The 260,672-nt window shown below is 41.0% G+C and overlaps 2 protein-coding genes across 5 annotated transcripts; both read left to right on the forward strand.

The window, feature by feature from the left end:
• Positions 1-711: 711 nt before the first annotated feature.
• Positions 712-86,408, forward strand: ZNF830 (zinc finger protein 830). 4 transcript variants are annotated; one of them, XR_014494187.1, is made up of 12 exons: positions 712-857; positions 2,044-2,143; positions 18,497-18,614; positions 30,998-31,031; positions 33,669-33,901; positions 35,464-35,554; positions 41,114-41,177; positions 52,389-52,469; positions 53,298-53,374; positions 60,758-60,937; positions 80,774-80,900; positions 86,095-86,408. XR_014494187.1 is itself a non-coding variant. In XM_083377141.1 (12 exons), exons 1-12 carry the CDS (start codon positions 721-723, stop codon positions 86,122-86,124), a joined length of 1,197 nt encoding a protein of 398 aa, XP_083233267.1. In that variant the 5' UTR covers positions 712-720; the 3' UTR covers positions 86,125-86,408. The 4 variants fall into 4 exon arrangements, 3 of the variants coding, with proteins under 3 accessions (XP_083233267.1, XP_083233268.1, XP_083233269.1); XM_083377141.1 differs by lacking the exon at positions 80,774-80,900 and adding an exon at positions 72,601-72,652; XM_083377142.1 differs by lacking the exon at positions 80,774-80,900.
• Positions 86,409-114,532: 28,124 nt separating this feature from the next.
• Positions 114,533-231,921, forward strand: MOCOS (molybdenum cofactor sulfurase; the record flags this gene model as incomplete). The annotated part of the gene is made up of 15 exons (XM_083377081.1): positions 114,533-114,665; positions 141,649-141,738; positions 142,770-142,836; positions 149,584-150,222; positions 151,352-151,428; positions 166,402-166,601; positions 181,824-181,940; positions 185,434-185,889; positions 187,080-187,242; positions 195,542-195,623; positions 211,699-211,823; positions 212,279-212,384; positions 225,732-225,858; positions 230,302-230,406; positions 231,692-231,921. 15 exons carry the CDS (start codon positions 114,533-114,535, stop codon positions 231,842-231,844), a joined length of 2,640 nt encoding a protein of 879 aa, XP_083233207.1. The 3' UTR covers positions 231,845-231,921.
• Positions 231,922-260,672: the final 28,751 nt, after the last annotated feature.

Raw genomic sequence — 260,672 nt, forward strand, 5'->3', positions numbered from 1 at the left:
TTTTTAAGAAGAGATTAGATAGCCATTTGTCTGGAATGGTATGGAGTGTTTTATTTGGGCATGGTGTTGGACTAGAAGACTTCTAAGGTACCTTCCAATTGTTATTCTGTTATATATAAAATATTTTGCACTTTTTATTTTTTACAGTAAAAACATGGAATCAGCTTTATTTTTTTCCAAAATTTCTCCCATTGTTTTGTTGTAATTGTTTCTTTAAAAATTTGCCTCTGTTTATCATACAATTGTTTACTTGTGTCAGGAGATTGAATTAGAGGACTTCTACTGATAGAAGCTAGCAGTGATTTAATTGGATAATGCAACAGTAATATAGTTCTATATTATTTATAGAACTATTTATCTATAAAACTTTTTAAAATAGTAATTTTCCATCTCTATAGAACCTGAATTACAGCCGAATCTCATAGCTATATCAAATCTCATTCCTTCAGTCAGTTAAAATCACCTAAATATTTCAGCTTCATATCCCTTCATATTAAGAAAAATCTTTATAGCTATCTCCAGTCTCAGATATTTGCATTTTCCTTGGTGGATTAGTTTAGAAAGTTTGTTTGAAATTGAAGCAGCAATTACAGAGAATTCTTTTTAAGACTCCACGTGACGTACAATCTCTGCGACCATGGCGCAATTGTGAGCGCGTATATTTTACCTTAAGCCTGTAGCAGAGAAATCGACAAAGGGGAGGGGTTTTGTTTTGCAGTGATGGCTGCTTCGAGTTCGGGCCGAGGGCAGCGGCGATCTGTTGGTACGGCGGGACAAGAGGAGCTGCGGAGATTAATGCGGGCCAAACAGCGCGAGTCGGCTGCGGGGAAAAGAAAAATTGACTCTCCCTACGTTAGATATCCTATCTTTTCGGGCGAGGTGCACCTTTTTGCGATAGGGAGTTTTTTGAGTTTTGTCTCGGTTGCTCGCTTCTTTTTCTGTAGGGTAGGCATTTTGGGATATCGTTATCCTGCATATTGAGTTTTTTGAAGTATAGTATTATGCACATTTGAAAGAAAAACACAACGAAGACTCTGTACATCAGAGTTTGCAATCTAATCAAAATGTCTTTTCCTAAAGGAGTGGGTTAACTGGATGGAAGAATTTGCATTTCCTTTAAACTCCTTCCTGTTAATTCCTAGGCTTATGTATGTTTTCCTTTCTGCTACAACAAATCTGGCCGGATGTGTAGTATGCCATACTGAGAGTAAAAGGATTTGGTAAAATACCTAATTGTAACCTAGTGGCCAGTTTACATTCAAGTGAAGAGCAGATTCCTCCTGCAGTCAGTTTCCTCTATTCTCTGCAGGTTAATCCTTGACTTATGACTACAATTGAGCCCAAATTTATATTGCTAAGGGAAACATTTGTTAAGTGAGTTTTCCCCATTTTACGACCTTTCCTGTCACAGTTGTTAAGTGAATCACTGCAGTTAAGTTAGCAACCATTGACTTTGCTTATTAGAAGGTCACAAAAAGTGATCATGTGAGTGTGGGACACTGCAACTGTTGTAACTATGAGCCCATTGCCAAGCATCTGTATTTTGATCATTTGACCATGGGTATACTGCAACAGTCATAAGTGAAAAATGGTCATAAGTAACTTCAGTTACTAAATGAACCGTCGTAAGTCAAGGACTACCAGTATTATTTAAATGGCAAGCCTATTTTTATTGATTTGCTGCATTTCTACTTGTAAAGAGAAGAAGCAGTATTAATATGCTTTGTTTCAGTAAAACATAAAGTAATAACATTCAGGCTCGTGAGGGAATTTAAAGCCTGCACTTAACAGTGCTTATACACCCTAACCAAACAGATTTTTTTAAAAAATATAAATGGTGACCAGATTGCTTTAGGTATCTGCATTTGGTTCTTCCAGATGTTCAGTGAAAAAAAGTAGCAATTCAGGTACCATACTTCCAACTTTAGTCACTGAAAGAAGTGTAGCTGCATTGCAGTGGTAATTTCTCAGAATAATGCTTAAAAGAGTGGTGTAATTTTGAGAGATTATTTTTGAATTTATTTTCTTAATTGCAAGAGCTACATATAACAATTTGGGGAATTTAAGTTGCTCTCTGTGCAATATGACTGTGAAGAATGAACTGCTGTGGCAAACACATGTTCTTGGAAAGCAGCACAAGGAGGTAAGAATGTGTATCATGTGTATCATACTGTAAGAATTACATTTTTCACTTTTAATATATCTGATTTGGTTCCTCTAGCTATACTGTCATTTAGTCAATATATTGTTAAAATAGTGGAAACGTATAGTGCATCCACATGGACCAAGCTTCCTTGGTTATTTCAATAGTCCTTTTAATCCAGCACATGCAGGAAACCTGTAGGAGAGCAATACCATTTCCCCCCCGAAAGTAAGACCCGATCTTATATTATTTTTGTCTCCAAAAGAGGCATTAGGTCTTATTTTCAGAGGGTGTCTTATATTTTTTGTGACACCTGCCTCGCCTTGCAGTGGCAGCACTAACAGCCCCATCCAGCAGGAGCCTGTGTGGCTGCTGCTCCACTTCGGTGGCTGCTCGCGGCAGGAGCCCATGCAGCACATCGGCTGCTGCTACCACAACAAGGTGAGGCAGGTGGGGGAGGGGGTGGACCTTCCCCATGCACCCTGCATCTGCTTCTTTCAGGTCCCCCTCAGCCAGGCTATTCCTTGCTCGGCGACCTTCCCTTTCACTCTCCTCTTGAGCTGGACATCCACGCTATGGAGGATGGGTGGGGTAGACCTGGTCCCCCTCTGCCATTTCTGAGCCAGGGGGGAGTGACAGCAAAAGGCTCCACCGCAGCTGTGCGCTGCTGGAGGGGCTTTCTTCAACGCTTTGCTCCACAGATCACCTGCCCTGTGGCAGCCACTGCCCCCTCCTCTGCCAACTGTCCTGTGGCTTGTGCCGTGACCAGGCAGCATAAGCCTCCCCTGCCACCTCTGTCCACCAGCCCTCCGTCATTGCCACTGGAGAGAACGGAGAACTGGGAGCGGAGCGGCTTTGTGCAGCGATGCAGAGCACTTGCTTGCCAGCCTGCATTGCCCCACATCTCCATTCTGGAAATGGCAGCCCCATTTCCTGCCACTTCTCCCGAAAGCAAAAAATTTCAACTCTAACCTGCTTTCCAGCTGTAGCGCATTTCTCTCCTGCTGCAGGGAAATGGAGTTTGTGGGACTAGAAAAAGTTCAGTCAGACTTTCCAACTTCTTGCGAGATCTTTTCTTTTTTCTTTTGGCTCCGAAACAGCAGAGGGGGATTGGGCCTACCCCACCCATCCTCCGTAGCATGGTAATCTGGCTCGGGAGGGAGTGAAAGGGAAGGTTGCCAAGCGAAGAATGGCCTAGTGGGGGGGGCCCTGAAGGAAGTGGGTGTGGGCGCATGGGGCAGCTCCACCCCCTCCCCCACCTGGCTTGCCTCATTGTGGCGGTAGTGGCGTGATGTGCTGCATGGCCTCCTGCCCCATTGCAGCAGAGAGGTGGGACGGAGTGGACAGGGTCCTAATTAGGGCTTATTTTGGAGGTATAGCTTATATTAGGCCCACCCCGCAAAATCAGGGTATGTTTTTTTTCGGGGTGGGGCTTATTTTGGGGAAAATATGGTAAATGGTAAGTTGTAGCCTCTTTTGAAAAATTATCATAGAAAATTTATCCTACTAAAATAAATTGGATGAGATCCATAGACTTCAATAAGTTACTTTCAGTTGTAACTGATTCTGATACCTTGTACAAACCTTTTGATGGGATAGGTTTTTATAATATTTGTATTTTTTAAAATTTGGGCAAGGCAGAACCATAGCATAGCATAGCATAGCATAGCACAGCATAGCACAGGCACACTTCATATTGCCAAATGTGATTAGACTCACAAGAAATTTGTTTCCAATGCAGAAGCTCTCAGTGTACATGCAAAGCAACTGAGTAATAATACTCATATTAGTGATACCAATAAGAGGGGTAGTAGAGAAGATGAGAAAGATAATAATGGGATTGGGGGTTGGGGGCTAGTGCTTCCCATTAATATTCCGGATTGGACCTGGGACTGGACCATGGTGGGAGGACGGTCTTGGATTGTTCATCAACTGCCCCACTGGTGTGAGAGACCAGTTGGGGTAGGTTTACCCCAGGATTCCTCACTTTGTCCATGACAGGCTAGATGCCTCAGCCGTAGTGAGAGGACGGTTGGGGTTTCTTTTTCTGAGTTCCACCCAGGTGAGAGCTGAGTTGGACTAATTGGACTGTGATACATCTACCGGACTTTATGCTATCAATACCATCGATCCACCCATTATTAACATTAGCCCTATGCCTACATTTTTTCATTATTGTATGGTTCCCTTGCACTATTCTGGAGCCGATTTGTATGCCCTCAGGGGGGTTTCTCCCTCCTGGGTTCGACCTGCCGCTCTTTCCTGCACTCGCCTTAATGACGGGCCCAATTGTTGGGACCCCGAGAGGTGGTTGGGCTTAGATAGGGGCCTCAAGCGGAGACGTATTAAGAGGCCTCTAATTCACTTTTTAGCCGGTTATTTTAATAGGTTAGGGAGGGTGAGGGAGGGGAGGGAATTATTAACCAGCACTCAGTCTGGGCCAGTTTGGGGTCCCGGCGGGACGAGGTTTGGGTCAAAGGCGGCTGGTTCTGGATCTGTGGGGGTGGGACTTCAAATCCCCACGAGGATAGGGAATGGCAGCAGGTGTGTGCACGGAGGGCCGTATCGACATCTGGGATCGCGCCCCCGCTGCTTGCGAGTGGTGATGCGCTCCGACCCTCTGGTTAGCACCCTTTTGCCCGGGGGTGAGGGTGATCAGGCCCCTGAGCTCAGGCTGGTTTATCTTAATGCCAGATCCGTTGTTAATAAGGCTCCCCTCGTTCGTGACTTGATTGAGGAGGAACGCGCGGATCTGGCATGCATTATGGAAACCTTGTTGGGCTCGGAGGGAGGGGTCCCTCTGATCGAGTTATGCCCTCCAGGTTTCCATGTGCTGCACCAGCCACGGGCTCAGGGTAGGGGCGGCGGGGTGGTGGTGGTTATCAGAGAGACTTTATGTCTGCGGGAGACCACCATTGTCCAGATTGTCAGGAGTGAGTCCCTCCTCCTGAGATGTGGTTCTCGGGTTCAGATGAGCTTGTTGCTTACATACCTGGTGCCCAGCTGTGTGGCAACAGCTCTGCCCGAGCTGCTCGACACCCTCTCAGGGTTGGCGGTGGAATTCCCCAGGCTCATAGTGCTGGGTGACTTCAACCTGCCTTCCCTGGGAGGGTCATCGGAGCTAGCCCGGGAGTTCATGGCTTCCATGACAGCCATGGACCTGACCCAGGTAATTCAAGGCCCGACTCATGTGGTGGGACACACTCTCAACCTGGTGTTCCTGTCTGGACAGTGGTTGGATGATTTGGGAGGGGGTTTACCAGTTGTTACCCCCCTGTCATGGTCCGACCATCATCTCCTGCGGCTGGTCTTCCGTTATGCCACCTCCCGCTGCTGGGCGGCGGAACCAACTAGATGGTTCTGCCCCAGGTGCCTAATGGACCCTGAACGGTTCCAGATGGTGCTTGGGTCTATACCCATCGCCCTCACTCACAGCCCAGTTGATGCCTTGGTCGATGCCTGGGAAAAGGCGGCCGCTGAGGCACTCAACTGTGTTGTACCCTTGCAACCTCTGACCTGGCGCAGATCCCATTGGGCTCCATGGTTTTCTGCGGAGCTCCGGGAGATGAAAGCGTCGGAGACAGGGTCTAGAGAGCGGTTGGAGGTCCAGCCGTTCTGAATCTGACCGATTGCAGTTAAGAACCTTTATAAGGTCTTATCTTGCTGCGATGAGGACGGCGAGGGCTAATTACTTCGCCGCCCTCATCGCATCCGCAGATAATTGTGGGCGCGCCTGACCTATGGAACCGTTTACTGGTTGAGCTCCGGATGGCTCCCGACCTTCGCTCCTTCCGACGCGACCTAAAAACCTATCTGTTTGAGCAATCCGGTCTGGTCTGACAGGTTTTGTTTTAATTATTGTTTTAATGTAACTTATCTTCTGCATTTGGGCATTAGGGTTTAATTTGTTTTCAATTTCTGTATTTGTGCATTTTGATATTTATGTCACTGTTCACCGCCCTGAGTCCTTGGGGAGAAGGGCAGTTTACAAATCAAATAAACAAATAAATAAATTGCCCGGCCGCCCTGTTTAGGGTGACTCGCTCCCTTCTTAAGCAGGAGGTGAGGGAGGATCCCTTACAGGGACGGGCCGAGGAGTTTAGTCATCATCTGACGGACAAAATCGCTCAGATCCAGGCCGGCTTGGACTCTGACTGGGCGGAGTCTGACGTGGAGGAATCGGACGGTCTTGAGCATGACATCTGGACTGAGTTTGATCCTGTTTCCCCTGATGATGTGGACAGGATCATGGGGCGGCTGAGCTCCACCACCTGTTTGTTGGATCCGTGCCCCTCCTGGCTGGTTTATGCGGCCCGGGAGGGGACACGACGCTGGTTCCAGGCAGTAATAACTGCTTCTTTGAAGGAAGGTGTCTTCCCCTCCGCCTTGGAGGCGGTGGTGAGACCCCCTCCTCAAAAAGCCTGCCCTGGACCCGGCTGTTTTAAATAACTATCGTCCAGTCTCCAACCTTCGCTTTCTGGCGAAGGTTGTTGAGAGTGTGGTGGCGCATCAGCTTCCTCTGTTCCTGGAGGAAACGGATTATCTGGACCCGTACCAATCAGGTTTCAGGCCCGGGCACAGCACGGAGACGGCATTGGTCGCGCTGGTGAATGATCTCTGGCGGGCTCGGGACAGGGGTTGCTCCTCTGTCCTAGTCCTATTAGATCTCTCAGCGGCTTTCGATACCATCGACCATGGTATCCTACTGCGGCGTCTCAGGGGATTGGGAGTGGGAGGCACTGTTTTGCGGTGGTTCTCCTATCTCCTGGGCCGCTCACAGTTGGTGTTGACGGGAGGGCAGAGATCCACCCCGAGGCCTCTAGTTTGCGGAGTCCCTCAGGGGTCGGTTCTCTCGCCCCTCCTGTTCAACATCTACATGAAGCCGCTGGGCGAGGTCATTCGTGGTTTCGGGGTGGGGTATCATCAGTATGCTGATGATAGCCAACTTTTTTTTTCTCCACCCCGAACCAACCCAGCGATGCCCTCGCCATGATGTCCCGTTGCCTGGAGGCGGTCCGGGTCTGGATGGGGAGAAACAGGCTTCGTCTCAATCCTGCCAAGACTGAGTGGCTGTGCATATCGGCATCTCGGGTTAACCAAATTATTCCACCTTTAACGATGGGGGGTGAGGTGTTACCCCCCGTTGATAGGGCTCGCAACCTGGGCGTCCTCCTGGATTCACGGCTCAATTTTGAAGACCATATAGGAGCTGTGACCAGGGGGGCTTTTGCCCAGGTTCGCCTGGTTCGCCAGTTGCGACCCTACCTGGACCGAGATGCCCTACGCACAATCACTCATGCGCTCGTGACCTCCCATTTAGACTACTGCAACACTCTCTACATGGGGCTGCCCTTCAGGACCACTCGGAGGCTTCAACTGGTGCAGAATGCTGCTGCGCACGTCGTGATGGGGGCTTCCCGATACTCCCATGTAACACCTCTACTCCGTGAGCTGCATTGGCTCCCAGTTGTCTTCCGGGTGAGATTCAAGGTGCTGGTAATGACCTATAAAGCCCTGAATGGCTTGGGTCCGGGTTATTTGAGGGAACACCTGATGCCAGCATCAAGTTCCCTTCGTTCAGTGCGCTCTCACAGGGAGGGCCTTCTCAGGGTGCCGCCGGTAAAAGATTGCCGGCGGATAACACCCAGGGAGAGGGCCTTCTCTGTGGGTGCACCTGCCCTCTGGAACCAGCTGCCTGTGGAGCTTAGGACTGCCCCTGACCTTCGTTCATTCAGCCGGGACCTGAAGACCTGGCTCTTTGAGCTCTCCGGTCCAGGCTGAGAATTTTTAACTGGGGTTTTTATTTTTAGGGATAATTTAATCTTTTTTTAATTGTTTTTTAACTTTTGTATTTGGATTGGTTTGATTTTAAAATACCCTGTAAACCGCCCTGAGTCCTTCAGGAAAGGGCGGTATATAAATCTAATAAAATAAATAAATAATACTGCAGCCATACAGCATGGATGAACATACTTAGACATAAGACAGTACTGTAAGAATTAGATGCTCAGCAGAATGATGGCACAAGGGGGAAAACTGTCCCTGTATCTCATCGTTTTTGCAAGTAATGCCCTACAGCGGGATCCTGAGAGAAGGTGATTAAACAGTTTATGTCCAGGATATGAGGGGGTCTATAGTGATCAGACCTCAGAAGCTCTCCTGATCCACACAATATACAGGTCTATGGAAGGCAGGTTTGCCTACAGTTATTTTTTCTGCAGTCCTAACTACTGGAGTCTGTACCCTTCCTTTTTAGTTGCTGTACCAAACCAGACAGAAGTACAAATGACAGACTCAATGTAGAATTGTATCAATAGCTCTTGGGGCAGTCTGAACTTCCTAAGTTGATGAAAGAAGAACATTTTTGTTGTGCCTTTCTAATGGTGGTTCTAATGTTAGGAGTCAATTTCAAATCCTGGGAAATTATAGAATCCAAAAACTTGAAGAATCCTACTGCTGATATTGTACTATCAAATGTAGTAAGAGATGGTAGAATAGAAGGCCCCTTCTAAAATCCATCTTATCTCTACAATTTTAAGCATGTTCACCTCCAAATTGTTCCAGCTGCATCACAGGGCCAGTTGTTCAACCTCCTTTCTGTACACAGTTTCATCACTGGGTTGAATGAGACCAATGACTATTGTATCATCTGCAAATTTCAATATTTTGACAGAAGAATCCTTAGAGATGCAGTCATTGGTATATAGAGAGAAAAGCAATAGAGGGAGCAAACAGGCCTGAGCGACACCTGTACTAATTGTCTAGGTGCTTGATGTGATTTTCCCTAGCTTTACCTGTTGCTTCCTATTTGTCAAAAAGCTAGTAATCCACCTACAGGTATGGACAGGTACAACTAGCTGAATCGGTTTAGATGAAGAATTTCTGGAATGATGATATTGAATCTCAACTGAAAGTCTACAAAGTCTACAAAAAGATCTGTGCATAGGTCCCTGAGTATTCAAGATGTTACAAGATTGCAGTGCCATATTGACAGCATCATCTGCCAGTCTCTTTGCTTGGTAGGCAAACTGCAAGTCTATCAGCAGATCTGTGATGATTTCAGGTGGGCCAGCACTAACCTCTGAAAGGTCTTCATAATTGCAGATGTCAGAGCAACCGGTCTGAAGTCATTCAGCTCCCTGTAAATGAAGAATAAAATGGAGCAAAACTTGCTTAATAACTGTCTCGTTTAGTAACAGAAATTTTGGACTCAATTGTGATTGTAATTCGAGGACTACCTGTGTTTTAAAAATAAGATATAATGCTGCTATATATTGGGTAATAAATTTGTTCTTGTAAACAAGTGTGAAATGGAAAAATGATAACCCATTTTCCTAACTCTTTTATATAAATACAGTCATGTGAAAAAGTAAGCACACCTTTGTGTTCGATGGTTTTACATATCAGGACATAGTAAAACTAGGTCTTAGCACTGACTTAAAAGAATCAATCACAATAGAGATGGAAGGAACCATGGAGGTCTTCTAATCCAACCTCCTGCTCAAGCAGGAGACCCCATACCTTTTCAGACAAGTGACTGTCCAGTCTCTTAAAAACCTTCCGTGACAAAGCACCCACAACTTCCGATAGCAAGCTATTCCACTGGTTAATTTTCTTTACTGTTAGGAAGTTTCGCTTTAATTCCAGGTTGCTTCTGTCCTTGATTAGTTTCCATCCATTGTTTTTTGTCTTGCCCTCTGCAGCTTTGGAAAATGTTGACTCCTCTTGTGGCAATCTGTCAAGTATTGGAATACTGTTATCATGTCCCCCCCTGCCCCCCACCCCCAGTCTTTTTTTCTAGACTGGCCATTCCCAAATCCTGCAACCATTCTTCATATGTTTCAGGCCTTTAATCATCTTCGTTGCTGTTCTTTTCACTTTTTCCAAAGTCTCAACATTTTTGTTGTAATGTGGTGACCAAAACTGGGTGCAGTATTCCAGGTGTGATCTTATTAAGAATTTATAAAGTGGTACTAATATTTCACGTGATTTTGATTCTATGCTTCTGTTTATACAACAGTATTAGCTTTTTTGGTTGCTACTACACACTGCTGGCTCATATTTAAGTGATCCTCCACTAGGACACCAAGATCCCTCTCACAGTTACTGTTTTTTTTTAATTAAAGAGTTTTACAAAAACAAAATTTTACAATATATCCCCAAATCCCTCCCACCCCAAACCCACCCACTTCCCCCCCCACTTCCCAGAGCTAAATACAGGATTATAGTTACAATAATCATATTCTAAATAAAAATTATGCATAATATACAATTAACCAAATTCATAATGCACTTTAACTCTCTTTTAACATAACTACAAACAACGTACCAATAACAATATCCCACTAAAATCTACTCATAAGCTAAATGGTACTTTTTGGTCCCATATTTGTTTTGAATATAATTTATCCATCTCCTCCAAACTGAAATATATCTTTCCTGTGAATGATCCTTCAGATAAGCAGAAATCTTAGACATTTCTGCAAGATTCGAAACTTTAAACACCCATTCTTCTACAGTGGGCAAACTATCCTTCTTCCAATATTGTCCCACCAGTAACCGTGCTGCCGTTATCATGTTCAACATCAAGTTAGTTTCTTTAACATCACAATCTACAACAATGCCCAATAAAAACAATTGCGGGGAGAACTTTATCTTTCTCTTAAAAATCTTTTGAATGTTCCACCAAATTTTAATCCAAAAAGCTTTTATATTTCTACAAGTCCACCACATGTGAAAATAGGTAGCTTCTAAACTACCACACCTCCAGCATTTAGACTGTACATTAGGATACATATTGGACAGCTTCTTGGGATCCAGATGCCATCTATAAAACATTTTATAAAAATTTTCTCTTAAATTTTGAGCCTGGGTAAATTTAACATTTCTGACCCAAATTATGTCCCAGGTGTCCAGCGAAATTGGTTCCTGAATATTTTGTGCCCACTTTATCATGCAGTCTTTAACCAGTTCCGTTTCCGAATCCAATTCAATTAAAGCATTATATATCCTCTTTATATGTGCACAATTTGAATCTCTAATTTGCTTTACTAAATTTTGATCTGTAGTTGTGATGCCAACCTTTTGATCTGACTTCCACCTAGCTTTCAATTGGATATATTGAAACCAAGAGTAACTTATGTTTTCTTGTCTTAACTCCTCTACTGGTTTAAGTTGCCAATCATTCCCTTGCAATCTAAGTAGTTCCTTATAAGAAACCATATCCATACTCACTCCCATAGACACGCCCTCTATCGTGTGTCCAGGAATTCCCCAAATCGGTATTTTATAATTTAACTTATAATAATACTTTTTCCCGACACGCAATAAAGCACTTCTAAGAATATGGGATTTAAAAGCCCTGTCTACCTTCTTATCATAAAGCAAGTATGCATGCCATCCATATACCAAATCCCATCCCTCAAGATGAAGTATTCTCTTGTTAGTTAGATTAAGCCAATCACTAACCCAGGTCAAGGCAACTGCATCATAATACAATTTCAAATTCGGCGCCTTGAGTCCCCCTCTTTCCCTGGCATCTTGTAAAATCTTGAATTTAATCACAGTTACTGTTTTTGAGCCAGGTTTCGCTTAATCTTTACTTGTAACTTTGGGTTTTCCTGCCTAATTGTAAAACCTTGCTTTTCTCCACATTAAATTTCATTTTGTTGGATAAGGCCCATTGTTTAAGTCTGTCAAGATCTTTTTGGATCCTGAGCTTGTCTTCTGGGGTCTTGGCTATTCCTGCCAGCTTGGTGTCACTTGCAAATTTGATGAGTTTTTATTTCCTCCCCTCTGCTGGATGGTTGCAACAGGTTTTGGTCACTTCACATGACCCTGGGACACTGTGACAGTCATAAATATGAATCAGTTGCCAAGCGGCTGAATGTAAATCACAAGACCCTGGAGATGCTGCAACATTCCAGTTGATTGGCACTTCTGGGCTCAGCAGAAGCACTGGGATCAGTGCTGAGCTCCAGCTGGAGCCTGACGCTGATCCTGGCACTTCTGCTGAGCCCTGACAGCCCCGAAGAAGTGCTGATCCTGGTACTTCCGCTGAACCCTGACAGCCCTGCAGCTCCATCCATCTCTTGTTCAGGCTTGTGCAGTGCTGCCACCGGTTCAGCTCATTCCCCTTCCCCGTTACCACTTTTCTAGGATGGTTACGTACCACTTGCTAGGTGCCAATGTACCACAGGTGGTACCCGTACCACTGGTTGAAAAGCCCTGGTTTAAGACACAGACTGGAAAATGTTCTGTGGCTTGTGTTTGCATTGAATTGAATTCCAATATGATGTGGTCATTCTCACCCAAAGTTCTGGCAACTTCAGTTCCCTCTATCACAGGGGTGTCAAACTCAATTTCATTGAGGGCCGCATCAGCATTGCGGTTGCCCTCAGGGGGCCAGGTGGGTATGGCCAGGGTGGGCGTGGCCTACTGGGTGGGCATGGCCAAAGTGCATATGGCCTACTGGGTGGGCGTGGCCAGCTCTACATCGTTCGCATCAAGGGTGCCTATGGGGGCCTGGGCAGGAGTGGGACAGATCTGGGGGTCTCTGGCAGAAGGAGGGTCTCTGGGCCAGGGCCAAGGCAGAGGGGGCCGTTCCCTCACTGTTTCCAGGATGGCTTCGCGGGCTGCATAAAACCACTTCGCGGGCCGGATCTGGCCCCCAGGCCTTGTGTTTGACATGTCTGCTCTATCACTTCTCTGTTAGTAAGAATTAGGTCCATTATAGCTTTTCCTCTAGTTCCCTCATCTACATTTTGGATAGCAAAGTTGTCAACTAGATTGATTAGTTATCTGTTTGATCTGCCACATGCTGCAGAGTTTGTCTCCCAGTTGATATCAAGGTAGTTAAAGTCTCTTATTACTACTGTGGTATATTTCCAACATGCATTTGTTAGTTGTTCAGCAAAAAATTCATCGATTTTTTCTGCTTGGTTGGATGGTCTATAATGTACGCCTACAGCAACATCATTCTTTTTTCCATTTATATTGACCCATATGCATTCTAGGAGGCATTCATTCTTGGCTTTATGCATTTCTGTAGAGATGTAGTGATCTTTTATATATAATGCAACTCTATCTCCTCTTTTATTAGATCTGTTTGTTTTGAATAGTTTGTATTCTTCCATCAGTTCATTCCAGTTATGAGTTTCGTCCCACCATGTTTCAGTAATGGCAATTATATCTTATTTACCTTCATGTACTAGTACTTCAAGTTCATCCTGTTTGTTCCCTAACTTTTGAACGTTCGTTTATAGATATTTGAATCCTTTATGGGTCTTGGATATGTTTCTTATATCTCCTACTTTGTAACTTGGTTTTCCATCCTTTCCATTACTCTACTTCATTGTGTTTTCCCTTTTTTTCTTCTTCTTTCTCTTTATTCCCTATCTCCTTATATGATTATCTAGTGATTTTTCCTTGGAATTAGATTCTAAGTGTCTTGAAGATTGGTCCCCTCCTCCCTCAATTTTTGTTTAAAGCCCTTCTGATAAGATGAGCCAGTTGTTTTCTGAATATATTCTTTCCAGTTCTTGTGTAATTCACTCCATCCCTTGCCAGTAACCCTTCACATAGGTAATACAAACCATGGTCTAGGAAACTAAAGTTCTCTTGACAACATCAATTTTTAAGCCAGTGGTTCATTTCTAAAATCCTTTGCTCCCTCATTGGATGTTGGCCTTTTGTTGGAAGTATAGGTGAAAGTACCACTTGTGCTCATAATTCTTTAACTTTCTTCCCTAGCTGTTTGTAATCTCCTGTTATTATTTTTAGATTCATTGTTGTGTCATTGCTCTCCATGTGTAGAAGAAAGGGGTAGTAAAATAATTAATCCATAGGATTGATTATTTTAGCAAGGTTCTCAGTTATATCTTTGATTTTCACTCCAGGGAGACAACATACCTCCCTAGATTGATTGTTCAGTCTGCAGACTATAGTTTCTGTTCCCCAAAGAATTGAATCTTCTATCACTACTGTTTGTCTTTTTCCCCTTAGGCAAGTCTGGGATATTATTCTTCTTGTCACAAGAATGCTGAGTTGTGTCTCCTTTTTAGAAACTTTTGATGACTGCTCTTTTATAGGTGTCTGCATATTTTCTTCCGGGGGGAGGATATGAAAGCAATTATTCAGTTCCAGAGGGGCTTCCCTGGAGTGGGATAGGATACATAGTAGGGGCTTTGTTCTTGGTTGCTGTTTTCTTCTAAAAGTGCTGTGTTTCCACTGTTCTGCCTCTTTAAGTTCATTTATAGGTCATTTTTGGGGAAACTGTTTGCTGCCTATTGTGTTTAATTTTGATGTAGACCCTGGGCAAACCGGATTGCTTACAGGGAGAGGCTGGTGGGTGGGATCTACCTTCCTTGTTACAGCCAGACACCAAAGCGCCACCAAAAACAGCGCATCTGCCTCGCTGTCTATCCCCATTTGTAGTGTGGCTGCCGTCCAATCGCTGTGCTGCATCATCTGCCAATGCAGCAGTGGGGAAGGCAGAAGGCAATCCCACCCATCAGATCAGCCTACCAGGGGTGGAGTGGGGTGGGAAACTGAGCAGTGCCAAAAACAGCACTCGGAGTCTCCAGGAGCTGCAGGGATCTGCACGCACCCTTTGCAGTTATCCACCTGCAATACGCAGCCTTTCCCTGTAAGCAATCCGGATCACCCAGGGTCAGGGTTGCCATCGCGGGAGGCTCATCTCACATGTGCAGTGGAGGATGGGGATGGGCCACGCCTCCCATGATGGCCAACCTGAGCCTGTGTGAGCTGGATGCAAGGAGCCTGGCCTAAGGTTTCCATCGCCCAGGCTTCCTGAAGGTCATGGGAACTGCGGCCTGCCACAGCTGAAGAGTTTAGCTGAGCTGCAAAGTTGAATGCACACATAAAGTAGTGGTGCACCCTGAGTGAGGAAGTGGCGTGAGCTTTGAGGTGCAAGTAAGTGTCTGTATTTCCACAGTTCATGTGCAGAATTCACTCCACTCCTTCTCATTGGTGTTCAAGGAGGCTAATCGTGGTAAATACAAATCATTTTTTTGAAAAACAAAGGGATGGATTATAATATTGATGATGAATGTAAATGAAAAGGCAATTTCCAAAGCCTTCCTCCCCCACTGAGGGACACCTGAGTTGCCTGGAGAAGCTGGGCCTTGTGATGAAAAAATAAGACATCACCCCAAAATAAACCCTAATGGATTTTTTGGATCCAAAAATAAATATAAGACCCAGGCTTATTTTTTGGGAAATAGTTTATAAAAGTTCTTGATCCTTTGTTCTTTGTTTTGAAAAATTCATCACTATCTTCTCTGTTTTAAGTTTTTGTCTCTTTTTCCATGATTTTTTGTTTTTTTCATCTTAGTTTGTTAATAATTTAACAATTTCTAAAAAAAATAGTTTTTCTCAATTGTTTAGTTGAAAATCAAAATTTTAAAATTTAAACGAATTTTATAAAAAAGTTAAAGGATTTTATTAAAAAAATTAAAAAAAAATAAAATTGAAAGATTTAAGAATTGAAAGTGGAATTTAAAATTAAAAAGTAATTTAAAAGTTGGAAAAAGATTAAAAAATTGAAAAAAAATGAAAAATTTAAAAAAATAATAAAAAACATTGAAAAAACATTTTTTTAAAAGAATTTCAGTAATTTTAAAAAATTAAGAATTTACAATTGTTCTTGGCCCTTTATGAAGCATTATGCACTTCTTTATGTTGGAATTCTCAGACTTTTTTCTAGGAGATGGTTAGCTCTTAACCCTCTACACCCTGTTTTGAAAGTTTATCACTTTCTTCCCTGTCCACAAGTGTTAGTAATTATTTTTTCCTCCCTACTTTCTTGCCCTTTAGTTGCTTGGCCAGTGCCGGGCTTTTCAGGTATGCAGTTCTGATCTGAGCACTTAGCCACTGCTCAACTCTTCTGCCATGCTACTCTCAGCCGCTGCTAGTCTGCTGATGCTCAATTGGTCTGCTGTGCTGCTCTCAATCGCTGTTCAGTTTGTCTGCCACTCTGCTGTCAGCCACTGTTGGTCCACCGCGCTGCTCTCAGTCACTGCTCTGGGTACTCCGCTCCTCTGTCACTTCGCTCTGCACAGCTGCTGCTCAGGGTCTTCCATGCTGCTCTCAGCCACTGGTCTGCTGCCACCTAGGTCCGTTTCACCTCTGCTCAATGGCCTCTGTTTGCACCTCAGTTTGCACTGCTTCCATCAGCTGCTGGGGTGGGTTGCTGAATCTCAGATGAAAAACAACACATGATATACCATGTTATCATTTATTTAACAAAAAGAAAGGCAAAATGGAGACACCATGTGTGAAAATCTAAGATTATCTTATGATTCAATAGCTTATAGGACCACCTTTAGCAGCAATAACATGAAGTATTTTTTTCTGTATGACTTATCAGTCTCACATTATTGTGGAGGAATATTAGCTTACTCTTCTTTACTACATTTTTCAGTTCATTGAGGTTTGTGAACATTTGTTTATGGACAGCTCTCTTGAGGTCCTGCCAGCATTTCAATTGGATTGAAATCTGGGCTTTGACTGGGCCATTGCAACACTATGATTCTTTTCATTTTCAGCCATTCTCTTTTAACAACAACCTTATTGATTAGCCCTTGGGCCATATCAAAGTGCAAAGTTCCAGCAACAAACCGTCACCAAAACTTGATAAAAGCAGTCCAAAATGGAATTTGATAAAATACAATTTAAAATGGAATTTGATAAAATACATTCTCTTATAGATTTGCTGGTGTGCTTGGGATCATTGTCCTGTTGCATGACCCAGTGTCGACCAAGCTTTAGCGTGCAGACAGATAACCTCTCATTTGATTCTAAAATACTTTGGTATACAGCGGAGTTCATGGTTGACTCATTGACTGCAAGGTGCCCAGGCCTGTGGCTGCAAAACAAGCCTAAATCATCACCCCTCCACCACCATGCTTGATGGATGGTAGGATATGTTTGTGCTGATATTCTGTGTTTGGTTTTTGTCAAATGTGGCACTGTACATTATGGCCAAATATCTCCACTTTGGCCTCATCTGTCCAAAGGTCAGTATTCCAGAGATCCTATGATTTGTTCAGATGCAATTTTGCAAACCTAAGCCATTCTTTTTAGAAAGGCTTTCTCTTGGCAACCCTTCTAAAAATATTCATACTTGTTCAGTCCTTTTCTAACTGAACTGTCATGAAGCTTAGCATTTAACATGCTAACTGAGGCCTATAGTATTTAACATGCTTGAGATGTAACTCTTGGATTTTTTGCAATTTCTCTGAGCATTTCACGGTCTGACTTTGGGGTGTATTTGCTGGGATGTTCACTCCTGGGAACATTGGCTACTGTCCTGGATGTCTTCCACTTGTAATAAATCTTCCTAACTGTAGAATGGTGGACTGCAGAATAAACTGTTTGGAAATGGCCTTATAGTTCTTCCCACATTGACGGGTAGCAACAGTTGCTTCTCTAAAATCATTGCTATTGTCTTTGTCATGGTTTTAACACTCATTTCAATGCACTTTAACACTTTAGGAAATAGTAAAAGTTATTGGTACTTAAAACTTCTTAAAAATAGGAAAATACAACTTCAGATGAACAACACTTGATATATTACACCATGACATCATTTATTTTACAAAAAGCCAAAATGGAGAAGCCAAATGTGAATAACTAAGTACACCGTTATTGCTTCCATTGGTATGAAGAACAGCTAGATGCTGCTAATCAAATGCCCTTGATCAATTGATCATCAGCAAGTGTGACTGCCTCTTTCAAAACTGAAGTTTAAGGAGTTAGGAGACCAGCAAACTCCTAAAGCAGAGGTGTCAAACTCGCAACATCACATTATGTGTCACGACTTTTTTGCCATTGCCGGCAATGGGGTGGGCACAGTTTCGCTATGATGCATCCGACCCGTGGGCCAGGAGTTTGATACCCCTGACCTAAAGCTTCAGTTTTTAAAGAAGTAGTCATACTTGCTGATGATCAGTTGATCAAGGGCATTTGATTAGCAGCATCTGCCTGTTATTTAGCCTCCTCATACCAGTGGAAACAGTAACAGTGTACTTGGTTTTTTTCCATTTTGGCTTTCTTTTTTAAATAAATTGATGTCCTGGTGTAATATGGCAAGTGTTGTTCATCTGAAGTTGTATTTTCCTATTTATAAGACCTGCTAAGGACCAGATGAGTTTTACTGTGTTTAGGATATAAACATAGAAGTCAAAGAGGGTACATTTACTTTTTCACATGACTGTATAATTCTTTCGATTGCAATTTTTCCATAATCTTTCCACTGACATTTCTGTTATGATTTTGAGCCCTGGAAATAATCCTCCGGTATTTTATCTGCTGGTTTAATCTTTTTTCTAGAGACTTGAATCATTAAAAGATATTAACTATTCTACATCCAAATCATTTTCTGACACTTCATCTTCTCTCAAAAGAAAAATGTCAGAAACAAGAATTCTAGATCAAAAGAAACAAGAAGGTATGGAAAACTTTTGTGCTTGTTTTATTTGTAATAGGTAATAGTAAATGTTCAGTTTGTGACTGTGTGGTATTATGCCAACTGATGTTACAAGTTGGACTCTGACTGCTTGTAGTTTTGCTTATTAAGTTTTGCCTGTAAATAAATTGATCAAACTTTTGTTAGAAAACAAATAGTTTGACTGACAGGAATAATTGTCATCTGAATTTGATAAAATTAGTGTTTTTAAACCTCCCAAGTTATTGAATTGAGTTTGTTGCACAGAATACTTTTAAATCATTTGAAATTTTATTTTTCATGTTGTTTTTGATGGGACCTAACTAAGCTAATAAAAATAGTTCTTGCATATAATGTTTATACTAGAGGAGAGGAAATAGGGATGATTGCACTAATTCTTGTTCTTATTATTCTCTTTGTGGAATTTCTCCTCTTGTTGTTGTTAGTTGCGAAGTCGTGTCCGACCCATCGCAACCCCATGGACAACGTTCCTCCAGGCCTTCCTGTCCTCTACAATCTTCTGGAGTCCATTTAAGCTCACGCCTACTGCTTCAGTGACTCCACCCAGCCACCTCATTCTCTGTCGTCCATTCTTCTCTTGCCCTCAATCTTTCCCAGCATTAGGCTCTTCTCCAGTGAGTCCTTCCTTCTCATTAGGTGGCCAAAGTATTTCAGTTTCGACTTCAGGATCTGGCCTTCTAAAGATCAGTCAGGGTTGATCTCCACTAGGACTGATCGGTTTGATTGCCTTGCAGTCCAAGGGACTTGCAGGAGTCTTCTCCAGCAGCATAGTTCAAAGGCCTCAGTTCTTTGGTGTTTAGCCTTTCTTATGATCCAACTTTTACAGCCATACATTGCAACTGCGAAGACCATACAGTAGCCTTGACTATACGCACTTTTGTTGACCGGGTGATGTCTTTGCTTTTTAGTGTGCTGTCTAGATTTGCCATGGCTTTCCTCCCCAGGAGCAAGCATCTTTTAATTTTTTGGCTGCAGTCCCTATCTGTGGTGATCTTGGAGCCCAGGAAAATAAAATCTGTCACTATCTCATGTCACGCAATAATATTGAAAATAACTTGAAAAGCCCATATGTTGGAAACTTGACACTCCATTTCTTCCCCATCTATTTGCCAGGAATTGATAGGCTGGATGCCATGATCTTGATTTTCTTAATGTTAAGTTTCAAGCCAACTTTTGCACTCTCCTTCTTCACCTGCAACAAGAGGCTCTTTAGTTCCTCTTCACTTTCGGCCATTAGAGTGGTATCATCTGCATATCTTAGGTTGTTGATATTTCTTCCGGCAATCTTAATTCCAACTTTTGATTTATCTAGCCCTGCCTTTCTCATGATGTGCTCTGCATATAAATTAAATAGGCAGGGCAACAGTATACAGCCTTGCGGGACTCCTTTCCCAATTTTGAACCAATCAGTGGTTCCGTGTCCAGTTCTCACTGTTGCTTCTAGACCCGCATATAGGTTTCTCCTCTACTGTTCTCCAAATTATAATGATGAGAGAGAGTATGTTCATTCTCATTTTCCTTATTATGTATGAAGCTACTTAGAAGGAAAAAATGTCATTTGTTTGTATTTAAGACTGACTGTCTGAAGATCAAATTTTCAGATTTTATTGATTTATTCAAAAATGTATTTTAAAATGTATATGGCTTCCTATCTTATACCAAACTCTGGCCAGCTCCCAATTAAGAATTAAAATAACATAATAATCATATTAAAAGCTATTAAAACCATAAACATTAAAAACTAGAAACTTGGCACCAGATCAAGCTTTTGACATGTAGTCATCTCATTCTGCTCTACCACTTTGGGGAAAAGCCAGTGCTTTTCAGAAGGCTAGGTGGGTAGAGGCTTGTTGAACTTAAGGGAGAAGAGGAAGGACAGGAGCAAACTTGATGGACTAAAACTATGGAGAAGCAGTTTCAGATTGAATATTAGGAGAAATTTCCTGACAGTAAAAAACTGTGAGCCAGAGGATTTGGTATGTACTCTTTCATTGAAGATCTTCAAAGAAAAGCTGGTTAATGATCAGTCTGAAATCCTTGAGCATGGTGACAAAGAGGATGGGCTAGATGGGCTCTGATGAACCTTCCTATGATAATACTCTATAATTTGATGGTTTGGTTGTTATTGCAGCAAATAATCCTAAATTGGATAATTAATTTGCTTCTCTGTGTTAATCTGTTCTTTAATAATGATAAATGCTCAGTGTTTGATTATCCAGATCCAGGGGGCATTGTATAGGCACTGATGTTAGTCATCATAGCACCTTAGATGAATTTATCTTGCTTTGTATATGAGATTCACTCATATACTTTTATGTTATACTGTCCAATGGCATGTATAGTGTTCCTGAAGATGAGCTGACAGGAAAGAGTTAATTCTATCAATTCCAGTTGGAAAGCAAAGCTAACCTTGTGAAAAAAGGGTACCGGTATATTTCTATTGACTATATTGAAGTTGAGAAAAGACATTGATTGCTGTTGGTCTTCTAAGTACTTAAAAAAAGAGTGAACAGTTGTAAAAGAATATCATGTGCTACATTGAATGTGTTTGTCAGCTGCTTATGCCTGGCAAAATTTATTGCTCTTTTATTTAAGAGAAGTTAGCAATCCAACAAAGGCCTTGTAGAGTTCCTGACTAGGGAGGGAAACAAAAACCCTGTCTCTGGACTGTCACAATGCTCAAAGTAGTGAGGACACAATAAGCATCTGACAGGTTTTGTGAGTTTCTTTGCAGAATAACAGAGTTGAAGGGACCTTGGAAGTCTTCTAATCCAACCCCCTGCACAAACAGGAGACCATACCATTCTGAGCAAATGGCTGTCCAATCTGTTCTTAAAACCCTCCAGTCATGGAGCACTACAAATTCTGAAGGCAAGCTATTCCACTGGTTAATTATTTTCACTGTCAGGAAAAGAGCCTTGGTGGAGCAGTGGGCTAATGCCTCCTTAAGTAACACCAGCTGCCTGCAATTAGTGCAGGTTCGCATCCCACCAGGCTCAAGGTTGACTCAGCCTTCCATCCTTCCGAGGTAGGTAAAATGAGGACCCAGATTGTTGGGGGCAATAAGCTGACTTTGTAATAATGCCGCTTGGGGTGTGTGTGAAAGCCCTAATAAGCAGGCATATACATAGAATGAAGGCTACTACTAAGTTTGTAAAGCCGCCCTGAGTCTTCGGAGAAGGGCGGGATATAAATGGAATTAAAATTAAAAAAAAATAAAATTAAATTAAAATTCTCCTTCTCCTCTGGTGCTTTGATAAATAGTTTGATCCCCTCTTCTTTGTGGCAGCCCCTCCAATATTGGAACACTGTTTTTATGTCATGCCTAGTCTTTCTTTTCCACTGGACTAAATATATTAAATTTCTGCAACTGTTCTTCATATGTTTTAGCTTCCAGCCCTCTAATCATCTTTGTTGTTCTTTTCTGCACTCTTTCCAGAGTCTCAACATCTTTTTATATTGTGGTGGCCCAAACAGAATGCAATATTCCAACTGTTTTCTCCTGTAAACCATCCTGAGTCCTTCGGGAAAAGGGCGGTATATAAATTGAAACAAACAAACAAACAAACAAATAAATAAATAATAATGGGATACTAACACTTTACGTGATCTTGATTCTATCCCTTGATTCTATCCAATGCAGCCTAAGATTGCATTGGCTTTTTTCGTGGCTGCATCACACTGCTGGCTCATATTTAAGAGATTGTCACTAGTATCCCTCTTTCAGGGATTACTGCTATTGAGTAAGATTCAACCTATTGTGTACCTGTGCATTTGATTTTTCTTGCCTGAGTTTAAAACCTTACTTTTCTCACCATTGAATTTCATTTTGTTAGATAGGACCCAGTATTCAAGCTGTCAACATCTATCTGGATCTTGAGCCTATCTTCTGGGGCATTGGCCATTTCTGTCAGTTTGGTGTTGTCTGCAAATATGATGAGCAAATCATTTATGAAGAAATTGAAGAGTATTGGGCCTAAGACGGAACCTTATAGTACCCCACTGCTTACTTCCCTCCATGTAGATGTAGTACCATAAAGACTACTTGTTGAGTACGGTTTGTCAGCCAGTTACAAATCCATCTGGTGGTGATACTGTCTTATCTATCCCACATTTTTCTAGATTATCAGGAAGTAGGTCGTGGTCTACTTTGTTGAATGTTTTGCTGAAGTCTAAGTATACTATGTTCACAGCATTTCACTGGTCTACTAATTTAGTCACTTTGTCAAAGAATGAAATAAAATGTGTTTGGCATGATCTGTTTTTGACAAACCCTGTGTACTTTCTCATAGATAATATGGCAGGCTTGCATATCTCTTAGGACACCTTCCCCCTCCTTCCTCAGGAAGTCAGGGTTTTTTTTTTTTTAAAAAAAAATCTGGGTGATCTAAGCAGTGTATATAATTTCACCCTTTTCTTTGCTTCTCTCAGCATGGAAACGGGAGAAGCTGTGACACTAATAATAACATTGGTGTTTTGCTAGATGAAAAGGATTATGGTGCTTATCTCTTCCATCAATGGTTTTTAAAATCAATGAATCATAGAATAAAGACAGTTCAAAGGGGTCATTTAAAGCCAAAGTCACCCATATTCTCCTTATGCAGGAATCCAGATTAAAATATTTAGAACACATGGATGTCCAACTTATGCTTTATTAATATATCTAATAAAAAAGAACTGTTATACCTGGTTCCATTGTTGAATTGTTCTTACTGTTAGGTTTTTTTCTAGCTTTCAACCACAACCTGGGTTTTGCAATTCAAAATGCAAATTTCTTCTGTTAAAAGTGGTACCACAAGATGACAGTGCTGGAATTTGATGTCAAAATATAATTTCAGCAAAACAATATTTTTGTTTTCAGAAAGAAGAGTATAAATGTAAGCACTTAAAAAGATCCATTTTTCAGATTTCTCTGTGTTTCTAAGAATAAGATATGGAGACAGTTTGCAGAATGAAAGAATTCAGATATGACCCATTAGAATTAAATGGAGAGGTGATTAAGTCTCAATATTAGAACTGTTAAAAGTGTTTCAGATTAATAATTTTTATTTTAGATCATTTAGTGCAATAACAATATATTATGAACTGTTAAACTATATGTGAATGCAGCAGGCTTTTAGCACCTCTTCATCCCCCTTCATTTTTCTCTGTTTCTATCTTCCATCCAGCTTAAGCCCTAGTCCAGTCCCTTAGGAAAGAAAGATCCTCAACTCCATTTAGTTGAAGTGATAGATTTTTTTTACTTAAGGATGGTGGTTGCAATAGAGTCAGGCTAGAACTAAGATCCAGCATGAAATAGATACAAAATGTTTCCACTCATCCCAGCCCTCCCCTGATGACCAGTCTGTCTTCAGCCAATGAAGATTTGCCTAGGTGTTTTGACAATGCTGGGATGTTTGAGGTAGTCCACATTCTTTTTCAGGGTGCATGAACTTGAGTGCTGATGCAAGCGGGTTCCATGCTTCCCTGTTCTTCGTCAAGTTATCATTCCCCCTCCCTATTCCCCGTCACCGAACCATAGATACTTAATGCCCATTTGTTGTCCCCATGCCTTTTCCCCTCCACTTTTGATGGCAGGATGCTGGCAAGGCACCAAGCTGAAGGTGGCAGACCTGACAGTTAACCCCTTACAATCCTTGTACGGTACCCTTAAAACCACAAAATGACTGCTGGAATTTGACGTCAAAAAAAGCATTTTAGCAAACCAGTATTTTTGTTTTTAGAAATACCGTTAAGAGTATAAACAAAAGCACTTTAAAAAGATCCATTTTTCAGATGTTCTTTGTATTTCTAAGAATAAGTAGGGAAGCAGTTTACAGAATGAAAGAAACCAGATACAGTGAGTGATCCCCTGCTGATTTTGTACGCTTGCCCACTGACAAAGAAATGATCAGTCTATAATTTTAATTGTAGGTTTATTTTAACAGTGAGAGAGAGAACAACAACTAAAAATCCAGAAAAATGAATTTCATTTTTTAAATAAAAGTTTTTATTAATTTTTTCAGACAATTCAATAATACTTATTCAAATGTGTTGTGTGAGTTTATCATTCATTAATACAAATTTAATTCCTAATCCTTTATTCTTTTCTCCAGCCATTGATAAAATAAATTGAAAGTATTGTTTTTTCTTTTCAACCTCACATTAAGTCTGTCCATTTCTGCACATTCTAGTATTTTTTCAACTATTTTTTACTCTGGTGGTATTTCTTCATTTTGCCAGTGTTGTGTGAATAGGATTGTTGCTGCTGTTATCACATGTGGAATCAAGTATATACTTTGTTTATCAATCGTTTCTGGCATTATACCTAATAAAAAAGTCCAGGTTTAAAATCTACATGTTTTCTCTACGTCTTTTCTAACCAAGTATGTATTTTTGTCCAATACCTTTTTGCTTTAACACATGTCCACTATACATGATAATAAGTACCTGACTTGTGTTTACATTCCCAACATCTATCTGACATATTTTTGAACATTTTTGGTAATCTTGCTGGTGACAAGTACCCTCTATAAAACATTTTATATAGATTTTCTTTGTACTTAGTTGACATTGTCAATTTATAATTTCTTTCCCACAAGTTTTGCCATTTTTCTAAATCTATATTATCTCCAAAATTCTTTGCCCATATTATCATTGTTTTTTTAACTTGTTCATGTTCCATTTTCAAATTCAATAAAAAGTTATAGATTTTTTAAATTAATTTCTCATCAGAGGTTAATAATGTCTGATCAAACAAGGTCTGCTCTTTATAAAATCCGTACAGTTTAACATCTTTATTGTATCTAAGTTGCATTTGTAAATATGCCCACCATAATAGATCAATACCCTGGTTTTCCTTCTCTTGTTTAGATTTTAAATTCCCTTCAGAATTTATAATATCTTTACATGTCCATATTTTTTCAAAACTGACTAAGTTTGGATGTACAAATGCTTCCATTGTTGAAAGCCATCCTAGAATTTTCAAGTATTTTACATTTTATTTTTTCCTATATTAGTAATAATGCGTTTCTTATATAGGGGTTTTGAAAATATTTATGAATTTTATTTTTCCCATACCATAAGAAAGCGTGCCAAGTTGTAAATCATGACCCTCCAAATGTAACAATTTCTAAGAGTTATCCATTCTTTTACCCATGTTAGTACAGATGCTTTGATAATATAAAACCCACTCCGGCAAGCCAAAACCTCCATTTTCCTTAGCTTCTGGTAACATTTTCAGTTTGATTCTAGCTTTCTTTCCTTAACAAATAAATTTCAAAATTAGTGAATTTAAGTCTTCCAAAAAAAATTCTCTAGTTTTATAGTTATCATTTGGAATAAAAACAATATTTTTGATAATATATTCACTTTCACCATAGCAATTCTTCCTAACATCGACAATTGCAAGTTTTTCCATTTTTCCAGGTCCAGTTTTATTTGATTCAGTAATTTTATATAGTTATCTTCATTTATCATTGAACATATTGCTGTTAGATATATTCCCAAGTATTTAACCTTGACTATTCGTAGTTCTATTTTTCTGACATTTGGTTTTTTTTTTTTTGTTTTATCTGTGAAATTTTTAACTATCACTTTAGTTTTTTCTCTGATTATTTTCAGTCCTGCTATCTCTCCATACTGTTGTATCTTTTCCAATAATTTAGGAATCATCTCTAAAGGTTCCTCTAGTCTAGGATGAATACCAAGACATCTGCAAATGCTTGCAGTTTTATTTCTAGTCCTTTAATTTCTGTATCTTGCCTAATATTTCTATTTAGAACTTCTGAAGTTACGCTAAATAAAATGGAGATAGTGGACATCCTTGTCTTGTACTTTTTCTTATGTCAAAGTTCTCTATGTAGTCTCCATTTACAATCACTTTTGCTGTTTGTTTGTGGTATATTGTTTCAATCATATTTATAAAGTTTTGTCTTATTGTTTTTAGTTGTTAGTCATAAATTGCCAGGAAACATTATCAAATGCCTTTTGAGCATCTAAAAATACTAGTGCCAGTTGTTTCCCTGGATGCAATTCATAATATCCCAATATGTCCATTATTGGATAGCTGTTTGGTCTTGGCCATGGTGGAGAGTTTGGAATCTGATTGATTGATCGCTTCTGTGGACAGGTGTCTTTTATACAGCTAACAATCTGTGATTAGGAGTACTCCCTCTAATCTCAGCTCATTATCTGTATAACAAGGTATAAAAGACATCTGGGAGCCAGAAAACTTGCTGATTGATAAGGGGATCAAATACTTATTTTGCTCAATAAACTGCAAATCAATGTATAACTTTTTTGAAATGCATTTTTCTGGATTTTTTTGTTGTTATTCTGTCTCTCACTGTTAAAATAAACCTACCATGAAAATTATAGACTGATCATGTCTTTGTTAGTGGGCAAATATACAACATCAACAAGGGTTCACATATCTTTCCCCTCACTGTATGACCCATTAAAATTAAATGGAAAGTTGATTAACTTTGTGTGTGTGTGTGTGTGTGTGTGTGTGTGTGTGTGTGTGAAGAACTATTAAAAGTGTTTTGAATTAATTTTTATTTCAGATAATCATTTAATGGAATAAGAATACATTTGTTGTTGTTAGTTGTGAAGTTGTGTCTGACCCATCGTGACCTAATGAACAACATTCCTCCAGGCCTTCCTGTCCTCTACCCTCTTCTGGAGTCCATTTAAGCTCATGTCTACTGTTTCAGTGACTCCATCCAGCCACCTCATTCTCTGTCGTCCCCTTCTTCTCTTGCCCTCAATCTTTCCCAGCATTAGGCTCTTTTCCAGTGAGTCCTTCCTTCTCATTAGGTGGCCAAAATATTTGAGTTTCAACTTCAGGATCTGGCCTTCTAAAGAGCAGTTAGGGTTGATCTCCTCGAGGGCTGATTGGTTTGATTGCCTTGCAGTCCAGGGGACTCACAGGAGTCTTCTCCAGCACTGTAGTTCAAAGGCCTAAATTCTTTGGTGCTCAGCCTTTCTTATGGTCCAGCTTTCACAGCCATACGTTGCAACTGGGATACATTATGAATACATTATGAACTGTTAAACTATATGTGAATGCAGCAGAACTGGCTTTTAGCACCTCTTCATCACCCTTCATTTTTCTCTGTTTCTATCTTCCATCGAGCTTAGAACTCATCTGTTCTAAAATTTGCTTCTATCTATTTAATTATTTTAAGGCAGTCCAAGTGCAATATTTTTTAAAAAGTAAATAGCAATTAAATAGGGGAGAGAAATAACAGAAACAGGCATTGGCACATTCCTATCTCAGAGTTTTAGGAAAAACTCAGATTTCAAAGAGTGTTCAAAGCCTGTAGGACCATGTCAATCTGAACCTACATATGCTATAGGATGTTGTTCTAAAGGGTAGGTTCCTCAACGGAGAAAGCATACTTCCTAGATCCCATCAGATGACATTGGATAATGGGTGATACCCAAAGCTTACCTGTTCTATTGGATTTTACATGGTGGACAGAAATTATGGCAGAGAAGTACTCCCTCATATAACCAGCAATATGCTAGGGAGGACTTTATAGGTGATTACTATCACCATGAACTAGAAGCTTGGGGTATTGTTTACTTTTTGGTTCTTGGTCTAGGTTAATCTTACTGTTAATCTCTGTTCATCTGGGTGATGGTTGCTTGTGAGGAGGTATTTTGATCTTTTTGTTCACTTTTTGGCTTTTTGATTGTCTCTTTGAATGGCATGTAGATGGTCTCAGATGCTCACAGTTTCCCAATTGAAACTATGCCTTCTGACTGATAACTGGTGTTCATGGATGTGCTCTGCTACTCTTCTGTCTTTTTGTTCTACAGGCATACAGTATAAACTAACCAGAGTCCTCCAAGATATCCTAAGCATACCAAAAGACCAAGCAGCCCCAAAAGAAAAACAGTCATCTACAATGTGTGTAGGACAAACAGGCAGAAGAGTAGCAGAGAACATCTATGAACACCAATTAGTTGTCAGAAGACATGTTGAAAAGTCCTTAATTTCACAACACATGCACAGACTTAAAACATAATTTCAACTGGGAAACTGAGCATCCTAGACAAAGCCCAGTCCAAAAACAATAGAGAATTCCTGGAAGCCTGGCATTGAATCAGCCATCAACAGGCACATAAAGATAAATAACATCTATATACCTTTTGAGAGAGACAATCAAAAAGCCAAAAAGAAAACGAAAGTACCAAAACACCTTACCAGCAATCAACACCCAGATGAGCAGAGATTAACTCTAGATCAACAATCAATCAACCAACCAGGGCAGGGTTGACCAGGTATCTGATGCACCCCAAGTCCTGGAGGTTCCCTTGCACCCCTAGCATTGAACCACCAGTTCTAAGGGGATAGTTACTGGGTTGACCGGTCGACTTACCAAGGGATCATCATCATAGTCCACTTCGCTTTTCACCGGGCTATCCACTGGGCTGGTTGGAGTTCTCCTGCCATTCTTGGGGAATGGGGTGAATTCTACAACTTCTATTCCCTTCAGTGTGGTCTCATGGGTTATCTGAGTCACCTTCTGGGTTGGGGATGTGGCTTGACAGTTGGCAACTCGATGCCCCTCCTTCCCACACCTAAAGCAGCCAGCAGATGATTGGGGGCTCTACTCATGTGGTGGCTGTTTTGGAGCCTCTTTCTTTTGGGGGGGGGGATCTTTACCACCCATGGCTTGATCAGTCAATTTCCACTTCTGGTAGGACATACCTGCCATAGAGGGTGGGGAGGGCACCCCTGGAGATATATATGTTGTAGACCTCCTTGTTAGCCCATCTCGGAAACATCTGATCAAGATGTCTTCTGGCAAGTGGGTCAGTCTGCAGGCCAGGTCATGAAACTCCTGGATGTATTCGGCCATTCCCCTGTGCCCTTGACTGATGGTCTTTATGCAGTCTCTGGCTTTGTGATTGATTAAGGGGTTTTTGAAGTGCAGCCATGAAGCGGTTGAAGTTTCTCAGCTCCGAGGCATCATTTTGGAGGGTGATCATTCAGCTGCAGTCCCCTCCACTGCCATGATCAGGCACTGCACCTTAGCCATTTCAGTGGCTATTTCTGGTCCATACTCGTGCATGTATGTCTGAATTTGCACCAGGAAGAATTCCAATTGCTTGGAGTCTCTGTTGAACTTTACTCCCAGGGCTGGTGTCTCTGCCGTGCTAGCACTGCCCCTGCAACTGGTGCATGGAAGCTGTGGAGCCATGTGCTGGGGCAATTGCTGCTGTTGGACAGCTCTCTGTTGTTGCCATCGCAGTAGCCAAGGTGATTGCCCCATCACTCACTATGGCTGGAGTTGGCTGGTCAGTGGGATGTGCTGCCCGGCTAGGGCTTCTTGTATTTTGAGGTTACCAAAAGCTACCCTCAGGAACTTAATTGCAAGCTATAGCATCCAGTCCTCTTTTTCCAGCTCGCATGCACTCAATTCTTCCTCCAGTTCCTCCAGCTTTACACGCTCTTGCCAGTGGCTGCCAGAGATGAGTGTCATTCACATGGGTTTCTCTTCCCACTCTTCCTTTTTTCCAACCCCGAGGGACCATCAGGGTCTTGGTGGATTGTCCTCTTCCAGCCACTCAGATAGATCCAGACCTCCAGGAGTTGTTTTGAAGATGCCTTCTCCCAGGCTTCAATTTCTTCCTGGTTCCTCCCTTCAGCTGACATCGTTTGCACAGTCCCCATGGTAGAGATGATTTTCTCTTCTGGTTGACCACAACTGCAGAGCTAGCCTAATGACAGACCTGCCCCAGTCTGATCCCTTAGAAAAGAAACACCCTCGATTCCATTTAGTTAAAGCAAAAGGTTCTTTTACTAAAGGTCTTGGCTTCAGTAAATTGAAGCTGGGTCTGAATTTTTCTTTGCTCAAAAGATAGAGAAAGGTTCATCTGCACCCCATCCTTCCCCGCCCCCACCTCGACCAGTCCGTTTCCAGCCATTCCAAACTTGCCAAAATGTTTTGAGAACCTGAGATGTTTGGGGGTAATCCACATATTTTCTCAAGTTGCCTAGCCTTGGGACCGCTGGCACACATTGGATTTGGGCTGCTCTGGTCCTTATCACCTGTCATTCCCCTCCGAATTTCCTATCACGTACACACAGGTTTATTGCCCTTACATTCTCCTCCCCTTTCTAGCCTTTGATGGCAGGATTCCTGTGAGGAGCCAAGGGAGAGCTGACAGCCTGGTAGTTGACTTTAGATCAGTCACTCTGTCTCATCCCAACCCATTCATAGGCTTGTTGTTTTGGGGGAAAATAGGAGTTGGGAGCATTAACTGTACCATCTCTGAGTTGATAAAAAATAATAATGAGATAAAATCTTATACAGTATATACAAAGCTACTATTGATATAAATCTGATTAAATATCTTTTTTTCCCCAGATTTTAGTGACCATTCACAAGCAGTTTCTTCTAGGTAAGTTGTTACCTCTTTTTGCATTTCTCTCTTCTCTTCATAGGTAAAGATATAAAATAGAATTTGTTTTCTATATTTTTTGTACAAAATTACTATGTGGAGGAAATGGCTCTAACTTTTGGTGTGACAAACTAACAGGTTTGTTTTATTGCTATTTTCAGTTTTCTGAAGATGTCTAAAATATAGTGCCATTATATTAAAGAGTTTAGTTCTAACAGTTTGCTGCTTTGTGCTATAAAATCAATGAAAAATGGCAAAGCTTCAGGAAATGAGTGTTACAGTTGAAATGCTGAAAGCTGGTTGTCACATTTTTCACAAGATTAGCAAATGCTTCCAGATACCTGAAGTGATGCTGAAGTGATTCTTATATATAAGAAAGGGCTCAAGATGATTTAAAGAACTATTGCCCAATAAGCCTTCTTTCAGTCATCTACAAGGTTTTCACCAAGATAATAGCAAAAGGAATATTGAGAACATTAAATAATATACAACCAAATGAGCAGACATGGTTCAGTACTGGTTACAGCACAATGGATACATCCAAATTGTTCAGCAAGTCATTGAAAGGCACAATGAGTACACCATGCCTCTGTGCACGGCTTTCATTGACTACGAAAAGGCATTTGGCTTAGTATTCCAGCAAGCAATAATTAATGCATTGCTCAACCAAGGCATAGACACTGCTTACATAAACTTTACTACACGGGTGTCAAACTCGCCATGTCACGTGCGGTGTCACAACATTTTTTACATTGCCAGAACTGGGGTGGGTGCGGCCTCTGTATGATGCAACCTGGCCTGTGGCCGGCAGTTTAACACCCCTGCTTTACTACAATCAATATTTGAAAAAACAGTGATGACAATTTGCCTCAGTGATCTTAAAGTGGAATTCAACAGAACAAGGTGTACAATAAGGCAATACAATATCACCTATCCTTTTCTCAGCCTGCCTTAAAGAAGTATTTCGCAAACTAGACTGGGCAAAAGATGGAATAAAAATCAGTGGCGCCTATTTAAATCACTTAAGATTTGCAGATAATGTTGTTCTCTTCTCACAAGACCCAGAAGAGTTACAAAGATAGATACAAGAGCTGCACAAAGCAGGAGAATCACTTGCCTTAAAAATAAACCTGAAAAAAAGCCAGGTTATGTTTAATAAATTAACCAAAGGGGAAAAAATGTTGCATCTGGAAAAGAACTAGATGTAGTAGATCATTATATATAGGCCAACAGATCTCAAGGAAAGGTAATATAATAAAGGAAATGGAATGGTGTGTTAAATGTAGTTGGCAGGCATTTGGCAAGCTAAGCATAATTTTCAAGAACAACCTCCCCCTATGCCTGAAGAGAAATGTTTTTGATCAGTGTGTGTTACCTATTTTATATGCCAGTGAACATCACAATTGATACAAAAACTACGAGTGGCACAAAGAGCTATGGAAAGATATATGCTCAGCATCACAACACAAGATAGAAAGACATGGATTAGAGAACAAACAAAAGTATATGATATCTTCAAGAGAATAAAAGAATTGAAATGGAAATGGGCTGGTCACATAGCAAGAACTGATGATAGCTGGACTAAGGCAGTCATCGAATGGATTCCACTTGATAAAAAGCATCCACAAAAAGAGACCTAAAACAAGATAAATCAATGACATCAAAAAGTAACCAACTGGCAAAAAAAAGCTCAAGACCGTATTGGTTAGAAACATGTGGAAGAGGCCTTCATCCTGAAGTGGAAAGACAATGGCTAAAATGATGATGATGAGTTTGCTGCTTGGATGTAAAGACTCTAGAATAGTAATCTATAATCTCTATTACAATAAGATTTTGCACAGTATTCTATAACAGGTATCGAATTGCTGGCCCGCAGGCCGGATGCATCACAACAAAACCACACCCACCCAATTGGCCGCAATGGCAAAAAAGTCGCAATACATTGCGACACGTCATGTAACAACGCGAGTTTGACACCTCTGTTCTATGAGAATGAGTATATTTTAAAAAAATGTTCAGGTTGTTTCTCCTGTGCTCTGAGTAATATTATTCCTATATGGTAGATTGGCATGAGAACTGAGACACTATAGCTCAGTTGGCTTTTTCAACCTTATGAATTGCATGCAAAAACTGAATGACTGATTCAACATGTGTTGCTATAGAACAGGGGTGTCAAACTCAATTTCATTGAGGGCCGCATCAGCATTGCGGTTGCCCTCAGGGGGCCGGGTGGGTGTGGCCTACTGGGTGGGCGTGGCTAAAGTGCATATGGCCTACTGGGTGGGCATGGCCAGCTCTACATAGTTCACATCAAGGGTGCCTATGGGGGCCTGGGCAGGAGTGGGACAGATCTGAGGGTCTCCGGCAGAAGGAGGGTCTCTGGGCCAGGGCCAAGGCAGTGGGGGCCGTTCCCTCACTATTTCCAGGATGGCTTCGCGGGCCGCATGAAACCACTTCACGGGCCGGATCTGGCCCCCGGGCCTTGTGTTTGACATGTCTGCTATAGAACAAACCTCTTTTGCAGCAGCTTTGTGATCACAATAATGCATTTTAAAATAGAAGTGGAAAAAACAGTTGAGTTGATTGAATTTTGATTTATATTCTGACTGCATTTTAACATTTTTGCCTCTTTTTTAGGCTGCCAAAAGATTTTTTTGACAAAATTGAGCAAACAGAAGTAGAAACAATATCTTCAAAAGGTTCAAGTGGTGTCTTATTAGGAAACTATAACACAGAGGAAGGAAAGACAGACGAGATGACAAAAGAAATTAGAGAGAAGAACAGCAAAGCTCCATTGCCAACAACAGCTCAATATGAATCATCTTCAGATCTTGTTCCAAAAGCAGAGCTTGTACCCTGTTCATCAGCAGGTAAGATTAGCATTTGTAGATACCATCAGATAACTATCCCCCCCAAATCCCAAACCCTATGATCCAAGACCACTAGAACAAAGATGGCATGAATAATAATAATTTAAGTTTAATTTATTTTGAAGAAATGGTTTAGTTTCTAGATTTATGCAAAGCACTTTAACACAAAATCCTTGACTCTTGCAATTGCTTTGAGGAGGGCTGTTCTGTCTGGGCCAATATGGGACTGGGCAGTTATGTCCCTAATACGAGGTTTCTGGAGGGAATTTTGAAGTAAAGAAGCAGGTGTTTAAGTATGCATGGCACAGTAAAGAAGTCTTTCTGTATATAACCAATCAAGAACTGGCTAGAGTGTAAGATATGAAACAAATAATTGCTGCTTTGGAACTTTTCAGTTTAGTGCTGATCTAGTATTTTTCTGGTATGGTAGTGACTGGTGATAAATATGAAGTTGCCTGCCTATTTATTTCTAAGGCAATCTCCATATCCCACTCACATTTTATTTTATTTATTTTTATTTTTATTCAGTATTGTAGAACAGGCTATGGTTTAGCTAAATAATAATGAGAAGGATTTCCTCATCCTTCCTTTTCACTGTTTTTCAGATCAACCCTTATTTGAGTTTAAAAGCCTGCCCTGTCCCCTGAATCAATGCTTGAAGCAGTAACAGCATAGTCCAATGTCATCAGTTAATGGTATTCCATGAGCATTACTCATTGAGATGGAAAGTGATAGATTTTGCTGCCTTCCCTCTTTGATTGGCCTTGACTCCAGATTCTTACACAAAGTACTGTATTTTCAGCAGTATTATGGTTGCAGGAAGCAGAGAGAAAGAGATAGTTGTTATGCATGGTGGTTAAACAGGCTGGACATCTTATTTCTCCTGCATCATGCCCTGGTGTTTGTGCCTTGGTAGGCTCAGCACTTTCCTTGCCAAAAACCTGAACATGACTGACATGACAGATGAGGTGTTCATGAGTATGAACATAGTAGACCCAGCATATGAAGGTCAGTCTGGAGCTATTTATTAGCATCCCAGCTAATGTTAACATTGGCACCAGTGCATTCACAGACACATGCTATAGTTAACTGATTGTTAATGCTGAATATAAAGTAGAACAGGAGGAGGTTAAGCCTGCAGATTAAGCTTAACCTGCTTCAACACTGGATCTCTTGAAATGTCTCCACAAATACCTGGGACAAAAGAAGTAAATAATGAAAATGCTGTATTGCAAGAATAGAATGGTTCTGTATAGAAATAAAGTCATTTGTGCAAATATGACATTGTATTTATTGTCATTTTGGTATCATCACAGTTTGCAATGGATGCTGTTCTTTCCACCTATATCTGTTCAAGCTAAATTAATTTAATCTCAATTTCAAACCAGAATTTCCTGCTCAATTCATTCTAAATTTGATCCTTTGGTGTTGATTTACATGGAAATAATTGCTAGCCAACGCTTTTCAGTTTATTCCCTGTGCTATTCACAGTTAATATATTTATTTTAGTAGCAAATTATGTATTTTCAGGCTGTGCTTAAGTATAACCTTGTGTTTTGTAGACTACTTGGAGAACAGTGCTTTAGCTACTTCTCAGTTATCCCATTCAGAATCTGTACAGAAGGCAGAACCACAAGAAACATTTCATCAAAGGTCAAGTATCTAGAACAAAAATTAAGTAATATTTTAATTTTAATTATTTTGCCCCCTTAATTAGAATTAAGTATGGACCAGTACATTTCATTAAAATTATCAGAAAATTAAATTACTTATTATAGCATTATATGTAGTTTTTGTTTAATGACTACAGTTGTGACTGGCAACTGTCACTAAGCAATGTGATTGCTAAGTGAAACATTATGTGACTGTGACAGACTTACAATGTCACTTCCCATTCAGTTGTTAAGTGAAATGGCAAGTTGTTAAGTAAGACATAATACCACTGCAACTTATGATTTTACTGCTGGCTTCTCCATTGACTTTGCTTTTCAGAAGTTGATTTTGAAGTGCATACATGTTGATTATATGACCAATGTAAATCCCCACCAGTTGCAAAATGCCCACAAACTGATCATATGACTATGAGGATGCTGAAATGGTTGTAAATGAGAGAACTGGTTGTAAAGTCATAACCGTGACTAGTTGTTAAACAGGGTCTACCTGTAGTTATTACAAACACTGCAATTGTATCTCCTTAGATTTATGACAAAGTTTTATATTAATTTCTGTCCTTAATATTGTGTTCTTATCTATAAATAGGCTCTACATATTTCCTGAGATTTGGGGCAGGGATTTCTCACTGAATATGTTAAAAACGGATGCCAAAATCTAGAATAGTTTTATATTGTTTTATGCCACAAAGCAACATTTCTTACCTCTGCACATCCAAACATGTAGTTTTGACAGAAAATGTTTGTCATTGTTTTCCTTACGTTCGCACAATCTTCAAATACAGAAAGCTTTGCATGTAGCCCTTTTACTTTAAACTGAATTATTTCTGGATATGTAGCATCTGTTTATTTGATGAAAAGGTATGCCTACAAATTAAAAGTCTGGAGGAAAAATCAAAAGGTCTAGAGAGAAGGATAGTTACTCTGAGACTCAAACAGCAAAATGAGAAACTGCAATTAAAAGAAGAAAACTATAACCAAACTCAGCAGTATGGAACTATTAACTAAGGCAGAAAATGTACCTTTAACCAACACAGAAAATGAACCTTTAGAGATTGACTGATGGTGGCATGTCATTCATAGAAGGAGAAAGAAAACAAATCCAGTCAAGTAAAATTCAGGCCCCCTGGAGCTAAACAATCAATTTCATAATCTCCCATTGGAAGACAATGTGCAAGCATCTGGAGAAGAGATAAACCTAGCCTATCAAGTCTAGAAAAAAAATCAGAACAGACTTCCTTAAGAAAGGAAGTTGATAGGTGATTCACTGTTCAAGGGAATTGAAATATCAAGTTGCAGAACGGACAGTCAAAGTAGGGTGGTTAGCTATGTCTCAGGAGCAACTATCAACGACATGGTTGAAGAATTTATTTAAATAATTAATCCCACAGATTATTATCCGTCCTCTTTCTAATAAGCGGAGAAATGATACGACAAAATCCATAGCAACAATATCAAGAGATTATAGCTAGGCATGAAAGCCAAACAAATGGTGGCACAGGTACTTTTCTATACTCCCCACGAAAAGTAGGTATTCAATGAGAGAATGAAGAACCATTGAAGTAAACCATTGACTTAAGGGATGGTGCTGTTGAAAGAATTTAGGCTTCTTAGACCATGATCTTCAACGAGATGGGTTGCACCTCACACAAACTGGGAAGAAACCAATGACTCACCTTATTTGAAGGGCTTTAAACTAAAGCTGGAGGGAGAAGGAGGTGATGTATTAGTAGATAATTTCATTCACAAACCTCAGTTCAGTCCTTGGGTGCAATCCCAAAATAACTGGAGCACCATTTGAACATGATTGCAATTGACAAATTTTCCATCAGTCAGTTGCAAAAGGTGGCTTTGCTGGGGACAGTTTCCATCCTGCAATGATATCTGTGACACCATCAAACATCCATATCTGTTTATCCCAGGTCCTTACCAAAGTGCCAAATACAGTCTGAACATCTGGCTGACTGTGTGATGATTAATGACAACAGCAATTATAATAAAGCCAAATAATGCAGTTTCAGCCCATAGCCCAGTTGTAAATAGGCCATGGCCCAGTAGTGGGCCACAGACTGGGGATTCGGGATTCCTGATGTAGACCTATCAAATTTGTGGCTGAAGATATGACAATGTTTGTTTCATATATTGCTTGTTTTTGTTAGCCTTTGTGCTGGTCTAAGTCCACATAAATTACATTCATTTCATATATGCAATGATTTGAGTTATAAGTTGTTTCAAATTCTTATACCCGGTTGCTTTACCCACCATTCAAGAGATAATAAAAAGGCTAAGGAAAGGAAACAAAAAAGACTAGAACATATCATCTTCTGAAATACCCAAATAAGCAGGAATTAACATACGACAGACAGACAAGCAAGCAGAAAATTCCATAATCAAGGAACTACCAACAGAAAATTGCACTTCTGTCAACATGCCAGGGCAAGCTACTGTATATAAACAGGAGTAAACCCCAAACTCACTTACACTCATGATGTTATCTAGTGGGGTAATGAAATGTCTGCAAGCAAACAACCCAGTACAGAAAGCCCCACAGATTTCAAAGTTGAATCCTGAGCTACATATATTCTCTTCTGTTTTAACAGTATGAATTTCAATTCTTTCAGCCACATGTTTTCCCACTGTTTCAACAATGTTATAACCGAAATTCTTAGCTTATTAGCCATACATTCTTTCTTGTTCTTTCTCCATTTCATATTTCAACAAAAATTTACACATTTTAGCAATTATATTTATCATTTGTACATGATTCAACTTCAACTTTCTGCTGCTTAATTCCAAATGTCTTATTGCCTACTTTGTATATTTATCTTAATTGTGCATATTTTAACAGTATTGTTAACTTTACATTATTAACAATTGTTAATAATAGCTAATGTTAATTTATTATTTATTAATACATAATTATTTTATTTATTGTTAATTTATTATTAAAATAGGTTTTTATTATTAACAATAAGTTAATAATAAAGTTAATTTATTAACTTATTGTTAATAAGTTAACAATAACAGTAACGTTACATTTCAATAACATTGAAAACTAAATCCCTCTGCAACCATTTGCTCTTTGTTTCATTTTATATTCTCCATGCTCTTGTTCTAAGTTACCCATTTCTGTTTACCTGCTGTTCTTTTTCCTATAAAATCCTGCTTGCACTGAAACCAATGAAAATATTTTCGAGCAAGATGGCACTCTTTTTTAAAAGTGATTTTTAAAATCCATATTAACCTTTATCATACAATAAAAAACCATGCCATCAAAATCTCAGATCATGTTTTTCCAGTTTTAAAATTCTTTTTTCCCCTCAGCAGTACCCATTTTCATCCAAACTAAATAGTAGGTTGCAAAATACAACTTCATATCAAGCAATGTCAATGCTCCTTGTTGTTTTGCATCTTGAAGGACTTTGTATTTAACCCTTGAATTTTTTCCTTGCCATATAAACCTAAATATATCTTTCTGCAATTGCTTAAATGGTGCATTAGTTGCCAAAACAGAATTGTTTGAAATAAAAAGATCAATTCTGTGACAGAGATTCTCCCCCAACTATGACAATTGCAATTTCTCCCATTTGAACATATTTAATTAATTTAATTTCATATCCTAACATAATTTATCTGAATGTATAATGCATAATGTTAATTATACAATTCATATTAGCTATAGTAATACCCAAATATTTTACTTTTTCTCAATCTTAAGACCAGATCTTTACATCAGATTCCTTTAATTTTCTGTTTTTGTATTCTTTGTTTTACATAACCAAAACAATTCTTTCTGGCATTCATATAAATAATAATAGATATCAATATCAATACATTTGCTATTACTATTATCATTGTTAGAAAACTTAGGATCCTCAGTCCTTCATAACTGAATATTATTTTTAAAATTGTTTCCAGTCTGTAGATGAAATATTTCAGTGAGTTGGATTTGGAAGTGTAGAGTAATGTCTATACGTGGAAATCAACATACAGAATATGAGTTATTTTTGTTGGAGAGAGATTTCTTATTGCTTTGTATTTTTATTTCTCCCATTGGGTTCTATACTTTTCATTTAAGGAATCTAATGGCATTTTGAAAAGTATGTATTACCTTGCCAAGTTGTATAGCAGTAGACTTCTTGCTAGTTAGCCCTAGAAACCAAACCAGATTTCTATCATACCAGCTTGTATTCAGAATTGTGGTTTTGATCTTACAACCATGGTACAACTATTTTTCCAAGCATTTATTTCTCTTGGGTAACTTTTGTTATCAACTTCTAAAGTTTTAGAAGTTTGGTTAGTTCACATGGGAGGTTACAATTCTTCAGAAAGACAAGTATAAAACAATCCTGGATAATGATAAGATTTCCATGATTGTATTTTGGGAATTGGAATAGAAACATGAATAAAAATATCATTATGCAGTATTATGCAACAAATGTATATAATTTAGGCTTTGAAGCACAAAATAATATAAAATGTTAGTAATTTTCATTTCATAAGAAAACATGTACAAAACGTTTTGATCCTGATTAATATTTTTACTTTTTGTGATAAAATATTCCTTAATCTTAAAAAAAGAACTTCAAAAAATGGAAAGCTAAAAATACAAACTAGAGAAAAGAAAAAAAATACTTATGAATAGTCACTTGCTTACCAATGAATTTATTAATATAATATGAACAATGCAAGATATTGTAAGATATCACAGATTTTGTGCCATAATTAATACATATTGCTGTCTCCTTGGGTGGTAGAAAAAATTGCCTTTTCCAAAATGGATCACATATTTCCATTCCTTGACATCTGGAAAAATTTCAAGTTTCTCAGGATTTAAGGCATAGAACTTAAATACTTTAAAATATTTAAAGGTATTAAAATGTTTTAAAAGGATTAAAGTATTAAAATACTTTAGATACTTAAGATTTGGGAACATGCAGACTTCAGGATTCTGATTAAGACAATTTTCTTAAAATGATATTAAGGCTTTGTTTAACTAAACCTTTATAATATATCAATAATTATAAAATGAATTTTAATATTTCAGGTACTTGTCACTTAAGAATCACAACTGAGCTAGGAATTTTGGTTGTAAGTTGTTGCAATTATTAAGGATTTTAATACAATTTTATGACAATCATAAAGCGAGTCACCATGGTTGTTAAGCAAATCCTTTTTTCAATGGGCATTTTTTTTGGGAAACCAGCAAAAAACATCGCATATTGCAGTCATGTTACTGTGGGACATTGCAGCCAGCTGGTTGCTAGACAACTGAATGGGATCATATGATTGCAGCCAAAACTTCAAGGACAGATCATAAGTAACTTATAGGGGTCTGTTCTAACTTCAAATGGTCATTAAATGACTGGTCATTAAGCAAAGACTACTTGTATTGTATTTTAAGATGGCTTTTCTGGTTCTTATTCAACTGTCATTAAATATCTTAAGTATTATTAGGTTTACTTACTCTTATTTTCAGTTTAAATAGTTCATTTGTTACAGTACTTTGAGGTAAATATTAATTATTGCTTTAACATTTCAGGAGAGAAAACACTGCAGAGGCCTTACCAGAGGGATTTTTTGATGATCCAGAAGTGGATGCAAAGGCAAGCATTCAGTTATTTCAGCTTCTATGAATTTTTTGGCATGTGACATTTTTTGTATTTTACTTACTTCATAGCTTGTATTATTACTCTGGCAATAAATAAGATCGCCATCTTATTTATTGGAATAAGAATACCATGGAAACCCCTTGAGATCTTAGAGCAAAGGCAGGATATATATCAAGCAAACAAATAAATGAACAGTCCAACAGCTCCAAGTAGTTGCTGTAATGAAATATTAAGTCCTTACAATTATGGACATAGTTCATTTAGATTTCAGTAAGATATTTGACAAACTACAGCCAACGTCTTGGTAAATTAGAACAATGTGGGATAGAGTATACCACCACCAGGTGGGTTTGTAATTGGTTGACCAACTGCACTCAGTACGCAGTCTTCAGTGGAACTACATCTACATGGAGAGAAGTAAACAGTGGAGTTCCTCTAAAGTTCTAACTCAGTACTTACCACCATTTTCATAAATGATCTAAATAAGAGGATAGAACTCAGGAACTCATCAAATTTGCAGACCAAACTGGGGAGAATAGCCAATATTTTAGATGATAGACTCAAGATTCAGAAGAACCTTGACAGACTTGAACACTGGCCCTAGTCAACAAAATGCTGTACAGTGTTGAGAAAGTTCCTACAGATAGGCAAGAAAAACTAATACACAAATGTAGAATAGATGGTACCTGACTTAACAGTGGCAACTCTGAAAGGGATCTATTGTTCTAGTAGATTACCACTAAGTATGAGCCAGCAGTTAGTTGCAGCTGCCAAAAAAGTTAATACAGTCTTAGGTTGCATCAATAGACAGAGAGTTGCAAGATTGTATGAAGTGATAGTATCGCTTTATTCTGCACTGGTGAGGGACCATATTTGGAATATTATGTCCACATAGAGGAAACTTGACTGAGATCCTAAGAAACAGTGCAGAGAAGAACAACAAAGGGGTCTGGAAGCTAAACCCTATGATGAATGGCTGCAGGAGCTACATGTCTAGTTCAGACATGTCAAACATAGGGAGAGTGAGGTAGGAAGTTTATTCTCTGGAGAGAGAATAAAAAGCCTTTTCTCTAACTTCCTACCTCGCTGTCTCTTCTTCTCGTTTGTCTCTCTGGAAAATAGAAAATAAAATCATCTTCCCCCAGTCAATCTTCTCTTCCCCTTTAAAAATACTTCCCCAAGATCCCTGCCCCGCCGCCAGCCACTGTGGAGGTCGCCGGAGCTCCCAACCTTACAGCTGAATTCACAGAGCTCTGGCAAAGCCTCCCAGCCAGCACCGATCCCACCCAGTGCCGATCTCTTCCCAATTCCTCTCTCCGCTACACTTTCTTCCTTCTCTCCTCATCTCTTTCCTTCCTCCATGCTCAGGAAGGGGTGATGGGAGGGGGAGAGATTGCCAGCATTGCCATGTTGCTGCCAGTCTTGCTATCTCATGTGGGGGGGGATCTGTCCTGGTGAAAGAAAAGCCTAGTGGCTGCAAGGCTGGAGGTGCTGGGGGGGAGAGGGGGTTGGCGCTGATGTACAACATGGTTGTGTCCATCAAAGCCACAACACGCTCAGCCTTAAATCCATGGGGCAGCCCCACCCTGTCCCCTGGGTGCACGCAGAAGTGGAGAATGGTGTCCCTGCTGGTTGTCTTGTCCTGCAGACTTATTTCACCCAGGATGCCGGCGCTGGCCGTCTCCTGTGTGCATACCCAGGGGGTGGGGCAGAGGCGGCGGGGCAGCTCCTTGCTGGTTCCAGTGGATCTTAGGCTGAGCACGTTCTGGCTTTGATGGATGCAACCAGGTTGTAGATCAGAGCCTTAAGCTCCTCCAGCTTCACAGCCACAAGGCATCCCTTTCAGCGGGACTGCCCCCACCCATCCACACGGTATAAGAATGGCTGGCAGCAGCATGTTAGTGCTGGCAATCTCTCCCCCTCCCATCACCCCATCCTGAGTGCAGGGGAAGGAAAGAGATGAGAAGGCAAAGGAAGGAGGGAGGGAGGAAGGAAGGAACGGAGGGAGGGAGAAAGGATGTAATGGAGCAACAGGGTGGGAGGAAGGAAGGAAGGAACAGAGTGGGAGGGAGGGAAAAAAGGAGAGGGGAAGGAAGGAACAGGGAGGAAGGAATGGTAGGTTGGGAGGGAGGAAGGAAGGAGAGAAGGAACGGAGGGAGGAAGGAAAAGAGGGTGGGAGGGAGGGAAAAGGAAGGAACAAAGGAAGGAAGGAACAGGGAAGAAGGGTGAGGAAGGAAGGAATGGAGGGAGGAGGGAGGGAGGGAGGGAAAAAGGGAGGAAGGAAGGAACAGGGAGGAAAGAACGGGGAGTGGGAGGGAAGAAGGAAGGAAAGGAGGAAGGAATGTTGAACTGGCCATGCCCACCTAGTAGGCCACACCCATCCCAGCCACACCCACCCGGCCCCCCAAGGGCAACCACAGTGCTGATGTGGTCCTCAATGAAATTGAGTTTTACACCCCTGGTTTAGTTTAATGAGCAGAACTAGGGGTAATATGATAGCAGTCTTCTAGTACTTGAGGTGCTGTCATAGAGAAGGGGTTTAGCCTGTTCGCCAAAGCACCTGAGGGCAGGATACAAAATAATGTGTGTAAGTTCATTAAAAAGAGATCCAACCTAGAACAAAGTGAGAAATTTCCTAACAATGAGAACAGTCAGTGGAACGAAGTTGTGAGCTCCATCACTGGAGGTTTTCAAGAGACAAATATTGAGGGATATTTGTCCAGAATAATATAAGATCTCCTTCCATGGGCTTGGACTAGAAGACTTCCAATATCCCTTCCAACCCTATTATTCTATGTTCTGTGAAGACTAAGCCAGGCAAAGAGCAATAAAGTTTGATTTCTGATCTTTTGAACAGCTGGTAAGGAATCCATCAGCTTCAGGATTTAGAGGGATATTTGTGTTTGTATTGGTTGGAAACACGCGGAAGACTTCATCCTGCAGTGGACAGAGAATGGCTAGAGTGATGATGATGGTTTGTGCTATGTAGAGTGTGGTTATAGGGGCCCAATGTAGCACTGAGGTCCCCTCCCATTTTATCTTTGGAAGTTATGGAGGTTTTCAAGAAGATATTGGGCAGACATTAGTTCAGAATGGTATAATATTTCCTGCTTGAGCAGTGGGTTGAATTAGAAGATCTCATCAATTGCTTCCAAGCCTATTATTCTATGTTCTGCATAGTTCAGAATTAGAAAATAGTGCCAAGGTTAATGTTTTCTCCTTACTTAAATTCGATGAAGAATAGTCAAGACTGTAATGAAGCTTGCCCAGTCATAAATCAGGGCATCCACGTAACCTACCACATTTAAGACTATTTTTTGCTGCAGTTGTTAATGAATACCCTGGTTGCTAAGCAAATGAAAGATTTCTTAGGGACAGTGTTTTGCCCAAAACTGCTGGGTTTTGGCAAAACCATCTCAAAACACAGTGATGTGACCATGGGACCCTGCAAACAGTTGTAGATGCAGCCCAGTTGCTGAACATCTGGAGTGTGGTCACCTGGCTGGTGGGGGCAACTGTCAAATCTTCGAATCCAGGTCATATGTAGCCACAGTGAGATCCGTCGTGAGTTCAAACACTCAGTAAGTGACCAGTCGTAAGTTGACAACAGCCGGTAATGAGAAGTGTTGGAAAAGAAATAGAACAGAACAGAAATTGAAAATTGCTGGAAGTAACCTCAGATATACTGATGGTATCATGCTTGCCAGAAGTAAGAGAGACTTCCAATGTTGAATTTAGAAGAAAGCACAAAAGTCAGTCTGCTGTTCAAAATTATCCAAAACCAACAATATCTGAATAGGCAAAGCTAATCAAGTACCAATCGCATACTAATACTCAACTCAATGATTAATATTTATGTGTTACTTATATGTAAGGGTGTAGGTCTATACATATGTTGTATATAGTATATTTAAGTGTTTGCCACGTATAGCTCTGAAAGTCAGTAAAAGTTTACATTCATAGTTCAAACAGGCCAGATATGCCACCCAAAAGTTCCTTCTTTGCAGCTGAGTTTTTCCACAGGTGGTAGTTGTTAAGGTCAAACACACTTTTTTCTGGAGTCTGGGCTTCAAGCCAAGCCTTTTTAAGCAATAACAAGTTGAAATACTATATTTCACCACAAGATGTCACCGATGCCATTTAAAACATTTTAAGTCCAAAGTTTTTTGATAGTTTTTCAAGTCTTATTTCTTTTTTTTTTAAGATAAAAACAAATGTCTCCAGTAAGAATAGGAACACTTTTAGTCCCCAAATTTCAAAAGTATATATATCCAATTAGATTAAAATTGTTCTTATAGTTGCCCTGTTTCCCCTAGGTAGTTAGTCGCTGCTGTTCTTGAGGGTGGTGTAGAAATTTCCTTCCCTCTCTCACAGGGGAAAAATACTTTGGGCAACTTTTACAGGAAAAAATACTTAAAATCTTAAAAGAGAAGATCAGATCTCACCCAGTTTTATCCGCGTTGCTTTAAAGGTGCTTGGTGGTGATTTTGACTTCGGCTATCAGCAGCTTAGTGACAAGCCATATTGCTATGGCTGGACTTTCCCCCATCCAGGGCTTTTTTGGATCCAACAGAAGGGCCGCCGCTCTCCCATGATCAGGCGGAGGTCTCCTCTTTACTCATCACCCCTACAGGGTGACTTTCGACCCTTTCCAGGGTGCCCCAGCAGAATGGACGCGAAAGATGGAGCTCATCTTCCAGCATCCACGGCACAGCGATGGCAAACTGAAGTTCCTCAAATTTTAATTTTTTTAATTCTTCTCTTAACAATTGACATTGTTGTCTCTTTTCTTTATTTTTTCCGCCATGTATGTTATCGCTATGCCTCAAAAATATGCTTTGGCTGTATCTCATAAATTTTGTAATGTATCTTTTTTATTTTCTTTGAAGAAAAATTCCATTTCTTTTGTTGCTAAGTCTATAAATTCTTTCTCTTTTAATATAGATTGATTCAAAGTCCATCTTATTTTTTTCTACATTCCTTTCCACACCATTTTTAAAGGATTGTGATCTGCCCAAGTACCTAATTCTATTTCAATTTCCTGCATATTAACCCTTAATTCAGGTGTCATCCAAATCATATCAATTCTGGACCAAGATTTATGACTATTAGAATAAAATGTATGTTTTGACTTTCTTGGGTTCGTTTCTCTCCAAATATCTTGTACACCAATTTCCTCTATCATGTTAAAAAAAGTCTTAGTACCTTTTTCTTCCTTGTTTCCCTGATTTACTGCTTTTATAATCTAATGTCCCATCTACTATTGCATTGAAATCCCCAACTAAGCATATATTTGATATTTCATTTCTACTGCTTTTCTGTGAAGGTTTTGATAAAATTCTTCTTGTTTGTTATTTGGTGCATATATTGTTATCAAAAGTACCTTTTTTATTTAAAAATATTTCTACCATTAGTATTCTTCCTTTTCATCTGCATAAATCATTTTGGAATCTATTGTCTCTAACATATATACCGTATTTTTTGGACCATAAGACGCACCTGACCATAAGACGCACCCAGTTTTTAGAGCAGGAAAACAAGAAAAAAATATTCTGAACCAAATACTACCGGTATACTAAAAAGGGCTTTTCAACCTTTTCATCGATTGTACCATGTTTAGGACAAGGCAATGTCTGAATACCACCAGTCACCCAGCAAGGTGTCAAAAACCTGACCCCCCCAAAAAAGGAAAAAAAATGATAAAGTACAGGTAGTCCTCAACTTACAATGATTCACTTAGTGACTGTTCAAAGTTACGATGGCACTGAAAAAAGTGACTTATGACCATTTTTCACACTTATGACCGTTGCAGCATCCCCAAGGTCATGTGATTTACATTTGGATGCTTGGCAATCGATTCATATTTATGATAGTCACATTGTTCCAGGGTCATGTGATCGCCTTTTGCAACCTTCTGACAAGCAAAGTTAGTGGGGAAACCAGATTCACTTAACAATCATGTTACTAATTTAATTTCTCTCTCTCCTTCTCTTTCTCTTCCTCTCTCCCCCTCCCTCTTTCTTTCTCTCTCCTCTCTCCCTCTTTCTCCCTTTCTCTCCCTATTTTTCTCTTTCCCTCTATTTCTCCCTTTCTCTCTCTCCCTCTATTTCCCTCCCTTTCTTTCTCCTTCTCTCTCTCCCTTTCTCCCCCTCTCTATTTTTCTCTTTCCCTCTATTTCTCCCTCTTTCTCTTCTCCCTCTATTTCCCTCCCTCTTTCTTTCTCCTTGTCTCTCCCTTTCTCTCTCTCTCCCTCTTTCTCTCCCTCTCTCTTTCCCTCTTTCTCTCCCTCCCTATTTCTTTCTCCTTCTCTCTCTCCCTCACTCTCTCTATTTCTCTCTCTCCCTCCCTCCCCCATTGTCCCTTCCTTCTTTCCTTCCTTCCTTTCTTCCTTCCGTCCCTCTTTGTCCTTCCCTCTCCGTGTTAGAGCAGTACCCGGGGAGGGGGCCCTGCGGCCCAGCTTTGTCTTGCAGAAAGCAAGCTGAAACAGAGCGAGGGAGATTGCCAGGAACGCGAATCGGCCGATCTTGTGCTCCTGCAATCTCCCTCGCTCGGTTTCAGCTTCCCTTGCTACAAGAGAAAGCAGGCTGAAACGGAGTGAGGGAGATTGCAGCAGCGCGAGATCGGCCGATTCACGTTTCTGGCAATCTCCCTCGCTCCGTTTCAGCCTGCTTTCTCTTGTAGCAAGGGAAGCTGAAACCGAGCGAGGGAGATTGCAGGAGCGCCAGATTGGCGTTTCTCAGCACATGCCAATTCGTGCTCCTGGCAATCTCCCTTGCTTTCCACTTGTGGAGGTTGGGGCTGGCCATACGGATCACCTTCGGACCATAAGATGCACCCTCGTTTTCCTCCCCACTTTTTTGGGGGGAAAAGTGCGTCTTATGGTCCAAAAAATACGGTAACTACTCCTCTTTTTTTGTTGTTGAGCTGATGTATAATAAAGTTTTCCAAGTTTTGGATTTGCCCAAAATTTATAATGATGTTTTTTTATTTGTGTCTCTTCCAAACAAATTATATCAATGTTTAATTTCTGTATTTGTTTGAAAATTCTTTTTCTTTTTGATGGGGAATTCAATCCATTTATATTCACTGAAATAAATCCATTTTCCTTCTCCATTTTGATTTACTTATATTTAGGTCTTGTTCATCTCGTAATCCTCTGCTTCCTTACTGTTCCCTCATCTTCTTGATTCATCTTCTCTTTTTTTCCCACCAGTGTAATTGTTTCCTCTATTGTTTGTTCTGTCTGTTTCTGGCTTTTGCCATCTTCTTGTTGATATTGTGTTCTTTCTCCCAGAAATGCTCTATATCTTTCATCAAAGTCCTCTGTCTTGCACACTGAATCCAATCAATATCTTGTATTAATCCAATTGATTAGAATCTCTTCTGGTATCAGCCATATAAAATTTACTCCTTTTGCAATCAGCTTTGTAGTCAAGAAATGATTGTCTTCAGGTATCCTTTATTCTCTTGGGAATCTGTTTCAGCACTACTATTTCTTTATCTTTATATTGTAATGGATTATCTTTAACTCTTCTTAATATCTCATCCCTTGTTGTTTCTTCATAAATCTTACATGGACTTCTCTGCGCAATTTGTGTTTCCTCGCGTAACTTGAATTCATTCTAAATATTTCATCCACCTCTTGGTGCATCTCTGATCTTTCAGTTTTTAGGGCCTCTGCTAATAGATTAATAATCATTTTTGCTATATCTTCCTCTTTACCTTTGGGTATGTTCTGGAATCTCAAATAGTGTATAGCTTTCTCCATTTCCAAAGCAGCGACCACTGCTAAGTTTTGATTTGCTTGTTTTAATCTTTCATTTTCTGTCATTAGTGCTTCAATTTTCCCCTGAGTATGTTCTGATTGATCTCCCACCTTCTGAATTCTTTGTTCATTTTTAAGAATCATTTGTTGGTGAACCTCAAATTGTGTCTTTATGTCAAGCATTCGTTTAGCTTATCAACATTGCTTTTTGTTTCTTGGTGATTCTTCTGCTTCATTTCTTGCATTAGTTGTTAAGTTATGTGGATCACTTTTTGGAGATTGTTTGCCTTCTCTTGTTGTAACATTACTTCAGTAGATCCCTGACTTGCTGGACTAGATGTTCCAGAAGAGGGCGTAGAAGCAGGTTTTTTTTGTAATTTTAAAGAGATTTGGTGCACTCATTGTTCAATCAGGCAAATTTTGTAAATCCATACGGAGAAGAGAAAAAAAAAAGAAGCAAAAAGAAAAAAAGATAAGAAACAAGCCAACTGCTTTAGGCTATAATCCAACTTTTAAAATACCCAACTGTTTTAGGCTATAATCCAACTTTAAAAGGGAGCCAACTGCTTTAGACTGTAATCCAAGTTTTAAAAAGAGCCAACTGCTTTAAAGTGTAATCCAGCAAAAAACAACACCCAACTGTATAAGTCTAATCCAGATATTTCTGTCAGTTCAAAGATATTAAAAAACTGTCTCTAAATAGTTTCTGTAATAGTTATGTCTAGAGTTAAAAAATGTAGTTTAAAATAATCTTAGTTTTTTCTTTTGTAGAGTGACAGAATGTCGCACAGGTGTTGTTTCAAGGTCACCACTCTTCTGATTCTTTCTATATTATTGTAATATCTTCCTTCACCACTAGATGTCCTCATTAATTGTAGTGTCTCTATCCAGTAATAAAACTATTTAAAATGCTCTTTCATAACAAAGTAAAAAAATCTTCCCAAATCAAAAAAGTTAGCCAACAAAAAATTATCACATTTCTTCAATCAGTCTCAAATCTTTTCTGCGTATTTTTTATATTCCTTAATTTTGTTCCCCCATTTCAGATTTCTCGCCGCTTTTAACTCTCTTCTTCCCAAGTCTTCCTGGGGTTTTACTTTTAAAAATTATCCAATTCAGGGATTTATATTTTAAAAGTCTATAGGGAAGAGAAATAAAGAACAATCTCACCCAGATCAAACATGTTGTTGACAGTCAGCTGTTCGGCGGTGCTGCCATAGCTCTTTGCTTCTTCCCCTCTTCCTTGGCTGTCTATGGCTTAGGTTCACTGCATATTTGCTGGCAGCCTTTCTCCCACCTGTTTTAAAGAGTTTCCTGGGTCCGTTTGGGCCAACCGCCATTGGTTCTGAACTCCCAAGGTTTCCCTTCCTCCTCGTTGCCTCTCCAGGGCAATTTTCTGACCTCTGGATCTCCAGACGAAGCAAAATCAGACTAGGAAACCAGAGTTACGGTTTCTTTCATCTGTGTCGCCATTTTAAAAATTTAGGGTCAAATGAAAATTTATGCCTGCAGTATTACGTATACTTTTTCATAGTACTGACATGCTAAAAGCTTTTCATGTGCTCTTTAATACCTGGTTTTTCACTCCAGTTGAACGGAGGTTGGATGCAAAGTAGGGACATTGCAGTTAGTACTTTTCAGTGCTTTCTAAGCAATACACTATGATGCATTTTTCACTGCCAAATGAACGCCTTCAATTAAAATTCACCACTTTATGCAGATTTATTATGATGATACACTGTGTGGATGTGAGTACTCTGCATCACTGAGCCAAAATGTAAAAAGGTGAACCAAAAAGTACTGATGGACCACTTGTCACAGCAACTGACAAGTTCATATGATAAACTTGGATGAACCAGTTAAAGACACTTCGGTGGATCACTCAAAGAGAAATTGCTGCCAAGGTGGCAGTTTTACAGGAATATGTGGTCATATTATTGATATTCTTCTGTATAGGAAGGTTGTGAAAGGGTTCTCCACATGCTAATGAGAGGTGAAGACTACAAGAGTTGAAATGTGCTAGTAATTGTTGTCATACTACAAGAATGAATGTGAGGAATTTATTCAAACCAATGTCATAGCTGATGTATATGGGCTCATAATGAGAAAAAGAAAGCATCAGTTTTTGAAATATTATCAGAAAGCTTCCTCTAGTGCTCAGCAATGTATAAGGATCAAGAAATGATGAAGCCTTTTCTCATTCTTGAACTATGCATGAGTGTAAATATATTAGAGAGGACTGGTGGAGAGGACTAATAAAAACATGGGAGATTCATGTAACAATCCCTCTATATCACGGGTGTCAAACTCGCCACGTCACGTGACATGTCACAATGTATTGCAACTCTTTTTGCATTGCCGGCAAAGGGGTGGGTGTGGCTGTGGTATGATGAAACCGGCCCACGGGCCAGCAGTTTGACACCCCTGCTCTAGATAAAAAGGGATAAAGAGTAAGAGTTGAGTTTGCAACTTCATTCTCCTGAAAATGTTAAGGCAGCTAAAGATGATACCTTAAGCTATGTTGCAGAAATGATAGATAAATGCAATAAATTATCCACATATTTTATTGTACTATATTTACAAAATTTACAATGTAAATAAAAATATAATTTCTTCTTCTGCCTAGCATACAAAATCTAATTCCATTACTTTCTTCTTATTTATTATTCTTAATGTGCTATTTACATGCTATTCTTTGAAAGGAATCTATCATTGTACACAAGATTTAATCAGATCTTGCAAATATACAATTTACTAATACTTTAAATGGATGCATAATAAGGGCAAAAATAACACACACGGTAAAGGCAAGTATTTGCCAGAATTGACACATCACATTTTTGTGATGCCAGAATGCTGATGGATCATGTGATCTATACTGCTTAATATTTAAAGTAAGCAAGCAAGAAACCTTCTGGAGATTAGCTTCTTGTTAATATTTTGAACATCTTCTAGCTATTTCTTCTAATATTTCCCTTATTAAGCATACTTTCCTTTGCCATCAAGCAGATTTGCTATACATGATCTTGAGTGAGATTATCCTAGTAGCTGTGAATTATTGAGTTGAGCTCGATAATTTGATAGATTTGAAACAATCTAAATTTTTAAATTGTTGATAAGAATTAGGAAAATAAGGACAAATAAGGGGTGTGTTGGTGAGGGAGTCTTTTCTGAAAATAAATCTTTCTCTGATGCTCATTCCTACTTCTCCCATCATTTGCTGGACTTCCTGCATGCAAAAAAATTAAATCTGCTGCTGAAGTGGAAAACAAATTCTCAGTGAAACGTAATTCATGGAGGAAAACAGTTATGATAATTATTGGGCAAAATTGAGGCAAGGAGACTCCACATTTAAGGGCAGTTTACCACTGAAAAAAGTATGTGGCAAAGATAATAATGCTTGTCCAGTTTTAATTTTGGTTTGTATGTGTATGTTCTAGGTGCGCAAGGTTGACACTCCAAAGGATCAGATGGACAAAGAATGGGAGGAATTCCAGAAAGCTATGAGACAAATCAATACAGTAAGTTACTGTTCCCTGTTTTGAAATTAATGCATGTACAGAAATGAAACTTGGCAGAAGTGATCTTATCTGCCAGTGTCAATGCGATTTACATGGTAGATGAGTGGACAAGAGCAATAGCACTTAGATATTGCTTACAGTATCTGGGTACTTATTTTACTGACCTCAGAAGGATGAAAGGCTGAGTCAACCTTGAGCCAGTGAGAATTGAACTTCCAAACTGCAGGCAGCCAGCAGTCAGCAAAAGTAGCCTGCAGTACTGCATTCTAACCACTGTGCCGCCACAGCCACATCATGACAAGTCAGGAATTGGATGGGTTGTCCCATATACAATATCCAGCATACATGATTTTCTTTTCTGATGGCTCTAAGTCCAGATCAAACATTCCTTTATGAAGATGCTAAATTAGACCAATCCTTTATGCTTAATAATAATATACATGTTACACAAATGGTTTTCAATTGATAAATTGTTTTATCTCTTTCTTTTATATGCCTGTGTCAAAGGAAATTCTGAAACATACTGACTTTTTAAAGTATTTTTCCAGTGGAACTTGGGACATTGCTCTTGTCTTTTGGGGGGAGAAAGAGGATCCCTGATCCCTTTTTTTCTTTTTGCCATATCTCTTTAAAGAGTTAAGGCTTAGGAGGGAAGGTTTTGCTGCCAGGGGAAATGTATATGGACTGGCAATTCCAGAGTTTTAATTACAGTAAAAAGAAAGGAAACTTTACATTGTTGTATTTCTCCATGTTCCATGAAAGTCAAAGAAATACCCCCAAAAAATTGAGCCTAAAACTGCTATATTTTATTTTTAATTTCTGAGTTAGATTTCAGAAGCTATAGTGGCTGAAGAAGATGAAGAAGGGCGACTTGACCGTCAAATTGGAGAAATTGACGAACAGATGTACGTAGCTCTAATTTTGTCTTCAAATTCTGTTTATGGTTGGGCATAGATAGGGGCCTCTGGTGGAGATATATTAAGAGGCCCCTAATATGTTTTCTAGACAGCTGTTTCAAAGGGTTAGGGAAGGGGGGAATGGTAGGGTTGGGAGGGAATTGGGGTGTACCCCACCAACCGGTCGTCAGTCCAGGCCTGAAATGGTTCCCGGTGAGATGGGGTTAGGGTTGGGGTCTCCTGCTTTCCCTGGCATTGGGGTGGGGTTTCAAATCCCCACGACGATTGGGAACGGCTGCAGGCGGTTACACAGAGGGCCATATCAACACCTGGGATCGCGCCCCCGCTGTCTTCAAGCGGTAGCGTGCTCCGACCCTCCAGTTGGTACCCATTTATCCGGGGGTGAGAGGGATCAGGCCCCTGAGCTCAGGCTGGTGTACTTTAATGCCAGATCCGTTGTGAACAAGGCTCCTCTCGTCCGTGATTTGATCGAGGAGGAACACAGGGATCTGGCATGCATTACAGAAACCTGGTTGGGCTCAGAGGGAGGTGTCCCTCTGACTGAGCTTTGCCCTCCAGGTTTCTGTGTGTTACATCGGCCACGGGCTCAGGGCAGGGGCGGTGGGGTGGCAGTAGTTATACGGGAGACCTTATGTCCGCGGGAGACCACTATTATACAGATAGGTGGGAGTGAATCCCTCCTCCTGAGGTGTGGCCCTGGGGCTCAGTTGGGCTTGTTGCTAACATACCTGGCGCCCAGCTGTGTAGCAACGGCCCTGCCCGAACTTCTTGACGTCCTCTCAGGGTTGATGGTTGAGTTTCCCAGACTTATAGTTCTGGGCGACTTTAACCTGCCTTCTCTGGGAGGGTCGTCTGAGTTGGCCCGGGAGTTCATGGCCTCCATGACAGCCATGGACCTGACCCAAGTAATTCAGGGTCCGACTCATGGGGGAGGACACACTCTCGACCTAGTTTTCTTATCTGGGCAGTGGTTTGATGATCTGGGAGGGGGCTCACCATCTATTGTCCCCCTGTCATGGTCCGATCATCACCTCCTGCGGTTGGTCTTCCACTATGCCACCCCCCGCTGCTGGGCTGTGGAACCGACCAGGTGGTTCCGCCCCAGGCGCCTAATGGATCCGGAACGGTTCCAGACGGCACTTGGGTCTATACCTATCCCCCTTGCTCACAGCCCGGCCAACACCTTGGTGGATGCCTGGGAAAGGGCTGCCACCAGGGCGCTCGACCGTGTTGTACCCTTGCGACCCCTGACCCGGCGCAGATCCCGGTGGGCTCCATGGTTCTTTGTGGAGCTCCGGGAGATGAAGCGTCGGAGACGAGGTCTAGAGAGATGTTGGAGATCCAGCCGGTCTGAGTCTGACCGGTTGCGGTTAAGAACCTTTACAAGGTCTTATCTCGCGGTGATGAGGACAGCGAAGTCTAATTACTTCGCTGCCCTCATCGCATCCGCAGATAATTGCCCGGCCGCCCTGTTTAGGGTGACTCGCTCCCTCCTTAATCAGGAGGTGAAGGAGGAGCCCTTACAGGGGCGAGCCAAGGAGTTTAGCTATCATCTGACGGATAAAATCGCTCAGATTCGAGCCGGTTTGGATTCTGACTGGGCAGAGACTGATGGGGAGGAATCGAGCAGTCTAGAGAATGTTACCTGGAGTGAATTTGATCCTGTGACCCCAGATGAGGTGGACAGGATCATGAGGAGACTGAGTTCCGCCACGTGTTTATTAGACCCGTGCCCCTCCTGGCTGGTATATGCAGCCCGGGAGGAAACACAAAGCTGGTTCCAGGCAGTAATAACTGCTTCTTTGAAGGAGGGTACCTTCCCTGCCGCCTTGAAGGAGGCGGTGGTGAGGCCCCTCCTCAAGAAGCCTACCCTGGACCCAGCTATTTTGAACAACTACCGTCCAGTCTCCAACCTTCACTTTCTTGCGAAGGTGGTTGAGAGTGTGGTGGCACTTCAACTCCCTCTGTTCCTGGAGGAAACTGATTATCTGGACCCATACCAATCGGGCTTCAGGACCGGGTACAGCACGGAGACGGCATTGGTTGCGCTGGTGAATGATCTCTGCCGGGCTCGGGATAGGGGTTGTTCCTCTGTCCTAGTCCTATTAGACCTCTCAGTGGCTTTTGATACCATCGACCATGGTATCCTACTGCGACGTCTCAGGGGGTTGGGAGTGGGAGGCACTGTTTTGCGGTGGTTCTCCTCCTACATCCTAGGCCGCTCGCAGTCGGTGTTGACGGGAGGGCAGAGGTCTGCCTTGAGGCCTCTCGTTTGTGGAGTTCCTCAGGGGTCGGTCCTTTCTCCCCTCTTGTTCAACATCTATATGAAGCCGCTGGGTGAGCTTATTCGTGGTTTCGGGGTGGGGTATCATCAGTATGCTGATACCCAGCTTTTTCTTTCCACCCCGAACCAACCCAGTGATGCCCTCGATGTGATGTCCCGTTGCCTGGAAGCGGTCCGGGTTTGGATGGGGAGAAACAGGCTTCGTCTCAATCCTGCCAAGACTGAGTGGCTGTGCATACCGGCATCTCAGACTAACCAATCTTTTCCATCGTTAACTATGGGGGGTGAGGTGTTACCCCCTGTTGATAGGGCCCGCAACTTGGGTGTCCTCCTGGATTCACAGCTCAGTTTGGAAGATCATATAGGAGCCGTGGCCAGGGGGGGCTTTTGCCCAGGTTCGCCTGGTGCGCCAGTTACGGCCCTATCTGGACCGAGATGCGCTACGCACAGTCACCCATGCGCTCGTGACCTCCCGGCTAGACTACTGCAATGCTCTCTACATGGGGCTGCCCCTGAGGACCACTCGGAGGCTTCAGCTGGTGCAGAATGCAGCCGCGCGAGTTGTGATGGGAGTCTCCTGATACTGCCATGTAACACCTCTTCTCCGCGAGCTGCATTGGCTTCCGGTTGCCCTCCGGGTGAGATTCAAGGTGCTGGTGATGACCTATAAAGCCCTAAATGGCATGGGCCCGGATTATCTAAGGGAACACCTGCTGCCAGCGTCAATTTCCCATCGTCCTGTGCACTCCCACAGGGAGGGCCTCCTCAGGGTACTGCCGGTCAAGGATTGCCGACGGGCGATCCACAGGGGGAGGGCGTTCTCTGTGGGCGCGCCTGCCCTATGGAATCAACTGCCAACGGAACTCCGGACTGTCCCCGACCTTCGTTCTTTTCGCCGGGACCTAAAAACCTGGCTCTTTGAGCTATCTGGTCTGGACTGAGGGGTTTAATGTTTTTAAATTGTGATTTAATTTTTGCGGCTAGACTTAATTTAATTTAATTTTAATTTAATTTTATATTGGATTGTTTTTAAATTTTGCCTTGTAAACCGCCCTGAGTCCTTTGGGAATAGGGCAGTATATAAACCGAATAAATAAATAAATAAATAAATAAATAACAGTGTTCCTCAAAAACTACTTAAGTAATTTTTATATTGCTTTAATAAGACTATATTTGAAATACTGCAGCCAGTTTTGGTCAACGCAATAAAAAGTTGAGATTCTAGAGTGCAGAGAAGAGCAACAAAGATTGATGATGAATGGTTTCAGGAACTAGGTATGTCTGGTCTAAGAAAAGAAGGACTAGGGGAGACAAAGTAGTGGTCTTTGAATATTTGAGGAGCTATCACAGAGAAAGGAAGGATCATCTGTGGGCGCTCCGGAGCTGTGGAATCAGCTACCGGTAGAGCTCCGGATGGCGCCCGATCTTCGCTCCTTTCGTCGCGATCTCAAGACATTTTTGTTTGTACAAGCTGGCCTAGCCTGATGGGGATCGGTGGGGTTGTTTTATTTTTGGTCTTTTAATTTTATCTCGGGGTTTTTTAGAACTGTACTTCTATTGTTTTTAATTAGGGCAATTGTTTAATCACCTTTTAATGTTTGTATTGGCTATTTTATTCTGCCCTGTGAACCGCCCTGAGTCCTCAGGGAGAAGGGCGGTATATAAATGTTATTAAATTAAATTAAAATTAAATTAAATCAACCTATTCTCCAAAGAACCTGAGAGCAAGACAAGAAGAAACAGATGGAAATTTATCAAGGAGAGATCCAACCTAGAACTAAGGAGAAATTTCCTAAAAGGAAAAAAAAATCAATGGTACAGTTTGCATTCAGAAACTGTACGTGCTCCATCACTGGAGGTTTTTATTTATTTATTAAATGGTTGTTCGGCCCAATCTAGTACTGAGGTCCCCTCCCATTTATCTCTGGAATTGTGGGTGCTCCATGACTGGAGGTTTTCAAGAAGATTGGGCAGCCATTTGTTTGGAATGGTATAGGGTAGGGGTAGGCAACCTCGGCTCTTTTATGACTCATGAACTTCAACTCCCAGAATTCCTGAGCCAGCATAGCATAGCTGGCTCAGGAATTCTAGGAGTTGAAGTCCATGAGTCATAAAAGAGCCGAGGTTGCCTACCCCTGGTATAGGGTCTCCTGCTTGAGCAGAGGGTTAGACTAGAAGACCTCCATGGTCCCTTCCAACTTTGTTATCCTGTTATTGTTAAAAGTGATGTAGTGTGATGTGATATCTTTCCTTTATCCAATTCCATTTGTATTTACAGATTTGGAATAATAGTTCAGGGTAATGTTACTGAATGATGTATGAAAAATGTACAGAAGATAGGGGACGGATTGGGGAGGAGGCTGTGCAACCCTATGGGAGAAGAAAGCAGGCCCAAGTCTTGCAAGGAACTCAAGTGGTGAGAAACAGAGTATGGGATGCCTCAGGGTAGCAGAGGCCTGGGGCAGACAGGCCTGGGTTTGTGTAAGGCCTCCCTCACCACTGACACATCTGGAGTGGGAGTCATTAAACCTTGTGATTATATGGGTGCCTTGCTTACTGTCATGATTTTTTACTAATAGGCAGGCTCCATTCCTGTCATAAGTCATAGACTACCTATATGCAGTTTCACATATGCATATTTTGAATCTTACTGAAGAAGAGGGGGTCATATTATTCACCAAAGGTCAGGGCAAGAAACAATGGTTGGGAACTGATCAGAGAGAGAAGCAACCTGGAACTAAGGAGAAACTTCCTGACAGTGAGGACAATTAACCAGTAGAATAGCTTGCTCTCAGAAATCGTGGGCACTCCATCACTGGAGATTTTTAAAAAGAGGCTAGACAGTCACTTGTCTGAAATGGTATAAGTTCTCCTGGTTGAGTAGGGGGCTGGACTAGAAGACCTCCAAGGTCCCTTCCAGATTCTATTCTATTCTATTCTATTCTATTCTATTCTATTCTATTCTATTCTATTCTATTCTATTCTACTCTACTCTACTCTACTCTACTCTACTCTACTCTACTCTACTCTACTCTACTCTACTCTATTCTACTCTACTCTTGTAACATATATCTTATATTTTGAGGAGAAATATTCTGGTAGCTTTTTGTTTCTTTTATATACTACCATATTCCATGCTAGACTCATGAGAATGTGGAATATAAACTAAATTAATTATAATAGTAGTATATAAATAATTTTAGCGCTCTCAAAATCTTTCATAAATTATTGGGATTACATTAATAATAAGATAAAATACCTTATTTATTATTTTTTGAACAATATTTAAAGATTTTTCTAAACGTCAAGAATGATTGAAGTATCTGGGCTTTGGGTAGAAAGTTGTTCAATAGTTGCTAGCTGTGAGAAATAAAATAGAAATAGAATAGAAACTTTATTGATTTATCATTTGATCATATATAAAACTAATACAAATATACAAATAGCTACTAAGAACTTGCCTTATTGTTTTCTTTCTAAGTGATTATCCCTACAGTTAAACTTCATCTGAGGTTCCAAGTTCTTTGAAAATGGCCTTTGATATAGAGTCCAGTCTAATTAATAATATGCAAGCTTGTTGCCTGAAGAAAAAAAAACAACTCCAGAAGATGGTAGAGGACAGGAAGGCCTGGAGGAACGTTGTCCATTGGGTCACAATAGGTTGGACATGACTTCGCAACTAACAACAACATACATACATACATACATACATACATACATACATACATAGGACTATTTTGCTTTTATATACTTTTATTATTGGAACCTAGGTTGCTGTGGTTGATGAGCCTCTTTATAGTATTGACACTGGCTAAAGTCTTAAAGTACTCTTCTTAAAATGTGGGAACCAGGAATCTGTTTCTGTAAAAACAAGTTTTAAGTATAGATAAAACTTGTTTCTGTAAAAACAAGTTTTAAGTATAGATAGGACTTAACTAATTTATATGTTCCCTATCCAGTCTTCAGTTATACATAGTCTCCCTCTTCTCAACTTCTTTGATTTTGGACTTATTGATGTTCAGTAATTGGGTGCACAATGTGAACTAAAGACTGTACAGCAGTCTTTTAATTCTATCTCGGTATTTGACATTGGTACCATGTCATATGCATAAAGCAGAATGTTTACATCTTTGCTTTTAACTTTAGGCATATGCATATTAGTTGTGAATTTACTATCAAGGTTTGTTCTAAATTGTCCCATATATAAGGGAAATAATACATAGACATTTGTGGAGGTATATAAACATTTAACATCAAAGTTACAGAGGCCTTAAACTGGAATATAACAGCTAAGAAAAATGGTGAAGAGGTACCTACAATTATTTTTATGCCCTATTCACTTTGAGTTCTTCCTTGATCAATATGGCCAAATCCCCTATTGCCTGGCCCTTTTCTTTTACATTCCATATTGGGTTGACCTAAGACTTAAAGCCAGATATTGAAATCTATTTATCACCAGCTATTAATCAGGTGTCTTCTAGTGTAATTGGAAAGAAATTCAGGTAGATCACATAGAAATAGAGAGCAACATTGTAATAGTGTATTTGTGTATTGTAATAGTGTATTTGGGTTTTTTGGCTACAGTTCCAGAGAAAATTCTGAACTAATTTTAATTGTTTTTAAAATAATTAAAGGAATTATAGGATTTCCTGTCTTTTATTCAAATTAGAAGACAGAGAAAGCAGTCACAGACTGTATGGATGCTTCTTACCCCGTGACTCATGCAGCTGCTGGACAACTAATTTTCTGAAAAATTATATTTTGGAAACAGAACATGTAGAGTAAAAGTGGTTGTTTGTTAGGTTTTTTTTACATTTTCAGCACACTTGTGCCAAACTGATGCTTTTTATCTGCTGTGAAAAAAGCAAATGTTCCTTAGCCAATCTGTAGTTCTGTAATGAAAATGCAGTTGCAGGTTTCCAAATCTAAGCCAGAAGATAATAGTAATTAATGGGTCCATTGTAACTATATCAGGGTTTTAACAAAATGCTCTTTACATGAAGTTGCATTGCATGAATGTATAAGGTTTATGTTTTTAGATTTTCACTTAATCAGAAAAAGAGGGTAAACTGTTTATTTTATCTTAGAGAATGTTTCCGTCGTGTTGAACAACTGCGTGACCGCCAGGAAATAAGGAAAGATAAATTAAAGGAAGCCATGACTCGAAGAGTCACACAGACTAAAGAAGAGGATGATATTGGTAGTAATGATGAAGGTGAATTGCAGGACTTGCTGTCTCAAGACTGGAGAGCAAAAGGAACAGTATTGTAAGTGCCTGAGAAGAGGAATTAATTTCCTAATTATTGTTCTTTTATCGCATACTAACATTTATGTACATGTATGAAGTCTTCTAGGTGTTAAGACCATCTGTTGTGAAAATATTTTTATAAAATCTATTATAGCTGTTATGAAAACAAAAAAAACCTTTTTATTGGAGCCAGTATTGTAACAGCAGTAACTTTTTAATATGCATTGAAGTATGTTCTTTTTTTTCTGAAGGCAGATCAACATTAAAAACAATGTTTACCAGTTAGAACTAGTTTGTAGTCTTAAATAGAAACCTATTTACTTTTATTTCCTGCACCTAACATATGCCACAGGTGTGACCTGCATACTATATTGGAAACTTATATTAACTTGTGTTTCCTTAGATTTATAAATTAGCTATAGCTCAGACATCAGTTGTAATTCTAAATCTATTGCCTCACAGAAATCAGAGTTTTCAAACACACTGAAGGTCACTGAAGTTGTGCATTTGTAGCCTTGCATTTAATAACTGTTTATTTGATGCAGGCATTCATTAGCAAATATCAGTGAATACCTACCAATGTATAATCCTGGAAAAAAATGCCCCATTAAATTCAACATCATGAGTTTTCCAAGTAAATGTGTTCTTTTCACACAATGAATAATCTTTAGCACACTCCTAAAGATTATTGGGTGATGCTCAGTAAGAAAGGATGAGACTGAATGCTTTTTATAAATATCTCTAAATTATATTGAAGGTTTGGGGCTTAGCTGGATTAAACTGGCAGTAAATGAATATTAAATGAATAAATTAGTTTCAGAGACAATTTGATAATGGGGCCCATTAACCTAAAATGTCTAAATCTCACTTGTTTCATTTTCATCACATTCATTCATTTTGTCACATAGTACATGGGATTCTTTCTACAACCCTATTTAAGAAACAGCAAATGTATACACATAAAACTTCATTTTAAAATGGAATGTAAAAAACTAATAATTTATAATACTTGCTACCTGTATAGAAAAAATTAAGCTTAAAGGTTTTAATTTAATTTCCATATTAATATATGAAATAGGGATGAGAGCACAGAACCTTACTAAGTTTTGGTATAACTGTAACATATACTTCATTAAATTAAGATGATAAAATACCATTTTCAGAAATGTCAGCTATGTAGTTGATAAAACTTACGAAGTATATCTGTTACGCCATTCTACAGGAAATCCATCCAGACTTGATGCTTTTTCATTACTCATACTCCATACCACTTTTTTATCTCTACCATAGTGAATTGTCATTGGAAAGATACTTTTAGCTTAAAATGGCTATATCTCCATCAAATAAATGTTAGATTTACTAAAAGTTTGAGTTTCTTTTTTAAAAATAGAACTTTTAGAAGTCTATAGCTTGTTTCCATCTTTGATGGTTAGAACAATCTATTTTTCTGCAAGCAATTTGACAAGCTGTAGCTCAGATTTTCATCATTTGATCGGTATTTTAATACAGAATTTGCTGTGATATTATTCAACTCATAGTTTGTTGTCTCTATATACTGTATATAAATTGGTGATAAAAATCTGGCCATCTACCCAACATTTTTAATTTATTTATCAGATTAACCTTATAAGTACTTTTTATATGATGCATATGCAATAATCGGACACACATATAACCTGCATAAGGTTCCCACTCAAGATTAAGGAACAAGTGATTTCTACATTAAATTCAATATACTGTATTGAACTACTTTGTTCACTATCTATCAACAGAGACAAATATCTACTTCCAGAAAGTTCAGTAAGGAATTGAATTTCTAAATTTGAATTTAATTGAACTGTGATTTCACAGGTATCAATTATGCACATTTGATATGTTGAAATAATATTGCGGAATCCCCAAAAGTAATCAATTTAAAAAATTGGGATGGAATGACTCATCATGGCCAGGTGGACATGGCTACTAGGCTTGGCCAAGTCAGCATGGTTAACTTGGCAAGGATGGCTCAATGCAGCTAGATTGGCACAAATGGGTAGGCACAAATGGGTGGGCATGGCTGCTTTGGCGTGGAACAAGTGACCCCAGCCTACAGAACATGGGGACAACTCAGCACCCCACCAGAAGAAATATCAGCTCCTAATGTGCCAGCCAAATGGATACAGGGATGGGGACAATTCAGGGTGAGAGGAATTACCATCATGAGACAATTTGGATCAAATGGGGACAGAAGAGGCACTTTCCCCCACCAGAAGAAACGCTGTCCCATTCTGGGCCCAAGGCACAGTGGAGCAGTGGAGCTCATAATTCGGTCTGGCCTTCCCTGGCAGATGCCTTCCTGCCTCCCAAGATGGGAAGCGCAGCCTGGCTAGCCCAGACTGCATGTTATAACAAGCCTCCATCCATGTCCAGATTGTGGCCCTGCTGCTACCATTCTAGGGATGACTGTTTGGGATATCAGCCAGAGAACTGCATGAAACAGCTGGTCCTTTGTCTGCAGCTTCTCCCTACAAAGAAGGGAGGAAGTAAGCCTGAGAAGCATACTTCTGCGGGGGCGGGGGGGGGAGGTGGGAGGGAGAAGTCAGCAGGAATCTGAGAAAGGCTGGGTGACAGTGAGGATCATAAGGAAAAAAAATTCCTGCCCTTGCTCCTGTTGGGCTTAAAGATTTATAGCACCAATCTATCATGCCTAATAGGCAACAGCAGAGAAATTGTCTCATCCCCAGAGGAAGAGATGGTAGAGGACATATTCAGTGTGGGATTCAAATATGTGAGCAACCTGTTCTCTGTGTGGATGCTGCTTCCAGAAGTCCATTCTGGACCTGGGCAACAAAAATTAGCTACCAGTTCTGCCGAAGTGGTGCGAACTGGCTGAATCTCACTACTGGACATCTTCCACTTTCTCCCAGCCCAGCTAAGCCCAGTGTACTGTGTCTTTGCTCCTGCTCCAGCAGCCTGCCTCTTGTTTTTCAGCATTGCTGGAGGGCGAACATTTGCCCAGGAGGATAACGCAGGCTTAATCTGGGCCTTATTCACCGAGTAGGCAGCTCTTAATAAGATGCCAGAAGCTTCTTCCTCCCTGCCATGCTGTCAAGTACCCTGAAGTGAAGTGAAACTCCTGAGAATTTAGATTTGAATGTGGCAGGCATGATCCAGCCATAGCCTGCCTTTTCTGAATGGACCTTCCTCATTCAAGAGCACTAAACACTATAAGAGTTTGATGGAACAACTTGGTACCATTTACAGCTTGCGGGTTTTGCCAGCCATGTGTGGGGAATGTTGATGGAGGAAATTGTTCTAGAGCCAGCCTATTCCACTTTTACTCTAAAGAAAGTCAGCCCTATGGAGTTCAGCAAGGCTTCTTCACCAAAGCTCAGGAAGGTAATCCAAAAAGACAAATGCATGCCTTACATTTATGTGGGAATAATTCCAGGCATACAAAAAATAACTTGGCTAGGCATATTCAGGGAAAGGGAATAGGGTAGGGTGGAGCTCATAATTAAGACTGGCCTCCCCTGCCTGGTGCATATTGCACTGTGTCTTGGATACATTTTGACTTTTTATTTCCATTCTGATGAGAAACATGCAATTGCCAAGAATGGTTTTCGTCTAACAGGCAGCAGAGGTGCCAGGTAGCTAGTACCTAACCCAGCTCATTTACCATAATGTATGATTTTACCATCCTCACTCCTTCCCCTGATTCAGTGATAATATTGCTGAAGGATTTATAATTTCTAAGGATTTAAAATAATAAATACATATATAATTTACTTTTCAGACCCTTAAATTTAGACCCTTCTATAAGTTGCTGATGATCTCTTCCACCCCCCCCCCCCAGTTGTAGACGAAGGTTCAAGAGAAGATGTGCAACTGTGGGGCGGGGATCATCCCCAGTTGTACAGATCAAATGGTATTCCAGGATTTGAGGGGCTGCCACAAAAAAGAGGGGGTCAACCTATTCTCCAAAGGACCTGAAGGCAAGACAAGAAACAATGGATGGAAACTATTCAAGGAGCAAAGCAACCTGGAATTAAGGAGAAACTTCCTAACAATGAGAACAGTTAATCAGTGGAACAACTTGCCTCCAGAAGTTGTGGGTGTTCCAACACTGGAGGCTTTTAAGAAGAGATTGGACAGTCACTTGTCTGAAATGGTATGTCAGGGGTCCCCAGACCCCAGTCCGTGGACCAGTACCAGGCTGTGGCATTCCAGCAACCGGTCCGCACAAACAAGCAAAGCCCCATCTGTGGGATGCAGGCAGCACACAAAACCATGCACCTTCCGGTCCGTGGAAAAACCTCTCTCCATGGAACCGGTCCCTGGTGCCCAAAAGGTGGGGACCTCTGGTATAAGTGCTTGAGCAGGTGTTTGAACTACAAGACCTCCAAAATCCCTTCCAACTCTGTTATTCTATGTAATGTTGCTTATGTGCAGCAAGTGAATTTTAAGCCACCCAAAGACACTTTGCAGATTGAGCTGGGCCGAATATAAATGTCATAAAAATAAATGTTTTATTAAGCAGAGCAGGCAAACAAGTGTGTGCTGGTTTACCTTTAAGCGTTCTTCATTAATATCTCATGTTCAACAATCAGTGCTATGCAAATCTAGAAGAAAATGTTCTGTCATTTAAGCCATCAATTTTAATCAGTTGATGCAATCAGTATTCAATTAATCACACAACTCCATCCTCTCATTTCCTTTGAAAGAGAGGACGAGTTGCTGATGTACTTTTAAATGGAATATTAGAGAAAGCCTTGTACCACAGGTAATCTTTGACTTATAACCATTTATTCAGTGATCATTTGAAGTTACAAGGGCAGTGGGGGGGAAAATGACAAGATCATTTTTCACACTGCAGCCTCCCCAAAATCCAGATGCTTGGCAACTGTCTCACATTTATGACAGTTGCAGGGTCCTTTTGTAACCTTTTGACAAGCAAAGTCAACGAGGAAGCCAGATTCACTTAATGACCGGGCGACTAATTTAACAACCCGTTTGATTTGCTTAGCAACGGTGGCAAGGTAGGTTGTAAAATGGGGCAAAGCTCACAACAGCTGTCTTGCTTAGCAACGTAAATTTTGGGCTCAATTGTGGTCGTAAGTCGAGGGTTATATTAGTAAATTATGCTTGTGAAATATTAATTAGATGGCTACCTTTTACGTATATTATTTGGGCTGCAGCGAAACAATTCACTAATATTCCTGAATTACTGTAGCGAAGTAATATTATTTAAGACTATCACTCTGTCCTTATTATCTGGATTACAGAGACCATTCAGTAATATTCCTGAATATATTAGCGAATTATTGTGGTGAAGTAACTCACCAATATTAATCAATTGCTGATAATGAAATAATATTGCAGATATTTTGGTTTGTTTGAACTGGATCCCCTTCTTTTGCAGTGTACTGTATAAATGGTCTTTATGGGGGTGGGAGGAATGCTGGCTCGGTTTTTCTCTCAGGCCACGCAGGCCCACCTCGCAGGGTTGTTGTGGGGAAAATAGGATCAGGCAAATTTGCTACCTTGAGTTATCCCAAATACATAAAAAGCAGGATAAAAATTCCATCAAGGCGAAATAAAAATTAATAAATTAAATAAAAACGCACCTCACGGCAAAGCGCCGAGCCGTGGATTCCCCTCAGAACTGCTGAGGGACCAACCCGGGCTGACCCAGAAACATGTGAACGCGGCCCCGGACTTTTTTCGCCTCACCACTGGTCTCCCTAGGCTTCGGGCACTCACTCCCATCATCCCCAGCCCACACCTTCCTCCGCTCACCAATTGCCGCCGCCACCGGCGCCGCCGGGCCGCAACCAAAATGGCGCCCACCCGGCTTCCTCAGCGCGAATGATGGACCACGCATGCGCTACAACGCAGAGCGCGGGGAAAGACTCGCACCTGCACAAAGGGAGGGCCGCCCTTTTCTTCCTATTGGCCAGAGCTGCTGTGGGCAGAACTCTCTCTTCCGGAACGCCCCCGTCGCGTGGCTTTAGAAGCTTGTAAAAACTATGCGAGGTTTGGTTCTTCCTTGACCAAGAAACGTGGTTTATCATCACTCAGGTTTTTCCCATCATTCAGCTTTTGTATAAATCTGCTTGGGGATTGCTTATGGTGCGGTGATCGCTTTCATCAATATTTTTAGTTTTCTTTTGCAGTCAAGGCTCTTGCAATTGTTATTTGTGTATATTGAGAGCTATATGCAATGAAAATCTCATTTTAATGTATGCCGATTTATTTATAGTACAATAAAGTTCTTATTCTATTTTCTGTAAACATAAAAGGGTGCAACTTGGACTTTAGTAAGACATTTGATAAAGTAGACCACAACCTACCACTTGATAAGATAGGAAAATGTGGGCTAGCCGCACCAGATGGATTTGTAGCTGGCTGACCGGCAGGCAAAGTCCGCGTGTGGTCCTCAATAGAACCGCATCTACATGGAGGGAAGTGTGTAGTGGGGTGCCCCAGGGCTCTGTTCTGGGCCCAGTGCTCTTCAACATCTTCATCAGTGATCTGGACGAGGGGATAGATGGGGAACTCATCAAATTTGCAGGCGACACGAAGCTGGCAGAAACAGCCAACACTCCAGAAGATAGGCTTAAGATACAGCAGGATCTTAACAGACTTGAACATTGGGTGCTATCTAACAAAATGAAATTCAATGATGGAAAAAAGTAAGGTTCTACATTTAGGCAAGAAAAACCAAATGCACAGGTATAGTATAGGTGGTACCTTGCTCGATAGTAGTAACTGTGAGAGAGATCTCGGAGTCCTAGTGGACAATCACTTCAATATGAGCCAGAAGTGTGCTGCAGCTGCCAAAAAGCCAACACAATGCTAGGCTGCATTAACAGAGGGATAGAATCAAGATCGTGTGAAGTGTTAATACCACTTTACAATGTCTTGGTAAGGCCACACTTGCAATACTGCATCTAGTTTTGGTCACCACGTTGTAAAAAAGATGTCGAGACTTTAGAAAGAGAAGAGCAACAAGGATGATTAGGGGACTGGAGACTAAAGGAATTGGGTATGTGTAGTTTAATGAATCTAATGGCAGAAAGTGAAGAGGAACTAAAGAGCCTCTTGTTGCAATTGAAGAAGGAGAGTGCAAAACCTGGGTTGAAACTAAACATTCAGAAAACCAAGATCATGGCCTCTGGCCCTCTCAACTCCTGGCAAATAGATGGGGAAGAAATGGAGGTAGTGACAGATTTTATTTTCCTGGGCTCCAAAATCACTGCAGATGGGGACTGTAGCCAAGAAATTAAAAGACACTTGCTCCTTGGGAGGAAAGCCATGGCAAATCTAGACAGCACACTAAAAAGCAGAGACATCACCCTGTCCACAAAAGTGCGTATAGTCAAGGCTATGGTCTTCCCAGTTGCAATGTATGACAGTGAAAGCTGGACCATAAGAAAGGCTGAGCGCCAAAGAATTGAAGCCTTTGAACTATGGTGCTGGAGAAGACTCCTGCGAGTTCCTTGGACTGCAAGGCGATCAAACCGGTCAGTCCTAGAGGAGATCAACCCTGACTGCTCTTTAGAAGGCCAGATCCTGAAGCTAAAACTCAAATACTGTGGCCACCTAATGAGAAGGAAGGACTCACTGGAGAAGAGCCTAATGCCGGGAAAGATTGAGGGCAATAGAAGAAGGGGACGACAGAGAATGAGGTGGCTGGATGGAGTCACTGAAGCAGTAGGCATGAGCTTAAATGGACTCCAGAAGATGGTAGAGGACAGGAAAGCCTGGAGGAACGTTGTCCATAGGGTCGCGATGGGTCGGACACGACTTCGCAACTAACAACAACAAAGTTTAATGAAAAGGACTGTGTGTGTGTAACATGATAACTAGTGTTCCAATATCAGGGGTTGCCACAAAGAAGAGGCAGTCAAGCTATTCTCCAAAGCACCTTGAGGATAAGAAAGATCTAACAAAATGGATTATAGAGCTGCCAGGAGAATTACTGTTTGGGAGATAAAAAATGCACATCCTACCTAATTTGTCTTTCCTATTCCCAACAACACTGACAAAAATAGGGAACGGTTGCTGGAATTGAGTATGTGTAGTTTAATGAAGAGAAGGGTGAGGGGTGACGTGATAGCAGTGTTCCAATATCTCAGGGGCTACCACAAAGAAGAGGGAGTCAAGCTATTCTCCAAAGCACCTGAAAGCAGGACAAGAAGCAACGGATGGAAACTAGTCAAGGAGAGAAGCAACCTGGAACTAAGGAGAAACTTCCTGACAGTTAGAACAACTAACCAGTGGAACAACCTGCCTCCAGAGGCGGTGAATGCTCCAACACTGGAGGTTTTTAAGAAGACACTGGACAGCCATTTGCCTGAAATGGTATAAGGTTTCCTGCCTGAGCAGGGGGTTGGACTAGATGACCTCCAAGGTCCCTTCCAACTCTATTCTGATTTTCTAAGATGATAAACTCCAGATGATAAATGTATAGACATGAGGGTGGAGCATCATGAATTCTAGCAAGTAGGTGAGGGCTTTTCTATGTGACAATTTCCAGGAAGAGGATGATGAGGGACTTTTGAGATGGCGCTGGCATAATGCTGTGTGGTGACCTTTATGATGCGCTCAGAACACATCATACAAAGACCCTGTTTATATTTAAACCCAGCCCAGGACTTTAGCTATCTGGATTTTTTTTTTCCAGTATGGAGCTGGCAGCTCCATGTTTTGGCATTTTAGCTCTTCAGAAATTGATCATACTTCTCGGCAAAAATGCCCCTTTGATCTTAGTTTTCTTTATTATCTGGAAAATCTTGAAAACTTTCACAGTGTGGCGTGTGGCTTTTGAGCTGATCCAAAGCAGCTTGAAATTCCTCTTGGACCCTCGTAAATGGTTTCCCAAGGCAGAATCTGTAAGTTTTTGAGACATCTGTGCCATAGGGAAGAAGTCATAGGGAGAAAAATGTGACTTTTCTTAATAAGATGAATTCAAGGCAAAAGAAGAAAGCTAGAATTAGATTCAAGAGATTTGACTCGATTTACCAGATGGAGTACTATATGATTAAACACTTGTTTGAATATGGTTAAAAGAATAGATAAATTTTGGATATAGAGGGGCCCTACAGTAAGAGGGATAAGACATGCAAGTAGTATAGTATCTTTTATAACATATGAAATGTAAAAATATTGGGATGGTGTGTGTGAATGAAAAGTTTAGCTGTGTAAAGGCAATTAACTTTGAGAAAATCATGACTGATAAAAATGGTTTGAACACTGAGGGAAAACTAAGCTTAAATAAGAATCTTGAAAACAGGACACATAGTGACTCAATAAGATGGCCTTTATAAATGCAATTGAAACATAAAGCCAATTAGAAAAGATGTTATACGTTGATGTTATTGTTATTTGTACAAACCCAAGAAAAATGTTTATATTTAACCTTGTATGCATTGAAAGTATTGGATTTGTTTGATGTTGACAAAAGGGAGAATACTACTGGAAGAAGAGAAGATCAAGGAAAAATATCATTAATATATTATGGAATTTTAGAAATTAATTATTATTGATTGTTTTTTAAATATACGAACCCAGACAACATGCTGTTTGCTAAGCAATAAAAGATTGTTATTGTTAAAAAAAGAAGAGGGGGGTCAACCTACTCTCCAAGGCAGGGCAAGAAGCAACAGATGGAAACTAATGAAGCAGAGAAGCAACCTGGAATTAAGGAGAAACTTCCTAACAGAGTTAGAACAACTAACCAGTGGAACAACCTGCCTCCAGAAGCGGTGAATGCTCCCACACTGGAAGTTTTTAAGAAGACACCGGACAACCATTTGTCTGAAATGGAATAGGGTCTCCTGCCTGAGCAGGGGGTTGGACTAGATGACCTCCAAGGTCCCTTCCAGCTCTATTCTGATTTTCTAAGAAGATAAACTCCAGATGATAAATGTATAGACATGAGGGTGGAGCATCATGAATTCTAGCCAGTAGGTGAGGGCTTTTCTATGTGACAATTTCCAGGAAGAGTATGATGAGGGACTTTTGAGATGGGGCTGGCATAGTGCTGTGTGGTGACCTTTATGATGCGCTCAGAACACATCATACAAAGACCCTGTTTATATTTAAACCCAGCCCAGGACTTTAGCTATCTGGATATATTTTTTTCCAGTATGGAGCTGGCAGCTCCATGTTTTGGCATTTTAGCTCTTCAGAAATTGATTATACTTCTCGGCAAAAATGCCCCTTTGATCTTAGTTTTCTTTATTATCTGGAAAATCTTGAAAACTTTCACAGTGTGGCGTGTGGCTTTTGAGCTGATCCAAAGCAGCTTGAAATTCCTCTTGGACCCTCGTAAATGGTTTCCCAAGGCAGAATCTGTAAGTTTTTGAGACATCTGTGCCATAGGGAAGAAGTCATAGGGAGAAAAATGTGACTTTTCTTAATAAGATGAATTCAAGGCCTGAGTCTTACGTCTGTAGTTGAATATGCTGAAGAAACCTGGTGTATAACAGACTAACAGACTTGGAAGGGACCTTGGAGGTCATCTAGTCCAACCCCCTGCTCAGGCAGGAGACCCTATACATTTCAGACAAGTGGCTGTCCAGTCTCTTCTTAAAAACGTCCAGTGTTGGAGAGCATTCACAACTTCTGGAGGCAAGCTGTTCCACTGGTTAATTGTTCTAACAGTCAGGAAATTTCTTCTTAGTTCCAGGTTGCTTCTCTCCTTGATGAGTTTCCCATCCGTTGCCTCTTCTTCTGCCTCTGGGTGCTTTGGAGAAGAGGTTGACACACACCCCTATTCTTTGTGGCAGCCCCTCAAATATTGGAACAGGGCTTTTCAACCAGTGGTTTGGGTACCACCTGCGGTACACTGGCACCTGGCAAGTGGTACGCGACCATCCTAGAAAAGTAGTGGGGGAGGGGAATGAGCTGAAACGGTGGCAGCACCGCACAAGCCTGAGCGAAACATGGCTGGAGCTGCAGGGCTGTCAGGGCTCAGCGGAAGCACCAGGATCAGCACCAGGCTCCAGCTGGAGCTCGGCGCTGATCCCGGTGCTTCTGAGCCCAGAAGAAGCGCCGATCAGCTGGAATGTTGCAGCATCTCCAGGTTCTTGTGATTTACATTCAGAGTCTTGGCAACTGATTCATATTTATGACGGTCACAGTATCCCGGGGTCATGTGAAGTGACCAAAACCTGCTGCAACCACCCAGCAGAGGGGGAGAAATAAAAACCAAACAGCCCCCCACCCCCACTGCCAATCCTCAACAGAAATGCTCACAACAATGAAAACCTCGGACAGGAGGAAGAGCGCCACCAGGTGGGCAGGCAGGTGTCTTGCTTGGTTGTGGCTTGGGGGGCACTTTTTCAGTGCCATTGTAACTTCAAACAGTCACTAAGTGAACTGTTGTAAGTCAAGGCCTACCTGTACTTCATCACTTTTTTCCTTTTTTTGTCATCAAGTTTTTGACACCTTGCTAGGCGATTGGTGGTACTCGGATGTTGCCATATCCTAAAAGTGGTACAATGGGTGAAAAGGTCGAAAAGCCCTGAGTTAGAACATTGGGTGTTTCCTTTGCTGTCCTTTCATGACCCAGCATTCAGAGGCCTGCAAGTGACCAGAGAGAGAGTGGGCATCTGGACACATTCACTGTCCCCTAAGTCCTGGTCATCACTTGGAGAAAAGATTTTCTTTTTTCTTTTTTCTGTCTCTTTGCAGGTTCAGCAGAAAAGTGAGGCCAGCCTGCAGGAAACTAAAACCATCGGAAAAGGTTTTAAGTTTTTCCAAGCATTTAACCCACCAGATTGTTGCAGTACTTTTTCTGTCTGTCTGTCTGTCTGTCTATCTATTTATCATCTTTCTCTCCATCCCTCTATCTCTCCATCTCTGTCTGTCTGTCTGTCTGTCTGTCTGTCTGTCTGTCTGTCTGTCTGTCTATCTATCTATCTATCTATCTATCTATCTATCTATCTATCTATCTATCTATCTATGTATATCTATCTATCTATCTATCTATCTATCTATCTATCATCTATCATCTATCTATCTATCTTTATCATCTCTCTATTTCTTTATCTCTCTATCTCCCTAGCTAGCTATCATCTTCTCCCTCTCTCTGTCTCTTTCTTCTGTTCCCTTGTGTCCACTTCTGGGCAAGGCCCTGTAGTTTTCTTGCCAAGGTTTTTCATAAGTGGTTTGCTATTCCCTGCTTCCAAGGGCTGAGAGGAAGTGGCTAGCCCAAGGCCACTCATCTGGCTTTGTGCCCCAGGCAGCATTAGAACTCAGGATCCCAGATTCTGGATTCTAGCCTGATGCTATCATCATGACACCTAACTGTCTCCCAAAAATATGGATCACTTCACCAATGAGCTTGTCATCCTTGCCAAGGGCGATCCTCTCTGTTTCGTTCCAATTTTGCTTTTCTCTAAAAATGCTACCCAGGACAGCTTACCTTGTATTAATCAAGGCATATCCATCAAAAGTAATCAACAGCACCTTACTCCAGGACTAACCATTTAAAATGAACGAAAGGCACTATTTAACTTAAAACAAAGGCAGTAGAACTGGGCATACAACGACTCCTAAAGTTATAACCATAATCAAAACTGTGATTATGGCCGTAAGTCATTGTGCTTGTAAGTCAAGGCATCACAAGACTGGATACGCTTTTTTAACATTTTATGCGGCGGTTGTTAAGTGACTGCTGTGTTTGTTAAGCAGAGTCCGCAATTTTAAGTGAATTAGTTTTCCTCAATGTGGAAGTCAGATTCACTTGACAACCGTGTGACCAACTTTACAATTGCAGTGCTTCATTTAACAACTGTAGCAAGAAAGCTTGTCAAAATGGCGCAAAAATCACCCAACCAATGTCTTTCTTAGCAACAGAAATTTTGGACACAACCGTAGTCGTAACTTGAGGACTACCTGTAATCAGCATAAGAGTTTGGCTCCCAGAGTCATGGATGCCGGAGGTTTTCGAGAAAAGATGGGACAACCATTTGTTCAGGATGGTATAAGGTCTCCTGCCTTGAGCAGGGGGTTGGACTAGATGACCTCAAAGGTCCCTCCGAGTCCTAAGATTCCTTGATTCAGCTGAAACATTCACCCCGTGTCCTCTTAGAGAAATAGCTTGCAAGCCGCCCTCTTCAACCGAGCATGGAACAGAATAACAGATTTGGAAGACATCCTGGAGGTCTTCTAGTCCAACCTCCTGCTCAAGTAGTAGACCCTACTTCATCCTGGACAAATAGTTGTCCAATCTCTTCTTAAAAACTTCCAGTAATGGAGCACCCACAGGTTCAGGAGGCAAGCCATTCTACTGATTAATTAATAGAGCTGGAAGGAAACTTGGAGGTCTTCTAGTCCAACCTCCTGCTCACGCAGGAGACCATATCCCATTCTGAACAATTGGCTGTGTCCTTAAAAGCCTCCAGTGATGGAGCATCCACAACTTCTGAAGGCCAGCTGTTCCACTGATTAATTGTTCTAACTGTCAGGAAATCCCTCCTTAGTTCTAGGTCAGGGGTAGGCAACCTCGGCTCTTTTATGACTCATGGACTTCAACTCCCAGAATTCCTGAGTCAGCATAGTTGAAGTTGAAGTCCATGAGTCATAAAAGAGCTGAGGTTGCCTACCCCTGACCTAGGTTGTGTCATGTAGCACCACCTGGGCCCCTTAGAACCTTAATTGGAGAACCACCCAAGTGGCATCGCGATCTTCCAAAGGCAGTGACTCAGATTTCCTTGCTTCATCTAGAGTTGCATTTCCTTTCTGAGAAAGTCAAACAAAACCTGGAGCTCCACATTCAACGGCTAAAGTTACAGCAAAAGTGGGGCATCCCTCAGAAAGTCCATCAGTTTGTAAAGTTTTTTCACTCACTACTTCCAGAGGAGAAACCTCAAGCCACATTTGGAGAAACTCAGGTGGAGAGTGGAAGGTGGGAAGAAACCAACATTCTCCTCCCAAATAAAACGGGATGTCTAGAACATCTGCATAGATATACTCTGGAGACTCAGCTCAAGAAAAAATCTCTGGAGATTAAGTTCCAGTTAATAAGATATAAGAAGTTTTATGGCCCCATCGAACATGCTTTTCTTCCTAAATGTTCCCTTGTGTCCTCAGAAATCAAACCCAGGCCATCTTGCTTGTATTTTCTGGAACAGGACATTGTGGAAAAGATGAACTTGAACATTAAATGCAAACAATTAATGCATCTTTGGGGTCTTCCCAGTATCTACACTAAATCCTTAAACAAGATGTTTGGCAATGTTATTGTAGGAAGCCCACCACTAGAGATGTCCAAGCTCAGGAGGTGGACTCTGGAGAAGAATGTTGGCCAGGAGAGTCAAACAGCCAATGTAATGGATTCCAGAACAAAAGAACTGAGATTCTCAAGGACAGGTCCATGTTTTGTCCAAACAGAGATTTTGGACCTTCTGGAGATGCACATTCAGCGCAAGAAGTTACAGCAAGAATGGGGATTACCATCCATGGTTCAAAAATCTCTTCAGGCCTTTGCTGCACTCCCTTTAGAACCAGAACGGCTCCTGGAGGGACTTGGCATTGCCATCACCGCTTCGTGGGGTGTATTAAAAGTGACAATTAAAATAACCATCAGCTTGTTCTTCTTGGCTCTTGTGACACAGATACTACTGGAGGCTCACATGAAGAACCGAACTGCAGTCCATCGATGGGGTCTTCCCAAGCATGTCCAGGAGTCACTGAAAATGTTTCTGCCCCCTGCTTCTCGTTCCCAGGTTGAGGGTGACCAGGGTCAAGCCGAAACCCCACGGCATGCCTACAACCGACTCTTACAGACTGCCTCAAAGCCATGGCACAAAGCAGAAGACATACATCATGTAACCACAGTCAAGAGGGCTCTCCCCAAAGATGATCTTCTAGGAGAAAGATCCCCAGGAAAAATCTCAAGGTCTGGGAGAGAAAAGATGGCACTTGATGAAGAGACCACCCCGATGTCCCTTAAACAGGAAGGCCTGGAATTTATGGGATTACATGTACAATACAAGAGGATCCAGCACGAGTGGGGATTACCTGCTCTTGTACACAAATCTCTACAGGCTTTTGCACCAGTCCCACCTGAGCCTCAGAAGAGGTCCTTCAGAGGTCCAGGTCTACAGAGATTGGGAGATGGAAGAAAAACACACAGAGGGGTACAAGTGCCATCGTCTCTGAGTAAAGATTCGTTGAGAGCAATGGTTCCTCCTCCACAGGTCACTGATGAAAAACCCCACTGTGAACGTCATTTCAGATTCCCACTGCAAGAGGGAGCTCATGCTTCCCATTCCAGAAGAAAAGGATCACCATGGTGGACTTTATCCTGGAAAGAAGCCACCATGAAGCCTATGAAGAACATCCACCAGAGGAAACCAGATGCAAGAACTAGTTCCAGCTTTCCAGTGGCTGCCATCAGATCCCCGGAGATGAGGCGGGTTTTCTACATCTATACGTCCTGGGATCTTTTGGAGTTTCATGTCACCCACAAGAAGATCCAGCACGCTTGGGGACTGCCATCTGCTATCTTGAAATCTCTGCGCATCTTTGCTCCTTTTCCACTTGGCCTACAGAAGCACACCAGAAAGAGAACTCAGAGGAGTCCAAGAGACAAGGCAGATTTGGAAACGAAGGCCCAGCAGCTTTGGTTCCTCAACACAAATACACAGGAACATCTGGAGACCAGTGTGAGGACCATGGTCATAAAGCATAAGTGGGAGATTCCAAAACGGATTCAACATTCATTTCATCCATTCCTGCCTTCTCTCCCCTCTTCCCAGGTTCCAGCACAGCCTCACTGGCCTTGCAGGTATAGACCATTTCAAGACACATCATCTGCTCCCCGAATTTCAGTACCATTGCAAAAGGCAAAGCACCATTTGGGGGCGATGAAGATAACTCCCAAAGCATTACAGGTTAAGACAGGGGGGACTACTGAAGCAACAAGATTCTTATGTCCCAAAATAGTGCTCTCTTTCCTCCCCATTGAGGAGAGGGACCTCCTGGAATTCCATATCCAACGAAAGAAAATCCAGCATGCATGGGGCTTACCATCGATGGTGGTTAGATCTCTCCATGTCTTTGCTCCATATCGTCTTCAATCAGAGAGGACTACTGGGAAAATCACCTCTAGGAAACCAAGAAGGGAAAAAATAGATGTGCAGATCCTTAGTCAAGACCTTGTTTTCCTCAGCATTGAGATGAAAGAATGCTTGGAGGCCCATCTGAGACATCGTACACCAGAGCACAGATGGGGTCTTCCAGAAAGAGTTCGGCAATCTCTGAGGGCCTTCCTACCACCCAGATCTCCTTCTCATCCTGGGATGACTGGATTCCAGCCTCTCTTGCCTTTACCACCCAAATCCTTACAGAAAACTGGACCTGATTTGCAAACCACAGACATCTATGAACCGGTATTGTTTAAGCCAGAGCAGAAGACTTTAGAAAAGCCCAAGAGCAAAGTTGGCAATAAGAGACAGAGAGCAACAGGCAAGTCTAGGCAAACTGAAGTCCAGATTTGCTCCGGTACCAAGACAGGGCTCCCTTTCCTCCCAGACAGCACCCGGAACCTTCTGGAATTCCATATCCAACGAAAGAAAATCCAGCATGCATGGGGCTTACCATCGATGGTGGTTAGATCTCTCCATGTCTTTGCCCCATATCTTCTTCAATCAGAGAGGACTACTGGGAAAATCACATCTAGGAAACCAAGAAGGGAAAAAATAGATGTGCATATCCTTAGTCAAGACCTTGTTTTCCTCAGCATTGAGATGAAAGAATGCTTGGAGGCCCATCTGAGACATCGTACATCAGAGCACAGATGGGGTCTTCCAGAAAGAGTTCGGCAATCTCTGAGGGCCTTCCTACCACCCAGATCTCCTTCTCATCCTGGGATGACTGGATTCCAGCCTCTCTTGCCTTTACCACCCAAATCCTTACAGAAAACTGGACCTGATTTGCAAACCACAGACATCTATGAACCGGTATTGTTTAAGCCCGAGCAGAAGACTTTAGAAAAGCCCAAGAGCAAAGTTGGCAATAAGAGACAGAGAGCAACAGGCAAGTCTAGGCAAACTAAAGTCCAGATTTGCTCCGGTACCAAGACAGGGCTCCCTTTCCTCCCAGAGAGCAGCCGGAACCTTCTGGAATTCCATATCCAACGAAAGAAAATCCAGCATGCATGGGGCTTACCATCGATGGTGGTTAGATCTCTCCATGTCTTTGCCCCATATCTTCTTCAATCAGAGAGGACTACTGGGAAAATCACATCTAGGAAACCAAGAAGGGAAAAAATAGATGTGCAGATCCTTAGTCAAGACCTTGTTTTCCTCAGCATTGAGGTGAAAGAATGCTTGGAGGCCCATCTGAGACATCGTACATCAGAGCGCAGATGGGGTCTTCCAGAAAGAGTTCGGCAATCTCTGAGGGCCTTCCTACCACCCAGATCTCCTTCTGATCCTGGGATGACTGGATTCCAGCCTCTCTTGCCTTTACCACCCAAATCCTTACAGAAAACTGGACCTGATTTGCAAACCACAGACATCTATGAACCGGTATTGTTTAAGCCAGAGCAGAAGACTTTAGAAAAGCCCAAGAGCAAAGTTGGCAATAAGAGACAGAGAGCAACAGGCAAGTCTAGGCAAACTAAAGTCCAGATTTGCTCCGGTACCAAGACAGGGCTCCCTTTCCTCCCAGAGAGCAGCCGGAACCTTCTGGAATTCCACATCCAGTGGAAGAGGATCCAGCATGCATGGGGCTTGCCATCAACAGTGTTAAAATCGTTGCAAGCTTTTGCCCCACATCTCTTTAAAGCAGAGAAGATCACCACAGACACTGTGACCAAGATTCCCCCACGGGATAGAGAAGTGCAAATCCTCACTCAAGACCTCGATTTTCTCAGCGTTGAGGAAAAAGAACTCTTGGAGGCCCATCTGAGACATCTTACATCAGAGCACCGATGGGGACTTCCAGAAAGGGTTCGGCGATCTCTGAGGTTGTTCTTGCCACCCAGATCTCCTTCTTGCTTTGAGATGACTGGATCCCAGCCTCTCTTGCCATATCCACCCATAGCCACCTCTGTGCAGCCTTCAAGGATTTCTAAGGGGACAGAAGAACCTCAAATCCTGCCACCTTCCTCTCCTTCTGCATATACCACCAGGAATTACATGCCCAGTGTTGAAAATATAGCCAGCTTCCGAAAAGTGAAGTTTGGAAGTGGAAGGACCACACCAAGGGTGAAGAACAAGATGCCTCTTCCAGGCTTTAAGGCAAAGATGGTTGCCCAGCAAAACAAAGTTGGTTTTCAGAGGACAGCCAAAGAGAGAAGGGCTGACTCCTCTTCTGAAACCTTCAGTTCCTAGAAGGGAACTGAAAAAGTCTCTTAAGAGTTGTCTTTCCTGTCATTCATCAGCCTCAATCTCCTCATCGAAGTGTGATAGACCAGTGCTTTTCAACCCTTTTTGGGCAAAATTTTTGAAAAAAATCACGCAATCCACCATTAAAAAATGTTAAAAAATTTAACTCTGTGCCTATATTGACTATATATAAAGTAATTCTCTTGAATAGGAATCAAATAAACACAAAGAAAGTATTTTATAATTACTTTGTTATGAAATAGTAAGTAAACAGAAATATGAAAAATTATAAAATACTTCATTCAGTGCGCAACCTGGGCCTGTTTGGCTGAACACAAAGCTGATATTCTGGCTGGAATCGAAGAAAGACACACACGTAGCTCTTCGTCAACAGTTCTCAGTCTCTCTCTGTATTTAGATTTTATAGCAATCATGCTTGAAAAGCTCATCTCACACAGATATGTAGTGGAAAATGGGAGCAATGTCAAAATAGCTTTGTTTGCCAGAAGGGGGAACTCCTTGGCAGTATACAACAAAAAACTGTCCAAAGGTAGATCAGCAAATCTTAGCTTGAAACCACAATTTTGTCTCAGTTCAGTTAGTTCCTCCTGCTCCTGCACCATCAAAAACCACACTTTCGATGTCTGCAGACATGTCATTAATATGTCTGGAAATTGTGTTGTCTGAGAGAGGGACTTTGGCTATTTCCTTAGCTGCTTCAGGTCCGAGCATCTCCTCTACAATAGCTTTGCAGGCGGGAAGTATTAATGTCTCTGCCACAGTGTGCGACTTTTTTGACTTGGCTATAAGTTCAGCAACTTGATAGCTAGCTTTAAGAGCTCTTTCATTTACCTTTGTGGTTTTTCTCATGAAAGTTGCCTGTTTCTCCGTGTTTTCACGCAGGCGAACAAAATAGTCCGCATTCTTGTTTTGAAGCGAAGGGTGTTTCGTTTGGAGATGGTGTTTAAGTTTGCTTGGGACTATAGCACTGTTAGCTAGCTTTTCACCACACACCACGCACAGTGGAGTTGATTTGTTTGCATCTCCGGTGAAAGTAAATCCAAATAAAATATAGCTTTCGCTATATTGCCTTGAGCTAACAGTCCGGCGCCCACCTAGTGGGCGAAAATTTGACATTTTTAAAAAAATCTTTCGAATTTTTCAATTTTTCCCACGGCACACCAGGCAACATCTTGCGGCACACTAGTGTGCCGTGGAACAGTGGTTGAAAAACACTGATCTATATAAAGGGGGTGCTGATTTACCTAGATGTTATTCTCATCTACTCAGAGACAATGGATGAGCATGTGAAGCTAGTGAGGGAAGTGCTGCAGAAATTGCTGAGAGCCAAACTCTATGCCAAACTATCCAAGTGAATTCCACAAAAGTGGCCTCAACTATTTAAGGTATCGCATGGGAAAGTGAAAGCCATATTAGATTGGCTGTAGGGCAAACCTGGAGGGCAGCTACAAAGGCTTCTAGGGTTTGCCAACTTCTACCGACAATTCATCTCCTCCTTTGAGCAGATAGCCTTGCCTATTACAGAGCTGTTAAAAACAGGAGGGGAGGGCTGAAACCTAAGGCAAGTTAAGCACTCAGCTGGACTATGGACTCTCAAGCAGCTTTTGAAAAACTCATGCAGCTTTTTCACAGGTGAGCCAACCTTTAAGTACCCGGACCCAACAGTGCCCTTCATAATCCAAGCAGACGTTAGCGATGTAGCAGTGGGGCTTGTCCTGCTTCAAAAGAACCGAGAAGGGAAACTCCAGCCATGTGCCTACACCTCTCGCAAATTGAATGACATGGAGAAGCGTTGGGTAGTGTAGGAGAAGGAGGGTTATGTGGTCCATTGGGCATTGCTCACTTGGAGGCAGTTGCTGGAGGGTATCAAAATCCTTTTTGAGGTGTGGATAGGCCACAAGAATTTGGAGGCCCTGAGGACCTCAAGGAAATTGGCCCCCAGACAGGTCCGGTGGGCTCAGTACTTCAATCGATTTAACTTTATCCTTCAGTATCTGCCAGGGGAAAAAAGTCTTCTTGACAGATGCGCTTTCATGCGTATCACAATACAAGAGTTCCAGGGAGGAATTAATTAACTTGATCATTCGTTCGGGACAGCTAGCAGCACAGGGCTCTACCAAACCAAATCTATCAGCCCTCTGTCATCCAACTGGTAATGAGATTGCTCAAAAGCTGAGGGAAGTCCTGGAGGGGGGATAAATGGTTTAGGAACCATGAAGGGGACATGATGAAAGAGAGGCTGGCCTGGAAGGGTTCCAAACTGCATGTGCCACTCAACTTAAGGGCCCACTTTTTGCAAAGGAGTCATGACGTGAAGCCAGCGGGTCATTTTGGTTTTGTGAAGACCCTCCACTTGGCCAGGAGACAATTTGGGTGGACCAAGATGAACAAGGACATAGAGAACTACGTTGCTGGGTGCTCAATTTGCACCTCTGTGAAAAGACTGCCAGGAAAAACTGGACTGTTGCAACCGGTGGCTAACCCCCACAGACCATGGGCAGAGATAGCCATGGACTTCATTGTGGAACTGCCTGAGAGTTATGGGAATACCATAATCTGGACTGTGATTACCTGTTTTCGAAGCAAGTGCATTTTCTGAGGTTTTCACGGGTGTTTGTATGTAGATCTTTGGTCATTCTGCTATATAGGCTGCATGAAATCCCAAAATACATCATCTCTGACTGGGGGGGGCAGTTTACTGCAAAGTCTGGCAGGAATTTATTACGTAAGTTAATAGGGTCCTCACAGGGGTTTAATTCTCTGTTCCATTAGAGTATCAGTGGGGTGGCAGAGAAAAGATAAAGCAGTATTTACGCTGCTATGTGAACTACCACCAAATCAATTGGGCAGAACTTCTGTCTTTTGCAGAGGTTGTTGTTGTTGTTAGTTGCGAAGTCGTGTCCGACCCATCGCGACCCTATGGACAATGTTCCTCCAGGCCTTCCTGTCCTCTACCATCTTCTGGAGTCCATTTAAGCTCACGCCTACTGCTTCAGTGACTCCATCCAGCCACCTCATTCTCTGTTGTCCAATTCTTCTATTGCCCTCAATCTTTCCCAGCATTAGGCTCTTCTCCAGTGAGTCCTTCCTCCTCATTAGGTGGCCAAAGTATTTGAGTTTTAGCTTCAGGATCTGGCCTTCTAAAGAGCAGTCGGGGTTGATCTCCTCTAGGACTGACCGGTTTGATCGCCTTGCAGTCCAAGAGACTCGCAGGAGTCTTCTCCAGCACCAGAGTTCAAAGGCCTCAATTCTTTGGCGCTCAGCCTTTCTTATGGTCCAACTTTCACTGCCATACATTGCAACTGGGAAGACCATAGCCTTGACTATACGCACTTTTGTTGACAGGGTGATGTCTCTGCTTTTTAGTGTGCTGTCTAGATTTGCCATGGCTTTCCTCCCGAGGAGCAAGCGTCTTTTAATTTCTTGACTACAGTCCCCATCTGCAGTGATCTTGGAGCCCAGGAAAATAAAATCTGTCACTACCTCCATTTCTTCCCCATCTATTTGCCAGGAATTGAGAGGGCCGGATGCCATGGTCTTGGTTTTCTTAATGTTTAGTTTCAACCCAACTTTTGCACTCTCCTTCTTCACTCGCAACAAGAGACTCTTCAGTTCCTCTTCACTTTCTGCCATTAGAGTGGTATCATCTGCATATCTTAGGTTGTTGATATTTCTTCCAGCAATCTTAATTCCAACTTTTGACTCCTCTAGCCCTGCCTTTCTCATGATGTGCTCTGCATATAAGTTGAATAGGCAAGGCGACAGTATACAGCCTTGCCGGACACCTTTCCCAATTTGGAACTAATCAGTGGTTCCGTGTCCAGTTCTCACTGTTGCTTCTTGGCCCGCATATAGGTTTCTCAAGAGACAAATAAGATGTTCTGGTACTCCCATCTCTTTAAGAACTTGCCACAGTTTGTTATGATCCACACAATCAAAGGCTTTAGCATAGTCAATGAAGCAGAAGTAGATGTTTTTCTGGAACTCTCTAGCTTTCTCCATGATCCAGCGTATGTTGGCTATTTGATCTCTAGTTCCTCTGCCTCTTCGAAATCCTGCCTGTACTTCTGGTAGTTCTCGATCCACATACTGCTGGAGTCTAGCTTGTAGGATTTTAAGCATAACTTTACTAGCATGAGAAATGAGTGCAATGGTGCGATAGTTTGAACATTCTTTGGCACTGCCTTTCTTTGGAATTGGAATGTAAACTGATCTTTTCCAATCCTGTGGCCACTGTTGAGTTTTCCAAATTTGCTGGCAAATTGAGTGTAGCACTTTTAATGCATCGTCTTTTAAGATTTTGAATAGCTCAGCTGGAATACTGTCACCTCCATTAGCTTTGTTGTTGCTCAGCTTTTCTAAGGCCCACTTCACTTCACATTTTAGGATGTCTGGCTCGAGGTCAGTGACCACCTCATTGTGATTATCAGGGATGTTAAGCTCATTCTTGTATAGTTCTTCTGTGTAATTTTGCCATCTCTTCTTAATCTCTTCTGCCTCTGTTAGGTCCCTGCCATTTTGGTCCTTTATCATGCCCATTTTTGCATTGAACGTTCCCTTCATCTCTTCAATTTTCTTGAAAAGATCTCTGGTCCTCCCTATTCTATTGTTTTCTTCTATTTCTTTGCACTGTTCATTTAAGAAGGCATTCTTATCTCTTCTAGCTATTCTCTGGAATTCTGCATTCAATTGGGCGTATCTTTCTTTTTCTCCCTTGCCTTTTGCTTCCCTCCTTTCCTCAGCTATTTGCAAAGCTTCCTCAGACAGCCATTTTGCTTTCTTGCATTTCTTTTTCTTTGGGATGGTTTTGGTTGCTACCTCTTGTACAATGTTGCGAACCTCTGTCCATAGTTCTTCAGGCACCCTGTCTATCAGATCCAATTCCTTAAATCTATTTGTCACCTCTACTGTATATTCAACGGGGATATGATTTAATTCATACCTGACTGGCCTGGTGCTTTTCCCTACTTTCTTCAGTTTAAGCCTAAATTTTGCAACAAGAAGCTCATGGTCTGAGCCACAGTCAGCTCCTGGTCTTGTTTTTACTGACTGTATAGAGCTTCTCCATCTTTGGCTGCAGAGCATATAGTCAATCTGATTTCTGTGTTGACCGTCTGGTGATGTCCATGTGTAGAGCCGTCTCTTGGGTTGTTGGAAAAGAGTGTTTGCTATGACCATCATATTCTCTTGACAAAATTCTATCAGCCTGTGCCCTGCTTCATTTTGTATTCCAAGGCCAAACTTGCCTGTTATTCCGGTTATCTTTTGGCTTCCTACTTTAGCATTCCAATCCCCCATGATGATAAGGACATCATTTTTTGGTGTTAGTTCTATAAGGTGCTGTAGGGCTTCATAGAACCGGTCAATTTCATCCTCTTCAGCACCGGTGGTTGGGGCATAGACTTGGACTACTGTGATATTGAATGGTTTGCCTTGGATTCGAACTGAGATCATTCTGTCATTTTGAGGATTGTATCCCAGTATTGCTTTTCCTACTCTTTTATTGACTATGAAGGCTACTCCATTTCTTCTGAGGGATTCTTGCCCGCAGTAGTATACCTGATGGTCATCTGAATTAAATTCACCCATTCCTGTCCATTTTAGTTCGCTGATACCTAAGATGTCGATGTTCAGTCTTGTCATCTCTTGTTTGACCACATCCAGCTTGCCTTGATTCATGGATCTTACATTCCAGGTTCCTATGGAGAAAAAATCTTTACAGCATCAGACTTTCCTTTCACCACCAGACATATCCATAGCTGAGCGTCCTTTCGGCTTTGGCCCAGTCGCTTCATTCTTTCTGGCGCTACTAGTACTAGCCCTCTGCTCTTCCCCAGTAGCATATTGGACGCCTTCCGACCTGAGGGGCTCATCTTCCAGCGTCATATCGTTTTGCCTTTTGGTACTGTCCATAGGGTTTTCATGGCAAAGATACTGGAGTGGGTTGCCATTTCCTTCTCCAGTGGATCACGTTTTGTCAGAACTCTCTGCTATGACCTGTCCGTCTTGGGTGGCCCTGCACGGCATAGCTCATAGCTTCATTGAATTACGCAAGCCCCTTCGCCACGACAAGGCAGTAATCCATGAAGGGGTTGCAGAGGTATCCTACAATAATTCTGAACACAGCTGTACTGGGTTCCCCCCATACAAGGTAGTGACAGGTGCAGACTTTGTGCCTATGCCAGAACTACCCCAGGGGTCCCCTTCCTTGTTGTCCTTAGCTGATTGGATGGATAACTTAAAACTACATGGGGGGTAGTGCAGAAGGCATTGGATAAGGCTAGGGAACGTATAAGAAACAGGCTGTTCGGAAGAGAGCTCCCCAAGAGAGTTATATGATCGGGGACCAGGTATATCTGTCTACTAAGTATTTCAGGCTCAGGCAGCCTTGTAAGAAGTTGAGCTCTAAATACATAGGACCTTTCTCAGTTGTGAAAATAATTAATCCAATAACTGTAAAATTATGGTTGCCAAAAGAATTGAAGCACATTTGCCCAGTATTCCATTGCAGCTTATTGAAGCCCTTCAAAAGGTCCAGCCTGAGACCTGGGAGAGAGGAACCTCCTCCTCCTATACTGGTTGAGGGTGAGAACTATTATGAGATTAAGAAAATACTAGATTCAAGGATTTTTAGGGGGAGGTTACAATACCTAGTCCTGTGGAAAGGCTACCCCCTAGCTGAGGCTGAATGGGTGAGAGCCCAGTATGTTAAGGCTGATCGACTAATATGAAAGTTTCATGAGAAATACCTGCAATGTCCAAGGGAATAATGTCTGAATGGTTGGATGACTGTATTTATTGTTTCCCTATGCTTATTTTTTTCCAGGGGGCCGGCATGTCAAGATTGAACTGCTAAGATGCTTGCTAACCTCTATCACTACTCGTCATAAAAAACAGGGGGGTAGAGGAAGCTTGGGAGAAATGGGATTTTAAGAAGCCATATACGAACTGTGGTCACAAAAACAGATGTCTAACAGAGAAGTGGGCCGTTCTCATAACAAACCAAAGAAATCTAATTGGGCAACGTGAACACTTGGTGGGTGGGGGTTATGAAGAATGATTTTCATGTGGGAAACTTAGAGCTGATTTTGCTTCTTAAGTACCAAGACGTGTATTCAATAAAGTTTATGTTTTATGGCATCTCAAAGCTGTAGAATTTCCTCAATGCTGAATTTGCTAGTTGGACAGCTGACATAAGGGGTGGGTTCAGGAGTGCTGGCACAAAGCTTCATTACCATGTTAAGACCAGTAGCCTATTATTCAATTCAACTAGATCCAGTAGCCCAGGGAGCCATTCCATGTTTGCAAGCAATTGCTGCAACAGTTGAAATTGTTAAATGTTCAAGGGATCTGGTCACCCACTCACACTGAAAGTTCCCCATGATGTCTTTGCAATCCTTCTCAAATCACAGACCTAAGTCTTCACTCAACAATGGCTAGCTCAGTATGAGGCTGAACTCTTCTCTGAAGACCACATCACCTTTGAATGATGCACCATCCTGAACCCAGTCACCCTACTGCCAACAGCACTGTGACAGTACCTTACATGACTGTCTCCACCTCATCCACAACACTGAATTGCCACAGCCTGATTTGATAGATATGCTACTACAAAACCCAGACTTAGAACTTTTTAGTGATGGATCCTCCTATCTAAACAAGGGAACTAGAGTCACTGGAGCTGCTGTCATCTCCCTACATGAAATCATCTGGACTTCATTACTACCTCCCTCTTATAGCACATAAGCAGCTGCACTAGTTGCTCTGACCCAAGCATGCTATGCCGTGAGGAACTGGTATACCAATGTATATACAGATACCAGGTATGTATTTGGAATTTGTCATGCTAGAAGAGCTGTGTGGAAGCAATGGGGATTTCTCACTTTGGCTGGACACACTTTGCCCAGGTAGCCTTAGTCTCCAAATTGTTACAAGCCATCCAATTTCCATCAGCCTTAGCTGTCATTCATTATAGAGCATACAAATCACCAAAGGCAATCAAAAAGCAGATCACACTACTAAATGGGTTGCTACACAACTCCTATCCCCACCCATTTTGGCCCATCGTTAAGATCCACATAGAAATTCCTTACCTGGATTTCTTAGAAAACAGGAAAGCAGAAATATGGATAGACAAGTATGAAGCGACTTTTCAGGAAGGGTTTTGGAGAGTCCCAGATGCAGGCCTATTGCTCCCCACTACTTTCTATGACTCCTATGCCAACAATTAAGGGCCACTGTGTGATCCAGTTCATAGTAGATGCTGCTAGAAGAGTTTAGTATGAATGTGGAGCATACAGTGAGGCAGCCAAAGTAGCAAGAAAATGCCAAACATACCAGGCTAATAACGTCTCTTCCAGGAAAATTATTTGTGAAGGGGGAAGACTTTGGGCACAGCACCCTTTTGAGAAATTACAACTAGACTTCATCCAACTGCCTAAGACAAATGGCTTCCAATATGCCCTGAGATGTTGGGACCAGCTCACCCACTGGGTAGAAACCTTCCCCTGCTGCCATGCCACAGCAATTGAAACAGCCCGCCATCTTCTAAAAGAATAATAATAATAAACCTTTATTGTCCAAGTACAACATGTGTACATTGAGATTAACTGAGCCTCCCCCTGTGCTCTCTCCCCGCAACACACAGTGACAACAAACCCTCCATCCTACCACACCATGTGAACCAACTACACCACACACCCGCCTCCCAAGTCAATTCTGCATAAGTTCACAGAGATTATATCCCATTTAAAAGCCTAACAGCCCACGGATAAAAGCTATTTTTCAGCCTGTTGGTATGGCTGGCTATACTCCTATATCTCCTACCGTATGGTAGGAAAGTAAAGAGATACCGTCCATGGTGTGAGTCATCCCTGAGAATCTTCCCCACTCTTCCAAGGCAACGAGCCCTGGCGATGTCATCCAGTGGTGTCAGGGGACAGCCCACAATATCTTGTGCTGTGCTCACTACCCTCTGTAATACTTTCCTGTCCATGGCTGTCAGACCAGCATACCAAACCACAATGCCATACGAGAGGACGCTCTATAGTAGACCGGTAAAAGAGGGTCATTAGCCATTGTTCTACCCTGTTCTTCCGCAAGACCCTAAGAAAGTGAAGCCTCTGTTGGGCCTTTCTAGCCACCTGGGTTGTGTTAACTTTCCAGGTCAGATCTTCACAGAGGTAGAGTCCCAGAAATTTAAAGGAGGAAACTCTCTCCACACAGTCCTCCCCAATGTAAAGTGGGGCAGGTTTCTCCTTTTTTCTCTGGAAGTCTAACACCATCTCTTTCGTCTTGCCGATGTTCACGTGCAAGTTGTTGTTACTACACCAGGGGTCGGCAACCTAAAAAAGTAAAAGAGCCACTGGGAACCGGTTCCATCATACACACAAAAAAGTGGGAGCCATGCGTGTGCGTCCACGCACGCGCGTGCGCAAAAAACAACTTTTTGAGCATGCGCAAAATGGGAGGCACCTGCACGGTGGTGGTGACGGGTCTCCCTGGTGATGGGCGCTGGGTTGCGGCGCCGCCTTCAGCCCGGGTGCTGCTGGAGCCACTCCTGGGACCTCCAAACTGCCGCCCGTTCAGAGAGGTGTGCGTGCAGCTCTCCAAACCTTCCCACTCTGAATGGGTGGCGGCACCACCCGAAGGCGTCAGGTCTGCAAACTGGCCATGGCAGCTTTCCAAATGGGCGGCAGCGCGCGCGCAGCTGTCCAAATCTTTAGAGAGGTGTGCATGCACCTCCGCCCAAACAGGCGGCTGTGTCACCCATTTGCAGACCTGCTGCCGCCGGTTTGGAAAGCTGCCACAGCCAGTTTGCAGACCTGCCAGCTTCGGAGGAAGGCGGTAGCTCTGCAAATGGGCCACAGCAGATTTCCAAATGGGCGGCGCCACCGCCCATTCCGAGAGGTGTGTGCGCACCTCCGCCCGAACAGGCGGCGGCGCCTCCCATTTGTAAACCAGCCGCCGCCAGTTTGGAAAGCTGCCGTGGCCAGTTTGCAGACCTGCCACCTTCGGAGGAAGGTGGTAGCTCTGCCAATGGGCCGCAGCAGATTTCTAAACGGGCGGCGCCACCGCCTGTTCCGAGGTGCGCGCGCAGCTCTCCAAACCTTTGGAGAGGTGCGTGTGCACCTCTGCCCTAATGGGTAGTGGCGCCTCCCATTTGTAAACCTGCCACCACCGGTTTGGAAAGCTGCCGCGGCCAGTTTGCAGACCTGCCACCCTGCAAATGGGCCACAGCAGCTTTCCAAGCGGGTGGCGCCACCGCCCATTCTGAGAGGTGCGTGAGCACCTCCGCCCATTTGTAAACCTGCCACCGCCAGTTTGGAAAGCTGCCGCAGCCAGTTTGCAGACCTGCCACCTTCAGAGAAAGGCGGCAGCTCTGCAAACGGGCCACAGCAGCTTTGCAAATGGGTGACGCCACCGCCCATTCCAAAAGGTGCGCGCACAGCTCTCCAAACCTTTGGAGAGGTGCACATGCACCTCCGTCCAAATGGGCGGCAGTGCCACCTCTTTGCAGACCTGCTGCCGCTGGTTTGGAAAGCTGCTGCGGCCCGTTTGCAGAGCTACTGCCTTCGGAGGAAGGCGGCAGCTCTGCAAACGGGCTGCAGCAGCTTTCCAAATGGGCGGTGCCACTGCCCGTTCATACAGGTGCATGCGCACCGGGTGACTGGGATCCGCAGGAGACGGCTTAAAGAGCCGCATGCGGCTCCGGAGCCGTGGGTTGCCGACCCATGTACTAGACCATATGGATAGTTTTTGTACCTCTGCCCTATATGCTGTCTCATCCCCACCTGTAATAAGACCCACCACAGTTGTATCATCTGCGAACTTGATTATCGCAGTGGATGGGTCAGATGATACACAATCATAAGTGTAAATTGTGCCTAGATTTGGAATACCCAGTGCCTTAGACATGGACAGGGGAAATCATTTTGTATCACAAGTAATCACCCATGTGTAATACGTCTTAGGGATTCCTCAAAACTTCATGCCCCTTACAACCTAGCTTTTTTGCGGGGCATGTAGAATGCCAAAACAGAGAACTTAAAACCCTATTGGGTACACTCTGCCAGGAAACATGGCCCCAAGCCTTGCCTAGAGCTTTATTTCAACTTACGACCAGACCTAGGTGAGATTGGGCCATTTCCCCATTTGAAATGGCCTCCAGACACCCTGAAAGATTTAAACCCCCCACTCCTTAAATTTAGAAAAGGGGGAGGCGGTCTTATCATGTTATCTTACAGCTCAGCATCAGCAACTCAGCAGACTGTGGAAGCAAAGTGCACTGGCCCAGATGCTGCTACTGGAAAAAAAATCCATTTCAATCAGGGGATTGTGTCTGGATTAAGTCGTTTACCCAAAAGTTACTACTGCAACTGAAGTGGAACAGACCCTTCCAAATCCTGACAACACAGATAGTGTGAAAGTTGCTGAAACAGATGGCTAGATCCACTAATCCCATATCAAGCCAGCCATCCTCGATCACAGCGCTGAACCAAACCTGGCACTGAAGGTCCAACACATAAATCACAGAAAAGACTCAGAAACAGACAAGTGGGCGCTGGATTCTCTGTTTAACACTGAAGAGGACAGGGGGAACTATGTGGGGAGGATGAAAGCTCATAGCAGCACTACGTCTGATTTGTCTTGTAACCCATCTAAACTGTTGGTTTTATAGAACTGAATTCTTCCCTGACAAAGGCTATATTGGAATATTTAGCACAGGAAGTATTGAATACCACTGATTTCTGTCTGGCAGGAGTAATCTGTTAAGGATCTCCTAACTATTTGCCTTTTTGGGGTAGCTGCCCTCCCACCTTTCAAATTCATACTTCAACATCGTCAAATGGGGATCTAATACTGACACTAGGGATAAAACAATGTTTATATTAAACACAGCAACTGTAACCAACTCAGCCATATGTTTTAGGATGGAAGGATGTGCTGTCCCTAAGTTACTAAATTGCCAAAATTTAATTAACACAGGTGTCCTGCAATGGTTTAGAATGGTTCCAAACATGTTGTTTACGATCTGCAAATTGGTGCTTTTCTTCTTCGATTGTCAGTGGCTAATGGCCAGCCACAGGAATGTAGCCAGTCTTTCCCCTGCCAGTTTGGAGGGCTTTCCTTGGATCAAATGGAAAGACCACACCTCTCTGTGATCTATGAGGCATCCCTCCTTCTTCATCACTTATTGAGGGTGACTAGGCCTTTTTAGGGCCCCTAGCAGGGAGAAATCGGGCACGGAAGGCAGAGTCCTGCCTTCCTGCATCCATCTCACTGCAATGCCAAACTGGAAGTCTCACATATCTCCATTTCCATGAGGGTCAGGCACATGTGCCTATCACTCAGGCAAATTGAGCACATGCACACACACTCAGCCACTGCTCACACAAATGGGGATGCGTGCCTGCTTGTGCACACTTGCCCACCACTTTTGCAGCCCAGTTCTGAAGGGCTCAAGGCCCGTTAGTGGGCCATGTCCCAGGGGTTGGGGACCCCTGCATTAATGGACCAATTGTTTCTTTGACTTTTTTCTTGTTTTTTATGTGTTGAAAGAAAAAAAATTAAAATTGTTTTTAACATTTATTACAAGTCTTACTTCATTCAAATCCTTAGCTTTTTAAATCTTTGCTGGTCCAAGCTATTTGTTGCTATTCTGCCATAGTTATGTGTCCCTTTTTCCATTTAGTCAGAATCAGAATAGGGCTTGAAGGGACCTTGGTGGTCTTCTAGCCCAGCCCCCTGCTCAAGCAGGAGATCCTATGGATACCAACAGTTTTTCTTTGGCAACAGATATAGACATGGTTTACCAATGCCTCCCTTCTAGGGCTGAAAGGGAATCAAATAACCAGCCCAAAATCACCCAGCCGGCCCTCATGGCCAAATTAGGATTTGAACTCAATTTCTGCAGCTTTGTAGCCTGTGGCCATAACTATGAGACCAAATTGGTTCTCTATAAAGGTTTTCCTTCCCCTCCTTGACTCCAAGAAAAAAAGAAAACAAATTGAGTACAGTACATTATACAGCAATTAATCATCTCTTTTGCATTAGCAAAGACTTCCAAAAACACATGATGTAAAAAATAATTTCATAGGATTCTCATGTCAGGTAATTTTCCTTAGTTCTAGGTTGATCCTCACCCTGACTTAATCTCCAGCTATTGCTTATTGTTCTGTCTTTTAGAATATACGTATATTAATGTTGATAATTTCTTTTGTGGCAGCCCAATAGATATTGGACAATGGCTAGTACATTTATTAACATATCCAATTCCTGCAGACCAGAGCAGGCAAAAAGAAACTGTGTTGCTTTTTGTTTTTACTGTGAGAGAAAGCAGAGATTGGATGCCACAATGCCCCTCCCTTCTCAGGCAAAAGTTGTAAGCAGAAAAAAGAATGGTTACAAGAAACAGAAAAAAAACCCACACCCAACCCTCTTTCCTAAAAAGTCGTTTCCGACTCTAGGGGCTGGTGCTCATCTCTGTTTCAAAGCTGAAGAGCCAGCGCTTGTCCGAGGACATCTCCGTGGTCATGTGGCCGGCATGACTAGACGCCAAAGGCGCACGGAACGCTGTTACCTTCCCACTGAGTGGTCCCTATTTTTCTACTTGCATTTTTACGTGCTTTTGAACTGCTAGGTTGGCAGAAGAACCCTCTTTCCTACTCAGATACAATTTCAAAGGCAGAATGAGATTTGCATCACCATTCTGTCCAGCAGTTAATCTTAACTACATCCCTTGAGTCTTTTGCAGGAAGGAAGAAATCTCACTCAGACATTACCAAGGTGTAGAAAAAAAATCTCCAAAACAATCACCCACAAACATAGTGCAGAGGTTTTTTAATTTAAGAAAGGGAGAAACAGGAAATAATTCCTTCAGAAAAGATCTCAAATACTATGTAACCAGTGAGTTAGCCAAAAAATAATAGAGCTACAGACAAACACAGAGAATTTTCAAAACAAAATTTTGCACTAATAACAGATTTTTTACATCCACTTTCAGGGAAATAATAGCGGCATTGCTGGTATAAAAAAATATCAGGATTTTGTGTTGTGCTAAGTAGGAGGATGGAAGTCTGGGTTGCTCAAATAGATCAATTAGGAAATGACTGTAAATATTGAAAAGGGAAAAGGCCAAAGTACATCCCCGGCATACACCTTTTTGTACATTTATTGAGCCAGATAGTCCTTTGAGGATTACACCTCACTTTTAGGATTAGAATATAGTTAGAATATAATTTTTGTATGAGATAGTGGAGGATTACTATCGATAGTAATAATATTTAATTTATCTCAGAGGCACTTCTGGATATTGAATCAAAGACCTGTTTCAAGTCAAGAAAGCCTCAAAAAGAGGAAAATTCTTTTTATATGTATATTTTTGTATAGATGGCGAAGTACCAAAATATGGTTAATTTCCCTTCTCCAATCTTGAGATTTGTGGTTTAGGTGCTTAGCATACACTTTGCTAACTACATGCAGTAGAAAAATGGGTCTGTGGTTACAAGGAACATTTCTATGGAAATTCTCACTTATCCAGGTCATGGTTGTCCCAAAGGTGCTAAAAAACTCAAAGTCAATGTTTTTTTTTCTTTTTTCCTTTCTATCCCCACTTTCTTTTTCCCCATTTTCCTCCCCTAGTTTCCCATTGTTTTGATTTTCCTTTGTATTTTATATTCTGAAAAACTAATAAAAATTGGTTAAACAAAGAAACAATCCTACATTCTAAAACATAGTCATCCATGGCATATATCCAGTTCCCCACTCATCAGATATTCTGAGAGAAGCAAGTTACATTTCCATTCATAAGAAGGCGAATAATGAGACTCACATTGAGACTTTTGGATCTTTTATGTTCATTTTTTATCAATAGATGCAACTGCTGTAACAGCTTTATTTCTCTCTACTTAATCTAGGAAGACAAAAGTAAAAATACTTACAATTAATCTTCATTTGCTATGACTTTCCCAGTCTCTTAAATTGAATATATATATATACCTGTTGTTATTAATTTTACAAATAACTCAAGGTGGTGAACTTAACACAATACACCTTCCTTCTTCTATTTTCTTTACAACAACAATCCTGTGAGATAGCTGGGCTGAAATGGATGTCATGGTTTGGATAGACGAGACCAGTAGAAATAAGAATTCTGAGGCAATTGCTTTCCTCAAAGAACACTTTTAATGGCTACATAATATCAGCACAAACAAAGGTGAAACCAAGACTGAAAATCCCCCCCCAAAAGGCTACAAATTAAAAGTTGAACTCCTCACCTATTAATGTATCATAAATCACAGTCCCCAATTAACATTTTTGGCAGGCTTCCTAACTGTAGCTCCAGCCCACCAAACACTTGACCTGCTTGACTTTGGTTCCCATAAGAAAGTTATTGTTTTGTTTTGACTAAACTATAAGAATGCAGCTTCCCCCGTCCCATTGCTGTGGCAACCGAAAAACGAAGAAACATGGCTGTATCTAGAGTGTTTGAAGGTCTGATAGTCGGCTCCCCTAAAGAAGAGAGAAATCCTGTTGAGGAAAAGAATTTAGAGTCAGAAATCAACCCCTAGGCTTATTCAGATGCTTATCATAAAATTTACCTATTAATCTACCAGCTTTTACATCAGTACTTTTCACCCAGGTGGCCTCTGATAGTGGGTAACCTTTCCATTGCACTAGATATTGCAACTTTCCCTTATACAACCTTGAGTCAAGGATTTGTTTTATTTCATAATGAGTCTCTCCCTCCACAACAAGAGGATCAGGTGCCTACTCGGGAGGCGATCTCAATGTGGACTCCCTAAATGGCTTCAATAGGCTGCAGTGGAACAGAGGGTGAATTTTCTCTAGAAGAGGAGGGAGCTTTAACTCCACAGTTACTGGATTTATAATCTGCACAATGGGGAAAGGTCCAAGGAGTTTTGGTCCCAATTTTTTACTGGGCAGTTTGAGTCTTAAATATTTTGTAGAGAGTTAAACTTTTTCACCCACATGAAATGATCTCCGAGGGGCCCTCCTCTTGTCTGCCTGTTCTTTGTAACTTTTTGAGGCTTTTATCAGAGCTGCTTTTGCATTGTCCCACACAGTTTTCCGGGAAGTTACCCATTGATCTAAAGTTTGAGAAACATGAGGATCCTGAGGGAGCTCAGGCACAGGAATGAATTCTCTACCAGTAGCTATTTTCAAAGGAGCGAGTCCAGTGCTACTATGTACTGTGTTATTGTAAGCCACCTCAGCAACAGGGAGGAAGTCAGCCCCTGTTGTCTGTTGATAATACACATAGCACCTGATATATTGCTCCATCATCGAATTAACCTTTTCAACAACTCCATTAGTAGATGGATGAAAAGCCGATGACAATCCCTGGATGGACCCAATAAGTTTCAGAAAGTCCCTACCGAAGTTAGCAGTGAATCGCACCCCCCTATCTGATATAATCCACTTCGGAGCTCTATGGAGTTGGTAGATATGCTTGAGAAACATTTTTGCTAATTTCTTTGCAGAGGGGAGACCTATGCAGGCAATGAAATGAGCTTGTTTAGAAAAAAGATCTATCACAGTCCATATTACTGTATTTCCCCTACTTTCCAGCAACTCTACAATAAATCCATGGCTATTTCTTCCCAGGGCTGGGAAGGGCCTGCGACTTGCTGTAATAATCCAGGGGGGTTTCCTGGACAATTTTTCATGGTAGTACAAGTTGTGAAGCTTTTCAGATAGTTTTCAACATCCTTCTTCAGTCCTGGCCACCAAAACTGCTGCTGAATCAAATGTAAAGTTTTCAGGAAGCCAAAGGGACCCGCTTGTTTGTTATCATTACTGCATTGGAAAGCGTGAACTCTGAGAGACTCTGGTAGATACAGTTTTGATCCTTTCCAACCTAACCCATCCCGACATGTCAGCATGGTTTTATTTGCTAAGAACCAGGAATTGGTTTTCAACTCCTCCTTCAGTCTTTTAGTAATCGGGTTTTCAAGATCTGTTGATTTTGTGTGCAATGGCCCCCATTTTCACTTGAGAAACCAACTCTGATTATAGAATTACAGAGTTCACATCTCTTCTTCACAGCTTTTGTATTGGGACAGTCTGGATAGGGCATCAGCTAGGAATTTTTTTTCCTCCTGGAATGTATTTTACTGTAAAGTTGAAACAGTTAAAATACTGCACCCATCGGAATTGCTTGGGGGATAATTTGTGAGTGGTTTTTAGTACCTGTAGATTTTTGTGTTCAGTCCATCCTTCAAAAGGCAAGTCACTCCCCTCAAGAAAATGACGCCAAGTAAGCAAAGCACATCTCACAGGGAAAGCCTTCAGTGTCTGTTAATTTTTTGGAGGTGTAAGCTCATGGCTGTAAATTTCCACTGTCATTCTTTTGTAAAAGAACAGCCCCCACTGCTACATTGCTGGTGTCAGCTTAAATGGTAAATTGCTTTTCAGGATCAGGATGTTTGAGAATGGGTTTGGATGCAAACAGTCTTTTTAAGTTTTCAAAAGCAGTTTGGCATTCAATGGACCATGGGAGTGGTTGGCAGGGTTGCAGCTTCCTACCCATTTTCCCTGTCTTTAACAGCTCAGTCAGTGGCAAGGCAATTTCAGCAAAGGAGGGGATGAATTGCCAATAGAAGTTAGCAAATCCTCAAAAGCTCTGGAGTTGCTTTCGGGTTCATGGAGGTTGCCAGTACTGCTTTCACTTTAGCTGGGTCCATTTCAATGTCTTCACTGGAAATCCTATATCCTAAGTAATCCAGGCGCATTTGATGGAATTCGCATTTTGAAAGTTTTGCATAAAGTTTGGCATTTAATAGCTTTTTAGCATTTTGCATACTAAGTTAACATGCTCTGCCATGGTCTCAGTATAGATGAGGATGTCGTCAAGGTAAACTAAAACCCCCTTATATAGGTGATTATGCAATACTTGATTTATCAATTGCATGAATACCAGAGTCTCTCAGAGTTCACGCTTTCCAACGCAGTAATGATAGCGGGTCACTTTGGCTATCTGAAAACTTTACATTTGATTCAGCGGCAGTTTTGGTGGCCAGGACTGAAGAAGGATTTTGAAAACTATCTAAAAAGCTTCAGAACTTGGACAACCATGAAAAAATGCTCATCTTGCTTCTCCAGGGAAGAAAAGGTGACTTGTACAACTTGCCCCTGGTTAGCCCAATTCGACTTCTCTCACGTCGGCCGAGGCTGTCTCTTTGGCTTCACTGGAGCTGCAGTCATACTTTTTGGCAGAGGGAAAGGAACTGGGCACTCTGCAGCTTGATGTCCAGGTTGTCCACACCTGAAGCACTTAATCTGGGGTCCAGTGGAGGATTGAACGGATCCATGCATCTTGACAGGTGGAGGCCACTGTGATGATTGACACCTCATGGGGTCTCGCTTTGGTTGAGGTCCTGAAGCAGCAGGCTTGTGGTACTGTGTTAGCTCAATATCCATGTCTGTAGCTAAGTGGTACCAATCATGTTGATTAGGATTGCCTCTGCAGATGCACATCTGGAATAGGTTGCAATCCAACCCCGCTTTAAAATAGTGGATCAATGATTGCTTGAGCCATTGCCTAATTTTCCCTGCCAACCTTCGAAATTCTCTTATGTATTCTCTTGCTGGCCAACCTGTCTGCTTCATATCGTGCAGATCTTTTTCTTGGGATTCTTCCTTGAATCTGACTCAGTTCATGCGTGAACATATCGAAGTTCCATAGCTCAGGTGCTTGCTCCTATGATAAACCAGCCACCCATTCTGCAGCCTCCCCCTCCAGATTGGCAGCCTTGGTATCAATCACCTTGGCTTCATCCAAATAAGGACTGGCAGGACGCCGACAGTGATCAGGGCAGGCACATTGTCGGTAGGGATTAGGTTCCACTGGGTACTGGTGACGATCTGGGCTGGTAGACACCAACAGCAATTGGGGCTAACATAGCACCAACAGTGCTCAGGGCTTGCAGTGTGTCAGGAACTGGGACTAGGTGAAGGACGGTGCTGATCCGGGCTAAGGGGATGCCTACATTGCTTGGGGTTGATAGAATGTATGTAATATTCAGGACTGACCTGTCATTGGGGTTGATCCAGATTGGCCTGGCATCAGTAGTGATTGGGGCTCCACCAGTGCATGGGGATCAATGTCAGGTCAGGCTTTGGGAGTGGGGAGGTGACCCCTTCCATCACCACAGGGCTAGAGCTTTGTTGGGGTGGTGGAGGTTCCTGCGACCACTTGTCCTCTCGCCCACCTGTAAATATCTGGCGGATGGCTGTCTCCCTTTGCCCATCTCCAACCGATTGAATTTCTCCCTCAGGTGTTCCACTGAGTGGCTGTGGATGGCCGTCAGATACTTCCACTCACTGGATTCCTCCCAAGCTGCTGGCCACTTTCCTTCATCGGTACAGGTGAAGGGAGATGTTGCAATGAAATCGGTGGGAATTCAACCTCTGCAGTCTTCAGCGTGCTCTTTAGTGGCAGTGTAGTGGTGGATCGCCACGTCCCCCTGAGGATGATGGCTTCCTCCTTTTGAGTCAGTTTCCCCATTGGGACTTTGGTCTCGCTTCACCTGCCAGGACCACACTTTCCACAAAAGTAGCAGCCTGCGTCCCATCTGCTGCAGCTGTCCCCAGGCTCGGGATTGATTCCTCTTTCTTTTCCATCTCTGCATCTTCCCTGAGTCTTTGTCATCCTCCCAAAGTTCCGGTAGGTGACTGGGGCTCAGGACCCCATGAAAAATGAAATTTAGAGTCTTGGTTTAATGTCATAGTTCCAGTAGAAATAAGAACTCTAAGGCAATTGCTTTTAATGGCTACATAAGATCAGCACAAACAAAGGTGGAACCAACACTGAAAGTTACCCCCCCCAAAAAAAAACCTACAAAGTAAAAGTTGAACTCCCCACCCATTAATGTGTCATAAATTACAATCCCCAATTAGCACCTTTGGCGGGTTTCCTAATAGTAGCTCCAATCCGCCAAAAGCTTGAGCTGCTTGACCTTGGTTCCTACAAGAAAGTTATTGTTTTGACTAAACTATAAGAATGCAGCTTCCCCCCTCACATTGCTGTGGCAGCCAAAGAACGAAGAAACATGGCTGTATTCAGAGGGTTTGAAGGTCTGACAATAGAGTTACTGACTCAAAGTCAACCAGTTGGTTTTCATGTCTAAGGTGGGGCTAGAATTGATGTCTAGCTGGTATCTTGATGTATAAAGGTAAAGGTAAAGGTTCCCCCGCACATGTGTGCTAGTCATTTCCGACTCTAGGGGCTGGTGCTCATCTCCGTTTCAAAGCCGAAGAGCCAGTGCTTGTCCGAGGATGTCTCCGTGGTCATGTGGCCAGCATGACTAGATGCCAAAGGCGCACGGAGCGCTGTTACCTTCCCACCGTAGTGGTCCCTATTTTTCTACTTGCATTTTTACGTGCTTTTGAACTGCTAGGTTGGCAGAAGCTGGGACGAGTAACAGGCGGTCACTCTGTTACACGGCACTAGGGATTCGACCCGCCAAACTGCCGACCTTCTGAACGACAGGCTCAGCATCCTAACCCACTGAGCCACCACGTCCCTTTATCTTGATGTATAGCTGGTATCTTAACCACTAAGCCAGTGATGGCAAAGCTTTTGGCCTCAACCAATATTTAACTTGACTCTACTGTCATGTCACATTACAATTTCCCAAACAAAAGAGAAAAAAATATCTATTTCTCCCCATCTAGCCCTCCCCGAATAGCAGCACTTGGTCACAGTTCAAAGGCTAGGCCTGACGTTGAGGCCCAGGTCTTGATTTCAGCCCTAGTGCCATTGCTGTCACTACAAGAGGTAGTCTTGTGCCATTCCACAAGGTGCAATTGCCCTGCAGCCCAGCTCTTCCCAGGATTTGCCTCTTGCCTTAAACAGTGTTTTCTTTCTGTTGACATATCCCTGCAGCCTACCTTAGGAGGTTCCAGGTTGCATGAGACCTTCGTTCTTGAAGTAGCATCTAAGAATACTCTTCCACTGCCTGTGCATCTTCCAAAAATTGTGCAAAAATACATCCCAATCTTGTATTATTTTTGGAGGCTCCAGAGGCCCTCCAAAACAAGACTTTGGAGGCTGCACAAAAGCACACCCCTTTCTTCAGCAGCCTCCACAGCTTCCAAAAATCATGCAAGAATGGATGACTTCAAGAATAGTTACTGGGTGTTGGTGAATGCTGGCATGTCACCCAAAATGTGTGTGTATATATATATATATATATATATATATATATATATATATATATATATATATATATATATATATATATATATATATATGTATGTATATGTGTGTGTGTATACACACACACACACACATTTTGGGTGACATATATATATATACATGTATGTATATATACATACATATATATATATATGTCATAGGTTCACCATCACTGCACTGTGACTAGACTAAACCTCTCTATAAAAAGTGTGAAATAAATAAATAAGGTTATAGTTTTTATTATCGTATACTGAGGACTATTGTTTAAAATAGCATTCACTTTCAAATTTTCTCCACTTCCTGACCATTGAATTTTCTTTGTATCTTGACATAAGAGTTCCTTTACTCTTCTCTCATAGCTAAGCAGGAACATGGGAAAACTGAATAATATTGCAACAGAGAGAAAGGTAAACTGTAGAAAAAAGGTACAAGTATCAATAAGGCAATTCCTACTGAGGGAAATCCCATGTCCTTTTATCCTCCTTTTTTTGCTGTCAAATGCTATCTTGCTTTATTATAAAAGGCCCAAGTAAAACATTATAAATTGTTCTCATATATTCAAAAGTTAAAAACTACATGCTTAGCTATATCAACGTAGAAATTAATGTGTTTTGGGAATTATGGAAAGGGACCTTTACTGAGAACTAGAAAATTAGTCAACCGAGAATTATTTATTATTCCAAATAACCCAATACAGCTTTAATTAACTCCAATAATGCAGTCAATTGTGTTGTGCAAGCACTTAAAGCAAAAAAGGAAGATTATGGGGAATGTATGCATTTTCATGCTTCACTGCCTGTGAGAGTAGAATGCTGTACTAAGTTTAAATATATAATCAAGATTTTGTTGCCATATACAATATATATTTGCACATTATAATAACTGTTCACTAACTTTTCCTCTTGCTCTATGAACTGATAGGTGGCTTTATTCCCACAACATTAACCCAATATTTAGTTAAATCTGTTTACAAGTAGTTATGTACCAGAGAATCACACAAACTGAGTCTAGGATGAACGACACAACAAACAATCTGAGTACAATAATGAGGGACTACAAATAACTAGGCAATGAAGTCAAGAAGCTAGGAGCACAAGTACTGTTCTCATCAGTTCTCCCAACGAAAGGCCAACACCTATTGATGGAAAAAAGAATCTTAGAAATAAACCATTGGCTAAAGGGTTGGTGTCACCAAGAAAACTTTGGTTTCCTGGATCATGGACTGCATTTCCTACATGAAGGACTTGGCAAGGGATGAGCTACACCTCACGAAATCAGGCAAAAAGCTACTTGGAAAAAGACTAGCCCAACTCATCAGGAGGGCTTTAAACTAAAACTGAGGGGGGAGGGTGACCAATCTCTAGAATCTCTAGAACCCCAAACCAATCACAAATCCCAAGAAAACAAATCAAATATTGAGGTAGGCAGAGATGGAAAAAAAACCCCAAGCAACATCCGGGAGACACAGGAAACACCCCCATGGACAGGCATAAACATCTTAAATGCTTACATACAAATGCGCAAAGCTTGGGGAACAAACAGAATGAACTAGAAGCAATAGTATATGAGGGAGGGCATGACATAGTTGGTATAACAGAAACCTGGTGGGATGAAAGCCATGAATGGAATGGACTGATGGATGGGTACAAATTGTTCAAAAGGAACATGTCTACAAAAAGAGGAGGGGGAGTTGCACTATATGTAAGAGAACACTACATATCTGCAGAAATGCACATGATCAAAGATAAAATCTCTCCAGAAAGTAATATAAAAGAAAAAAAAGTGACATTGCCATAGGTGTTTATTACAGACTACCAAACCAATCAGAAGAAATAGACAAACTGTTTGCAAACCAATTAAATGCATGTAGGAAGCATACCACAGTAGTAATGTGAGACTTCAACTATCCAGATATCAACTGGGAGACAAACTCTGCAGAAAGCAGGAGATCAGATTCCTAACCAACCTAGCCAAAAGGTGGAGGAGGGAACTAGACATAAAGCTATACTGGACCTAATCCTTACAAAAAGAGAAGAAGTTATAGAGGGAATAGAAATTACTAGAACCTTGGGCAAAACTACCACGTCATACTGGAATTTAATATAATGCAAACACCAGGAATAGAAAACAATCAACCAATGTCCTAAACTTCAAAAGAGCTGACTTTAACAAACTCAGAGAGAACCTAGGAAAAAATCCCATGGATGAAAATTCTAAAGGGGAAAACAATCCAGGAAGTGTGGGAAACCTTGAAAAATGTGATCACAAAAGCCCAGACCAGCACAATACCACTGAGAAAGAAAAACAAGAAATCCAAGAAGAAACCAGCATGGCTGTACAAAGAACTTTCTAACAAACTAAAAGACAAAAAGGACAAATACAAAAAATGGAAAAAGGGGCACATAACTAAAGCTGATTATTGGCAGACAGCCAGAACACGCAAAAATGAAGTCAGGAAAGCAAAGGCTCAGAACAAACAAAGATAGCAACAGAAATGAAGGACAATAAAAAAAGCTTCTTCCAACATTAACAAGAAAAAAATCAAGGAAACCGTAGGCCCACTAAAGAGAGTAATTTCGCAAGGAAATTACAGGCAACAGGGAGAAAGTAGAGCTGTGTAACTCATATTTTGTGTCAGTCTTCACACAAAAAGAAACTATAGCCTAACACACCACAAAAATCACTGCAAAAGACATACTAGAAACAAAAATTAAAATAAGCAAGAAAATGGTAAGGGAACACCTATCCAACCTTGATGAATATAAATCACTGGGACCTGACAGGCTACATCCCAGAGTTCTGAAGGAACTGGCAGAACCTCCATGCCTGGTTTATTTCCACGATCCCAGAGGAAGGTGTGAAGAGCCGTCAACCATTGCTGTGTGATCTGGAGACAGACCAATGTTATCTCCCCTTTTCCCATGATGGACCTAACACCTGGAGATTGGTCATCCCACACTGGCCGGATGGACTATGGGGTGGAGTCTTGCTTGGGGATACATTAACCTATCGTTCTGTGTGGGAAGTCTCAGATCCTGTCTATTATGCTTGCTATCTACTCTTAATAAAAGTTCCTGTTGGAAGAATTTGCTTCCAAGAGTTCTGCTTTCTTAAGATGTGGGATTGAAGTGGGTCCTGACAGCTATCCCCTCAGGAAAGCACAACTCTTGAAACAGGCATTGTTTCAAAATGGATCTTTTACTGAAAGTGCAAAGGAATTAAGCTAAAAGTCCCATTTTTCCAGCCCCACCCCAATCCCCCAGTCAATCAGGAGCCAATCTGTTGGCATGAAATTGTTTTGAGAACTTAGAGCTGAAAAGCCATTCTCTGGTGCCTCTTCCTTGTTAGCAAGCAGGAGTTAAGACAGATGGCCTGAAGGTGCTCCCCCTCCCTAATTCCCATGCAGATACATCAAAGTGAACATAGAAAGAATGCAGGAACATTCTCAACCCAGAATAGTGCATGCTTCTCCTCCCTTTTGGAATGGCAGCATTCCGATAGGGACATGACATGCTGCCCCCCAAAAGAAGGGGAAATCCACCTGAAGAGGAGAAAATAACAAAGAGGGAATAAAAAATATGTTAGAGTTTACAGCTCACCCAATGCAAAATAAGCCCCAAAATTAAGCACACGTAAAAAAAACTGAGCAGAAGGCATAGTATAGAAAAATACTATAGAAATCATTTACAATGAGCAGTGCATACCTTGCTCCTCCCAAGCTGGCTTGCATTGGGCCAACCAAATCTGCATGTACCAGCTCTAGAAACCTTGTTGTCTGCCCTGTGCTCTTCTTGCTCACTGGGAATACCTTGGATTTTGATGATTTACACACTGCACAGTCTAAATATGCCTTACAACTTTTTAAGGATAATCCCTCTGCAAACTCTAGCATCCTATGCAACACTCTGAAGCTGGTATGGACAAGCTTTCTGTGCAAGAGATGAATGCATGAATCATGCTGTGGCACATTACCAAATGTTTGGGCACAATTAACCTTTTCTACCTGCAACACATAAATATTATCCTGCTTTATGCCCTGTGCACATATATTCCCATTTCTTTTTATGAGACATCGCCCATTCACAAATGTGGTCTCAAATCCTTGTTTGTCAAGACTGGAGACACTTAGCAAATTATGCTCCATTTCAGACACACATAATACATTATTAAACACTTCCAGACATGGAATCAGCACACTGCCTTTCCCCATGATTTTTGTCTTTTGCCCATTTGCTAAGGCCACTGCATCTCCTCAAACTGGAGCCATTCTGGAAAACAATTTAGAATTATTAACAATTGTTTGACTAGCCCCACTATCTATTTTTTTTATTGAAAAGTTTTACAGTACATTTTTTAAAAGACAAAACCCCTCCCAACCCCCTCCCCTCTCCCCAAACCTCCCCAACTCCTTCCTCCCCTCCCCCTCCCCCTCCCCAACTTCCCAGAGCTAAATACAGGGTATAAAAATACAAACAATCATAATCTACCATATGCAAACAACAATAAAATATTAAATTCTATTGCACTTTAACTCTTATTAAAATAACTACAAGTAGTTTATATATCACATAAATCCAATACTTATTCAAATGCTAGGTGAAACTTTTTAGTCCCATATTTATTCTGGATGTAATCAATCCATCTTCTCCACTCCACAATATATCTCTGTTGCGACTGGTCTTTCAGATACGCTGAGATCTTTGCCATTTCTGCCAAATTGGAAACTTTTAAAGTCCATTCTTCTATAGTCGGCAGTTCTTCCTTCTTCCAATATTGCGCTACTAAAAGTCTTGCTGCCGTAATTAAATTCAACATCAACTTAGTGTCCACAACAGTAGTATCTGTAATAATGCCCAGTAAAAACAATTGCGGACAAAACTTTATCCTTTTCTTGAATTTTTTTGCATATTCCACCAAATTTTAATCCAAAAAGCTTTAACCTTTTTACAAGTCCACCATATATGAAAATACGTTGCATCTTCACAACCACACCTCCAACATTTGGGCTGGCAGTTCGGATACATACTTGCTAATTTTTTAGCATCTAAGTGCCACCTATAGAACATTTTATAAAAGTTCTCTCTTAAATTTTGGGCCTGTGTAAATTTTACATTTCTCACCCAGATCTTTTCCCAAGTATCCATTGTAATAACTTCTTGAAAGTTCTGAGCCCACTTTATCATACAGTCTTTAACAAGTTCCGTCTCTGAATCAATTTCTATCAATGCAAGATATATCCTTTTAATATGTGCTTGACCTTGAACTCTAATTTGCTTTACCAAATTTTCATCAATCATTGAGAAACCAATTTTCTGGTCTTCCTTCCACCTAGCCTGTAATTGCCCATACTGAAACCAGGTTTGTACAATCTTTTCTTCTTTTAAAATATTATGTGGCTTTAATTGCCATACATTCCTCTCAAAACACAAAATTTCCTTATATGTAATCACATCATGTTTAAACCCAACATTTATATTTTCTATTGCATGTTTCGGTATTGCCCAAATAGATATCTTATAATTTAATTTGTGTCTGTACTTTTTCCAAACTCGCAACAGACCATACCTTAAAATATGTATCTTGAACACCTTATCCACCTTCTTGTCATACAATAAATATGCATGCCATCCAAATAACAAATCATGGCCCTCAAGATTTAATAATCTCGCTTGTGTTAAATTAAACCAATCACTTATCGCTGACAAAGCAGCAGCTTCATAATATAATTTAAAATTAGGCATTTTAAGACCACCTCTTTCACGCGTATCTTGCATAATCTTAAATTTGACTCGTGGCTTTTTCCCTGCCCAAATTTATTAATACCTTTTTGCCATTCCTCCAAATTTAAATCTTTTTTTAAGTATAGGTATCATTTGAAATAAAAATAAAAATTTTGGCAAAACATTCATTTTCACAGCTGCAATTCTTCCCAATAAAGATAATTGTAATTTTTTCCAACTATCTAATTCTTTTTGTACTTTTCCCCATAACTTTTCATAATTATTTTTATATAACTTTACATTTGAGGGTGATAAATATATCCCCAAATATTTAACCCTTTTAACTATTTCAAATCCCGTTAGCTCTTCTAAAACAGCCTTTTGTAATACTGACAACATTTTAGTTTTTTGTATGTTAACCTTAAATCCAGAAACTTTCCCATATTGCATTATTATCTCCATCAATTCTACAACTGAAAAATCAGGCTGAGTCACTGTAACAACCAGATCATCTGCAAACGCCCTCAATCTATAATCCTGATCTCTAATTTGAATTCCCTTAATTTTATCCGAATCCTGTATTTTAATCAATATTTCCAATGTTAAAACAAATAATAAGGGTGACAACGGACACCCCTGCCTTGTACCCTTTTCAATGTTACGTACTTCAGTCAAACTATTATTAACTATTATGCGGGCTGTTTGCTTTTGATATATTGCCCTAATTGGTTGTAAAAATTTATCCCCAAATTTCATTTTATCTAATACTTTCAACAAAAATTGCCAATCCAATTGATCAAAGGCTTTTTCAGCATCCAAGAATATCAACGCTGCAGGGATCTGATTGTTTCTTTCCAAAAATTCCAACAAATCTACTATATGCCTCACATTGTTCTTCATTTGTCTCCCACTTATAAACCCAGTTTGATCACCATGAATTACTTGTTGCATTACCCTCATTAATCTGTTAGCTAAAACTTAAGCAAATATCTTGTAGTCCGTGTTCAAAAGTGATATTGGCCTATAATTTTTTGCTTGGGTGACATCCTGGTCTTCTTTCGGGATCAAAGAAATAAAAGCAGTTTTCCAAGATGGAGGTACCCCTCCTCCCATTTGAACTGTCTGAAACAATTCCCTTAAAGGCTTCACCATCTCTAACTGCAAGTTTTTATAATACACAGCAGTCAGTCCATCCGTACCTGGCGCTTTGCCCACTTTCAATTGTTTGATTGCTGAAAAAATTTCTTCATCAGTTATCAATTGGTTCATCTCTTCCTTTTGTTCTTGCGTAAGAACAGGAATATTGGCTTTCATCAAATATTCATCAATATCTGCGTCACTAATCTTATCTCTAGCATACAACTTAGAATAAAAATCAACAAAAGTCTTTTTAATAAGACTCTGCTGGTACACTACCTTACCCTTGTGTTCTATTCTATCTATATTAGAAGCCCTTTGCTTCTTCCTTAACAAATAAGCTAGCCATCTACCTGGTTTATTGGCATTACAAAAAATATTATATCTAGCATACCGTAAGTTAGTTGCCACTTGATCAGCCATCAACTTATCAAACTGGCCCCTTAGTAAATTAATTACCTCTTTAGTCTTCCCATCCGATGGATTCAAAATTAAAGCCTTCTCTTTTTCCTTAATTTCATTCTTTAATTCTTTCCTCCTAAATTCCAAGTTACGTCTATATTTATTGTTCAAATATAGTAATACACCTCTCATATACGCTTTACTAGCATCCCAAACCATTTCAATAGAAGTACCTTTATACATATTAATTTTAAAAAATTCCATCATCTGTTTTTTACACTCTTCCACATTTTCCTGATATCTAAACAAATTTTCATTTAAACGCCAGGAACGCCTATCCCTATTATCTTTTTCTATCTCTAACCATACTGGACTATGATCAGACATAGTTCTTGGACAAATCTTAATCTTCTTAATCCTAGAAAAAAGATCATTAGTAATTAATATGAAGTCAATCCTGGAGAAAGATTGATGTCTATCGGAGAAAAAAGTATAGTCCTTTTCTTGCAAATTTCTTTCTCTCCAAATATCTCGCAATTCCAAGTCATCCTTCATTTCAAAAAAAGATTTAGGCAATTTAGCATGACTTGGGGTGCTTTTTTTAAAAAAACCCTTGTCCATATGTACATCCAAAACGCCATTCCAGTCTCCCATAAAAATACAAGATTTATAATCCCACTGAGTAATCTTGCTGTGTAATAAACTGTAAAAATCTGCTTGTTGTTTAGGAGCATATAATCCAACCAAAAGCGTTTTCTTGCCTTCTATTAACAGTTCAATTATAACGTATCTTCCTTGTTTATCTGCTTCAGTAGCCCCACTATCTATTAACCATTTGTCTCTATATTACAATAGCTAACATTTGTAACAGCAGCTTGTCCATTTGCTGTTTTTCTTTCTTGTAAACAATTTTTCTTTTCTTCTTTTCTTCTTTTCTTTTTCTTTCCTTTTCTTTCCTCTTGGGAATTCTCTGCTGAGATGTAATCCAATCTCTGCAGACAGGCAGTCTGCTGTTCTGCTTTCTCTGTTCCTTGGACTCCCACCTTAGGAATTTCTGCTCATGGCTTCTTCTAAAATGGTGTTTCTGTCCGTCTGAAATCAAACAGGCTTTAAGCACTTCCATACATAATTCCTGTTGTGGTCTACATTCAAAAACAGCTGAAATGATGGCCCACATTTCATCAAGACTATTTAAGACCAACAGCACCTTCTGAGATTCAGGAATCAGCATTTCACGCTGTTCCAATTCAATAAATAGTTTCTGCATGTGGAGAAAATGCTCTTCTATGCTCTCTTGTGGCAGCAGTTAGGCTCTGTACAATTGCCTTGATAATTGCACTATATTGCATGCTGACACACTCACATGGACACTTCTCAGTTTCAGCCAAACCTCTTTTGCAGTTTTTAAGTCAGCTACATTTAAGAATTGTTCATCTTCCACATTTAAAATGATGTATGCCAGTGCCTTATCATGCCGCTGTTTATCTGCAGCTGCTAATAGCCCCTTGGGTTCCAGGGCTCCTTAGCCTTCAGGAAGCATTCCATTTTTGCAGCCCAAATAAAATAATTCTTTTGTCCCAATTGAGGCAGAGAGCTGTCCTTTAAATCAGCCATCCTGGAAATCATCATCTGAGCCTCTGCCTTTTTCTTTCTTAACTCAGGAAATCATAGCTTATAGGACTAAATTAGCACATTCACAGACTCCATTAGTGTGAGGATGACGGGTGGAACTAAATTCCTGGGAGGAGCCTATTAACTTTAGGAACTCCAACCAAAACTTTGACGTAAACTGTACTCCCCAATCTGAAATAATGTGCTTTGGGATCACATGTAGTTGGCATACAGTATGTGCTGCATGAATAGCCTAGCTAGGACTTGAACTGAGGGAATTCTGGGGCACATCACAAAATGTGCCTCTTGGAAAATAAGTCAATAATAATCCAGACTGAGTATTTCCAGTGCTCTCTGGCAGCTTGAGATGAAGCCCATAGAGATTTCTTCCCAAGGAAGAAAGAACTGCTGCAGCAGTTCTGGGGACTTCCCAGGTTGCCACTTCATCAAGGCACACACAGAGCAGCTGGCCACATACACCTCTATGTCCTTCTTCATTTTTGGCCACCAAAACTGCCTTTTCACTAAGTGAAGAGTCTTTACAAATCCAAAATGTCCTGCTACCCTCGTGTCATGGCTCTGCTGTAGGATTAATGTCCTCTGGCTGGCTGGGATGTAGACTTTATTCTCTTTCCATGCCAACCCATCCTGTAGGGAAAGGTTGGCTCTGTGTCACTGAAAACATTCATCTCCCACCAAGGCATCCCTCAATGGCTGCACTAGGTCTTTTGTTGATTGCAGGGGTGACTCCCTCTGCTGCCTCATGAGGGCTGGTGCCACAAACTGCTGGGATAGGATGATGGAGTTAATGATTTCTTCTTGGGCAGTGTTGTATTGCGGTATCTGGGAGAGAACATCTGCCAAAAGGTTTTTTCTTCCCAGTAGGTAGTGGAAATTAAAGTTGAAGCAGTTGAAGTATTGCGCTTATCGAACCTGCTTAGGGGATAACTTCCAAAAGGTCTTGAATGCTTCCAAGTTCTTGTGGTCTGTCCACACTTCAAATGGGCTTTTACTGCCTTATAGGGACTGCCTCTAGGTTAAGAGAGACTTTCGGACTGTATAAGCTTCCTTCTCCCAAATAGCCTAGTGCCTCTTGGTCTCAGAAGCTTGCGGGACATATAGGTGCAGGGCTGCAATTTCCCCTTAGCATTTTTCTGGAGTAGAACTGTGCCCACATTACTAGCATCAACTTTTATCACAAATGGCTCATTCAGCTTGACGTTCAAGGGACCAATTCAGAGGCTGGCTGGGCTTGGGCTTTGCTGCTCCTCGATTTTCAGCAAGTTGGTAATTGGCTGGGCTGTTTGGGCAAATGTGGGATGAACTGGCAGTAAAAGTTTGCAAAAATGAGGAAACTCTGCAACTGTCATCTGGTTCGAGGGGGCTCCCATTCTAATATTGTCTTCACTTTCCCAGGGTCCATTTCCACTTCCTCTGGTTTTGTGGAAATCTCATTTAGACAATTTTGCAAAGTTACAGCCATACCATTAAAGTATTAGTGTAACCTAGATATCAGGTTAGAATTTACTAAAAAAACACACCTACTAATACAAAGTATGGATAATAATTAAATGGCATGTTTTAAGATTTTAAACATGAGTGGAAGTATAAAGAGTTAATATAAATAGAAATAACTAACATAAAATATAAAATGATAGTTTCATTACAATCTGTAAGTAAACTGTATTTAATAATTGATATAATAATAATGCAACACAGGTAATTCTCATGTTACGATCATTAATTCAATGATTGTTCAAAGTTATGATGTCACAGAATGAAGGAATGAAGTTTCAGCCATTACAGCAATCCCATGGTCACATGAACATAATTCAGGTGCTTGGCAACCAATACATGATACAGGAATCAGAGAGACAGCATAATCTTACTTTCATCTCCTAGCTAGCCATAGAGAGAAAATCAAGCCTTCCTTCCTCCATCTCTCTCCTTCCTGGATTTTTGGCATAGAATTTCTACAAAACTGAAAAGACAGTTTTGTCTCTACAAAAAGACAAAAGCTGATGATCAACTTTGTTACAGTATGATTATAAGTTTTAAAATGAATTGGCAAGGTCTAGTTTCCTTTAGGGGGAAGCGGTGGCTCAGTGGGTTAGGACGCTGAGCTTGTCGATCAGAAGGTCGGCAGTTTGGCGGGTTCAATCCTGAGTGCCGTGTAACAGAGTGAGCGCCTGTTACTCGTCCCAGCTTCCGCCAACCTAGCAGTTCGAAAGCACGTAAAAATGCAAGTAGAAAAATAGGTGGGAAGGTAACATGACCGCATGACCACGGAGACGTCCTCGGACAAGCGCTGGCTCTTCGGCTTTGAAACGGAGATGAGCACCGGCCCCTAGAGTTGGAAACGACTAGCACGCATGTGCGGGGGAACCTTTACCTTTACCTTTAGTTTCCCTTGGTCTTATAGAAGGGGGTAAGAATGTTCCGGCTCCAACCACAAGTAGAAAACTTGTGGAGCTGTTTATGTGAGTGAATAGGAAAACAGGAACCCACCAATCCTAATTCTTTCTTAATCTTCCAAGAGGCGTGAAATTCCTTTTGGGATTTTTCCAGATTTTATTTGTGAAAGGAAATCTTAGACCTCAGATGTTTGGAAGAACATTTTAACAATAACTCAGGGATGAATTGTTTAACTTTTCAATTGTGAAAATACCCTGTAGGAATCTATCATTCAGTATCTGTTTAAATTCTGTTCCTGTAAAGAAAATCACACCACTTTTGAGGAACCTCCATCATTGAACAATTCTTAAACTTAAGGGGATATTCTGGAACACATCTGAATAGTTAGATAGAATACATCTGTCAATGTATTTTCTAAAACCTAATTTCCACAACTAAATGCAATATTTTAGGTGCAATCTAACAATAGAGAATTGAGAGGAATAATGAGTTCTCTTGATAGTCTGTTGTTTCTACCACAGAATGTGTTTTCCTTTTTGGAGTTGAATCATATTCTTGGCTCTTGTTTAGCCTACAATTCGAATGTGTCATTTGTCGTATTTCTTTTGGAAGTTGAACACTAAGCCTCCCTGTTCCCTAACATAAAAGACAGGCAGTCTGCCAAGGCATTCAGTGAAATTAATCTCTGACATTGCTAACTTAGCTGATAAGATAGCCTAGAGAATTGATACCCAAGATCATCAAAGGAAACATTAACTCTTCCAACTCCAAATATCCTTCCTGAAGAAGGTAATTCTTGGTAAAGAATTCTTTTAAACAGTTGCCAAGGAAAGAATAAGCAATTATTTTTCAAACATTAGTGTTTTCTTGGCTCTGCTAAACTCTGATGCTGTTCAGCTCTGTCAAAATTAAAAAAGCTGTTTCATTTAAATCAGGTATAGCATTCAACATGAATTTCAGTGCTTCTGAAAAACAGGCTACACAACATCATATCAATGATTAAGCACACTCAGGCTCAGGCAAATTGCTAAAACAAATTTTTATCTTTCACTGCTATCCCATTTGTGCGATGGCTTGTCCAACCCCTCACAGTGCCTCTTGGAAGGCACCACCTCAAATCTTCTGACTCAAAAGTTAAGTATTTGAGGTCAACCTAATTCGGAGTGAATGTCTCTCTGTGCTCTGTACTTTGTACTTGGTTGTGAAAGTCTATAAACTACAATTATGTGAGTCACATTCCATAGTCACAGGTCAGTCTCAAACATTATTTATTTATTTAATTTTTATCCTGATTTTGTTACTTCATAAGTAACTAAATGCAGCAAATATACATAATACTCCTTCGTCTTCTTTTTCCCCACAACAACAACACTGTGATATGGGTTGGGTTAGCAATGATCATCACACAAACCACACAAAATTAGCTGGACTCTTACCTTTCCATTTCTTCTACATATAGCTGTTACTTTTAATTGCCTTGAGAGAGGCAGCCTAAAAGCTTTTCTCAAAATGTTGTATTTTTATTTATAGAATACAAGTTTGAAGGGAGGTCTTGAAGGTCTGTTAGTCCAACCCTCTGCTTGAGCAGAAGACCCTATGACATTCTGGACAAATGGCTGTCCAATCTCTACTTAAAACCTTCAGTGATGGAACACCCACAACTTCTGGAAGCAAGCTGTTCCACTGGTTAATTTTTCTCACTGTCAGGAAATTTCTCCTTAATTCTAGGTTGGATCTCTCTTCGATAATAAGGTTCCATCGGTTACTTCTTGACCTGGCCTCAGGTGCTTTGGAGAATAGGTTGACCTCCTCTTCTCTGTGATAGCAAGACTACTATTATGTCACCCCTAGTCTTTCTCTTCGTTAGAGTAGACATACCCACATCCTGCACCCATTCATATTAACCTCCAGGCCTCTAATTATCTGTGTTGCTCCTCTGCACTTTTTTTCTAGAGTCTCAACATCTTATTTGTATCATGGTATCCAAAACTGGATGCAGTTTTCCAAGTGTGGTGTTACCAGTGCCTTATAAAACATTACTAACACTTCCTGTGATCTTGAAACTATCCCTTTGTTGAAGCAGCCTAGTTTTTTGGTTTTTTTCAGCAGCTGCAGCACATTGCTGTTTCATATTTAACTGGTTGTCCACTAGGACAACTTAGATCCCTCTCATGGTTGGGCCAGATGACATCTATTCTGGATCTGTGCATTATATTTCGTTTATAACTCCTTTTGCAAGAAGTCAAGTTATATCTACACCAGTACAGAGTAGTACGTTGAGAGTTTGAATGTTATAAAGCAGGCGTCCCCAGCCTTAGGGCTGCAGCCACTAGTGGGCCACGGCCCATTTAGAAACAAGCCATGCAGGCAGTAGATGAGTGCACGTCTGCGCGTGCATCTCCACTTGCGCGAACGGCAGGCACTTTTGCTCACGTGCAAAGCTCCATTTGTTTATATTGTTTTTTCATTTTTGGAAATTATGTTCTAAAGCAATAGCTTTCCCCCCTCCCCTTCTCAGATTCCACGAACTCAGGGATATTCTCTGTTTTGTCCGTAAAGACTGCAGATACCTAATTTGCTGAGCTGGCGAGAAAAAAGAGATTATGCAAGGAATGAACTGTTGCTATCTCTGTGGGAGAAGCCAGTGGGAGGAGCCAGGGCCTCCGGCTCTCCTGTAAGCTGATCTTTAGTTGAGTTGCGTTCTGTCGTAAACATTCATTGCTTCTCTCTTGTTCCGAGAAAGATCTTTAACTGCAATGGCTGAGAATCCGTGGGAAAAACTGTTGTCTTTCCAGTCTTTTCAAAGCAAGCTACCTTCGGGTGCTACTTATGGTTATGGTGGAGAGGATCTGCAAAGATTGTGCCAGAGAGAGTTTCCCAGACTAGGAGGTAACCTGACGTGGTGGAGGTGGCAGCAGAAAGATTGGGAAAAATAATGGGGCAGGGAAGAGGAAAGTATTCTGATTTTGCGGTTGCTGCTGTGTGAGCAGTTACCATACTAAGTATGACTCCAAGGTTTTGAAGAAGAAAATAATATATTTCCATGTTTATTTTAAAGAAGAAACCAAGTGATTGAGAAAGGGTGATCAAACAGTAAATTTCAATCTGTCCTTACATTTGAGTCTGAAAAGAAAGGAACTGTTCAGTCAAAATAATTTTCACCTCTTGAGCTTTGTTACTCTGGGGTAGTAATATTAGCAACTGATTTCCCTCCTGTCTCTTGCTCCATTTCATTAAGACTGAGCAAATGAAAGAGTACGTTTACATCACTGGGTCTAATGTCTGGCAGGACAACCTAAATGGATGCATCTTTGGCAGATGGTTGATCACCTTTTCCTTAAACATTGAGTAGTTAATCTTTGTTTTGTTATCTTCACTGAAGAATTAGTTTACTATTATACCTCTCTTTTATTAGGAACTATCTCATTTGCTAATACACACTGGATAGCTTGGCTAGAAGAAATCTTTCCTTCTAAGGAGGGAAGTACCACCTGCCATTTTTGGGCCTCATACAGGCATAGCCCCTGTTTTTATGATCTCTTAGAGACTCTTGAAATTTTTTTAACTCCCAAATAATAAAGTTTTCCACCCAAGATTTTAAATAGATATGCTGCCTAAGCAAGGTAGGCTGTGTTTTATATTTCAGCTTCCTAATTCTTTGGATAGGTATGTTTGCTAAAATTGATGGGGAAAAGCCCAAAACAATTTGGAGGACACCAGCCTTCAGGAGTCTTGCAGAAAAAGAGGAAGTTGGAGTTTAAAAAAGAGAAAGATGGTCTTGCTGGAAAGGGGAGTTCCCATGTTGTTTTCCAGCATACATTGCAGTACTTTAGTAAAGAGAAGACTGTTTACAGATTAGATTTATAATAAAACTGTTCTCCCTCATTCATAAGTTTTATGTGGTGGTACCTACCAGTAACTTTCCAAAAGGTTATCAACAATGTCTCCTATCCTTTTGTTATAGTACAAAACTATTACGGTAAGTAGGGGGAAAGTCACAATGCAACATTTTGCAGTTCTGACTAGGAAACTACCTGCTTGAAGCACAGTAGGAGGCATCCAAGAGAAACTTTGTGATTTGTTGGGAATGCCCCTCCTTTTTCTATCATGTTACAGTACATGATTTCCTGATTGCAAATTATTTTTGCAGGGCGTATGTTTAAAGTAGTTTGCCTTTTTCCATATATTTTGTGGTTTCTTGTTTTTGTATCTTAATTATGCTTAATTATGCTGCCCAAACTAAGTTCAGCTTTAAATTTTCTGAAGTTCATCTATCATACACAAATACAATGAGTTACTTAAATTGAGTATAATGACATATTTCTTTTTTTCTTTCACCATATGTAAAGTTTTGGTATTAGAGAAAAAAGTAAAGGCTATGGTCTGATGTTTGAGGAAGAATCTGAACTTCCGTTGAGGCAAAAATTTCAGAGCCAACAATCATGTTAGTATTTTAGAAAAATGTATCTGAGGCTGACTCAGTGAATTCTTAAGAGACAGGACTGAGTTGTCTGCTAAGAGTAAATTGCAAAAATTACTGTTGTGAATTCTAGTAAACAGAGGTATTAGCAGTCCAACTTTGTACCTATTTTATTGGAAAAGAAGATGAGCTGTATTAGGGTACAATGTTGTAGATGTTATTTGTTAATTGTTGAGAATGAATAATGAAATTATTTTGTGCTAGAGTAAGTATAACTCACTATTAAAATGATTAGAGACAGACGTTTAACTGCTTTTAGATATATGTTGACAGTACTATTGTTCTGAGCCTGATTTGATTATTCAGAAAACGTTACTTTCAAGATGCTACTGGATGCTACCTGATTCAGCTCTAAGTCTCTTATGTAGTTAGAGTCTTGCTTCTGTTCATTGCTTGAAAAAGTTACGCTAAGCTGTTTTTATTTGTTTTGGTTCAGTACCATGGTATGAAAGTAGCATCTGCAAAGCAATAGGAGTCACAAAGAAGTTTTATTTTATTTATTAAATTTTATTTTTTTATTTTTTTATTTTAATACCATTTATATCCCGCCCTTCTCTGAAGACTCAGGGCGGCTTACAATTTAAGCACAAACCAATGTGCTTAGCAATATTTGTTTCACATCTCACCATGGGGCTACTCTGGGCAGCTTATAACAGTAAAATGTAAAATTATAAAGAATGTAAATATAATAATAGTAAAAACAAGGAAACAAAACAAGGAAAAAACAGAATAGGAATTAAAAGGTGGTGGGGAGGGAGCAGGATGGATGGGGGGAGGTGTCTGCCATTAGTCTAATAGCTATTTCCAATGTTGTACTTTCCCATTGGGTCTCCAGGCCAACTAGCAGCCTAGGCCTTTGGACACTTATGGAAGAGTGTGAGCAAATCTGTCGTGGGGGGAGAGGCTGTTCCAAAGGACTGTGAACGATGGCAGAGAAGGTTTTTCTGGACTCCGCCTGCTGGAGTTCCTTGATGGGATCCTTAGCAGGGGGCTGCCCTAGTGGATGAGATGGTTTATCAGGTAACCTGGACCCATGCCATGGTGTCAGAATCCATTTATATTTCATTTCTAACTATCTCCTCTGATCTAAAACCAAATCCCACCTTTCCCTAGATTCTGCCATACCCCCAAGGGGGAAGGGGATACGCATGCGGATTTTATTGCTTTCACTTCCTCTATTAACCACGATGTAAGCTTTTGTTTGTTTGCCTTCGTGTCTGCTATCCATTACAGTGTAACAAATTTCCTCCTATACTATGCATCTCTCTGAACTTCTTCTCCGTTATGGGCAGCTAGGAAAAGTGGGGGGGGGGAAGATACAGACCTCCGGGATCTGGTTTATTTCTCCATCCTCAAAAGGAGGTGTGAAGAGCTGTAAAATGATCATGCTGCAAACAGAACTGGATTGATGATATGTTCCCTTTCCCACGATGGACTTACCACCTGGGGATTGGATGGTCTGAACCGCCCGGATGGACTGTGGGGTGGGGTTTGCTTAGGGACACTTTAAAATATTGATCTGTAAGGGAATCCCTCAGATCCTGTCTATTATGCCTGTTATCTCTTATTCTTAATAAAAGTCCCTGAGTTCGTGGAATCTGAGAACATAATTTCCATGAGGAAGATATAATGTTTGTAGTGACCCCAGGCACGGAATGCCCAATGATCTTAGGGCTGGAATGTCCATGAACTGCACTGGCTACCTATTTGCTTTTGGGTACAGTTCAAAGAGTTGGTTATGATGCTTAAAGTCCTCCATGTGTCAGGACTTACTTCAAGCCCACATCTTAAGAAAGCAGAACTCTTGGAAACAGTTTCTTCCAAGCAGGGACTTTTATTAAGAGTAGGAGATAGCAGGCATAATAGACAGGATCTGTCTTCCCTTAGACTGCCCCCAAAGACTGTTCATATTGCTGCACTCTGCAGTAGCTGAAGCTTCCCAATACATTTCAGGGATAGCTCCACATAGAGCATATTGGTGGTAGTCCAGGCAAGAGATTATTATGGCTTGAGTGTGTGTAGGGTATCCCGATCCAGGAAAGGCCGCAGCTGGTATACAAACCAAAGTGTTGCAAAGGTCCTCCTAGCCATGGCTGCCAGCTGTATTTTGAGTAGGAGTTGCAAGTCCAGAAGAACACCTAAGTTTCAAACTGGGTCTGAACAGGGTCATGGAATCCATCCAGAATTAAAGATGTCAAAGACCTGAATCTTGAAGCTCCATGCACCCAAAGCCACTTGGTTTTGCCAGGATTCTTGATAAGTTAAAAAAATGTGGGATTGACAGGATTGACAGGATCACCACCAGATGGATTTGTAACTGGCTGACAAAACTGTACTCAACAAGTAGTCCTTAACTGTACTACATCTACATGGAGGGAAATAAGCAGTGGGGTACCACAAGGTTCTGTCTTAGGCCTAGTACTATTCATTATTTCATAAATGACTTAGATGAGGAATAGAAGGGGATCTCATCAAATTTGCAGATGGCACCAAGCTGTCAGGAATAGTCAACATCCCAGAAGACAAGCTCAGAATCCAGAAAGATCTTGAAAGACATGAACAATGGGCCCTATCCAACAAAATGATATTTAATGTGGAGAAAAGCAAGGTTTTACACTTGGGCAGGAAAAACCAAAGGTACAAGTACAGATTAGGTGAAACCTGGCTCAAAAACAAAACTGTGAGAGGGTCCTTGGAGGCCTAACGGATGATCACTTAAATTCAGAGGTGTGCGGCAGCAGCCAAAAAGCTAATGCAACGCTTGGTTGTATAAACACAGGCATAGAATCAAGTCACATGAAGTATTAGTACTGCTTTATGAAGCCTTAGTAAGGCCACATCTGGAATACTGCATATAGTTTTGGTTACCACATTACAAAAAAGATGTTGAGACTTTTTAAACTAAACAACGGGGACAGTGAGTTAATTGATACAGAACATCACTGTCCCTGGCAATCTAAGAAAATAGGGGAACTTAGGCACCACACAAGTTATGTAGCAAGTAAACACAGGGTCAGTCATAAAGGACTCAAATGTCTGTACACCAATGCGCAGAGTATGAACAGTAAGCAGGGTGAACTAGAAATTCAGGTAAATGAGGGCGGATATGATATTGTTGCCATTACAGAAACATGGTGGGACGAAACCCACAAATGGAACACACAGCTAGAGGGATTTAAATTATTTAAAAGAAATAGACTAAACAAAAGAGGAGGTGGAGTTGCTCTATATATAAGAAATAACTTTATCTCTACAGAAATAGAGCACAACAATGATGAAAACTGTAAACTTGAATGTATTTGGGTCAATATAAAAGGGGGAAAAATGACATTGCCATAGGTGTATACTATAGGCCGCCCAACTAAACAGAGGAAATAGATGAACTTTTTGCTAGTCAGTTAACTAAGGTATGTAGGAAGCGCATCACAATAGTAATGGGGGACTTTAATTACCCTGATATCAACTGGGAGACAAATTCTGCACCAAGTGGAAGATCTAACAGATTCCTGACAAACCTAGCAGACAACTTTCTCTCCCAAAAAGTAGAGAAGGGAACTAGGGGATTAGCCATATTGGATTTAATTCTCACTAACAGAGATGAAATGATAGTGTCAAAGCCACAGGAACCTTGGGGGGAAGTGACCATGCAATATTGGAATTCAACATTATGGAAGCACAAGCAATAGAATACAGCCAAACTAGAATCTTGGACTTTAAAAGAGCTAATTTCAATAAACTTAGTGAGACCTTGGGAAGAATTCCATGGATGAGAATCCTAAAGGGGAAAACAACTCAAGAAGCTTGGGAAATTTTGAAAAGTGAGATAATAAAGGCCCAGTCTAGCACAATACCAACAAGGAAGAAAAATAACAGCTTTCAAAAGAAACCAGCATGGCTGCATAAAGAACTCTCTGATAAACTGAAAGATAAAAAGGACAAGTATAAGAAGTGGAAAGAGCGGCACATAACCAAGGCAGAATATCAGCAAACAGCCCGTGCCTGCAAAGATGAAGTGAGGGAAGCTAAGGCTCAAAATAAACTAAGGCTTGCGACCAAAGTCAAAAATAACAAAAAATGCTTCTTTCAAGATATAAGAGACAAGAAAAAAGTTAAGGAAATGATTGGTCCATTAGTGGGGGAAAGTGGCAAGAAGGTGACAAGCAACAGGGAGAAAGCAGAACTATTTAGCTCATTTTTTGCATCTGTCTTTACACAAAGGGAAAAAACAGTCCAACCTACCAAAACCAGTGCCATAAAAAACAGAATAGAAATGCAAGTTAAGATAGGCAAGAAAGTGGTAAGTGAGCACCTGTCCAGCCTAGACGAGTTCAAATCACCAGGACCAGATGGATTACACCCCAAGGTTCTCAAGGAACTGGCAGACGTGATCTCAGAACCACTGAACTATATTTTTCAAAGATCCTGGAGCACTGGGGAACTACCAGAGGACTGGAAGAGAGCTGATGTAGTTCCCATCTTCAAAAAAGGGAAAAAAGGGAAAAAAATAGATCCAGGAAACTACAGACCTATCAGCCTGACCTCAATACCTGGGAAGATTCTGGAAAAGATAATCAAACAACAAATAAGCGAACACCTTGATGCGAACAAAGTTATCACTAAAAGCCAACATGGGTTTGTCAAAAACAGATCGTGCCAGACAAACCTTATTGCATTCTTTGACCAAGTGACAAAACTAGTGGACCAGAGGAATGCTGTAGATATAATTTACTTGGATTTCAGTAAGGCATTTGATAAAGTAGATCACAACCTACTACTTGATAAGATAGAAAAATGTGGGTTAGATAACATCACCACCAGATGGATTCGTAGCTGGCTGACAGGCCGTACTCAGCATGTGGTCCTCAATGGAACTGCATCTACATGGAAAGAAGTGTGTAGTGGGGTGCCCCAGGGCTCTGTTCTGGGCCCAGTGCTCTTCAACATCTTCATCAATGATTTGGATGAGGGGATAGATGGGGAACTCATCAAATTTGCAGATGACACCAAGCTGGCAGGAATAGCCAATACTCCAGAAGATAGGCTTAAGATACAGGAGGATCTGGACAGACTCGAACACTGGGCACTATCTAACAAAATGAAATTCAATTGTGAAAAATGTAAGGTTCTGCATTTAGGCAGGAAAAATCAAATGCACAGGTATAGTATAGGTGGTACCATGCTCGATAGTAGTAATTGAGAGGGTTCTCGGAGTCCTAGTGGACAATCACTTAAATATGAGCCAGCAGTGTGCTGCAGCTGCCAAAAAAGCCAACACAGTGCTAGGCTGCATTAACAGAGGGATAGAATCAAGATCACGTGAAGTACTAATACCACTTTACAATGCCTTGGTAAGGCTACACCTGGAATACTGCATCCAGTTTTGGTCACCACGATGTAAAAAAGATGTTGAGACTCTAGAAAGAGTACAGAGAAGAGATTGGGGGACTGGAGGCTAAAACATATAGGGAACGGTTGCTGGAATTGGGTATGTGTAGTTTAATGAAGAGAAGGGTGAGGGGTGACATGATAGCAGTGTTCCAATATCTCAGGGGCTGCCACAAAGAAGAGGGAGCCAGGCTGTTCTCCAGAGCACCTGAGAGCAGGACAAGAAGCAATGGATGGAAACTAGTCAAGGAGAGAAGCAACCTAGAACTAAGGAGAAATTTCCTGACAGTTAGAACAATTAATCAGTGGAACAACCTGCCTCCAGAAGTGGTGAATGCTCCAACACTGGAAGTTTTTAAGAAGAGACTAGACAGCCATTTGTCTGAAATGGTATAGGGTTTCCTGCCTTAGCAGGGGGTTGGACCTCTTTCACGTACATCTTGCATTATCCTAAATTTTACTCTTGGTCTTTTCCCTGCCCAAACAAATTTATTAATACCTTTCTGCCATTCTTCCAAATTTGAATCTTTTTTGAGTATAGGTATCATTTGAAACAAAAATAAAAAATTTGGTAAAACATTCATTTTCACTGCTGCAATTCTTCCCAATAAAGACCATTGTAATTTTTTCCAACTATCTAACTCTTTTTGTATTTTTAACCATAACAATTCATAATTATTTTTATATAGTTTCGCATTTGAAACTGAAAGACATACCCCCAAATATTTAATCTTTTTAACTATTTCAAATCCTGTTAATTTTTCTAGGACTACCTTTTGTTCCGTAGTCATATTTTTAGGCAATATTTTAGTTTTTTGCGTATTTATCTTAAATCCAGAAACTTTTCCATATAACAATATTATCTCCATCAGGTCTACAACCGACTGAGTCGGTTGACTTAATGTAATAACCAAGTCATCCGCAAACACACTCAATCTATAATCTTGATCTGTTATGTTAATTCCCTTAATTTTATTTGAATCACGTATCTTAATCAATAATATTTCCAGTGTTAAAACAAACAACAAAGGTGACAACGGGCACCCCTGTCTTGTACCCTTTTCAATATTACATGCTTCTGTCAAACTACCATTAACTATTATTTGAGTTGTTTGCTTCTGATATATTGCTCTAATAGGTTGCAAAAACTCATCCCCAAACTCCATCTTCTCTAATACTTTAAATAAAAATTGCCAATTCAATTGATCAAAGGCCTTTCCAAAAAGATCAGCGCTGCAGAGACCTGGTTATTTCTCTCCAAAAATTCCAATAAATCTATAATATGTCTCACATTATTTTTCATTTGTCTACCACTTATAAATCCTGTTTGGTCACTATGAATCATTTGCTGCATAACCTTCATTAATCTATTTGCTAAAATTTTAGCAAATATCTTATAATCAGTATTTAAAAGTGATATTGGTCTGTAATTTTTGGTTTGGGTAAGATCTTGATCTTCCTTTGGAATCAATGATATAAAAGCTGTTTTCCATGATGGAGGCACTTCTCCTCCAGATTGAATTGTTCTAAATAATTCTTTTAGAGGTTCCACCATTTCTAACTGTAAATTTTTATAATAAATGGCAGTCAAACCATCTGTTCCTGGTGCTTTACCCACTTTTAATTGTTTAATTGCTAAAATAATTTCTTCAGCATTTATCAGTTGATTCATCCCTTCCCTTTGCTCTTGTGTAAGTACAGGGATATTCACTTCTTGTAAATATCTATCTATATCTAAACCTTGAATTCTATCCCCAGCATATAACTTAGAATAAAATTCAACAAAAGCCTTTTTAATATAATTTTGCTGAAACACCTCTTTTCCCTTGTATTCTATCTTATCTATGTTACGTGACCTTTGTTTTTTCCTTAATAAATAAGCTAGCCACCTACCCGGCTTATTAGCATTACAAAAAGTATTGTGTTTAACATACCGTAAGTTAGATGCCACTTGATCTGCCATCAACATATTAAACTGACCTCTTAACAAAGTAATTGCTTCCTTCACCCTCTTATCAGATGGGTTCAAAATTAGAGCCTTCTCTTTCCTCTTGATTTCCTCCTCTAACTCTTTACGCTTGTATTCCAATCTACATCTATATTTATTATTCAAATATATTAACACTCCTCTCATATAGGCTTTACTTGCATCCCAAACCATTTCAATAGGAGTACCCTTATACATATTTATATTAAAAAATTCTTTCATCTGTTTTTTACATTCATCCACATTTTCTTGATATCTAAACAAATTTTCATTTAATCTCCAAGACCTCCTATCTTTCCTCTCATCCAATTCCAACCATACTGGACTATGATCTTGTGTTGGACCGATCTTAATCTTCTTAACCCTAGAAAAAAGATCATAAGAATCTTGAAGCCATGAAAACCTCTGCCGTAAATGGGCAAGATGGTCCCAACACTTTCATCACTTTGATTTCACTATCCATTACCTCCCTGGGGGAAAGAACATTTTAGCAGACACATTGTCCAGACTACCACAATATAACATCAAGAAAGCAGAAGTGATTAAACCATTTTTACATCCTCATCAACTTGCAGCTCCTGTAACCATCAGGGCCCAGTCAAGACCTGTGGCTCCTATTGGAAAAACTTTGTTGCAGGACTTTAAAACTGTGTTAGAGACCAATGCGTGGTTTCGGAACCATAATAACCTTTGTGTGGGTTTTTTTTGAAAAGTTTTTTATTAGTTTTTATAAGGTTAAAGGAGAGGGTAAGGGAATGGGGGTTTGGGATAGGGTAGAGGAAAGGTTGGGGGAGAGGGTTGGGTTTTCCCCCAATAACATTCAATATTTGGCAAACAGTGTATTGTCTGGGTAAATATACATAAATAAAGGTAATAAAGCTAATAATAACCATGATAGGTATAATAGATTATCAAAAGCAATACTAAATTTTCAATGTATGGTATCATTCTTACTCAAATAAATTCAAAATTGCATATCACATTCCTTTCTCTCTAACTCGCTTATCTAACCATTGATAGAATTTGTTCCAAGTTCTATAGTAAACTGAATGTTCTTTCTCTTTAATCTTTAAAGTTAATCTATCCATTTCTGCACAATCCAATATTTTCTTAATTAATACTTCTTCAGTTGGTAACTTCATTTTTCCAATATTGGGCATACATAATTCTCGCTGCTGTCAATACATGTAACATTAAGTACCCACTCTCCTTGTCATAGTTGGGGCCTATCATTCCTAAGAGAAACAATTCTGGTTTAAATTCTATTTGTTTTTTAATCATCTTCTCCAACCATAAATGTATCTTAAGCCAAAACCTTTTTGCTTTAGGACATGACCACCAGATATGGGAATAAGTACCTGGTCTTTGATTACATTTCCAACAAACATTTGAAGTATTTTTAAACATTTTAGCTAGTCTCACTGGTGTCATGTGCCATCTATAAAACATTTTATATAAATTTTCTTTATATGATACAGCCTTGGTTAATCTAATATTTCTGTCCCATAGCTTTTCCCATTCTTCAAGCTCTGTAGTGTGTCCAACATTTTTTGTCCATATTATCATTGTTTCTTTAACTTGTTCCTCCTCCATCTTTTAAGTTAAGCAGTAATCTGTAGAGTTTTTTAATCAGCTTTTCATCTGTTTTTAACAATGTAAGATCAAGTTCTGTCCTTTCCTTATAGAGCCCCATTGTTTTCACATCTTTTTCATATCTTGATTGGATTTGTAAATATGGCCACCATGATAGATTATATGATAGATTAATACCTTGTTGTTGTAAGTCTTGTCTAGATTTCAATCTTCCTTCATTGTCCAATAAGTCTTTATATGTTACAAATTTATCATAGTTAATTAAGTTTGGGTAAGCAAAGGGTTCCATTGTTGAAAGCCATTCAGGTATCTTAGTATAATTTTTTTCTTTTATTTTTCCCATTCTAAGAGAAGTGCATTTCTTATAGCATGGTTCTGAAAGTATCTATGTACTTTATTCTTTCCATATCACAGAAAGGCATGCCAACCAATCTTCAGGTCATGCCCCTTTTTTGTCTCTAAGTGTTATCCATTCTTTAATCCATGTTAAGATAGCTGCTTGGTAGTATAATTTCCAGTCTGGGCGTCCAAATCCTCCCCTTTCTCTTAACATCCTGTAGCAATTTCACTTTATTTCGTGCTTTTTTCCCTTGCCAAACAAATTTCAATATTATGGTATTCAGTTCATCAAAAAAGGCTTTTTCTAATTTTACCAGAATGGTTTGAAATAAAGTATTTTCGGTAAGTTATTCATTTTAATTGTAGCTATTCTCCCCAATATTGACAGTTGGAGATTTTTTCCACTTTTTAAATTTTGTATAGTTGTCCTCTTTTACTGTTATGCATCTTGCTGTTAAATAAATTCCCAAGTATTTAACTTTTTTAACTATTTGAAGATTTGTTTTTCTTGCAAGTTGTGTTTTCTGTTTTTCTGTTAAGTTCTTTGTCAAAACTTTAGTCTTTTCTCTATTTATTAAATTATCAGGCCTGCGACCTCACCATATTGTTCTATTATAGCCAACAATTTTGTGCTTGTTTCCAGAGGTTCTTCCAGTATAAAGACCAAGTCATTCACTAATGCCTGCTGCTTATATTTTTCACCCTTTATCTCCAGTCCTTTGATCTCAGAGTCTTGTCTAATATTTCTGTTCATTACTTTCAAGGTTAATATGAATAGTAATGGGAATAAAGGACATCCTTGTCTTGTGCCCTTTTTAATATCAAAGTTTTCTGTGTAGTCTCCGTTTACAATTACTCTAGCAGTCTGTTTATCATAAATTGCATTCATAAAGTTTTCCCCAAAATCCATTTCCAGAAGTTACTGAAACATAAATTGCCAATTTAAGTTATCAAATGCCTTTTGTGCATCACGAAATATCGAAGCCATCCGTTTGCCTGGATGGGCTTCATAATAGTCTAGAGTGTCCAAGATTGTTCTTAAATTGTTTTTTATCTGTCTTTTAGGCAGAAAGCCATTTTGATCTGTGTGTATAAATTCTTTCTGCCATTATCGAGGCAAAGATTTTATAGTCTACATTTAGCAATGAAATTGGTCTGTAATTTTTTATATGTGTCAAATCCCTCCCTCTCATTGTCCCTCCCTCCCTCCCCTCCCCCCTCCATGCCCATGTGCTCTCCTCTGCCTCAGCCTCTGCTTGCTCACATGCCGAACCTGTCTGTGCTTGTGGAGAGGCTGAGGCGCATGCGCTCTTTTCTGCCTCAGCTCTGCGCACACACAGGCTGATGTCACCAGTTCACCTTGCCTGGCCACTCAGTGTGGTGAGAAGAATGCGCCTCTGTCTGCCGAAACGAGGCTGAGGTCTGGGCGGTGTAGCGCAGGTAATATGGACTCTCATGCCACTTGCAGCATCCCCTCCCCCGCAGTCCATAGGTGTGTGAAAAGGGCAAGGGCCATTTGCTGGTCTCCTTCAGGGGATGCCTGTTTTTCTCCCTCCCTCATTACAAATATCTTCCCACCACTCTGCTCTTAACACTGTGTGGCTCTTGTCCAGCAATTTACAGTGGCCTTTCAAGCTATGGCCACCGGCAGCACAGCCACTAACCATGCTGGCAGACTGTCCCCCTCCCCTTGTCCCTTCCTGGGCATAGAGGGGGGGAAGGAAGGAAGGGGCAAAGAGGGAAGGAAGGAAGGGACAATGAGGGAGGGAGGGAAGGAAGGAAGGACTCTCATGCCATGACCCTTCCCCAGCTGCATTTCTTACTTGTTTGTCACTGCCATCCATGTGCAAACCCAGCCTATTTTTTGTCCTTTCCTCTCTCGCCCCTCCTCCTCCTTCTTGTACCTTCGGTGCAGCTCCAGCTGACTCTTCCTCCTTCTCCCAAGGCTGCATCTTTTTTTCTCTTTCTCTCCCACCCAAACTGCCTCCTTTTATAGCCTTTCCTGTCTCCACTCCCACCTCTTCCTGTCTCTTTTGGGTGTGCTGGAAGTGCCAACCCTGGGGCTTTTGCCTTGCCCCAGCAGTCCTGCAGCTCCCGAGGACTCTCTCAAGGTAAGTCCTGCGCTGCTCCACTTTGGCTCATTCCCTCCCCCGCTACCCTGAGCGGGGCTGGACAGGGCCACATACCACCTGGCACATGCCAATGTACACAGGTAGTACACGTACCCCCAGTTGAAAAGCGCTGCAGTAGAGCTTTAAACAGAATTACAATTTAGTTCTTTCAGGTTTACAAACAATACATTCTTCTCAATTCATTCTCTCTCTCCTTGTCAGAATTAATGAAATCTAGGATACAAGGGGATCAATGATATTGGACTTAAGTCTCACTAACAGAGATGAAATGATGGAAGGTGTTGGCACTATAGGAACCTTGGGGTGGGGAGTGATCATACAATATTGGAATTCAACATTATGCAAGCACAAGCAATAGAACATAGTCAAACTAGAGTCTTGGACTTTAAGAGAGCTAATAAGTTTAGAGAGAGCTTGGGAAGGATTCCATGGATGAGAATCCTCAAGGGGAAAAGAACTCAAGAAGCTTGGGAAATTTTGAAAAGTGAGATTATAAAATCCCAGTCTAGCACAATACCAATGAAGAAGAAAAGTAACACCTCTCAAAAGAAACCAGCATTGCTGCATAAAGAACTCTGATAAATTGAAAGACAAATATAAAAAATGGAAAGAGGGATACATACTAAGGCAGAATATCAGCAAATAGCCCGAGCCTGGAAAGGTGAAATGAGGAAAGCTTGCGATGAAGTAAGGCTTGTGATAAAAGTAAAAAATACTGAAAAAGCTTCTTTCAACGTGTAAAAAACAAGAAAAAGGTTAAGGAAATGATTGGTCCATTAGTGGGAGAAAGTGGCAAGAAGGTGACAAGTAACAGGGAGAAAGCTTAACTCATTTTTTCATCTGTCTACACAAAGGGAAATATAATAATAATAATAATAATAATAATAATAATAATAATAATAATAATAACAACAACAACAACAACAAGAACAACAACAAAACAACATAAAATACAAAACAACAAAACAAATAATAATAGTTGTTATTATTTCAGACAAATGGTTGTCCAGTGTTGGAGCATTCACAAACTTCTGAAGGCAGGTTATTCCACTGATTAATTGTTCTGTCAGGAAATTTCTCCTTAGTTCTAGGTTGCTTCTCTCTCTGAAGCCTATCTTCTGAAATGTTGGCTATTCCTGGAGGCTAAAACATATAAAGAATGGTTGCTGGAACTGGGTATGTCTAGTTTAATGAAGAGAAGGACTAGGGGTGACATGATAGCAGTGTTCTAATATCTCAGGGGTTGCCACAAAGGTGAGTGAGTCAAGCTATTCTCCAAAGCACCTGAAGGCAGGACAAGAAGCAACAGATGAAAACTAATAAGGAACGAAGCAACCTAAAACTAAGGAGAAACTTTTTGACAGTTAAAATAATCAGTGGAACAACCTGCCTCCAGAAGTTGTGAATGCTCCAACACCGGACGTTTTTACGAAGAGACTGGAGACTGTCTGAAATGGTATAGGGTTTCCTTGCCTGAGTAGGGGGTTAGACTAGAAGACCTCCAAGGTCCCTTCCAACTCTACTGTTGTTAAATTGGATTTGATCAGGTCAGTGAATGCAATCTCCAAATTATTAGGATTTTGAACACATCATTGCCCTGATGTGATCACTGGGGAGGGGGTTGGGGGTGGTTATCGACATATTCTTCAGAATGCAGGAAAACTTTAGTTAATTTAATATTTCTATCCCATAGTTTTTGCCAGTCTTCCAAATCTATAGAATATCCAAAGTTCTTTGCCCATGTTATCAGTTTCTTTTACTTGTTCTTTTTCCATCTTTAAATTTAGCAGAAATTTATAGTTTCTTAATCAACTTTTCATCTGTTTTTAGCAGTATTTGATCAAATTCTGTCTGTTCTTTATAAAATCCCGTTGTTTTCTTATCTTTGTCATATCTTGTTTGAATTTGCAAATACGGCCACCATGCTAGATCAATACCTTGTTGTAAATCTTGTCTATCTTTCAGCTTTCCTCCATTATCCGAGATATCTTTATAAGTCACAACTTTGTCGTAGTTAATTTGGGTAAGCAAAAGCTTCCATTGTTGAAAGCCATTCAGGTAACTTAATATAAAATTTCTCTTTTATTCTTTCCCATTCTAAAAGAAGTGCATTCCTTATAAAATGGTTTTGAAAATATATGTGTGTTTTATTCTTCCTGTACCACAGAAAGGCATGCCAATCAATCTGTAAGTCATGTCCCTCTAGGTACAATAGTCTTTTATTTCTAAGCATTATCCATTCCTTAAGCCGTGTTAAAATAGCTGCTTGAAAATATAGTCTCCAGTCCGGGAGTCCAAATCCTCCACTATCTTTGGCTTCTTCTAGCATTTTCACTTCAATTCGTACTTTTTTCCCTTGCCAGATAAATCTCAATATTGTTGCATTCAAGTCATCAAAAAAACTTTTCCCAATTTTACAGGAATTGTTTGGAATATAAGAGTATTTTCAGTAAGATATTCATTTTCACTGTAGCTATACTTCCTAACATTGACAGTTGGAGATTTTTCCAATTTTCCAAATCCAGTTTTAGTTGTTTTAACAATCTTTCAGTTATCTTCTTTTAGTGTTGCACATCTTGCTGTTAAATAGATTCCCAAGTACTTAACTTTTTAACTATTTGCAGATTTGTCTTTTTTGTAAGTTGACTTTTCTGTTTATCTGTTAGGTTCTTTGTTAATACTTTAGTCTTTTCTCTATTTATTTTCAGACCTGCCACTTCTGCAAAGCTTTCTATTTTCTCCAACAATTTAGTGCTTGTTTCAAGTGGCTCCTCCAATATAAAAACCAAGTCGTTTTTCTGCTATTATTGAAGCAAAAATTTTATAACCTATATTTAATAGTGATATTGGTCTATAATGTTTTATTTGTGTGTGACAGGTCTTCTTTAGGTATTAAGGTAAAGTTTGCTTCAGTCCACGACTTTGGTATTTTAGCCTCCAAAAGCATTTCATTATATAGTTCTTTCAAAGTCAGGCTTAATATATCTTGTAATGATGTATAAAATTCTGCGGGAAGTCCATCTGGACCTTGAGTCTTATCCTTTTTTTTTGCCTTTTTATAGCTTCTATGATCTCCATCATTGTTATTTTTCCATTTAATATATTGTGAATATTCTCCAGAATTTTTGGCAAGTCTGCTTTTTTTAAGTACAGCTGTATTTTTTCTTTAGAAATTTCCTTGGCCTTGTAGAGTGTCTCATAAAAATCTTTGATGATTTTTTTCATGGCATCATTTTGGAACTGTAATTCTCCTTTTGAATCTTGTAGCTTATTTATCATTCATTCCATTCTCTTTGTCACTAGTTGCAAGAATTCTTTTTCTTTCAATATAGATTTATTCAAGGACCATCTTGTTTTTTTCTTAATTCCTTTCCAACTCAGTTTTATTGGGTTATGATCTGCCCAGACATTAGTTTCTATCTCCACATCTTGTGTTATCGCTTTCAAGTCCAAATAAGTCCATATCATATTGATTCTAGATCATGATTTATGTCTATTTGAATGAAATATATATTGTAGTTTTTCTGGGTTTTTCTCTCTCCATATGTCTTGGATACGGAAGTCTTCTATCATTTTTGAAAACACTTTAGGTAGTATATTTCCCTCTTTTCTCCCTTGCTTAGAGCTTTTGTAATCCAAAGTCGCACCTGCTATTGCATTAAAATCTCCCATTATACAATGGGGTTTTTAATAGTACAGGGTTGATTTAATCTTTTTTAATTGGTTTTTAACTTTTGTATGGTTGATTTTTAACTCCCTGTAAACCACCCTGAGTCCTCAGGGAAAGGGCGGTATATAAATGCAATAAAAATAAAAAATAAAATAAAAATACAAAGATTTTGGTAATTTAAATCCAATATTTTCTTCTATAGTTTATGATAAAATTGCTCTTGTTTATCATTAGGTGCATATATTGCTACCGTCAATATCTGTTTTTGATCCATCATAATTTCTACCATTAGTATTCTCCCCTCTTCACATAAATTTCTTTAGGGTTCATTTTTTCTTTTGAGATGCAAGTGCAAAAATAGAGTTTGCCAATTTTCGGTTGTTCTAAGATTTTGAAATGTTGTCTCTTAATGTGTGTCTCTTGAAGGCACATTTTGTCCATTTTTAGTTTTTGCAACCATGTAAAAGTTTTTCTCCTTTTTGAAGGAGAGTTTAGTCCATTTATATTTATTGATAAAATCCCAGTTTCCTCCATCTCTTTCAATTATATCTAGGTCTCAGTCTTCTAGTCGATCTTATCTATCTCTGATCTCTTGGTCTTGCTCCTTCTTCTGAGTACATGTTGTTTACTTCTTTCTCCTCTGTTTGTTTAGCCGCTTCTTCAACTGCAGTTTCTTCTTGTTTCTTGGGTTCAGGATTGCCTCTTTCCAGGAATGCTCTGTGATTGTAGAAAAACTCCAATGCTGCAATTAAGATCCCTTCTGGAATCAACCATCTAAAATTCACTCCTTTTTCAGCCAATTTCCTGGTTAGGAGCTGGTATTCTCTTTGAGCCTTTCTTATCCTTCTAGGGATTTGTTTGAGAAGTACAATTTCTTTTTCTTTATATTTTAATGGTTCATCTCTTTACTTTTCTCAGAATCTCATCTCTTATGGCTCTTAAATCTAATGTTCACTTCCCTGGGCACTTTATTTCTTCTAACATAATTTGAGTTGACTCTATAGATCTGATCCAATTCTTGTTCCATTTGTGCTTTCCCAAATCCTAAAAGTTCTGCCAGTAACAGTTATCAAATCTAAAAGATCCTCTTCTTTATCTTCTATTATATTTTTGGAATCTTAGAAAATATGATGACTTTTCCATTTCTATCACTGCTAACGAGTCTTCTAGTTCTCCATTTATTTGCATCATTTTTTCATTTTCATCTTTTAAGGCTTCTAGTTTCTGATCAACTTCAACTGTTTTATCTTCCATTTTTTGAATTCTTTACTGATTATATGTAATGATCTGTTTAAAAATTTCAATTTGGGAATCTATATTGTTAATTTTTGATTCATTTTATCAAGGTCATTTTTCAACTCTTCATGGTTTTTCGTCAAAGTTGCCGATTGAGCTGCAATTGCTTGGAAAATTGCTTGAGTATCTTTCTGGAGGACGTCTGTCTTTTCTTGTGGAAGCATTGTCATAATTGATCTTTGGTATACTGGACTTGCAGAAGTCGAGGCAGGAGCAGAGGATCCTTTCCCCCCCAGTTTGGATAGATTTGAAACGCTCTTCTTTGTCTTTACTGTATATTGTAATCCACCAGGTAGCCAAATGGCCAGATTTTATAATCCAATAAGCTCCTATTAGTTTGGAGGGGCAATCAAAAAAGTAGTTGCAAATAGGAAAAAAAGGAAAAGTAAAAAAATAAAAATAGCAGCAGGGGAAAAAGAAAAGGGGAAAAAAAGAAAAGGGGAAAAAAAGAAAAAGAATGGAAAATGCTCCAAAAAGAAAAAGGAAAAAGGAAAAAAGAAAAAAAGGGACAAAAGTGTCAAAATTATAATCTACCAAAGTCTGTTCTAAGGAATTTCTTAATTTTCAATTCTTCTAAAGCAGCTTGTTATAGTTCCAAAGTACATTATATTTGTAATCCAGGAAAGTCAGATGGCTCTAAATACTATTTTATTTATAGTTATAATCTTATCTTGTAAAGCCAGGTAAAACAAAAAGACAGTCTTTTCTCCAGCAAAATTTTTCAAGGACTTTCAGATAAGCAATGTCTGTGCATACAGCCAAAGTTTTAATCTTAGTAAGCTCCAGTCAAGGGAAGCTAGACATAGTTCTCAATTTCACCACAGGGTGGCACTAGAGGTCCATTCCCAGCACATTTTTTAAAAAAGAAAAAATAATCAAAAATAAAAGTTTAAGAGATTTAAAAATTAAAAATTGTAGTGGCTACCAAACAAAAAGCAACCACAAAAAATCTCTATAAGAGAAGGAGCTTCCCAAATTGTCTTATGCCTCAGACAGCTTTTGAATATAGAAAGTTTTTAATTTGCCAAAAAGCTTAAGTTCAGGAGGGGGGGCAAGAAGAAAGAATTCCACCCCATCCCTAAAAGTAAAGGCTTTGCTCTCAAGCTGTAAAAGAGCTATTTGTCAAACTGGTATCCACTTCTAGTGAGAAAGTAGAAAGTATTCTCATATAGAGCAGCTGTTTGCTGCCGCTTTAAGATTCTTCGTCTCCGACGAACAGCTGGTAATGGCGCACTGCATAAATGTGGTCAGCCTTTTCTCCTGCCAATTCCGAGGGCTCCTTTGGATCCAGCGAGCCGGCTACCACTGCCCCCTGGTCTTCAGAGCTTCACCCCTTGGTAGCCACCTCTCTGGGGCGACTTTCAGTCCAATTGGACCCACTGGCAGGCAAAAATTGGACCCGGGGAGAGGAAAATCATTTCCCCAAGTCTTTCCTTCAGCAACATCACCGGAAACTCCCAAGTAGAGTCCAGTGCCATATAAAGAAAACTTGTACAAAATGTTTTATAGATGGCATATGACACCAGTAAGATTAGCGAAAATGTTTAAAAATACTTCAAGTAATTGTTGGAAATGTAAACAAAGGCCAGGTACTTACTATCATATCTGGTGGACATTCCCTAAAGCAAAAAGTTTTGGATTAAGATACATGTATGGTTGGAAAAGATGACTAAAAAACAGATAGAATTCAAACCAGAACTGTTTTTGTTAGGAGTTAACTATGAGAAGGAGAGTGAATATTTAATATTACATGTATTAACAGCAGCGAGAATTGTATTTGGAAAAATGAAAACTTGCCAACTGAAGAGGTACTAATCAAGAAAATTTTAGAATGTGCAGAAATGGATAGATTGACTTTAGAGATTAAAGAGAAAGAAGATTCAGTTTACTTTAGACCATGGGATAATTTTTATCAATGGTTAGGAAAACAAACTAGAGAGAAAGGAATGTGATGTTATTTTGAATACATACTAGTAGGAAGAATGCTATACGTTGAATAATTATTACTGTCTATGATAATTAATCATACTACTGTCATTTATTACTATATTAATTATTGTTAGCTAAACATATGTACCCAGACAATATTCTGTTTGCTAAATATTGAAAATGTTACTGGGGGATAACCCCAATGTAGACCCCAACCCTGTCTTAATCCCAACCCCAATCTCAACCCCACCCTAAACACCAAACCCAATCCCTATTTTTTTCCTAATCCTATAAAATCCAATAATTTTTTTTAAAAAAAGAGAATGCAGGAAGTCTGATCTTGAAACTGAAAACAAATTTCTGATTTCTGGACATGCTTGGACATGGTACTTCTCTCCCTTTCAGAAGTACCATGAATTTCTGCCCGGCCGTTGTCTGGACATGAACCTGCAGCATTCAGTCAAGGGGCACCCTGCAACAATGTGAAATGTCTGTAAGGTGGCAGGAACATTTCCATCCTATCCCCCTGTGTGCACACAAAGCACAGTGGGTCATATTCTGCTTGTTGCCAGGAGAAACCTCACATTTGCCCCTGCCCCACAACCTTTCCAGTTTCTACTTCAGGAAGCAGAGCTGGCAGGACTGTGTCCAATGGGAAGGCAGAGCTGGGACACACGGCTACTTGGCCCATGCTGTGGATTGATCGAGGACAAGTGTCCCTCGATAAATAGCCTGGATAAGGATGCAGGGGAAGAACACCAGCAGACCAATGGTGGAAGAGGAGCACTGGTGGAGGCCCAGTCATGGATAAATGCCTGAATGAGGTGGCTACAGTGGGGGGGCATGATAAAGTGGGTGCAGCCATGTGCCTACTGTTAATTGTTTTAGACCTGTTTTGCGCCTCTTCTCTGTAACAGGCCTTTAAGTACTGAAAGTCTGCTATGCTATCACCCCTAGTCCTTCTCGTTATTAAACTAATACCTAGTTCCCTCACTCATTCATCATATGGTTTAGCTTTCAGTCTCCTTATTATCTATTATTTACCCTACCATATTATTTAGGGACGCGGTGGCTCAGTGGGTTAGGACGCTGAACTTGTCGATCGGAAGGTCGGCTGTTTGGTGGGTCGAATCCCGAGTGCCACGTAACAGAGTGAGCGCCTGTTACTCGTCCCAGCTTCTGCCAACCTAGCAGTTTGAAAGCACGTAAAAATGCAATTAGAAAAATAGGGACCACTACGGTGGGAAGGTAACAGCGTTCCGTGCGCCTTTGGCATCTAGTCATGCCGGCCACATGACCACGGAGACGTCCTCGGACAAGCGCTGGCTCTTCGGCTTTGAAACTGAGATGAGCACCGGCCCCTAGAGTTGGAAACGACTAGCACGCATGTGCGTGCGGGGGAACCTTTACCTTTACCTTACCTATTATTTACCCCGAAACCATTCCCTTATTGATGCAGCCTAGGATTGTGTTAGCTTTTTTGGTAGCTGCAGCATATTGCTAGTCATACTTACTAGGACACATAGATCTTTCTCACAGTTGTTACTGTAATATATATATATACAAAACGTTAGCAGTAAGTTAAAACCGTTCATTCCATTTATTCCATGAGGTAAACAAAACTGACAGGAGAACACGCGGGAACTTTGACAGCTGTCAAAGTTCCCCGTCAGGGCGCAGGCGCAGCCACTGACAGCTCGCGGCTGTCAAAACACCAAGCCGGCTCACCATGCGGGAAGAAGAACTGTCAAGACAAGACGGCGGTGATTGGCTCGGCTAGACGTGGCGCCAAAAGAAACGATCCTGATTGGATCTCACTGACAGCTGCCGGCTATAAAAGCCGGGCAAATTATTCTGCTTTTTGCCTTGTTCTAAATAAAGTCCTAGTTCAGTAACCTGTCGTCCCGAGTGGTCCTTCGGCTACTTCACTGGCAACGAAGGTGGGATCGCTCCAGAGCTGAAGTCACGGCCGAGGAAGAGAGTTCCCGGCTAGAGCTGTCACTGGAAGTTTTAACTTCCGAACGGAGCGAGACCAGGACCGGATGACATGGCCAACTTCGGGCGTGTGAGGGAATTCGATACCCGCCATCCGGAGAGATGGCACACCTGGGGCAGTTCGAGGGCTTCCTCCTCGTCAGCAAAATTACCGACGACAGAGCAAAGGCCGCCGCCCTCCTGTGCATCAGCGGGCCCCCGGTATACGACGCTGCCGTCGGGCTGTTCAGCCCGGTACCCATCACGGAAGTCTCCTACGCGGACCTGGTCGACCAGCTCAACAAGCATTATATGCCAGCCTGCTCGGAGCTGTACTGGCGAGTTCAATTCGCCCAGAAGAAGCAGCGACCGGACGAGCCCGCAAATGACTTCATCGCCGGGGTCAGGCACGCCGCTCGCAACTGCTGCTTCCCTGACCTGGAAGACCGCATCTGGGACCAGGTGGTAATAGGCTTAAGGGACGAGCGTCTTCAGAAAAAACTGACATCAAAACCCGACATGAGCCTAGCCGAACTGACCGGAGAAATAATGGCCTATGAGTATAACCACAAGAAAAAACCGACCACCGCAACACCAGAAAGTCCAGCAACCATATACCACGAGAACGCAACCCTCAGTGACAGCGACGAGTCAGTGGACTTCACAGACGGTGAGGCCCTTCAACGCAGAATGGAGCGTCGACAACAGCGGAGAAGCGACACGTCTGATCGCCAAAGAGCCAGAAATCCCCCGCCACCACGACATGAGCAACGGGCCACCTGTGCCAGCTGCGGGGGCAACCATGCCCAGGGAAGCTGCCGGTTCCGGAACGCAAAATGTCACAATTGCGGAAAAACCGGCCACATCAAACCAATGTGCTGAAGCCGGCCCCGCGACAACGTGCATGATCTGGAGGCCAACCCCCCAGGTAGGCCAACCGCCCAGGCCAACAAGGGAGGAACAACTGGGGAACTAGTGGAAACAATAGATAAGGTGCATAGCCTAAGTCCAAAAGTAAGGATCAGGGTGAAAATTCAGGGAGTCACCTGCATCATGTAGGTGGACTCCGGGTCAGCAGTCTCCTTAATATCGTTCAAAACTTATCAGGAGATCTGCCAGCGAAGCAATAGGGAAATTCCCCTTAAAAAAACCCAGGTCCATCTAGCAGATTTCCAAAAAAACCCTATTCCTCTAGAAGGGAAGGCTAAGGTTGCTGTAGAATACAAAAAATTCAAGGGACCCCTGGAAGTCTTAGTGACTCCAGGGAACCGCACCAACCTAATCGGGCTGAACTGGTTCAGCCCTCTGGGCATCGCCATTACTGGAGTAAACACAGTACAAGCCTCTAGCCTCGAAGCCGTCTGCAACAAGTATGCAGACGTCTTTGATGCCACACTAGGGAAATACACTGGCCCTCCCATCTCCTTAAAATTAAATCCAACCATCCAACCCATAAAGATAAGAGCTAGGAGGGTTCCATTCGCCCTCAAAGAAAAAATAGAGAACAAGCTGGAATGCCTCGTAGGACTAGGGGTGCTGGAACCTACTGAAGGGGGAAGCTGGGAGAGCCCAATAGTCACCCCAGTCAAACCTAACGGGGAAATTAGATTATGTGCAGACTATAAGGCGACCCTTAACCTAGCCCTCAGCCCCCATGCTTACCCGGTGCCAGCGGTAAGGGACGTCCTCGCTTCCATCCGCTCCGGCGCCATTTTCGCAAAACTTGATCTGACACAGGCATACTTGCAACTGCCTGTCACAAATGACACAGCGGAAGCTCAAACAATTGTCACCCACCGCGGTGCTTTTAAAGTGAAAAGACTTCAATTTGGCATCTCAGCAGCCCCGGGTATCTTCCAAGGTATCATGGAGAAAACCTTAAAAGGGATACCCGGGGTCTGCCCCTATTTCGACGGTGTTCTCATCGCCGGGGAAAACGAAGCAAACCTAGCTGACAGACTGTCAGCTGTGCTGAGCCGGCTCAGAGATGCCGGTCTCAAACTAAAACATGAAAAGTGCTCCATCGGAGTCACTTCCACAGAATTCCTAGGGTACAAAATAGACGCCCAAGGCATCCACCCCACCACAGAAAAACTAAAGGCTATTCAGACAGCTTCCAGCCCAAAGAATAAACAAGAGCTCCAAGCCTTTTTGGGGTTGTTAAACTTCTACCATGCTTTCCTTCCCCACAAAGCCACTATAGCTGAGCCTCTCCATAGGCTCCTAGACAAGGGAACTGCCTGGTCCTGGACCAAAACACACGAAAATAGCTTCCAGTCATTAAAAAATATTATCTGTAACAGTTCAACAGTCACTCTCTTTAGAGAAGACACACCAGTATGCATCGCTTGCGATGCATCACCCTATGGAATTGGGGCAGTGTTAAGTCACCTGTACAAGGATGGCACCCAAAGACCCATAGCTTTTTATTCACGCACCCTGTCAAAAGCTGAAAGAAACTACGCGCAGATCGATAGAGAAGCACTAGCAATAGTCGCAGGGGTAAAAAAGTTCCATGACTATCTCTATGGGAGACCCTTTACCATATTCACGGATCACAAACCCTTACTAGGAATATTCACTTGGGATAAAACAACCCCGCAGATTCTATCACCAAGAATACTGCGCTGGTCCACCTTCTTATCAGCATATTCTTACAAATTAATACATAAACCAGGGAAGGAATTGGGACACGCAGACTGCCTCAGCAGGCTACCAATTCAAGGCAAGGACCCTGACCCAGCCACGGCAGGGCTGATTCTGGCAATATCTCAGCTTCCTGACTGCCCCCTCTCCGCTAAAATTATAGCTAAAAATTCTGCTAAGGACAAAATACTCAGCAGAATCCTCAGGTGGACAACCACAGGATGGCCAGCAACAAATCCACACCCACAATTCCAGCCATACTATAACAGGAAAAACGAAATGTCTTCACACCTGGGATGCCTTTTGTGGGGAAACAGGGTAGTAATACCTGACAAAAACATAGCACAAACATTAGACACCTTACATGAAGGGCATCCTGGCATAGTTAAAATGAAAGCTCTGGCCAGAAGTTATGTCTGGTGGCCTGGCATAGATAAAGAGATAGAAAAATACGTGGGAGGATGCTACACCTGTCAGTCAACACGAAGCGAGCCACCCCAAGCCTCGATTCATAGATGGGAAACTACAAAAAACCCATGGTCACGCATACATCTAGATTTTGCAGGACCCATCCAAGGGCAGAGTTTCCTAATAATAGTTGACCGCTACTCAGAATGGTTAGAAGTAATCCCCCTTAGAAAAACTACTTCAGGGGCCACCATACAAGCCCTTAGAAAAAATTTCGCCACCCACGGCCTCCCAGACACCATGGTCTCAGACAACGGACCTCAATTCACCTCTCGTGAATTTCAGATGTTCGCTATGAAGAACTGTATTAGACTGGTCACATCTGCACTGTTCCACCCATCGACGAACGGGATGGCTGAAATTATGGTGCACTCGACTAAAGAAGCATTAAAAAAGTTCGTAAAAGGGAACTGGCAGCGTCGACTCAGCCAGTTCCTAATGTCACAACATACAACTCCCTGCACGACAACCGGCAAGACACCAGCAGAGCTAAGATGGGGGAGGAGACTGATAACGCGGCTGGACAGACTACATCCCGACACTTACACTGCAGAGCCAGATCACCCCCCCCACCTCGTACATTTAAACCAGGACAAATGATCTGGGCACAATCATACACAGCAAAAAACAAATGGGTCCAAGGGACGGTATTACAACAAACAGGACCCATTTCCTACCTAATACACACGCCTACTGAAGGCAATCTACGATGGCACATTGATCAGCTCAGGCCAAGGCAACCACAACACCACCCAGACCCTCAGGACCACCAAACCCCACCCCCCGGAGACATCTTGCCGATACCAAATCAATGGGAGGAGGATGAAGAGAACTTGCCACTACCAGAGCCAGAAAACGTACCCCCCCAAGGCGTTTGAACAGGAACAGAAGAGCCCCAACATATTTGAAAGACTATGAATGGGCCGGCTCCAACGACCAACAAGGGGGAGGAAACAATCCAGGGGAGGGGTAAGGGGTGTAATATATATATATATACAAAACGTTAGCAGTAAGTTAAAACCGTTCATTCCATTTATTCCATGAGGTAAACAAAACTGACAGGAGAACACGCGGGAACTTTGACAGCTGTCAAAGTTCCCCGCCAGGGCGCAGGCGCAGCCACTGACAGCTCGCAGCTGTCAAAACACCAAGCCGGCTCACCATGCGGGAAGAAGAACTGTCAAGACAAGACGGCGGTGATTGGCTCGGCTAGACACGGCGCCAAAAGAAACGATCCTGATTGGATCTCGCTGACAGCTGCCGGCTATAAAAGCCGGGCAAGTTATTCTGCTTTTTGCCTTGTTCTAAATAAAGTCCTAGTTCAGTAACCTGTCGTCCCGAGTGGTCCTTCGGCTACTTCAGTTACTGTTGGGCTAGGTACCATGAATTTTATACCTGTAGATTTGGTTTTTCTTACATATGTGTAGGACCTTAACTTTTTTTTACCATTGAATTGCATTTTGTTGTATCTTGAGTGTTAACTATTCCCTCCAGCTTGGTGTCATCTGCAACTTTGATGAGTTACCCTCTTTATCCCCTTATCTAAGTCTTTGTGGCCATGATCTAATAATATGTCTAATAATTAGTCTAAAATTAAATGACAGTTTAGCTGGATATTAAAATCTATAAGATTGTACCATTAGCAGAAGCTCATATCTCAGTATACAAGAAAGGCACCATTGCTCTATGTTTCTCAGATTATGGATTAGATTTTTAGATAGTCTTCAATTATCTTTTTATAAAGGATAATAATTTGCATATTTTCACTGTAGTACAATGATTCTAAAATTAGTTTGACTTTATTTTATTGCAATAGTGTTATTTTCTATTAAATAATGAAATATATTCAAAAGTATATATTTAAAACCACATTTTTTTTCCTGTAATGCTATTTGGAACAAAAATGCTTAGATTGAAATTGATTGAGGGGAATAATTGGTGGCTATAATTTATTTTCATCTTTTCTGTTGTAGAAATTACTTATCTTGACCATGCGGGTGCTGCTCTTTATCCAGAAAGTTTGCTAAAAGCCTTCACTGATGACCTCAGTACAAATGTTTATGGTAAAGTAAAATTAAACAATATAACTTTTGTCCTTCCTTACAATGGAAAGGCATTTCCGAGGCATTTCAAGATTTTATTCTAAAGTAGGATGTGTTTACTTATTTATAAATAAAATAAATAAGGCTTAACAGACCTTTGCTGCTATCTAGTGGTTTTCCAGATTGTGTTTTTTTAAAAGATACTTATTTATTTAATAAATAGGCAAATCAAAAGGAAGGGAAAAAGGAAAACTACATAAATAAGATGTTAAGCAGCTCTCTCATTCCCTCTCGCCCTCCCTCCCTTCTTCTCTCTCTCTCTCTCTCTCTCTCTCTCTCTCTCTCTCTCTCTCTCTGTTTCTCTTTCTCCCTCCTCCATCTCTTTTGATCTCTTGATATATTAGTGTGTGTGCATGCATTACAGTAGTAGACTGTAGTGTCTGTAGTAGGATCTACAGTTGTGGAGGGGAAATGAAAAAAAGAAAGAAAGCTCAACTATGCTCCTCCTGCCATAATAATTTGTTAGAGAATGTTTATAGGAGAAATAATGATGTTCTGCATAGTACTATTGAAGAATTTCATATTACGAGTTTCTGATTTTGAAAAGCATTATGATCATATTTCACATTGGAAGGAAGGGGACCGCTTCTGCTTTATCCTTAAGGCATTTTCTAATATTTGGAAAGAGTTAGAATTCAAGATTTTAGAAGGTCATACTAATATTGGTATAATGAAAGAAATTAAATTTCAATAGGATGATATAATTTACTGTCTCAAGATTTTATTATATGGTTGTGCTGGATTTTACAACATTTTTATACGAAAAAGAATGAAGTTCCAATCTACCCTCAGCAATCTCTGGCTATGGGCTGGAGAAGCACATCATATAGGATTGTTCTGAGGAAAAACAGAGGAGGAAGTGTTCCCTCCTGGAGGGGAAATCAAGATAAATATAAAAATTAATTAAGTGTAAAAATACAGGGATTAAAATTTAGACTAATTTCACAAAGAATGAAGTGTGTTTTCATGAATCACTGTTTTTTTTAATCTAGGAAATCCTCATAGCCAGAATATCAGCAGCAAACTTACATATGATACTATTGAACATGTTAGATTCAGGTAATGTAATCCTTATTTTATGTGTTAGATGTTTTGTTTCATGTTTGCTTTTGGGTCCTTTTCTTTCTTATGTGCTATGTTTCTTATATGCTAGAAACATGATCCAAAGTATTATATGGAAGCAAGGATAAATATTATATATTAGTGATTTTTTCTTAGTCCCCAGATCTGTTATTGACTAAGTATCAGAAATCATCAGTCTTATCATATTATCAGCAGAAAAACAGGAATTAATGGTGAAGTCTCTTAATGCTCCAGTGATACTGTAAACAAGGGTACAGGTGGGACAAAAAAGTATTTAGTCAGCCACCAATTGTGCAAGTTCTCCCACTTAAAAAGTTGAGAGAGGCCTGTAATTTTCATCATAGGTATACCTCAACTATGAGAGACAAAATGGGGGGAAAGAATCCAGGAAATCACATTGTAGAATTTCTAATGAATTAATTCGTACATTCCTCGGTAAAATAAGTATTTGGTCATCTACAAACAAGGAAGATTTCTGGCTCTCACAGACCTGTAACTTCTTCTTTAAGAGGCTCCTCTGTCCTCCACTCGTTACCTGTATGAATGGCACCTGGTTGAACTTGTTATCAGTATAAAAAACACCAGTCCACAACCTCAAACAGTCACACTCCAAACTCCACTATGGCCAAGACCAAGGAGCTGTCGAAGGACACCAGAAACAAAATTGTAGACCTGCACCGTGCTGGGAAGACTGAATTTGCAATAGGCAAGCAGCTTGGTGTGAATCAACTGTGGGAGCAATTATTAGAAAATGGAAGACATACAAGACCACTGATAATCTCCCTCATTCTGGGGCTCCACGCAAGACCTCACCCTGTGGGGTCAAAATGATCACAACAACGGTGAGCAAAAATCCCAGAACCACACGAGGGGACCTAGTGAATGACCTGCAGAGAGCTGGGACCAAAGTAACAAAGGCTACCATGAGTAACACACTACGCCGCCAGGGACTCAAATCCTGCAGTGTCAGACGTGTCCCCCTGCTTAAGCCCGTACATGTCCGGGCCCGTCTGAAGTTTGCTAAAGAGCATTTGGATGATCCAGAACAGGATTGGGAGGATGTCATATGGTCAGATGAAACCAAAGTACAACTTTTTGGTAAAAACTCAACTCGTTGTGTTTGGAGGAGAAAGAATACTGAGTTGCATCCAAAGAACACCATACCTACCGTGAAGCATGGGGGTGGAAACATCATGCTTTGGGGCTGTTTTTCTGCAAAGGGACCAGGACAACTGATCCGTGTAAAGGAAAGAATGAATGGGGCCATGTATCGTGAGATTTTGAGTGAAAACTTCCTTCCATCAGCAAGGGCATTGAAGATGAAATGTGGCTGGGTCTTTCAGCATGTCAATGATCCCAAACACACCGCCCGGGCAACGAAGGAGTGGGTTTGTAAGAAGCATTTCAAGGTCCTGGAGTGGCCTAGCCAGTCTCCAGATCTCAACCCCATAGAAAACCTTTGGAGGGAGTTGAAAGTCCATGTTGCCCAGCGACAACCCCAAAACATCACTGCTCTAGAGATCTGCATGGAGGAATGGGCCAAAATACCAGCAACAGTGTGTGCAAACCTTGTGAAGACTTACAGAAAATGTTTGACCTCTGTCATTGCCAACAAAGGGTATATAACAAAGTACTGAGATGAACTTTTGTTATTGACCAGATATTTATTTTCCACCATAATTTGCAAATAAATTCGTTAGAAATCCTACAATGTGATTTCCTGGATTCTTTCCCCCCATTTTGTCTCTCATAGTTGAGATCAGCCTATGATGAAAATTACAGGCCTCTCTCATCTTTTTAAGTGGGAGAACTTGCACAATTGGTGGCTGACTAATTACTTTTTTGTCCCACTGCATATGTACATGTATTCGTTTCATCCACTGCTAGCCCCATTCCTTCATGTTCTTCTTTGGTTCTGCATTCTGCTAATACAGACCATTTAGAATGGTCACCTTGTCCTATCTAATGATAAATGGAGGTTAGCCATTAATGTCAAGTACCATAGCATCTTGTATTTAAGATGATGAGCAATTGTAATTAGATTTTTTTTGCTTTTGTAATTTTTTTCAGAATTATCTCTCATGATCAGTGCATTGATTCTATACACTTACTAAATGTAAAGTATTATGCAAGAGGCATAATAATCATAATCACAATTGAATTTCCTATAAAAGTGATTCTTAATTTGTATATAAAAAGGTTGATAAATAACAATACGTATTTTCTTATGAGTGTTCGTTACTTTGAGTTTATTCAGATTTTGATTTATACTAACATTTCAACAAAATGGGTGAAATGGCTGCCACTAAAACTAAAAAACAGGGTTATTATTATTCAGTTAGTAATGAGACAGAATCTTGAATTGAATCAGTCAGTGAAAAAGCTAAAAATTATGTCTGGTTGATTTAATTTATTGCTGATTACAAGCACTAAGGGATGTGTGTGAGTAAGGAAGGATCATAAACCTATACCTTCAGTTTCTTGCAATTCAGAAATGTTCTAAAGCCATTAAACATACATTCCATCCTTTGCTAATTAATTTTTTTCATTATGGTAATTAAAACTGTCCCATGGATAAATAGAGTTTGAACCCTGTACTATATAAACAGTTAAGTACAATAAACATACTGTAGTATACAGTGCATTCAGAAAGTATTCTGACTGCCTTCACTTTTGTCAGCTTGATTCTACAGATGTTGAAATTCATTTTTTTCTTATTAATCTATATTCAGTACTCCACAATGACAAAATGAAAACAGAATTTTAGAAATGTCTGTAAATTTATTTTTTTAAAAACTAAAATATCACATTGAAATGAGTTCTCAGACCCTTCACTCAGTATTTCGTTGAAGCACCTTTGGCAGCAATTACAGCTTCAAGTCTTTTTGGGTATGATGCAACAAGCTTTGCACACCTCGATTGTTGGATTTCCTGCCATTCTTCCTTGCAAATCCTTGCAAGGTCAATCAGGTTAGATGGTGACTGTAAGTAGACAGCTATTTTCAGGTCCCTCCAGAAATGTACAATAGGGTTCAAGTCAGGACTCTGGCTGGGCCACTCCAAAACATTCACAGAGGTTTTGTGTTTTTATAAATCCCATTTATATCCCGCCCTTCTCCGAAGACTCAGGGCGGCTTACAATCTAAGCACAAATCAATGTTAGTTGTCCCTAAGCCACCCCTGTGTTGTCTTGGCTGTGTGTTTAGGATCATTATCATGTTGGAAATTGAACGTTCGGCATAGTCTGAGGTCCTGAGTGCCGTGGAACAGGTTTTCATTGAGGATATCCCTGTATTTTGCTCCATGCAACTTTCTCTCAAACCTGACCACTCTTCCAGTTCCTCCTGCTGAAAAACACCTCCACAGCATGATGCTGCCACCACCATGCTTCACTGTTGGGATGATATTGGGTAAATCAGACATGCAAACGTACGAGGGGGGGAAACAACACCGGACTGCCAACCCCTCTACAAGCCGTTCCCGCATGTCACACACACACACACACACACACACACGAGGGGGGAAACAACACTGGACTGCTGCCTCCCTAGCAGACCTTCCCCGCGGGATGTGCTGCCAGGAAGCCAGGCACCCCGATGAGCAGACCATGTGGACCGCGGCCCATCGGCCAAGGCTGGGCCAGCTCCAGGATGCCGCCAGAGTCAACGAGCGGCTCGGCGCGGTTCTGACATTGGCACAGCCGGAGCACAGAGGAGCCAGCGGAGGTGGGCCAGCGACGCCGCCGGGGCAAGGCATCCCCGCGGCTTGCAGCACCAACAGGGCAAGGGATGAACTGGTGTGGCAGCTGTGGGGAGAGGAATCCTCGTGGGCCGCGGTTCAGAGTGAAAGAAGGCAGTGCGGAGCTGCAGGAGGTGGTGGCTCGCCGGTAAAACCAACAGACTTGGAGGTGCCGCGGCTGGCCTTTCAAGGCGCCGCAGACCTCCATTGACTTCCATGGGGACGTTTGGCAATTGGGGCTGATTGAAACTGCTGCAGGATGGCTTTGAGTGGCAGAGAGAGACAGAGAGACACAAACGCATCTCCACAGGAGAGGTAGCAAGGGCAGGAGATGAGGCAGTGGTAGTTCGCTGGTAAATCAACGGACTTGGTCTCTCACTCTCTCTCACAGAGAGAGAGAAAGAGAAAGAGAAAAGGGGGGAAAGAAGGAGGGGGTCTGGCAGCACTCGAGACTCCATATGCTGCTCAGAAACACCACCACCATCACCCCCGCACACCCCATCTGACCGACCCACTCACCTTTCCAGCAGTCCTCCTGTCTCTTCCTCTGCTGCCGCCATGTGCAGTCTGAAGAAGAAAAGAGGGTAGTCCCACAAACCAAAGAACTTCAACCAATCAATTCAAACTTCACAAGTTTTTTTTCCGTGAGAAGTTTGAATTGATTGGTTGAACTTTTTTAGTACCACTTTTTTTTCTGGACTGCATATGGTGCCAGAGGAGGACTGGGAGCCGCAGGAGACGGCTGAAAGAGCCATATGCAGCTCCAGAGCCACGAGTTGCTGACCAGTGGTCATGGAGAATGACGGGGAGGGCCAGAGGAGTAGGAAAGATGGCTATAAATGGGCTGAGATGGGTGGCTGGGGGCAAAGGAGACGTGGCCAAGGGTCTGTGCCTAAATGTCCTAAACCCACATTAGCAGCCCTTGGTAGGGTAGCAATAGCAATACTAGATTCTTGGAAAAGCCATGATTTATACCTACAAAGATCAGAATTGAACATCAAATAGTACTTCCTGTGACACTCTATGGAAGGAAAATTTAGACTCTGAAGAAGCAAGATAGAATACTTTTGATCTTTGGTATTGGAGAAGACTCCTGACAATACTGTGGATAATCAGGAAAACAAACAATTGGCTTCTCAAACACATAAATTACCAGCTTATCTGACTTCAGACACATTATGCAATGACCCAGATCTCTACATGCTCTCTACATGCTCTCTACATGTTCCAGAGCCTTGGTGGAGCAGTGGGCTAATGCCTCCTTAAGTAACACCAGCTGCCTGCAATTAGTGCAGGTTCGCATCCCACCAGGCTCAAGTTTGACTCAGCCTTCCATCCTTCCAAGGTAGGTAAAATGAGGACCCAGATTGTTGGGGGCAATTAAGCTGACTTTGTAATAATGCCGCTTGGGGTGTGTGTGAAAGCCCTAATAAGCAGGCATATACATAGAATGAAGGCTACTGCTAAGTTTGTAAGCCGCCCTGAGTCTTCGGAGAAGGGTGGGATATAAATGGAATTAAAATAAATAAAAAATAAAAAATAAAGCTGGGAAAGTTGAAATAGAAGAGGACTACCAGTAGCAAGGTTGATAGACTTATTCATAGTAGCAATGAGTTGGAAGAGAACCAGATAAGGGATAGATCATCATAGAGAAAATCTGTGTGGCTGCTAAAAGTCAACAACAGATAATAAATTAAACTTGATTTTGAAGAAAGTCTTGATGATGCTTTAGTTTAATGTCCTCTTGTAACAATAAAGTTTCATTAAAATTTCAGATCTTTTATTTGTGGAATTCTCAGTTCTACAAAAATTGGATTATTGTATTCAGAAAATGGAGCTGAAATATTCATGTCTGTAAGTTTGGTTAATAATAAGTTAAAATCTCATATTTATATATTGATTTGATTGTTATAACCACCCATGTCACATAAGTGACTTTGCATTGCTTACAAAGATTAAAACACAGAAGACCCAACACTAGTTAGCTCCTCAAGCCCAAGGATAAGCAATAACCCTGCTCACTGAAACAACAGATTGATAACAAAAGAGCTCTGAATCAAACGCCTGAGGTAACAGCTGAGTTTTCAGTGCTTTGTGAAGAACTGAGGCCCTCCAAGTCTCCAGGGGGATAGTGTCCATAGGGCAAGCTCAGACTTGTTGGGTGTCAGGCAGCATATGCATGTTGACTTACAACCACAATTGAACCCAGAATCTTAGCTGTAAATCATTGTAGATGTTAAGTTGCCTTTGTGACTCTCTGCAATCCCTGCTCTCTCCATTGTGATCGATAAGCAGACAAAGCAGAAATAGTTGCCTATCAAAGACAGATAGAGAGCTCCCCTCTGTACACAGAAGAGTTGGCCTGGAGAAAAGAAGCTTAGATCTTTATGATCCAAGTTTTTTTTTATCTCTAGCCCAGTGCCAAGTTCCTCTCTGTGTGCTCTGCAGACTCCAGTGCTGGACTGAAGAAACTTCACTGCCAGAGTTCACTTATTTCCAAACATGCCAGTATCATTGCAAAAAACTTAGTTGCTACCGTCCTTTGCTGCCTTGCACAGTTTTACAAGCGGTGTGTTCCTGGACTAGTTGGCTGTGGTGCAGGACTTGAGGTGGTATTTCTGCCAACTGAAGGATGAAGAAAACAATATGATATCAAGGAAGAGCTCTAGGCCTTCAGTATTACTTAGTATCAAGTCAATGGAATTTATGATGTCAGGAACACAAATTGAGAATATCCTTGAAAAACACATTTGACGTAATTTGTCTCCCATATTGAGGTAAATGTCTCTTATTATTTTTACTTTTGGCCTATCTATAACTGAACAGAACAGCACATAATCTTAAATAGCAGTAATTAATATTTTTGTAGCTATATATCTTGCCCAATTTGATTTGATTTTAGATGACTAAGTTACACAAAAGTAGTCAAGATAAGATGGAAGCATATCCATTCAATATGTCTGTGATTCTGTGTTTATTTTACAGGATACTACAGCACTTCAATACAACCATTGAAGATTATACTGTCATTTTTACTTCAGGAAGCACTGCTTCACTCAAACTCATTGCAGAAGCTTTTCCTTGGATGCCTGAAAACATGGGGGAACCTGGCAGCCGATTTTGCTATCTTACCGATAACCATACATCTGTGGTGGGCATGAGAATGATCACTACTGCAAAAAATGTTGTATTTGTTCCAGTAAAACCAAAGGATATGTTATCAGGAGCAAATATTGTGAAAGAGAAAGACAATAATTGCAGTACACCACATCTCTTCTGTTATCCTGCTCAGAGTAATTTTTCAGGAGTCAAATACCCACTTGCATGGATAGAAGAGATACAGTGTGGAAAACTCTGTCCCATTCAGATCTGTGGGAAGTGGTTTGTGCTTTTGGATGCAGCATCTTACACCAGCACTTCTCCCTTAGATTTAAGCATTCATCAAGCAGACTTTATTCCTTTATCATTCTATAAGATATTTGGATTCCCCACTGGCATAGGTGCATTGCTAGTAAAAAATGAAATTGCTTCTTGCTTGAGGAAAACCTTTTTTGGAGGAGGAACTGCTGCTGCCTATTTGGCAGAAGAGAATTTTTATTCACCAAGACAATCAGTGGCTGAAAGGTAATGTTATAAAATAAAGGTAGTCCTTGACATACAACAATTTATTTGAAGTTACAAGGACACTGAAAAAAGTTATGACCATTTTTCACACATCCGTTGCAGCACTCCCCATGGTCACATGATCAAAATTCAGATTAATTTGCCAGCTGACTCTTTTATGACAGTTGTGTACCGACAAACAGTCAGTGGAGAAACTAGATTCATTTAACAACTGTGTTACTAACTTAACAACTCCAGTGATTCACTTAACAATTGTGGCAAGAAAAATCATTAAATTAGGCTAAATTCACTTAACAAATCTCTTGCTTAGCAATAGAACTTTTTGGCTCAATTGTGGTCATAAATCAAGGACTACCTTGCATCATCTTTAAATGTTCTTATCTTATTTGGGTACCCAGTGACTGGCTCAATTTAGATACCAAATCTGATCTAAGCCATAGTCCAAAGAACAAAGAATACAGTAGTTCTCACCTCTCTATTTATTAAATTAGAATTATAGAATGCATGGTTGGAAATTATTTTAATGATCATCTTGCATAATTATATGAACTCCATTTTTAACAAAATGAATAGGTAAATCACATGCATATGTTTATATGGGTAATAATGCTTTAATCTGTTTTTCATTCTTTTTTATGAATTTGAGAAATCAGCTTTTTTTCAATGTATAGGGTTGCCTGATTAAAGGAACTCTGAGCTGCTTACAATAACTTGAAAACCAGATAAAACATGAAACAATTCATGTTTTAGTTAGCAACTGAGGACAATTACTCTACTTCTTAAAACATCTCAGAGTTGGAATTCCTCAGATCCTTGTCCTAACATTTGTCAGGTCTTCAGTATTTTGAAAGGCAGAAGCAGAGTTGTCTGGATTTTGGGGGTTAAACCTACTCCATAGGGTAGCGTTGGCAGAGAAGGCACACTTCTTGAGACCCATCAGATCACATTGCTTGATTTAAAAAAAGACCTTCAGCATGCATAAAACCTCTGTTGAGATCTAGTAAGATGGCAGAATTAATAGACAGTTTCATTTAACATTTATATATTTTTAGATTGTATCCTAATAAATAAAACAGATGGAAACAGGTTTTTTGTAGTTTAATATTTTGCTTGTTTGTTCTTTATCCAGGTTTGAGGATGGGACAGTTTCATTTCTTGATATTATTGCAGTGAAGCACGGATTTGATGTTTTGGAAAAAATAACAGGTAGGATTGTGCTACTCAGTAGAAATGTAGTCCCTAGCATGCAGCCTAATCTGGCCAATCAATGCCTTCTCACAGCCAACATTAATTTAAAATCTAGTAATGAAATACTTGAACACACCAGTTTTTAGATCACTTTTTAAAACATATCCTGGCACCTACTAATGAGATATTTTACCATCATTGGAAGAAATGGGCATGCCTTTTAATTGCCAAAGGATTCCATTCTGCTTCTTTTGATACCTCTGAGTATAGTTTTCAGCTAGCTCAAATAATACCATTAGAAACAAAAGCATTGCTGAAATTTGATAGACTTATCAGAAAAAAAAGTTGAAGCTCTGCCTCTGATTTCTTATCTTTGTTATCTTTGTTGATTTTCCTTATCAAAAGGTTGATTTAGGCTTCTTCATAGAATTTAACTTCTAGAACCCTTATCATGGTTTCTCTCCTCTGCAGTCTTTCTAGGCCCTCAACATCTTTTTTCGACTATGGTGACCAGAATTGGATGCAGTATTCCAAATGTGGCTTTACCAGTTCAGTATAGAGCAATACTATCACTTCCCTTGTTCTTGACACTTTCCCTCTATTGATGCAGCCCAGGACTGTGTTGGCGTTTTGGTAGCTGCAGCGTATTTCTCATTTATACTTAACTGATGGTTCACCAGGACACCCATTCATTCATTCATTCATTCATTCATTCATTATTTATTTATTTATTATTTATTTATTTATTTGAATACAATAACTTTTATAGAATAAAAGTATAAAGCATAAAGAAAAGAAAAAGAAAATATAGAATTATGACTTTCATACTTTCTATTGAGTAATTACCAATTTTGGTACCATCTTTTTCTTTTTTCCTTTGCAAAACCCTTCCCTTTCTTTTTAATTCATTTTAGTTCCCAATTCTGTAAATCATCTATTCAATGTTTTTTCTTTGAACAAAAAGCCTATACAAAATTTTCAGTCTTTTAGAACGGTCTTAATCTTTTTTTTCCCCCTGACCAAACTAGTCAGCTTTGCTATTTAGGTAAATCCTGTTAAGTTTATAATCCAAACTTCCATTGTGAATATTTCATTATTTTTTCATCTTTGTTCATAGAGTAATCTTGCTGCAGTTACCATATACAGTATTAATTTCCCATATTTTTAGTTGAATGTTCATAATCCCCTTTCTCCCTAAAAAAACAACTGGTTTCATAGTAATACCATTCTTAATATTTTTTTTCATTGTATGTATTTTTGCCAATATTTTTCAGCAAAGAAAAAGCCACTTCTTTTTCACACTTTCAACACTTGTTGAAAGCTGGTTTGACAGCTTAACTGAAATTATTTACCATCAATACATCATTTTATTAAATTATCTTAAATTAACACATAGTGTAAATTTAACACCAGTTTCCTACAGAGACAACTTCTTTTTCTATGTGGTCACTGAAGGAGGGATATCTGGAAACATTTGAAGACAATACTCTTTCAATTACAAGTAGAAAGCTCACTATTTTTTTCTTAAAATCATGTCATGTATTGCAACCCTGTCAAACTTTATAATAATAGGATTAGGGTTAAAGCACAGCTCACTTCACAAGGTTATTGTGGAGAAAATAGGAAGAGAAAGGTGTATTTAATATGTTTGTCTCCTTGAGTTATTTGTAAAAATAATAAAGGTGGGATACAAATAAATAAATAGGGACTGCACCACTTCGGACATGTATTTAATAGGGAACTGTTAATCAACTTCAATTTGCAAGTAAAAGCCGGAAGATAATGAAAGTAAATTCTCAAGCATTTTCAGAAAAACCAGCTAATGAGTCAGGTGATAATTGCGGTACCACACAAACATTGTTTGAGGGTCCCTCCTCTCCCCTTCCCTGTCCCAGAAATTAAAGGCCAGATATGAAAGGCCCATCATAGGCAAGTGTCCTTCCTCCCACTGGAGGAATACTGAAGGGCTCTTCCTTGACAGGTTCCTCAGATGAAACTGGGCAGTAGCTTCCTTGGCTTGTTGTGGAAGCGCTGGGGAAACTGACAAACTAAATCAGGGGCATGAACATGCTGTGTGTTTTCCCACAAATGATCTGCAACCCAACCCTTTCTAATGAATCAAACACTGGATTCCTTTGCCTTCTTTCCCAGAATCTAGGATTTCTTCCATCTCATATTCTGGTTCTCTCTCTACTATGACTGGCGGTGGAATGTGTTGCTGCAATTGTATTGTGCTTGGAGGAAAATAATGCTCAGTGAAATACTGGATGCCCCTTCATTGCAGGAGGTTGGAGATGGAAAGCTACACTGTTGATTTGTCAATGGGCCCACAAATTTAGCATCTAGCTTCTTGGAAGGTCTTGAAGTGGCTAAGAACTTAGCAAAGAGCCAAACATTGTTCCCTACTGGTATGGGTGAGCCCTTTTGCCAGTGGGCATCTGCTTCCTTTTTATAAATCTGTTTTGCTTGGTCAAGTTGCTATTCCAAAAGATCTTGGGCAACAGGTTGCTCTGTAAGAAATCAACCGCCCTTGAGACAATTGAGTCCAGTGCAGGGTGGTCTGGGAATAGTTTAGGTGTAGGTGACACATGGCTTGAAATGATGTCATTGAAGTTGATGAGTGCAGCAAATTGTTGTAAGAAAATTCTGTGTGTGGCAGTAATGATGACAAACCAACACTATTGACAAGAGCCCTGTGGTGACCAGAACTGGATGCAGTATTCCAAGTGTGATCTTTCTAAGGCTTTGTAAAATGGTATTAGAGCTTGATTCTATCCCTCTATTAATGCAGCCTAGGATTGCTTTAGCTTTTTTGGCTGCTCCCACACATTCATGGCTCATATTTAAGAGATTGTTCACTAGGACTCCAAGATATCTCTCATAGTTACAGGCATTAAGCAAATTTTCACCTAGTCTATACCTATGCAATACCTATGGTTTTTCTTGCCTAAGTGTAAAACCTTACTTTTATCCACATTGAATTTCATTTTGTTAGATAAGGCCCAGTGTTCAATTTTTTTCTTTTTGAAACTTGAGCTTGTCTTCTGGGTTGGCTGTTCCTGCCAGCTTAGTGTCATCTGCAGATTTAATCAGTTCCCCTTCTATTCCTTCATCTAAGTCATTTATGGAGATATTGAAGAGTACTGGGCCTTAAATAGAATCTTGGGGTACCCTACTGCTTACTTCCCTCCATGTGGATGTAGTTCCATTGAGGAGTTCACACTGAGTACAATTTGTCAGCCAGTTACAAATCTACCTAGTGGTGGTACTGTCTATTCAACATTTTACTAGCTTGCCAAGAAGTAGGTTGTGGTCTACTTTAACAAGTGCTTTGCTGAAATTTAAGTATACAGCATTTCACTGACCTACTAATTTGGTCACTTCATTAAAGAATGAAATAAGATTTGTTTAGCATGATCTGTTTTTGACAAACCCATGTTAGCTTCTGGTTATAACCTTGTTTTCTTCTGGGTATTCGCAGATTTGTTGCTTGATTATCTTTTCAAAGATCTTCCCAGGTATTAATATCAGTCTGATTGGTTCATGATTTCCAGGATCTGTTTCCCCCCCCCCCCTTTTTTAAAGATGGGGACCACATCTTTTCCAGTCCTCATATAGTTCCCCGGTGATCCAAGAACGTTGAAGGGTATGTTTCAATGGTTTTAAAATCAGGTCTGCCAGTTCCTTCAGAACTTTTGGATGTAATCTGTCAGGACCCATTGATCTGAATCTGTCTAGAGCTTATAGGAGTTCTCTTACCTTATTTTTGCATATTTTAATTGTAACCTGTCATTTATGGTTCTGTTTTTGGTAATTTTGAGTAGTGTATTCTTTCTGAATCTCTGAAGATAGATGCAAAGTATGAATTAAGCAGTTCTTTCCTCTACTCCCCATTACTTGTTTGCCATCTTCTCCCATTAGTTGACCAATTGTTTCTTTGATTTTTTTTCTTAAGTTCTGTATGTTGAATTTTTAAAATATTTTTATGCCTTGTTCTGTTTTATTTTATTTATGCTTTAATTTTTATTGTAGTCAGTGATCGTAATAAAAGATTGAATTGAATAACTGATTTCCACAAGAGCTGTGAATAAAATTCAAGTGTAGAAGATGACCCAGGCTGAGCCCAAGGGCAGATCAAATGCTTCATCAATCATGAGTCTCTTCATGCCCATAAGAGAGCTAAATCTAGCCCACCTTAAATTCCTTCTATTCTTATCTACTGTCAATTTCTTTTGACTGTTAGTAGTTCAGATTCTTGTACAGAGCTTAAACTTGCAATAAGTCTCTCTATCTATTTGAACTACCTGGATCTTCTGATTTTCCTGGCACTTGACATTAATCTGAACTACTCTCCTTCACCAAAAATTTCACAGACTCCAGAATACCCTAACAATTGCTTCAGATTCCAGAGCTGCAGCAATAATGTACAAGCAAGATCTCTGCTTTATCCATCGCTCTAGACACTAAGATGGCATTGAAGATGAAATCAGTTGCAGACAATTTTCAACAAATGCAGATCCTGATTCAACAAGTGATTCCTCTGCAACCACAACTAATTGCTACACCTGCCCAGGCAGTTCCTGACACACTCATCCCCAAGACTCCACATTGCCTACCACAAAGATTCACTGGTGGTCTGATACGATGAGAACATTCCTAGCCAGAGCAAAGTAATATCAGCATCCAACCAAGGAAGTTTCCAACAGACAGATCAAAAATTTCCTTCATCAGTGTTTTAATCAAAACACTCCACTGCCAAATGGGGGCATCCACCCATTGAAACCAATGACCCTGCCGTGGATAGTTTCCCAGACTTTCTCATTAGGTTTAAAAAACACTTTGGAGACTCTATTCAGATAGAAACTACAGAACAATGCATCCACCAGCTCCACCAGGGCAAAAACTCCATAAGAACATATATATATTGAAGATTTCAAACTCATTGCAAAAGATCTAGATTGGAATGAGTTAGCCTTAAGATTACAATTCAAGAATAGGCTCAACAAGGCCATAATCACACAACTGATGCAACAAGGTATTCCATGCAGTCTACAAGACCTCTATCAAGCCTTTATAATAGCTGAATCTCAACTGGCAGAACTTAGAGCATTTTTCAGCAGCTGCAGCCAACCACTTCAACAGCTGACTCCTCCTGTGATTACCCTGAACCTCTCTGCCCCCTTGGATTTGGATGCTGAAGATCTGATACAAATTGCAGTGCCAGATAACCTCCAGGAGCAGAAGAATGTCATGGCACAGAGAGCTTGCCCTTTGTTTCTATTGCGCAGACAAGGTCAAGAATTGCTTCACTAAAGCTCCCAGGACAGGCAATAGATAGTTTGGCAATGTCTCCACTACTCACCAACTGGACAAGCCCCAAGGCCAGGAAACAGGAAATGCTCCCCCTCCAAGAGCTTACAGGGAGTTCACCCAAACACTGAATGAGACTCAATTACCTCCATGCTCAGGTACAGTAATGAAATTTGATTCTACCCTGACACTTCCCAATGATCAGGAAACCACCATCCCTGTTTTGATAGATTCTGGGGCAACCTCCCACTTCATAAGCCTAGCCACAATCCATAAACATAAGATCCCCACAGTTCCCCTGATGTCTCTATTGCCACTGATAACTATTGATGGTGCAATTCTAAATTCTATTATTCATGCCACAGTGCCTTTGAAATTAACAATTAATTAGCATCCTGAAGAATTAACCTTCTTCAAATCTGACTACATCAATCTTCCATTTGTGTTGGAAACCACTTGGTTACAACACCGTGATCCCTACTACTAAGTGGAAAAACCAATCTACTGCCTTTTATAGTACGTGCAGGGCCACCCAAGTAATATTAAGTCATCAACTACACACTTGTTCTCCAAATAATTATATGAAGATTGTATTGCATTGATCTGCTGCATGTAATTTTCTTTTGGACTGGCACATCTTTTCTTTGAAGCAACTGTCTTGTGCACTATGGTTAAAGTTTGCATAAGATCCTCTTAGTCTTCTTATTTGGAGTCTGACAAGTATCCAGAAGTGTCAATTATTTCTGCATTCAGTGATACAGCTGCTGGCACAAGGGTTAGAATGTAGTACTGCAGGCTACTTCTGCTGACTGTCGGCTGCCGGCAGTTGAATTGTCACCAGCTTTCCATCCTTCTGAAATCAGTAAAACGAGGACCCAGACTGTTGGGGGCAATATGTAAATTGCTTAGAGAGGGCTGTAAAGCACTGTAAAGCAGTACATAAGTCTAAGTGCTGTTGCTGTTTATCATATCTCTGCCTGAAGTTGCTTATCTAAATAATTAGTGGAGAAGGCTAGTTTGATATTTTTACAAATGGGGGCAGCAGCATCCACTCCTTGTTTCTCAGTTAAAATAGCAGTAGCATCAGGATGTTCTTCATTTTGAAAAGCATAGTTGGAATTATAGATTGCTTGAATGTCAGCAGAATTTGCTTACAGCCCATCTTGCTAGGCAGCCTCTCAACTGAATGTAAATCAACTGCATAATAATGATATTGAAGTGGCTGACTTAGGGAATAACATATTGCTTTTTAAAAAATACTGTTCACTGTTGAGTCGATTAAAGGGTGATTTTTAAGTAAATCTGATTGGTTTGGAACACATGGTGTCAAGTTCATTTGGGATTTATTCCTTTTTTCTGTCAGTTTAGCTATAGAGTCTCATTTGGGGTTGCAGCACTTGGAGTATGTTTGGACACAGAATTGAATCCATAGCTCAGTCCTCTGCTGCAGAGGTCTTGCAGAACCAAGTTATGGATTGAATCCATAGCTCAGTTCTTGGCTGCACAAGCCTTCTGGAAATGCCTGTAACTGAGAAAAGCAGGCTTGGCTGCAGAAGATGCTCCAGAAGAAGTGGGCCAGCAAAGAGAGGCCTGTCTGCAAGGTAAGTGGCTGTGGGTGTGTGGGGGCAGATCCACACCCCTATCCCCAACCTAGCTTGATTTTTAAGTGTGTGCCTCACCCCAAAATTAGGACTTATTTTTGGAGTAGTGCTTATATTAGGCCGACCCCCCAAAAATCAATATAGGGCTTATTTTCAGGGTAGGCCTTACTTTTGGGGAAAGTCCTATCCAAATGCCACTTTAAAGAGGGTTAAACCGGTGTTACTATAAGCTGTTTGTCAAAAGAGGTCAGCCCAGTTATGTTGTTGGTAGTTAATGTAACATCTTAAGTATTGTTCTAGGACACTATTAGTACATTCACACACACTGCTCATTTTAGGATAATGGGAGGAGCTTAGTAATTTGAGGAATTCTTGCCAAAATCGTGAAATGAATTGAATGCTGCAATCCAAAATTATTCATTCTGGTGCCCCATGAAGTCTGTATACTTGTTCCATGAATGGCTTGGCTAAGGTTCATGCTGAGCTGTTCTGTCCTAGCCTATATGAGTCCTCATTCCCTCACAAGGACAAACCCCTATTTTAACAAGTAGGTTGGAAAAACAAACCCCTTTTATTTGAGTTACAGACCTGATAATTGTCCCCAAAGCAACAAAACATGTTTCAAACGGAGAATTTTTCAAAAGCAAAGGGAGCACGAGTCAAACAGGGAATTATTCACAGGCAAACAAAACATGATCCTTTGAAACTGGAGTCTTTTGCAAACAGTTGCCTTCAGCAACCAGTCCTGTCCACACATTCCCTTTTTGTTATGTAGCCACAAGGCGTGGCTTCTCAGTGCCTTCTCCTTCTCCCTTGGAGCCGCCCCATTGCCTCCCTCTGTCCTACTCATGTTGCCTGTCTGCATTTATGAGTGTCTATAATGTCATCCAGCTGTGAGTCCTCAGAGTCCGACCCAGCTTTGCAGCACAGTTGGGTCTCAGCCTGTGTTCTGTTCCAGCCTATGACCAGCCCTGTTTGAATGTCAGGGACAACCCCTTTTTATAGTCAACAGGCTGGGAGAACCCAACCAAATTTATTTACAAAGAAATCAAAAGTTCAAACAAGAGTTAAACCAAAAGTTCAAACAAGAGTTAAACCAAAAGTTCAAACAAGAGTTATACAGGAATAACAGACCAGGACTTTAGCAGAAGATCTTCAAACGGTTGCCTTCAGCAACCAGCACCTCCCACACCTTCCCCTTTTATCAGCAGTCTCAAGGCGTGGCTTCTCATTGCCTTCTTCTCCTCTCACCGAGTTGCCTCATGGCCTTTCTCTGTTCTACTCTGCTGGAATGCCTCCTGCTCCTAGCATCCCTGAATAGATCCAGCTGTGAATCATCTATGTCCAATACCTTATGCTCACACGGCTGAGACTGATGAGGAACATGACGGGAGGGTCCAGGCTGAGAGTCCTGCAGTGCATCAGAGCTTCCCTCTGGCACCAAAGGCTTTCCAAACCCCTCCTACTCCTCCTCTTCAGAATCATCAGACTCAGCTGCCGGTATCAAAGGCTGACGCTTAATCACAACAGCCTGAGCACGAGTGGAAGGGCCAGGCTCTTCATCAGTTTGTAAGTCTTAGAGCTCATCAGACAATGGTTCATTGACTCTTCAGGATCTATAGTTTGGCCCCTACCCATACCAATCAATTGTGCAATGTACATTTAACTTGGTGGGCGTTAAACAATTTGTCTTTCTCTAATACAGCTTTTAGCACAGAAGGTAAATTGTCTGCTATCTGGGGTTTGAGCTTCTCCTGCCCTTTGATAATGGCTGGGGCTGCCAGCTGCAGGAAAGGAATGATTAGTCTGCTGACTTCAGCCTTAGAGCTAAGACTTTTTTTCCCTCCTGGGAGATACCACAATGTAAAGTTGAACTGTTAAATTATTGGGCCCAACAGACTTGCTTTGGAGATAGTCTTGAAATTGCATCCCTCTATCAGAAATTAGGTGATGTGGGGGTCCCATATAAATGATATGCATGATGAAGAAACAGTTTTGTCAGAGCCTTTGTGGTGGGGATCTTCTGGCATGGGATAAAGTGGACCTGTTTTGAAAATAGGTCAGTAACCGCCCAAGCGACTGTGTTTCCTGTGCTTTCTGACAGTTCTACCATAAAATCCATAGAAATCTCTCCAGGTTGCTGAAGGCTCTGCCACCAGTTGAAGGAGGCCAGGTTTTTTTCCCTTGCCTCCATTTGGCAGCTGCGCAGGTGGGGCAGCTAGCCACATAGTTTTTGATTTCCTTATTAAGGGATGACCACCAAAATTGTCTTTTTAAGAGGTTCAGAGTCTTTATGAAACCAAAATGTCCTGCCAGTTTTGAATCATCGCATGTTTGCATGGTTTTCAGTCTCTGACTGGCTGGAACGTACAACTTCCTGTGCTAGCCCTTCCTGCATCGAGCAGACATTCTTGTGGTTAAGGAACTACTTGTACTTCTGTAGAGCTTGCTTGAAAGCCAGGGTATTGGTATTATTTTGCATGCACTCTTGTGGCTTCTCGAGCCGCAAATTGCCTCATTGGGAACAAAGGCTTTACCATTTCCGACTTTGCACTATTATGTTGTAGACTTGATAGGGCATCAGCTAGGAATTTTTTTCCTGCTGGTAAGTAGTGGAGGGTGAAATTAAAATGTTGAAAATGTTGGGCCCACTGTGCTTGCTTGGGGGACAATTTTCTTGGGGTTTTCAGAGCCTCTAGGTTTTTGTGGTCAGTCCAGATTTGGAAAGAGATTTTATTTCCTTCCAGAAAGTGCCACAAGGTGAGGAGAGCCCACCTAACAGCATGAGCCTCCTTTTCCCACACTTCCAACATTGTTCAGTTTCTGTCAGTTATTTCAATGTGTAAGTGCAAGGTTGCAGTTGGCCCTTTTCATTTTTCTAAAGCAGTATGACCACATCACTGGCATCGGCCTGAATATCAAAAGGCTTTTCAGGGTGTGGGTGCCTTAGTACTGGTTCAGCAAAAAAAAAAGTATTTTCAACTTTTCAAATGCGGCTTGGCATTCCATAGTCCATTTCAGTGGCTGACTAGGTTTTGGTTTGTTTACCCCTTTTGTCTTTGGCAAGTTAGTCATACGGAGGGCAATTTGCGCAAAGGAAGGGATGAATTGCCTCTAAAAATTTGCAAAACCAAGGAAATTTTGCAGCTGCTTCCTGTTGTGAGGAGGTGCCCACTCTAACACCCTGCACCTTCTCTGGGTCCACCTTTACCCCCTCATGGGAGATCTGGTAGCCTAGGTAGTTAATTTTCTCCTTGTGAATTCACACTTTGAGAGATTAGCATACAGTTTGGCAGCACAGTTTGTTCAAAACTGCCTGAACCAATGTCACATGTTCAGCTTTTGTCTCAGTGTAGATTAATATGTCATCAAGGTACACCAAAACCCCCTTATACAGGTGTTCATGGAGCACTTGTTTATCAGCTGCATGAATACTGCGGGGCTGCCTTGTAATCCAAAGGGGACACTTTAAATTGAAAGCAACCAAGTGGGCAGTTAAAAGCAGTTTTCCATTCATCTCCCTCCTTAATTCTGACTTGATAGTATGCTTCCCGTAAGTCCTTTTGAAAGGTGGGCTACCATATCTTTCTTTCATGAGTAGAAGGGGGTACATGTTTTCCACACACACTGTGTTCAAACTTCTATAATCAACGCAGAGATGAAGAGACCAGTCTTCTCCCGGAACAGAAATGAGGTGGCTATCCTGGGTCTAGCCAGTTGAATAAAACCTCAGGCCAGGTTTTTGTCTATAAACTTGCACAGTTCATATAACTCCCTTGGAATCATGGAATACAGTTCGTCCAAACCTCTCTCACTAAACACATCAGCCAGATCATCATACTCTCGGTGTATACCCTGCAGTAACTCACTTTTCAAAGCAGCTGCTACTTTTCTGCAGGGTTCCTTCTTTGCCTTGTGGCAGCCATCACGTGGGGCTTGTCCCCCCTACAGGAACTTCAAGAGCCCCTTTCTCCAATCCACCCACAAGTTCCATTTCATGAGCCATGCCAGTCCCAAGACAAGGGGCCATTCCATGCCAAGTACCACTATAAAGGTCAAATGGCTTCATTGGCTTTCCCCCTGGCAGTCAGTCCTATTTCTTGGCTTGGATCTTCACACGTAATTCCACTGCCCAGGGTCCTCTTTGCCACACTTGAAGCAGATGGTCGAGCGTGGCAGCGCTGCCTAGGGCTTGGCCATCTCTCTCTTCTTCTCAGGTAGAAAACGCTTCCATACTCTGCCTGATCAGTACTGGTCCCATGCCTGGTCGATCTCTGCTTCTTCGGCCAAGATGCGCCTGTCGTGGAAGTGAGCAGGGGCTGTCTTGGTGATGCAGACAATGGTACACATCATTGTTCAGCCCGTCCTTAAAGTAGCTCACCATAATGTCTTCCGGTCAGTTGAGGGACTGGTTAGGTCCTGGAACTCTTCAGTATATTCGGCTACTGGGTTACGGCCCTGCCTCATAGTTTAGAGTGGAAGAGGTGATGTCACTATCTCTCCTTTTTCTGGAGACTGCATAGACCAGAATTCACCTTCTGGCTGCTGATCTCTTTCTCCCACTGAACTTAAAATGTATTACTCTCTCAGTTTTCTGCTTTTCTTTCATTTAAAGGCAGAGGCTACTTTCTGAACTCTTTACCTTTAAGTCATTCAACAGTATGTGTCAGAATCCATTTATATTTCATTTCTAACTCTCTTTTCTGTTTATTCCACCTGCTTGCTATCCATCACAATAAGATCAATGAGAGGCATTTTCCCTCTCATCTTACGGGCAACTAAGAAAGGGGGTGGGGAAAACTCCCCCGGAATCTGGTTTGTTTCTCAGGATGGAATGTGAGGGGATGGGAATGATTCTAATACGAATGGACTGATGTTCTCCTTTTCCCACAAGGGGGTTACCACCTGGAACTTGGCTTATCCAGAACTGAATGAATAAACTGTGTGGTGGGACTTGCTTGGGGACATTTAAAATATTGATCTGTGAAGGGATTTCTCAGATCCTGTCTATTATACCCTCCATCTTCTATATCGTAGTAAAAGTTCCTGCTTGGATAACCTTGTCTCCATGAGTCTTTCTTTCTTAAGATGCGGATTGAAGTGGGTTCTGACAGTATGCTAAGTTCTCTCATATTATTACTGCCTCTGTTTGTATGTTAATTTAAATATTTTATGGTATAATAACAATAACAACAACAACATTGGAAGGGACATTGGAAGTCATCTAGTCCAATCCCCTGCTCAGGCAGCAAAACCCTATACCATTTCAGACAAATGGCTGTCCAGGAAGTTTTCTTAAAAACTTCCAGTGTTGGAGCATTCACAGCTTCTGGAGGCAGGTTGTTCCACTGATTAATTTTTCTAAATGTCAGAAAAATTCTCCTTAGTTCTAGCTTGTATCTCTCTTTGGTTAGTTTCCATCCGTTGCTTCTTGTCCTTGTCCTTGTTTTTGTCCCCCCCCACCCATGAATTCACTACTTCTTGTATAATTCTGGAACACATACCGTATTTTCCGGCGTATAAGACGACTTTTTAACCCATGAAAATCTTCTCAAAAGTTGGGGGGGTCGTCTTATACGCCGGGTTGTCTTATACACCGGAAAAAAAACATAAATCAGTTGAGCGTCCCCGTTCTTACAAAGCTGGGCCGCCCCGCGCAACCGAGCTATCTCCGGCGCGGCTCCGGGACACGGCTGGGTGGGAGCATCGGGCGGCTCTCCCCATGCAAAGGCGGCGCTGCCCGTCAGCTCTTGGCCTGAGGGGAGGGCCTCGCGCCCGCCGGACTCACCTGTCACCAGCACCGCTCTTCCCCCTGCGGGGATGTACTTCTGCCGGGTGGTGCTGCCCGAGACGAGCCAGCAGGCAGCCGCCGTGAGCGCGGCGCTGAGGGGCAGCGGCAGGACGGCCTGGCCCAGCGCCTGCAGGACGGCCAGCAGCCCCATGTGCAGCAGCAGCAGCCGCTGGCTCAGCAACAGGTCTGAGCGCAGGAGCCGCACTGCCAGGCTGCCCAGGAAAAGCAGCCACACCGAGAGGCTGCACGCCCAGTCCAGCTCCATGAGGGGCAGGGTGGGAAGCCGGCCGGGAAGAGGGACCGGGAGCCCGGGCCGAGCGCGGCTCGGCCGACAGTGAGAGGCGGCGGGCGGAGCTGCCCCGCCCTGTGCCCAATGGGAGAAGTTCAAGGCCTGGGGGGGAAGCAGGAGGGGCGCCGACCGTGGCGGGGTGGCGGCTGCCCTCCGGCGCTGCCTGCCACCCGGGAAACGCTGCGCCTCGGGGGCCAGCAGAAGCACGGGAGCAGCAGGAGGGCCGGTGGGGTCAATCAGGCCTTCGCCTCCTCTGCGACGGACAGGGAGGGCAGGGCGGCCCTCTGCTCTCGCCTTTGCGGGTCTTGTATGCACAGGTGCAATTGGCAAAAGTTGCCACCTTGCCGCCCCCCACAAGGCCTAGGAGCCCTCAGGTGAAACGGCCCCTTTTGCGCGTCCCCCGTGCACTCCCCTGAGAAGAGCCTCCTGGGCTGAGAGGCGTCCTCCCGGCCAGAGCTCGAAGGCAAGAGCCCCCCCAGCAGCCCCTCTTCCCCGCAGGGGCCTGAGAGCCGCCTTCCGTGGGGTGGAGCTGGACCCCAGGTGCTGGTGGGGTGGTTGCACCGCCCCCCCACAGGACGCCTCCCCTGCATCCCCCCTCGGGAGGGAGCACCCACCCGCTGCCAGGCCGTTCCAAGTTCCAGGAACTTCCGGAGACTTCTGGCAGGCCTGGCACCCCTCTCACCCACAGACCACGCAGTGGCCCTCGCCAGCCGGCCTCGGCATTGCCGCCCCAAGCCCGCCTCTCCAGCGCGTCTTCCGAGCCCACCTGGCTGACCGCTTCCTGGGCGGGGCTTGGCTCCAGACGCGCGGCTGCTCCGTCTGCAAATGTGCTCTCAAATGGGTGGGTGGAAGGAAAAGCCTCTTTGGGCTTCAAAAGGGAGGCTTTGCACCATCTGCATCAGACGGGGCTGAATCGGGCTTGTGTCGGACACTTGGCAACTGGCATGTAAGTATTTTCCGGCGTATAAGACGAAAAACCTTGAAAATCTTCTTAAAAGTCGGGGGTCGTCTTATACGCCGGAAAATACGGTAAATCTGTTTAATGATCCCCGGTTCATTATATCCATGTTTTTCTATCTTTTGGGATGACTTATCCCTCAGCCAGCGGTGAGATTCAAATATGTGAACAATCAGTTCTCTGAGTGGATACCGCTTCCGGAAGTCCATTCTGGGCCTAGACAACAAAAAATTAACTAGCTGAATCCCACCACTGCCCTCAGCCAATACCTTATCTCCCCGGATACTCTTTCTGTGAATCTCTAAATGAACAAGACTTGTGCATTTAGACATTTATTGAAATGTACAACTTGACAGAGAGAGTCTAAATGTTTGCTGTAACCCCTTGTCTCTTCTTGCTCTTTCATGGAAGTTAGTTTTTATTTGATTACATCTTCCTCTGTCTTGAATGCCCTTTGCTTTTCACTTTACTTTGATTTGATCTCTGTTTAATCCACAACAAATATAATTTTCTAAAATAATCTGTATTAATGGTTTCATTATGAAAAGTATTTGGGTTTTTTGTTTTTGTTTTTTGTACAGTCTTGGATAATTCGATTACTATCCCACTGATTTTGCTTTAATTGCCTGCCCAAATTTTTAAGCTAACTATTATATGAATCTAATGTTGTCAAATCATTTTTTTCTTTTATAGAAAGAAAATTAAAGTACTAAAAGATCTATTGTAACATGTTTGTTGTGATTTAACTGTAATAATGAAACAGTTTGTGATTGGATCTATGTATTAACTGATTACTGAATGGAATTGTTTTTGAGATTATACAAAATATTCCACTAGTTTAGTATCTATGGAGTTGAATCTATGGAGACACTCACACATTCTGGAATTTTTGCCCAGGTAATACATTAGTTGAGTGTTATTTTTTTCTGAAAAGTGATCTTTTTGTTATATTTATTACATCATTTGATATATAAAATTATTATCATATCTAGTGAAAAATGCAACCAAATTAGTTCATAATTGTTGGCTTTGTTTTTCTTAGGTGGAATGGAAAACATAAAACAGCATACATTTGCTTTGGCTCACCATACCTATACAATTCTTTCTACATTAAAATATGCTAATGGTGCACCTCTTGTACGCATTTATAGTGATACTGACTTCAACAACTCAGATATCCAAGGTCCCATAATTAATTTTAATGTGTTGGATGAAAATGGAATTATAATTGGGTATTCACAGGTACAGTTTATTTATTTTTTATGTTTCCATCATGCATCTTTTTGCTGTTATGCATCTTTCTGATTGTTTGATCTTCTTTCTGTCTAATTTCAGTTTATTGTAATTTTCTTATAGTAATTTTTCCCATATTCTTCTCAAGAATATACTTTCTAATTTTTCCACTTCAGATAATTTATAGCAAATAGTTTGCCTCTGTGTGTCACATTTTCCCAAGAATTTGTGGTAGTTTAGTAAAATTTTACAGTCGTGAAATAAGCATAGAAAATACAGCAGAAGACATGTCTATATTTTTGAAGCTGAAAGTAGTAATCATGCACAATCACTCTTCATTTATTCCAAAATTACAATTCTGATCTGGAATGTTTAAACTAAATCCAATTTGGATGGAAGAAGCAACACAGAAAATAGTGTGATACTGTGCATAAAGAGCTGGTTGAAAAATTATATCAAGCAAGTACATAGCAGTAGCTGTACATTAGGCTTGAAAAAAGTATTGAATGGTGTATTTCAAGACTCCATTCTAGTTCCTAATCATGTGTGTGTGCATGCGCGCGCGCGCACCCACCCACCCATACACACACAGATAAATATATGGATTTTGATGAAATTGAAAATGTAGTTACCAAATTTGCAGATGGCACAAAGATAGGATTTTGATAAGCTGGAATAATGTACAGAAATCAAGAAAATGAATTTTAATAGGAATAAATTGAAAGTTGCACTTTTAGATAGGACAAATTAAGGCATCAGTGTAGGATGGTGAGAACCATATTTTAAATACAGCAAATGTGAAAAGTATTTGAGTTGCCTACATACATCACAAGCTGAGCAGTAGTATATAACATGAATTAGCTTCAAAAGGAATACATTCCTAGGTTGCCTCAACAAACAAATAACATTAAGATCAAGAAAATATCTCACTCCTTTCTATTTTACATTGATCATAATAGATCTAGAATATCATTGAATTTCTGGACACTGCATTTTAGGAGTATCATTAGCAAATTGATGTAGGTCTGGAAGGAAAACATTGCAAGGAAAAATTAGAACGGGTGAAATTGTTTTCTGTTGAAAAAAGGAACAAAATAAAAATTTGTGAACAGAAATTAACTGAAAGAAGATTCAGAACAAATATAACAGGAAAGTTGGACAATGTGTTATTGATCATTGGAACAGACCAGTACAAATAATAGTAGAATTCTCTTCATAGGAGGCTTTAATTTTTAATTTTTTGTAATTTATTATTTCCTTAATAAGGCAATTCTTTGATAGTGGATTGTTGCCTGTTGGGAATAGTTGTGCCATGTGTTTCTTAATTCTAAATTTGTGCTTTACTCTAAAATTTCATCCAGATTATAGTCTTAAATCACCCAGTAAAGAAAGACTATTAATTGCATGCATAAATAAGATATCTCTCTATTTAAAAGAGAAACATTTTCTACTTGAAAACTCATGACTTGATCTAATCTGCATCTGAAAAAATTGTAGTCCTAAAATTATTATCTCTATTCAGAATATAACTTTTTTATTTATTTTTAAATAATTTTTTGTTTTTGTATTCTCTCTTTGCCCAGAGCCTGTATCTCTGTTTTACTGTTAATGTGATTTTTATATTTGTTAGATTTGTGGTTTTTATATATGGTTTTACTTTGATTGTGTATTGCCCTTAGTAAAGGTAAAGGTTCCCCCGCACATGCGTGCTAGTCGTTTCTGACTCTAGGGGCCAGTGCTCATCTCCTTTTCAAAGCCGAAGAGCCAGTGCTTGTCCGAGGACGTCTCCGTGGTCATGTGGCCGGCATGACTAGATGCCAAAGGCGCACGGAACGCTGTTACCTTCCCACCGTAGTGGTCCCTATTTTTCTACTTGCATTTTTACATGCTTTCGAACTGCTAGGTGGGCAGAAGCTGGGACGAGTAACAGGCGCTCACTCTGTTACGCGGTGCTCGGGATACGACCCGCCAAACTGCCGACCTTCTGATCGACAAGCTCAGCGTCCCAACCCACTGAGCCACTGCGTCCCTTGTATTGCCCTTAGTCACCTTCAATAAGAAGAGTCATTCTATAAATTTGAATAATAAATAAATAAAAGAGCTCACTGCCAACTGCTAGTAGTTCAATCCTGAATGGCTTAAAATTGACTCAACCTTCCTTCGTTCCAAGGTCGGTACAATGAGGACCCAGATTGTTGGGGGCAATATGCTGGTTCTGTAAACCACTTAGAGACAGCTATAAAGTACTAAGCCTGTGGTGGTGAACCTATGGCACGTGTGCCACAGGAGGCATGCAGAGCCATCCCTGTGGGCACGCACACCATCGCCCCAGAAGGAGGCAGGGCTAGGCTGCTCCCCTCCACCTCTCCACGTGCACCTGCACTCTCTCTTTCTCTCTGCACTGAGAGTCAGGCAGCAGCTGCAAGAGCTGCTGGACATATCCAGGCTGGATGGTGGAGGCAGCTGTCAACATGAGTCTGATAAGCTCCCAGAGCAATTTTTGCGGCACCCCAGCAGCCGGATATGGGCTCTGGATGCCTGGAAAATGCTTCTGCCACCCGGATTGGCTGTGGTGGTGGTGGTGCATGAAATCGCACTGCAGCCTTAGATCCAGGCAGCAGAAACATTTTCCAGGCTTCTGCAGCGCAGATCAGGCTGCTTGCATGCCCCAAAATCGCCGCGAGACCATGGATGCGAGCTCCGGAGGCCTGGAAAATGCTTCTGCCACCCAGATTGGCTGTGGGTGTGTGTGCAAAATCTCTCTGCAACACTGGATCCAGGCAGCAGAAGCATTTATTATTAATAAATTAATAATAAATCCTGGAAACAGTGACGGAATGGCCCCTGCTGCCTTGGCCCCTGCCCAGGGCGGCCGGGAGCCAATGTACAATTTCATGGTGGCCATCTATGCTGAAATGCATTCAGTCTTAGCTCCACAAGGTTATCTTGAAACAGTGAGGGATCAACCCCTGCCAGATCAGCCTCATCCCCTGGACACGCGTGGGGAGGTGTCACTTTTCGTTTCTTGCCTGTTTTTATCTATCCCTCATCTCAAATATTTCCCCACCACTCTGTTCTTAAGGAAAGGAAGGAAGGAAGGAAGGAAGGAAGGAAGGAAGGAGAGGGAGGGAGGGAGGATCTGAGGGAAATTCTGCCTTACTCCTACCCTGCTGCCTTTTCACCATCCTCTAGCCCCCTCCTCCTGGCCTATCCTGGGGGTGTCCCATCCTATTGTGAAGGATGTTTTGGATACAAAGACAGGTCTCCTCTGACTTTGCCTTCGTACCCATCCTGAGCAACCTGGCTAAGGAAAGCAAGCACAGCAACAGCAGTCTTGAGGAGGTAAGCACAGCTGGGCGTCCCCTTGGGGAAGTGGGGCTGGGCTTAGTGCCACAGGAGCTCAAAGGCCGGGCTGCCTAGGGCTCCGGGCAACCCACGCCACCTCCAGCCCCCCCACATGACCTGAGAGGGACAGTGAGGCTCCTCCAGTGGGCCATGTCTTGGCGCTTGCCCCATTCCTATACCCCTCTGCGGTGATCCTCAGATCTGCCCAGGCCCCCACAAGCACCCTTGATGCCCACCCAGTAGACCACACCCACCCCAGCCATGCCCACCCCGTAGGCTTTGCCCACCCTGGCCATGCTCACCCAGTAGACCACACCCACCCCAGCCATGCCCACCCAGTAGGCCGTGCCCACCCTGGCCACACACACCCCTCCCAGGGCAACCACAATGCTAATGAGGCCCTCAGTGAAATTGAGTTTGACATCCCTGGTCTAGTTAGCTTGGCCTAAGTAGAAGTGTTGATCTAGGTAATTTCTTGGATCCATATTTTCTCTTTTTTAAAAAAAGGAAACCACATCAGCTCTTTTCCAGTCTTCTGTTAGTTCCCTAGTGCTCCAAGATCTTTGAAAGATAGTTTCAGTGTTTCTGAGATATATCTACCAGCTCTTTCAGAACTCTGGGATGTAATCTATCTGGTTCTGATAATTTGAACTTGTCTAGGGTAGATAGACATTGTTCTAACATTTTCTTGCCAATTTAATTTGCATTTCTAGTCTGTGTTTTATGATTCTGTTTTTTTGGTAGGCTTGGGTATTTTTTCCTTTTGTGTAAAGGCAGATGCAAAGAATGAATTAAGCGGCTCTGCTTTCTTCCTGCTGCCCATTACTTCCTTGCCATCTTCTCCCATTAGTGGACCGATTGTTTCCTTGACTTTTATTTTTTATTTTTTACCAATTGAAAAAAACCCTGTTTTTAATTATTTTTGACATTTGTTGCAAGCTTAGTTCACTTTGAGCCTTAGCTTTCCTCTTTGCAAAGTCGGGCTATATGATGGTATTCTGCCTTAGTTATGTGTCCCTATTTCCATTTTTTTACACATGTCCTTTTTGTCTTTCAGAGAGTTCTTTATGCAACCATGCTGGTTTCTTCTTGGATTTCTTATTGTTCTTTTTCAATGATACTGTGCTGGACTGGGCTTTAATAATTATATTTTTCAGAGTTTCCCAAGCTTTTTGAGTTGTTTTCCCTTTTAAGATTTTCCTTCCTTCCTTCCTTCCTTCCTTCCTTCCTTCCTTCCTTCCTTCCTTCCTTCCTTCCTTCCTTCCTTCCTTCCTTCCTTCCTTCAGCTTTCTCTAATTTTGTTGAAATCAGTTCTTTTCAAAATTAAGACACTAGTTTTAATTTTGTTCTTTGCTTGTATCTGCATTGTATTGAATTCCAATGTGACATGGTCACTCTCTTCCAAAGTTCCTGCAATTTCAACCCTCTTTGTCATATCTTCTCTGTTAGTAAGAATTAATCCCAGTATAATTGACCCTCTAGTTCTACCTTTTGGATGACAAAATTGTCAACTAGGCTTATCAGGAATCTGTTTGGTGTCCCACTTGATGCAGAGTTTGTCTCCCAATTGATGTCAGAGTAGTTAAGTCCCCATTACTACTTTGGTGTGTTTCTGCACATTAGTTAATGGCAAAATTTGATCAATTTCTTGTACTTGGTTGAGTGGCCTGGAGAATTAACCAATATATATTTGGGGAGGCTTAGTTTTACACATTTCTGTAGCAAAGTAGTGATTTCTTACATATAATGCAGCTCTATCTGCTCTTATGTTAGGTCTGTTTCTTTTGAACAGTTTATATTCTTCCAGCAGCTCATTCTAATTGTGTCATCCCACCAGGTTTCAGTAATGGCAAGTACAGTACTGTGCAAAACTTTTAGACAGTTGTGCAGAAATCCTGTAAATCTAGAATGAGTTATCACACCAAGTATTGATTTGATTTGTATTTGTCTTTTGTTCATTTACTTTCATTTTGTTAATTGATAAAAAATAAACTGTTAATAGTTCTATTTCTGAAAGCATTCTTAATGCACAGCAGTTTTGCACAACTGCTCAATACTTTTGCACAGTACTGTATATCATGTCTGCCCTCATATACTAGTATTTCAAGTTCACCCTGTTCTTTCTTGAAAATTTGACTATTAGTATATAGGCATCTGAGTCCTTTGTGGCTGAACCTCGATATGCTTCCTATATCACCTCTTTATATCTGAGGGGTTTTTTGAGGTTTTTTAAAGTTTTTATTTTTAATTTGTCCATTACAGTTTGAAAATTCTAAAATCTATTACAAGTAGATTTCTTCTCAATCTATTTAGGTATTTCTTGCTATTCATCAAAAATCCTCTTGTCTCCTTTAATTTTCAGTTTGGTTCTTAAATTACAGTAAGTACCTACGTACTTACCTACCTACCTACCTACCTACCTACCTACCTATCTACCTATATATCTATGGTATTTAAGAGCCAACCCTCTCCCTAACAGTAATACATAAAAGTAATATATAAAATGTAAAACACACAAGGAATGTTAAAAATTAGGGGTGAGGGGAGGGCTTTCAGGGCATGTACCAGCTCCATATGTGCTCCTCTGCTTGTCTCAAGCAATGGCACAGAGTCATATTTTTATACATTTATGGAAGGCCAAGAAAATAGGGGCCCACCTCACCATCAGGGAAAGAATATTCTGGAGGGTGGGAGCAATAGCAGATAAGGATCTTTTCCTAGACCCCACCAGACAAAAGAATGGGACATCTTGGTGCTGCCATCTTGCCTTAGGTGGTTGCATGAAGACATGGACCAAGGAGCAGAGAGCTGTAGCTAGATGGAGCAGCTACAGCCTGAATGAAGGACTGCAGGCTGAGCCTGAGCAGAGGGAGCTGCAGCTGCAGCAACTTAGTCTGGAGGCTTCCCGCAAAGAATAAAAGCAGGGCAGAGATGCAATGGGAATAACCCTGGTCAGCCAGGTTACTTGCGAGAAAGTAGCCTTACACATTGTGAGGGGCTATACTGGCATTACCTATTTGATCTGGCCCAATGAGATGGGCATTGCTGGAACAACATGTGTGGATTCCTTGCTCTGTGATTCCTGCTTATTATGTTTTGCCTTGCCCCGTGGACTAATTCAAGCCTTTGGAACACTTTTCTTGTTGAATGCCTTTGTTCTGGCTTCTGCCTGGCTTCAGGAATTCAGACCACTCCTCTTGCTGGCTCCTTAGAACCCCTGGTGGAACTCAGAGGGGGTGTGTGGGCTTTAGTTATTGAAGGGCTACTGGGGACTGTATATTTAGGCTTGGGAGCTCAATAAAGACTTTTTAACCTACCGCTGTGTGTCTGTGAGTGCAGTCACACATGTTGTTCCAGCTCACATTCACCCCCTCCCAGAGAAGCCTGTTCTTCAAAAGGATGGAGCAGTTGCTGGCAGACAATGCACAGCTTGACCAGGAAATGGTCCTGCTCTTCTCAAAGTTGGCCCAGATGCAAGTGGCAGTCCCAGCTCATCTTCGTCAGAAATGCCTGGTATCCATGCCAGACAACTTTGGAGCACTCTCCCACATTTTGGGGACACTGCCAGCTCTTTATGATTTGTGGCTGGATAACTTCCAGATGGATTGGGAAAAGGTGGGGTTTGTCATCAGCCTCCTGACTGGCCCAGTGCTAATCATAGAGCACAGCCTTCTCCTGGATGATTAGCCAGAGTTTTGTACTAAATTGAAGGCTATGTTCGAGGATCCCAGACAGTGAATTGGTGTTTGCAGAAGCTAAAGCAGGGGCAATGGCCAATTATGGCTACATTATTGATTTCTGGCTAATAAGCCAGGACCTGTGGTGAAATGAGGAGACCCTCATGGACCAATTCCAAGAGGGTCTGTCCTTAGAGCTTCTGGATGAGTTGGCCTGGACGGAGTGCCCCAGAACCTTACAGGTGCTCTTACACCTCTGTCTTCATATTATTTATTTTATTTTATTTATTTATTTTAATCCCATTTATATCCCGCCCTTCTCCGAAGACTCAGGGTGGCTTACAAGCTTAGCAGTAGCCTTCATTCTATGTATATGCCTGCTTATTAGGGCTTTCCCCCCCCCAAAGCGGCATTATTACAAAGTCAGCTTATTGCCCCCAACAATCTGGGCAGCTACAGTAACAGAAGGCATGGAAATGGGGACAGAAACATCCATGCCAGCAAAGACCTGAAAGGAGCCTCAACCATCTGAGGAACTCATGCAAGGGGGGGGTGCCAGACCATGGCTCACCACTCCCAGAAGGGCTGTTGATGCTAGGATTTTGTTGAAAGAACTTGTGAAAGGGATTCATCACCCAGCATCCCATTTAGCAGCTCCCAACCTCTTCATGAAAAAGAAGTCAAAGATGAGGCTTTGCTGTGACTACCACAAGCTCAATGCTATCACTGTAAAGAACCAATATCCACTTCCACTAATTCTGGAGCTGATGGAGCAGTGATGGTGGGCGAGCATCTTCACAAAGTTGGACTTGTGGGGCGCATATAATCTAGTGTGAATCCAGAAGGGGGACAAATGAAAAATGGCCTCCTGAACCCAATACTGTCACTTTGAGTATACTTGAATAACATTCCAGCTCACCAATCTCCCTGCCATGTTTATGCATATCATACATGTCATGTTCCGTGATTTATTGGACTCATTTATGGTTATATACCTGGTGACATTCTGGTGTATTCATTGTTACCGAAGAACATTGGAAACATGAGCGAACTGTACTGCAATGCTTGTGAGAAAACCATCTCTAAGTGTGAAAAGTGCCAGTTTGCACAGATCATGTAGACTTTTGGGGGCATTGGATTTCACCTGCTGGCATCACCATGGAACCTGAGAAAACTGAGGCCTTACCATATTGGCAGCTCCTGTGCTGAATGAAAGATGTTCAGTGGCTCCTGAGGTTTTCCAACTATTATCAGACTTTCATTCCATGGTTTGTCATCATCACCACCACCCCTTTGACTTAGCAAAAAGCCTTCAAGACCCTGAAATTGGTCTTTGCTGCAGATCCCATCCTTAGCCATCCTGATTTATTGCAACTATTTGTAGTTGAGACCTATGCTTTGGACACCACCATCAGAACAGTGTTGCTACAAGCCTCTTTGGATTCCAGGGAACTCTTACACCAATTTTTCATGCAAGCACAATCCCACAAAGCATAATTATAGGATCTGGGATAAAGAATTGCTGGCAGTCAAGGTTGCCTTTCAGGTCTGGTGGAACCACCTAGAAGGGCCTCACTACCCCCAAATCAAGGTATTGATGGATCACGTGAACACCTGAAGACAGCGTAGAGACTTAACCAATGCCAGATCTGATGGTCTGTCTATTTTCCCAGTGTGCCTTTTGAGTGACCTACAGTCCTGGAGGCTGTAGGACTGATGTGCTGTTGTGGAAACCCACATATACCTGGACAAGGACAACGTGTCGCTTTGGTTGGTGATTCCAGTGGGAAAGTTTGCAGCCAGGCAGTTGCCTGTCAACCTTAAGGAACATCTGGATGATGCAGTGTCAGGATTCCTTTGTTGCAGCTCATTATGTAGAATTGGACTCTTGTCAGGACCCCACTGGGTCACACTTCAATGATGATTTGCTACATTTTCAGGAAGGATTTATGTGCCTGAGCAGTCCTCTGGAGGCCTGATCCTATGTCAGTGCCATGACAACTCAGCTGTAGGACACCTTGGTCTGTTTGAGGTGCTCCATTTGGTGGGGCAAGTGTTTTGGTGGCCACACATCTGTCATAACATGGAATTGTATGTATTGTCCTGCCCAGAGTGTCACTGTCAGGTCTGCCATCATTGGCTTGGCACCTTGCTGGCAACCTGCCATCAAAGGCTAGGAGGGGGAGGGGGACATGGGGGAACATGTCAGTTGGGTTGATTGGGAGGGGGGAATGACAGCTTGATGAAAAGCAGGAGAGCTCGCAAGTACCCAAGACTGTGCAACCTGAGAAAGAATCAGCATTCTCAAAAAAAACCTAGGTGGACTCTTACAAGCTACAAAGCTTCCTGGGATTTGCAAACTTTTACTGCCAGTCATCCAATCATTTGCCCAAATAGCCTTCCCCAGTACCAACCTGCTAAATGTGAAGGGGGAAAGGAAACCAAGCCCAGCCATCCACTGAAATGGACAGTGGAATGCCAAGTGCCATTCAAAAAACGTAAGTACCTGTTCACAGCTGAGCCAGTGCTGAAACACCCAGACCCCAGTGCCTCCTTTGTCATTCAAGCAGATGCCAGTAATGTTGCAATGAAGGCAGTGCTCCTGCAGAAAAATGAGCAGGAAATCCTGTAACCATGTCTTATATACTTCCAAAAAGCTTACTGAGACTGAATGCAGGTGGGCCTTTGGGAAAAGGAAGCCTATGCGATGTGCTGGGCACTCCTAGCTTAGAGACATTTCTTAGAAGGGGGGAGGGGGAACCCCTGTTGAAGTATGGACTGATCATAAGAACTTAGAAGCTCTAACCCCCTGCCCCCAAGGTTATGGCTCAGACAAGTTCTTTCACCTCAATACTTTAACCGTTTCAATTTCACACTGCAATATCTCCTGGGGTGAAAGACTTTTTAGCTAATGCTTGGTCCAGGCTGTTTGCCCATTTGTTCCCCTGATGTTCCCCTTCCCCCTCCTAGCCTTTGATGGCAGGATGCCAGTGAGGTGCCAAGCCAGTGATGGCAGATGTGACATTCTGGCCTCCTTGACAGAGACCTCAGTCCTGTAGAGAAAAGAGAAAAGGGTAGGGAGGGAGAAACACACAGAAAAATCATAATCATGATTGCCAGGGATAATCAGGAGTAGATACAAAGTTCTGCCCCATGGCCACTTTAAAACCAGTGCTAATGTGCACTGAGTTGTTGTAAATAATCTCAGTGAATGATAGGAGATACGCCCAGTTGTCTTGTGGATAATTAATGTAAGATCGGAGATACTGCTCCAGTACACCATTTGTACATTCACAGGCACCATTAGTTTCCAGATGATGCAAGAAGCTAAGTCCTTGCATGATCTCCAAAAGTTTTTAAAACTCTTGCCAAAACTGCAAAGTGAATTGAACTCCACTATCCGAGATTATTCTCTCTGAAGCTCCATGCACAAACAACCGTGCTCAAGTGCAAGAGGAGGGGATTTTCTGACAGGACATAAAGTGCACTTGTTTGGAAAACAAGTCAGTTATGAGCAAATCTCTGTATTGCCTGAGCTTTCAGGCAGTTCTGTGAAGTCCATTGAAATGTCCCTCCAGAGGATTTTAGGCTCCTCTTTGAATGAGGATTTTAGGCTTATCTTTGAATGAGGATTTTAGGCTTATCTTTGAATGATAACCTCGGTGGGTGGTGGTGGTGGTGGTTAGAGCTTCTAAGTTCTTATGGCCAGCCCATATTTTAAAAGGGGTTCCCCCTCCTTTTAAGAAATGTCTCCATGTTTGGAGTGCCCAGTGCAATATATAGGCTTCATCTAGATCAGAGGTTCGCAACCTGTGGTCTGTGGGCTACTGTGGGGGTTGGGTTGCAATATCATCACAAGGGGTACACGAAAGCTCAAAAAATGTTACGATTTAAATCTTGAATTACCTCTTGGGGGTCTGTGGCTGTAGTCCGTGGCCACAAAAGCTATTTAAAGGGGTCAGTGGTGAAGAAAAGTTTGAAAACCACTAATCTTAGATTATTTATGAAAATTTTGAAGAGCACTGGGCCCAAGACAGAACCTTGAGGAACCTCACTGCATGCTTCTCTCCATGTAGATATTGGGGAAATCATGCTGAGTGCAGTTGGTCAAACAACTATGAATCTATCTGCTGATGGTAACTATCTATCCCACATTGTTCTAACTTATCAAGAAGCCTTACTGAAGTTCAAATATGCTATAACCACTGCATTTCCCTGATCCATTAATTTAGCCACTTCCACAAAAAATGCAATAAGGTTTGCCTGGCATGATCTGTCTTTAACAAACCCATGCTGGCTTCTAGTAATCACCTTGTTCACAAATCCACTGCTTGATTATCATTCCCAAGATTTTCCCAGATATTGATGTCAAGCTGATTGCCCTATTGTTTCCAGGATCCACCTTTTCTCCTAAGTGAAGATTGGAAACACATCAGTTCTTTTCCAGTGCTCTTGCAGATCCCCCCCTACTCCAGAAACTCTGAAGTGATTCCAAGGACCCAACTCCTTCAGAATCCTGGGATGTAAACCATCTGGTACCTGTAATTCGAATTCCTCTAGAATGGATAAGTGTTTTCATAGCAATTTCTTACCTATTTTGACCTTCATTCTTCTTCTGTCTCCCTTGGTGCTATTTTTGGTAGGTAGGAGTATTTTTTCCTTTTGTATGAAGACAGATGAAAAGAATAAATAAATCAGTTCAGCTTTCTTCCTGCTGCTCATCGCCTTTTTGCCATCTTCTCCCATTAACAGCCTGTCCATTTCCTTGACTTTCTTCTTGTTCTTTATATGTTAAAAGAAGGTGTTTTTTGCTTAGTTTTGGCATTTGTTGTAAGTCTTAGTTCATTCTGACCCTTAACCTTCTTGATTCCATCCATGCATATTTAGGCTACTTGTTGGTATTCTGTTTTAGTTGTATGCTCCTCTTTCTATTTTTTATAATTATCCATTTTGTCCTTCAGTGTGTCAGAGAACTCTTTATGCAATATGCTGGTTCATCTGGAGATCTTGGGTTTTTTTCCCCCTCTGTGGTATAGTTTTGTCGATCAGATGGTCGGCAGTTTGGCGGGTTGAATCCCGAGTGCCGCGTAACAGAGTGAGTGCCTGTTACTCGTCCCAGCTTCTGCCAACCTAGCAGTTCGGAAGCACGTAAAAAGGCAAGTAGAAAAATAGGGACCACTACGGTGGGAAGGTAACAGCGTTCCATGTGCCTTTAGCGTCTAGTCATGCTGGCCACATAACCACGGAGACGTCCTCGGACAAGCACTGGCTCTTCGGCTTTGAAACGGAGATGAGCACCGGCCCCTAGAGGTGGAAACGACTAGCACGCATGTGCGGGGGAACCTTTACCTTTACCTTTATAGTTTTGTTTGGGCCTTTATTACTTCATTTTTCAGAGTTTCCTGAATATGCTGAACTTTTTATCCCATTAGGATTTCTATCTAGGGAATCCTCCCTAGTTTCTCTTTTAGCTTGTTGAAATTAGCTCTCTTAAAGTCTAAAACATTTGTTCGATTTCATTCAGTTAGTTTACCTGTATTATATTGAATTCTAGTATGACATGATCACTCTCCAATAATTCCTACAAACAGCACTCCTTCCCACCTCTATCTTTCAGATGATAGTTGTCAGCTAGGTACAGCAGGAACCTGTTGAACTTGCTGCAGGGTTTACCTCCGGTTGATATTACCTGCACACTTTACTTAGCTGGTTAGAAAATGTTCATTTGTTTCCTCTGCTTGCTTGAGTGGCATGTAGTATGAATGAATGAACCTTTATTGTCAAAGTACAACCATGTATACATTGAGATTGGCTGAGCCTCCCTTCGTGCTCCCACCCCCCAACTCACAGTGATAACAAACCCTCCATCTTATTACAGTATGTGAGCTAATTGCACAACACACTGGCCTCGCAAGTCAATCATTCATAAAGTTTATAAAATTATTTCCCATTCAAGAGCCTAACAGCCCATGGATAAAAGCTGTTTTTCAGGCTGTTGGTACAGCTGGCTATACTCCTGTATAGGAGATGGTAGGAGAGTAAAGAGATACCGACCAGGGTGTGAGTCATCCCTGAAAATTTTCCTCACTCTTCCAAGGCAGCGAGCCCTGGCGATGTCATCCAGTGGTATCAGGGGACAGCCCACAATGTCTTGTGCTGTGCTCACCACCCTCTGTAATACATTCCTATCCGCGGCTGTCAGACCAGCATACCAAACCACAATACAGTACAAGAGGATGCTCTCTATAGTAGACCAGTAAAAGAGAATCATTAGCCGTTGTTCTACCCTGTTCTTCCACAAGACCTTGAGGAAGTGGAGTCTCTTTTGGGCCTTTCAGGCCACCTGGGTTGTATTAACTTTCCAGGTAAGATCCTCACAGAGGTAGACTCCCAGAAATTTAAAGGAGGAAACTCTCTCCACACAGCCCCCCCGATCTAAAGTGGGGCAGGTTCTTCTTTTTTCCTCCAGAAGTCTAGCACCATCTCTTTTGTCTTGCCGATGTTCAGGTGCAAGTTGTTGTTGAAACACCATATGGATAGTTTTTGTACCTGCCTCCTGTATGCTGTCTCATCTCCACCTGTAATAAGACCCAGTATGGTGGTATATACCTATAGCAATGTCATTTCTTCTTCCTGTAATATTTATCCAAATGCATTCAAGAGAGCTTTCATCCTTGGCATTATGTATTAGAGCAGTGGTGGCGAACCTATGGCACGGGTGTCAGAGGTGGCACTCAGAGTCCTCTCTGAGGGCACCCACGCCATGCCTCGGAGGTAGCAATTCTCCCTCTTCAACCAGCTGCCTGCTAACTTGCCGAGGTCCCACATGGTTGAATGCATCCCAGCACAGCTGATTTCCCTCCCCCACCACCCTGTCCCTCCTGGCCTTGCATGCTCTCCTTTTCCCAGGCATGACCTCCTCAGCCGTCAGCCGACCATCCATCTTGGAGGGGGCTTCTTTGAACTGCTGGCAACGGGCTGCGGAGCTCCAGAGTGCGCCTATCGAGGGGCCGGCAGGCTGTGGCTACTGATGGACACTGTTGGCCCCCATGTACTCACTGGCTTCTGTGTGTGAGGGCCGATGGTGTCAGGCAGCAGCCGCCCCAGCCCTTGCCTTGCCCCACACCGCCCCACTTGCACAATTCCCTGAGCTCCCCCAACCCTGCCCACCCCCACAGGTGTCCCTCCCCACAAGCAACATTGAGGTGACCACATCCACATCTTCCATGACCACCACAGCCACACCCACCCAGTGGGCCACGCCCACCTAGCACCCAGCGATAAATACGTGGGTTTTGGGTTGCAGTTTGGGCACTTGGTCTCTAAAAGGCTCGCCATCACTGTATTAGAGAATAAATGTTTTTGCACTGGCATTATAAAAAAAATGAAGACTGTTTAACATATGATCTGTGAGTAGTCCAGTTATAGCTTCATTTTGTTTTCAGATCATTACTTGCATCAGTGCAATTTTGGAAATAAATTAGACGTTAACATGATGTTGAACTATATTCCTAAAACATGGAATTAATCATCCTTGGAAAAGTTCTGGCTCTCTTTAGCCTGGTGCACAGCAAAGATGAAAATTTTAGTTACAGCAAAGAAGTTTAGTGTCCTTATTCAGGATATTGTTACCCTGTTTTGAAAAGTCTTTCTAAATATACACAGCTCAAGCAGTATATTTTTATGTAGTCTTACTAAATGGTTTAATTCATTTTATTCTGTACAAATGACTGTTATATGGATTTTTTCCTCTTTTATTTTCTATTAATTATCCTTCTCTTTCTCCCCCTCCCTCCTTTTCTCTCGTTATATTAGTTTATTTTAACTAGCATAATGTATCTAGTATTTTTTTCCCTTTTTATTCATTGTTTACATGCTTTTGTGTGTGTATGTGTGTGTGTGTGTAGAGTGGTGGTGATGGTAGTATATTTTACTGTTTAAAAATGTATTTCTCATTTCTACTCATTATTGAACATTTGTTTTCTTTGTTAGTATTTAAACACCATCAGCCATTATTTTACACAGATATTGTAATGTTAAAAGAAAAGTACTTTATAATTATATCCTCCACAGTAATTATAAAATCTATTTAGAATTACAGCATTTTGTTCATATTTCATCAATATTCTTAGAATAGAAAAAACCATTTATTTGTTCCTGTATTAAAAATCTTTCTTTTTGGGGATGGGGGGGAACCTCTTGAAACAAGGTAGACAAACTGGCTGGGCTCTACAATATCCATATGCGCACAGGCTGTTTCTGTAATACTGGAGCTTGTCAGCAGCACTTGGGGATAAGCCATGATGACATCAAAAAGAACCTACAGGTCTGTATGTGTTCAGTGCATCAGTTCTACCCACTAAAGTAAATAGAATCATGCTGCATCTGTTCCATTAATTTTCCCACTGTTTCTAAGCAAGTATACCCAACAAAGTGCCATCGTATTAAAAAAACCATTAACATAAAAATAAATATAATTTACTAGTTTATGTGCAATGCAAAACTCTTTATGCAAAGTTATTCTATTTAATGTAATGAAGTATAATTATGGTTTAAATTAGCTATGAAAATTAGGAGACAGCATAGGAAGTATCAATAGTGAATATGTGCAGATGGCCCTGCTGTCTTTGGGAACTTGCAGAGTCATGGATGCAGGGACATGAAAGGACAGCAAGGAAAACACCCAGTGTCCTAACCCACCCGGGAAACACCCAGAAGGGAACATTTTTAGCTACTTCTGCTTTCTCTCTTCTTATTTACAGTGTGCCAGACTTACTGGGTAAAATCTTTATCATATCTGTGTCAGCTTTGCTGGGTGGATTGCTTATGTAATCAGAAAGAATAAATATAAAGATTTCTTGTCATTCGGGGTTTCTCTCTCTTAGAGGAGCCCGTCTTTGTTCAGCTAAATAAAAATGTAAAGCTGAAAGGCAACTTCTGGTTTCCTGTATTTTTTATCAAGTAAAACCTCAGAACCTGCAGAACAATTTACTAGTTTATGTGCAATGTAAAACTCTTTATGAAAAGTCATTCTAATTAATTATGATTTAAATTAGCTATGAAAAAATCTCTTAAATTTCTCATTGCACAATTAAATTTGTATTGTAAACAATATACATACATTTAAACTTCTGACCCAAATTAATTTAAGCTTCATGTATTTAGATGGAAACTTTTGAGAACCAAATCATTTTCCTCTGATGTGACTATCACCAAACCTATTTTTTTACTTTTCTTTATCCTTTTTTACTTTTGTATTCTTAGTGATGGTTTTGTTTTGTACTCTGCATGTTTTGGCTTGTACTTTTTCTGTGTAAGCCATGAAGAGGCTTTTGATTGCATAAGCATAGAAATCTGTTAAATGGATGGGTTAATTTGCTTGATTTTGATGTTGATGATGGGTCAACCCAGACCCAGTACCTCTTTGAGGTACAAAGATTTTTAAAGTTTTCCATACACATATACACACACAGGGCATTTTTTGTCATAGAATGCCCAGAACCTTTTTCGGATGGAACCTTGTGGGTTAGGCAAGGCAGGTTGTATTACATGTGTGAGTTCTGGCACCTTTTTTTTTACACAAAAAAGCACTACACACACATAATATAAGTCTGTATACCCCTGTTAAATGTCTGGGTTTTGAGATGTAATCATATAAAAATAAATCACTTCAGAATTCTTTCCATTTTAATATAACACATATGCTGTATAAGTCCATTTAAAAAACTGAAATCTTTTAGAGGAAAGATAAAAATACTAAAATGTTTGTATAAGTGTTCATACCCTCTTAGTAGTAGAAATGTGGTTGTGTTCAGAATTAACAAATCACATTCAAATTGATGGCAAATAGTAGTCGGTACACACCTGCCATCAGTTAAAATGACTCTGATCAAGACCATATAAATTTTTGCTGTTCTAGAAGGATTTTTCTGACATTTACTTAGTTGCCTTTTACAGCAAAAGCCATAGTAAAGTCTGCAAAGATTTTAGAAAGCATCAAAAGCATCTGACTATTGGAAGCTATCAGTCAGAAGAAGAGTATTAAAAAAATCCAGGACTTTGGATATAACATGGATATACTTTGCTTCAACAAAGTATTAGTTTAATGCTATGCATCTTTACGTAGTCATATTATTCTAGTTTTTTATTGTTATTTTCTCCCTAAAAGATTTCAGTTTGTTTTTGAGTTTAATTGTACAGCTTATATGTTAAAGGTGGAAAGAATTTTGAAGTGATTTATATTGGTCTGATTTTTTTACATCTCAAAAACATGACATTTTAACAGCAGTGTGCAGTAGACTTTCTATTTCTAGTGTATTTTGATATGTTTAATATTTTTCTTATGACACTAACATTTTATGAGTTTTGAGACAACTTGAGACACTTTGAATTCCTTATTTTCATAGATCCTACATCTCCCAACAAATTGACATGGGGTAGAAGTGTTCTTGATAATACTTTTTTCTGTTTCTCAAACCCATCGAATTATAAGTTGGAAGAGACCAGGGCAAGAAACCAAATAAAAGCACATTTGACAGATAGCTATCTTTTTATCCAAGGATAAGGAACCATAATCTCTCTAGAAAATTGGTTTCTCTGTCAAATGGCTTATAGTTACAATGCCTTTTCAAGTATCCAGCTATCCTGTACCTCTGCATTTCAGTTTTGCTTCTCAAATTATTTTTAATCCATTTCTTTTTAAGCTGTCAAGTTTGTCAATATTATTTCTCCTAGGTTATTAACTATCCCACTTTAAAAAACCAGACCAAGATAAATCACTTCAGAATTCTTTCCACCTTTAACATATAAGCTGTACAATTCAACTGAAAAACAAATTGAAATCTTTTAGGGGGGAAAATGACAATTAAAAAATAGAATAATATGACTGCATAAAGATGCATATCTTTAAACTAATATTTTGTTGAAGCAAAGTATATCCATGATATATCCAATGTCTTGGATTTTTTTTGTATCAACTGCACCTCATCTAAATGATTAATAAAAATGTTGAGAAATATAGGTACCAAGACTGATCAAGCAAGATTTATGATAAAACACCTTGCTTCCGTTGATGTAAAACCATCACTGTACATTTGGCTTGAATTATTTTTGATCCAGCTGTGTTTCTCATTAATTTGTCCTGACATTAAATTGTAAATATATTCTATATTATCACTGATATATATTATGACTACATAAACCTGTATTGTCATTGTTCTGAGATTATTAAATTTTCCTTTTCTGAAATCTTACATATGCATTTTTTCTAGATTCAGCTTTAGTTCCTTTTAAGATTAAGAACATCAGTATATCATAGTCAATTAATTCCAAAGTTCCTGCTACTTCCAGAAATTAGTTTTCCCTATTGATCTGTACAGTTAAAGATAGCTGATCCTCTTCTGTCTTCCTCTATCATTTAAGAACACAATATTCACAACTTTCATAACCTCCTGTTTCTGTGAAGGTTATTTCACACATCATGAATAATCAGGAATGTAATTCTATGGAAAATTAGATAAAGAAAGATGGTTCTTATTTTGGACAAAGGTTACTAAATCAACTATGCCATTAAAGCATTTAGACCCGGGGTTTCAAACTCACCACATCACGTGATGTGTTGTGACGTATCACAACTTTTTTTCCATTGCTGGCAATGGGGTGGGCGCAGCTTCCGTATGATGAAACCAGCCTGGGAATCGGCAGTTTAATATCCCTGATTTATACTATGTTTATAGAGAATCTTTCTGCTGTAGCTTTAGTAAACGATGTCATATTTTAACAAAATTTACAAAATATGTTTTTATTTTGTTCCTAAATAGGCTGGTCATGTGTGCGGAGATGACATAGATGTAATTGATGGACAACCCACTGGGTCTGTAAGAATTTCATTTGGCTATATGTCTACATTTGAAGATGTCCAAGCCTTCCTGAAATTCATTATAAGTATTAGATTACCTGCTTTCAACTTAGTAAAATGTCCACTCCAGAGGGAGATTGTTCCAAAGATCACATCATTTCCAAGATGGGATAGCAATACTCATGGTGAGAAGAATGCAACTGAACAGCCTCTGGAAAGGATAATCAAGAATTTACAGCTAAGTGACCACTATGCATCGGTGATAAAACCAGAAGGAAATCTGCTTTTGACTAAAAGCTATGCAGAAATCAACATACCTAAAGTTCTTACTAACTCAGTAGAAGTGCCAAATGGTAGAAAGACAATTACAATCACCAATATTTACCTGTACCCAATCAAATCATGTGCTGCATTTGAGGTAAATGGTTTCAGTAATATTTTATAGTCATGTGTAATATCTGAGCTGGAGAATTTTTTAGAGGTTATAACAAATAAATATAAAAATAAGTAACATAAAAAACTTTGTGGTTTGGAAATTCCAAAGTAAATTAGGCCAAGAGAAATTAGACCAAAAGAAAGTTTCTTTCCAAAATTATGTTAACATATACATAGAAGTAAATAACTCAAATATAATTAAAATTATACTAAGATCTTGATTGTTACAAAGAGAATTCAAAATATCCATGTCTAACTTGTGTTTATCACATTAGAATCTTACCCTTGCCTCACTATTGATTTTGTAGTTATAGTGTTAGAAAACTTGCTTTTTTCTCTCCCTGGTATGCATAGCCTATGACTTCTTTATTCAACTTTTTAAAAAACAAAATGATACCATTAGGAATGCATTACAGAAAGCAGAGGGCCAGCAGAAAGAAATGAGACAAATAGTTTAGGAACAGGTAACTGTCGCTTTCCATATACAACTCTTACTATTCATCTTGCTGCTAGGACTGTTGAAAACTGAGGTTCATATATCTGAAATACCCCACGTTATTTTCCTTTTGGTTAATATTTTTAACATTCAGTATAGGATTATTTTGCTTTTTTCTGTGAAGAAAAAAATAGGAACTCTATTTCACTTTTTATATATTCCAATAAGGGATAAGTACTTCAAAATTAAACCAGAACTTGATTTAGATTGCTAAAGCACTAGAATGTAACTTTTTATTGGCCATCAACCTACTTAATAGTATCTTCCAAGAACTTTAGACTGAATTGAAGAATGTAGGATAATGACATGAAGTTGGCAAGATTATAGCATGAATATATAGACTAGTCAATGACTTTGGAGAACAAATGCCTTTTTTTAAAAAAAAACAACCTTTTTTATTTAAATGATTTTGCAAATCTTTTAAATTTACTATATAGTTTTCTTGTTTCCTATCTCTAAATGGCAGGAGATTGAAATTTGATTATTCACCCAGAAAGAAGCCTGCAACTGCAGAAAGAAGTTAAACTGCCTTAAAGTGTGCCATGTACATAAGACAATATACATACTTTACTGTTGTAATGAGCTGAAAACAAATACACATATATGTCAGGTTTTTTAAAATGTTACTCAATGTCTGTTGACTAAATAACAGTTGCATTTTCCTTTGCATTCTTCAGGTTATGCAGTGGCCTATTGGAAATCAAGGCTTGCTGTATGACCGAAACTGGATGGTTACAAATCAGAATGGAGTTTGTCTTACTCAGAAGCAGGAACCACGACTTTGTCTTATACAACCTTTAATTGACCTGGAGCAAAATGTGATAATCATCAAAGCAGAAGGTTGGTATGCACAGGTTGTTTCTTCGACTGTGAAAGGGTTATCAAAAATATTCATCCTATAAGATTTTCATTTTAGATAGATCATGTCAGGAAATAGTGGTTCTATAATTGTGTTTAGTACTCTTGAAAAAATATTGAGTCATAGCAAATTGAAATCAGTTATTAATCTCTGTTTCAAGATATTCTTGAGAAATATTGGATTTATTAAACTAGCACTTTGAATGGGATACAGAAACTGACTTGCACCCAATGGGTAGAAAGATGGCAAAGTACTGGCATAATATATTGGTATATGTCAGTTCCATTGATCAGTCTAACTGCCTCTGTTTTTTAAAGGTTGCCCCACATACAGTGTATTGCAATAAACTGACCAGGAAATTATTGTAACATGAATAAACTGTTGCAAGGTTGTCTCTGTCCAAGTGTAGAGAGTAAAGAAGATGATCTTGATAGAAAGAGGGAAGATCTGTTATTAGGCAATAGATAGAAAAACATTGCAAAAAACAGATAGGGGTTATGGGTCTGATAATCAATTTTCACAGGATCAGACTTCAGGAAGCATTGTTCTATGGCATGGAAGAAAGGAATTTTTATCTTAAAGTTTGTTGCTCTGGGCATATGTCTGCACTTGTTCTCAGTGGAGCATATCTTACCAGCCCCACCCACTCTTCATTTGTATCTGTACCTTCTCCTCCATCCTCCTCAGCTGTTGCTGTGACTAATAATATAGTGGTCTGTACATTTTTAAAAAAAATGCTGTGATGGTCTGAAATTTTCCAGTTCCTGATCTTTCCAACATCTTCTCTTTTCTCCCTCCCCTAGTTTCCACCCTTACAGAACTGAGTCAAGAATCACATATTTTAAAGTTGCCAAGATTGAGAAACATTGTCTTATTTTTATTTATGAAATGTGTTGTTGCCCATCTTGCTACAAGGCGACTCTAGACATGATAAGTGATACTTGTATAAAGATAGTCTTAACACAACTGAGACTGGAATTTCAATTGTAAGTCATTACAGTTGCTAAGTGAGATTGGAATTATGTTATTCAACAACTGCAATCCCAGCAGTCACATTACTGTTATGATACAGAGTGAGGGTGCTTCAGGGTGTGTGGGATGTCCTGGGAGGCCCAGCACAGGTACATGAGCTGGTGGTCTGTTGGAGTATAATGCAAAGCCACAGCTGCCACAACTCAGGACTGCAATACATCACTCATCGGTGGAAGCACTGGGCCTAGCAAGCGAAAGCCCCAGGCCTTGACTTTCAGCCCTAGCCCTGCCATTGCCCAACTCCCTATCTTTTTTCTTTTTTTTTTCCTTTTGGTTCCATTATTTTATTCAAAGAAAGTTAAAATACAAAACTACAAAAAAAACACAAAATAAAGAAGACATTAAAAAACACATATACACATGTTATCCCCATTAGTTGAATACTGATTGATACATTACTACAATATTACTTTCCCACCCTTGGAGAACAGACCCAAAATATTTAAACTACTAAATATATTTGCAAATTAATAACTTGTCATCTGTATGTTATATTAATGACAACAAAGTTAACAAGAACAACAGTAATAATAGAAAAGCAAAACTAAGTTTTAAAATTCTATCTTAACAAATTGTTATTGTAATCAACTCGTAGAAAATATACCACAGCATCTTATCTATCCCAAATTGTCTCAAGAGTTAGTAGTAATTTGTCCTGGATCAAATATTCATGTTTATTTCTTAATACCATCTTTTATCAATTGCTGTTTGGTTAAATATAATAAATTCAATCTACAAGGTTGGTCTGTCTTTCCCCCCCCCCCCAAAAAAAAATCCAGATAATATTGTTTGCCATTAAGTGTGATAAATCTATTCCCCAGTGTCCTTCAGTCCTAGGGAAAACCAGTTTATCACTTCTTTACTCAATTAGGTTGCTGCTGTTGTAAAAAATATGCAGGCTTGAACTTCAGGGAGGCCTATGCACTCTAGGTCTGTACAGTGCATATTTCTTCCCAATGATCTACTGCTTTCAAACCACATTTCTTTTGTGAACCTAATTTAGCACAATATTTCCACAGACATTATCATTTCATCTAAATTTTTAAAAAAGTTTTCAACTAAAAATTGCATGTTACTAAATGGTCTTTTTTCAGATATCAGCCACATTTGTTTGTCTGTAATCTGATACAATGTTGTTATGTGTAACTTGGCAACAATAAATAAGAGAACAGAAAGAACAAAAACATGAAGGAAAGAGAAGAAATAGATAAAGAAACGGAAGGTATCTAAATATTTCTATCCAAAGTTAAGAGAAAAATTAAAGAAATAAGCTCCATGTATTTTGCAAATTAATAAAATGCAAAAACTCTGGGCTGAGGATCCAATATAGATGTAAATTTAATAAAGCACTTTCACTATCCTTACAGAAAAGCAAACTTTATTCAAAACAACAAAATATAGGGTAAAAGAAAAAAAAGCAAATAAAGTTCACAGGCGGCTAAAATAAATCAGCATTCAACTAGCCAGTGAATTTTTAAAGATAAAAAGCAAAGTGAAACAAAATTCAAAAATTGAAGTTAAAACTCAGGCATGCTTTAGATAACAAACTGCTAAGGAGAAGGATGGATGACCAGTGACTTTCCAACTTCTCCTGGGAATCTTCCCAGGTGGGTCCACAGCCATCCAAAAGCCATCTTGGGTCATTCCTAAGTGCTGCTATTCAAATCCAGGGAGCAGCACTGCCAGAGAACCACCATTTAGCAGCAGTCTTGAGGAGGAGCCCCTTGCCTATCTTTTTTCCAAGGCTGTCCTACACAGTGGCCTTGCTGCAGTGCCAAGCCTGAGCTTCAACTAGAATCTCAGCCATTTGCTACATCTCCAGTCAGCAGCCCTAGCATTGCTGCTGCCATGCACAAATGCAGCCTTGTGCCATTTTTCAAGGCATGTGAGTCATGGTAAAGAGCATGATTGCTCCATCAACCAGCACTCTTGAGGATCTAACACATATTGCTTATCTTTAGACATTTTTCTCCTGCTGTTAGGAGGGCAGCACCTATCCAGTTTAGGTTCTAGTTGCACATTCTAAAAACTACCTCATATCCATTTCTAATGAGCATTGGAAACCTTCCAAAGCATTGGATAGGCTATGTGGGGCTCTCCATAGCAAGAAATAAGAGCCTGAAGTTAGTGGGTCATGTTAGGGTAATTGCACCATTCTCCAAGGAGCAATTCCCCCATCCCCCAGCAGTTCTGATGGCCTGCTGTCTGCTACTTACCTTCTGGCATTTTTCTCATGCTGTTTAGAAGCCTGCATCTATCCAAGCCAGCTCCCCGTTACACTGGGCCTTGTTTCCCAAAACCACCCCGTTTTCTTGTTCTAATGAGACTTTGAAAGTCTTTCAAAGCATTGGAAGGCTGTATAGGCCTCTCAACAGCTGGAGAAAAACATCTGAAAATAAACAGTGCATGACAGATTCTTGGGAGTCCTGGATGTCAGGGGCATTAACATTGTTCCCCAAGTTTCATGTGCTTTGGGAAATGGCACGAAGCAGTATTTCTGAGTAGCAGTAGTGGCACTAGGTCTGAGTATGAGACCTGGGGTGGTGGCAGCTGACTGAGACTGCCAGAGACCCAGGCTTCTACTTCAGGACCAGGTCTGGTGCAATGGCCAAGTTTAGTGATATGCAGGGTGGCCTAAATGGGGGGAGATAGGCAGGTGGGTTGCAGTACCCCCACAGTTATAAAGACATGCCTGCTGTCAAGCATCTGGATTTTAATCATATGACCATGGAGGCACTGTAATGTTTCTAACTTTGGGCATAAGTCATAAATATTTTCTAATTTTGAATGGTCGCTGAATGTTAAGCAAGGACTTCCTATAACGATAGAGCTCTGCTCACAGTAGGAAAAGCACAATGTCAGGAGGAGCAAGGCCCACCCCCACCTGATCCTATAGCATGGAGAGTGGAGAGAAGGAGGGAACAACACAAACAGGCTCAATTACTTGGGAGGAGAGTGTCCCGCCCCACTGCACAAGGCACACGTGGAGGTTGAGATTTAAGGAGATGCTGTGGGGTGGGGCATTTGCCGGGAACAAACGTTGAAACCTGGAAGGGATGTGTATTGTTGCTCTTGTTCTCTGCCTTTGGAAAACCTGGACACCTTGCCTACCGGACTGGCTGACCACGTGGATTGAATGTATTATGACCTCGGACTGTGTTTCGGATTCTCTCTTTGAAAACTGCTCAGGCAAGCTGGGATTCAAATGGACTTGTTAAGTTTTCTTGTTTGTTATCTATATGGCCTTGAGTATGTTCTTATAAGGGACGCAGTGGCTCAGTGGGTTAGGATGCTGAGCTTGTCGATCAGATGGTCAGCAGTTTGGCGGGTCAAATCACGAGTGCCGCGTAACAGTGAGCGCCTGTTACTCGTCCCAGCTTCTGCCAACCTAGCAGTTTGAAAGCACGTAAAAATGCCACTAGAAAAATAGGGACCACTACGGTGGGAAGGTAACAGCGTTCCGTGCGCCTTTGGCATCTAGTCATGCCAGCCACATGACCATGGAGACGTCCTCGGACAAGTGCTGGCTCTTCAGCGTTGAAACGGAGATGAGCACCGGCTCCTAGAGTTGGAAACGACTAGCAGGCATGTGCGGGGGAACCTTTACCTTTATACCTTTATGTTCTTATACTAATCAGGCTGTATTGAAACTGCTGTGTGTGTGTTCTGTTGTTGGAGGCTTGCCAGCAAACATGGGATCATATGGAGGAAATTTGCAGCAATTAAAGAATTGTTTACATTGCCAGCTGATTGAATTGCCTTTGTGCTGTGCCCTGGGTCATCACAGAGACATAACACTAGTCAATTTTATGAGGCATGAGGAATTCAATAAATTATATATAAATTATAGTTTATATTTTGAAATATGTTGGTTCATGAAAATAGAACTAGTGTTTTATCTATTAATATTTATGCCATTTAAATGTAGTATTTATTAGTTGAAGAAAATATGTTTTTTCTTCTGTATAAGCTCTCATATGGTGGCTAGTCAATATATGATCCAATGTCTAGTGAGGAGCACCACAGTCACATTCAGGGGAGGATACTCTACCACACTTAAACAAAGAATCACAACAAATGCCATGCAAGGTGTGAATCCTATTGAGAGTATTCAAATGCTGGCGGGTGGCATTGAAAGCTGCTAATTTTTGGACGCGGTGGCTCAGTGGGTTAGGACACTGAGCTTGTCGATCAGAAGGTCAGCAGTTTGGCGGGTCGAATCCCGAGTGCCGCGTAACGGAGTGAGCGCCTGTTACTCGTCCCAGCTTCTGCCAACCTAGCAGTTCAAAAGCACGTAAAAATGCAAGTAGAAAAACAGCGACCACTACGGTGGGAAGGTAACAGTGTTCCGTGCGCCTTTGGCATCTAGTCATGCCAGCCACATGACCACGGCCACATCCTCGGACAAGCGCTGGCTCTTCGGCTTTGAAGCTGTTCATTAAGACAGAGCCACAACATTCAGCTGTAGAATAATCCAATCCCAATGCTGATCTTCTGAGCATAGAAGCAGAGGCTCCCTGAAGTATGTAATTTCTAGTATTAATTTTTGCTGCTGTATTTCTTGTAAGGGAGAGTTCGGTCCAGCATTACACCAAGTTATTTTCAAAAGGGTTGTTAGGCAGCAGGCTGTTATTGAAGTATACCTTCAGGACTATTTTTGCTTTGTTATTAAGGTGGTAACACACTGACGTGGAAAAACCCAATGATAAAGACAAGAGACAGCAACACAAAACAATAATTCTTACTTTAAGATTCAAAGGTTTATTTTACTAATAATTTGGAACATAGCAAGCATAATAACACATTATCACATACATTAATAACCCATTGTAATGAGGACCATATGGTATAGTAGAATCCAAAAGGACAGCTATAGGCCAATGGCAAATCAATCAGATCCACTCCCAACTTTTATACCCTTTCTTGTTCTAAGACTGTAGTCAGATTGTCCACTGACTTTGCTGACATTTTACTGACCCCCTGCTCACTTACTTTCCACATATACTTTCTGCTGAACATAACTTTCTACATGTACCCATGTACATTGGAACCTGCATCCATCAGCTACTTTCAGTTCCCTATTTCTCCCACAGTTACAATACTCATGTTCCAAATATACATAGAACTATCTACTTTGCGATTTCATATTGCACAAAGCTCATATTGCACAAATAGTACATTCGTATTGTGAAATAGTATAAAGTTCAAGTCAAAGCTTTGTTTTAAATCACTATTGTGGGGCCTATCTCAGGTTTGCTTCAGCCACATCATGTTATATGAAGAGGGGACTATATTTTCATCTCCCACAACACTGTTTCTGTTTTAGTCATACTTGGGATGAGCTTCCAGTCAACAAAGAACTTCCCCAGAGCTTTTAGTCTTCTGTGAGGGAGCTGTCACCATCCTTCATACGTTTCATTTGGGCTGCTAGGGCCTGGTCATCCATGTAATTTCCGTCCTTTTGTATTTGGCATGTTAGATATGTATAAACTGAACAATGTGGGAGCCAGCACAGAGTCCTGTAGTAGGCCATTATTTAATCTTCTCACTCCCCCCCATTATTATTTGAAAAGTCTTGTTACTCAGCATATTATTAATAAGATGGATAGTCTTTTGACATGAGATGATGATCAGTTGTAATTTGTACAATAAATCTTCCTTTCAGACTGTGCTTTCAGTTTATCAGAGAGATCTTTGTGTAGCCATGCTAGTTTCTTCTTGGATTTCTTATTTTTTTTCAGTGGTATTATGCTGGTCTGGACTTTTATGATCATATTTTTCAGAGTACCCCAAGCTTCTTGAGTTGTTTTCCCCTTTAGGATTTTCATCCAAGGAATCTTTCCCAAGCTCTCTTGAGTTTGTTAAAATCAGCTTTTTAAAATTTAAGACTCTGGTATCATTATGTTCTATTGCTTGTGATTGCATTATATTGAATTCCAGTATGACATGGTCAGTCTCACACAAGATTCCTGCAGTTTCAACTCCCTCTATCACTTCTATGTTCATGAGAATTAAGTCTAGTCTTATATGGCTGTCCCTCTAGTTCCCTCCTCTACCCTTTGGAGAACAAAATTGTCAGCTAGGTTGGTCAGAAACCTATTTGATTTTTCTCTTGGTGCAGAATTAGTCTTCTAGTTGATGTCAGGGTAATTGAAGTCCCTCATTACTATTGTCTTGTGTTTCCTACATATATTTGTTAATTGGTTAGTAAAAACTACATCTATTTTTTCTGCTTGCTTGGGTGGCCTATGGCACCTTTGGCAATGTCATTCTTTTTTTGTTTTATGTTGACCCATATGCATTCTAGGAAATTTCATCTTTGGTCTCATGCATTTCTGTAGCAATATAGTGGTGTTTTACATACAGTGCAACTCCATCTCATCTTTTATGGGGTCTAGGTTTTTTTTAACAGTTTGTATCATTCTATCAGTATGTTCCAGTCATGGATTTTATACCACCATGTTTCAGTAATTCCAATTATATCACATCTACCTTCATGTATTAGTAATTCAGGTTCACCCTATGTGTTCCCCTTTGACTTTGATCATTTATATATAGGCATTTGAGATCTTTATGTCTGACTCTGGGTATGCTTCCTATGTCTCCTATTTGGTGTTTGGGGTTGTCATCCTTCCCATCCCTACTTACCTCATTATTTGATTTGTTTTCTAGGGTTTTGGGTTGGAATTAGGTCCCGGAGATCCTAAAGATTGGTCACCCTACCCCCTCAATTTTAGTTTAAAGACCTCATGATAAGTTGACCCAGTCATTTTCCAAAAACATTCTTCCTAGTTTTTGTGAGGTGCAGCCCATCCCTTGCCAAAAGTCCATCATAGAGGTAGTGGAGACCATGGTCCAAGAATCCAAAGTTCTTTTGGCGATACCAGCCTTTTAGCCAGTTGTTCACTTCTAGAATGCTTCTTTCGCAGTACAGATAAAAAAACTACTTGTGCACCTAATTCCTTGACTTTCTTGCCTAGCTGCTCGTAATCACTCAATATTTTTTTCACATCCATCTTAGTGTCATCCCTATATGTAGTATAGAAAAGGATAGTAATCTGTGGGTTTTATTGTTTTGGTTATGTTGTCAGCCACATCTTTGATTTTTGCTCCAGGGAGACAACATACCTCTCTGGATTGACTGCCTGGTCTACAGATGGTGGATTCTCTTCCTTGAGAATTGAAGTTAAGACTGGTCCTTTAAAAATATTTATTTGCTAGTGATTTTTGTCTCTGTTCTTTTCATAGGAATGAATCCTATTTCTGTATCCTTAGACGAACATGGGGGAGCTTTAACAGAAATTTGTCAAAGCAAAGTTTGTTCTCACAGGTGGGTAGGACAGGTGCAAGAAGCAAAAATTTACATAATGAAAAACATTTCATAATGGAAAGGAGACTATAAACTACCTTTGGATGTAACATTAGTGAAATTATTTCATTATAATTTCTCACTAACACCAGTTAGAGCTGTAGATTCATAATTTCTCCATGTATGTATGTAAATATATGTTTTATAAGTAGCAGTAGTAGGATAGAGTAACTTGTTTTAGAGGATGCAGTTTGAACACAAATGTGAAGCCTTGAAAGAATATGAAGATTTTTTCTCACTTTGGAAGTCCTTTAAATCAGTTTTTTTTAAATTGAAAAGGTATGATTGCATCAAATATTCATTGCTTTAAAATCAGACCTGTATCTTTTTCTTTTTCGGATCTTTTTCATTTTCCTCTTTTATCTCAAAAAAGAAAGGGAGAGACAAAAGAACACAAACAGATCTTTAATCAGTTTTTTTTTATTATCTCTAACTTTCAAACAATGGATAGTTATGGTAAAGCTAAGACAGAAAGGAAGTGCATGCTGCTAAGCAAAAACAAATTATGTAGCTAACCCTACAAAAGAGACAGGAATATCAATATATTGATTCTAAGGAAAAGGCCTAATGGCCTGAATGCCTGGAAACTATACTGATAATCCTTGACTTATCACCACAATTGGGATCAAAATTTCTGCTGCTATGCAAGGCAATTGTTTAGAGCAAGGCTTTTCAACCAGTGATACGGGTATCACCTGTGGTACATTGGCACCTACCAGGTGGTACACGACCATCCTAGAAAAGTGGTAGCGGGGGAGGGGAATGAGCTGAACTGGTGGCAGCAGCACACAAGCCTGAGGAAGAGATGGCTGGAGCTGCAGGGCTGTCAGGGTTCAGTGGAATGCGCTTGTTTTAGAATGGGAAAAAATAAAATAAAAAATGTATATTTAGATACCTGAATGGCTTTCAACAATGGAAGCTTTTGCTTACCCAAATTTAATTAACTACAACAAAGTTGTGACATATACAGACATTTTGGATAATGAAGGAAAATTGAAAGACAGACAAGACGTACAAGAACAAGGTATTGACTTAGTATGGTGGCCATATTTGCAAATTCAAACGAGATATGAAAAAGATGTGAAAACAATGGGATTTTATAAAGAACAGACAGAATTTGATCAGATACTGTTAAAAACGGATGAAAAACTGATCAAGAAACTATAGATTTCTGTTAAACCTAAAGATGGAGGAAGAACAAGTAAAAGAAACAATGATAATATGGGCTTAGAATTTTGGATATAATATAGAATTAGAAGAGTGGCAGAAATTATGGGAAAAAATATTAAATTAACTAAAGCAGTGCCATATAAATAAAACTTATACAGAATGTTTTGCAGATGACATATGACACCAGTGAGAATAGCAAAAATATTTAAAAATACTTCAAACAATTGTTGGAAATGCAAACAAAGGCCAGGTACTTATTACCACATCTGGTGGACATGCCCTAAAGCAAAAAGGTTTTGGGCTAAAATACACCTATGGTTGGAGAAGATGACTAAAAAACAAATAGACTTCAAACCAGAATTGTTTTTGTTAGGAATACTAGGAGCCAAGTATGGGAAAGATTGTAGATATTTAATACTACATGTATTAGCAGCAGCAAGAATTGTATTTGCCCCATATTGGAAAAATGAAAACTTACCAACTGAAGAAGTACTAATTAAGAAAATTCTAAAGTGGGCAGAAATTGATAGATTGACTTTAGAGATTAAAGACAAAGAAGACTCGGTGTAATTTAGAATATGGGATAATTTTTACTAATGGCTAGAAAAACGAGTCAGAGAGAAAGGAATATGATATCTAATTTGAATATATATTAGAAGAAGGCTACTGAGTGATTAATCAACATTGTTTCTGATAATTAACTATATCTATTATTGCTAGTTAAATACATGTACCCAGACAATATGCTGTTCATTAAATATTGAAAATGTTACCTGGGGAAACCCTGTCCCCAACCCCAGCCCTAACCCAAACCTCAATCCCAATCCTGACCCCATTTTATCCCTAACCCTTTAAAAACTAATAAAATTTATATACAAAAAAGAAATAGGAAAGATTTGGACTTTGTGTGTGTGTGTGTGTGTGTGTGTGTGTGTGTGTATAATTCTAAAAGGGATGAATCTCTTAAATAATATAGTATGCTTTTTCCCCTTCTTTATTCTATTTCTTGATATGAGTAATATAAAAAAGTTGAAATAGCTTAGATAAAGGAAATATTTGAGGCGGAGCCAGCTGTCAAATGGAATGGCTGTGTTGAGACACCGCTCTGAATGAGTGCACTGATTCCACAGCCACTTCTCTGTGCCCGGTGGGTTTTTTAAAGCCCTAGATCTCTTGGAGATTGGATAAAGAAGCGCTCAGCTGAACGATTCTGGATGGCAGTCTGAATCGTAAAAAGCAGGAAAGCCTCGGAGAAGTCGGCTGGGAGAAGGAGACAGCCCAACTGGACAGAAATAGCAGTGAATCAGCGGGACACTGTTACAACTAACCTGGTGCCATGAGTACCTAGCGAATCCTTGCAAGTGTTCCAGAGCATAAAATCATTCTGGAGAACTTCAAGGAAGAAAAGAAGAGAAGGGAAACCCCAGAGCGAAAGGGGGAAAACTACCCCCCCTGTCAGATAGCGGTGATAAAGAGACAGGGGAAAAAAGAGGCTTTACCTTAAAGCAACGGACTAATAAGCCACAAGGATTAACGAACAAGGGTGGTTTCTCTCTTCGGCTCTTGCAGTAAAGCTAAGAAGAAGTTAAAAAACCTGAAGAGTGACAGTGCTGACTGAGCAGAGAAAGTGGACATTTTGAATAAGAACTGGAAACTAAGTAGCATTAAAGGAGGAAAGAGTGATACTTACAAGTTAAGAAGTAAAAAAATTGCCTTAAAAATATTCTAAAAACAAAAAGGATAAGCTGTAACTGAACTGAGAGTTCAGACAAATAAGAACTAACTGAATATAATTCATTGTATGCTTGAATTGGAAGAGACCAACTAGGAACAGAAGAATGAAAGTTTAAGGAGGCTGAGAAAATCATTTAATAGCCTACCTTGCTGAACATATCAACATTTATAACTGTTAAGAGATTCATTGTAAAACCTGGTCTATATTGTTAATGAATTGAATACCTGTTACAATACTTAAACGTATTGTTATATTATTGTTATATATTATTATATAGATAAATTAGAATTGCAGTGGAATATGAACATTTGAAATTGATTAATATATCAGACCGTTAATTATTGTATATTAGAAGTGTTAGTGTAAGAGGTTTTATATTGTGTTAGCAACAGAACATATTATTGTTAAGATATAAGGTATCAGTGGCCATAACTTTAGAAGTATGATAAATATTTCATGTGTGGCGGAGAGAAAGATAAAGATTGTACACAAGGGGGAGGGTTGGCTGACGTCATTTTGAAAGATGACAAGCATTCCCAACCTAACAAGAGTTGGGACTGGAATAAGGCAGATAACTCAAGCCACATCAGCGGAACTAAGCCCACTAGGGCAAATATCGATAGAGGAAATGATGCCATATGAGAGAGCAGGCTCACTCAATGCTACAATTTATGCAGGAGGTTATGCTGAGAAATCAAGAGGACTTGAAAAAAGAAATAGGTGAAATAAGGAACTATATTGGAGAACTTAAAGAGGAGATGGAAGCAATGGATGGAAAATTCAAATGTTTCCAACAACAAATATTGAAAAATGAACAGAAATTATTAGAAATGGAAGATAGAATGAATAAGGAAGAAAGAAGAGTAGATGAAATGAATGAAAAACTCTCACAAGCAAACAAAGAATTAGAAAAAACTGTTATCTTGCTTGAAACAGAGAAAGCAGATAATTACCTGTTTTCAAAACGTGAAAGAAGAGAAAGGGGAAGAGCTCCTAGAAATGATGATGGATCTGTTAGCAAGGGTCTTAGGGACTGGGAAAGAAGAAATAGCAACTGAGATCGATGAAATATATAGAATCCACACAAATTATGTGAGAAGAAACAACTTACCTAAGGAAGTACATAATAGATTTGTTAAGAAGTCAATCAAGGATGAGATCTTGCACAGAACTAGAGACAACCCAATAGAACACAGAGGACAACAACTAACAGTTCTCAAACAAGTCCCCAGGAGGGTAAGAGATTTATCAACACATCACATCGAAATTAATAAGACAAAACATCAACTTTAGGTGGTTGATGCCAGAAGGGATCCTGGTGACCTGGCAAGAAAAAAGACATAGGCTGGATACAATAGACAAAGCAGAATAATTTTTTTAGCAGTATCTAGACAACAAAAATGAATCAGAAGAAAGAGAACTAACAGAAGAGGACACCACAGAGAGATATAACAGAAAGACACAAGAATCACAAGGCAAAAAATGGGAAACTGAGAGAAGAGAAAAAATGAAATATGGCAATGGTGATGAAAGCAGACTCGAAGAATTTAAGGAAGAAAGACCGATGAGAGCAACAAGATTAAAATATAGGCAGTAATGTGGAAGAACTAACAGCACTATCATTAAACGTAAATGGTTTAAATTCCCTGGCTAAGAGAAATAAAATTTTGAACAGGCTCAATAAGAAAAACTTAGACATAATAATTATACAAGAAACATATATAAAGAACCAGCATCAAGATTTATTAAAGTACCCTAAGTTAGGAATATAATTTGTATCACTTTCACAGCAGAAAAAAGGAGGAATTGTGATATATGTCAAGGAAAGAATCCAAACAAAACAAATCTATCAAGACGAGGAAGGTAGAATATTGATAATTGAAATCTCCCTGAATAAAAAAAAGTCACCCTGGTAGGAATTTATGCCCCCAATAAGAAATAGAGACAATTTTATAAGAAACTACATAAAGTTATTGGTGACATTGAATATGAGAACATTTGCTTAATTGGCGATTTCAATGCAATTGTAAACAGAATTAGATTATAAATGTGAGGAAGTAAGGAAAGGAACCAGGAGAATACTACCCGGTACTTTTTTCAAAATGGTGGAGGAATTTAATATCCAGGATAGTTGGAGGGAGAGAAATTTGAATGCAAAGCAATTCACATATTATTCAGGGCGTCACCAATCATGGTCTAGAATTGAAATGGTCTAGACAACGAAAGAATTAAATTCAGATGTAGATGACATAGCAATACATATTAATACATGGGCAGACCATAATCCTATTATAATTAAATAGAAAGGACAGAAGACAACAAGGAGGTGGACCGTAAAAAAGGCAATCATAAATAAAAAAGAATTTAAGTATAAGATGGAAGAACAAATACAGATATTCTTCCAGACGAATAAGAAAGAGAAGACTAACATCCAAAACTTATGCGATATGGCCAAGGCAGTCACGAGAGGAACTGCAATTGCATATATGGCCAATGAAAATAAAAAGAAAAGGCAGTATCAAAAAAGTTTAGAGGAAGAGCACAAAAAACTGGAAACAGAACTACAAAAAACCCCACAATATAGGGACCTAAAACGACAACTAGATTTAAATAAGCATAAACTGAATATTATAGAAAAGGAAGAAATGGCATAAAGAATAAAAAGCATTAGACAAAAAATTTTTGAACATGCAAACAAACCCAGGAGATGGTTGGCTTACAGATTGAAAAAATGAAAAGATAAAGGATTAGTAAACTATGCAACATAGGGGAGATGGTACATCAAAATGAAGAAAAAAAAACATGCAGCATACGAATTTTATAAAAGCCTCTATAAAGATGATGAAAAGGTCAGTGAGGGAAAAATATTACAATGCCTCATGAGCGCGGACTTGCCGAAGGTACCCAAAGAATTTCAAAATATATTAAGGACATAATACCCCAGGAAATTATGGAAGCAATTAAAAAACAAAAAAGTAACAAAATGCCCAGTCCTGATGGACTACCATCTGAAATATACAAGAACCTTCAAGAACTTTTGGGCCCAACTTTATTAGATACATTTAATGAAGTATTAAAAGTAACAAAAATCCCAAATTCATGGAAAGAAGCAACCATCTCGCTAATTCCTAAAGAAAACTCTGATTTGACCTGTATTAAAAACTATAGACCTATTTCTTTACTGAATACGGATTATAAGATCTTTATGACTATAATGGCAAAAAGATTAAAAAGATGCTTGGTTGAATTTATCCATACCGACCAAAATGGTTTCTTACCCAAAAGGCAAATAAGACATAATCTTAGGATTATATTAGACACCCTAGAACAGACATGTCAAACACAAGGCCCGGGGGCCGGATCTGGCCCACAAAGTGGTTTCATATGGCCCGCGAAGCCATGCTGGAAACAGTGAGGGAACGGCCCCCACTGCCTTGGCCCTGGCCCAGAGACCCTCCTTCTGCCAGAGACCCTCAGATCTGTCCCACTTCTGCCCAGGCCCCCATAGGCACCCTTGATGCGAACAATGTAGAGCTGGCCATGCCCACCCAGTAGGCCACACCCACTCTAGCCACACCCACCCAGTAGGCCACGCCCACCCTGGCCATGCCCACCCGGCCCCCTGAGGGCAACCGCAATGCTGATGCAGCCCTCAGTGAAATTGAGTTTGACACCCCTGCCCTAGAATATTATGAATCACACAATGAAAAACAAATGGCATTGATTTTTGTTGATGCTCAGAAAGCATTTGACAATGTCAAATGGAATTTTATGTTGACCCAACTTAAATATATGGAATTTGGGGAAAGATTCATAAACATGTTCAAAGCAATCTACTCTAAACAAGAAGCAAAAGTAATTATAAATGGAGAATTAACAAAAAGCTTCCAAATACAAAAAGATACGAGATAAGGCTGCCCACTTTCAGCACTATTATTTGTACACAATCTAGCGGTATTAACAACAATAATTTGGAAAGATAAGCTGATTAAAGGATTAGAAACAAAGAAAGAGACATCTCTGGAGCTCTGGAGCGGGTCGTGGGAATGCCAATTCCCACGACGATAGGGAATGGCTGCAGGTGTAAGATCAGAGGGCCTCTCCGGGAGGGCCTCTCCGCTATCTGCAAGCGGTGAGGCGCTCCGACCCTCTGCCTTCGACCCAAGGCTCTGGGAGCGGGGATGCGCAGCCACCTGAGCTCCGACTGGTGTACCTAAATGCCAGGTCGGTTGCTAATAAGGCTCCCCTCGTCCGGGATTTAGTCAAGGGTGAGCAAGCGGACCTGGTTTGCATTACGGAAACCTGGTTGGGCCCAGAGGGTGGTATCCCCCTGGTGGATCTCTGCCCACCAGGCTTCCGGGTGCTACACCGGCCTCGGACTCAGGGTAGGGGTGGGGGAGTGGCTGTAGTTATGAGGGAGACCTTATGTCCGCAGGAGGCCACCGTTCCTCAGATAGTCGGGTGTGAATCTCTCTTATTGAGGTTTGGTCCTAGGGCGCAGTTGGGCTTGCTGCTCGCGTACCTTTCGCCTAGTCGCGTAGCAGCAGCCCTGCCTGAGCTTCTCGATATCCTCTCAGGGCTGGTGATTGAGTTTCCTAAACTAATGGTTTTGGGAGACTTCAATCTACCATCCCTGGGAGGAGCATCTGAGTTAGCTCGGGAGTTCATGGCTTCCATGACGGCCATGGACCTGACGCAGGTAATTCATGGACCAACCCATGAGGGAGGCCACACCCTTGACTTGGTTTTCTTATCTGGTCAGTGGTTAGATGATCTTGGTGGGGGCTCCCCAATTGTTATGCCCCTGTCATGGACCGATCATCATCTCCTGCGGCTGGTCTTCCGTTTTGCCACTCCCCACCGTGGGGTTGTTGAGCCAACTAGATGGTTCCGCCCCAGGTGCTTAATGGACCCTGAGAGGTTTCAGGCAGCGCTGGGGGCCCCACCTGCCCCCCCAGCTCACAGCTCGGCGGATGCCTTAGTGGAGGCCTGGGAAAGGACGGCCACGGAGGCACTTGACCGAGTTGTACCCTTGCGGCCCCTGACCCGGCGCAGATCCCAATGGGCTCCATGGTTTTCTGCGGAGCTCCGGGAGATGAAGCGTCGGAGACGGGGCCTAGAGAGCATCTGGAGGTCCACCCGATCTGAATCCGACCGATTGCGACTAAGAACCCATATTAGGTCTTATCTCGCTGCGATGAGGGTAGCGAGATCTAACTACTTCGCTGCCCTCATCGCGTCCGCAGATAATCGCCCGGCCGCCCTGTTTAGGGTGACCCGCTCCCTCCTCAACCAGGAGGTTAGTGGGGATCCCTTGCAGGGGCGTGCCGAGGAATTTAGTCAACATCTGTCGGACAAAATCGCTCGGATTCGGACCGGTTTGGACTCCGACTGGGCAGTATCGGACGATCAGGACACGAGCGATCTTGTCGATGTCATCTGGGAGGAGTTCGATCCTGTGACTCCGGAGGAAGTGGACAGGATCATGGGGAGGCTGAGCTCCACCACATGTTTATTGGACCCGTGCCCTTCCTGGCTGGTTTATGCAGCCCGGGAGGGGACACGAGGCTGGTTCCAAGCGGTTATAGCTGCTTCTTTGAGTGAGGGTAGTTTTCCCGCCGCCTTGAAAGAGGCGGTGGTGAGACCTCTCCTCAAGAAGCCTACCTTGGATCCGGCTGTTTTGAATAACTTTCGTCCTGTCTCCAACCTTCGCTTCCTTGCGAAGGTTGTTGAGAGTGTGGTGGCGCACCAGCTCCCTCTGGTCCTGGATGAAGTGGATTATCTAGACCCGTACCAATCGGGCTTCAGGCCTGGGTACAGCACGGAGACGGCATTGGTCGCGCTGGTGAATGATCTCTGGAGGGCTCGGGACAGAGGATACTCCTGTGTTCTAGTCCTATTAGACCTCTCAGCGGCTTTCGATACCATCGACCATGGTATCTTGCTGCGGCGTCTCAGGGGATTGGGAGTGGGAGGCACGGTTCTTCAGTGGTTCTCCTCCTATCTCCTGGGACGTTCGCAGTCGGTGTTGGCGGGGGGGCAGAGGTCGACCGCGAGGCCTCTCGCTTGTGGAGTCCCTCAGGGGTCGGTCCTCTTGCCCCTTCTGTTCAACATCTACATGAAACCGCTGGGTGAGATCATTCGTGGTTTTGGAGTTGGGTATCATCAGTATGCTGATGATACCCAACTTTTCATTTCGACCCCAAACCACCCCAGTGATGCCCTCGACGTGATGTCCCGGTGCCTGGAGGCGGTCCGGGTCTGGATGGGGAGGAACAGGCTTCGTCTCAACCCTGACAAGACGGAGTGGCTGTGCGTACCGGCATCCCGGGATATTCAGGATATCCCACCCCTCATTATGGGGGGTGAGTCATTACCTCCTGTAGATAGGGCTCGCAACTTGGGAGTCCTCCTAGATTCACAGCTCTCTTTAGAAGACCATATTGTAGCTGTAACTAGGGGGGCGTTCGCCCAGGTTCGCCTGGTGCGCCAGTTGCGGCCCTATCTAGACCGGGATGCCTTGTGCACGGTCACTCATGCGCTCGTGACCTCTCGTCTTGATTACTGCAACGCTCTCTACATGGGGCTACCCTTGAAGACCACTCGGAGGCTCCAACTGGCACAGAATGCAGCCGCGAGAGTTGTGTCGGGGGTCTCCCGATACTCCCGTGTTACACCTTTGCTCCGCGAGCTGCATTGGTTGCCAGTTGTCTTCCGGGTGAGGTTCAAGGTGTTGGTAATGACCTACAAAGCCCTCCATGGCATGGGTCCAGAATACCTTGGGGAGCACCTGCAGCCGGCGTCAACTTCCCTCCGCCCAGTACGCTCCCACAGAGAGGGCCTCCTCAGGGTGCCGCCTGTCAAAGAATGCCGACTGGTGGCCCCCAGGGGGAGAGCGTTCTCTGTGGGTGCACCGGACTTATGGAACCATCTTCCGGTAGAGCTCCGGATGGCGCCCGACCTCCGCTCCTTCCGGCGCGACCTTAAAACCCATCTCTTTAAGGAAGCGGGCCTGGCCTGATGGGACGGGGTGGGTTTGTTATTACGACTTTAATTTTAAATTTGTACTATGGGCATTGTTTAATCATGTTTTAATAATTTTAACTTTTGTATCTGTCTTTTACGTATTGCCCTGTTAACCGCCCTGAGTCTCTTGAGAGAAGGGCGGTATATAAATTAAATAAATAAATAAATAAATAAATAAATAAACAAACAAACAAACAAACAAACAAACAAACAAACAAACAAACTACAGGCCTACGCAGACGACTTAGTTTTTATTTTAGAAGAGCCCCTAGAGTCTGGAACAAGACTAATACAGGTTCTGGAAAATTACAGAGATGTAGCGGGGTTGTAGATCAACAAAGACAAAACCAAAATGCTAGTTAAAAACATGTCCAAATTAGAAGAAACTGAGCTAGTGGAAACAAATAATATTCAAATATCTAAAAGGGTAAGGTACCTGGGGATCCAAGTGTCAGCAAGATGCATCACACTTAAAAGAGAAAATTACAATAAATTAATAGACCCAATCACAGTAGACCTAGATAGATGGAAAAACTTGCAGCTCTCCTTCATGTGGAGAATAGTGACAATCAAGATGAATATACTCCCTAAACTATTCTTTTTATTCTAATACGTACCAATTAAATTAGGCAAAGATTTCTTCCAAAACCTAAATAAAATTACATCCAAATTTATCTGGCAAGGGAGAAAACCAAGAATTAAATTTAAATTATTACAGAATGCAAAGGAAAGAGGAGGGCTTGGCCTCCTGAATTGGGAAAAATATTAGGTGGCAGCATCTGTGTGGATAAAGGACTGGATAAATCTAAGGGACAGAAAATTGTTAGCATTAGAAGGCCACAACATGCAGATAGGGTGGCATGCAATACTGTGGGACGGGAAACACAAGGCATATCAGTACTTTCAGAAACACTACATTAGATGGGCACTAATAGAGGTGTGGACTAAAATTTAAAAATTCAATTATATAGAAATTCCCAACTGGATATCAACATTGGAGATATTTATGCACCCAAAATTCATGAACTTAGGAAGAATAATTACATATAAAGATATTCTAGATAAGAGTGGAGAGCTAAAAACAAGGAAAACACTATTAGAAGATGGTATAGAGCAGGAATGGTAGGCTTACTTGCAAATACAGACACGATACAGAAAAGATAAAAAAGAACCCAGGATAAAATTAGAGCATACAGAATTAGATAAAATCCTATTAGGAACAGAAGACAAAATGATAAAAAAGATATATCAATATTTATTAGAACAAGACGTGTTAGAAGAATAAGTTAAAGATACAATGCTAATTTGGAGCAAAAATGTTGGCTATACCATTCTAGACAATTGACAATCACTATGGGACAGGAACAGGAGGCTAACGGTAGTCACCACCTATAAAGAAAATTTATACAAGATGTTTTATAGGTGGCACCTTTCCCCCACAAGGCTAGCAAAAATGGATAAAAAACTTCACTGACATGCTGGAAATGTAAGTTACCAGGGACCTATTATCGCATGTGGTGGGAATGTCTAAAAGCTCAAAACGTTTGGCACCTGATAAAAAATTGGCTTGAAGAGATAACATCACAAAAAATTGAACTAAACCCTGAAGCCTTCCTACTAGGGATTATTAATGATAAATTCAGCAAAGGATCTTTATATTTAGTACTGCATATTTTGACTGCAGCAAAATTGGCTTATGCTCAAAAATGGAAAAGGAAAGAAACCCCTACTGAAGAAGAATTAATAAGCAAAATCCTATCCTGCGCTGAAATGGATAGGTTAACATTAGAGATCAAAAACAAAACTGAAACGGATTATTATGAAATTTGGAACAATGTGTACAAATGGCTAGAGTTAAGGAGAAATGCTGGGATGAATACTGACTGATTAGTTGATAGTTTAGAAACCTTTTACAGGATAGACTTGAAAGATACTTAATCACATTGTAGACGAATGAAATGTTCACTAGAAAATTCATTGATGTTATATGCACATTTTGTTACAATGTAACTTTTTTCTTTTTTTTTCTTTTCATTTTTTTTCTTTATATAAGGTAATACTAACAGCAATGTTGAAGCCAGGGAAGTTGTAACATGTCCACTTTTGTTTTTAATTGTATATTCAATAAAATTTGTAAAAAAAAGATAAAGGAAATATTTTAGATATTTAAATGTGATTGAATTTAAGAAAATTATAATAGATAAAAATGTTTTGAATAAGAGTTAAAGGACTAGAGAACTAGATATACTAAATGGAATATTTAGATTAAACATTTTAATTATGGTTAAAAAGAATAAGAAATCTTGGAAACATATATTAGTTTAGGAGGGATATATATTTCAAGTAGTATGTTATTTTTATGTTTCTTTACTCTTGCTCTCCTTTCTTTTCTGTTTTTACTGTTTTGTCTGTTCCTTAAGAAATGTAAAAGTGCTGAGATGGTTCATATGGAAAAAATAGACTTAAATTTTTAAATGTAATTTTTGAGAAAATCTTAATCAGTAAAATACTTAGAATTTTGTGGGAGAAACAAATTTAAATAAGGACTGTAACAGGATCTATGATAAGGCAACCAGAATGATTGGACAGAAAAGAATGGAATGTGTGTGTGTGTGTGTATGTATATATATGTGTGTGTGTGTGTGTATGTATATATATATATGTATATATATATATATATATATATATATATATATATATATATATATATATGTGTGTGTGTGTGTGTGTGTGTGTGTGTGTGTGTGTGTGTGTATATGTATATGTATATATGTATGTATATATATATATATATGTATGTATATATATATATATATATATATATATATATGTGTGTGTGTGTGTGTGTGTGTGTGTGTGTGTGTGTGTGTGTGTGTATATATGTGTATATATATATGTATATATATGTGTGTGTGTGTGTATATATATATGTATACAGTCAGGTCCAGAAATATTGGGACATCAACACAATTCTAACATCTTTGGCTCTATACACCACCACAATGGATTTGGAATGAAACAAACACAATGTGCTTTAACTGCAGACTGTCAGCTTTAATGTGAGGGTATTTACATCCAACTCAGGTGAACGGTGTAGGAATTGCAACAGTTAGCATATGTGCCTCCCACTTGGTAAGGGACCAATAGTAATGGGACAGAATAATAATCATAAATCAAACTTTCCCTTTTTAATACTTGGTTGCAAATCCTTTGCAGACAATCACAGCCTGAAGTCTGGAACGCATAGACATCACCAGACGCTGGGTTTCATCCCTGGTGATGCTCTGCCAGGCCTCTACTGCAACTATCTTCAGTTCCTGCTTGTTCTTGGGGCATTTTCCCTTCAGTTTTGTCTTCAGCAAGTGAAGTGCATGCTCAATGGGATTCAGGTCAGGTGATTGACTTGCCCATTGCATAACATTCCACTTCTGTCCCTTCATAAACTCTTTGGTTGCTTTTGCAGTATGCTTTGGGTCATTGTCCATCTGCACTGTGAAGCGCCGTCCAATGAGTTCTGCAGCATTTGGCTGAATGTGAGCAGATAATATTGCCCGAAACACATCAGACTTCATCCTGCTGCTTTTGTCAGCAGTCACATCATCAATAGATAGAAGAGAACCAGTTCCATTGGCAGCCATACATGCCCACGCCATGACACTACCACCACGCTTCACTGATGAGGTGGTATGCTTAGGATCATGAGCAGTTCCTTTCCTTCTCCATACTCTTCTCTTCCCATCACTCTGGTACAAGTTGATCTTGGTCTCATCTGTCCATAGGATGTTGTTCCAGAACTGTGAAGGCTTTTTTAGATGTCGTTTGGCAAACTCTAATCTGGCCTTCCTGTTTTTGAGACTCACCAAAGGTTTACATCTTGTGGTGAACCCTCTGTATTCACTCTGGTGAAGTCTTCTCTTGATTGTTGACTTTGACAAACATACACCTACCTCCTGGAGAGTGTTCTTGATCTGGCCAACTGTTGTGAAGGGTGTTTTCTTCACCAGGGAAAGAATTCTTCAGTCATCCACCACAGTTGTTTTCCGTGGTCTCCCGGGTCTTTTGGTGTTGCTGAGCTCACCGGTGCGTTCCTTCTTTTTGAGAATGTTCCAAACAGTTGTATTGGCCACGCCTAATGTTCTTGCTATCTCTCTGATGGGTTTGTTTTGTTTCTTCAGCCTAATGATGGCTTGCTTCACTGATAGTGACAGCTCTTTGGATCTCATCTTGAGAGTTGACAGCAACAGATTCCAAATGCAAATAGCACACTTGAAATGAACTCTGGGCCTTTTATCTGCATATTGTAATTGGGGTAATGAGGGAATATCATATACCTGGCCATGGAACAGCTGAGAAGCCAATTGTCCCATTACTATTGGTCCAAGTGGGAGGCACATATGCCAGCTGTTGTAATTCCTACACCGTTCACCTGAGTTGGATGTAAATACCCTCAAATTAAAGCTGACAGTCTGCAGTTAAAGCACATTGTGTTTGTTTCATTCCAAATCCATTGTGGTGGTGTATAGAGTCAAAGATGTTAGAATTGTGTCGATGTCCCAATATTTCTGGACCTGACTGTATGTATATATATATATACATATATATACATACATACATACATATATATATATATATATATATATATATATATATATATATATATATATATATATATATATATATGTTTGTGTGTGTGTGTGTGTGTGTGTGTGTGTGTATGTGTTATCTATCAAAACAACAAGAATTGTTTGGGGAAAAGAGGAATTCAACTAAAATCATTCTGTCGATTACAGATTATAGAAATCAATTGTTAGTGATTGTTTTAAAAATGTAAACCCAGACAACATACTGTTCACCAATTATTAAGTGATTTATGTTAAAAAAAAAACCAATAAATTATATTACAAAAAAGTGACATGTGACTATTTTTCACATTAAGTGAAAATTAACCATTGCAGCATCCCCATGGTCATGTGATCAAAATTCAGCTGTTTGGCAACTGGCCTGTATTTATAAAGATTGCAGTGTCCAAGGGGTCATGTGATTGCCATGTAAAACCTTCCCAGCTGGCTTCCAACAAGTAAAGTCAATGGGGGAAGCCAGATTTCCTTAATGACTGAATGATTCACTTAATGGCAATGATTCACCTAACAACCATGGCAAAAAAGAGGTAATATTGGGTGCAATACTCTTTAACAATTGCCTTGCTTAGCAGCAGAAATTCTGAACCTCATTATGGTCATACTTCAAAGATTACAAGTTTCCAGGTTACTTTTGCAACTTTCTTTACAAGAAAAGTCAATAAGAAAACCATGTTACTAATTAAAAAACTGCAATGATTCAACTGTGGCAAGAAAGGACTTAAACTAGGACAAAACCCACTTAAAACTGCTTTAGCAATGAAAATTTGGGCCTCAATTGTGGTTTATAACTGGAGAATTTACAGATGCAGATTGAACTGAGAAAACAAGAATTAAAGGAAAATAATTACAGCACCTATAAGACTATAGATAACAAGGAAAATAACCTTTTCAGAGAAATGCAGGATCGATTGTTAAGGTGACAAGGGGTAAAAAATATTTTAAGTCCACAAAAGACAGATAATATTTGGAAGTGACTTAGATAGCTTATTCACTGAATTATACGTTAGCAGGAAGAGGAACAGCATAACACGATTCACATGATTCTGTTATAGTCAATCTCAATAAAACTAGTTTTAACCTTCCGATAGAGTTGAGCCAGTTGGGTGTAGTAGTTAGTGTATCAGGCTAGAAAGTGGGAGACTGTGAGTTCTAGTTCCCCGCTGGTATAAACGCAGCTGAGTGTTTGGGACTTCCCTAGAACTGAGGCAAGGACAAACCACTTCTGAAATCTTACCAAGAAAATTGCAGTGAATAGTCCAGGTGGTCACCAGGAGTCGAAACCTCAAAGAAGAAGTATAGATCTCCTGAAAGAATTTTTGCATCTGAATGCAGAATAGCTATAACAGCTATAGCAAAATTCTGAGTAGCAATAAATGAATATTAAATTATATATTATAATTACATTAGTTTTACAGCCAAAGTAGACTTTGGATTCTCATATTTCTTATACTTTTGTTTATTAAAGAGTACAGACATATGATTGTGGGGAGAGACTAGCTGATTGGTTTACAAAGTTTCTCGGTCGACAGTGTCGCCTGATTAGACAGAGTTCAAACTTCAAAAGAAATTCTTCTAAGAAGAATAAAAAAGGTAATTATTTTGTATATTTATTAGAGAATAATATTGCAAATATTAAAGACATTAGAGCTAGATAATGAGTTATAAATAAAAATCCAATCACCATAATAATATATGGACATATTTTTAGGATTTCTAAAATATACTTAGGAGCAATTTACTTTAATGTTTTTAATTTACCTCAGTATTAATGTACAGCATATTATGTAAGCAAAATGTTTCCAATTAATGAAAGGCTGCCCTATTTGCAAATTGTGACTCAATTGTGGTATTATGTATAATGGAACTGAACATAGACGTACCGAAGGTGAAAATGTATTTAATAGATGGCTTCAAATAGAGAATATTTAAATAGAAGCAATATTTATGTTTCACTATTTGAGTTTAGTAACTAGAAGCCCTGTAGTAGAAAATAGATTTTTTATTTTCACTATTTCTGATAACACTTTATACTGTTTGTATTTTAGAAGAGACTCTAGCTGCAGTTCCTTCACTTTCCTTAGTAAATGAAGCACAGTATCTCCTGATAAATATGACAAGTATTTTACAACTGAGAGAACAGGTTACTGCAAGGTAAGTACTCGGTTTTCTAAAAAATAAAAAAGCTAATTTCTTTGCCTTGTGCATTTTATGCCATTTTAATAACCAAGATATTTTGGTCCAAGATACTTAATTCAACCATGCAGAGTCTGTGGGATCTGACATTTTTATCAACATAAAAACAGCTTGTATCACAATAAAGCCCCTTTAAAGACTGACAAATACAAAAAGGGAGGAATTTGCATTACAATACTGTCACATTGCTTTCATCATTTGCCCTCCTCTAGGCACCTTGGCATTCCTGCATTATAGCTTGTTTTCATAGGAGTGGAAGACAAGAATCCTTATACCATCATTGTCCAATCTTTTCTTGAAAACCTCCAGTGATAGAACATTCACAACTCCAGGATACAAGCTGTTCCATTGATTAATCATTCTCACTCTCAGGGAATTCCTTCTTATTTCCAGATTGGTTCTCCCTCTGATGAGTTTTCACCCACTGTTTCTTGTCCTACCCTTAGGTGTTATGGAGAATAAATCGATCCTGTCTTCCCTGTGACACCCCTTCAAATTTAGAAGGTGGCTATTAGACCTCCCCTAAGGCATCCCTTGTTAGGCTAAATACCTCTAGTTTCCTTAGCCATTCATTGTATAATTTAGCCTCCAGGCTCCTCATCATATTAGTTGCTCTTCTAGGACCACAGGATCTTTTTTATATAGTGATGGCCTGAACTAGATGCATTATTCCAAATGTAACCTAATAAGTGCAGTATAGAGTAGTAGTATCACTTCCTGTGATGTTGATGCTATCCCTCTGTTGATGCAGCCTAGGACCGCATCAAATATTTGGGAGATGTAGCACACTGGTGACTCATAGGTACTTAAGAGGTGGCTCATCTGGGCACCTAGATCTGTCTAATAGGCACTATTGTTGAGCTATATACTGCCTATCCTATACCTGTGCATCTGTTTTTTCTGCCTAAGTGCAGGACTTTATTTTTCTTATCACCAAACTTCATCGTTGGATAGACCCAATGTTCAAGTCTGTCAGTATTCTTCTGAATCTTGAATCTATCTTCCAGAGTGTTGGCAATTCCCCCAGCTTGGTGTCATCCACAAATTTTATTAACTCCCCTTCTGTCTCCTTACCTAGATCATTTATGAAGATATTGAAGAGTACTAAGCCCAACACAGAACCTTGAGGTATTTCATTGCATCCTTCCTTCCCCATAGATTTAGTTCCACTGAGGACTACATGCTAAGTGCAGTTGGTCAGCCAACTGAAAATCTGTCTGGTGGTGGTCCTTTCTATCCCACATTGTTCTACTTTACCAAAAACTAGGTTGTGATCTACTTTATCAAATGCCTTACTGAAGTCTAAGTATACTACAGTATATCCATAGCATTTCCTTGGTCCACTGATACAGTCACTTTATTAAAGAAGGCAATAAGGTTTATTTGAATGATCTGTTTTTAACAAAACCATGCTGACTGCTAGTAATCACCTCATTTATTATTAGGTGGTTACAAAACTGCTGCTTGATTTTCTTTCTAGGATTTTCCCAGATATTTATATTAAGCTGATTGGTCTGTAGTTTCCTGGGTCCAGTTTCCCTCTTTTTGAAGATTGGGACTGTTATATACTGGGTTCATTGCTTGAGGCGAGTGAGTTCAGCAAGAATCATTCTTTATTTGCTTATAGGAACTGAACTGAGAAACAGTGCTACAAATGCAGCTATTTATACCTTGGCCTCTAGGTGGTGGCCAATAGTTTTAAAGCAACCTATTGCTGCCCTAGAGGCAGCCAATGGTGGCGCTGGAGATGGGTTGTCTGAGGAGCTGGGAGCCGTTAGCCAGCTTCCCTGCTTAAACAACCTTCCAGCTATTAATCCCATGTGATACTCTTTAGTAAGACAAAACCCAATACATTACATCCCTCCCGCCTAGAATGTACACACATTATAACAACAAAAGGAATGATTACAGCAATTACAAGTTTTACAGAGATACAAAGAGAAGTATGCAAAAGTACACCTTTTTCTGTTTGCTAATACAGAGGCTCTCCTGGCTAGCAGCAATTCAATGACACATACAACATTATAGCTCAGTTATTTTGGAACAAAATCTTGTAAATATGCAGGAGGCCTGTCAACCCTCGTGGAACACTTGGGAGACCCGGGCATTCCCCGGTCTACCAGCTTGCCCACCAGGCTGGGTAGACAAGGGTCCATAAGTTCAAGCGAGTCTGGCTGACTCGGAATTCTCTGGCTGGCCATTCCAGGTCGGCGCACCCCAGAGTCTAATCCTTCTGCAGAGTTAGCACAGTGGCTGTAGTGTTCTGGTTGACTTTCTCCATCAGGGGCCCCATGCTGCACTCCCGGGCTTTGCCCCTCTATAACCACCTGCCCGTTGCTCTGACTGCTTGGGACCTCAGAGCATATGGATTTATTGGCCTGGCTGCCGGTTTGAGGTCTGGATGGGACCTGGGATGAAGTCCTCGCTTTGTGACCATTCTGGAAAACATTTCCTAAGCTGATCGATATGGTGATGAACGACTCACCCGCCCTCTAGGCCCACTTCGTATGAGAGAGGGCCCGACATTTTGGTGATTTTCCCTGGCACCCACAAGTTTTTAGTTTAGTTTAGTTTAGTTTTTATTAAATTTTTATACCGCCCTTCTCCCAAGGGACTCAGGGCGGTGAACAGGGCATATGATAAAAATACAAAACTACAAAAGTTAAAATAGAATTAAATTAATGCCCAAGATAAAACAATAAAATATACAAATATTTAAAACCCAAATTAACTCCCCATCAGGCCAGGCCAGCTTGTTCAAACAGGTGGGTCTTTAACCCGCGCCGGAAGGAGCTGAGATCCGGTGCCATCCGGAGCTCCACCGGCAGTTGATTCCACAAAGCCGGGGCGCCCACAGAGAAGGCCCTCCCCCTGGGGGCCACCAGCCGGCATTCTCTGACTGGAGGCACCCTGAGGAGGCCCTCTCTGTGGGAACGCACAGGGCGGAGGGGAGTTGACGCCGGCAGCAGGTGGTCCCCGAGGTATTCCGGACCCATGCCATGTAGGGACTTGAAAACCATCACTAAGACCTTGAACCTCACCCGGAAGACAACTGGTAACCAATGTAGCTCGCGGAGCAAAGGTGTAACATGGGAGTACCGGGAAACTCCCAAGACAACTCTCGCGGCCGCATTCTGTACCAGTTGGAGCCTCCGAGTGGTCTTCAAGGGAAGCCCCATGTAGAGAGCATTACAGTAGTCAAGGCGAGAGGTCACGAGCGCATGAGTGACCGTACACAGGGCATCCCGGTCCAGATAGGGCCGCAACTGGCGCACCAGGCGAACCTGGGCGAAAGCCCCCCTAGTCACAGCTGCTACATGATCTTCCAAGGTAAGTTGTGAATCTAGGAGGACTCCCAAGTTGCGAGCCCTATCCACGGGGGGCAACAGCTCACCCCCCATAGAAAGGGATGGAACATTTTGAATGTCCCGGGATGCCGGAATGTACAGCCACTCAGTCTTGTCCAGGTTGAGTTGAAGTCTGTTCCTCCCCATCCAGACCCGAACCGCCTCCAGGCAACGGGACATCACAGCGAGGGCATCACTGGGGTGGTTTGGGGTAGAAATAAAAAGTTGGGTATCATCAGCATATTGATGATACCCAACTCCAAAACCACGAATGATCTCACCCAGCGGTTTCATGTAGATGTTGAACAGGAGAGGCGAGAGAACCGACCCCTGAGGAACTCCACAAACGAGAGACCTAGGGGCCGATCTCTGCCCCCCTGCCAACACCGACTGCGAACGTCCCAGGAGATAGGAGGAGAACCACCGAAAAACTGTGCCTCCCACTCCCAATCCCCTGAGACGCCGCAGCAGGATACCATGGTCGATGGTATCGAAAGCCGCTGAGAGGTCTAATAGGACTAGGACAGAGGAACATCCCCTATCCCGGGCCCTCCAGAGATCATTCACCAGAGCGACCAATGCCGTCTCCGTGCTGTACCCGGGCCTGAAACCCGATTGGTACGGGTCCAGATAATCCGCTTCATCCAGGACCAGAGGGAGCTGATGCGCCACCACACTCTCAACAACCTTCGCAAGGAAGCGAAGGTTGGAGACTGGACGAAAGTTGTTCAACACAGCTGGGTCCAAGGCAGGCTTCTTGAGGAGGGGTCTCACCACCGCCTCCTTCAAGACGGTGGGGAAATTACCCTCACTCAAAGAAGCAGATATCACCGCCTGGAACCAGCCTCGTGTCCTCTCCCTAGCTGCATAAACCAGCCAGGAAGGGCACGGGTCCAATAAACATGTGGTGGAGCTCAGCCTCCTCATAATCCTGTCCACTTCATCAGGGGTCACAGAATCAAACTCCTCCCAGATAACATTGACAAGACCGCCCGTGTCCTGATCGTCAGACTCTGCCCAGCTGGAGTCCAAACCGGTCCGAATCCGAGCGATTTTGTCCGACAGATGCTGACCAAACTCCTCGGCACGACCCTGTAAGGGATCCCCCCTCACCTCCTGATTAAGAAGTGAGCGAGTCACCCTAAACAGGGCGGCCGGGCGATTATCTGCGGACGCGATGAGGGTGGAGAAGTAATTACACCTCGCCACCTTCATCGCAGTGAGATAAGACCTAATATAGGTTCTTAACCGCAATCGGTCGGATTCGGATCGGCTGGACCTCCAGCAGCTCTCTAGGCCCCGTTTCCGACGCTTCATCTCCCGGAGCTCCGCGGAAAACCATGGAGCTCGTTGGGATCTGCACCGGGTCAGGGGCCGCAAGGGTACAACTCGGTCCAGTGCCTCAGTGGCCGCCCTTTCCCAGGCTTCCACTAAGGCATCCGCCGAGTTGTGAGCAACGGAAGCAGGTGGGGATCCCAGCGCTGCCTGGAACCCATCGGGGTCCATTAAGCGCCTGGGGCGGTACCATCTAATTGGTTCCGTATCCCCACGGCGGGGGGTGGTAAAACGGAAGACCAGCCGCCGGAGGTGATGATCCGTCCATGACAGGGGCATAATAAATGGAGAGCCCCCACCAAGATCATCCAACCATCGTCCAGATAAAAAAACTAGGTCCAGGGTGTGGCCTCCCTCATGAGTTGGTTCAGAAATTACCTGCGTCAGGTCCATGGCCGTCATGGAAGCCATGAACTCCCGAGCCAACTCAGATGACCCTCCCAGGGATGGTAGATTGAAGTCACCCAAAACTAAAAGTTTGGGGAACTCAATCACCAAACCGGAGAGGACATCGAGTAGCTCAGGCAGGGCTGCCGCTGTGTGACTAGGCGAAATGTACACCAGCAGCAAGCCCAACTGCGCCCCCGAACCAAACCTCAAAAAGAGAGACTCACACCCGACTATCTGAGGGACGGTGGTCTCCCGCGGACATAAGGTCTCCCTGATAACTACCGCCACTCCCCCGCCCCTACCATGAGCCCAGGGCCGGTGTAACGCTCGGAAACCTGGTGTTCCCATGCCCATAGTTCCAGGCCCACACCCCGTCACCCACTTGCAACCCCCTCGGGGGTCTTGGGCAAGAGGCCTCTGCTGCCACCCTGTCTGGCTGCAACCTGTCCAGTTTTGTGATTAGTCACCTCCCCCAGCGCAACTCTGCTGGGCTTTTGCCTATTGTCGTGCATGGTGTGGAATGTTGCCAGAGCAAAAAGTCGGCCAGTCTGTGGTGCCAGTCCCCAGTCACTATGCACCTCAGTGATTCTTTTGTGGTGTGCACCATTCGTTCAGCTGGCCTATTACTAGATGGGTGAAATGGAGCCGATGTTGCATGCCTAATGAGGTTTGCCCTCAGGAAAGCCTGAAATTCTGCTGCAGTGAATTGAGCCCCTGTTGTTGGACACTACGATGTCTGGTAGCCTGTGCATTGCAAAGAGTTTCCTAAGCACCTGGATGGGCCTAGCAGTAAACACAAGGCCCAGGGGCCAGATGCGGCCCATGAAGTGGTTTCATGTGGCCCGCGGACCCATCCTGGAAACAGTGAGGAAATGGCCCCCACTGCCTTGGCCCTAGCCCAGGCTGGCCGGGAGCCAATGTACAATTTCATGGTGGCCATCTATGCTGAAACGCATTCAGTCTTAGCTCCACAAGGCCGTCTGGAAACATCGAGGTACCAGCCCCTGCCGCGTCAATCCCGCCCCCTGGGCGCGCTCTGGGGAGGTATCACCCTTTGTGAGGAATGAAGAAATGTACCATTGCCTGGAAGTGGCCAGCACATGGCCCTGCCTACTTCGGGCAGGCTAGGAGCTGGGCAGCATTGTGCTTCTCTTTAGATTCAGGCCACCTGGCTCAGCCTCTCCGCACTGTGAGGAGAGCACCCCGCTGCCTGCCAAAACCAGGCAGGCTGGGCGCTGGCAGCATTGTGCAAATAACATCGACTTTCATGCTGCTCATGGTATCCCCTCCCCCAGAGCTCACCAAGCCAGATATGTGAAGTAGGCGAGGGCCATGTGCTGGCCACTTCCAGGCGATGGTACATTTCTTCATTCCTCACGAAGGATGACGTTTCCCCAGCTGTATTTCTTGCCTGTTTTTCTCCCTCCCTCATCTCAGATATTTTCCTACCACTCTTAGGAAGGAAGGAAGGAAGGAAGGAAGGAAGGAAGGAAGGAAGGAAGGAAGGAAGGAAGGAAGGAAGGAGAGGGAGGGTCTGAGGGAAGTCCTCCCTTAGTCCTTCCCTGCTGCCCTTTCACCATCCCCTTGCCCCGTCCTCCTGCCCTATCCTGGGGGGTCTCCCATCCTATTGCTAAGGAAGCTTTTGGATACAAAGCCAGGTCTCCTCACATGGAGAGGGAGTGGGTCTCCCTCTTGACTTTGCTCTTGTACCCATCATAAGCAACCTGGCTAAGGAGAGCAAGCACAGCAGCAGCAGCCTTGAGGAGGTAAGTGCAGCTGGGTGCCCCCTTGGGGAAGTGGGGCTGGGCTTAGTGCCACAGGTGCTTGAGGGCTGGGCTGGGCATTTGACCTCCGTGCCACAGTCCAGCCCCCCCCGCATGGCCTGAGAGGAACAGTGAGGCTCCTCCAGTGGACCATGCCTTGGCACTTGTCCCGGTCCCATCTCCTTCTGCCAGAGACCCTCAGATCTGCCCCATTCCTACCCAGGCCCCCATAGGTACCCTTGACAAGTGTAGAGCTGGCCATGCCCACCCAGTAGGCCACACGCATTCCAGCCACGCCCACCCAGTAGGCTGCGCCCACTCTGGCCACACCCACCCGGCCCCCTGAGGGCAACCGCAATGCTGATGCAGCCCTCATTGAAATTGAGTTTGACATCCCTGTTCTAGGGGATAAGATGTGGGATGTCTGTCTGTCTGTAGTGAATAACCCCAATAGCGGTTTATGGTCTGTGAAGACCGTGAAGTCCCTGCCAAGCAAGTAGTCGTGGAATTTTTTTACTCCAGCTACTATGGTCAATGTCTCCTTATCAATTTGTGCATAATTACGCTCTGTGGAGGACAATGTCCTGGAATAAAAAGCAATCGGGATTTGAGTCCCATTGCTCTTCAAGTGACTTAGGACAGCCCCCACCCCTATGGGGACACGTCACACGCAAGGCATACCCACATTGATTCCTCAAAGTGAGTGATCGTGGAACTGATGGACAGTAGAGCCTTCAATTCCTGAAAGCTTCTTTCGTGAACACTAGTCCACTTCCACACAGTATTTTTGTTCAAGAGCCGGTGTAATGGCTCTGCCACTGCAGCCTTGTTAGGAAGGAATGCATGGTAAAAATTTAGGAGGCCTAGGAATGCCTGAAGCATTGGGGCTGGGTGCCATCTGAATGGCTTTTACTTTTGACTCAGCAGGGTGGATGCCGTTGGCATCAATACGGAAACCCAAGAACTCAGTTGAAGGGACTCCAATACTACACTTATTCTTCTTAAGCTTCAGGCCTGCTTCACTCAGCCTTTGGAGGACGGCTCTGAGCTTCCTTGCCAGCACCTCGGTGGACTCACCGGCGATGAGCACGTCATCAAAATCCAGCTTCTCCCACCTTTCTAAGATTTGAGAGATTTAAGGTGCTGGTACTTACCTTGAAAGCCCTACATGGCTCAGGCCCGGGATACTTGCAGGACCATCTGCTGCCGGGAACGAATTCCCATCGCCCAGTACGTTCACACAGAGAAGGCCTCCTCAGGGTACCATCGGCTAGACAATGTCGGCTTGGGACCTCCAGGGGAAGAGCCTTCTCTGTGGGAGCGCCAGCCCTGTGGAACCAGCTCCCCCCTGAGCTTCGGATGGCCCAAGATCTCCAGTCCTTTCGCCGTGGCCTCAAAACACTCCTTTTCCACCTGGCTGACCTGGACTGACAGGGATTTTAATTATGTTTACAATTTTAACTCTAATCTTTAATTTATTTCAATTTTTAATTTTAATTTACTGTACAGACCTTTAATTTTTGGTGTTGTTAGCCGCCCTGAGTCCTTCGGGAGATAGGGCGGGATATAAGTCCCATTAATAAAATAAATAAATAAATAAAAAATAAATATAATTGGAGGTGATAAACATATCTAATATTCCTCCTTATTTTTTCCCCTCAGTGCAGTGCAATGGATTAATCAGATTTGGATGTTACACTTGTTAATTCAACACTGCTATAGAGTGATTGATAACACTGCTATTCTCCAAATTGTTTTTAGGCCTCTATTTATATAATGTGTAGATTGTACACAAAAGAGATATATGTGTACTAGAAAGTTCAGCCCATTAAATTTGCAACTAGCTGAATGTTTGCATTTGAAAATTGCTCGTAAATGGTTCTGCAAAGTGAATGGGATGCCACAAATTTCCCTGCAGTGCTATTCAACATCTTTATAAATGAGAATAAGAATAGTAGTCACATTTTGGGTGATTGGGTCCTTTCTGAGTAATGAGGGACCACCTGGGTAAGGAGGCAATGTGGGAATTCTTGCAGGGCTGCTGTGAGAAATCAGCTCAGAATCTCTAAAAACAAAATTGTTTGACTTCACTTAGAGTTGGATTCTGAGCAAACACTTTGGAAGTGACTAAGACATATCTGCGCCCTATTATCTGAAAGGAATTTGAATCAGTTGATCCTGAAGAAGTGGGCTGGGTCCTCTTGGCTGTTAGCTCACTTGTGTCCTGTATCTATGCCTCTTATGATTGATTAAGGCTTCCTGGAAGTTGGTTGGATGCAAACAGTGATGAATATCTCTGTGTTGGAAGGGGTGGTACTGTCTGCCTTGAAAGAGGCAGTGGCACTTCCTTCTCAAGAGACCATCCTTGGACTTAAGTCTGGGTTCAAGCCATGGTACATTACTGAAACAGCATTGGTCATGCTTGTGGATGACCTCTGGGGGTGACAGCTGTAGGGGTTGGGATTGTGAGGCACTTTTTGCAGTTGTTCCTTTCCTTTCTCTGTGGAAGGTTCAAATTGGTGTTTGAGGGCTTGTGTCATTCCATTCTTCTCTTTAACCTCTCCATGTTAAAGTACTAGAAATTCAACAAGAGACTGGAAAGCTAGAAAAGGTGATTAAATATCACAGCCTCATTCCCAAATAGCAGCTTACCCTCCAACTCCTGCCATCAACACTCTGATGGCATTCCATATCTCCCAGCCCTTTTCCACTCTAAACCTATTCATGCAGTAACTTTAGACAGAAAAGACAAAATATAATTGTACCTAATAGTCATTATGAAAAATACTAGAAGCCATTTTTATTTTTTTATATCTTTTTTATATCTAGCTCTTTTTCTGTTTTCTTCTATAGGTAGTCCTTGACTTATGGTCAGTCATTTAACAATCATTCAAAGTTCCAAAGCCCAGAAAGCACTTCCACCCATCATAAAAACTTGCGCGAGTACACACACACACACACACACACACACACGAGCTTGTGATACCCCTCACAGCCCTCATGTTGCCTCCCCGGACTCGAGACTTTTCCCCCTCTCCTGACTTTACGGAGGGGAAAGCAAAGTGGACAAACGGCGTGCGCCCTCCCAGAGGACTCATCCCGTGGCAGCAGGTGGGAATCGAGGCCCACGTTCTATAGGTGTTTGTTTTGCTGATGCACACCAGGCGAAGCCAACAGAACGTGGGTGTGGAGGGAGAAATGTGCCCACCTGACTCCCTCCCCCCACTGTTTCACAGCATTTAAATCTTTTCCATTTCTGTGATGGCCAGCCTGCCTGCCTGCCAGTCAGTTTCCCTTTCTGGGCTGGCAGAAGTGCACGGCATTGCCTGTATCGCAGGCTTAAAGTCTGAAACAGCCGGGCTGTTGGCTGACTGATTGCCTTTCTCCCCCCCACCTCATCTTTCCGGGGTTTTTTTTAACTTGCGCTTTAGAGGCAGTGTAAAGGCAAACTCCAGGAGGCATGCATGGGGCGAGTGTCTCGGTTGCCTTCCTCCCCCCTGCTCTGCTTTTTTTTTGCCCTTTCCTCAATGGCCTTGAACATGTGCTGAGGAGGAGCAGGGGCATCCAGCCCTTTTTCTCTCTGCCACCACTGCTGCCAGTGCCATGTTGAAACAACCATTGCTGCCGCCCTCCCCTCAAACTGCTGTGCCTTCCTTGGGCTCCCCTCCTGCGACCACGCTGCCACCACCTGTTTTCCGCAAACAAGTGAACTGGGCAGGAGCCCAGGTGACACCAGTACTTGTGGCTTTTCTGCAGTGCACACCCAAGGGCTGTTTCATTCCTGTTCGGCCTCTTGCAGGACCCGGGCTGCCTGCACTGGCAGGAAATGCAGCACTTCTTTTTCTGCAGCGGTGGAGCACAGGCATTGCTTGGTGGCGATTCTGCGAGATGTGCCTTTGCAGCGGGTTTCCCCTTCTGTTAGATATTGGAGGTTTGAAAGGCAAGCTGCTCCCGGGGCATAAAAGTAGAGGGTCCTGAGGAGAGGCCAGGATCAGTGCGCACAGCTCCAGCTGATTGCAGTGGTAGTCAGCCTCACGGAGTCTTCAGGCAGAGATTCAGCTGGAGCTGCATAAGGCATTGCCTGGGTCCTGCTGAAGGGGAGGGAAGAGATGATATTGAAGGGGGTTAGAGAAGAGATGATATTAAAGGGTAGGACTACCTGTACTTTATCACTTTTTTCTGTTTTTTGGGGGGGTCACCAAGTTTTTGACATCTTGCTAGGCGACTGGTGGTACTTGAATATTGCCATATTCTAAAAGTGGTACAATTGGTGAAAAGGTTGAAAAGCCCTGTCTTAGTGCACTTTTAGTTTTGTATTCCTTCCTTCCTTCCTTCCTTCCTTCCTTCCTTCCTTCCTTCCTTCCTTCCTTCCTTCCTTCCTTCCTTCCTTCCTTCCCACTTTTTCTTTTCTTTTTTTAATAAACATTTTATTAATTTTCTATTTTTACAATCAAGTACCTAATAGACAACATGATGACTGAGTCCATTGGTGATCCCATGGTACATGTAAGCTTCTTCAAACTAAATCCAATATTTCACTCTCCAATACATCCACTCTTCTTCTGATAATAGACATTTTTCCACACTAAGCAAATACAATTCTTATTGTTGTGAGTAAATATACAATTGCCTATCAACATTTGTTACATTTTTCTAATAGTGTCAATAATATCACTTTAGAATATCTTTTCTAACCAAAGCATATCTTAATTACATTTGCACTCAATATCCATTTATTCAGTCTTTAAGTCTTTATTTTTGGGTAACCAAAAGCTTCCCTTATTCAAAGTTCTTAGCATATTCTTATTTACCTTTTCATACTAAGATATGATATTCTGATTACAAATCTTATCTAGTTATAATAATACATCTATTTCTAACAATCTATTCTTAACCATATTCAAACATCTAATATAACATCCCCTCTAATAGGTCAAAGCTTCTATTTCCTTCAGTCCTACTCTAGCTTTTTTCCTTTTCCAACTAACTTTCCAAGTCATCAAATGATTCTTCCTCTATTTTTGTGTATATTATTTGAAACAAGAGAAACAATTTAGTTAAAAGTATTTTTGGAAGAACTAGCTCATTGATATTTATTAAACAGCCTCCCTCCTTATCCAGTTCCCCACAGTTCTGTTAATAGCTTTATCTTCCTTTCCATCAGCCTTATTCTCTAGTATGCTCTGAAACCTTGGTTTGTAAAATGTCTTTTCCATTTCCAATATTATCATTGTGTCTTCTAAGTCTTCATTTATCTGAGTCTGGTCGTTAGTTTCTTCCTTTAGATCCACAATGTTTGTGTCAGCATTCTTTAGTTTTCCTTCTATTTTCTGGGTTGCTGGTTCCTTCTCTGTAGTTATTTTTTGAGTTTGTAGATTTAAATTAGAAAATTGTTCTTTTATCTCCTTTGTGTTATTTTTAATCTCATCATGAGTTAAAGCAATTGTTTCTTGTATTAATTTCAACATGGAGAAAATTTCTTTCTATGGTTCATCAGTATTTTCTTGGTAATATGGCAAACTGAGGCTTCTGGAGTCAGATGTTAAGGATGGTTTTTTACTATTTAGAGCTAAGTATGGAACATCCATTTTATTTTTTGTAAGTAACCTTTATAAATTTATCCAATAGACTAGCTGTTCTTAAACCTCCCCTAAACAGATATAAGTAAAATTCATTTTTTTCCTGTCCAATGAGAAAAATATCCTTTCTGTCCAGGGAGAAAAAAGAACCATTAAAGATTGTTTAACAATTGAGATTTATAATTCATGTTCCATCATATCAGGCAATAGTGTATGTTTCTTCTACAGGAAAATAGTTCCACAATACAGTGCTTGTCTTGAAGCTACCACTTTTGCATAAAGGTTACTGACTTCCTTAAAGCCTAACAAGTACCAGGAGAGGCTTGCAGTCTCCTGATGGCCAGCTAAACACAGAGCCTTGTTTGAAAGCCTCTCCACTATTGGAACATGGCATTGGCCCTTAATCTGGCTAGGTTCTTCCACTCTGCTGGGCTCTTTTTGGCTTTTTGCTGCTTATCTGCCTCGTTTATGGATCCAGCTGGGTGGCAGGCCTCCCAGGACCTCCCCCATCCATGAGGTACCCAATGCTTGTTTAACAACTCACATGGTGACATCAGGGAAAGTGGGGGTGTCATTAAGCAAAACTGTCTAATGGTTTTCACCAGTTGTACCCCATTGAGCAGGCTATCATAGGTTGAGGGTTATCTCTAATAGCATTTGCATTAGACAATTTAAAACTTACTATTTTGTATTTGTATGTGGACTTTTTATTGTAACTCTGCCTCTAATTTGCAATTGTTCCAAAGATTAATATATACTTTTACAGTTAGACTTGTATATCTTGTCTCTATTACATTTTAAATAATAAGCTTACTTTTACTAAGTTAACTAAACTGAGATTATGTCTCATTTCTGTTAAACTATTTTTTCCCCTTTGTCTCTGTGAAACAGCCTAGGTGAATCATTTCTTCCTCAGGAATTAATTTATCGATTTCGGGCCAACATTGTTATCAGAACAAATGAGCCATTTGAAGAAGACTTGTGGGATCAAATTGCCATTGGTCCTCTACGTTTCAGGGTATGGAATGGCTGTAGCTCTCTTTTGCATTTGCAAAGCCTAATGAGAAAGACAAGATGCAAGAAACCAAAAGTGATCCTAGAAAATAATATTGGTTACTTATAAAGGTTAAAACAGCAGTTTGCTTTATCTTGTGCATAGATTATAGTTCAAACTAATCTTTTTGGATCAAACAAACAGAAACTGCAAACATATCTTGCTGTTTTCTGCTGGAACTGATATTTGACAACATGTGATTCTCAACTCAGGGGTAACACTGAATCTTTAAGATTAATAGCTTTGTTTTTCATAAAGTTATCTTAATCTCATTCAAAACCAATTACGTTAGTAACTGTCACTTTGGTAATTAACTCATAGGTTAATCATGTACAAGGAGTCATCAACTTACAAATTAAACCAAATCCATTTTACGCAATGGGCATTTTTTGCCGGGAACCAGAAGTAAATACCAGACACTAGCAAAAAACATCAAAAACCACAGTCATGTTATTGCAGGATGCTGCACATAGGTGTAAAGGTGACCCTGATAACAAACGCCAAAATGTGATCAGATTACCAAGGGGTATGTTTGGCCATTATAACTTCAAAATTGTACATATCTTTTGGTAGGTCTGTCATAATTTCAAACAGTCAGTAAGTGACTGATTGAAAGTCTAGGATTACCGTCCTATACTATGTGAAAAAGTACTGGGAATACTTGTCTAATCCTTTTTCCAATCAGTTTCACTGGATGATGCCTGATCTTAATGTTTTGAGACAAAAAAAATTCTCCTTGAAATTTCATGTTTGATTTTATACATTCTTTCAGTCAGGTTCTTTCCTCACTATTTTCTAAGCTAAAGTGTCCCAAATACCAACTTTTGGTAGAGAAAATATTTGAATCTTCTTACAATTTTGGTTGTTGTTCAAAACTCTAGTTGAATCTGATCTGCGTCTGATCTAAATCTCTGAACTTGGAATCTCTTCAGAGAGCTGAAGAAAGAATTAGACTCTCCTGTTGTCAAAATCAAAATGAACCAAAAGACATTACTCAGAAATTGGAAGAGATAAGGTATAACTACACCATTCTATGATGCGAATTGGTGCTGGGGTGATTCTGCCCCTTAATATTACCTGACATTACCTTGAAAACTGGTTAATGAATCATATTTCATTGTATCCATTACAAAATCTGTGTTGGGATAAAGGAAAACACTATTTTAACACTAATATAGCTAATGACAAAAGTCTTTCTCAGTTATGCACTAGAAATTAGATGAAGGCAGCATTAAGAAACAAGAAAAAAGAGATGGCAAAGACATGGTTTTTTCACTATTAGATGCAATTCAGGAAAAGTTTGCATATTTGTGTAAGAATTGAAGATTAAATGTTATGTATTACTTTTTTAAAAAATAAAAGACAATGTGTAGTCCTGAACTTTCTCCACCTCAATAAAGCTCCAAATATCATATTTTAAAAATTGTTTCCTTTAAAATTTCAAAGCTGCTTCTTTGCATTTAGTAATTTGAGATATGCCACTTTGCAGAATAATTAGAGAAAAGTATCACCATTAGGTTCTTATGCTGAATTTTAAAAAAGGCTTTACTTTTACCAAACTAGGATAAAAATAAATAATAGAAAATACTTGTAGCTCAGTTTTACATTTTGGCTGTGGTTTGTTTTCCAAGCTTGTTTCAGTATAATTTCTGAACATTTCATTACCAAAACAGGTAACATCATCAGCAAGATTTTCTTGTCCAATTCCCCTTAGCTTATAAATGTCTTGTGTGCCATTGTGGTCAGTTGGTCACAGCTTTTAAATAAATAGTGAACTATTAATGGGGAGAAAAATTGTTGAAAAACATCTTGAAGAGAGAGACAACCAGCATAACTAGGTTTTGCAATAAATAGCCTTAGAATCTATAGGGCCTGTAGATCAACCTTGATTTGCACTTTCTAATTGTTAAGCTATTTCTCCCTTTTTTCCTCTGGTATCAAACCAAGAGTAACCTTTCATAAGGAATGACTCTTAATGAATATTGAAACGCAAATAAGCTGAAGGCTGTGAATGGCTCTGTATAAATTAGTGAAATCCTGACATCTTATTTCAAGAAAGATAAGCAGTCTCCTTAAGAAGCTATAAGCAATGATAAGCTTCCCATTGCACAGTTTTGCTAGAGAGTTTCTGAGAAATCAGCCATTGATTGGACAAAGAGGAAAGTGATCAGAGAAATCAAAGATTTTTATTCAGTTTTTATTGAATTATTGGAATTACGATGTGGTCTTTGAAAACACTGTAGAACATTTGGTTCTGCAATTGGTTTTATCATCAAAGGGAATAAAAACAAGATGACATGGTTATATATTTTATTGTACTAAATATATAATTAGGGTTGCATTGAAGTTTTAAAAGCTTTAAAGATTTCCCATATCCAGTTGTGACTTAAGGGGCACTACTCATGAGGTTAGTGCCAAGATACTCTTTAGAGAAGAGGAATATTATTGTCAGCACTACTAGTACAAGATTTTGGAAAGGTAATAATAACAATGAGGGTTATCCTTGTTCTGCGGGCAAATTGTTCCAAATTGTTCCATTGTTCCATACAAAATGCCCATTTTTATAATTCAAGATAGGTGGAGACATCAGGATGCATTTTGTATTTCCATGGGCTGAATGGGCAAAAACTATTTGCCCTCTCAAGGCACAGGAGTTGCCCTGTGAATGATATGGAGCTTTATAGTAACATTTTCAACAGCATTCAGAAACTTAGTGATTACTCCATTGCAAGGCAGTAATGAGACTGTCACATAAGTATATGGATTATTACGTATATTTTGCATCAGCTGAAGTTTCCAAATGAAGTTCAAGGGCAATCCCCTGTAAAGCAAATTTCAGTAAACTAAGTGTGAGATGAAAAGGGCATGAGTGACATTCAGTGGTTCAAGCTGTAATTGGACATTTCCAATTGCTCTTCTAACAAGAACTGATGATTCAAGAGAATCCTCAGTTTGTAGCCCTACTCTGCATCTGCAGAGCAGCTGCATCTCTTAACCAAGAATCAGCAAGGTTCTCCCTTGACTGAGGGGAGTCTATTTCTCCCACTCCAGGCAGCCTCCAGGCATCTGCATTCATCTGCATTCATCATATCACCTACTCCTGCTCTAAAGGGCTATAGCTTGTAGGATCATGTGGTAGAAGTGACATGACAGCAGTCTTCCAAAATTTAAATGGCTGTCACAAAGAAGAGGGGGTCAATTTATTCTCCAAAGCACCAGAATTCAAGATAAGAAGTAACAGATCAAGGAGAGATCCAACCTAAAACTAACAAGACATTTCTTGACAGTGAGAATAATTAATCAAAGGACGGCTTGCCTTCAGATGTTATGGGTGCTACATCACTGGAGGATAAGAAGAGGTTGGACAGCCATTTGTCTTGAATGGGTTGAGGAGGGGGTTGGGCTAGAAGACCTCCAAGGTTCCTTTCAATTCTGTTATTCTGATTAGTTCATAATATTTTCTGTAGCTTGGATTAGGAATGGGAGAAAGGTCAGGCTGGCTGTCAAATGTCCTGAAGGTTTTGTCTTAATTAGGTTTCTCTTAATACCCTATTAATGGGAACATGTTGGCTCAGTGGTTAAAGATGCTCTAGCCCTCCCCCCATAGTCCAGTCAGGCACAGCCAATCCAGCACTGCCACATGTTATGAGAAACTCTGAGGTGTTTAGGTTGATAAAATTACACACTCAGGGCAAATGGCCTTGCAGATTCCAGTGCGCCAGCATGAACCAGATTCCAAACCACTCTGCTGTTCCTCAACTGTCAATCCCCCCATCCTAATTTCCACAAGAAAAGAATACTGTTTTATTGCCCCTTTGTTCCCCCCTCCATTCCCCAATCATTAGCAGAATGCTAACAAGGTGCCAAGCCGAAACTGGTGGATCTGACAGATGCTGAGCTTGTCAGCTGAAAAGCTGATAGCCCAGGTTTGAGACCCATACACAGCATGATGGGGTGAGTTCCTGTTATTTGCCCCAGTTCCTGCCCACCTAGCAGTTCAAGAGCATGCAAATGCAAGCAGGTAAATAGGTACTACTTCAATGGGAAGGTAACAGCATTACACGTGCCTTGATGTATAGTGATGCTAGCCAAGTGACTATGGAAGTGTCTTTGGACAATGCTGGCTCCCTCAGCTAAGAAACAGAGATGAGCACCACCCCCTAGAATCAGACACAACTGGATAGGGGAAAGTTTTATCTTTTAATACCCCATTATCTAAGTTAGGAAAACGTAGCATTTGTCTTGAATCAAGACATATTTGATCACTTTCTGAGCTGATTCAACACCAAAATAGTTTAGGTGATCTTTGCCACAGTCCTAGCAAAAATAATTGCTAGACACTTCCTGCTAAGATTGCCCAGCATTTTTCCTGAGTAATATTTCAGAATTTTTCTGTATAAATTTCAGATTTTAGGACCATGTCACAGATGCCTGGTTATCTGCATTAATCAACAAACTGGAGAGCGAAACAAGGACTTTTTGCAAAAGTTGTCATCCATTAGAGATAGAAAGGTCAGTGTACAAGCACTGGTGTTTTAATGATCCAGTCTTCTGATCTTTTTCTTTCACTGCTTGTTTTCTTTACTGTAAAAATATTGTCTTAAACTTTTGTCATTATTTAATATATACAGTGTTCAAATGAATATTTAAGACAAAGGCGACTAGTTAAAAAAGTGGAAGAATTCTAAAGAGAATTATCATTTTACCTAATGATGTGGAAGTACAAAGAAAGAGGTAGTCCTTGACTACCTGTCCTAGCCTGGGAACACAATGTCATTCTGGAGATGGTTAACAGACTAACCCACGTCCTGCCCATGTGCATCTTGATCCCATCTTTCCCATCTTTGTTAATTTTAACTCACTTTCAATTTATTTATTATTGTAAATATTTTATTTTGTTGTTTTAATTGATTGTAAGCCACATAGTCACCTGTAGGTGAAATGGGTGGCACATAAGTTTCATAAATAAATATACCTGAGGCAACTAGAGAAAGGAACTATATACATGCAGTGACCATTTATTTATTTATTTATTTATTTGCCTGTTTGTATAGTTTCCACACATTTCCATGTTTATTTATACTATTTCTTAACTGCCTATCTCCATCAGAGTTAAATTCTCTGTGTAAAGCTTTTCCACTCCCCCTGCCCGCCAAAAAACCCTGAAATATTCAGTTTGAGTACCACTTTCTTCAGCCATTGGATTCCTCTAATAAAATATATTGGGGGAAATTCTGGGGAATTTCTTAAATTCTCCAGATTAACCTCTGGAGGTGGTGCCATTTTTGGTCAGAAATGTGGTATCTGACAAAACTAGAGAATGATAGAAATAATGAATAAGAAGGAGCCATTGTTTATCTGTCATTTTGGCTGAGTGCAGGAATGCAGAAATCAAATTGAATATGTGTGTGTTTAAATTCAGCTAGAATACATACAAAGGGAGACCATTATGTCTTTGAGTAATTATTGCCACTGCAAATATTATAATATTCAGTTAGAAAATCAGCATAAATTTAAATATGTTTAAAATAAGAATAGTTGTAAGTATCATTTGAAGTGTGGATCTTCTTTTTTATTGTTTAGTAAATTTGTCTTAGTTCCAGAATTTTATTTATCCAATCCAGGAGAACTGCAGGTTGATATTGCATAACCTATTTCATTATGGCTACTATAAGTAGACTGCAATAATCAGAAACTATTTGTTTCCATTTAATGTTTGTCCAGATTTTTACAGTCTAGTTCTGGAAGTCTTGATTTCATCATATAAGCTGATGAATGTGTTGTACCTTTTTTTCAGACTAACTTTGGAATATACCTGGAAAATCACTCTGAGACACAATTCTCCCTTTCTAATAGCTTATTAGTAGGATCTGAGATACTTGTATTAAAGAACACTACATCTTCAACCTCAACAGAAGAGAATAAAGCAGAACGCTCACATTTGTTGTGAAATTTCAATCCTCAATATGGGTAGTATGCTGTGATTATTTTTGAGCAATTCTGAGTTAAATCTAATAAAATTGCATTCTTTCCTGCAATTATTATACCTTTATGTAATTCTTATATACAGGAATTATTTAACATGATGTAAAATGTAAAATTGGTTGCTTAAGAACGACTATTCTGCCCACACATCAGCATTTCCAATAAGAGCAGGGTTTTTTGTAGTAGATAGCATTGCAGCTTTTTGGATCCTGATTTAGTAGAGCTTTTTAATTTCCTAATGAGTGCCCCTAGCCATCCTGTTATGCTTTGGTATACTCTGCCCACAGCCATCCCAACCAAAATACAACAGGAAGAAAAACAAATGAAAGCAAGGAGACAACAGCAGATGGTAGCAGGATGGCTATGGATACTCACTAGGAAGATGAGAAGCTCTACTAAATTGGGATCTAAGAAGCTGCATTATTATTAAAATTATTCTAGCAAATGTTTACTGGAAATAATTATATTTTATTATTTTTAATATTATTTTTATAATTTTATATAATAATACAGTTTTAATAGAACAATATAAGATATACAAACTGGAAGAAAAGAAAGAGAGAAAAATGCAAAGAAACAAGGAAAAATAGTATAAAAAGAAATCCCCCCCCTCTCCTTAAGAAAGATATTTCCCCTCATCATGGCAAGTATTAGCAATGGCATAATCTCTTCTTAGCTAATAAATATAAAATTTTTCATCCCATAAGCCATCTTCTTCTTCTATCCAATTACAGGCAAAAAATCCAAAACTGTTTAAGATTTTAAAATTAACATGTATAAAATTTAACTTTCTACATCACAACTATTAGAAAAAATAATTAAAAGGTTCCAATATTGTAATGTGTAGATCAGGGTGTCAAACTGGTGGCCCGTGGGTCAGATGCGTCACACACAGGGCACACCCACCCTGGCTCTGCAAAGGCAAAAAAGTCACAAACCATCATGATACATTATGTGACGTGATCAAGTTTGACACCCATGGTGTAGATAGGCCTCAACTTATGACCAATCATTCAGTAACTGCTATTACAATAGAACTCAATCACATTTTATTATGATCATAAACCAGCATAGGAAGGGTAGAATACAAAGAAGTAAGAATTTGAAAAGTTAAAAAAATACAAAATACACAAAATTAAAAAACTATAACATATATGTAAAACCAGCAATCTAAAAAAAATTATATAGGGAGATAACAATATAATACAAAACACTCAACTAACAAATCATTAAGTCAGGTTTGAGGCATAGGCCATCATTTGACAGATTTTTTTCACTGCTGCACAAAACCTAGCAACACTGTATTGATGAGATAAGATTAGTAGAAATGTCTATAGTGTAAGCACTGTATGCTTTATTATTTCTATACACAAGAGTCCAAGTCACAGAGGTATTGGCCCTTCAGATGGAAATTTTTCCTGTATCTGCCTTCAAGAAAAGCTCAGAAGAATGGATGAAGGCCCTCTGGTGGTTCGGTACTTCAAGATTGAAAAAGTGTATAATGGGCAAGGCAAAATACCTTTTGTATTCACTGTCAATAAAGGTTGGGGGCCTGGCTAGGTCAAGTTGGAGCTAGGTGCCTTCTATATCCTATTTAATAAGAGCTGTGGCCTGATCATATGCAATGCTGAGTAGAATTCTTGGAGAGAAGCCCCATATTTAGATTTTAATTGCCCCTGCTTTATTCCTTGTGTTGTAAGTCATTCCTCATAGTTAAGGGGTGACGCCAAGAGGAAAAAGGATAGTTTGAGACAGTAGTTGAGTATGATCATCCAAACTTTGGCCTGTTTCCATGGGCCTTTTTCAAATGTCAGGGTTGTATTAGAAACACATTTGGGGATTTGAAGGGTCGACCTTAAAATTTGGATTGAACAAATTCTAATGATTGCAAAGTTGTAAAAGTGGCCCGGTTGGGCACCATAAAGAAGTTAAGCTATTGACATGGCTTTGAATAGTTTGAGTGTTCCTGATATATAGAGGCCACCTCAACACAAATTTTTACTCTCACAAACTTGCAGATAGACAAGAGGTGGCTTTTTTCCCTTACCAGATAAATTTCAAAATCAATGCATTTAACTCATCAAAAAAAATCTCTAATTTTATAGGTATTGTTTGGAATAGGAAAAGTACTTTTGGTAAAATATTCATTTTCACTGTCACTATTCTTTCCAAGATTGATAATTATAAATTTTTCCATGTTTCCAAATCTGATTTTATTTGTTTTAATAGTTTAAAATAGTTACCTTCTTTTAATGTCGCACAGCTTGATGTTATGTATATCCCCAGGTATTTAACTTTAATTTTCTGAAGATTTTTTTCCTGACAGTTGATTTTTTTTCTTTTTCTGTAAGGTTTTTAACTATCACTTTAGTCTTATCTCTGTTTATTTTTAATCCTGCTACTTCTCCAAATTCTTCAATCTTTGTCAATAATTTAGGCCTTGTCTACAAGGGATCTTCTAATATAAATACCAAATCGTCCATGAATGCTTGTAATTTATATTTTTCATCTTTTATCTCCATACCTTTAATTTCTGGATCCTGTCTAACATTTCTATTCAGCACTTCTAGAGTTAAAATAAATAATAATGGAGATGATATACACCCTTGTCTTGTGCCTTTTTTAATATTAAAATTCTTAGTAAAATCTCCATTTACAATTACTTTAGCCATTTGTCTGACAAAACAATTCATTGTTTTCAAGGTCAGAAAGGGCAGCTCTATTTTGCATGGAGATTATGGTCCAATCTATCACTGAGGTTACATCCTAGGACTATTTGGATTTCATTAATAAGTAACATATGTTTCCAGTTCAATTCATAAGGCTCTGAAATGGAATTTCTGCCTCACTGAGGGCATCATCATCACTATCACTTTAGCCATTGTCTATCCATTGCAGGATGGATTATTGGGAGATAGTTCTTTAAATCATCTTGGGCTTCTTTTTTGTGTATAAGAACTTCAGCATTTTTCTATGCATCTGCTATTTTTCAATTGTGGTCATAAGTCAAGGACTACTTGTAGTAAAAACTAGAACCCCAAAGTCACTGTTGCTCTTCATGCTTTACTCTTTGTTTTGCTCATATGAATGAAATCCATGTAATGATAGGTTATCAAATGTCCATGGTTCCTGGAGGAGTATAATGTCATAATGGAAGAGAAAGTCAATAAGGCACACCCGGCATACATCAAAAACATTTTGGAAGCAGTAGAATTCAGCTTCCAAGATCTGCAAGTGGGCATCACACACTGCCCATAGGCTACCATACAAGGACAGATTATGCATTGTAAAGCTAGCTTGGAGGTGGGAGATACTTCAAATGTAATCTACAGGATCCCCTGCATGGATTGCCCCTGTGACTATATACTGTAGGACAGACAGGGAAGAGCTAACCAAGATTGCAAGAATGCAAGTACGAGGTCAGACGTGAAAATTCAAACTCATTGATAGCCTCACATTGCAATGAACAATGACATCCATTCAGTTTTGTATTTACTAAGATTGTTGGACAAACAAGCACAAAACAGCCAGGGAAGTGATTGAAATGTGTAAAATGGGCCTCTCATCAGTCAACGAGTGCTGATTTACCACCAGCTTATCAAATACTTAGGAGGTGAGGGCTTGGCAGCACAAGGAAATGACAGCCAACAACTTAATAGCCAGCCATCAACACCACAATCAACAACTGGAAAGTCATACCCAACCAGGCACCATATAAATATCACACAGAGAATAGCTCAAAGCACACACTCTGCTAGAAAGAAATTTCCTGAGGATGGGCTCCAGCATGAGTCCAAAAGCTCAGCAAACTAAACTTCTGGTCTTGGTGACCGACCCAGATTGGATCCTGCAATATTATCCTGGGACACACATATTCACCTTCATGGTAATAAGACAGGGTTCTCTGGTGTATGTAAACCATCCAGGGACATTCAGGGTTAAGAGATTGATTCTATGCTGGTTGCTTGGATATGAAGCAGAGGCACTGTACACCTGGAACTGGATGGGTGATTTTTGTACGAGTAGTAGGGTCATATTAGTTGATGGTTGAGGCAGTTGCAATTGGGTCTCTCAGGTTCCTGCTTAACCTTCTCTTCTGTTTGTCCATCAGAAGGTTCAGTGCAGCAACATTCAGATCGTTGGCAGGCAGAAATGCCAACTCTTTAGCAGAGGAAACATCCTTTGGCTTGTCCTTTACAAGTAAGAATGAGGGAACCCTGTGTCTGCTAGAAGTCAGATTCCATTGGACCAGAGAAAGCTTGTTGGTTTTCCAAAGTGGTACATTTCCAAAGTGGGATGTTTTTTATTGTTTGACTGTGCTTCATTATGTTCATTATCTTCTTCTTTTTTCTTCAAAAATAATGAATTCTAAGTTTGTAGTTCTCTCTCTTGGTGTTTGTTTAACCTCTTCACTGCTTGCAAATCTGGCAAATTTATTATTTTTGGAATGAATGTTTTTATTATCTGCAAGGTCAGGACCGCTTATCACTTTGTGTTAGTAATAAGATTACATACTAATCATCCTTAAAGACTCTTAACAAATTGAATGTGATAATTCTGCCACAAAAATTATTTTATTTTAATAAGTCTAGGAAGGAGAACTATTTGATGAAAACTTTATAGTATCTGTTTGGCATTTCTTGAGCTTGCTAGATAGTGAAAATCTTTCAAGTCAATTGCTCTTCTTTGTTAGTTTAGGACAGCGGTCTTCAAATGTGGCCCTTTTATGACTTGTGGACTGGCTGAGGAATTCTGGGAGTTGAAGTCTACAAGTCATAAAAGGGCCACATTTGAAGATCCCTGGTTTAGGAGCTGACACAGAGAAGTCATGATAAGCCTCTGATTTTTCTATCTGTGGCTATTCCAATGGATATCCAGGAGGAAATGATGTTACTAAAGCACATGGCAGGGCTTAATTAAATTAACTGCTTCCAGATGTCTGGATACACCAGCTGCCAAAATGCTGATGTGACTGTTGGCATATTAATCCCTAATTGCTGTGGGGCATTTGTAGGTCCAGGGTTTGTTGAAGGCTGTCAGCCTTAAGTGCTTAATTTAATCATTGCAATATAAAATCAGTGTTTCTATAGACAACAGGCAAGGTTGGAAAGGTGTAGTTAATATTATTTTGGGGGACATTACTGGGACCATGCTCCAGGAGGTTTGCTTTGTGCCCTGGAAAATAATTTAAATTGAAGAGGTGGCCAGAGTTCTGACTCAGTTCTGCCTTATTACAGTCTTTGGAGATGAAGGTAGTCTGAGGCCATGGATCCATTATTCACATTTAGATGCTTCTGTAGTGGGGAGGTAAGAGTTTATCTTACTTGATAAACTAGAAAAATGTGGGTTAGACAACATCACTACAAGATGGATTCATAAGTGGCTGACCAGCTGCACTCATCATGTATGTAGTCCTTGGTGGAACTACATCTACATGGATGCAGTGGAGCACTCCAATGTTTTGTCTTAGGCCCAGTATTCATAAATGACTTAGATGAGGGGATAGAAGGGAAACTCATCAAATTTGTACATGACACCAAGCTGGGGGGTATAGCTAAGATTTTAGAAGACAGATTGAAGATCCAGAAGGAACTTGATAGACTTAAATGCTGGTCCCTATGCAACAAAATTCAATTTAGTATGGTTTTACACCTAAACAAGAAAAACCAAACCCACAGGTATAGGTGGCACATGGCTCAATAATAGTAACTGTGAGAGGGATGTAGGAGTCCTAGTGGACAACTACTAAAAATGAGGCAGCAATGTGCTGTGGCTCTCAAAAAATCCAACACATTCCTAGGCTGCATTAACAGAGAAGTAAAATCAAGATCATATGAAGTGTTAGTGCAGCTTTTATAATGCTTTGGTAAGACCACACTTGGAATATTGTAGCCTGTTTTGATCACCATGATACAGAAAAAGCTGTTGAGACTCTACAAAGGGTGCTGAAAAGAGAAGAAAGGTGTTTATAGGACTGGGGGCTAAAATACAAAGAACAGTTGCAGGAATTTGTTATGTCTAGTCTAACAAAGAGAAGAACCAGGGGTGACATGATAGCAGTTTTCCAGTATGTAAGGGGCTGTCACAAAGAAAGGGGGTCAACCTATTTTCCAAAGCGCCGGAGGGCAGATCAAGTAATGGATGAAATTTATCAAGGAAGATCCAACATAAAACTAAGGAGAAATTTCCTAACAGTGAGAACAATTAATCAGTGGAATTGCTTGCCTCCAGAAGTTGTGGGTGCGCCATCACTGGAGGTTTTTAACAAGAGATTGGATAGTCTGAATTGGTATAGGGCCTCTGCTTGAACATGGGGTTGGACTAGAAGATTTGTAAAGTCCCTTCCAACTCTGTTATTCTGTTGTTCTGTTACTCATCTCTTTTTCTGCCTGGTTAGATTTTTGACTTCTAATAATCCCAAGGATGCTTTTTCAAGAGGCAACTAGACTTTTTCTTTTTCTTTGAAGATGTTTCGCTTCTCATCTAAGAAGCTTCTTCAGCTCTGACTGGATGGTGGGGAATGGAAGGATTTATACTCCTTACAGATAGTTGGTCATTTGCAATCCTTTAGAGAGTCGTTGATGCCACCTGGAGGTTTATTTGTGTCGTCAGGGTCACCTGGTAGTGCAAATAGTGTAAGCCTTCTTGGAACTGTTGAAAGGACTGTGTTGTAGACTGGAGATAGATGATGTCAGGTCCCTCTCCTTCTGTTGAGAAAGGGCTGTCCAGTTTTGACATAGATGGCCTCTGACCACGCTTTCAAACCAGCATTCCTCTATGTCCAAAACGTGGATTTTGCTGTCTTTGAGAGAGTGGACTTCTCTTTTAAATGCAGATGACACAGATAAACCTCCAGGTGGCATCAGTGACTCTCTAAAAGAATGCAAATGACCAGCTGTCTGCAAGGAGTATAAATCCTTCCATTCCTTCAAAGAAAAAAGAAAGTCCAGTTGCCTTGTGAAAAAGCATCCTTGGGACAACTATGACCTGGATGACTGAGAATCTCCATAGAGTTCTAGTAACATGCTGAGACTTGCAGGTTCTTGCCCCTGGGTGGCATTTAGGGGGCATCAGATTAAGCCAAAAATAGGCCTATTTCAACCCAGGAGCTGTTTTTAATAAGTAACTATTGTGTCATTATCTTGGCACCTCCTTCTTACATGGGCACTGAACAAAGGGACTAACGACCCGTGCCCAAATTTCTGAGCATTGCAGCACCCTCAGGGTGACATGATCAAAATTTGGGCTTTTGACAGCACATCTGCCCTTAAAAATATAAGAGCATTGTAGTTGTCCATCCCATGATCCAGGAGGCTCTGGCCAGTTGGGCCCACTGGCACACAGAAATCCACTGGGATGGAAGACCTCAGCCAGATAGGCCCAGCAGTGCATGGACATTTTCCTTTCTTCATGTCACTTCTGAAAGGCCTGTGTTTTCTCCCTGGATCCTGGGTCCACTTTTTCCTGCAACTGCTGATAGGTGGGCCTAGCTGATGCAAGGTGCAACTAGAAAGCTAGCAAAGGCAATCTTCCTCAAGGCTAGAGAGGCAATCTGTCTCAAGACTGGCCAGAAATAGAAACCTGAGCTGAGATTTCATTCTTTTCCTTTTTATATCTGGTGCCAATTTGTTTTCCAGACTCTTCTTCATATAAACTTTGCTGCATATCTAGTTCTGTAACAGCTTCACCTGAGAGAATGCAACATAGTCAATATGATTAAATCAACTTCATGATGAAGATCCCTGCACAGTTCTTCAAATATGTTTCTAATTGCCATTATATATTGCTTGTCTAACTCCAATCTCAAGAACATTTTTTTGGACTTATACTTTAAAAATAATTTCAAAATCTTAATATTCAAAGTCCAAAACATCAATCTTATGATCCTTAACACTTTTCATAGCAAAAACCTTGTCTTGCTTTTTGATTCTGATTTTAAGTCCTTAAAAGATTTTTTTAAAAAATATCTCACGTTATATTGAGGGTGGAAGACAGTCACAAGTATTTCCAGCCTTATAATTTTGCAGCTGTCTTAACTTCTAGGAACCAATCCATAGGTAATTTCCAAAAACATTTAACAAGGGGAGACAACCCAGTGTCATTTAAAAGGCTCCATTGCAAGTGTATATGGCTAATTCCCCCATCTCCTGATTTGCCTCACAATTCTGCAGTCTCTCCATGAGGAAGAGGAACAGGAGAAACAGCTAAGTTTCTCTCTTTGTTCGAGATCGTAGGAATCACTTTGCCTTGGCTCTTTTCTAACTGCTTAGCCAAACAGATATAAAACACAAATTAAAACATTTTATCTTTTTATCAGTTTCCTGCTTGCTACACTTTCAAACCTTCTGTAAAATATTTTGACTTACAGAGTGTGGGAGATGAAAATATAGCCCCCTCCTCATACAACAAGATGAGGCTGGAGGAAACCTGTGATAGGCCTCACAGTAGTGATTTAAAACAAAGCTTTGACTTGAACTTTATACTATTTCACAATATGAACGTACTATTTGTAATCTGTGCAATATGAAATTGCAAAGTAGATAGGTCTATGTATATTTGGAACATGAGTATTATAACTGTGGGAGAAATAGGGAACTGAAAGTAGCTGATGGATGCAGGTTCCAATGTACACGGGTATATTTGGAAAGTTATGTTCCAAAGTATATGTGGAAAGTAGGTCAGCAGAGAGTCAGTAAGAGGTCAGCAAACAGCAGAAGTCAGCAAAACAGCAGAAGTCAGCAAAAGTCAGCGGACCATCTGTCATAGAACAAGAAAGGGTATAAAAGGTTGGGACTGGACCTGATTGATTTGCCATTGGCCTATAGCTGTCCTGTTGAAATTTGCTATCACCATTTGGTCCTCATTGCAATGGGTTATTAATGTACATGATGATGTGTTATTATCCTTGCTATGTTCCAAATTATTGAAAAAATAAACCTCTGAATCTCAAAGTAAGAATTATTGGTTTGTGTTGCTGTCTCTTGTCCTTTCCATTGGGTTTTTTCCACGACAAGAGGAAGATGGCAGACTGACTACCACTCCATGGCCAAGCACTGTTCAGTCTGCCATCTTCCCCTGAAAGTAAAAAAAAATTACAGTGCTTGAAAGTGTAGCAAGCAGGAGAATGATGAAAAAATAGAATGTTTCAATTCATGTTTTGCATCTGTTTTATCCAAAAAGATGAACAAATCTTCAGTTGCCCCAGTGAAATATCTACATCAATGCAAAGCAAAGGATTATAAACCTAGATTCCCTACTTTGTTAAAAGAAGCCACAAAATCTCTTCCAGTACATTTAAAACTCAGTGGGCTTACAATTACAAACTAGACAATAAAGGGCCAACCTTATTTAGCACCCACCTCTCTTCCAGTAATCAATTTAATGAGCACTTAATTATTAATAGTAATATTGCTACTGTAAATATTTTGGAATAGATAGATCACAACTAGACTCTCTTACGAGTTACATCCCCTCATCATTATTTTGTAACCAAGAACTTTGAGAGGTCTTTGTAGATGTCATCTTCTTCCAGCAGTCACTTGGAACGATGTAGGATACCCTTGTCATGCAGATTCACATGGGAAAAGCTTTAGGTCTCTGTGCAGGTCAGGATAGAAAACCTCATAAGAACCCATGTGCCATCTTTCTTTTTGTTTCATTTTCTTGGGAATAGAGAGAGTTATATTACAGTGACTGGTTATATGATCCTCTTCTAGAGATGAGATCTTGCACCTAGAGTATTTCAGAATACTCTGTTGTTGGGCATTTTGGAGCTTTAGTCCATCCTCCTACTTTATAACTTTTGTTGGCTTTAAGTGTGTGTTAGTATAAAGGGAAGTAGGGATGCATTTCGGAGAAAATGTAATACTATTCTGCATTACTGATCCTTTGGTTAAGTCATGCTGTAGACTTCAGTAACATGCTTAAAGTAAATCAAGATTGCCAACACTTCGGAAGATAAATTCAAGATTCAAAAGGATCTTATCAGACTTGAACACTGGGCTTTAGCTGACAACATGCAGTTCAGTGATGAAAAAAGCAAGATCCTGCACCTAAGAAGGAAACCAAATGCACAACTATATAATAGGTGGTAGTGGCTCAATGCTGGTAAGCGTGATAGAGCTTTGGTGCTCTAGTGAACCATCACTTAAATATGAGCCAGCAGTATGCTGCAGCTGCCAAAACAAAAAACAAAAAAGCCAGTGCAGACCTAGGCTGCATCAACTGGAATTAAGGAGAAATTTCCTAACAATAAGAGCAATTAATCATGAAGAGTTGTGGTGCTCCATCGCTGGGGGCTTCAAGAAAAGTTTGGATAGCCATTTGTCTGGGATGCAATAAGGTATATACTGCAGCCACTATTGGTCACCATATCACAAAAAAGATGTTGAGAGTTTGGAAAAAATTCAGAGAAGAGTAACTAAATGATCAAAGGCCTGGAGACTAAAACATATGAAGAACGGCTGCAGGACTTAGGTTTGGCTAGTCTAAAGAAAAGAAGAAATGGGTAACATGATAGCAGTATTTCGGTATTTGAGGGGCTGCCACAAAGATGAGGGGGTCACGTTATTCTCCAAAGCACTAGAGGACAGGACAAGAAACAATGGGTGGAAACTGACCAAAGAGAGAAGCAACCTGGAATTAAGGAGAAACTTCCTAACAGTGAGGACAATTAACCAGTGGAGCAGCTTGCCTCCAGAAATCATGGGTGCTCCATCACTGGAGATTTTTAAGAAGAGGCTAGACAGTCACTTGTCTGAGATGGTATAGGTTCTCCTGCTTAAGTGGGGGGCTGGACTAGAAGACTTCCAAGGTCCCTTCCAGCTCTATTCTATTCTAAAAGATTACAATGAGCAATATTTGAGAGGAACAGGTTTTGCTCTCCTATATCATTTATGAAAAATGCATAAATGAAGAAAAACATTACTGTATATTTATTGAGATTTGTTTAATCAAGTTCGGTGTAATATTTTATATAAATGTAGAATTGAGGATTGCTAGCTGGCTGCAATATGTGCATTATATCAGGGCTTTTCAACCTTTTCACCCATTGTACCACTTTTAGGATAATTTCTTTCTTTCCTTCCTCCCTCCCTCCCTCCCTCCCTCCCTTCCTTCCTTCCTTCCTTCCTTCCTTCCTTCCTTCCTTCCTTCCTTCCTTCCTTCCTTCGTAATCCATTTTTACCAAGAAACCTGATGCCCACTTAAGTCTTTATGAAGCAGCCGAGGAAAGTTAGGGAAGATCTATCTATCTAGCTCATTTAATAAGCTTTATTCCAGCAACAGGACACCTCACATTCGCTCACCGTCGATCCATGCACGCCAACAATGCTGCTGTGGACCGCGGGGCAGGAAGGCACCCTTCACACAGGATGGATGGAAGACACACCAAAGTGCCCTTCGCCCCACTGCCTTCTGCAGACGCAGCCGGAGTCCTGGGTGGGGGGAGATCCAGGGCTGAGGCACACTCGGGGAAGCACACGGCAGCAAGTCACAATCAGCTACTCTTGGGGGACGGAGGCACAAAGCCGGCCAAACAGGGCTTGGAATGGTTGACTGTCCCGGACCACAGCTGCGCTTCAACCTTTCCCAAGGCAGCCCCCACAGAGCACAGCGCAGGGAAGATGCGCCAAAGCTTGTCCCGGAGCCTCCCACTGCTGGACGCCTGCAGCGGCAGCATATAAGGGCTTGCAAAAAGCGGGGTGGGCAGCGGCTGCTGCTCACAGCACCACCCAAAAGCAAACAGGGCAAAAGCAAGCAGGCGGAGCCTCCCACTGCTGGAAGTCTGCTTACAAAAAGTGAGGCGGGCGGCAGCAGCTGCTCACGGCACTGCCCAAAAGCAAGCAAGGCAAGGCTGCTATCAAGCTCCGGGCACAACAACCAGTTGTGTGTGGGGGGGGAATCCGTGCAGCAACCCAGTTACCTGGCCTTTCAGCCGCTCATTGCTCTGCCAATCAGCTGGGAGGCTAAGACTCCGGATTTGAGCTGCCGAAGAGTGCAGCACAGGGAAGATGCGCCAAAGCTCATCCCGGAGCCTCCCACTGCTGGAAGCCAGCTTGCAAAAAGTGGGGTGGGTGGCGGCAGCTGCTCACGGCGCCGCCCAAAAGCAAGCAAAGCAAGGCCGCTATCAAGCCCCGGGCATGACAATCAACTGGGTGTGTGTGTGTGTGGGGGGAAAATCCATGCAGCAACCCGGCTACCTGGCCTGCCAGCAGCTCATTGCTCCGCCGATCAGCTGGGAGCCTGAGACTCCAGATTTGAGCCGCCAACAGAGCACAGCACAGGGAAGATGCACCAAAGCTCATCCCAGAGCCTCCGCTGCTGGAAGCCTGCGACGGCATAACGGGGCTTGCAAAAAGTGAGGCAGGTGACGCTGCGTACCACCAGCCAGGTTCTCGCGTACCACTAGTGGTAAACATACCACCGGTTGAAAAGCCATGCATTATATAATAGCAAAGCAAGGCATTCTAAGCAAAGAGTAAAATGAATGCTTAGCAAATGTTTCAAACAATGAACAGGGAAAAAGACAAGAATGTGTTTAATGCATTTATAGATCAATGTGTAAAGAAAGTTTATAATGATGTTAGAGGTTTTTGGTTGTTTTATATACAGTGATGTTCTTTTACACACAAGCTGAAAAACAAAATCATAGTGAATATTAGATAATTTGTATGAGATCATAAAGAGAATAGATCTGTAAATTAATATATCAAAGCTATCAGACAAAATAGAATGTTTTTTGTTCAGCTTCAGGTTGAAAATAGGTAGCAAACAATTAGGAAGGAGTACATGAACAATAATTGTGGACCAAAAAGAAATAGCTGCCACACCAATCAGCTGTTTGGTAGCTAGTAGCAAGGGAGCCAGAAGCACTGATGTGGCCTGGAGGCAGTGAAGGCACTAAGCCAAGGCTTTTCAACCTTTTCACCCATTGTACCACTTTTAGGATATGGCAACATCTGCATACCACCAGTCACCTAGCAAGGTGTCAAAAACTTGATGACCCCCCCAAAAGGAAACAAGTGATGAAATACAGGTAGTCCTCGACTTACAACAGTTTGCTTAGTGACTGTTTGAAGTTACAATGGCACTGAAAAAAGTGCCCCCCAAGCCACAGCCGAGCAAGACGCCTGCCCGCCCGGTGGCGCTCTTCCTCCTGTCCGAGGTTTTCATTGTTGTGAGCATTTCTGTTGAGGATTGGCAGTGGGGGTGGGGTGGGGGTGTGTTTGGTTTTTATTCCCCCTGTCTTCTGGGTGGTTGCAGCAGATTTCGGTCACTTCACATGACCCTGGGACACTGTGACCATCATAAATATGAATCAGTTGCCAAGCATCTGAATGTCAGTCACAAGATCCTGGGGATGCTGCAACATTCCAGCTGATCGGTGCTTCTTCTGGGCTCAGAAGCGCAGGATCAGTGCTGAGCTCCAACTGGAGCCTGGCACTGATCCTGGTGCTTCTGCTGAGCCCTGACAGCCCTGCAGCTCCAGCCATCTCTCACTCAGGCTTATGTGGTGCTTCCACCAGTTCAGCTCATTCCCCTCCCCCGCTACCACTTTTCTAGGATGGTCGCATACCACCTGCCAGGTGCTAATGTAACACAGGTAGTACCCGTACCACTGGTTGAAAAACCCTGTACTAAGCAATATGTCTTTCAGAAAAAAGATTGCTATGGAAAAAATGGTGATAGCAATGGATCCTTCCAGTCGTAAAAGTTTTATTAAAGTTTATTATAGCATAAAATACAATAAAATTTTTTAAAAGGGGGGAGAGTACAGGATGAAAAAATAGAGAAAAGAAAAAAGGGATTGACTTCTGACTCTTCCCAACACAATAAAATACTACTACAATTGTTTTCACCCAAATTACGCTGGCAAGGCAGAGTTTGAGTCCATTTATTGCATACTTAACACAGTACCAAGTGACTCACCAATGGTGCCAATGAAGCTCCTCCCCCCAACCCTCAGTTTTCCCACAGTCCAAATTCCCTGGTTCCATGAATTAAGTCCTAGCTGCCCAAGGAAAAAGGGAAGTCGCAATATCCACTAGTCCACAACACAAGTCCAGGGTTCCAAAAACCAAAGCACAGTCCAAGAATCTGAAGTCAGAGAACCAAGTCCAAAGTCCATAAATGAAATCTGAAGTTCAGAGCCAGGAAACACAATCCAAGATTCACAGGACAGTATTCATATAAGCCAGGAAGGTGACCATCAAAGCAAAGCAAACACACCTTCCCCAGCATCTGGTTAAATCACATTTCCCCAGGTGTTCCTTGTGAAGAGAGTCACAGCTGCTTCCTTACAACTTCACAAAGCTCCTCTGTGCTTCCCTCCACTCCATTCTGGTAGCAGCAAGGCAGCTGTTCTTTGTCAGAGGTGGTCTGGAGCCTGCCGTCTCTGCTGGCCCTCTGCAGGTGATCCACTCTGCAGGTAGCTCTGCGTCTGGTCAGCTGTCTCCTCCCACACATTTCTGGATGGCCCTGGGACTGCCTTGTCCTAAGACCCTGGACTCTGCTCATTCTGCGAAGACTGTTCCATTCCTGTTGAATGGTCTTGGCTCTAACTCCTCCTCCTCCTCCTAACTGGGATCCGATAGTGCCATGAAAACAATTATGACCTCAACCTTTTATATTCTGTAATTCTTACAAGCCAGTTCTTCAACTGCACAATTATTAAATCTTCAAATTAAATTCTGAATTTCATTTTTTTATTTTAAACATAAAAACCAGAAGCAATACTCCAATAGAAATAAGACCAAGTAAGATCTGTTTAAAACAGCTTATATCGCAATCTTACCCAAATCCATTTTTTCTTGTTTTCTTGTCCTTTCCAACTCTACTATTCTATGTTCTAAATTTAGGTTGCTTCCTCCAGCTTATAACTCCATAAAATAAAACATTTTTCTTCTTTGGAATGTCTAGTAAGTAAATATAAACTTTTCTTTTTCTCAAGAGATTCTCTCTCTATATTTTTAAAAAACTTGTAATTAGAACATCTTCATGGTAAGTGCTGTTGCTGTCAGACTTATATCCCAAAATTACAGTTAAATTACAATTGTCAGATACCTGTGCAGTAGCCTCAGTAGTTTGATAACTTTCTGCACTTGGTTGTACCTTTAAATTACTCCTCTTTCTTCCAATTATTTAAGTAATTTGTTCCTCTTCCTCCTCTTTTGTGACATCGTTGGAACATAGTTGATGTACAAAGTGAATTGTTTGTTTAAATATTCAAAATATTTTTTGCATTTATTAGGTTGAGATGCCTTCAATGTTGCTTCATCTTCGTCTGTTTTTTAGTTCCGTTGTGGTCAAAGATTTTTTTTTAAATAAAACTTTTTATAGATCAACTGGTATCTCTTGGCAAATCAGAATCTATTATTATCAGAAGATTTCAGCCCCCACAACAAACAATCCAATAGTGCAAACTCATAATGTCAAATAAAAAGTGGCAAATTCATGAAACTGACAAAATAAAACCACAACTTTATAAATCCTCATGTTTCACCCTCAAAATAAGAAATAAAAAATTACTCCACACTTTTTAATTTTAGCTACCTCTGGGCTATGAGGGTGTGATCAAAAACATCCCAACAGGGCTTCCGGTTTGCCATTGGTGCCTTTGGCTGCATGGAGGCAAACTCAGTCTTCAGTGTCTGATTTCATCCCACTGGGGGACCCTGGAAAGTGTTAAAAGTTGCCCTGTAGAGGTGATGAGCAAGGAGGGGATCCCCAGTTGATAGCGGGAGGGTGGTAGCCCTCCCGCTTAGTCCAGGACACCTCTCCAAACCTGCGGGGGAAAGACCGGCCATAGCAATATGGCTCCTCAACTAAGCTGCTGACAGCCGAAGCCAAAATTACTACCAAGCACCTGCAAAGCAACTGATGAAAGTGGGTGAGATCTGATCTCTTTAAGACTCTAAATATCTTTCCTGAAAAAGCTGCCCTAAGTACTTTTCCCCCTGTGAGGAAAGAGGGAAGGGAGTTCCTTCCCCACCCTCTAAGAAGAGCGGCGACTGACTACCCAGGGGAAACAAAGCAATTATAAAAACAACTTTAATCTTATTGGATGCGTATACTTTTGAAATTTAGGGACTAAAAAGTTTTCCTAAAAATTTTTCTTACTCCTATTTCTACTGGATACACTGATTTTTAACTAAAAAGAAAAGAAATAAACTTTGAAAAACTATTATAAAAACAGGAGACTTAAAAGGTTTTAAATGGCATCTTGTGGCAAAGTTTGGTATTACAACTTGTTATTGCCTAAAAGAGTCTTGGCTTGAAGCCCAGACTACAGATAAAACTCTTTCAACCTTGAATACCACCTGTGAGAAACTCAGCTATAAAGAGAACTTCTGGGTGGCATAACTGGCCTGTTTGAACTATGAATGTAAACCTTTACTGACTTTCAGAGTTATATGTAGGGAATTGCCTTCCTATCACTTTATTTGAGGAACATTGGTTATTATTTGAGATGATGAAATACCTTGGACTATAAAATCTTACTTGACAAACGACTTCTACTATAAAGACTACCTATAAACACGTGAAATAAAGGTCCCATAACTAGTTATAAAATTATTTTTAATGTCTGATTTTAAAGTCCTCAACTTTACACATTATTAGGAGCAGGGCTTTTCAACCTTTTCACCCACTGTACCACTTTTAGGATAAAGGCAATATCCAAGTATGCCAATATGCCTAGAAAGGTAGTACAGGTAGTCCTCGACTTACAACAATTTGCTTAGTGACTGTTTGAAGTTACAATGGCACTGAAAATGTGACTTATGACCATTTTTCACACTTATGACTGTTGCAGCATCCCCAGGGTCATGTGATTTACATTCGGATGCTTGGCAACTGATTCATACTTATGACGTTCAGTGTCCCAGGGTCATGTGATCAACTTTTGCAACTTTTTGACAAGCGAAGTCAATGGCTGTGGGGTGTGTGGCCAGCTCATCACTCAGGTTGCGGGGTGCCTGTGCATGTGGTGGAAATCCATGGGTCTCTGGTGGAGGGGGGTGGGACTGGGGTGGGTGCCTTCTCACTTTCTCTCCCATTGTCCCTACATTTCTTCTTTCCTTCCTTGCCTCCCTCCCTCTTTGTCCCTTCCTTCCTTCCCTCCCATTGTCCCTAACTTTCTTCTTTCCTTCCTTTCTTCCTTCCTTTCCTCCCTCTTTGTCCCTTCCTTTTGCAAGCAGGAAATCTTGCACAGGAATTGCAGCGGGGGATTTCTCCCCCCCACACACACACTCTTTCCCTGGCTTGCCCTGCATCTGGGATTTCCTCATTTCTTCTTTCCTTCCTTCTCTCCTTCTTTGTCCCTTCCTTCCTTCTCTCCCTCCTTCCCTCCCTCCCTCCCTTCCCTCCCTCCCATTGTTCTGGGCTATGATGCCCAGACCCCAGCCTGGTTTTGGCAGGCAACAGAGGATTCTCACGACACAGAGCAGCTGGGGGTGAAGTGAACTGGCAACATCACGGCCCTGCCTGTGCGCATGCAGAGGCAGAGGAGAGTGCATGTTTGAAGGTGGCCGTGCATGCACCCTTCCTTTGCCGGGGGTTGCCGCTTGACCTGCTGCGGCTGGGTGTGGCTGGCAGCTTTGCATGTGCTGCCGGGGTGGTGGGCAGGCAAGGGGGGCTTCTCCAGGGGTGGGGAAAAAAAGATGCATTCTCCAACTGGCTCTTCCTTCCCCTTCTCTGGGCTGGGCTGCAATCTCACCCACTGCTTCTGCGCATCCTCCCTCCTCAGTTAGTGAGGCAGGGGGTTTCTCCATCCTGGATGCTGTTTTTGCAAGAGAGGCAGAAGTGATTGCCCTTTTGCAAGCAGGAAATCTTGCAAAGCAAGCAGGAATTGCAGCTGGGGATTTCCCCCCCCCACACACACACACTTTCCCTGGCTTGCTCTGCATCTGTTTTGGTATGCTGGTCTGACAGCCGGGGATAGGAAAGTATTACAGAGGGTGGTGAGCACAGCACAAGACATTGTGGGCTGTCCCCTGACACCACTGGATGACATCACCAGGGCTCGCTGCCTTGGAAGAGTGAGGAAAATTCTCAGGGATGACTCACACCCTGGACGGTATCTCTTTACTCTCCTACCATCGGGTAGGAGATATAGGAGTATAGCCAGCCGTACCAACAGGCTGAAGAACAGCTTTTATACATGGGCTGTTAGGCTTTTGAATGGGAAATAATTTTATAAACTTTATGCATAATTGACTTGCGAGGCTGGTGTGTTGTGCAATTAGCTCACATGGTGTAATAAGATGGACAGTTTGTGTCACTGTAAGTTGGGGGTGGGGGCACGAAGGGAGGCTCACTGAACACACCTGGAGGCTGGGGGAGGCATACCAAAGCATTATTACTTATCACAGTCCTTCAAACATTGTCAGAAGTGTCTTAAAGGAACCTTGCTCTTTTTGCACACCCGAGAGAGCTGGCACATGGTTAAGACTTGGCTTAATCAAATCCGCCAAATGCAACTGTTCTTTGCTAAGAGTTCATTTAAAGGAGGAGGGAGGGGGGACAGGGAGGGAGGTTACCAAAGCAGCAGAACTTGCTCAGCCAAACCAAAATGGGGCTTTCCTCTCTCCCCCCGCCCCCCGCTCCACGTCACCGCCGTGCCCTTGCAAGATGAAGCAGGCGCATGGCAAAACCTACGGATGGGCTCTCCTTCCTCAGTCCCAGGCTTGCTCTAGCAAAACAGCCCCCAGTAGGCATGGAGGGTGACCTCTACCCACCTCACGATGCTTTTGGGAGCAAGAGCAAACTAGGCCTGGCTGGAGGACCCAGGATCCGCCTCTTTCTAGCTGCTGAAGCCCAGGCACCAGATCCTCTTGAAAGAGAAACCCAACAAGGTGGTGTGTGATTCGTTCATTAATTCATCTGGGGTTTCCTTCCTTGAGAAGAGACTCGCAAGATTTCCTGCTTGCAAAAGGAGCATCTGGGATGGGGAAACCCCCTGCCCCACCACCTGTCTTCTCCTTTTTTTCTGCAAGGGAGGGGAAAGGAGGAAGCACAGAAGCAGCGGGCAAGATTGCAGCCCAGCCCAGAGAAGGGGAAGGAAGAGCCGGTTGAAGAATGCTTCTTTTGGTTTGGGCTCAAATCATGAAGCCAAAGCAAAGACAGAAGGCTTCCCAATCATGTAACGGGCATCCTAACCACTACAAACCATTAAATCTATCTGTTAATAGCAGAATCAAACAGGTTTTCTTTTTTCACCTCCCATCTCTGCAAGTTCTCTATTTGGTTTTAGTAATTAGGCAGTGGATTGTTCACAGGAAGAAAAGAAAAACTTACTAGCTCCTGGTATTAATTTTGCCTTGAACTCTGGCATTTTCTCTGCATCCAAAATATGGTACGGGGGGGGGGGGGAGGGGAGATGCAGTGGAGCTAGGGGGCTTCCTGGAACATTATGTCCCAATTCCTTACTCCTCTCTTTCCACACACCTCCTGCTGCTTCTACCCCCACCCACCCTCCGATTTTTAGGAAGCAAACAAAAGGCTGCTAAGACCATCCAGAAAAGCCAAAATGTACGATCCAGCGCAGAACCAAGGTGGAAGGGAGGGAAGAGAAACTCCTCTGTGTGCATGTGTGTGTATACACATATGTATATATGTGTGTGTGTGTTGCACTTTTTTATTGAAAAGTTTTACAATACATTTTTAAATACAAACTCCCCCCCTCCCCTCTCCCCAACCCCTCCCTCCCCTCCCCTCCCCCCTCCCTGACTTCCCAGAGCTGAATACAGGGTATAAAAATACAAACAAGCATAATCTAAAATATGCTAACAACAATAAGACATTAAGTTCTGTTGCACTTTAACTCTCCATCGTCAAAATATTAATAAAATAACTACTAACTAGTTATACATCATATAGATCCACTACTTATTCAAATGCTAAATGAAACTTTTTAGTCCCATATTTATTCTGAATATATTCAACCCATCTCCTCCATTCCACAATGTATCTCTGTTGCGATGCTGAAATCTTTGCCATTTTCGCCAAGTTAGAAACTTTTAAAGTCCACTCTTCTATAGTCGGCAGTTCTTCCTTCTTCCAATATTGCGCTACTAAAAGTCTCGCTGCCGTAATTAAATTCAACATCAACTTAGTATCTATAACAGTAGTATCTGTAATAATACCCAATAAAAACAATTGCGGAGAAAACTTTATCCTTTTCTTAAATATCTTTTGCATATTCCACCAAATTTTAATCCAAAAAGCTTTAACCTTTTTACAAGTCCACCATATATGAAAATACGTTGCATCCTCACAACCACACCTCCAACATCTGGGCTGGCAGTTCGGATACATACTTGCTAATTTTTTAGGATCTAAGTGCCACCTATAAAACATTTTATAAAAATTCTCTCTTAAATTTTGGGCCTGTGTACATTTTACATTTCTAACCCAGATCTTTTCCCAAGTATCCATTGTTATAACTTCTTGAAAATTCTGAGCCCACTTTATCATACAGTCTTTAACAAGTTCCGTTTCTGAATCAATTTCTATCAATGCATTATATATCCTTTTTATATGTGCTTGACCTTGATCTCTAATCTGTTTTACCAAATTTTCATCAGTCATCGAAAAACCAACTTTCTGGTCCTCTTTCCATCTAGCCTGTAATTGCCCATACTGAAACCAAATTTGTACAATCTTTTCTTCTTTTAAAATATTATATGGCTTTAATTGCCATACATTCCTCTCTAAACTTAAGATTTCCTTATATGTAGTCTCATCATGTTTAAATACCACATTTATATTTTCTATTGCATGTTTAGGTATTGCCCAAATGGGTATCTTATAATTTAACTTATGTCTATACTTTTTCCAAACTCACAACAGAGCATACCTTAAAATATGTAACTTAAACACATTATCCACCTTCTTATTGTACAATAAATATGCATGCCAACCAAATAACAAATCATGACCCTCAAGATTTAATAATCTCCCTTGTGTTAAATTAAACCAGTCACTTATCGATGACAAAGCAGCAGCCTCATAATATAATTTAAAATTAGGCATTTTAAGACCACCTCTTTCACGCGTATCTTGCATTATCTTAAATTTAACTTGTGGCTTTTTCCCTATCTAATTCTTTTTGTATTTTTCCCCATAACATTTCATAATTATTTTTATATAACTTCACATTTGAGGCTGACAGATATATCCCCAAATATTTAATCTTTTTAACTATTTCAAATCCCGTTAGCTCTTCTAAAACAGCCTTTTGTGATACTGTCATATTTTTAGACAATATTTTAGTTTTTTGTATGTTGATCTTAAATCCAGAAACTTTCCCATATAGCATTATTATCTCCATCAATTCTACAACTGAATAATCCGGCTGAGTTACTGTAACAACCAGGTCATCTGCAAACGCCCTCAATCTATAATCCTGATCTCTTATTTGAATTCCCCTAATTTTTTCCGAATCACGTATTTTAATCAGTAATATTTCCAATGTTAAAACAAATAATAGAGGTGACAACGGACACCCCTGCCTTGTGCCCTTTTCAATATTACATGGTTCTGTCAAACTGTTATTTACTATTATACGGGCTGTTTGCTTTTGATATATTGCCCTAATGGGTTGTAAAAATTTGTCCCCAAATTCCATTTTCTCTAATACTTTCATCAAAAATTGCCAATCCAATTGATCAAAGGCTTTTTCAGCATCCAAAGAGATCAACACTGCGGGGATCTGGTTGTTTCTTTCCAAAAATTCCAATAAATCTACAATATGTCTCACATTGTTCTTCATTTGTCTACCACTTATAAATCCAGTTTGATCTCCATAAATCACTTGTTGTATTACCCTCATTAATCTACTAGCTAAGATTTTTGCAAATATCTTATAATCAGTATTCAAAAGCGATATTGGCCTATAGTTTTTAGCTTGGGTAGCATCCTGATCTTCCTTTGGAATCAAGGAAATAAAAGCAGTCTTCCACAATGGAGGTACCCCTCCTCCCATTTGAATTGTCTTAAACAATTCCCTTAAAGGTTTCACCATTTCTAACTGTAAGTTTTTATAATACACGGCAGTCAAACCGTCAGTACCCGGCGTTTTACCCACTTTTAATTGTTTGATTGCTAAAAAAAATTCTTCATCAGTTATCAATTGATTTATCCCTTCCTTTTGTTCTTGCGTATGAACAGGAATATTAGCTTTTGTCAAATAATCATCTATATCTACATCTCTAATCTTATCTCTAGCATACAGTTTAGAATAAAAATCAACAAAAGTCTTTTTAATATGACTCTGCTGGTACACTACTTTACTCTTATATTCTATTCTATCTATATTAGAAGCCCTTTGCTTCTTCCTTAACAAGTAAGCTAACCATCTACCTGGTTTATTAGCATTACAAAAAGTGTTATGTCTTTTTCCTTAATTTCATCCTCTAATTCTTTCCTCCTAAATTCCAATTTACGTCTATGTTTATTGTTCAACTATATTAATACACCTCTCATATAAGCTTTACTTGCATCCCAAACCATCTCAATAGAAGTACCTTTATGCATATTAATTTTAAAAAAATCCTTCATCTGTTTTTTATACTCTTCCACATTTTCCTGCTTTCTAAACAAATTTTCATTTAAACGCCAAGACCGTCTATCTCTATTATCTTTTTCTATCTCTAACCATACTGGACTATGATCAGATATAGTTCTTGGACAAATCTTGATCTTCTTAATCCTAGAAAAAAAATCATTAGTAATTAATACAAAATCAATCCTAGAAAAAGATTGATGCCTGTCGGAGAAAAAAGTAAAGTCTTTTTCTTGCAAGTTCCTTTCTCTCCAAACATCTCTCAATTCCAGGTCATCCTTCATCTCAAAAAAAGATTTAGGCACTTTAGCATGACTTGGGATGCTTTTAAAAAGACCTCCCTTGTCCATTTGTACATTCAAAACACCATTCCAATCTCCCATAAAAATACAAGATTTATAATCCCACTGAATGATCTTGCTGTGTAATAAACTGTAAAAATCTCCTTGTTGATTAGGAGCATATAGTCCAAGCAAAAGCGTTTTCTTGCCTTCTATTAATAGTTCAATCATAACATATCTTCCTTGTTTATCTGCTTCAATTAAAGTCGCTGTCAAAGTATTCTTAACGTAAATAACCACTCCATTTTTCTTATCAGTCGCAGAAGCAATAAACTGTGTACCCAACCTCAAGTTTACCAAATACTTTTGATCCGTCGCTCTAATATGTGTTTCCTGTAAGCAAATAACATCATTTTTAAATTGCTTTAAATATTGAAATACTTTCTTTCTCTTATGTGGTGAATTTAAACCATTAACATTCCAGGTTAGAAGCTTTGTCGCCATCTTTTGCGACCTGAAGCTTTTGGAGCGCCTCTTCCAAAATCACATGCACTCTCTTTGGTTGCGCTTCTCCCACTGCTTCACAGTAAGTAGGTTTTTGAGGTGCCGTCATAACTGTCTGCTGTTTTTGCTCTTGTCTCATTCGTCTAGCAGCAGCACATGTCATTCTTTGGTCTCTAACCTCCTCCGATGATACTGAAATTTGATCCACTCCTATAACTTTCTGGAATTCTCCATCTTTCAGCTGCATAACTCCTTCAGCACCTTGTACGTTCTTACTTTGTGATTGATGCTCTCCTTCACCGTTCTTCTTTTTAGATTCCAAAAGTGGTATAGGGACTGCCTTTAAAATATTGGCATAGAAATCACGTGCCTGTAACACTGTAAGAAGACGATGTCTCGTGCCTGCATACATCACCACCATACCCACTGAAATCTCCCATCTGAACTGAATATCCCGTCTTCTTAATTCTTCTGCCAAAAAAGCAAACTCCTTCCTTCTCCTTAAAATTCTTGGAGGGATCTCTTTTAAAATTAAAACTTATTGCTCTGCAATTGCGAATTTACTATTATAAAAAGCTTGAATAACCTCATTTCTAATTGCTCTCTTTGTAAAATAAACCACCACATCTCTAGGTAATTTCCTTTGTCTTGCAATCCATGAATTAACACGAAATATTTGATCTATATCCACCATAATATCTTCTGCTGGATGCCCCAAAACGCCTTCCAGGGCTTCTGAAACTACTTTTTTCAAATTTTCCTTAGAATCCTCTTTTAAACCTCTGATTCTCACGGCGAACTCCATCTCGTAGTACTGCACCAAGGTTAAATCATCATCAATCTTATCCATCACAGTTTCAGCATCCGTCATCTTAGCATCTAATCTGATATTATTTTGGCTAAGTTCTTCCACTCTTTCATCCAAACGTTCAATACAAACGGCCATGCCTTGAAATGCAAGTAAGATGTCTGCCCTCATTTCTGTAAGCTTCTCCTCCATAAGTTCAGCTAATTGTTGAGATTGCTTTTTCAAAGCCTCTTGCAAAACATCCTGCAAATCTTTTACTGTCAAAGCTGGTGCAGGTGCAGGTGCAGGGGGGGGGCATTAAAGCTTGTAACGAAGATTGCTGCACCGGGGAAGCCCCCGCGCTTCTGGGAACTTTAGATGATTTGGCAGCCATTTTCACCCACTCAATTCTGTTGCGCACTTTCACTTTTAAAAGTCTCCACAAAATCCACTGAGTTAAAGATCATATACTTGCTCTGACATGATTCTCCTGTACAGCTCTGCCTGCATCCAAGTAATCCAAAGTTCACTCTCGCTGGCAGGGATGGTTGCTGCATCCTGCTCTGCTCCAAAGCCCTGAAGCAGAGGCGTCCCGAGGTCCGGAGCAAACTCAGGCTTCGGGGGGGCTCAATCCTTCAACCACCAGAGTTTCAACTCTGGTGGTCTGGGAGAGCTCTACCCCTGCCTGGGTGCTCACCCCCTCCTCTTCTCCCGAGAAGCGGGCTTCCGAGCTGCCAAAACAGCTGATCGTTGCTGTTTTTGGCGGTTCTACGGAGCGACGGGGCTGACAGCCTAAATGGCTGCCGGCAACGGAGCCTTGCCATGGAAGTCTGTGTGTATTGCACTTTGTGCCCTCACCCACAAAGTGCAACACCAGCCCAAGACCTGCCAGAGTCCTGGTCCTCTCCCGCCTCCTCTGCCCCCCCAGCCAAACCCTTCCACCGACTTTCAGACAAATTACAGCTCTGCATCTTGCCAGGCTCACCCCATGCAAAGCAGGCAGGAGACATGGCAGCATGTCACCTTCTCAGACACAGCTTCTGGCAATCTCACTAGCTCGCTTTCTGTAAGCAAGTGAGCTGCACAGGAGTGTGTGATTGGGTTTCTCAGCACAGCCCAGCTGTAGTTGCACAGGCTGACCCTGCACTCTTGCCCAGTTAACTTGCTTGCAGAAAGCAAGCAGAAAACAAGAAAGTGAGCTGCGCAGGAATGTGTGATTGGGTTTCTGTGAAACAGTGGGGGGGAGGGAGTCAGGTGGGCGCATTTTTCCCTCCACACCCGCGTTCTGATGGCTTTGCCTGGCACACATCAGGAAAACAAACGTGGGCCTTGATTCCCACCTGCTGCTGAGGGATGAGTCCTCTAGGAGGGCATGCGCCATCTGGCCACTTTGCTTTACCCTCTGTAAAGCCAGGCACCTCGGGAAGAGGAGAAAGGGAAAAGTCTCGAGCCCCGGGAGGCAACATGAGGCCTGTGAGGGGTATTGCAAGCTCATGTGGGGGGGGAGGAAAAGAAGATGGAAGGCCGCAACAGAGAGAGAGAGAGAAGGGGGGAAAGAAGGAGGGGGCGGTTGTGAGGTTGGCGCTCAGGGCCACAACGCAAGCAATCTCAAACACCTACCTGCCGAGGGAGTGGATGGCTCTGTCCCCTTAAGGCTCGTGCTTACTTGTAAAGTAAGAAGAGGGGGGAAGGACGACATGGATCCCACACAAGAAGAGGTCAATCCAGTTGCTGCATGAGTCCCTGGGGAGGGCGGGGTCTTGCTCTGAGCCTGCACTCTGCACGTGCCGTCAAGAGGTTCCTGCAGGCCGCCACCAAGCAGCATATTTTCTGGCAGCAAATGAGCTGGGAAGGGGTCGGGGGGGAGGCAGGGGGGAAAGTAGGAGGGGAAGAAGACGCCACCGCGTACCACCAGCCAGGTGCTCACGTACCACCAGTGGTACAGCGTACCACCAGTTGAAAAGCCCTGATTAAGAGAATATGGATGAAGACCAAGAAAAGATCCTTTCCATGTTGAAAGCAATACATGAAACCATTCTTTCAGCTTTTGAGAAAATAAAACCCAACATAAAAGAACTAGATGCCAGCTTAGATACACAAACCCAAATTTTGACTACAACCAAAGAACTAACAATGCAAAAGATAACAGAAGGAGTGGAACAATCAAATATTAAGACAAAGGGCTCAATTGACCAACAAATACAGTTAATGGAAAAACCAGAAAAGGGAGTGACAATACTGAAAATGGAAAAGACTTCCTATATAAATCAGAAGAAATTTGAAAAAGAAGAAGAACAGATTGAATGGAAGATAAACATATCAGAATAATCATGGGGAATTGGAATAATAGGGAGATGATTTAATGAATGGCAACTAAATGGTCTCTCTTATTTCAAATAATATATATAATAACAGAGGGAGATCTATTTGATGATCTAAAAGCACTGACATGGAAGGCTAGTTGGCAAAGGAAGAAAGCCAGAATAAGGCTGAAGAAAATTGGGGTTTTGATTTATTAGAGGGGATTTCATATTACTAATTAGAGGGTTAAAGGGAGAAGTTGAGATAAGGGGAATTTTGGTTATTAAATTTAAAATATTTGGAAACTAGTTGAAAATAAGGATTCTATTTGTTTAATATTTAAAAATTAGACCCAAAAGAAAAAAAATATATAAATATGTTTGATTTATTGATTAACCCAGACAATATGTATAATGGTTTTGATTTATTAAAAGGAATACTGTATTATTAATTAGATGATTTAATATGGTGGGAAATAGATAACTTTTAGGAAATAGAACAAGACTATATTCAAATAGATAAGATGTGTATTTTGAATATTAGATTCTGTTATGAATTGAGATAAGGGAAACTTTGGTTAAGAGCCTTGGTGGAACAGTGGGCTAATGCCTCCTTAAGTAACACCAGCTGCCTGCAATTAGTGGTTCGCATCCCACCAGGCTCAAGGTTGACTCAGCCTTCCATCCTTCCGAGGTAGGTAAAATGAGGACCCAGATTGTTGGGGGCAATAAGCTGACTTTGTAATAATGCCACTTGGGGGGTGTATGAAAGCCCTAATAAGCAGGCATATACATAGAATGAAGGCTACTGCTAAGCTTGTAAGCCGCCCTGAGTCTTCGGAGAAGGGCGGGATATAAATGTAATAAAATAAATAAATAAATAAATACCTAAAGCTTGGAAATTATAAATATCAAATGTTAAATTTGAATATTGATGGGAAACTAAAAATTGGGGAAAAAAATCAATAACAGGACACTGATTGTCTATGAAGATGGAATGTAAAAGTAATTAAGAGATGTATAAGCTAAAAATTTATAAATGTAATAATGATGTTTTTACTTAGTTGATATAATAAGAACTGTATTAGCTTAAATATGAGATAGTAGATATTAAAGGAAAAAGAGAGAAAATATTCGATGTTGTAACTTGGGATTTGTACTAAAGATTTTTGTAAGTTATTGAACTATTGATTAACCCAGCCACCATGTTGCTTTTTAAATGTAAAATTGGAAAATTAAAATATTATTTAAAAACCACATCCCAACAGAACTGCTTCAAAAGTTCTTATGTGCGTCTAGTGGTGTGCAGGCAAGCATTATCGTGAACCAATACCACACTGGAAGTGGTGCCGTAGAAAATCCTGCCAAATGTGAAGATGCCAAAGATGTACTGCTAGTGAAGTTCATGGAGCATGGTTTGACCATCAATTCAGAAGTCTACTCAGACGAACCATCCATAATAAGCATTGGGACATGCTGACTTCCATTGTGGTGTTGGTTTATAATAATGCTCGCCTGCACACGGCTAGGTGCACCCAAGAACTTTTGAAGCAATTCCTTTGGAATGTTTTTGATCACCTCCTCATAGCCCAGATTTGATGCCAAGTGACTACTACTAAGGAATTTCAAACCTTGTAAGACATTATGACAAGTGACTCAAATTGAATGGCAATTATGTTGAAAAGTAATGTAATGTTGTAGTTTTCTAATATGTTTAATAAAAGTTCTGTATCTGCAAGTGTCTGTCATTGATAACCAAACACAGGTTATTTCGGAACTGCCCTCGTACAAAGCTAAATATTATCAGCATATGGATGATACCTTATCACAAACCATCAGATGCCCAGTAGCTTCATATATATGTTACATAGGAGGGGATAGGGAGTCCATAAAAGATGCCATAATCTTGTCCAGATGAAAATAAGCTATAATTCATATTTTAAATTACTTATTGGTGATATAGGATGGAACAAATTAATTTAATTGATCAATTAAGAGAAAACTGGACAAAGATTTGAAAGATGAGCTGGTGAGGCAAGACATACTGTATCAAACACCTTGAAGAGTTATATCAACATTGTATAATAATAGACACCTTATCGGAAGAATTGAGGCAGGGGAAAATGGTAAGATGGAAAGAATTTACAGCCTTTCTTTCCCCATGCCCCTTCTAATTACTTCCATGGAATCCAATGAGGGAGAACCCCTAAAAACTGGACCAATGAAGAGCTCTGTTAAGAGAAGCAAAGAAGATCACAACTGTGAGTCCCTTGGGTACATAGCTAGATTGTGCCTGATGAAAAGTAAAGCATTTGACATAACAACAAAATGCAGAATTGCACATACCCAGCAAATGT

The sequence above is a fragment of the Vipera ursinii genome (assembly GCF_947247035.1).
Source record: "Vipera ursinii genome assembly, chromosome: Z".
Taxonomy (NCBI): Eukaryota; Metazoa; Chordata; class Lepidosauria; order Squamata; family Viperidae; genus Vipera; species Vipera ursinii.

What these genes read in the sequence shown, in the direction of transcription:
- ZNF830 (XM_083377141.1), top strand. Translation starts at nt 721, where the DNA reads ATGGCTGCTTCGAGTTCGGGCCGAGGGCAGCGGCGATCTGTTGGTACG. An exon ending in TGTACCCTGTTCATCAGCAG is followed by an intron (nt 33,902 to 35,463) that starts GTAAGATTAGCA and finishes TGTGTTTTGTAG; the next exon opens with ACTACTTGGAGAACAGTGCT. An exon ending in CTATGAGACAAATCAATACA is followed by an intron (nt 52,470 to 53,297) that starts GTAAGTTACTGT and finishes TTTCTGAGTTAG; the next exon opens with ATTTCAGAAGCTATAGTGGC.